Source organism: Thamnophis sirtalis, unplaced genomic scaffold, assembly GCF_051295495.1.
Source record: "Thamnophis sirtalis isolate CommonGarterSnake01/CBP01778 unplaced genomic scaffold, rThaSir2_p1.2 scaffold_6, whole genome shotgun sequence".
In the NCBI taxonomy this organism is placed as follows: domain Eukaryota; kingdom Metazoa; phylum Chordata; class Lepidosauria; order Squamata; family Natricidae; genus Thamnophis; species Thamnophis sirtalis.
The window spans coordinates 473,346-754,708 of NW_028261386.1; the positions used below are offsets into that span (position 1 = coordinate 473,346).

The 281,363-nt window shown below is 43.9% G+C and overlaps 3 protein-coding genes across 5 annotated transcripts; 2 read left to right on the top strand and 1 right to left on the bottom strand.

The window, feature by feature from the left end:
- Window positions 1-866: 866 nt before the first annotated feature.
- Window positions 867-51,463, top strand: RAD51C (RAD51 paralog C). 3 transcript variants are annotated; one of them, XM_087719055.1, is made up of 9 exons: window positions 869-1,054; window positions 5,029-5,287; window positions 13,000-13,166; window positions 15,230-15,363; window positions 19,535-19,666; window positions 23,866-23,932; window positions 35,608-35,668; window positions 41,425-41,485; window positions 51,244-51,463. In XM_087719055.1, the coding sequence occupies exons 1-9, from the start codon at window positions 934-936 to the stop codon at window positions 51,349-51,351; spliced, it is 1,110 nt and encodes a 369-aa protein (XP_087575181.1). In that variant the 5' UTR covers window positions 869-933; the 3' UTR covers window positions 51,352-51,463. The 3 variants fall into 3 exon arrangements, with proteins under 3 accessions (XP_087575183.1, XP_087575182.1, XP_087575181.1); XM_087719057.1 differs by lacking the exon at window positions 19,535-19,666 and having other exon boundaries at window positions 867-1,054; XM_087719056.1 differs by lacking the exon at window positions 35,608-35,668 and having other exon boundaries at window positions 868-1,054.
- Window positions 51,464-79,653: 28,190 nt separating this feature from the next.
- PPM1E (protein phosphatase, Mg2+/Mn2+ dependent 1E) lies at window positions 79,654-198,689 on the top strand. Its single transcript, XM_087717081.1, has 7 exons — window positions 79,654-79,811; window positions 175,082-175,200; window positions 186,415-186,614; window positions 188,467-188,655; window positions 194,128-194,271; window positions 195,389-195,482; window positions 196,577-198,689. Exons 3-7 carry the CDS (start codon window positions 186,549-186,551, stop codon window positions 197,632-197,634), a joined length of 1,551 nt encoding a protein of 516 aa, XP_087573207.1. The 5' UTR covers window positions 79,654-79,811; window positions 175,082-175,200; window positions 186,415-186,548; the 3' UTR covers window positions 197,635-198,689.
- A 7,838-nt stretch (window positions 198,690-206,527) lies between these two features.
- Window positions 206,528-272,568, bottom strand: TRIM37 (tripartite motif containing 37). The gene is made up of 24 exons (XM_087717082.1): window positions 272,276-272,568; window positions 266,799-266,900; window positions 265,343-265,383; window positions 264,215-264,331; window positions 259,583-259,670; window positions 258,483-258,605; window positions 256,599-256,722; window positions 254,027-254,094; window positions 251,753-251,877; window positions 250,095-250,145; window positions 249,523-249,604; window positions 247,328-247,404; window positions 243,534-243,713; window positions 242,168-242,282; window positions 238,293-238,505; window positions 236,542-236,678; window positions 233,111-233,205; window positions 227,145-227,339; window positions 222,629-222,922; window positions 220,920-221,051; window positions 218,013-218,193; window positions 215,901-216,019; window positions 209,330-209,473; window positions 206,528-206,649 (listed from the first exon to the last, which is right to left on the bottom strand). Exons 1-24 carry the CDS (start codon window positions 272,294-272,296, stop codon window positions 206,561-206,563), a joined length of 2,913 nt encoding a protein of 970 aa, XP_087573208.1. The 5' UTR covers window positions 272,297-272,568; the 3' UTR covers window positions 206,528-206,560.
- Window positions 272,569-281,363: the final 8,795 nt, after the last annotated feature.

Consider the following 281,363-nt stretch of genomic DNA (forward strand, 5'->3'; position numbering starts at 1 on the left):
AAAATTAAAGCAAGCCGATTCACATAAAGGTAAGGGTTAGGGTTAGGGTTAGGTTAAGGGTTAGGGTTAGGTTTAGAGCGTTAGGGTTACGTTTAGCGTTAGGTTAAGGGTTAGCGTTAGGTTTAGCGTTAGGTTAAGGGTTACGTTTAGGGTTAGATTAAGGGTTAGGTTTAGGGTTAGGTGTGGGGGGGTTAGGGTAAGGTTTTTGCTTTATTTTTACATTTTTCGATCACAGTGCGATGTTTTCGTCGTGCTGTGATGACGTCAAATGCGCGCTTTCATCGAGCGCGATTTTGTCCTCCGCGATTTTGTGGTGGAACCATATTTTACTGCATTTTTTGTTGTCTGGGTCTGGTTCCTTATCCAGGCACCTATCCAATTTTGCTCCATTTTGCAACCTTTTCTTGCCACAGTCGTTAAGTGAATCCTTGCCGTTGTGAACTTGATAACATGGTCGTTAAGTGAAGCTGGCGTCTCCATTGACTTTTACTTTTCGGAACTCTGCAAAAAGTGACCTCTGCAACCTCATAAATACCTATCAGTTAGAAAGCATTTGAATTTTTGGCTCTGCTGCACCGGCCATAAGTGTGAAAAAAAAACTCATCGGTCACTTTTTTCAGTGCCATTTGGTCACTAAGCAGGTGGTGAGACTGCACCATAGCTCGACTTCAACTCCCAGAATCCCGTTCCGGATGCGCGCGCATTGTCGTCTCCGCAAGGGATTGGAACTTCAACTCCCAGAATCCTCTCCAGCTCACTCCACCGGGCCCAAAGCGGAAAGCCCTCCGCCGCCCCCGCCAGTAGCTGGATTCCAATCACGCCCCCGTGGGTTATTTCTTCGGCGCAGGCGCGCTATCCGGGAGGTTTCTGGGAGTTGAAGTCCAGCGCCTCAGGAAGGCGGTGAAGCATGGACGATCCCCGTTCTTTTTCCTCATGGAGCTCAGGGATTTGGGCACCTTCCCGTTACCGCCGGCTTGGCGGGCGAAGCTAACGGCCGCCGGTTTCCAGACCGCCCAAGAGGTGCTGGAGGTCGGGCCTTGCCAGCTGAGCAAAGGTATCGCGGCGGGCTGAGGGAAAACCGGTTTTCCCGCCAAAAAAAAAAAAAAAAAACTTCGCCAGTTCGGGTCAAACTGAACTTTATTCTTCGGATCTTTCCTCACGACCACCTTAATCTCCACAGGGCGGGTTTCGTCTTCTTGTCCTCCGTCTTTTGAATCGCTTGATGTCTTTTTCGGGAGAAAGTTTTTGAACTCGGATGGGTTTCTGGGCCTTTAAGTAAACCGAACACCTTTTTTCGTGAGAGGATTTAAAAATCCCGCTTCTTGTCAGCCGCAGCTTTGTGTGGCGGTGGAGGAGATTTTTTGGGAGCCCCTTAAAATTGTGTGCGTGTATGTGTGTGTGTGTGTGTGTTTGACATGCATAACTTTTTTGTATATATAATTTTATTTTTTATTACATAGACAACATCACATAACAATAGAAAAAAAACAATGGGAAAAGGAGAGGGGAAAAAAAGTTGTTTTAACCTCTGCATCTTCAAATAATATTTACCGTCTCAGATATTTCATCTAATATAACTAAAGGCCTTATTTTCATTCTACCATATATATTCAGTTAACATTAGCATTGTTTTCCCCCAGAGAGTATACTTCTATTTATTGTTAACCTTGAATTTCATACCTTCAAACAGAGATCTTATTCCTTCATTGTTCAACAAGGCATCGCTGCCTATATATACCAGTTTTCATTTGTTCCCCTATTAGAATTGCTTTATCAGCAGCGACATATCATTATAATAAGTTCTTAACCTTATACATTATATCCCCAGACCTTATATTAATACTTCATTGTGTCATTATTAGATTATTTCACAGCATAATTATATCATCATTTACTTTTTTCAACTAAGGCATAAGTATATCATTTTTCATTTCCAAAGTTTTTTTTTCCCCTAGCCACCGATAAAACAAATCCTGACATGCATAACTTTATATAACATTCTCCCTCCCTAAAATTCTCTTAGCTATATTCACTAGAAGTAGATCTCTGAGTGTGTGCTTCTGTTGTATATTATACAACTAGCGATAACCCGGCGTTGCCCCGGTATTTATTTATAGAGGGGAAATGTCCGGACCAAAAGTAATTTCTAACGTTGGATTTTCCCCCTTACCAGAGGGAGCCCCCTTGTGGAGTACTGTGAAGCCGTCACCATGGCAACTCCACTGCGCTGTACAGTAGAAGTCAGTACAGTAGAAGCTATTTTAAGAAATAACAGGCTGTTTCTTAACAGAACACTCGCCCCACAGGGTTTTAGGGGTTTCTTACCCCCACAGGATTTGTCTCCACAAAGTATTTATTTATTTATTTATTTATGTATTAGACTTATATACCGCTTCATAGGGCTATCAGCCCTCTCTAAGCGGTTTACAATTTTTTTAGCAAATTGAGTCAGCAACTTGCCCCCACAGTCCGGGTCCTCATTTCACCCACCTCGGAAGGATGGAAGGCTGAGTCGACCTTGAGCCGGTGAGATTTGAACCGCTGAACTGCAGATCACAGTCAGCTAAAGTGGCCTGCAGTACTGCACCCTAACCACTGCGCCACCTCGGCTCTTAAAGTAAGTCATCTGTGTACCAAGTTTGATTGAAATTGGAGGCTTTCCAGAGTTATGCTGGAACACACACACACACACACACACACAGCCATTTTTATACATAGATAAACAAACTGTAGAAGGGCAGAACATGAATAAAGAATGGTATGAAGGAAAAATATAAAGCTTTCATAAAATTAATTGACATATTTTCTTAGGGTATTGATATATCTAAAAATTCCTCTTATTCCTCATTTTATTTCTGCTTTAAAACTTCCTGGTTTTTTTTTAATGAAAATGAAAGCATGGCGTGATAGCAAACATACACACACATACACATTTGTGTAGAAAAGTAAATGGGTGAATGACTGTAGTAAACATGTACTCTGTGTACGTACGTACGTACACACACATATTTATATAGAAGGGTAAATCTCTGATCTTGATGACCGACCCAGATTGGGTCTTAATTCACCCTCCTTTGGTATACTGGCACAGGTGAATGAATGTAGTAGTAAACATATTGTATCAGGAATGGGGGCGCTCATCGATTTTTATCATGATTTTAATTTTAATTTTTATTGTTTCTTATATTATTGCGAGCCACAGAGAGTCAGGAGTTATAGAAGTTTAATAAATTGGTAGTAGTAACAGTAAAGGATTAGTAAAAGTCAGTCTTTCTCCAATCAAGTCCAGCTCCTGCTGGCCTATAGGAATATCTAGCTGGGCATAAGAAATAAGATCAATATTGCTTATTTGCTACTTGTTACCGTATAGTCCCAGGAATTGAATTCTAATGGATGAAACATTCATACTATAATATATGCAATATAAACCCCACACATTAGATATATATATATATACACTATATATAATGCACATATATAGTATACTAGAGTGGAGCTGAAAGGCAAAAGGGAAGCAGTATGCTCTCCCACATTTGCGCATACTAGGTGCTTTGACAAAACATCTAATCATTCTCCTGGCTCAGCTGATAAGGGAGGTAAGCTTGTGGCTTAGAGTTATTATAACTGCCTAACGCAGTGATGGCAAACCTATGACACGCGTGTCAGTGCTGACACGTGTAGCCATTTGGGGTGACACGCACAGGATTTCATGTGATTCATCCTCGGCTCCTGCACGGCCGCCGAGGATGAAAGAATCTGTGCTGGAGGAACGGGGGGGGGGACGTTTGATCTCCCCCGCCCACACTCACTTACTGTATCGCCGCCGCCCCTTTCTGAGCGCAGGGGCTGCTGGTAAGGCGTGCGTGCCGTGCACACACACGTCATCAGCGCGGCGAGGGAGGACCCGCAGGAGAGGAGCACGGGAACAGTGCCCGCCTCTCTCCAGTCAGGCTGGCACAGAGAGTCTACTCCTGGGACTGTCGGTTATGACCGCACCACAGCAGGGAACAGCGTAGTGCCAACGGGAACTGTGAGCGCCATTATACATTTTTGTAGTTTAAACTATAAATTGCGCAAAATTATGTTTTTGTCGAAGTGACACACAACGCGAGTTATGCTCGATTTTTTGCCGATTTTTGACACACCACGCCAAAAAGGTTGCCCATCACTGGCCTAACGTGTAAAATAGTCCAAATTCATAATCCCAGTAAGGGTATGGCTAGCTCATGAGAACTAAATAGCTTGAAATAGATCTATACTAGTCTTCATTTATTTATCAGCCAAAAAAAATGTAATAGTATACTATATATATAGAATTTAATACTATACATATAGTATGTGTGTGTATATGTGCATGTGTGAGCGAGTGCATCATGGATCTGGCCATCTATTAAAACAGATCCCCCCCCCCCTGGTTTCTACATGAATCTGAAGCAAAATGCCTCTGTTGAAGGAGTCGATTCCTAACATGAGTTCGAAGAATCTTGTGTCACTTTCTGCATTTTTATGGCATTTTATAAACTGTAATGTAAGACACATTAATGTCTATGGTGACACAACAAATTGGAGAATAAACCTGATGGATTTTGCACTGTTATCTTTGTCAACCACAAGGTGATGCTATCATGCCATGCTTTAGTTTTCATTTAACAAAGAAACAGGTGGGTTTAAAGAAGCAGAAATAAAATGAGGAATAAAAGGGAATTTTAGATATATCAATACCCTAAGAAAATAGGTCAATGAATTTTATGAAAGCTATATATTTTTCCTTCATACTGGTTGTTTATTCATGCTCTGCCCTTCTCTTCTACAATTGTTTATTAATATATAAAAATACAGTTATAACAAACAGGTTGAAACATTTCTAGGAATTAAAAAGCAAGTAAAAAAAAAATCTCGTTAAAAATTTCAACTACTAGAACATTTCTTTTAGGTATTCCCCAAAGAAAGATATCTTTCTAAGTGGCTATTAGTTACGTAGTTCTATCTCTCTTTCATTTCAATATATTCTGTGTTTTGATTTTTCAGAAATTGACATTTCTAAAGAGGATGCTCTAGAAATTTTAAAAGTGATCAAACGGGAACAGCAAAATGATGGAGCAAAACCTTCTGAGGAAGCAGAAACCATTAAGAAGAGCACAGCCCTGGAACTGTTGGAAAAAGAGCAGACTCAAGGATTCATCGTCACCTTTTGCTCTGCCTTAGACGACATCCTTGGTGGGGGTGTACAGCTGACCAAAATTACAGAGATCTGCGGAGTGCCAGGTGTCGGGAAAACACAATTGTGGTGAGAAAAACAGTATTAAAGTTCACATTTCTGTAACTTCCCCATGTTTATCATTCTCTTTTAAAAATCTTGGTGACTACCCTGTTTTCCTGAAAATAAGACCCAACTGGAAAATAAGTCCTAGCATGATTTTTCAGGATGCTCATAATATAAGCCCTACCCCCAAAATAAGCCCCAGTTAAGATTGTCAGTCAGATGGATGAACTTAGTTCCGTATTTTCCCGAAAAAATCCAGAAAATAAGCCCGAATGCGTCTTTTGTAGCAAAAATTAATATAAGACCCGGTCTTATTTTTGGGGGAAACACTGTATAAACTGTTAGCAATAGCACTTATATACCATTTCATAGTGCTTCACAGCACTCTCTGGGCGGCTTGCAGCGCTGGCATCTTGTCCCCAATAATCTGGGTCCTCATTTTATCAACCTCAGAAGGATGGAAGGCTGAGTCAACCTTGAGCTGGTGAGATTTGAACACCTGGCAATGGACAGAGCTAGCCTGCAATACAGCATTCGAACCACTGTGTCACCACAGCTCTTCAAGTTGATACCATCAAATCTTGATGAATTGAAATCACAGCTTTTATGTTTAGTCTCATTTCTGGGTGCTTGGCATTCAGAAGGCCATTCCTAATACAGGTTCAATAGATCGAGTGGGTGGTGAAAGAAACTTCTCTCTGAGAGGTTAGTCTACTCTAGACTCTAGTGCATAGGTCTCTAAATTTGGCAACAGTAAGACTTCTAGATTTCAAATTCCAGAATTCCCCAGCTAGCATGGCTGGCTAAGGAATTCTGGGAGTTGAAGTCCACAAAGTTTTAAAATTGCCGAGTTTGGAGACCCCTGGCCTAATGATTAAGGCAACAGGCTAGAAACCAGAAGACTGTGAATTCTGTCTTAGATAAGAAAAACTGGCTGAGTGAATTTGAACCAGACACCAGGACTTCTAGTCCTGCCTTAGAAATAAAAGCCATCTGTGTAACTTTGGGCCAGTCTCCCTCTCAGCCCAACCCACCTCACAGGGTTGTTTTTGTGGGGAAAATAGGAGGAAGGGATATTATATATGTTCACCGCTTTGAGTTATTTATAAAGATAATAAAGGTAGGATGAAAATCTAATAAGGAAGATGGATAGCTATTACCAGCCAGAACAAATAACTGGGAAAGAGTCATAACTGGCTAGATAGCAATGGTCTGACCTTAAAAGACAGCTGCTTAACACTCCTAGCATATGTACTGCTAGCTTTTCTGTCAGTGAGCTCCTACAGTCTGAAAAACCTCTTGATCAGCTTTTGATCCTGATTTACTGACTGGCTTTCAGCAAATTCATTTCAGCCAGAGTGCCACTTTAATGTAGATTATAATCCTGGCATCTATCTTAAAAGGTGTAAGAATTCCTATTACTGATATAATGGATTTCCACACTTGATTGGAACCATGTTCTGTTAGGAAACCACAGCAACAGCTCATCTTCTCCAAGCAAAGGTTTTCCTTCCTCTTCATAAAATTAAATATAGTATAATCATGGTCAGTGAAGGATTTTTTTCCATTCCGAGAGAAGCCAGATACAAAATCAGGCGCTTTGGAGCGCTGCCTTCTCACCATTACAGGCAGTCCTCACTTAAAAACCAGAATTTAAGCCCAAGATTTCTGTTGCTAAGCAATACAGTTGTTGTTAGGTGAGTTTGCTCCATTTTATGGCCATTGTTGCCATGGCTGTTAAGCAAATCATTGCAGTGGTTAAGTTAGTAACATAATTGTTAATTGAATCTTGCTTCCCCACTAGCTTTATTTGTCAGATGGTTGCAAAAGATGATCGCATGACCTCAGGACGTAGCATAATGCATGCCAGTTGCCAAGCAACCAAATTTTGATCACATGACCACAAGGATAGTCATAAGTGCGGAAAACAGTCCTAAGTCACTTTTTAAGTGCCATTGTAACTTTGAACGGTCACTAAACAAAAGGTTGTAAGTCAAGGACTACTTGTACTGCATTGCCACTTTCAGAAGATGTACATTCTCTTTTCCTCTAGTTCTGTCACGTCCATCATCATTTGTGGTATGTTTTGAAAAAGGCTCACCTCACTCCGAGTTCTTCCTTTTCTGACAGATCCTACAATTTCTGGAGGTAACTTTCTCTTCATTTTTTTTAATATTCCGCTCCTTTCATTTCCTATGTATGATTCTTTTACTCTTCAGCATTTTGGAGAATTCTGCACACATCCACATTGGCCTCTTTCGGTTTCTCTCTCTCTTTTTCTTCCTTGTGGGGATTGTTGGTGATATGCACTTTCAGTACGTCATTTTCCAGGATTTCCTACCCTTCCTGTATAATTTTCTTCGTTGGGATTTCGGGGCCATGGGAACCGACCTTTTCTTCCTCGGAGTCCATCAAAATCTGCTCCCGTTCTCACTTCTCTTTCTCCAGATACCATTAATTCAAGGCTAACATGTTCACTTCCCCCCCCCCAAGGTACCTTGTCATTTTCACTTCTTTAAGCAATTAATCTTTGATGGTGAGAATTAGGTCCAGGGTGGCAGATCCCCTTGGTTCTTTTTTTTTTTTTTAATACCTTCTGAGAAATGAAGTCGGCAAGAGAGAACGAGAATTTGTTCGACCCTTTGACCCTTGGCAGATTCCCAGCAGATGTCAGGATAATTGAAATTTTCCATTATCAATATTGCATGCCTCTTTGAAAGACTGGTCATCTAATGCAAATAGATCAATGGCTATTAACCTTGATGGCCGTCTGACGGCCACTGAAGGCCATCTGCTGGGAGGCTAGTAAGCTTCCTTGTATGCTTGGTTGGCCACTGTGAGAACGGACTGCTGGACTAAATGGGCCCTAATTATGTTCTTATGACCTCATGACCCCATCTTTATCTTCTGCCTGTCCAAATGGTCAGTAATAAACTGTCATCCCGTTTTCATTTCTCTCTGCATTCTTAAGAGATAATATTTTTTAACAATATAAGCCACCAGAGTCACCTTGTGATGAGGTAGGTGGTAAATATATTTAATGAACAAATACACCAAAATATTGTTAGTCGCATATTTCATGCAGGATTTCCATGCTCCAATTCCAAAATTTCTGAACAAGCATATTTATTCTTTACATTTAATTCAACACTCCCACACACACGCACACCCTTTCTGTTGAGTTTGTTCCAATAAATTGCTACTTTGCACTGCTATGTATGCCAGCGTTAAGTAACATCCCACCAACTTTCAGCAATGTACCAATAGAAGGGAATATTTGCACCCCAGGATTGAACTGTGGGGTCCTTGGTGCTCTCTGAACTGGGCTGTCTTTTTGCAGACATTTTTAGGAATGTCCATCTAAACATTTGTTTTCTTGATTTAGAATTTCTTTTCTGCACTCTGTGAATTGGCGTAAAAACTTCAGATGTTTCAAATTCCACCTACTGATCACTCTGTTGCAGTGTCCTGCAAAACCCCTCATCCTGGTTTCCTGCTGCTTCCATTTTCTTGGTCCCAATCTTTGGCTGCATAATTAGGGAGAATCCTGTTTCTTTCCAGGAGTCATTCATGAGGGTAGGATAGGTTACTGTCATAAAATTCTTCTGATGTAAACAGATTCTTAAAATAAGAGTAACAGGGTTGGAAGGGATCTTGGAGGTTTCCTAGTCCAATCCCTTTGCTCAAGCAGGAGACCATGTACCTGCGAGACCACCTACTGCCACCGGTAGCCTCCCATTGTCCAGTGCGATCCCACAGAGTTGGCCTCCTCAGGGTGCCCTCGGCCAGACAGTGTCAGCTAGTGACCCCCAGGGGGAGAGCCTTCTCTGTGGGAGCGCCTTCCCTCTGGAATGAGCTGCCCCCAGAGCTTCGTATAATCCCCGACCTCCGGTCCTTCCGACGCGCCCTAAAAAGTTGGCTTTTCCAGCAAGCCAGCCTGGCCTGAACAAAACAAAACAAATTATTAATTACTGTTAATTTTAATTTGAATTCTTTTTTTAAAAAAAATGTCATTGTCAATTTTAATTGGGCTTGGGATATCCTATTTAATTTCTTTTTAACTTTTGTATTATGTGTTTCTTTTAATGTTGTACGCCGCCCTGAGTCCTTGGGGGAAGGGCGGCATATAAATCGAATAAATCTAACCTAACCTAACATATACCATTTCAGACAAATGACTGTTCTTAAAAACCTCCAGTGATGGAGTATCCACAACTTCTGGAGGCAAGCTGTTCCGCTGATAATTTTTCTCAGGAAATTTCTCCTGATTTTTAGGTGAATCTCTTCTTGATTAGTTTCCATCCATTGCTTCTTCTCCTGCCTTCAGGAGCTTTGGAGAATAGCATGATCCCCACTGCTTTGTAGAAATTTGAATATGGCAATCATGTCACCCCTGGTCCTTCCCTCCATTAGACTAGACATACCCAATTCCTCCAACCGTTCTTCCTATGTTTTAACCTCCAGTCCTTTAATCATCTTTGTTGCTCTTCTCTGTACTCTTTCTGAAGTCTCAACATCAAATGTAAGGCTGAGATTGTAAAACAGCTTCCCAAGGAAAGTGTCTGTTCTAATTCTGTAACAATGCTTTTGTAAAAATCCTGGTCCTTTCCCCCCCCCCCCCCCCCATTACATAATTACTTTGTGAGCCCCAAGTCCATGAGATTGAAATGGTTGCAATAAACAGTATAAATGTTTGTAATAAACAGTACACAACATCCCTTCTACTGGCTTTTTTCTAGCTTTTGTTGCTAAATGTTTTTAACAACTATGCTTAGGTCCTCCAGATGATGCTATTGCTTGTCCCGGTAAAATATGTCAGAAACACTCTCCCCTCTTCCTCATCCATGCAGCAGCAGAAGGGAATTTGCAAGCCCTTGTTTTCATTTTTATAGAACCTGGCAGAGTACAGTTATTCTTAACCAGGGTTTGTGTCACGTTTCCTACTACTGTCTTGTTTCATGAAATTGTAGTTTAGGATCACTCTCCGTTTAAGATTCAGATGTAAGACTAAATTGCTTAATTGAAACAGAAGGAAAGGCTTCTGTTCTTATAGCTGGGCCAGAATGAGAGAGGGAGGTGTTGAAATCTGGAATGAGGCTTGTTCCCATCACAATAAAATTATGTATCTGTGCCCTGCTATTATAAATATATTGGATTGCATAAAATGCTGAATAATAAGGTGCTGCGAGGCTTTGGAAATAATTTTGCAGAAAAAGGTAGCACCTCTCTGCAATTTCTTAAAGCAAGGGGCAACGGCAGAATCTCAAGGGAAACCACTCCTACACACTCTGGAACACCTTTTCTGAATTATTTCCAAAGCTCTGCACAACCCCACTGAGTGCCGTAGGAGTATTTTGTGTGATGAAGCTGTTCTGGAAAGAAATGAACCCGAGTAGATTTGCTTAAAATGCACTGCAGTCTTGTTCGTTTGCAAAATGGCAAGGTTCATCTCAAGCCATAAAATGGATGGAGTCACTTTCTCCTAGTTCGGGCCATGTTAAACTAAGTCCTGTTAAACAAATCATGCGTCTATGAACGATGCATATGCTCTGGGGACTTGATTGCGCTGATTTTACTGCTCACAGCTTGTAGTCACTGCCCCAGGCTTGTTCATACGCCCTGACATTGAGGTCTTATTGTAATTAACGGGAGTTCAAATTATACAGTCTTAACCTGTAAAGGATAATATTTGTGTGTCAGGGTTGAAATTGAGGGGATAGCTCACAGCTGAAATCGTGGATTAGCACTGATGATGTTACATGATTTGGGTAATGAACATCTTTACTTAAACATCTGCAAGAAAACAACCCAGCTCAGAGAGCATCAAGGATCTCACACCATTTTTATGGTGCAGCAGTGAAAGGCACTAGATAAAAACTGGACAACTGAGTTTGGGTCCTGCCTTAGACATAAATCCAGCAAGATGACTTTGGGCTGGTCACTCTCAGGTGTAAGAAGAAGGAAAGGGCAAACCACTTCCCAAAAATGTTGCCAAGACAACTGCAGGTACTTATCTAGGCAGCCACCAGGAGTAAAGTCAAACTATTTCTTCTGTCCCAAAGGTGCTTTTTCCAAGAAATAACTGGGCTTTCTGGTTTTTCTTCGAAGATGTTTCACTTCTCATCCGAGAAGCTTCTTCAGCTCTGACTGGATGGTGGGGAATGGAAGGATTTATACTCCTTGCTGGTGACACAGATAAGCCTCCAGGTGACCTTAATAACCCGCTAAAAGGATGCAAATGACCAGCTGCCTGCAAGGAGTATAAATCCTTCCATTCCCCACCATCCAGTCAGAGCTGAAGAAGCTTCTTGGATGAGAAGCGAAACGTCTTCAGAAGAAAAAACCAGGAAGTCCAGTTGCCTCTTGAAAAAGCACCTTTGGGACTCCAAGTGGCCTCAACGACTCTCTAAAAGGATGCAAATGACCGGCTGCCTGCAAGGAGTATAAATCCCTCCATTCCCCACCATGCAGTCAGAGCTGAAGAAGCTTCTTGGATGAGAAGTGAAATGTCTTCTAAGAAAAACCATGAAGTCCAGTTGCCTCTTGCAAAAGGCACCTTTGTGACAACCATGACTTGGATGACTGAGAATCTCCTTAGACATCTAACTACTGCTTCCGTTTTCTCCTCACCATTCCGACCACGCAAATCTCACCATAGAACTTGGGAGTGTTGGTGTTTCCCATTCAATATAACCTTTGACAGATGAAAGGTTGATTTCTTTGGAGTTAAGGATTGATTGGTCATCTACCACCAGGTTGACTCTTAGTAACCAAATAGATAAATATTTTTTTTCTATGATGATCTGTCTTTCTGATCTTCAAACAATGCACTCCTCACCACTGTAACTGAGGCCTGGTCATCATCTTCTCTTTCTTTCCACCTTTCCCAGCATTAGAGGCTTCTCCACATAGCTAAATCGTTGCATACCGGTGTCCACGGTAGGATAATTTGAGTCTAGCATGGTTTGCAAAGTTCTGATCTTTGTAGGTATGGATGCATCATGGCTTCTGAATGTACTTTCTAAAGCCTTTATTGCTGGTCTACAAAAGTTCTAGTCTACAGCATATTTCTTGACTCTTGACTCCTTTACTGTTGATGGTTGCTCTTGAAAGGAGGACACTATTTTACACTGTGATACCTTCGCTATCAATTCTAAGGCTGGTTATTGTACCTTGATTTTTAATGTGTTGGTCTTTATATTTAGAATACAGAATTAAAAGAGTTGAAAGGGACCTCAGAGGTCTTCTAGTTGAACCCCCTGCTCAAGGGGTAAATGCTTGTCCAGTCTCTTCTTTAAAATCTTCAGTGATGGAGCACCCATGTCTTCTAAAGACAAGTCATTTCACTGGTTAATTGTTCTCATTGTCAGAAAAATTCTCCTTAATTCTAGTTTGCAGCTCTCTTTAATGCTCTTCCATCTGTTACTTCTTGCCTTCAGGTGCTTTGGAGAATAGGTTGATCCCCTCTTTTCTGTCACAGCCCCTCAAATATTAGAAAACTCCTATCATGTCAGCCCTAGTACTACTTTGTTAGACTAAACATATCCAGTCCCTGCGAGCATTCCTCATTGCAATCTCTTGTTTCTCATTGTGTTTTTTTAAACTTCTGTTACAAGACTTCGCAGATCCTTTGCATTTTCAGCCATCAGGGTAGTAAAGCAATGAGTTGATTTGTAATAACCTTTCTCCGTTGATGTTTTATTATCATTCTCCGTTCTCTCCCTTTTTCTTTCCAGCATGCAGCTAGTGGTGGATGTGCAAATTCCAGAATGCTTTGGTGGACTTGCTGCGGAAGCTATATTCATAGATACCGAGGGGAGCTTTATGGTTGATCGAGTTGTGGATATAGCAGAAGCCTGCATTCGTCACTGTCAGCTTATTGCTGAAGTGCACCCAGAAGAAGGTTAATTGCCAAACTATATTTGCTTTCGTGCAAAGTGTGCTTTTTTTCCCTGGCTCTTTATTCAAACGGTTCCATTTATTTCCTTAACTGTCATAGATCCATTCAATATTTATTCAAATATAGGAAGTAACTGTATGCGGTACTGAGTTAGAATGTTTTATTCATGCAGAATTAGATTGCAGTAATCAGTGTTTCTCAAACTTGGTGTCAGGCCTGGAAGCCATCTTTTGCATGGGGCCTTCAGGCCTGCCACATTTCATGCTCTGGGAAATTGGAAGGGGGGATTATATGGAGTAGGGTAGATACAGTCCAAATAACATCCCTTTCTCAGACAGTCAAGGACAACTTGCCCTGCACCTGGAGTGGCATGACGGGAGGCATCTCCAGTTAGGACATTGCTTGATTGGACATGTGATGGACTTGTGGGTGCTAGACAGGGACTTGAACTTTTGTTTGGGTGGGGAAAACCTGGAAACTTCAGATTCGGGTTTTCTCCAGATGTACCAATATGACATCTCTCATAAAATGGAACTTTGAGGAACCTCAAGCCTCAGAGTCTTCTTTCGTTGGGGGTGTTACTTGGAGCCTTGACACTTGGCTACTTGAAGATATGTGAACTTCAGCTGCCAGAATTGAAGTCTGCCAATTACCTCCCAAAGACCCATTAGATCACACAGGGCTGGCCTCCTCCGGGTTCCGTCTACCAGCCAATGCCACCTGGCTACTACCCGGGGGAGGACCTTCTCTGTGGCAGCTCCGGCCCTCTGGAACGAACTCCCCGCAGGGATTCGGACCCTCAGCTCTCTCCAGGCCTTCCGAAAAGCCGTCAAAACCTGGCTTTGCCGGCAGGCCTGGGGTTGATGAGTTCCCCTCCCCTCTCGACTTGTGTGGTTGTGTGATTCTTGCCTGTTTTAATCACTTGTATTCTGTTCTATGTTCCCATTTTCCCCTTTTGAGTTGTTCGCCGCCCTGAGTCCCTCCCGGAGAAGGGCGGCATACAAATAATAAAATTCAATTCAATTCACATCTTCAAGTGGCCGAGATTGTTAACCCTTGACAGTAATAAACCAATGGACATTCCTAAATTTGGAATAAAAGAAGGGCCATTGGGCACTAAGCCTAGACATTTCTTATGCCCAACCAAAGCACATAAGATGATAAAGACACATAAAGGGAAAAGGTTCAGAAACAGATTCTTTAGCCAGACTTTGCAACAACTGCTTGGAGGTTGCTGCATTTCAAGGCTTGCTTTTTAAGTACCCTTCTGGAAGGGCTGATTCTTAAGGTGGGTGAAAAGAATAAAAACACAGATCTAATAGCAGAGTAATATTAGAAAACTGTTGAGTATGCTTAGTCTGGTGGTTAAGGCACCAGGCTAGAAAGCAGGAGCCGATGAGTTCAAATCCCGCCTTAGCCATGAAAGTGAGGAAAGTGTGTTGGGAAAGTTTGTCGTCTTAAGTTATTTGTGAAAATAATAAAGGCGGGATATAAATAAAGAAATAAAGTTTCCCCAGAATATCTTCTGACCTCGGGCAGCAGCAGTCCTTGAGAAACCAAATTACATAGATTGGTTTCATTTCAGAGACAGAATTCATTCGGGATTGAACAGCAATCTGAATTGAACCAAAACACAAGCCTCTTGGAAACGTTCACGGCTTGGAAAGACATTTGGCAAAATTCTGATTTTATGCAAATTTATGCAATGTGATAGTACGGAAAATTTGGGAACTGCAAATGGGTTTTGTGCAGGTATTTTCTTCTGCTCCCAACACTTTTCCTCTGTAAGAATAGATGTTTGAACATGCCACAAGACATTCTTAATATGTATATATTATATTTATATATGATAACTATATATGGTTATCAGTCTGTCATAGTAAGTATATGTTGTATGATTAATCATATGATTATGCGATTTATTATTACAAAAGACTACCCCAAACTATCTCTGGGCGGAACAAATTATTCCCCATACCTTGCACTGTCAACAGCCTCTGCCTCTGAAGCCAGGAATTCAATACAGGTTTTTATTGGGGTTTTTTTTCTTACCCTTTTTTCTTCAGATCATCAAATAGCCTTGGAGACTTTCTCTCTTGAAAATATTCTTTCACATATTTATTACTTCCGTTGCCATGACTATATGGAGCTGCTGGCACAGGTTTACCTCCTCCCAGATTTTCTCTCTGGGCACCCAAAGGTAAGGACCCAAAAGAAGTGCATCTCCCAGAGGGGAAAAGAGAATGTATCAGAGTAGCAGCACAGGTAGTCCTTGATTTACGACCACCATTAAGACCAAAATTTCTGCTGCTAAGCGAAACAGTTGTTAAGTCTTGAGTTTTGCCCTGTTTTACGACCTTTCTTGCCGCAATTGTTAAGTGAACGACTGCAGATGTTAAGTTAGTAGCACAGTTGTGAAGTGAATCTGGCTTTCCCGTTGACTTTGCTTCTCAGAAGGTCAGAAAAGTGGATCTCATGATCCGGGGATACTAATCGTCATACATATGAACCCGTTGTGAAGCGTCTGAATTTTAATCGCATGATCATGGGGATGCTGTAATACTCACAAGTGTGAAAAATGGTCATATGTCACTTTCCCCCCTGCCATTGTTAACTTCGCAGGGTCATTAAAGAAATGATTTTAACCCTGCAGCAGTTTGCAGCTTCTTCCCACTTTCTTCAGATTTACACAGTCCCTTTTTTCCTCATTTAAAAATAAGTAAGATTTTGTTTCCTTTCTAGTATTTTGTAGAATTTGTAAGAATATACAGGTAGTCCTCACTTGGTGATCGTTAGAATGTCTGTCACTAAGGATGCAGTTGTAAAGCGCCATGTTACATGACTCCATCCTGTAGCAATGATAATTCTGGCAGTCCCCAGTTACCATTTGTTCATCAATGATATTTTTTTAAATTGGATTCTTTTTAAAATTTAAATTGGATTTTTTAAAAATCAAATTTATTTTAATAAAATGCTTTTGGAATAAAATCTATCTAAAGATAGTTTTCTATTTAAGATACATTAATAATTCGGTTTATTTAGCATGAAATGGAGCTTAGTTGTGTAAGCATGAGGCTGTAGATTCTGCAATATTGGGACTGTTGGTGAGTCAGGTCAGAGGAGGGGACAGTTGCTCTTTAAAAATTATGATTTAAATCGAGTCGATTTAAATCAAGTCTTTTTACTAGTGATTTACTAGTGATTTAAATCATGATTTAAATCGAGTCGATTTAAATCAAATCCACCCTGCCGTTGTTAAGCCTCATGTGATCACAACGTCCGACTTTCTACCAGCTTCCCCATCGACTTGCTTGTGGGAAACCAGTAGGGAGGTCGCAGATCGCAATCACATGACAGTAGGATGCTGTGAAGATTGGAAATCCAGACTGGTTGCTGAGCATCATGATTGCGATCATGTGACCACAGGGATGCTCCAGCTGCCAAAACTTTGAGGATCCGTTGTAAGTGTCACTTGTTCAGCACCGTCATAAGTTCAACTAGTCTCTTAACGAACGATTGTTAAGTGAGGTCTACCTGTATGTTACAGATCTTCTGACAGAATGTTCCTGAAAAGAAATCCTTAGTTTAATACAGAGCTCCTAAGAGAGATTCCCCCATAAGCCCTTGCGGTCCAGATGGGAAAACATTTGTTCTCTTGGAAACTGCAGGCACTTCTTTTGGGGCTGTGGGGGAAGATGCAAGAATTTGTTGGATGGGGGATGGGGAGAAAGAACTACTGCAAGGTTCTTGGAATTTATAGGAAGAAAGATTTTCCAAATAACAATGTGGCACAGAGGTAATGTTTGTTCTAACAATCCCCTACGAGGTTGTAACCTCACTGAGTTTTACATACAGAGGATAAAGGGGAGGATGCCAAGCAAAAGCAATCCTTTTCAATGGCAGCCAGAATTATCCTGCTGCTCCTTGTAGGAGGCAGAACTGGGGTGTATATTTCAAGAACATTTCTGGGAGAGGAGGTTTGAGGCTTCCATCCGTTCGTCCTCTCAGCTCAATCATGCCACTGCAAGAAATGAAAATAATAAATTAGTTTCTGGATGCTCTGACTTCTAGTTACATGGCTGTCTGTTATCTCTGTTTTCTAGAAACTGGACGTAGTTTATACACCTCATTCCCTGCCCCTCCCACTGATGGGGCTTGGAACTTTGCTGGTTTTCCTACTCACTGGTTGTGGGACCCTGGCAGGAGGTTGCCTTGCCCAATGACTGTAGAATTCAATGAACACGTTACATTTTCTCCCTTTAACTTTTGTCATTTTAATTGGTTTCATTTTACAATTGGATTTTACATTCCTATTTTTTCCTGCCCACCTGGCATTTTGAAAGCATGCAAATGGTAGTAGATAAATAGGTACCACTTTGGTGGGAAGGTAACAGCAGTCTGTATTTTGCCGCGTGCTCCGCACTGCAATGTGATGTGATGTCCTGCTGGCCACATGACCACAAGAAATGTCTTGAGGCGGTTTTCTTGGCTAAGAAATGAAGATGAGTACTGTGCCCTAGAGTCGTACACAACTGGACAGAGAAACCTTTAGCTTTTACCTTTTATTCCCTTGTAAGCCCCTCGGTCTCAAAGTGAGATGGATGGCATATGAATTTAATAAATAATACATAAATAGCCAGAGCACTTAGATTTTTATAGCACTTAGACTTATATTTCGCTTCATAGTGCTTTCCAGCCCTCTTTAAGCAGTTTGGGGGCAAGAGGCTGAAACCAACAATCTAGGTACTCGTTTTGCCCGCCTCGGAAGGATGGAAGGCTGAATTGCTCTTGAGCCTGGTGAGATTCGAACTGCCAAATTGCAGGCAGTCGGTGATTAGCAGAAGTAGCCTGCAGTACTGTGCTCTAACCACTGTGCCGCCGCAGCTCTTATATCCTGCTCCATAGTCCTTTCCAATCTTCTCTAAGCAGTTTACAGAGTCAGCCTATTGCCCCCAACAATCTTGGTCCTCATTTTACCGACCTTGGAAGGATGGAAGTTGACCTTGAGCCGATGAGAATTGAACTCCTGCAGTGAGCAGAATTAGCCTGCAATACTACATTCTAACCAGTGCACCACCACAGTTCTGACCTACCTACACAAACAGCAGCAATGAAAATTGTAGGAATTGCTGTCACCAAGCCATGAGGTTGCTCTTTATCAATTCTGGCCACGGGTCCAATCGTAATTCAAAGATTACCTGTACAAGAATTTATGTCCTGGGTGTTAGCTTGAGAATCTCAGCTTTTGGTTGTAAAAAAGGCTTTAGCATGTCATTACACAGATAACCTTTTCAAAATATTGTTGTTAGTTGCGAAATCGTGCCCAACCCATCGCAACCCCATGGACAACATTCCTCCGGGCCTTCCTGTCGTCTACCATCACCCGGAGTCCATTTAAGCTCACACCTACTGCTTTGGTGACTCCATCCAGCCATCTCCTTTGTCGTCCCCTTCTTCTTTTGCCCTCGGTCTTTCCTGAGCATTAGACTCTTCTCCAGGGAGTCCTTCCTTCTCTTTTGGTGGCCAAAGTATTTGAGTTTCCTCTTCAGGATTTCAACATATAGCCAAACCTTATAAAAACAAAAGTCTAAGAGAAGAGAATTGTGATGCAGTTTAGCTATTTTTTAACTGCTAGTTAAAAAATAACTAAACGGCATCACAATTCTTCCTGAATCAGAGAACAGAACCTAAAATATGTTGAAGGGTCACTATAAACTTCTCATTATTTCAGGTGTTTATTATGGGAAATTCAGAACTAAACGCTGGAGGATAACAGCTGGATTTTTTTTTAAAAAAAAAAAAGCTTTCCTATATCATCAGTAATGTGACTGGCATTTTTTCCCATGCAAATTGAAAATTTTCTGAAGCAAATCACCTATTTGCGTAAAGGTGTTTTTTTTCCCCCCCAAGGCAAATCAATTCAAAATTATCTAGTAACCGACCAGTATCTGTTCTAAGCTAATACCTGACCTCTTTTCATTTCCAGGTCATTCTAATGGTTAAGCACAATAACAGTCAGAACATCTGAGGCTCGTGGGAGGCTTATTAAGATGCTACTGTTCTTGGGTTGTTTTTTTTTAAACATCTGATGGAGAAAAAACTGCAGCCATTTCCTGTGAGAGTCATCGTGGTTTTATAACTTGAAATTCTATTAATAGAATAACAACTCCAACAAGGCAAAGGGTTAATCCCTTTCAGATTAATCTATACTTAATTTCCCTCAACCATGAAATGACAAGTAGCCCTTTGATTAATAATGAAGGACCCCTTAGGGGGGAAAATAATCTTATTTACAGGCATCCCAGATTTTCTGATACAGATTTCTGTGGGAATGAATCTCTCTCTCACTCTGTTTTATATTCGATCGTTAGGTACAGTTGATTGTGATTGATGGAATTGCCTTTCCTTTCCGCCATGACTTCGAAGACCTGTCGCTGCGAACGAGACTTTTGAATGGCCTGGCCCAACAGTTGATATGCCTTGCAAATGACCATACGTTATCTGTAAGTTTGAGGGGAAATGGAGATACGTGGCTAAGGCAGTAAATGGTACAGGTAACCCTTGACCTATGACCTCAATTGAGCCCATAATTTCTGCTGTTAAGTGAAACACCTATTAAGTGAATTTAGACCCATTTTACGACCTTTCTTGCCACAGTTGTTCAATCCATCACTTGTTTGTTAAATTAGTAAGACGGTTAAGCTTCCCCATTGCATCTGCTTGTCAGAAGGTCGCAAAAGGGGATCATATGATCCCGAGACACTGCAATGGGTCATAAATACAGGTCAGTTGCCCAGTATCTGAATTTTGATCACTTGACCATAGGGACAGTGCAATGGTTGTAAGTGTGAAAAATGAATCACTAATGAATCACATAATGAATCACATAAATCACTATTTCAGAGCCGTTGTAACTTCGAACAGTCACTAAACAAACTTGTATGTTGAGGACTACCTGTATAACTTTGTAACACTCGGAGTGACTAAACATTTGACAGAAAATTCAATGTGCTAACACTGCAATGTATTTTTTGACATGTTATAAACGTATCAATTGTGGTTGTTAAACCATAATTTCTAGCTTAATAGATTTAAAACCAGTTATTTATTCAACAGGGCATAATTCAACAAACGATGGCTTGACATAATGCAAATCCAGCTATTCCTTTGTTCTTATAAAGCTCATATTGTATGCGTTTTAAATGGGTTAAGGATTTCCTGCCTTTTGATTGTCATTGTCCTTTTTATGAACATAAATGCCAGTTTGATCTAGTGATTAAGGCACCAGGCTAGAAGCCAGGAGATGGTTGAATTCTAGTCCCACCTTTGGCAGGAAAGCCAGCTGGATAACTTTGGGCCAATCATCATGAGACAGTGAGTTCTAGTCCCACCTTTGGCAGAAAAGCCAGCTGGATGACTTTGGGCCAATCATCATGAGATAGTGAGTTTTAGTCCCACTTTTGGCATAAAAGCTGATGGGTGTCTTTGGGCCAATCATCAAGAGTTTGAGAGTTCTAGAAGACCTGTGGTGGTAAAAATGCAGTGTTGCAAGCTAACTCTGCCCACAGCTAGAAAGTTTGATCCTGACCGGCTCAAGGTTGACTCAGCCTTCCATCCTTCTGATGTCAATAAAACGATGACCCGGATTGTTGGGGGCAAGAGGCTGACTCTGTAAACCGTTTAGAGAGGGCGGTAAAGCACCACGAAGCGGTATATAAGTCTAAGTGCTATTCCTATTGCTAGTCCCACTTTAGGAATGAAAGTCACACAGTCTCAACCCAACCCACCACACCTCATCAGGTTGCTGTGGGGAAAATAGGAGGAGGAAGAGTATCGCATGTATTCATTGCCTTGAGTTATTTATAAAATGATAAAGGCTAGATAGGTAGATAGATAGAACTGAAGAAGCTTCTTGGATGGGGAGCGAAATATTGTCAAGGAAAAATAAAGTCTAATTGCCTTTTGAAAAAGCACCTGACAGACAGACAGACAGACAGACAGACAAATAGATAACAGGCAGGCAGAATCTTATGAAGAGAAAACAAGTCTTGCTGAGAGAGAAATTCCTTAGTAAACTGCCTTTCATCTCCTCTGTTGCTGCATCCTTTGACCTCAGCCTGGAGGTGCTGCAGATATAGCTGGCTTCCTGCCAAAGGATGACACGCTTGAGCTACACTATTTATAGGTGAGGGTTTTTTTTCAGCCTACCCAGGTTAGAAATGATTGTTCCAGAATCCTTTCTTAGGCAAGTCCTGGAATGTTGCTTTTTCCCTGTTTCCAGGTAACATCGTTCCTCCTTAAGCTGTGATTCTGTTATGTACGCTGGGATTTTTCTTTCTTTCTTTTTTTTTTTAACTGCCGGGCTGCTAAAAATAAGCCTTTCCATGTGTTTTTACTCAGATAGTGTTAGAAGACAACACAGAACAGCTCTAACGGATCAGTCTGTGAGCCTAAAATGTTACTTCCCAAGCTGGCTAAACAAGATACCAATGGGAAGCCTCACGTAGTACATTACAGCAATAACCCCCAGCTAAGAATATTTAGAGGCACCCCAGTTTAATCCATATTTTTATCTGAGAGAGTCAACCTATTCCCCAAAGCATCTGAGAGCAGGACAAGAAGCACCGGGTGGAAACTAATCAAGGAGAGAAGCAAACCAAGAATTAAGGAGAAATTTCCTGACAGAACAATCAATCAGTGAAAACGCCTTGCCTCCAGAAGTTGTGGGTGCTACAACACTGGGGGTTTTCAGGAAGAGATTGGGCAAGCATCTGTCTGAAAGGGCAGAAGGTTTCTTGCCTAAGACTTCCAAGGTCCTTTCTAACTCTGTAATTCTGCACTGGATGCTGACATCGGATTCTTTAAATCAGGTGCTGGAGGAAGAAACCCTCCTTATTTCCCCTTTTGAAGGTTTGAAGGTTTATTTTATTTATATGCTGCCCTATTCCCTGAGGGACTCAGGGCGGCTCACAAACCCAGGGGGGAGGGGGAAGGTAAACACCAACAGAAAAGGTGCAGGGGAATTTAAAAGACAACCAACAGTCACACGATTCGAGAGCGGAAGGGAACTCATCAACTTTTGAATTACTGACTCAAGAGGAGCAACTGAGGGGCTTGATGGGCATATTCTGCATTGCTAAAATAATTCAAAATAGCTGTCTTGTAGTACCCGGAAGGATGTCTGCATACTAAATGTTGGCCATGATGAGCAAGTTAAGACACACATGATAAAATGCCTCAGAAAGAAAATTATCGGCATATGGCAAATTATGGCATCGGACCTGGGTACCTGAGAGACCGCCTCCTGCCGATTACCTCCCTCAGACCGATTAGATCTCACAGGTTAGGTCTCCTCCGGATTCCATCTGCCAGCCAATGTCGGCTGGCGACCCCCCAGGGGAGAGCCTTCTCTATTGCAGCTCCAGCCCTCTGGAATGATCTCCCTGTCGAGATCCGGACCCTTACTACCCTCCCGGCCTTCCGCAAAGCCACCAAGTCCTGGCTCTCCAGCTGACCGGGGGGCCTGTGAAATATCCAGCCCCACGGAAATTGTGAATGTTGCGGTTTTGTTTTTAAAGTGTTGTCTTTGTCTAGTTTCCCCCTTTCCCTTGTCTATTGTGAGCCGCCCGGAGTCCTTCGGGAGTGGGCGGCATACAAGACAAATCAAATCAAATCAAATCAAATAGTGGGGTTGTTCCCACAACCTCCTTTAACCCCCGGAATTCTCTCCACCAGGTTTTGTTTTGGTATTGCACCCAAGGCAGCTGTTCGTAGTGACACTACCTTTGCTCTCTTTTGCCACAGTGGTTCTATTTCTGCTTGCAGGTCATTGTATTTTGTTGTCTTCAGTTCTTTCTCTTCTATTGGCCTGTCTCCAGGTCCACTATCCCGACTTTTTGTCTGTCTTAACAACAGTTGTTAAGTCTGTTAAGGATGATGCAGGGGCTAGAATGCAGTATTGCAGGCTAATTCAGCTCACTGCCAGGAGTTCGATCCTGACCGCCTCGAGGTTGAATCGGCCTTCCATCCTTCCGAGATGGGTAAAACGAGGACCCAGATTGTTGGGGGCAAGAGGCTGCTTTTGTAAAGCCACCTGGGTCACACTCGTGGCATAACATTGCAGCCACGGGACGTATCGCGATGTTTTTCCCCTTTGTGGAGCTGCGGTGGGCGTGGCCTGTGCGTGCCGCATCTGGCCCAGGGGCCGCCAATTTAACACCCCTGCTGTAAGTTAGTATGTAAGTCTAAATGCTGTTGCTATTACAGGTGGTCCTCGACTTACAACAGTTCATTTCATGACGATTCAAAGTCACTCAGCAACATAAATTTTGGGCTCAGGTATGGTCGTAAGTTGACTACATGTATTATTATTATTAGTGAAAGTGGCTATGCCACATCTACTTGTGGCAGAGCTGGGGAAATTATGGCTCTCCAAAAGTTGATGGGAGCCAACCCCATAAGCCTCAGCAGCAAGACCAGTAATCAGAGACAAAGGGAGTCTAACTTTGGGATTCTCATCCTTGGAAGCTTAAAGATGTGTGAACCTCAACTTCTAGGAGGGCTGGAGAATCCTGGGAGTTGAGGCTCACACTTCTTCAAGTTGCTGAGGTTGAGAAACACGGGTCTTAACAGCTTTTATTTTGCAGTAACTATAAACGCTAATTTATTCGACGTAGATTCTCTTCTTTTTCACTTCTTTCAGGTAGTGTTGACCAATCAGATGACCACACGCTTTGAACAAAATAATTCCTCTTTGGTACCTGCCCTGGGTAAGCATTTCTACTTCCTGTTAGAGGATGGTTTCCCCCCCCATCTGCCTATATTTTACTTTCTCTCTCAGGAACAAAAAAAGTATAATGATGGTCAATCTTGTTCCCCAAAGAATTCTTTCTGAAGGTATATTCACACAGAGAACGTTTTAAAGGGACTAAAAGTTCCTTGCTTATAATTCTGTGCTGTGACTGCATCTACTGCCTGTAGTCCATTCACTGGCTTCATTGTTTCTTGTCTTGCCTTACGTTGCTTTGGAAAATAGGTTGTCCCCCCCACAAAGAAGGGGGGCGGTCAACCCATTTTCCAAAGAACCGGAAGGCAGGATAAAAAACAACGGATGGAAACTAATAAAGGAGAGAACCAACCTAGAACTAGGAGAAATTTCCTGACAGTGAGAACAATCCTATCCTATCCTATGTTTGGGTTGACCTCCAAGGTTCCTTCTTATCATTTGAAGGTGATGATTGTTTGCTAGTCAGCATTTCCTCCCTAGACCCGCCAGGGTCCTCCACACATTTCTTTACAGAGGCACTCTGGCTAAAGATTTTTATTGTTTATTTGTTTATTAAATTTATATGCCGCCCATCTCCCCAGCAAGGGAGGTAAAGATACCGAAGGTAATAAAATACGAAGAATTTTCTGTGCTGATGTGAGATCTCCTGAATCAAACTCTGGAGTTAAGAGCCGGGGAATCCAAAAAGAGCCCAGATAAAAGATTTACAGAAAGCACTTTCCACTCCACTCCCCCCCCCCGCCCCCCACTGTTTCCTGCCAAGCAAATCTCTTCTTTTATTTTTAAGCAAAGCATCCTTTGAGATGAACTTGACTGCTGGGGACTTCCTGAACACATCCATTTAATTTTCTTGGCAGCTCTTTGGATGGTTTGCCATCGCTTTATTTCAGGCCGCTTGGGATTTGTTGCGCTTACAGCCTGTGGTTCCTTGATGTGCTCCCATCCCAGTTCTTGCCAGATCTGACCCTGTTTAGTTTGCTGAGAACAGCCCGTCCTCCAGCAGTTCTAGAAATGTAAATGCGTGGAACTGCAGTCATATAATCTTTGCTTTTGCATCCATCGATCATCTAAAAATGATTATTTGGATGGAATCCACGTTATATCTCTTTGCTCGGTTTTTTTCTTTCTCATCCTTCCCCTCCGCTTTGGAGAGCCATTTACAATACAATAACAGAGTTGGAAGGGTCCTTGGAGGTCTTCTAGTCTAACCCTCTGCCTAGGCAGGAGACCCTATACCATTTTAGACAAATGGCTATCCAACATCTTCTTAAAGACTTCCAGTGTTGGGGCATTCACAACTTCTGGAGGCATTTTCTGTTCCACTGATTAATTGTTCTCACTGTCAGGAAATTTCTCCTCAGTTCTAAGTCGCTTCTCTCCTTGATTAGTTTCCACCGATTGCTTCTTGTTCTACCCTCTTGGAGAATAGTTTGACTCCTTCTTCTTTGTGGCAACCCCTGAGATATTGGAACACTGCTATCATGTCTCCTCTAGTCCTTCTTTTCATTAAACTAGACCTGCCCAGTTCCTGCAACCATTCTGTTTTAGTCTCCATTCCCCTAATCCTCTTTGTTGCTCTTCTTTGCACTCTTTCTGGAGTCTTCACATCTTTTCTATATCATGGCGACCAAAACTGGATGCCGTATTCCAAGTGTGGACTTACCAAGGCCTTGTAAAGTGGTATTAACCCTTCAAATGATCTTAATTCTATCCCTGTTGATGCAGCCTAGAACTGTGTTGGGTTTTTTGGCAGCTGCTGCACATGGCTGGCTCCTATTTAAACGGTTGTCCACTAGGACTCCAAGATCCCTCTCACAGTTACTACTGTTGAGCAAGGTACCACCTATACTGTACCTGTGCATTCCGTTTTTCTTGCCTAAATGTAGAACTTTACTCTTTTCACCTTTGAATTTCATTTTATTAGATAGTGCCCAATGTTCAAGTCTGCCAAGATCCTTCTGTATCTTAAGCCTGTCTTCTGGAGTGTTGGCTATTCCTGCCAACTTACTGTCGTCTGCAAATTTGATGAGTTCCCCATTTATTCCCTCGTCCAAGTCATTGATGAAGATGTTGAAGAGTGATGGGCCTAAAACAGAGCCTTGGGAAACTCCACTGTTTTTAGGTGTCTTGGCTGCTTTTCTGTGTTACATGACTTCACTGCCACCAGAAACATATGCAGCTAATCCTCGACTTACAGCAGTTCATTTAGCGACCACTCAAAGTTAAACAGCACTGGAAAATATGCCTGAAGTCTGTTTTTCACAGTTACAACCTTTGCAGCATTATTAAAATTCAGATGCCTGGCAACTGGTTCACATTTATGACCTTTGCTGTGTCCCCGGGTCACGTAACCCCCCCCCCCCTTTATAACCTTCTGACAAGCAAAGTCAATGGGGAAGCCAGATTCACTTAACAACCATGTTACTAACTTAACTGCAGTGATTCACTTAACATCTGTGGCAAAGAAGGTTGTAAAATGGGGCAAAGCACACTTAACAAATGTCTCGCTTAACAACAGAAATTTTGGGCTCAATTATGGTCGTATGTCGAGCACTAGCTGTATAGACGGTCGTCAACTTACAACCACAGTTGAGCCCCAGATTCATTTTGCTAAGTGAGAAATTTGCTAAATGAGTTTTATGACTTTTCCAGCCACATTTGTTTGGCAAATTCCTGCCATTCTTACGTTAGCAACACGGTTGTTAAGTGAATCTGGTTCCCCCCCCCCATCGACTTTGCTCCTCAGAAGGTCGCAAAAGAGGATCACGTGACCCCGGGGACAAGGCAACCGTCATAAATGTGAGTCTGGTCAAGAATCCGCATGTAAACCAACCTGACTGGGGATGCTGCAATGGCCGTTAACTGTGAAGAATGGCCCTAAGTTACTTCTTTCAGTGCTGTTGTAACTTTGGACGGTCACTAAACAAACAGTTGTAAGTCAAGGACTACCTGTATTGTATTTAACTCTAGCTCCTGCTCAAGTTTACAGCAGCCTGAGCTGCTTTCATCAGAAAATCTACTCTCTTTTTGGGGGGGTCATTTTAAAAGGGGCTCCTTCCCTTTGATGAGAAGAGGTCCAGATTGGGGAGGGGGTATTTTGTTCCTCCCCCAAAGGGGCAAAGATCTGGGCTGAAGCCACGTCAGGACGATGACCGCAGAGCCATTCTTTTAAAATAGCTCTTGCATTCCTTCTGCCCCTGAATCCCATGGGGTTCCCTTGATGGCCGGGGCAGCTGCGCAGAGGCCCTTCACGTGTGTTCAGCAGTTCCTTCGTCCGCTTGGCGGAGATGCGAGATGAATTGAAGACAATCAAAAGCGCAGTCCTCGGAGGACGCCCGATTGGAAGTAGGCAGGCAGTTTTTTTAAAAAAAATAAAAATAATACCTTGCTTTCAAACGCCGACCTATTGTCTCCTGCCCTGCCTTCTTCCCCTGCAGTCTACACAGGGTTTTTTTTTCTTTTTGGCAGACAGTCAGGCTAACAAAGCAAATTAAAGCTAATCGATTTAAGGGTCAGCAACTGGCGGTCCGTGGGATGGGTCCAGCTCCCCAAGGGTTGCCATCTGCTCCCTCAGCTGCCAGTCAGTACTTTCCTCTCTGTTCTTGGAACAGTTCAGGGAAAGGCAATCATCTCCAGCAAGCAACAGAGAATTCCTCTAGGGTGGAATCTCTCTCTCTCTTCCCCCCGCTCTTCCTCTCTCTCTTTCTCTCTCCCCCCTCTCTCTCCTTTCCTCTCTCCCTCCTTCTCTCTCTTCCTCTCTCTCTCCCTCCCTCTCTCCCCCTTTCTCTTCCTCTCTCCCTCCTCCTCTCTCTCTTTCCGTCTCTCTCTTCCTCCCTCTACCCTCTTCCTCTCTCTCTTTCTCTCTCCTACCCTCTCTCCTTTCCTCTCTCCCTCCTTCTCTCTCTTCCTCTCTCTCTCCCTCCCTCTCTCCCCCTTTCTCTTTCTCTCTCCCTCCTCCTCTGTTTCCATCTCTCTCTCTTCCTCCCTCCCTTCTCTCCCTCCCCCTCTCTCTTTCCCTCTCTCTCTCCCTCTCTCCCCATTTCTTTCCCTCTTTCTCCATCTCTCCCTCTTTCCCTTCCCCTCTCTTTCTCTCCCTCTCTCTCCCTCTCACCTTTCCTCTCTCCCTCCTTCTCTCTCTTCCTCTCTCTCTCCCTCCCTCTCTCCCCCTTTCTCTTTCTCTCTCCCTCCTCCTCTGTTTCCATCTCTCTCTCTTCCTCCCTCCCTTCTCTCCCTCCCCCTCTCTCTTTCCCTCTCTCTCTCCCTCTCTCCCCATTTCTTTCCCTCTTTCTCCATCTCTCCCTCTTTCCCTTCCCCTCTCTTTCTCTCCCTCCCTCTCTCTCCCTCTCACCTTTCCTCTCTCCCTCCTTCTCTCTTCCTCTCTCTTTCCGTCTCTCTCTCTCTTCCTCCCGCCCTCTCTCTACCCCTCCTTTTTTCTCTCCCACTCTCTTTCTCTCCCCTTTTCTTTCCCTCTTTCTCCATCTCTCCCTCTTTCCCTTCCCCTCTCTTCCTCTCTCTTTCCCTCCCTCTCTCTCTTTCCCTCCCCCCCTCTCTCCCACTCTCCCACTCTCTTTCTCTCCCCCCTTTCTTTCCCTCTTTCTCCATCTCTTCCTCTCCCTCTCTGCCCCATCTCTCTCCCTCCCAGAGAGTCAGGGTGCAGGTGCCCCTGGATTCCACCTTTTAGCCAACTCTCTCCTTTCTCAAAGCTCATAGCAAGAGACTATAGGTAGTCCTTGACTTACAACTACAACGGAAGCCAAAATTTCCACTGCTAAGCGAAACATTCCTTAAGTGAGTTTTGCCCCATTCTACGACCTTTCTTCCCATGGTGGTTAAGCAATTCACTGCAGTCGTTAAGTTACTAATACGGGCGTTAAGTGAATCTGGCTTCCCCATTGAGAGTTTGCAAATCATGGTTCCTCAGAATCTCATTGAATTTGACACCGGTCCAGTTTCAGCCATTCAGGACTGAAAGGGGTTATTGGAAATATGACCCAGAACGTTTGTTGGGAAACCCCTCCCCCCGACAAAAAAAGACTCGTAAGATGCATTGTGTCTTTCCCCCCCCCTCCTTGGATTGCTTTAAGGCCTGTAAAATGCTTTGAAAACACGGTGCACCATGATCAAATTGGGAATAAAGGTTGTTCCACCAATTCTGTAACTTGCTTGCTTTATTTTTTCATTAGATTTTTATCCCACCTTTATTACTCTATAAGTAACTCAAAGCAGTGAACATACCTAAGACTTATTTCTCCTCCTGTTTTCCCCACCACAACAACCCTGTGAGGTGGGTTGGGCTGAGAGAGAAGGACTCGCTCAAAGTCCCTGGGTTGGTTTTCATGCCTAAGGCGGGACTAGACTTCTCAGTCTCCTGGTGATTGGCCCAAAGTCACCCAGCTGGCTTTCATCCCTAAGGCGGGACTAGACCTCTCAGCCTCCTGGTGATTGGCCCAAAATCACCCAGCTGCTAAGGCAGGACTAGGGCTCTCTGCCTCCTGGTGATTGGCCCAAAGTCATCCTACTGTTCCCAAGGCAGGACTAGAACTCTCTGTCTCCTGGTGATTGACCCAATCAGCCAGCCAGCTTTCACGGCTAAGGCAGGGATAGAATTATCCATCGCCTGATTTCTAAGCCAGCACCTTAACCATTACACCAAACGGGCTCTCCACTCCTACAGCATGTTATTAATAAATATTTTGGATATTTTTAGACACAAGGCTTTTAGGATGTGTCAAAAAGAGTCTCTACCTTAAAAGGAACCTTGATTTGCTTTCTCTCACATCATCTCTTTTTCAAACCGCTTCCAAGTAGGGCAAATTTTGTTGATCAGTAAGCAGCATAAACACACATCCATTAGTGAGCACTGCTTTTCCCTCTTTCCCCTCCATTTTATTTTATTCATGAAAAGATCTTTTAGAAAATATTTATTCCATAAAAGTGACCATAAAGACTAGAATGGTTATTTTAGCTTAGCTTTAGTTTCTTTAAAAAGCTCTATAGATAAAAGCAGAAGGAATCTACCAAGCATTACAAGAAATAGGTTAAGGGCTTTGTTAACAAATCTGTCTTTAACCAAGCTGAATTCCCAAGCTGGCTTATCCCAGAGATGGCTTTTACTTGATATTTCTCAGCAATAAGATCAGATATTAATCTCCCCTCAGTATCATTTAGAAGCAATGCATTTTGCCACGGAGTATAAAAACAGTCCCGTCCCCCCCCCACGGGCTGATTTGAAATGGAAACTGTATTCATTTGTATAATTCGTGCACTAATCTCCGCTTGCAAAATGTTAAATCTCATGCTAGCATGGTGACGAGAGCTGGCGAGATGCCACCGGAGTCTAGACATTTAATTTTGAGAATTCCTCTATTAGAATGATAGTGCTTCTCCCTCTGGGTGTGATAATGAAGGAGTGGGTAGAGTTTGCGATGTACTTGCTAGAGGCCAGCAGATGCCCAATTTTATGCTTCTGGAGCCGCTTTGAGACAAATCGGGGTGGGCTCCCGGCATTTCCCTTAAATTGTTGCCTTAAAATCCAATCCCATCTTCTGCCTACACAGCAGCCATGTCTAGAATGGGTTGAGAGACAGGCTCGATGAATCTGTCTGGAAATCAAATGACACGGTTCCAACCTCAGCAAGAATAATTAAGTTTCTTTCCTTCCAAAGCCGCCCCAGTTTCTCATGAGCGAAGCAGAGTTCCATTTTGTTTGTACCTTTATTGTTCTTTTGGCACCCGGGCTCTGGCCTTGGCTTTGAAATGATTGCATTCGAGTCCTTTCACAGGAAAGTACTGTATTGCAGAGAGAGAGAACGGGGGGCGGGGGGGGGGGGAGGACAGGAAGAAGCCGGAGGAGATTGCTACGGTCTGTTCCACTTTCTTAAGCAATTAAATATTTCGGAGGCAAAGCACATAGAAGGATTTAGTCCCCTTTGGAGAGAGGAATCGGTGGAGAATTTGGTTAGGTTAAGATTTCTCTGTGGTGCTTTTATAGACGTCCAATTAACCCTGAAACAGAACAAGCCCTGACTGCCATATCTGGTCTTCTAAAGGAAGAGCCCTGGCATACCCCCTCCCCATATTAATTTAGAAGCAGGTATGTTCAAGATCACGTGAAGTGTTGGATACCGCTTTATAAGGCCTTGGGAAGGCCACACTTGGAATACTGCATTCAGTTTTGGTCACCACGATGTAGAAAAGATGTGGCGACTCTAGAAAGAGTGCAGAGAAGAGCAACTAAGAGGATTAGGGGACCGGGGGCTAAAACCTATGAAGAACAGTTGCAGGAACTGGGTATGTCTAGTTTGATAGAAAGAAGGACTAGGGGAGACATGATAGCAGTGTCCCAATATCTCAGAGGTTGCCCCAAAGAAGAGAGAGTCAAACTATTCTCCAAGGCACCTGAGGGTAGAACAAAAAGCAATGGGTGGAAACTAATCAGGGAGAGAAGCAACTCAGAACTAAGGAGAAATTTCCTGACAGTGAGAACAATGAATCAGTGGGACAGAAGTTGCCTCCAGAAGTTGTGAATGCCCCAACACTGGAAGTCTTTAAGAAGAGGTTGGATAGCCATTTGTCTGAAGTGTTATAGGGTTTGCTGCCTAGGGGTTGGACTAGAAGACCTCCAAGGTCCCTTCCAACTCTGCTAGTGTATTGTATTGTATAATGCCTTGGTAAGATAGGATTTGGAATTCTGCATCCAGTACAGCCACAATATAAAGATGCTGAGACTCCAGAAATTTCTAGAGTGCAGAGAAGAACAACAGAGGCGATTAGGGGAGTGGACCTACGTATTTGCCACCCAATGCCGGGAACCTGGAGAAAAACCTGGGAAGCTTCTTGTTGTCTGGGGTGGCAAATAGGTCCAGAACTGGAGGACCGAAGCGTTCTGTCAGTTCCTGGAATATGGCTAGATGCAGATGCCACTCTGATTGGTCCACCGTGGCTCTGCTGAGCCAGTCTGCTTTCACATTGCTCACCCCTGAAATATGTTCTGCCCTTAGGGACAGAATATGTCTCTCCACTCAGAGGCCTAGTAGTTCTGCCTCTTGCATGAGAACCCTTGAATGGGACCCCCTTGGTGGTTTATATGGGCCTTGGTGGCCACATCTGTCAGGATGAGCATGTGACACAGAGTTCTTGAATTTCTTGAGTGCCAGGTACGTATCCCTCAATTCCAATAAATTGATATTGTGGCTCAGATCTGCTTGAGTCCACTGACCTTGGGTCATCGATGAATTCCTAGAGTGCAGAGAAGAGCAACAGAGACGATTAGGGGAGTGGAGGCTGAAATCAATGAAGAACGTTGGCAGGGATTGGGTTTGTCTAGTCTGGAGGGAAAAAACAACCAAAGGTGACATGATAGCAGTCTTTCAATATTTGAGGGGCTGCCACAAGAAGAGGGGGTGTCTATTCTCTAAAGCATTGAAGGCAGGACAAGAAACAATGAATGGAAACTAAGCAAGGAGAGAAGCAACCCAGAACTAAGGATATATTTACTGACAATTAGATCAATTAATGGCTTTGAGCCAATCACCAGGAGACTCCGAGTTCTAGGTCCACCTTTACATGAAAGCTGGCTGAGTGATTTAAGACCAGTCCCTCTCTCTTTCAGTCAAACTCCCCTCACAGGGTTGTTGTTGAGCAAAGAGGAAGAGGAGGAAATATTAGGTATGTTCAGCACCTTGAATTATTGATAAAAATAAGAAAGGTGGGATATAAATCAATGGCTAAGTAAAAATAAAAGGCAAATTATAGTGTAGAAGTGCCATTTGAGTATGGCTCATCAAAGGTACCATGTTTCCCCAAAAATAAGACTGGTCTTATAATTTTTTTGCTCCAAAAGATGCATTAGGACTTATTTTCTGGTTAGGTCTTATTTTGGGGAAAATTGGTACTAAATGAGTCCATCTGGCTGGTGATCTTAACTCGGGCTTATTTTGGGGGTAGGGATTATATTACGAGCATCCTGTAAAATCATGCTGCAGATTATTTTGGATCTTATTTTCAGGGAAAACAGGGTAACAAAGAAACCTTCTGCCCCTTAAGCTGAAACCTGCAGTAGAAGAGAACCATTCCAGGAATGGCTGCATTAGATTTCCAGACGCAGAGTCTGGAGAGTTGGAAAGATAAGCAAAAAGTGAAGATTAGTGAATAAAGGCAGACTGTATTGCATAAAGGAAAACAGGTCTATTAGTAGCCTGGACTGTCAAAGGTGTTAAATATAAATCACAGATGCCCCAGCCTCACCAGTACTTTGGAGTGTTTCTTCTTTTAGATAAGACTGAGGGAGACTTGTTAAAAGGTTTCTCTGTCAGAGCCATGGCTTGGTTTAGAGCTCATGAAAAGCCATTCATCTGTGGAGATCATAACTTGGTCCTTAACACCAATAAGACCAAGGAGCTTAGAGTGGACTATAGAAGGAACAGATCAGACATCCAACCCTCGGTTATCAAGGGAGGCCGAGTGGAGCAAGTGGCCGGTTTTAAATTTCTGGGTGTTGTCCTAAAAGAGGACCTGGCCTGGGGTGCTCACATTGCAGCGCTGGTCAAAAGGGCCCAGCAGAGATTATACAATCTGAGACTTCTCAGGAAACAACAACCAAATGAAAAACTGCTGGTCACTTTCTACCAGCGTTCCAAGTATCATGCAGAATTAAATCAGAGTCCAAGGCAAAACGATCCTTAAATTTCCAATTTAGTAAGTCAGACATCTTGGCACACCTGTGGAATCCCAATTCTGGAAGTTATCTAGGATTCCCATCCAGTTGAAAGTTCATGATCTTGTCCCCACACCCACAAATCCATCACATGGTCCAATCTTCTTCTTCCACGGTGGCATCTCCACCCAGCTGGTTCCGGTCAGGTGCAGAGACAAAAGATGACCTTGGGCTTCTAGAAAAGAATGACAACAACACATTCCACAATTCTACCCCTTTCTATTCCCCCCTCCCAACTACTACACTAATGAAACAGCATAATGAAATAAGAGAGAGTGTGGCAGGCCAAATATCCTAAAAGGGATATAACTGCAGGCCTGACACTACCATTGCACCATAGAGAGTACTTTAACTCACTGCACCTGTGTCTGGTTTGCCAATTGCACAATGGCAGATAAGACAACGCTCCAGAAGGTTAACATCATTGCCCAGAGGATTATGGGTTGCCCTCCCCCTTCCTTGGAAGAGCGTTAGAGCTCCTGCTGCCTTAAGAAAGCTCAAAACTTTCAAAGATGCATCTCATCCTGGGCCCATCCCTTTCTTTTTGAACTATTACCATCTGGCAGACGGTACAGGATAATAAAAACAAGGCCAAAGAGGCTGAAAAACAGCTTCTATCCCAGAGCAGTAACCATACTGAATTCCACTGTATAGTGAAATATTAATGCAATATCGGGTTTTCAATTCAATTGTATAGAATGTGAAGGATGTATGTTTGTGTTTTTATTCTTATAGTTATAATGTACACTGAAGATGGCATTTAATTAGCAATAGCAGTTAGACTTATATACCGCTTCATAGGGCTTTCAGCCCTCTCTAAGCAGTTTACAGAGTCAGCATATCGCCCCCACAATCTGGGTCCTCATTTTACCCACCTCGGAAGGATGGAAGGCTGAGTCAACCTTGAGCCGGTGAGATTAGAACCGCTGAACTGCAGATAACAGTCAGCTGAAGTGGCCTGCAGTACTGCACCCTAACTACTGCACCCTAACCACTGCGCCATTTCGTTGTACAAGGTGAAATGATAAACTAAACTAAACTAATTTTCAGCTATTTACTGAGATGGAAATAGCTGAATAAATAAATAGAAATAGAATGAATAAATAAATTGGTAAAAATAATTGCATGTCTGCCCTAAGCAGATTATGCATTTCATTCAGGAGTACATTTTTTGTGAGATGAGATCCTTGTGTATCCCCATCAAGACTGGTGGAGTAACCAACTCTGTATAGATTGAGAGCAACCCCCCCTCCCATCTAGCGCTGATGATATTACTAAGTTGGGTAGTGAAATGTCTACAGGAAAACATCCTAGCTCAGGAAGCACCAAGGAGATCCACCGTTCTTCTCTTCCTCTTTCTCCTTTTTCCTTTTCTCTTTCTCCCCTTCTCCTTCACTTCACAAACTCCACTCCCTTCTAGCTCTGATGATCTTACTTAAATGGGTAGTGAAATATCTGCAAGAAAACAACCAAGCTCAGAGAACACCAAGGACTCCACATTTCAATCCCAAGCTACATATATTTTCTTCTATACTTGTGAGGGTTTCTTTAAAAAACAACAACACCTGTTTTTATCTATTTCCAAATATTTTCTAACTCAGTTTTCTGAAAGCCTCCAAGAAGATTCCTGTACATCATTAAACTGCAAGGCAGAAAGGGAGCAAGGACATCTTAATGAATTGTTCTATCACAATTAATAGGCATTCTGTCGTGCAGGTATTTAGTACCTCAGTGCTCCCTTTTGCATAGGAAACTGGCTTGTCAAAGCTTAAGAGGGTTTATCTTCGCTGATAATTGCTAATTTTCTGATCATGAGTTCTTCTATTATTTCTTTGGAGCTGGCGCTTCCTATCTGCGGTATGTACCAGCTGTATACCTTTAAACATGCTTGAAGAATAATTAGTACTATTTTTTTTTCTTTTTCCATCTCCCCCCACATCTAGGGGAAAGCTGGGGTCATGCAGCTACAATACGTTTAATTTTGCACTGGAATAAAAACCAGAGGTGAGTTTAAAAATGGACACCAATCAGTGAAATTAGTAACTAAACCCAAGGGTACACTCAATTACCTTTTCTACTTCTCTTCTCATCTTCCCTTTAGCATGTACCAGCTGTGGAATGAACATTCTGCCTTTAATTTAAATACTTAACCTAAAAACAGGCTACAACAAAGTTCACAAAATTATTTCAAAAACTCCCACCCAAAAAAAAAAGGAAGAGCCTATATGCATCTAGACTACTTGTACAATTAGTCCTCAACTTGCAACAGTTCGCTTAATGACCACTCAATGTAACAACAGCACTGAAAGGTTTTCACACTTATGACGCTTGCAACATCCTCATGGTCACATGATCAGAATCCCCATGCTTGGCAATTGATTCATATTTATGGCGGTTGCAGTGTCCTTGGGTCACGTGATCACCTTTTGCTGCTTTTTGACAATGAAAGTCCATGGGAAGCCAGATTCACTGAACGACCTGTGAGACTAACTTAACCACTGCAATAATCCACTTAAGAATGGTGGCAAGGAAGGTCGTAAAATGAGGCAAATCTCACTTGACAAATGTCTCACTTCACAACATAAATTTTGGGCTCAGTTGTGATCATAACTTGAGGACTAACTGTGATAACTACATAAACCACAAACTAGTGAACCATTTTATACACTAGCCTAGTTTGTTGTCCAGAACAGCTCATATGATTTGCTAATAATTGAGTGTCTTGAAAGCCTGAAAACTGAGTCAAGTATACAGTATCAAGTTCAAAATTTTCAAACCAACAAGAAAAAGAATTCTCGTTGGCATGCCTCAACTTCTACACTTCTTCAGATATTCTAAAAACAAAACACAAAAAAGGCACTTTAAGAGACAAGTACGTAGCAAAATCTGCCTACCTATGCCAGAACCAGCCAGTTCTTTTTAGTAACATTCAAATTGAGGTGTACAGATTTTTGTGGACAAAATACATAAAGAGCCGATTTAGATGCAGGGTGGGATGAATAGCATAATGTAAATAGGAATGACAATTTAACCGTGTTTCCCCAAAAATAAGACAGGGTCAGATTGGGAGTTTTACTACCAGGCGGCAGCCCTAACATGGCTAAAGGACTGGAATTCAGTTCAGTTCACTTTATTTGTATGCCGCCCTTTTCCCTGGGGGGACTCAGGGCGGCTCACAGTTCAAAAGGGGTGGGGGAAGGACAAACAATTTGCAACATAAAAACATTACATCATTTAAGAACTCAACAGTCATACAATTCGAGTAGGGGTTAGAATCTTTAACCCCAGGCCAGCCGGGATAGCCAGATTTTAAGTGCGGCGCGGAAGGTCTGGAGGGTGGTGAGGGTCCGGATCTCCACGGGGAGTTCGTTCCAGAGGGTCGGAGCAGCCACCGAGAAGGCTCTCCTCCGAGTAGTTGCCAGTCTACACTGGCTACCTGATGGAATTCGGAGGAGGCCTAATCTATGCGATCTTATCGGTCTAGTGGAGGTGATTGGCAGTAGGCGGTCTCTCAAGTACCCAGATCCAATACCATGAAGGGCTTTGTAGGTGACAAGTAGCACCTTGAAGCGCACCCGGAGATCAACAGGCAGCCAGTGCAGCTCGTGGAGGATAGGTGTTACGTGGGTGAATCGAGGTGCACCCACGATCACTCGCGCGGCTGCATTCTGGACCAGCTGAAGTCGCCGAATACTCTTCAAGGGCAGCCCCATGTAGAGCACATTGCAGTACTCCAGCCTAGAGGTCACAAGGGCACGAGTGACTGTTGTGAGGGCCTCCCGGTTCAGGTAGGGACGCAACTGGTGCACCAGGCGAACCTGGGCAAATGCCCCCCTGGTTACAGCTGACAAATGGTGTTCAAAAGTCAGCTGAGGGTCCAGGAGGACTCTTGGATTCAACTAAAAAAATAAAATAATCCTTATGCTAGAAGGCCACGATCTCCAACTAGGCTGGCATGGCTTCCTCTGGGAGGGAAAGAATAAATCTCATTCCTACTTCCAGAGACACATGGTAAGGGATGCCCTGTTTAGGGTCTGGGGGAAAATTAAAAAAAAAACCCTACTACCTGAAAATCCCAATCTGGTTATCAACAATGGAGGCAATGACATATCCAAATACTATAGATCTCAGTAAAATGGTAAGATATGCAGAGCTCTTAGATGAAAAAGGAGAACTAAAATCAGTACAAGATCTGAAAACACAAGGAATAAATATGAAATGGTGGCCCTATTTACAAATTAAGATTTAAAAAAGATCAGGAACAATGCAGAATACACGAGAAACAAATGGAATTAGATAAAATATTACTAGGAATGGGAGGAAAAATGATTACTAGATTATATAATTTTCTTCTAAGATATAAAATGGAGGAAGAGATGTTAAAGGAGACAATGATTAGCTGAGGAAGAAATTTTGGCCATAATATAGAGTTAGAAAAATGGGATAAACTATGGGAAAGAAATTACAAATGTAAGACAGGGTCTTATTAATTATGAGGTGCAGGAGGCGGCGAGCATGGTGACCTCATGGCTGCTCCTGTGTTGCAATATTTTTTTGGGAGGGGGTTATTTTTAGGGAAACAGGACATCTTAACCTGAAGGGTAAATAAATTCCTGGAGAGACTGCATCAGGGGCCGTTCTGTCCCTTTAACGCAGCTTGCAATTCTGGGCAACAACCTTATCCAAAGCACGTAGCTACGAAACCTATCCAAACGTTCACATTTTAAAAGACAAAAGTGTGAGACTGCAAGACAGCAATGTGTTAGCAGAGACAGCCTTCCTTTTTATACCATGGGGGGGGAAACCTGTAGAAAACGAGAGCTTTGTATTAAAGACAATAAACCGAGTTAAGCTGTTCCTTTGTAACCTTGTTTTGCCCAGGATCCTGGGTGGATTCTCGCCGTCCCTCTTTGTTTTAGAGCTGGAACACAGTGTAGCCTTAGCCGTTATGCAATTATTGTGATTAAACCTAATATCCCTCTCCTCCGCCCAGTGCTTTTAAGTGTGTCACTTTACTTCAAACACAGATATCCATGGCATCTGAAGGGCACCTGGTGGAATTCTATTTGAGAGCCTCTTAAAAACATGACAGGGTATCGCACGATTAAGGCTATTTCTATCAAGTACACCCACCAATTTAAATGTTCTAAGGAATTCCCTATGCAACGAAATGTGATGTGATAATCTTCCTTGGGCGGTAATTACTTGCTTTCTTAATAGAACAGCACCAAGAGAAGAAAAGAAACCCAGAGCCCTAAAAATAATTAACAGGAATCTTGGCAGGTTATCTCAGAGGAAGGCTGAGTATTTTCCTTGGGTATAGCAAGTTCAGAAGTCCTCCCTCCCTCTGGGTTTTAGCGGGAGGTTCTCGAATTAGATTTTAGATTGAACCAAAGGGGGGAAAAAATCAGTGCAGTTACAATTGCTTCAAAAGATTTATTCCATCCCTTCGTTTTTCAAAAAGAAAAAATGCCAGTTAAGAAAGTAAAAATTGTGAACTTGAAATAAGTTAAGAATGCAGAATTGCAAAGCAGGCCAGGTTTCTACAGTCACTTCTCTTTTTCAAACACAGCCGCTATTTTCTGTTCTTTACTGTTCATGTCGGACCGCCTGTCACAAGTTGTAAAATACCGTTGACCGTATCTATACTCTTTTAAATTAAGACAGTAGGGCACTGTTTTTCAGCCTCAGCAACTTGAAAATATATAAATTTCACATCCCAGAATTTTCCAGCATGGGCTTGAAAAAGTTGCTGCGGTTGAGAAACACTGCAATACAGCAACGAACACACCACAAAATAAAAATGATGTTGAGACTCTAGAAAGAGTACAGAGCAACAAAGATGATTAAGGGACTGGAGGCTAAAACATATAAAGAACGGTTGATGTCTAGTTTGATGAAAAGAAAGACTAGGGGTGACAGGATAGCAGTGTTCCAATATCTCAGGGGCTGCCCCAAAAGAAGAGGGAGTCAAGCTGTTCTCCAAAACACCTGAAGGACAAGAAGCAATAGGTGGAATCAAAGAGAGAAGCAACCTCGAACTAAGGAGAAATTTCCTGAACAATTAATCAGTGAAATGACTTATATCCAGATGTTGTGAATGCTGCAACACTGGAGATTGTCAAGAAGAGACTGAATAAGCATCTGTCCAGAATGGTATAAGATCACCTGCTTAAATAGGGTTGAAATAGAAGACATCTAAGGTCCTTTCCAACTCTTGTTATTCTGTTGTCTTCTGGAAACTTCCTCTCTGCAAGCCTGTTAAAAAGGAATAGGAACCATTCCAGCTGTCTAGATCCTTGTTTGTGACCATTCAAATTTACAATAATGATGAATGAATGGTATTTATGACCCATATCTGCCATTGCAGTGTGCCGTGGTCAGAATTTGTGATGTTCCTGCAAGCAAAGTCAATGGGGAAGCTAGCGGGAAGTCAGAAATTATGTCCATGTGAGATCCTTACTTAATGATAGTAACCAGGGTAGCTGAACTGGTTTTTCTCCTTAAAAGTGCTTCGCTTAACAATGGAGTTTTCCATCCCAATTAGCATCTTTAAACAAGGACTACCTCACTGATAAAAAGACAGGATATAAAGCTAAAAAGGCAGGATATAAAGCTAAAATTAACATGCTATATTTTTGATCTTATAATATTTTCCTCATTCGTTGAGTTGATTATGTTCTTTCACTGACTAATAGAAATGATGTAATACACTCTATAATTCTCTAATAATACTCTAATAATTCTCTGACTCTGTAATAATGAAATAAGATAACATAAACACAAATACCGTATTTTTCAGCGTATAAGATGCATCTTTTTCCCTCAAAAAAGAGGCTGAAAATCTGGGTGCATCTTATACACTGAATACAGCATTTTGGGCCTCCTGAAACCCCACCCCCTTTGCAAAAATGGCTGTGCATAGCCTTTAGGAGGCTTATAGGGTGCTCCTGGGGGCTAGGGAGGGCAGAAATGAGCGAAAAACAGGCTGTTTTTGCCACCCCCAGGAGCACTCTATAAGCGGTTCCACCACAAAAGCGCGTAGGACAAAATCGCGCTCGACAAAAGCGCGCTGTGACGTCATCACAGCGCGACGAAAAAGATCGAAAAAATGTAAAAATAAAGCTAAAACCTTCCCCTAACCCCCCCAAACCTAACCCTAAACCTAACCCTAAACCTAACTCTTAACCTAACCCTAAACCTAACCCTAAACCTAACCGTTAAAGTAACGAAAAACGTAACGCTAACCCTTATCCTAACCCTAACGCTAACGCTCTAAAGCTAACCCTAACCCTTAACCTAACCCTAACCCTAACCCTAACCCTAACCCTTACCTTTATGTGAATCGGCTTGCTTTAATTTAATTTTTATTAATTTTTATTTGAATTTTTCGATCTTTTTCGTCGCGCTGTGATGACGTCAAAGGCGCGATTTTGTCGATCGCGCTTTTGCCGTCCGCGCTTTTGACGGGTCACGCTATAAGCCTCCTAAAGGCTATGCATGCCCTTTTTTTGACAAAAAACGGCCCCATTTTTTTAAAAAATGGGCCGTTTTTGGGAGGTTTGCAGAGTACAAAAACTTTTTTAATTTGCCTCTTCAAAATCTTGGTGCATCTTATACTCCAGTGCGTCTTGTACTCCAAAAATATGGTAATTGCCAGTGAAATGCAGTGAGCTTAATGTTATTCAACTTTTTTCCACCTCAACATTAGTCCATTTCACTGAAGTAATCATGATTGTTTGTTTATTGTTTATTTCCAGGTTGGCAACATTGTATAAGTCTCCAAGTCAGAAGGAGTCAACCGTACCCTTTTGCATTACAGTAAGTACAATTGTGAAGAGACCAAAACTAGGAACAACAAGGTGAAAATGAAATGCTAACAATGAAGGGAATGTAAAATGCTAACATTAGCACAATCCTAGCCTCACGTCTTCATGATAAACCTGTGATGTTTTGCTTATTTGTGTCAGAAGCCTCACCATTAAAATAAGGCATCCTACCGGTAGTATTTGACTTACGACCACGATTGAGCCCAAAAATGTTGTGAAGTGAAACATTTGTTAAGTGAATTGACCTTTTGTGCCAGAGTTGTTGAGTGGAATCACAGCAATTGTTAAATTAGTAACACGGTTGTTAAGGGAATCTGGTTTCCCCATTGATTTTGCTTGTAAGAAGGTCACAAAAAGTGGTCACATGACCCTGGGACACTGCAACCCTTAGAAATATGAGTCAGTTTGCTAAGTATCCTAATTTTGATCACATGACTAAGGGGGTACTGCAATCTTTGTAAGGATGAAAAATATTTTTTTCAGTGCTGTTGTAACTTTCAATGGTCACTAAACAAACTGTTGTAAGTTGAGGCTTACTTACAATAGAGTACAATAGCAGAGTTGGAAGGGACCTTGGAGGTCTTCTAGTCCAACCCCCTGCCTAGGCAGGAAACTCTATACCGTTTCAGACAAATGGCTATCCAACATCTTCTTAAAGACTTCCAGCGTTGGGGCACTCACTGTCAGGAAATTTCTCCTTAGTTCTAAGTTGCTTCTCTCCTTGATTAGTTTCCACCCATTGCTTCTTGTTCTACCCTCAGGTGCCTTGGAGAATAGTTTGACTCCCTCTTCTTTATGGCAACCCCTGAGATATTGGAAGACTGCTATCATGTCTCCCCTGGTCCTTCTTTTGTATATAATATAAAACACAAGATTAAAACATGTACAAATTAAACAGATTTTACCCAGAAATCAGCAAAATTAATTAAGTTCTATCACACTGCCATGAGACCCTCAAGTGTACACTGATCGGGACAGGAAGGGCAGGTGTACACATGTGTTGTCTGCGTGTCACCACAATCGCAAAGAGTAGAAGCCTTATAGCCCCATGATGGCAAACCTATGGCATGCATGCCACCTGTGGCACACAGGTGGCACACTGAGTCCTCTGCGGGCAGGCAAGCCATCGCCCCAGCTCAACTCCACCGCACATGCGCGCGAGCCTCCGCCGGCCAGCTAATTTTCAAATCTCTGCCGTGCAAGGGCTGGGGGCGGAGCACATGCAGGAGATATGCACGCATGCACTGGGGCACCCCCTTTTTTGTCCCAGGAGGCTGCAAGGAGGCCTGCTAGGCCCAAAATGGGGCATGGAGGGGTTGCCGGGGGGGGGGGGTATTGCGCGCACATTGCATTTTGGGTGTGGGCACGTACGCATACACAGCTGGCACATGACCAAAAAAGGTTTAGCCATCACTGGTTTGTTCAGAGTGTCTCTGGATTTTGTTGCACCCGTGCACAGTCTATTTGATGATTTCTATACTTCCCAGTTTCGCCAGGCGCAGGTGCCGTTTCCTCCGTTGGTTCCATCCAGGATGGGTTCTTTGTAGTTTTCCATAGGTCCATTCTGTTTGCAGAGAAAAGCAGCCGCAGACAGAGAGAGATTCAACCCACCAGTGTCTAGACAACACCCTCTCCAGGGCTCACAAGCAGCTCAGCAAGGACTGAACTCCAGATAAAGTTTCCTCAGGTCAACCTGTGATAGTCATGTCCCTCTTGGCTCCTTTCAGGCACTGTACACAGCATGGGTTCGTCTCTCAACAAATCGTGATTTGAAGCTACCGCTCTGTTTTCATTTCCCATCTGCTCAACCCTCCCAACATCTCAGAGGCAGAATTTTAAATCATATTAGACAACTGGCAACCTGTTGGGACGTCTTTTCAGAGATATTTCCTCCCCGGCTTCCTTCAACAATAGCAGAGATTCTAATTCGGGAACATACCCAGAGATGTATCTGCCCTAAAAGTAGGCTGTGTCGAACTGCCAAACATCAGGAGTTTAAGGACTAGAATAACAAACAGTTGGAAGGGATCTTGGAGGTCTTCTAGTCCAACCCCCTGCTCAATCTATATCGTTTTAAACAAATTTATATCGTTTTAAACAAATCTATATCGTTTTAAACAAATTTCTGTCCTGTCTCTTCTTAAAAGTCTCCAGTGATGACACACCCACAACTTCTGGAGGCAAGTCAATCCGCAGATAGGATAGGATAGAATTGTTCTCACTGTCAGGAATTTTCTCCTTAGTTCTAGGTTGGTTCCCTCCTTTATTAGTTTCCATCCGTTGTTTTTTTGACCCCTGGAAATGGTTTGGGACATTTTGCATCCTGTCATAAAACGGTTTATGATCATTTCTAGGTCATAAAACCTTTTTACACAGTTTGCTGACTTTCAATTCCACAGCACTCATTCCACAGTTCTGTATTTTTAATTATTTTATTTATTAAATGTTTGTGCCGCCCATCTCCCCTGCAAGGATAACTGGCTATTTTACCTGTTATAAAACAGATAAAATAAGATTAAAGCCACACATTTGGGATGCATTCTCTAAGCGAGCCCCTTTGGTTCAAAAATTGTTGCCCTGCAAAGCGCCATTTTCCTCAGTGAAAGGTTACAAAAAGACAAACAGCAGAGTTTCAGTAGTATGTAAATTCCAAACATCAAACTAAGGATTAAAGACAGGATGCATTTGTGACCTACTTATGGTTCTTATTCTGCTTTGCAAGTTAACAAATAATACACGCCATGCAGATACAGGCCATATCCATAATTCGTTTCCTTAGCTACGGCTTCACAACATGTCTGCATTGAGCAACTGTATTCTGCTCATTCTGTATCCGGTCTCAGACCATCCCTATCATAAATTATACATTTGGAAGGGAACGTTTAGGTCGGGGCATCGAACTCGATTTCATTGAGGGCTGCATCAGGGTTGTGTTTGACCTCGGGGAGCTGTGGTCAGCTCGACGTGGCCAGCTCAACGTCACTCGGGGGGGGGGCGCTTGTGCTCTGCCAGCGAAAACGGAGTTAGGGAAGCCCCCTCCTGAGCTCCAATTTTGCTGGCAAAGAGTTGCAGGAGGCCATTGCAGCCGAAAACGGAGCTCCATGTTCTCTGGCCCCGCGGGCTGGTCCTTCACTGTTTCCAGGGCGGGCCAGATCTAAGCACCCCGCGGGCCGGGTCTACATTATGTTTGACACCCCTGATTTAGGTCATCAGGTGTCCTGCTCTTTTCCTTAGTCAAATCCTTCTTCACGGGATGATGACGATGATGTTAGCCATTCAGTCGAGGCCGACTTTCGGCGATTCTGTGGGCCAGACCTCTCCTCGACTTCCTATCAGGAACTTTTTTTTTTTTTAGTTTTTCTACACTCTGGCTGGTGTCAGCTTTGATAGCACTTCACTGAATAGCTGGTATATTGATTCTTTTCCTTCCCCTTTAAACCTATTTGAAGTTGCCCTTATTATTATTAACTCCTTTTGATGAACTCGGTTTCTTCTGAGCTCTCATGCGCTTGACACCATCTCAGTAATTCCGGGCTGCCTGTGTCTATAAACCATCTTTGATGTTTTTGATCCTCTCTCTGTCTTTTATTTGAATTTTTTTTCAGAATTTCATTAAGGTAATTTTTGTGCAGGTACGATGGCTTTTTATACTGTCCTCAATATTTCCTCAGTGGGATTTTTCGTAGTTGTTTTCCTTGTTAAGTGAAAGGTCCTACTTCTTATTAGTTAGTAAGTTAGTTTACGGGAGGTCCTTGCCTTACAACACTCTGTGGACTGCTCGAAGTTATGACGATACTGAAAAAAGTGACTTGCGCCCGTTTTTCACACTTATGGCCGATGCAGCATCCCCATGGTCACGTGGTCCAAATTCAGAGGCACGGCAACTGGCATGTATATATGATGGTTGCAGTGTCCTGAGGTCATGTGATCCCCTTTTGCTTCCTCCTGACAAGCAGAGTCAATGAGGAAGCTGGATTCATTTAACAACCATGTTACTAACTTAACAACTGCAGCGATTCACTTAACACACAGGGGTGTCAAACTCTCAACAACACATCGTCACGTGGCGTATCACAATTTTTCCCCTTCACTAAATCAGGGGTGGGTGTGGTCAGCGCGTGACACATCCAGCTCATGGGGCTCGAGTTTGATACCCCCTGACGTAACAACTATGGAACGAAAGGTCATAAAATGGGACAAAACATCTGTCTCACTTATCAACAAAAAATTGGTCTCAATTGTGGTTGTAAGTCGAGGACTACCCATAATTGGTTCCTGTAAGTTTCCAAACCTATCTTCTAGCCCAAATGTATGCCTGCCTCACTCCAAAATAATGGATCCAAGGTAAGCTGCAAAGCCCACTTAGTATTACTTGGACCTCATGATCTAAATTTAGGACTTGATGACCTAAATTAAGCAAATAACCTGCTTCATTCCCACATCATTGTAAGAGCCGAGGTGGCGCAGTGGTTAGGGTGCAGGCCACTTCAGCTGACTGTTATCTGCAGTTCAGCGGTTCTAATCTCACCGGCTCAAGGTTGACTCAGCCTTCCATCCTTCCGAGGTGGGTGAAATGAGGACCCGGACTGTGGGGGCGATATGCTGACTCTGTAAACCGCTTAGAGAGGGCTGAAAGCCCTATGAAGCGGTATATAAGTCTAACTGCTATTAACTGCTATGGTGTGGGAATCATTGGGGGGATCATTGTAAATGATCTCAACTTATACAGGTAGCCCTCAAATTATAACAGCTCGTTTAGTGACTATTCAAAGTTACAACAGCACTGAAAAAAGTGACATGACCATTTTGCACACTTACGACACACGTACGATGGTGCAGCATCCCCATGGTCATGGACTCTTGCATTCAGATGCTTGGCAATTGGTTCACATTTATGACAGTGGCCGTATCCTGGGGTCACATGATCCCCTTTTGCAACCGTCTGAAAAGTGAAGTCAGTGGGGAATCCAGATTCACTTAACAGCCGTGTAACTGACTTAATGACTGCAGCCATTCACTTAACAAATGTAGCAAGTAAATGGGGGCAAAACTCACTTAACAAATTTCTCACTCAGCAACAGAAATTTTCTGTCTCAGTTGTGGTTGTAACTCGAGGACTACCTGTATAGCCAACCCTGGCATTGGCAGGTAGCCCTGAATCAGAATGTCAGTTGGGATATGACAGGAACTAGGGTGTTGTTAAGTGGACTGAATAGGGTGCAGAATCACAAAAACTTTCCAGGTATTCTTGATGGCATTTGAAACGTCTTGAGTATAATCCTGAAATAAATATTGAAACTAGCCACATTCTGTGGGCAGTTTCTGCAGAACATGGAGCTAAGCCAAAACAATTTTAAACTGCTCTTCAAATGTCAAAAGCGCACAGCTTACCAAACAATAAGTGTTTGCTGGCCTGGAAGCATGTTGCCATAGCATTTCCTATGGATTTTTAGAACTGTCTTTTGAGTTCCGAATGTGTTTTGGGATCACCAAAGTAGAATTATGAATATTGCGACGAAGGGGGTTTAAATCAACCCTGGCAATTCCTTTCTCACGGCTCCAGAAAGGCATAGGAAAGAAGAGCTTTTTCATTCCCTCGGTTCTTCTTCCATTGGGGAGAAAAACATGGTTGGTTTATTCCTCATATTTAAAAACCATCTGTCTCGTCATTTGGCCTGTGTGATTTACTAGGTGGAAACCGCCACGTTCTGAATTAGCCTCACCGCTCTGAATACAGGTTGTCCTTTACCTAAGACTACTATTCAGCCCAAATTTTCCAATGCCTAAGCATGAGAGTTGTTAAGTGAGTTTTGCTCCATTTTCTTGCCACAGTTGTTAAGCGAATCGCTGCAGTTGTTAAGTTAGTCACACGTTTGTTAAGGAAATCTGGCTTCCCCACAGACTTTGCTTGTCAGAAGGTCGCAACCATCATAAACCCATGCCTGTTTGAATCTTGATCACGTGACCACAGGACGCTGCAGCGGTCATAAGTGTGAAAAACTGTCATTTTTTTTTCCCCAGTGCCATTGTGACTTCGAACAGTCACTCAACGAACGGTTGTAAAGTTGAGGACTAACCTGCATAGCCTAATCAGTGATAAAGTCTTAGGTCTTTTAGTGAACACTGCCTCTTGTTTGGTTCTTGGCAAAGCCCCATCGGTCACAGTTTTATTTTAGGGGTGATACTGTCGTGATGACACAGAACGGCAGCTGTATGATGGCTTTTGGCAGAACAGTGAGGGTGGAAATCATAAATGTAAAAATCCTTTTCTCAAAGCTCTTCCTGACAGAAAAATTAGTCACAGAAAACTGTCAGTTTTACTCATATACGACACAAAGTTTAAGTAACTCTTTCTCTGCTTAGAAAATGCCACTATAAATAGAATAAACTACCGGAATCTCTAGTGTTGTGACTACATTCTCTCTCTCTCTCCCACTCCCTTCCTTCCCCCCTCTCTCGCCAGGTTTACTTAAGAACTATATCACTAATTTAATAACTGCAGTGCAGTAATAACTCTGGCAAGAAAGGTCGTAAAATGGGGCAAAATTCACTTAACGAAGGTCTCACTTAGTAACATAAATTTTGGGCTCAGTTGTGGAGGTTATGTCTAGGACTACCTGTACTTTTAATGGCACGTCAGTTTTAATGTAGAGATTGCAATATTTACCTCATCTTAATTCGCCACCCTCTTGAAATATGAAAGTATTATTTTATTCCAATAGTGAATTCACCGTGCTAAAAAAGGTTCTAAAAAACGTGACATGCTAAAACCGGTGAAGAAACACCCTGGAGTAAAAATTTTATGAAATAATTTTTTCCCATTTTTGGCCTCACAGAGCAATGGGGTTTCAGTTTGCTAAATCCGTAAACAGCCAATTCATGTTTATGTTTTGGACTAATGTTCTGCCACAAATCTAGAACCTTGACCCAAAGATGCTTTTTCAGAAGGCAACTAGGACTTCCTTGTTTTTTCTTTGAAGAGGTTTCACTTCTCATCAGAATCACCTGAGTGATGCTAATGGCTCCTGTGGTCTATTCAGGTGACCCTGGGGACACCGATAAAGCTCCAAGTGGCCTCAACGACTCTCTAAAAGGATGCAAATGACCAGTTCTGTCTGCAAGGAGTATAAATCCTTCCATTCCCCACTATCCTGTCAGATCTGAAGAAGCTTCTTGGGTGAGAAGGGAAACGTCTTCAAACACAAACCAGAAAGTCCATTTGCCTCCTGGAAAAAAACACCTTTTGGACAACCTGGATGACAGAGAATCTCTACAGACTCAAATCTAGAACCTTAATTTTACTTTATTTTATTTTCTTGTTTTGACTTTCTCATTTTTTGGGCTGGAGTGTTGTAGCTGTCCATTTTTGGCTTCAGGAACCCAATTTCCATGACGAGCTGCTGAGGCAACCCTGAAATATTTCTGCTTTATTCTATTCGCGGAGTTATTTCGGGGCCGCTTTTGAAAGAGTGGTGGTGGTGACTTGCCTAAATGCTGTAGAAATCAATTCCTCTCCTTATCTGTCCTTTTAAAAAAGGGATCGGTGGCTCTGCAGCTCTGCTCATCGTCTCGGAGATAAGTCGTTTGTGTTACAGATCAAGCTGGGTCTTCCTTGTCATTTTATAGCCCTTGCCCAGGCCACAATTTTCACATCCTGCCAGCTTGAGATGGCATCTCTCCTGAAACAAATTTGCTGCTTCCTTGAGCAATTGGTAGCCACCCGCCGTTTTTCCGTTTTTAAGAGCAGGCAGGGGAACGCTGGGGGGATAATTACGTATTAGGGGTCTAATTCCGAGCGTAAGAAAAGAACAGAGATAGGATTACCCCCACCGATTTCGGCAGAGAAGTTAGCCTTGTCCTTTAACCGTGACTTAGCTGCAGTGATCCCATCTGTCACTCTGCGGGAGGATTTGAAAAGCAAGGCTAACCTTTCAGTTCCTCACAGATCACTTCTTTACAGAGCTCCCTCTTTCCAAATAATTTTTCATAAGAAATTTGAAAACTCAAAAACAGGTAACATCAGATACATTTGATATATTTGGCAGCATTCAGCCAGGGTGGATTTTTTTTAATGTATGAATTATCTATTCTTCCTCCTCCTCCTCCTCCTCCTCCTCCTCCTCCTCCTCCTCCTCCTCCTCCTCCTCCTCCTCCTCCTCCTCCTCCTCCTCCTCCTCCTCCTCCTCTTCTTCTTCTTCTTCTTCTTCTGTATGAATTATCTATTCTCCTCTTCTTCTTCTTCTTCTTTTTCTTCTTCTCCTCCTCCTCCCTCTCTCCCATCCCATTCTTCTTCTTCTCCTCCTCCTCCCTGTTCCCCTTGTTTCCCTTCTTCTTCCTCCTCCTCCTCTTCCTCCTCCTCCTCTTCTTCTTCTGTATGAATTATCTATTCTCCTCTTCTTCTTCTTCTTCTTCTTCTTCTTCTTCTCCTCCTCCTCCCCCTCTCCCATCCCCTTCTTCTTCTTCTCCTCCTCCTCCTCCCTGTTCCCCTTGTTTCCCTTCTTCTTCCTCCTCCTCCTCTTCCTCCTCCTCCTCCTCCTCCTCCTCCTCTTCTTCTTCTTCTGTATGAATTATCTATTCTCTTCTTCTTTTTCTTCTTCTTCTTTTCTTCTTCTTCTCCATCTTCTTCTACTCCTCCTCTTCCTCCTCTTCACATGGTTTTTTTTAAATTACTAGTGTCTGGTGGTTGTTAGCTTGCATTCTTCTTTTTCTTTATTTTGTATTTTAACTTTGGAGGGGGAGGGAATGTTAAAATTAAAAAAAAGAAAAGAACAGATACGTGAATCACATCTTTGCTCCCCCTATTTGAGTGGGTGAGTGGGATGTGTCTCAAATTGCATCTTGCAATTGAAAAGGTACTATGTAAGCCTGTTGTGTGTATGTTTCTTGTGTTTCCGACCACAATGGAGGCCAAAATTTAAGTTGCTAAGTGAGATATTTGTTATGTGAGTTTTGCCCCGTTTTAGGGCATTTCTTGCCACAGCTGTTAAGTGAATCACTGCAGTTGTTGGGTTAGTCACACAGTTGTTAAGTGAATCTGATTTCCCCATTGACTTTGCTGGTCAGAATGTTGCAAAAGGGACCACATGACCCCGAAACAGACCAATGGTCATAAATATGAGCCAGTTGCCTAGCTTCACAATTTTGATCACATGACCGTGGGGATGCTGCAAAGGTCGTAACTCTGAAAAATGGTCATAAGTCACTTTTCAGTGCTGTTGTAATTTTGAACGATCACTAAATCAATAGTTGTAAGTCAAGGACTATCTATACAGGTATATGTGCTATACAGGTAGTCCTCGACGCACAAAAATTCATTTAGTGACTGTTCAAAGTTACAACAGCACTGAAAACAGTGGCTTCTGGCCGTTTTTCACATTTACGACCATTGCACCATCCCCACTGTCACATGATCAAAATTCAGACACTTAGCAAATGACTCATATTTACGACGGCTGCAATGTCCCGGGGTCACGTGATCACCTTTTGCGACTTTCTGACAAGCAAAGTCAATGGGTAAACCAGAGTCACTTAACTTAACCACTACAATTAACAACTGTGTCAAGAAATGCCCTAAAATTGGGCAAAACTCACTTAACAAATATCTCGCTTAGCAACATATATTTTGGGCTCAATTGCGGTCATAAGTAGAGGACTACCTGCATTTTCTACTCCTGATTTTCAGACACTATAATGACTCTACATTTTCACCAGCTGCAGTTGTTGGACCGGTTTTGTTATTTGTTTTCACAGTCTCATGGATTCAGAGATGTTCAGCATTCAGAGTCAAACCTGACCCCAGCGGAAAACGAAGCAAATCCTCGTAAAAGGCCACGAACAGAGCAGGTGGAAGAACCGTGAACCAGAAGAAGCAATTTCGACTATGTTTCTTTTTTTAAAAATGATAGTTCTACAAGACGCCTATCAAGGTACCTCCGAGAGTAACATGAATAAAAAGTGTGGATTCGAAGAATGGTAATTTTCCTTCCATTGCTTCCTTGTTGTGCCTTCCTCTCCACTTCAGTGTTTCTTCAGATACACCTTCAGCATCCTGTGCATCTACAGTACTGCATTTCTTATGACATGAGCTTTCCTTAGGGGAAGAAATACGAAATGAGGATTGAAGGATTGAATTGTTGGCTCACAGAGGAATAAAGCCTATTGGGAGAAAATTCTTCATGGCACCCAAAATTCAAGAGTACAGAATAGCAACGGCACTTAGACTTATATACCGATTCACAGTGCTTTACAGCCCTCTCTAAGCGGTTTACCCCCAACAATCCGGGTCCTCATTCTAGCCAGGACGGAAGGCTGAGTCAACCTGGAACCTGGTGAGATTCGAACTGTCAAATTGCAGGCAGTCAGCAGAAGTACCCTGCGCTATTGCGCCACCACGGCTCAGAATAAGAGTTAGAAGGGACCTTGGACATCTTAAAAATAGAATTAGAATAAAAACTTTATTGTCACTTTAAATGTATCCTAAGCAGAATACGTTAAAATGACATTTCATTGCATTCAGCTCTCAAAAGATAACCATTATGCACATACCCACATACACGGTCATATATGTTGGGGGCGATAGGCTGACTCTGTGAACCTCTTAGAGAGGACTGTGAAGCCGTATATAAGTCTAAGGCAGTGTTTCTCAACCTTGGTGACTTTAAGTCCTGTGGACTTCAACTCACAGAATCCCCCAGCCAGCTGGGGAATTCTGGGAGTTGAAGTCCACAGGACTTAAAGTCGCCAAGGTTGAGAAACACTGGTCTAAGGGCTCTTGTTATTTATGTTCACATGCTTAACAATTTAACAACTCACATTTAGGACAGGAACAGTGTCCCGGGGTCACGTGACCACCTTTTTGTGGCCAAGTCACCTGATTCACTGAGCAACCATGTCTACTAATTTAACTGCAGTGATTCGCTTAACAACTGCGGCAAGAAAAAGTCGTAAAATGGGGCAAAGCTCAACAAATTTCTCCCTTAACAACAGAAATTTGGGGCTCCGTTGTGGTCATTAGTTGAGGACTACCTGCATTGCCAGCTTCAAATCCATTTACGGTCACTGTGCTGAACTCTCAAGACTGACATATATAGGGCTATGTTGATGTTTCTATAAAAAGCCTAAACGTGAGTTGAAAATTATGTTCCTTCCAATATAGAGAAATTGTTCCGGGGATTCTCAGTTTTTGTTCCATAATCTCGAAGCAAGAGGAGCAGCAAAGCTGAGAGGCAGAATGCAGACCTGACAGGACACAAAATGCCTTTGGAAGAATGTAACATTTTGTTTTTTAAAAAAAAGATACCTTGGACAATTCGGGTGAAGGAAGGAAGCTTTTTCGCTACTGCTGGTTCACGCTACACCTGACCTATTAATAGTGATTTGTGACATCACAAAATACACGGATTAAGATACGTGCCTCTCTTGAGAAATTCACGGAGGGGGGCGCAGGGAGATGGAAAAGAAAGAAAATCCATGCCCTGAGAAGCACCTGCATTTTTCATTTTGACGTTTTATATTCAGGATAGCTTTGCGGTCAAGGAACCCCGAGCATCGGTAACCCCAAACTCTTTCTTCCGAACTCAATAGATCCAGTCTTTTATTATTATTATTATTATTATTTCGAGCGCAATTTAAAAGGAAAAAATAAACCTCAAGCCCGATCTGCATAATAAAATATTCAGAGTTCCATTTCGAGAGTGAGACGCGATCCAATTTTGGAATCCGTGAGTCAGACGGAGCTTTCCTAACCAGCGTGAAACAAAAGCGAGGGAGCATCCGCGAAGAGGAGGGGAAGGAAAGTGGGGGGGGAGCTAGATGCGATGATTCAGACAAACGTTTTGGCGCAGGAGACGTGGACAAACAAAAGGGACCCACTGTGAACAAGCAAATGCTTCATTTGGGAATAATAGCTGCTTACGTCTTCGCCATGCCGGTTAAGATGGGGGGGGTGGTTTTGACATACAGAACACGCCTGCTTGGCTATATGGAGAAATGGGGGGTGCGTCTTGTGATGTCTTTCCTTAAAAGAACCTGGTTTGTTAACGGATCGACGCAGTGCTTCCTTGGCCATGCTGCAAATAGATCTTTTCCTGATTCATCCAGATTATTTCGGTATGTCAAGGCTTTGATTTACAGTATCTTTGTCAAAGAGTGTTGTTTTTTTCTTCTTGACAACAGCAAATGTTTTAACGTATTACTCAGGTGACTTCCCTCTAGGCAATACAGGTGGTCCTCAACCTTGTTTAGTGACCGAAGTTACAACGGTACTGGAAAAAAAGGGACTTAGGGCCATTTTTCACACTTACGACCGTCACCGCATCCCCACGGTCACAGGATTTTCATTCAGATGCTGGACAACTGGCTCATTTATGACGGTTGCAGTGACCCCCTTTTGCGACCTCCTGATGAACAAACTCAAGAGGGAAGCTAGATTCACTCTTAACAACCCTGTTACTAATTGAACGACTGCAATGATTCACTTAACAAAAGTGAGAAAAGTCGTAAAATGGGACAAAAATCCCTTAAGACATTTCTCACGTAGCCACATCAATTCTGTGGCTCAATTGTCGTGGTAAGGCTACGTGTAATAATATTTCTGGAATAGTCTTTGTGGCTATAGATTCACAAGAGCAATTCACAGCCGTTTAGAGTTCCCATGTGATATTTTTGTGTCATCGACTTCCTGAAAGTTGTAAAAAAAAATACAAAAAGAAAAATGCAAGATTGTTTTAAGTTTAGGTATTTTTAGCCTCGCCGAAAGACTTAAAATCTAAAGAGAGAGGTGATGTGATTCCCGCTTCCTTGCTTCCAAATTCAAATCTTGACTTTCTGTTCTCTAACATCTGCTTCTAGGATATAAACATTGAATAAATATATTTGGGCCAGTCATTTGCAGCCACAAATCCCTTATAGGATAAAACGCGCGCGGGGGGGGGGGGGACTTCCTCCTAAAGAAAGGTAAAGACAAAAATAAAATAGAAATAAAATATTTCATTTCTTGGCTGAGAATCAAAGCATTTTCAAAGGGGGAAAAAAAAACACGGAAAAGCACCTTTGGGATATCATCTGGATATTTGGTCGGGGCAGAATATAATTGTGAGCCACCCAGCCACTCACTGTTTGACAAACATTTGTAGAATAGGATAGGATAGAATAACAGAGTTGGAAGGGACCTTGGAGGTCTTCTAGTCCAACCCCCTGCTCAGGCAAGAAACCCTATGTAATTTCACACCAATAGTTGTCCAATCTCTTCTTTAAAACTTTCATGGTTAGAGCATTCACACACACACACACAAAGATTTCCTGATCAGCCTGGGGAATTCTGGGAGTTGAAGTCCATAAATCTTATAGTTTGCCCGGGTTAAGAAATGTTGAATTATATGGCACTTTACTTGCAGAAGGGACACGGTGGCTCAGAGGCTAAGACGCTGAGCTTGTCGATCAGAAAGGTCGGCAGTTCGGCGGTTCGAATCCCTAGCACCGCGTAACAGAGTGAGCTCCCTTGACTTGTCCCAGCTTCTGCCAACCTGGCAGTTCGAAAGCATGTAAAAATGCAAGTAGAAAAAATAGGGACCACCTTGGGTGGGAAGGTAACAGCATTCCATGCGCCTTTGGCGCAGTGGTTAAATGCAGCACTGCAGGCTACTGCTAGATCAGCAGTTCAGCGGTTCAAATCTCACCGGCTCAGGGTTGACTCAGCCTTCCATCCTTCCGAGGTGGGTGAAATGAGGACCCGGATTGTTGTTGGGGGCAATATGCTGACTCTCTGTAAACCGCTTAGAGAGGGCTGAAAGCCCTATGAAGCGGTAGATAAGTCTACTGCTATTGCTATTGCTTTGGCATTGAGTCATGCCGGCCACATGACCACGGAGACGTCTTCAGACAGCGCTGGCTCTTCGGCATTGAAACGGGGATGAGCACTGCCCCCTAGAGTCAGGAACCACTAGCACATATGTGCGAGTAGAACCTTTACCTTTACCTTACTTGCAGTATAGCAACTCTCTTGACATTGTCCGTGTTAAGAGACACAGCTCCGGACCTCCGTTCATCATCTGTTGTGTGTCCAATCTACACAACAACAGATTTCTCCCTCTTTATTTTCTGCTCCTCTCTATGCCTCTTCTGCTTCATGATCTCCCACTGTCTCGGGCCTTAAGCTTCAAAGGGGCAGCCATGCAGAACCTCCTCTTTAATATCCTCATTAAATTTATGCAACCTTTTGAGTTCCTTCACATCACCCGCCTGCTTTGCAATTAGCAGATTAATGTTTGCCCTTGTGCTTTGACCTTGGACGCAGCCTTCACGTTGAGGGTCTCCAGCCTCACTCTGAACATTTAGCCACGGTTCGACTTTGTAGGGAAAATGTCCCCGCCATCCCAGTTTTACTTATAGCGCAAGATACCCCCATTGTGTTTCTTGAACTGAGGCTGAAATCATTTGCACGCTACCGGGGAGGAGGGTGGAGGGGTGGAGAGGGAGCGCGGAGGAATTGCACATTGCAATGTTATAGGCGAGAGAATTCTATAATTACACCCAAGTAGATGCTGAACTTCCAATTTCTTGGCTTTGGCTCGAAATGAAAATGCCATCTTGTTTTGGACGGTGGCTTGAAATACCAGCGGTGTCTTAACTGCACGACTCTGAACGTTCCCGCTGATTATTACTATTAATTAATTTGATGGCCTGGAGAAAGCGCCTCTCTGGGATGGATGTTTCTTTATGGCAGTGTGTCGATCGCACACGTATTCCTTGAGGCGCTCCACAGCTTAAAGACTTAATGGGAGCTCCCACCCCAGGCATTATCTCTGCAAACCCGCGTTCCCCACTTTCTTCTAAGTTCCTTTCCACGCCTGTATTTTAGCAATTTCTTTCAGGGCATCCTCTAATAAGCTTTTCGTTTTCTTCCTGTGCTGTAGAAGCTTCAGTGTCTCCTTCCCACCCACCCCTTCAGTTTATTCAAATGTCTTTTAGAACCCAGCGTGACTTAGGTAGCATCAGATGAGGTTCAATCCTTCATTCCTAAGAATCACCACTGTTCACAGCAAATTATCATTTCCGGTAATCATTCCCTGGGTGCCCCGGGAGACACGGGAAGAAGAGATGGTATCCCCTTTGCTAAAGACATTAAGCCATAATTGTTTGTTTGAACTTAAAGTCAATTCTGCATCCTTGGATGCTCCAAGCTTGAGGCTGTAAATCCATTTACTCTGTCTGGATACATCTATCAATATTTAATTAGAATGTAATGAAACGGAATAGCAATAGCAATAAGAATACTTATTGCAGTAAGAATAGAATAGAAGTGGAATAGAATAAGAATAGAGTAGAATCTATTGAGAATGGAATGGAATGGAATTGGAGTAGCAATAAGAATAGAATAGAATAAGAATAGAGTAGAACAGAACAGAATAGAATCTTTATTGAGAATGGAACGGAATAGGAGTAGCAATAAGAACAGAATAGGAATAGAATAAGAGTAGGATAGAATAGAAATACAGAATGGAATGGACTAGAATAGAATAGAATATGATAATTCCACATCATACAAATAATTATCAAAATGGAGTTATAGGTAGTCCTCGGCTTATGACCATAATTTTAGCCCGAAATTTCTATAGATAGGTGAGACAGTTGTTCAGTGAATTTTGCCCCATTTTACGATCTTTCTTGCCCCAGTTGTTAAGTCAATCACTGCAGTTGTGAAGTTAGTAAGATAGTTGTTACTCGGATTTGGTTTCCTCGTTGACTTTGCTTGTCAGAAGGTCGTAAAAGGGGATCCCATTAACCCACGACAACTAACAACAGGTCTACTGAAAGAATTACCAGGGGAGACATGAGAGCAGTCTTCCAATATCTCAGGGGCTGCCCCAAAGAAGAGGGAGTCAAACTATTCTCCGAGGCACCTGAGGGCAGAACAAGAAGCTATGGGTGGAAACTAATCAAGGAGAGAAGCAATCTGGAATTAAGGAGGAATTTCCTGACAGTGAGAACAATTAACCAGTGGAACAACTTGACTCCAGAAGTTGTGAATTCTCCAACACTGGAAGTTTTTAAGAAAAGACTGGACAACCATCTGTCTGAAGTGGTGTAGGGTTTCCTGCCTGAGAAGAGGGTTGGACTAGAAGACCTCCAAGGTCCCTTTCCAACTCTGTTATTCTATTCTACTCTATTCTACTCCTCAACTTATGACCACAACTTACCACAACAAAAGATCCAAGGCAAACAATGGGAATTCATCCATCATACAAGTAGTTGTCGACTTACAACAGTTCATTTAGGGACCACTCCAAGTTACAGCAGTAACTTATGAAAAACTGACTTATGACCATTTTTCACATTCATAACCTTTGCAGCATCCCCGTGGTCATGTGATTAAAGTTCAGACGCTTGGCAACAGGTTCCTATTTATGACAGTCACAGTGTCCCGGGTGGAGGGGAGGGGCACATGATTCCCCTTTTGCGACCCTCTGACAAGCAAAGGAGGCCAGATTCGCTTAACAACCGTGTCACTTAACAATTGTTAAATTCACTTAACAACTTCAGCAAGAAAAGCGGTAAAAATGGGGCCAAAAATTACTGAACAAACATCTCACTTAACAAGATAAATGCCGGGCTCAATTGTGGTCGTACGTCGAGGGAGACCTGTGTATGTTTTCTGTTCTGACCCCCCCTTCTTCGCTCGTTCGCAGACAACAGTCAGACAGACTTAAAAGGAAATAACTTTATCAGTCCTGGCTCCCGCTGGCTGCGAGCCCAAAATAAACATAAATAAAGTCTCTGGCAAGAAGATAACAGAATACAAAAACAAAGATCTCTTACGGCAAAACCAGGTGTGTACAGAAAGAAAGCAAATCACTTCTCCAAGTGTCTCTTTGAATCAGGGTTACAGAAAGCAAATCACTTATCCAAATGCCTCTCACAAACAAACCACGACCGATGAATGATGAACCACAAACGAATGACAAACATTGACTTCTGCAACCAGGGTGTGGCACCATCAGTCCTTTTATCTCCAGAAGACCACACTAACGAGCCCCAGCTGCATTGTTATTCCTGCATCCTGACTCAACTCACAGCAAACTTCTGCTGAGTCACAACAGTTTTCTAAATAAACGTTATATGGTCCAAATGAGGATTGAAAACAGGAGACCGCCACTAAAGTGGGCTCAGCTTGAATATTGTAAGCGGCTAAGACAGGAATGCAGAAAGAACCTGTTGGAAGAAATATCCATCTGGGTTCAGTTCCAAATGGGGAGAAAGACACTGGAAACATGGCGGCTGTTTGGAAAGAAGGTTTATTGATGGTGACCAGGACCACACGGTTTGAGGTCCTGGGGTGGGGGAGAATGGGGAATCACATGCCTTGAAGATCTTGAAGAAAAAAAGGGCAGAGATGCCAAGAGAGCCTGGTTTCTATACCCTCTCTTGGGCCCTGCCTTGGAGCTTCCTGTTCCTGTGTAAGACATGTATTCGCATTGGTGGTCAGACTCCCAGGGAGCGGGAGTCTTAGCTAACTTTGTGGGCTGTCTGTCTCCCAGGCTTGGTTGAGCCTTGCCGGGTGATATAATCATCCCAGGTTGCCATGTGGCGAGATGGGTAGAGGGCTAATCCTATCATGTCCTGAGAGCCACATCTTTTGTGTTGCAGATGGAGCTGGCTCACGCCTTAATGGCCCATTAACAGAGGTAGGAGGCAGCTGAGTTTATGTCCCCCCTTTTAGAGGAAATATTCTGAAATATTTCTTTTTCCTAGGAGACGGGTGGGTGCTAACTCCCTTGTGGGAAAAAGACCCTGGAAACACGGAGGCTGCTTGGAAAGATGGTTTAATGGTGGACAGGATCACGTGGCTTGAGCTCCTGAACGGAAAAGGGGGATCCCATGCTTCCAGATGTTGGGTGAAGAAGGAAAGAGAGAGGGAGATGCTGAAAGTCCCTGGCTTTATGCCCTCTCTGGCCTTTGATCTTGATCTTGCATTCTGATTGGTTGTTGGGCTCCCATGGGGCCATGCAAGGGCAGCACTCTCGGCTGTGTTTTGAGTCCAGGTTTGGTTGAGCCTTGCTTCTTCCCAGGTGCCCTGTGGTGAGATAGGTAAAGGGCTAATACTACCATGCCTTAATCCCATCACCCTGGAGCTGAAGGTGGAGATCTTTGTTATGTAGAATAGACTGGCTCGGTTCCACCACAAAACCGCGGTTGACTAAAGCGCGCTCGACGAAACCGCGTTCATCACAGTGCGACGAAAAAAGCACGCTGTGAGCGCTAAAGCTAATATTAACCCCTAAACCTAACCCCCGAAACCTAACCCTAAACCTAACCCTTAACCTAACGCTAAACCTAACGCTAACCCTTAACGTAACCCTAAACCTAACCCTAACGCTTAACCTAACCCTAAACCTAACCCTAACCCTTAACCTAACCCTAACCCTTAACCTAACCCTAACCCTAAACCTAACCCTTACCTTAACGTGAATCGGCTTGCTTTCAAAGCGCTTTTTAAAGCGCCCTTTTTTCTCCGCGGTCGCTGTTGTCGCGCTGCTGATGACGTCAGCGACGCGCTTTAATCGGGCGCGCTTTAGTGGACCGCGGTTTTGTCGTGCCACGGACTGGCTCAGGCCTTTTAATGGTCCATTGACATTTTTTCCTGCCTACAAACATGTTCCTCCATTTCTTTCCCAGGGAAATATATTATTCTGCCTTCTCAATATTTCCTAGGATATTTCATTCTTCCAGGAGAGGGGTGGGGTGCTAACTTCCTATAAAATGACAAATGAAACGTCGCTCGGATATTTCTGGCTACAGCATCTCAGCTTGTCAAGCAGGAAATTAACGCACTATGACATAATGGGGAATGTGAAATAGAGCCACCACCCTTGGCCTTCGCTGTAATGTCTGGTTCTCCTCTTCAGCCTTCCATCAGGGGCCGAGTCCAAAATGTCCCTCTATCAGGTGTGAAAAGAGAAAATACCCCCAAACAATGTGGAGAAGCTCAAAAGAATACCGCTATATAAAACCTTAGTAAGGCCACACTTGGAAATCCAGTTTTGGTCACCCACGATATAAAGAAGATGTTGAGACTCTGGAAAGAGGGCAGAGAAGAGCAACAAAGAGGATGAGGGGACTGGTGGCTAAAACATACGAAGAACAGTTGCAGGAATTGGGGAATTCTATACCATTTCAGACAAATGGTTATCCAATCTCCTCTTAAAAACTTGCAGTGTTGGAACATTCATAATTTCTGGAGGCCAGTTGTTCAACTGATCAATGGTTCTCACTGTCAGGAAATTTCTCCTTAGTTCTAGGTTGCTTCTCTCATTGATTGGAATGGAATAGAATAGAATAGAATAGAATGAGGAGAGTTGGAAGGGGCCTTGGAGGTCTTCTATTCCAACCCCCCTGCTTAGGCAGGAAGCCCTACACCACTTCAGACAAATGGTTGTCCAACATCTTTAAAACTCCCAGTGTTGGAGCATTCACAATTAATTCCACTGATTAATTGTTCTCACTGTCAGGAAATTTCTCCTCTGTTCTAAGTTGCTTCTCTCCTTGATTAGTTTCCACCCATTGCTTCTTGTTCTGCCCTCAGGTGCCTTGGAGAATAGTTTGACTCCCTCTTCTTTGGGGCAACCCCTGAGATATGGGAAGACTGCTATCATGTCTCCCCTGGTCCTTCTTTTCATTAAACTAGACATTCCCAGTTCCTGCAACCGTTCTTCATACATTTTATCCTTGAGTCCCCTAATGCTCTTTGTTACTCTTCTCTGCACTCTTTCTAAAGTCTCCACATCTTATTTTTAGATTGTGGAGACCAAAACTGGATGCAATATTCCAAGTGCAATCTTACCAGGGCATTTTATAAAGTGGTACTAACGCTTCCCATGATCTTGATTCCTTCCCTCTTTTAATGCAGCCTAGAACTGTGTTGGCTGTTTTGGCAGCTGCTGCACACTGCTCATATTTAAGTGATTTTCCATTAGGACTCCAAGGTCCCTCTGACAGTTATTACTATTGACCTAGGTGCCATGTATAATGTACCTGTGCATTTGGGAGGTTCAACAATGCAACAACCTACCTAGTGAGTGTGGTACCATGGACTATTCCCACTGTTCTGACCGAGGCTTCCCCAAAAAGCAGGAGGCAGATTCCTGGTCCCGACAAAACCCCTTTTACTAAATGAATGTGAATTCCTCTCATTCATATTCAGCCAAGCCCTGGCAAACAGTCTTTCAAAGGAATATTTAGGACCACAGACCTTATCTATCTTGGAAAGCTGCCATGCAAATATTTTCCCAAATGAGGGGCTGTGCAAGGAAAGGCTGGGCACAGAGTCTCTGAGTTTCACGGACAGATCTTCACACTCCTGAAACGAATTTAACAACCAAACGAAGGAATTGTTTCCTGCAAAAAAACCCTCCCCTTTAGCTCCTCTTTTATTCCCTCTGGGAGGGGCCATTCACCGTCCACCTGAGGCTTTACTCCCAAGTCGACCCTGATTTCTGAGTTGTTCTTTTCTTCTGGCAGCTCTGCGCATGCGCACCCTGGGAACAGGCTCCAGCTGTTCCTCTGCCTCACTGTTGTCTAGCTCCGTAGGCACCTGATCACTGCCAGAGGGCCTTGGCACCATCTCTGCCTCTGACACAGAGCCCTCGTCCAAGCCTTCCTCAACTCCAGGACCGGCCCATGCTCCTCCCCAACCTCCTTATTCTCCGACTCTTGGCGGGCCACAACATCTACACTGGGAAGGGGTTGGACTTGATGACCTCTAAGGAACCTGCCAGCCTTTCCATTTTGTAAGTCTGAGACTAATGCCTTTTTTTTAACATTAGTTAAATCGATGCTCCTGCGTTGCCGAGAGACCATTGCTGCTCTTAAGAAGAAATTTTGAGGCAAGAATCTTGTGTGAATCCAACAACGGATAGAGTGGATGGAGGGAGGAGTAGAAGGAAAGATAGGAAGGAGAGGAGAAAGGAGAGGAATAGGAGAAAGGGAAGGCAGAGGAAGAATGGGAGGGAATGTAAGAGTAGGAAAGAGGGGAGGAATGGGAAGAAGAGGGGAAGGGTAAAGGGGAGGAAGGGGAAGGAGAGAAGGGAAAGGAGAGGAGGAAAGAAGGAAGGAGAGAAGAAGGAGAAGAAAGGGGGGTAGGAAGGAGGGAGGGAAGCAAGGAGGGAAGGAAGGAGGGAAGGAAGGAGAGAAGGAGAGAAGGAAGGAGGGAATGTAGGAGAGAAGGAAGGGGGGAAGGAAGGAGGAAAGGAAGGGGGAAAGGAAGGAGAGAAGGAGAAAAGAAAGGAGGGAAGGAAGGAAGGAGGGAAGGAGGGAGGGAAGGGGAAGGAGGGAGGGAAGGAAGGGGAGTAGGAGAGAAGAAACGAGGGAAGGAAAGAGGGAGGGAGGGAAGAAGAAGTAGGACCGTTGTAAGATAAGATGGATCTATGGAATGTTAAAAAAGCAATCTTCAAGTATATTGTCAATAGTAGGGAAAAATTGTTATAAATACATATTATTAATAACAGTTATGAGATCATATAATTGTGAATGTATATATGAAATTGATAAAATTAAAATAATTTTTTAAAAAAAGAAGAATCTTGTGTGAATCACGTTTTGGATTCACATTTAGACATCCTATCGAAGAAAATCAGGAGAGGCCAGACCAGAAATTTAGCCTGGAGCTCTTTGTAAGCTGCTAGAGTCAACTTCCACCGAGTTCTGAATTGCACGGATGTACAAGTTCTCTAGTATTATTCTGCTCCATTGTACAGTAATTACAGGGGTAATTTATTTTTAATGTGGTTTAACAAGTTTGTCTGAGGCCTGACTTGTTTCCTAGGGCAGCAGGACTTCGTATACGAAAATAAATCAAGGGCTATTATCCTATCTTGTGGAAGTAGGCTGTGGGCCAGTACAAAGGTGATACATCATCAGAGACATTAGCAGGCTGTGGGTTGAGGAAACGGTACATCAAGTAGGAAATGTCCCTGCTCAAGGGGATATTTTGCAGAAGGATATTCTGGGGGTTGATTAATTGCTCCATGCAGCCTTTATTGGCGATCTATCGCCTTTCAGTTCAATCAATTTGTTGTTATTAGTTAGTTGCGAAGTCGTGTCCGATCCATTGCGACCCCATGGACAACGTTCCTCCAGGCCTTCCTGTCCTCTAACATCCTCTGGAGTCCATTGAAGCTCGTGCCGGCTGTTTCGGTGACTCCATCCAGCCACCTCCTTCTCTCCCGTCCCCTTCTTCTTCTTTTCCTCCTCCGAATTCCATCTTCCAGCCAGTGCAAACTGGCAACTACCCGGAGGAGGGCCTTCTCGGTGGCTGCTCCGTCCCTTTGGAACGAACTCCCCGTGGAGATTCGGACCCTCACCACCCTCCAATCCTTCCGCGCTGCTGTAAAGATCTGGCTGTCCCGGCTGGCCTGGGGCTAAGATTATAGCCCCACTCGAATGGTGTGATTGTTGCGTTTTTTCTCTTTTAATATGTTGTATTGTTTACTGTTTGTCGTTTTCCCCCTCCTTTTTGAATTGTGAGCCGCCCTGAGTCCCTTCAGGGAAAAGGGCGGCATACAAATAAAGGCAAATACAAATACAAATACAAATTTTGCCCTCCATCTTTCCCAAGCTCTTCTCCAGGGAGTCCTTTCTTCTCCTTAGGTGGCCAAAGTCTTTGAGTTTCCTCTTCAGGATCTGGCCTTCTAAAGAGCAGTCAGGGTTGATCTCCTCTAGGACTGACCGGTTGGATGGCCTTGCAGTCCAAGGGACTCAATGCAGGAGTCTTCTTCTCCAGCACCAGAGTTCAAAGGCCTCCATTCTTTGGCGCTCAGCCTTCCTTATGGTCCAACCTTCACAGCCATCCATTGCAACTGGGAAAACCACAGCCTTGACTAGACGCACTTTTGTTGGCAGGGGGATGTCTCTGCTAGAGATAGATTGAAACAAAGATGCTTTATATTTGCTATGGGTTTATCAATAAGGGCATCTGTTGTGGCAGCAGGAGCCATTGGAGCTGCCACCAGACTCCGACAGCGAGGGGCCCTACGAGTCGGCTCTGGAGGATGTGGAGGACCCTGGACAGGGTTCCGACTCTGAGCAGGGCGCAGAGAGGCTGGTTGGCCACCAGGAGGCGCCTGAGCTTTGGACCAGTAGGGAGGAGACAAGGGAGTGTGATCCTGATGTCATGCATTGGAGCAGTGGGGAGGAGACAAGGGAGTTGTTCCTGGATGACCGGCACTGAAGAGCTAATAAGCATAAGGAACAGTTGCACAGTTACAGGAGATAATTGCTCTCGGCTGGTGGTAATTAGGCTCCTCTCAAGACTATAAAAGGACTGCTTGTGCACACGCCCTTTTGCAGGAGTCAACGTATTCACTAAAGTTGGAGAACTTTCGTGGCTAGCTTGGCAGGCTGGATTGCTGGCAACGTCTTGTCTGTGCTGGATTGTTGCCAAGGTCCTTGCAGTATCTTTGTCTTGGCGTGCTTTGGTGTAGGACGAGTGGGGTCAGAACAGGCATCCACAACAGTGCAGTCAAAACGTCTTCATAAAGCTTTAGTAAGGCCACACCTGGAATACTGCAGCCAGCTTTGTTTACCACAGTACAAAAAAGATGCTGAGATTTTGGAAAAAGTACAGAGAAGAGCAACTAAGATGATTAAAGGCCCGAAGACTAAAACGTAGGAAGAATGGTTGCAGGATAGAGAAAAGGAAGACTGGGCTGGACATGATAGCAGTTTTCCAGTATTTGAGGAGCTACCACAAAGAAGAAGAGGGGGCTCACTTCAGTGGTGGGTTTCAAAAATTGTTGGAACCTACTCTGTGGGTGTGGCCTCCTTTGTGGGAGTGGCTTGTCACCCATGTGATCGGATGGGAGTGGCTTGCTGCCCATGTGACCGGATGGGAGTGGCTTGCCACCCATGTGACCGGATATGAAATTATGAATTAGTACTTAGGTCGGTCCAAGTAGCTATTCAGAAGTTAGTGGTTAGAAGCAATCGTAAAGCAAGATATGGAATTAAAACCAGAAATATTTTGTTGGCTATTTGAAAGGGAGTATAATATATATTTAATTTTACACATGTTAGCAGCTGCTGGAATTGTGTTTGCACAACAGTGGAAAAGCAGAGATATGTAAATGAATAAATATTACAATGTGCAGGAATAAATAAAGTGACAATTAAAATCAAGAAGGCTTTGAATACTTTTTCACGTGGGATTGGTTTTAGCAATTGCCAACTAATGGAAACAGAAATTAGAAATCCAAAAGTATGAAAGAAAACACCAACTATGTAAGGAAAGGTCCCTAAAATGTGTAAGGAATATTACCAGATCATTATTAATGCGTAGATAACTGCGGGACATTACACACCCACCAGTGGTGGGTTTCAAAAAAATTTGGAACCTCTTCTGTAGGTGTGGCCTGCTTTCTGGGTGCACTGGTGGAACATCTTCTAACCGGTTCGGTAGATTTGACGAACTGGTTCTACCGAACTGGTGCGAACTGGTAGGAACCCACCTTTGGCCCACTTGCTTTCCAATGCACCAGAGGGCAAGACAAGAAACAATGGATGGAAACTAATCAAGGAGAGAAGCAACCTGGAATTCAGGAGAAACTTCCTAAGAGAGAACAATGAACCAGTGGAACAGCTTGCCACCAGAAGTCGTGGGTGCTTAATCACTGGAGGTTTTTTTAAAGAAGAGACTGACCAGCCACTTGTCTGAAATGATACAACATCTCCTGCTTGGGCAGGGGGGTTGGACTAGAAGACCTCCAGGTTCTCTCCCAGCTCTATTCTGCTTGATTGATTGATAAGTTTCGTGTACGTGTTTCATTGCCCAACTCTGTAATATCATCAGTGCTAAAAGGGAATGGGGGTTACAGAGTAGAGGAGGAGGAAGAGGAGGAGAGCTGTGGGGCCTCCAGAAGTTGTGAATGCCCCAACACTGGGAGTCTTTAAGAAGATGTTGGATAGCCATTTGTCTGAAACGGTATAAGGTTTCCTGCCTAGGCAGCGGGTTGGACTAGAAGACCTCCAAGGTCCCTTCCAACTCTGCTATTGCATTGTATTATTATTGTATTGTCCTTGGTGCTCTCTGACAACTTGGTTGTTTTGTAGCAAGCATTTCATTACCTAACTACATAACATCATCAGTGCTAGAAGGGAGTGGAATTTCCCCTCTGATTACTATCAACTCAGACACACAAACAGTAAACAGCCTACTCTGTTTTCCCTGAAACTAAGACCTCCCCAGATAATAAGCCCAATCGGGCTTTTGAGTGCCTGCACTAAAATAAACCCTCCCCAAAAAATAAGCCCTCCCCTTAAATATTGCAACACAGCAGCAGCCGTGAGGTGACCACGCTCGCCGCTTCCTGAACCTCAAAGATAATAAGACTTCCAAGAAAATAAGACCAAGGGAAGGAAGAAGGGGATGGAGACGAGGAAGGAAGGAAGTAGATAGCAATAGCAGTTAGACTTATATACCGCTTCATAGGGCTTTCAGCCCTCTCTAAGCGGTTTACAGAGTCAGCATATCGCCCCCAACAATCCGGGTCCTCATTTCACCCACCTCGGAAGGAAGGCTGAGTCAACCTTGAACCGGTCAGATTAGAACCGCTGAACTGCAGATAACAGTCAGCTGAAGTGGCCTGCAGTACTGCACTCTAACCACTGCGCCACCTGGGAGAGAAGGAAGGGAGGGAGAAAAGAAAAGAAAGAGAAAATAAGGTGGTGTCTTAGCAGGTGCGAAGGATGGTAAACAAAGCATTTTAAACTATACCTTATAACCTTCCAAATGGAATAATAATAATATAAGAATGGCAAAGAAAAAGAATAATTATGTGAATGTATATCTATAATCTGTATGTAAGAGAATAAGTGACAGTAAAAATATAAAGCATAATATAGGTAAATAATATTTGGTCATAAGTACCTAAGTTTAAATAAATAAAGAAATGTACATAAAAATGGATAACGAATAAGAAGATGATTATGAATGAAAGATAGGAATGTATAGGAGGGAAAACACTAACTGCAAAGAAACCGATTCGGAACTGCGGTATGATATACGATGAAATTTATTGTTCCTATGTTGTTTTTAAGTTATGTGTTTGTTTTTGTTGATGTGTTTATGTGTTTAAAATAAAAAAATTATCAGAAAAAATAAATAAGGCCAAGCGCTTATTTCGGGGGTCAAAAGAAAATAAGACCCTGTCTTATTTTCGGGAAAACAGGGTACCACTCTCACCAACGCTGGTAGGGCAAGCTCCTTGCCCACAAACATATTTTGATTTTTTTTGGGTCCTACATCCTGCAGATATGCCTGGCTCATCTTTTTCTACTTACTGTCAGAAGATTGAGCTTAATCTATCTTAAATGTTAAGACCAACATTTCCATTGCTAAGCAAAGCAGTTGTTAAATGAGTTGTGCCCCAATTTATCCTTTCTCCCCCCCCCCATGGGACAACAGAATAACAAGAGTTGGAAGGGACCTTGGAGGTCTTCTAATCCAGGGGTCACCAACCCTTCGGACCTCAGGGACCAATACATTCATAATTTTAAATCCCGCGGATCACTAATATGTTCTGCCTAATGTCTGGCTGGGTAGGCGTGGCTAGGTGGTCATGTGACTGAGTGGGCATGGCCAACTCGATGTCACTCCACGTCGAGGGGCGCCTTGCCAGCCTCTACTCGCCACCCCCCTCCCAGCCAGTCCTCGCCTGCCCGCCTAGGCTCCTTAGGGCCCCAACAGGAAGCAGTTGCTGGAGCTAAGCAGCCACCAGGAGAAAGAGTTGGCAAAACAGCTCAGTTCAAATTGGATCTGACCGAGAAGGAGGCTCAGCAGAATCCCCTCACTGAGGACTAGGAACATAGGCTTTCCAAGCAGAGGGAAGACATGTGGGAGTGCAAGGCCAGGTACCAGCGCCTGGAGGCTCAGCGGACTGAGAAAGTCAGCCAGTTCCAGGCCAAGATGTAGTCCCTCTGGAATGAGGCCCTCCGGCTCTTTGCCACCAGCGGCTCTTCCCTCCAGCCTTTGCCCAAAGCCCCCCACCAGGAGGCTGAAGCAGACCCCAAGTCGGAATTTCTGCCCCCCTCCCACCCACACAAAAAGACCCCGAAAAGGGAGACTCTCTGCAGCAACACAAACATTCATTCCACGTATCCGTCTCAGGGAGCATAATTTGAGGACCCCAGATTTAGTGCAATATAAAAAGTGCTAATAGTATTTCTGCGGACCACCAAAGTGTTTTCGTGGACCACCAGTTGGTGACCCCTGCCCTAGGACACTGCCATTGGCAATACATGATGGTTGCCATGTGCCCAAATTTCTATCACATGTCCTTGGAGATGCTACAACCTTTGTAAATGCAAGAAACGGTTGTAAATCTATTTTTTTTTGAGTGCCGTTGTAACTTCAAACAGTCCCTAAAAAAAAAATGGTTGTAAGCAAAGGGTTACCAGTATTTCTCTCAACCAACTCCCCACCCTTCCAAAAGTTTTATTCCTCCTGAAAGAAATTCATTCAATTTAGATTTAGGTAATAAAATCCCAGCCGGAGTTGTTAATATAATTGTGGTGTGTCTGGATCTGATCGCTTCCGTCCTTGGCACAGAAAATAATAATTGGAGGAGATCTAATTGTTTTGAGTTTGTCCTTTTTGAACGTCATATGGATTCCAAAAAGGGTTATTGCACTTTTATTTGTTTGCGAGAGAGTTTATTGTTGTCCTGTCTGCAATAATACCCAGACAATTTATTTGCACATTAGCAATCATGCTTTTAGTTTGATTGTTCTACTTTCCCAAGAGGTCCCTAAGGGAAGCCGCACGGAAATGTTTGCTTCCAGCACAATTCCAAACAAATGCACATTTTTCTTTCCCATAATGATAATAGAATAGAAAACAGAGTTGGAAGGGATCTTGAAGGTCTTCTAGTCCAACCCCCTGCTCAGGCAGGAAACCCTACACCTCTTCAGACAAATAGATATCCAATATCTTCTTTAAAACTTCCAGTTTTGGTGCATTCACAACTTCTGAAGTTGTTCCACTGAATAAGAAGAGTTGGAAGGGACCTTGGAGGTCTTCTAGTCCAACCACTAGAACCACTTAGGCAGGAAGCCCTACACCACTACAGACAAATGGTTGTCCAACATCTTTAAAATTCCCAGTGTTGGAGCATTCACAATTAATTCCACTGATTAATTGTTCTCACTGTCAGGAAATTTCTCCTCAGTTCTAAGTTGCTTCTCTCCTTGATTAGTTTCCACCCATTGCTTCTTGTCCTGCCCTCAGGTGCTTTGGAGAATAGTTTGACTATCTCTTCTTTAGGGCAGCCACTGAGATATTGGAAGACTGCTATCATGTCTCCCCTAGTCCTTCTTTTCATTAAACTAGACATCACCAGTTCCTGCAGCTGTTCTTCATATGTTTTAGTCTCCAGTCCCCTAATCCTCTTTCTTGCTCTTCTCTGCACTCTTTCCAGAGTCTCTGCGTCTTTTCTACATCATGGCGACCAAAACTGAATGCCGTATTCCAAGTGTGGCCTTCCCAAGGCCTTATAAAGTGGTATTAACCCTTCACGTGATCTTGATTCTCTCCCTCTGTTGATGCAGCCTAGAACTGTGTTGGCTTTTTTGGCAGCTGCTGCCCACGGCTGGCTCCTATTTAAATGGTTGTCTACTAGGACTCCAAGAGCCCTCTCACGGTTGATACTATTGAGCAAGTTACCACCTATACTATACCTGTGCATTTCGTTTTTCTTGCCTAAATGTAGAACCTTATTTCAATAATGCCGCTTCCTCGACTTACGGCCACAATTGAGCCCAACGTTCTGTCGCTGAGCAGAAATGGCGTTTAAACGGGTTCTGTCCCATTTTGCGACTTTTCTTGCCCCGGCCGTTAAGCGAATCGCTGCAGTGGTTCAGTTAGCCACACGGTTGTTAAGGGAATCTGGCTTCCCTGTCGATTGTTCTTGGGAGAAGGTCGTCAAAAGGGGATCGCGTGGCCCTGGGGCGTCGCAACCGTCGTAAATACGAAGCAGTTGGCAAGCATCTGAATTTGGCTGACGTGGCCCCGAGGATGCGGTGTGAAAAATAAGTGTGAAAAATGGTCCTAAGTCCACCTTTTTAACTTTGAATTGTCATGACTCATAAGCCAGTGGTCCCTTCATGGTATTGGACCTGGGTACTTGAGAGACCGCCTGCTGCCAATCACCTCCACTAGACCGATTAGATCCCACAGATTAGGCCTCCTCCGAATTCCATCCGCCGGCCAGTGCTGACTGGCGACTACCCGGAGGAGGGCCTTCTCTGTGGCTGCTCCGACCCTCTGGAACGAACTCCCCATAGAGATTCGAACCCTCACCACCCTCCAGGCCTTCCGCAAAGCCCTTAAAACCTGGCTGTTCCGACAGGCCTGGGGCTAAAGAGCTGTTGCCCCCCCCCCCGCCTCGAATGGTATGACTGCTGTGTGTTTTTTAAATTATGTATTGTTCTGTTTCATCTTTTATTTTTTGTCTGTACTCCCCTTTCCCGATTTGAATTGTGAGCCGCCCTGAGTCCCCTTCGGGGGAAAAGAGCGGCATATAAATATAATCAAATCAAATCAAATCAAATCAATATTCTACAGACCCCTGGCATCCTGGACATAGATTGGTTCAACCTCTACCCTTAAAACAGTGCTATAAGGCAGTGGTCTCCAACCTTGGCAACTTTAAGACCTGTGGACTTCAATTCCCAGAGTTCCTCAGCCAGCTTTGCTGGCTGAGGAACTCTGGGAGTTGAAGTCCACAAGTCTTAAAGTGGCCAAGGTTGGAGACCACTGCTATAGGGCATTGCCCACCAGAACAACTAGACACAATGACAGTTTTCCTCCCATGCCATCACTCTGCTAAACAACTAATTCCCACACCACTGTCAAACTATTACCAAGACTGTATTACTCTTATTCTTCTCACCCTCCCTATTACCAATCTCCTTTCCTACCTACAACTATAACCTTGTTGCTTGTATCTTTACGATTTATATTGTTTTATTTAGTTTCCTAGTACGATTTGATTACTTATTTTGTGTCACTCGTCCTCCATTTTCCCTGAGTCTTTACGCCGCCCCGGGCTCAGATCGATGCTGGGGTTCAGGACCCTGGACAGCACCTCAAAATTCAAAGTAGCCGGTTTAAATATTTTAGTGGAGATTCGGGTAATGTCAGGGTTCCAAATAGCATCCATAATTAAATCAGAGTCCGAGGCAAAGGATTCCTCAAAGTTCCAATTTATTAAGAGCCATGTTGGCACATCTGGGAAAACCCCGAATCTGAAAGCTTTCCGGTTTCCCCCACCCAGTTGAAAGCTCAACATTTGCCCCCACACCCACAAGTCCATCCCATGGTCCAATCTGCAATGCTGGCAGTTCCACCCCTCCAGTTCCGGTCAGGTGCAGAGGTGCAGAGACAAAGAATGACCTTGGCTTTCTAGAAAGAATATTGTTATGGCTACATAGCATCTAACTCTGTACAACCCCCCCTCCCATTTTCCCACAATAGAAAATGCATAGCAGAATAATAGAAAGTGTGGAAGGCCAAAGACCCAAAAGAAAAGATGGCTGCAGACTTGACACTAAGACAATCACTGTTGTATCTTATGATTCTTGATGAATGTATTTTTTTATGTACACTGAGAGCTTCTGCACCAAAGACAAATTACCTCTTTAATTAGAGCCGAGGTGGCGCAGTGGTTAAATGCAGCACTGCAGGCTACTTCAGCTGACTGCAGTTCTGCAGTTCAGCTGTTCAAATCTCACCGGCTCAGGGTTGACTCAGCCTTCCATCCTTCCGAGGTGGGTGAAATGAGGACCCGGATTGTTGTTGGGGGCGATATGCTGACTCTGTAAACCGCTTAGAGAGGGCTGAAAGCCCTATGAAGTGGTATATAAGTCTAACTGCTATTGCTATTGCTATTCTGTGTCTAATCACACTTGGCCAATAAAATAATTCTATTCTATTTTAAATTCTATTCTATTCTAATTTCTATTCTAATTTCTATTCTAATTTCTATCCTAATTTCTATTCTATTCTATTCTATTCTATTCTATAGTTGAGAACTACCTGTATTTTATTCCTGGGGTCTCCTGGCTGTGAAAATTTATTTCTGTTACTTTCATCTGATTTATATTCTAGGTGGGAGGAAGGTCCCGGGAGAATATATAAATTTAGCGCCTTTTTGTTTCCAAGTGGATAAAAAAAAACACCCTGCCATAAATCTATAAGCATTTCAGCTTAATGGCACCGTGGGTCAGGTTGCGAATTGATTCCCAATTACTTTTCCAGACTCCAGTCGTGCTTACTACACCCCCCTCAATGTCTTCCATTTATAAGGACGCTGAGTTAATGTGGGTTTGGGGTTGTTTTTTTTTTTACATAGGAGAAATTCCTGGGTCCTTTTATGTTTACCTGGGAAAAGTAAGTATTGCATTTCTTTTTTATTTTCACCTTGAACGCAAAGGGTCAACAGAGGCTTTTAGTGAGAAAGCGGAAGTGGTGGCATGCTAAGCATTTAGTAAAAGCTTTATGCTATTTGTGGGTACTTCGTTATTTTGAAATCTTGAAGCCTTTCTCAGTTCCCAGAACAAAGAAACAGCCTTTGAAAGTGCTAATGCTGCCCTGGGTTCCTTTATCAGAGAGAGAGAAGGCTAGCATATAAATTTAAGAAATACAGGTAGTCGTCGACTTACGACGGGTTCATTTAGTGACCGTTTTGAGGGAAGACAACCCCCCCCGTCCTAGAAGAATGAAATATTTTAGGGAATATTAAAAAGGCAGAATATTACCGTATTTTTCGGAGTATAAGATGCCCCCAAAGTACCACAAATGGCAGAAAATATGAGATTGTTTTGTTATTGGAAAGATACAGGTTGATAGATGGAAGAATATAATTTAAAACTAGTTAAACTTAGTGAAATTTATTGACAATAGATATAGTTTAAATAAATAATTGATAATGTTACTAATGTATAAAATGTGTAGTGTTATGATGAGTATAATTGGATATGAATATTGAATGGTACCCATGTAAGGAAGATTAGCAATCCCTTTGGATTATACATTAATAATAATAATAATAATAATAATAATAATAATAATAATTATAATGCAAAAATTATAATATCAAAACAGCAAAAAACTGGTGGGAACATCAGCCTGAAAAAGTCACCGAAAATCAGATGGTCAGGATCTTGTGGGATTTCCGTATACAAACCGACAAAATACTGGCGCATAATACACCAGACATCACACTGGTTGAGAAAAATAAGGTCACAATCATAGACATCGCAATACCAGGTGATAGCAGGGTCGCCGAGAAGGAACATGAAAAAATCGCAAGATACCAGGACTTAAAAATCGAAATTCAACGACTATGGCACAAACCAGCAGTGGTAATTCCAGTGGTAATTGGCACACTGGGTGCTATTCCAAAAGCACTGGAATTACATTTAAAACAGTTAAAAATTGACAAAATCACCATCAGTCAAATGCAAAAAGCCGCACTGCTTGGATCTGCACGCATATTACGAAAATACGTTACGACATCCTAGGCCCCTGGGTGGGGCCCGACTAGTAACCAATGCCAAATCCGGCGAAACAACTGGCCGCTGTGATACAATTGTACAACAACAATAATAATAATAATAATAATAATAATAATAATAATAATCTTCTGATGATGCCAAATGCAGACTTTGCAAAGGACTACAACAAGGAAGCAAAGTGGATACATGACTTTGAGAAAAGCATTGGCAACAAACAAATGCAAGTATTAGAAATAACAACTGAGATGGTCAAAAATCAAGTAAAAAAGGTAAAGAATTGGACATCACCTGGAAAAGACCAATTACATGGTTTCTGGCTCAAATATCTGACCAGTTTACATGCAATATTGGCCAGGCAACTGAATGAAATTTTACAAAAGAGCCAAATTGATGAATGGTTGACAACTGGAAAAACATACTTGATTCAGAAAGATGCAACTAAAGGAACAACACCTGAAAACTACAGACCAATAACATGCTTGCCAACAACCTTCAAATTACTCACAGGCATTATTGCAGATAACATGATGGATTATTTGGAAACAAACAACATCTTGCCAGTAGAGCAAAAAGGCAACAAAAGAAGGAGCAGGGGCACAAAAGATCAGCTCCTAATTGATAAAATGATATTAGAAAATTGTAAGAACAGAAAAACGAACTTGAATATGGTCTGGATTGATTACAAAAAGGCATTTGACTCACTGCCACATAATTGGATCATAAAATGCTTAGAAACAACTGGCATTAGCAAAAATATTACATCCTTTACTGAAAAGATGATGAAACAATGGAGAACTGAGTTGGCAGTAGGGAATGAGATCTACAGAATGGTTAATATCAAGCGAGGAATTTTCCAGGGTGATTCACTTTCACCTCTTCTCTTCATCATCGCAATGATCCCACTATCAGTAATCTTAAAAAAAATGAAATTAGGCTACCAAACAGCCAAAGAAGCTGAAAAAAATTCGCATTCACTATATATGGATGATTTGAAACTCTATGGAAAGTCAGAAATAGAAATCCAATCATTGACAAACACAGTCCGAGTATTCAGCACTGATATTTCAATGCAGTTTGGCATGGAAAAATGTGCCATTGTATCCATAAAAAGGGGCAAAATCACTGCATGTGAGGGAATTGAAATGCCCAATGGCCAACTAATTAAATGCAACGAAAATGAAGCCTACAAATACTTAGGCATTCTGCAGTTGGATAATATCAAGCATGGAGAAGTAAAAACTATTATCAGTACACCAACAGAGTTAGGAAAAGTTTGAAATCTAAATTGAATGGTGGAAATACAATCAAGGCCATAAATACCTGGGCAATACCAGTTATAAGATACACAGCTGACATAGTTAACTGGACACAAGCTGATTTGGACCTTTTGGACCGAAAAACCAGGAAACTAATGACAATGCACTACAGTTTACATCCACGTGGTGATACTGATAGACTATACCTGCCACGAAAATCAGGTGGCAGAGGATTACTACAAGTGAAGCAAACAGTTGAAGAAGAAAAACATGGACTGGCTGATTATTTAAAAGAAAGTCAAGAACATCTATTAATCAAAGTAAAGAACAAAAATCTCCTGAAGGCCCAACAGACGAAACACGAATACAGAAAAGATGTGATAAAATCAAGAATGGAGAGTTGGCAGAACAAAGCACTGCATGGCCAATTTCTGGAAAAAATAAAAGATAAAGTGGACAGTGAACAAACTTGGTTATGGTTAACAACAGGTACATTAAAGAAAGAAACAGAGTCACTAATCCTGGCTGCGCAAGAACAAGCTATCCGCACAAATGCCATTAAGGCCAAAATCGAAAAATCCTCTGATGATGCCAAATGCAGACTTTGCAAAGAAGCTGATGAAACTGTTGATCACATCCTCAGCTGCTGTAAAAAAATCGCGCAGACTGATTATAAATTGCGGCACAATTCAGTAGCACAAATGATCCATTGGAATTTGTCCCCCCTCACCCTTTCTCCTATCCCTCTCTTCCTATCTTTCTTCTCTCCTCTGCTTCCCACTCTTCCTCTAATTCACTTGGTGTATTTCAGCTTCTGAGCAAACTCCCTTTTGTGTTGATGGTATTTATAATTCCATTTCAATATACATAAAAAAGAAGAAAATAGCAGTATACATGTACAATCATAATACCTTAAAATCCAACACCCCTCCTCCAACTTAGTAAACTCCGCTCCCTCCCCCCTCCCCCCCAAACCTTCCCCCACCCTGACTTCCCATAATTCAAATAATTTAACAACCGGTTCTCTGCCCTGATGACCAGCTGGGTAGGCGGGGATTCAGTGGTCATGTGACTGGGTGGGCGTGGCCAACTCAACGCCACTCGTGGGCGCTTCACCTTAGCTGTTACAAGGTAACAAGGGTTAACCGGAGAGGCAGAATGTTTCCTTCCTGCCTTCTTTACAGGATTAGCTCTGTAAAGTGTGTGTGGGCATGGGGGAAACAAAAGGAGATTTCTTCCAACAACTGGTTCTCCGAACTGCTTAGAAAGTTAAGAACCGGTTCTCCCGAATAGGTGCGAACTGGCTGAATCCCACCACTGACCTCACCCCCATTCCTAAGAGGTCTGTAAGGGGCGTGCATAAGCGCACCAACATGTCTACCATCCAGGGGTGAGTTCCAGCCGGCACTACTGCCGGTTCGCTCATGGGTGTGAAATTGTAGGCGCTCGTGGGAAATTGTTTGCTCGAGGGCGCGGAATTGTAAAAATTGTTCTGCGCTTGCGCACAGAAGTGAAAAACAAGATGGCGGCACCATATGCACTGCCCGAAGAACCAGTTGGGGGGCGTGGCAGCCCTGGGTCGGTTCCATTGACCCAGGCCGCCAAACCACAACCGGTTCAGTCGAACCGGTCCGAACCGGTAGGAATTCCCTCCCTCACTGCTACTATCCTTGTCCTAATATTTCTTTTTATTCGTAGCCTTTTCATGTATCCAAAATCATTTTTTATACTGAAATTCTTATATCATACATGCTTGACGAAAGAAATAAAATAAAAAGTCGGAATTTCTGCACCCCTCCGACCCGCACAAAAAGACCCCAAAGGGGGAGACTCTCTGCAGCAACACAAGCGTTCATTGCACGTATCCGTCCCGGGGGGCCGTAGTTTGAGGACCCCTGATTTAGTGCAATCTAAAAAAAATGCAAATCCTTTTTCTGCAACGTTTTCTTCGGGACCGCCAAACTAGATGACCTATAAGGTGGTGACCGCTGGACTAGATGACCTATAAGGTCCCTTCTAACTCTGTTAATCAGTCAATTGGAATCGGAGTCCCCCGGTGGCCCATGGGGGTGGGGTTTGGGTGTGGGGTCCCTCTTTGCAGTGTGTGAGGGGAAAGGGGGAATTGCACGCCCGTCCATCTCCCCCCCCTTGGAAAGGCAGGAGTCTCTTTTTGAGTCTGGGGAGAGGGAGGGAAGAGATGGGGGGAGGGAGAAGGATTGCACGCTCCCAACCCCTGGCTTGGAAAGGGGGGAGTCTCTCTGAGTCCGCGGAAAGGGCCAGAGGGAGGAGGAGGTGAGGGGGATTGCATGCCCCTCCCCCCGTTTTAGTAAAAGGGGGAATCTCTCTTTTTCAGGGTCTGGTAGGACAGTGGAAAGAGGAGGGAATTGCACGCCCCCTCACTCCTTGTTAAAAGAGGGGGGTCTCCATTTTTTCCAGTGTCGGGGTGGAGTGGGATTGCACACCCCTTCCCCCCCCTTGGAAAGAGGGTCTCCCTTTTTTCCACACTCCAGGAGGAGAAGTGGAGGGAGTTACCCATCCTTTGCCCGATTGGAAAGGATTTTATTTTTCTCCTCCTTTTGCACAATCCTGGAGAAGGGGAGGGGGATCATCACACACACGTCCCCCCTCACTCACCCTTTGGTAAAGAAGAGTGGGGGGTGTCTTCCTTTTTGAAGAATCCGGGGAGAGGAGGAAGGAAGGGGGGATCGCACGCCCCTCCCCACTTGGAAGTGGGGAGAGATCTCCCTTTTGGCAGTGTCCGAGAAGAGGGGAGGGGGATTGCACGCTTCCTTGCTAAAGGAGGGGGGGTCTCCCTTGCGGCAGAATCCGGGAGGGAGGGTAAGGGGATCGCCCCCTCCCCTCTTGGAAAAGGGGGGGGGAGATTTCTCCTTTGGCAGAGTCCGGGAATAGAGTAGGGGGATTGCACGCCCCCTCGCACCTTGCTCAAAGAGAGGGGGGGGTCTCCCTTTTTGCAGAATCTGGGAAGAGGGGAAGGGAGGGGGATTACACGCCCCCTTGCTAAAGGAGGGGGGTCTCCCTTGCGGCAGAATCCGGGGGGGAGGGTAAGGGGATCGCCCCCTCCCCTCTTTTGGCAGAGTCCGGGAATAGAGTAGGGGGATTGCACGCCCCCTCGCACCTTGCTCAAAGAGAGGGGGGTCTCCCTTTTTGCAGAATCTGGGAAGAGGGGAAGGGAGGGGGATTGCACGCCCCCTTGCTAAAGGAGGGGGGGTCTCCCTTGCGGCAGAATCCGGGGAGGGGAGGGTAAGGGGATCGCCCCCTCCCCTCTTTTGGCAAGAGTCCGGGAATAGAGTAGGGGGATTGCACGCCCCCTCGCACCTTGCTCAAAGAGAGGGGGGGTCTCCCTTTTTGCAGAATCTGGGAAGAGGGGAAGGGAGGGGGATTGCACGCCCCCTTGCTAAAGGAGGGGGGTCTCCCTTGCGGCAGAATCCGGGGGGGGGAGGGTAAGGGGATCGCCCCCTCCCCTCTTTTGGCAAGAGTCCGGGAATAGAGTAGGGGGATTGCACGCCCCCTCGCACCTTGCTCAAAGAGAGGGGGGGGTCTCCCTTTTTGCAGAATCTGGGAAGAGGGGAGGGGAAGGGGATTGCACGCCCCCTGCCCGCTGGGAAAGGAAAAGAAGGGAGAGAGAAGGAGGAGGAGGAGGAAGAGGAGGAGGAGGAGGAAAGCCTCCCGCGGGGAAGAAGCCAGCCGGGCGCGGGCGCGCGCTCCCCCTCTCCCTCCCTCCCTCCTTCGTGGCTGAGCGGGCGCGCGCAGGGGAGGCGGGGCGTGGGGATTCCGGCCGGCCGGCGGCTCGGGGCCGCGCTGCGCGCTCGCGGGCTGCCTGGCTGGCTGGCGCAGGGCTCGGGCTGCGGGTTCGGGTCGGGCTGCCGGCCGTGCGCGGAGGAGCGATGGCCGCGGGCGGCCCCTGCAGCCTGGCGGAGGAGCGCTCCTACCGCCGCTTCCTGGAGGCTTTCCTGGGCGAGTTCCGCGGACCCTTCGAAGCGGCGCCCGTCTCGCCTTCCTCCGCTTCCTCCTGCTCCTCCGCGGGCGGCGGCGGTGGGGAAGGAGAGGCGGCGGCGGCGGCGGCCGGGAGCGAAGCCGGGGAAGGAGAGCCGGCGCCTGGCGGGGACGGAGAAGCCGCCGCGGGCGGGGAAGGAGAGGAGGAGGAAGAGGAGGAAGATGAAGGTGGAGAGGAGGAAGAGGAGGAAGATGCAGCCGCTGCTGGACCGGAGGGCGATGGAGACGAGGGAGAGGAGGAGGAGGAGGGGGAGGAAGGCTCCGGACCGGACGGAGCCAGCCCTCCCGGGGACGCCGAGCCCGAGGAGGCTCCTCCGGCCGAGCCCGCGCCGCCGCCGCCCCTCCTCCTCCGCCGCCTCGCCCGGCCAGCCCCTGCCCGCCGCTGCCTCCGCTGCCCTCGCTGCCCCGGCCGCTCTCGGAGCACATCACGGAGGAGGAGGTGGAAGGCGAGTGCCTGGACCTCTGCGTGCAGCAGCTCTACAAGTAGTGAGTGCCGGCCGGGGATGATGGGTTTTTTTTTCGGGGGGGGGGGGGGGAACCGGGATTCCAGCTCCCAGGCGCCGCTGCTGGCGGGGAGGGGAAGGCGGCTTTCTTGGGAGTGTTGGGAGGAAGCGCCCGATGTCTCCGGGGAAGGAAGGTTGGTTGGGTTCTGGAGGGTTGGACTCCAGGTCCCATGGTCCACAGGAGAGAGCTGTAGCCCCATGATTGAGGAGAGGTGGTTTGGGAGGCTGGGGGAGGGGGGGACTACACTATCTATACTCCTGACTCGGGATGGGTTGTTTGAGAGGGTGGGGGACTACAATACCCATACTCCTGACTCGGGAGAGATGATTTGGAAGGGGGGTTACTACACTATCCATACTCCTGACTCGGGAGAGGTTGTTTAGGAGGGTGGGGGGACTACAACATCCATACTCCTGATTCAGGAGAGGTTGTTTGAGAGGGTGGGGGGACTACACTATCCATACTCCTGACTCGGGAAAGGTTGTTTGAGAGGGTGGGGGGACTACGCTATCCATACTGCCCTGTCTTGGACCTCTGGTTCCTTTTATGTATCGGGAAATGATGGGAGACTACATCACCCATAGTCCCCTATTTGGGATCTCTAGCCCTGCATCTGAGGAGAGGGTGGGGGGACTACATCACCCATACTCCCCAATTTGCAATCTCTAGTCCTGCACATTGGGAGAGGGTGGGGGACTACATCATCCATACTCCCCCATCTCTAGCACTCCCTGTATCTGCTAAAGGTGAGGACTCTACCTCCTATGCTCCACTGCTTGGAAGACCCAGCCCACTGTTGGTGGAGAAGGTTCTCACCAGGATCTAGAGACTACACTACCCATACACCCCCTGTCTTACTCGGGAGGTCTAGCTCAGTCTGGAGAGGACGTTGGACTCCAAATCCCACCCTCCCCTGCGCTTGGGAATCACAGCCCATCCACCGTTGATCCACCGGCAGGATCTCTGGACTACAATATCCATAACACAGACCCCCTCTCTCTGGAGCTGCAGCCCCATCTGAAGAGGCTGCCTTGCAGCTGGGTGGACTCCACCTCCCATTCTCCCCTACCCTCTCTAGAGGGAAGCATAACCCCCCCCCCTCTTGCAAAAGCCAGATAAAATACTTTGGAATAAAAGCTGCATTCTTACACACTTCTTCATTGCAATCACGTTGCCTGCTTTGATCCCCTTCTTCCTTCTGTCTCCAAGATCAAAAGGGTCCCAAAACCTCCGTTTTTCCCTCTTGCCCCTCCTCCCCAATACAAACAGGATGTCCCCCTCCCACATTTATGAATGGGACACCCAACATTATTATTAAAATTGGTTATTTTATCTGGGGGGGGAGGTTCAATTTTGGCTGACCGTTAGGCTGATCAGCACTAAAAAAAAAACAAAAAACAGCCACCAGCTATTCCCCAAGCAGGCACCCTGCAAAAGATGGGAACACCTTAAGGTCTGTGGATGATGGGAATCGGAGTCCCCCGGCCACATAGAGGGGTTTTTTTGGGGGGGGTGAGAAAAAAATGTCTTTTTCTGCCTGGACCCACAGTGGATCCCTTTTCCTTGTCCACTTGGCCTGACAAAGCTGAGCCGAGTCAGTGTGTGTGTGTGTGTGTGTGTGTAAATGTGTGTACAATATGTGTGTGTGTTTATATGTATGAATATATGTATACATCTATATATATAATATGTGTGTGTTTATTTGTATGTAGCATATATGTATGTATATGTATATATCTGTGTATATTTGTGTATATGTGTGTGTATATTTATACACGCAAATATATAGGCACAGTGTGTGTAGGTCTCTAGTTCACAGTGTGTGTGTGTGTGTGTGTGTGTGTGTGTGTGTGTGTGTGTGTATATATATATATATATATATATATATATATATATATATATATATATATATATATATATATATATATATATATATATATATATATATACACACATATGCAAATAAATAGGCATTGTTGGGGTGATAGGCTGATAAACTGCTTAGAGCGAGATGTAAATAGCTTTGTGAAGTGATAGATAAGTCTAAGTGCTATGGGGAAGGAAGGAAGGAAGGAAGGAAAGATGGAAGAGAAGAAGGAGGGAGGGAGGGAGGAAGGATGAGAAGGAAAGATGGAAGAGAAGAAGGAAGGAGGGAGGGAGGGAGGAAGGGAGGAAGGAAGGAAGGAAAGGAAAGATGGAAGAGAAGAAGGAAGGAGGGAGGAAGGAAGGAAAGAAGGAAGGAAGGAAAGGAAAGATGGAAGAGAAGAAGGAAGGAGGGAGGGAGGAAGGAAGGATGAGAAGGAAAGATGGAAGAGAAGAAGGAAGGAGGGAGGGAGGAAGGAAGGAAGGTAGGTAGGAAGATGAATGGAAGGAAGGAAGCCTTTTTAGCTATTTTCATGTTGTGTGTGTGTGTCTTTGTGCACACATTACATGACATTACATGAAAATATGCACATGCAGAATTATCTCGCCCTCAGGCTCAAAGGAGAGCTTTAGCCTCTTCAAATAACAAGAGGACCCCTGAGCATTTGCAAAGTGCAATCTGCCCCCTCTTCCTCTCCACCTCCAGCCCTCTGCTAAAAAGCCCCCTTTGAACACGCAAGGGGAAATCGTTTTGACTCTGGGCAGAAAATATTTCGGCGCCTTTTCAAATGTTCCGCTCCCGCTCGTCCCAGCCGGTTTTTTTTTCACCCTCTGCATTTTCACCTGCATATATAAATCTCAGTCTGGTGTGGGTTTGCATCTTCCCTTCATTGCTGTTGATTCCTTGATTTTCTCCGGTCTATTTTTACTGTGGGGCATCACATACACAAACACAGTCATGGAGGGAAATTAATCGATGCTGCCTGCGGGAGGAAAAACATCCCAGCTAGTTTTAAAGAGAGGCTCTTCCCCGCTGTTCCTCCTTTTGGAACCGAGCCTTGATGTTAATAGGAAAGGATGGCTGGATGTCAGCGATTCTAATCTGGTTACCAAAGCACATTGCATTTTATGTTTAAAAAAAAGATTGCGGAAGTCCTGGAGTTCTCACGTATGGCTAAAATAAATAAATAAAAGGTTCTTATCCATAGTCTTATCTCTGTGAATAATCCCGAGATGAAAGAGGGTTGGATTTTGATATCTCTAATAAGATTTCCCTCCCCTCGTGGCAAAGGCTGACATGAAGTCGAAAGGTTGCTTGCAAAATAAATAAATAGATTAAATGGCCCTATTTTACAAGAGAGGGGAAGGTTTGATTTCAGGAAAAGGTTTTTGGGGGGGGAATATGGGGTTGGAGGGAAACCCAGTTAGCTGGGAGAATGCAGGAAATCCGCCCCCAGGTTGAAATAGATAAATGGCTAGCAAAATAGGCATAAAACAAAAAATAAAATTAAAAAGAGGTACTTTAAAAAAAACGCATAAAAACTTTGATTGACACGGAGAGCTGCCTAACCGATTTAGAGATTTGCAAAGATTCAGTTTGGGTGAACAGTCGATGCCTAGTTTATTTTATTTCTTCATTCCACCGATTTTACAGGGCTGCCCAATTCGGACACACATTTATTTATTTTTTAAATAAGGACTGGAAAGTGGGTGCAAAAGAGCCCGAATGGCTTTATTTCATCCCAGGAAACAGGGACGAATAAAATCTCCCCCCCCCCCAATCCAATGGGGTATTTCTACTCTGGGATCAAAGATCAACTTTCCAACCTGGCTCGACATAATCCAGATTTCCTAATTTCAGTTTTGAAATTAGGGGGGGGGGAGAGAAAAAGCCGGCTAAAATTATGCTAAAATTTCCCACCCGAGTGGGAAATTCCTGCAGGAATGAATTAGGCTCGAGTGGGGAGAGGGGAGGGGGTAGTGGAGGGTCTTCTTAAATGAGTTAATTTGACAGTGAGCAATTTGAGAGGGGCAGGCGGGGAGCCCCCCCACCCCGCAAACTGATGCATAATCCGATCAGCCTTTTAGCTAGCGGTGATGAAATGAGGATTCAAACCAGAGGAATCAGGCCGGTTGTCTAAATGCATTTGCAAGATCGGAGGCGCGGCTGAACTAGAATTCCCCCGTTCCCAGGAGACTCTCTCCTAAACCCTGCAAGGGTGGGAGGGAAGTTTTGCTCCCTGTCGCAGCTGGGTGTAACTAGGTGCCTAAAATTGGCCTGAAAATTTTTGAATTGAGGTTTCGAAGCATCTGGCAGGAGACAGGTGGGTGTTTTTTTCTTGGTGGCTAAACTTAACAGACCTAACCTCCAAATTGGTCACCGATGCTTTGTTTTCATCCTGGCTGGCTGGCTGTGCAACATGGTTGGGAGGAGGTATTTCCCCCCCCCCTCCCTCTTTAAATCTGATCAGAGAGATGAAGGGCTGTTTCGAAAATAGACTCGGCGTGTTGAAAAACCATAAGTGGTCACTGTAATGAAAGATGCTAGAAAGGCTATTCCAGGAGTAAAATAAGATTTTCGGTTGTCCGTTTCGGCTGTGACTTCTCCTTTGGTTCAGGCAGAGGAGCCAGGGTTTAGGAATAATGTTTTTTTTTCCGCCTTCTCGTATTGGCACTTTGGGGGTCTAAGCAAAACGTTTTCCAGATCAGTTCTTCTGCCGCGTCCTGCTTCTCAACCTGGCAGCAGTTTAATTACCCGACCTGCCATAATCAGAACAGAAGGAGTTTTTAGTTAAAACGATTTGGTTTTTTAAATTACTGTGAGAATCTTCCTTGCTTTAAGGGGAATCGGCTAAGGATATAGCTATCTTTTGGGGGAAGGAAGGATTTGGAAAAATGAGAAGAGGCCGCAGAGAGAGAGAGAGAGAGAGAGAGATGATAGATAGATAGATAGTTTCCATAGATAGATAGATAGATAGATAGATAGATAGATAGATAGATAGATAGATAGATAGATGATAGATAGATGGATGGATAGATAGATAGATAGATAGATAGATAGATAGATAGATAGATAGATAGACAGACAGACAGACAAATAGATATAGATTAGGTAGGCAATATATTATGATAGATGAGACATAGAGAGAGAGAGAGATACAGATAGATATAGATTAGATAGGCAATAGTTAGATAATGATAGATGAGACATAGATAGATATGATATAGATAGATAGATATGATAGATAGATATGATAGATAGATAGATATACAGATAAATATAGATTAGATAGGCAATATTTAGATAATGATAGATGAGACATAGATAGATAGATAGATAGATAGATAGATAGATAGATAGATGATAGATAGATAGATGATAGATATGATATGATAGATAGATAGATATACAAATAAATATAGATTAGATAGGCAATGATTAGATAATGATAGATGAGACATAGATAGATATGATAGAGAGATACAGATAGATATAGATTAGATAGGAAATAGATAATGATAGTAGATAGATAGATAGATAGATAGATAGATAGATAGATAGATAGATAGATAGATAGATATGATAGAGAGAGATATACAGATAGATATAGATTAGATAGAAAATAGTTAGATAATAATAGATGAGACTTAGATAGAAGATAGAGAGAGAGAGACAGAGACAGAGACAGATAAATATAGATTAGATAGGAAATAGATAATGATAGATGAGACATAGATATGAGAGAGAGAGGGAGAGAGAGAGAGAGAGAGAGAGAGAAACACACCTGTCAAATGTATTTGTCTCTTTAAAAAAGGAGATCGGAAGTGTGAAATTCAACAGACAGCTAGTTTTATTCCTAAACTAGACAAGCCATGATCTGTTGGGTCATCCCTCCCTCCCCCCCCGATACAGGCTGTCCTTTACTTACGACCACAATTGAGGCCAAAGTCGCTACTGCCAAGTGAGACAAAATTCATTCAATGCTCTATTTTATAACCTTCCTTGACATAGCCGTTTAAGGGAATCCCTGCTGTTGTCCAGTTAGTAACTCGGTCGTTAAGTGAATCCAGCTTCCCCATTGGTTTTGCTTGTCAGAAGGTTGCAGTAAAAACATCCTATGACCGATTGTGGTTGTAAGCCAAGGACTGCCTGTATCGCACTAGTCCTCATTGTACTTGACTCAACTGGATGCCATTGTTTTGAATCTTCCCGAGAGCATGAAGAAAACTCCTTCTCCTGACAAAAACCCCTTTTGTTATTTTATGGTGAATTCTGCTCATTCTCATCCAGCAAAGTCTTTCAAGGGAGGATTCACAGTCACAGACCTCATCTGGCTTGGAGAGAAGCCAGGACGATCTCTGCAAAACTTGGCAAGAAGTTTCAGAGAATCACCAACTAATGGTCTCCTGCAAACTCCACTCCCCTTTCGCTCCTCTTTTATTTCCTCTGGGAGGGGCCATTCACGTCCACCTACGGCCTTTCTCCCAAGTCGACCCCTGTTCTTTAGCTGCTCTTGCGCACACTGGGAACAGGCTCCAGCTGTTCTTCTGCCTCACTGATGTCTGACTCCGAAGGCAGCTGATAACTGTCGGACAGCCCTGGCCCCCTCTCTGCCTCCAACACAGAGCCTTCCCCAGACTCCAGGACTGGCCCAGGTTCCTCCCCAACCCTCCTCACTGCCCGAATCTGCTGGGCTGGCCACTAGCGGGCCACAACAGCCATATGAACCGTTGTTGAGATGGGTTTTCTCCGTTCCTGTTAATTGTCCTCACTTCGACTTTTCCCTGGAAGCTTCCCCTTGAAAATTAGAGCCGTGCTGAGGGGAATTTGCGGTGGAAGGCCTGATTCGCAGTGATAAAATAAATCTCTGCAGACAACTGCCTACTGCCACAAAGGATAATTGAGGGGTGATGTGAGAAATTGCTTTTAAAGCTAGAGAGTCGGCCTATGGAGGCATAGAATCTCTCCTCAGCAGTTTCAGTGCCGTTATCCAAAAGGCACTTGTTATGTGTCTTAACATTTTGGGAAATCCACCGTGATAAATGCAAGCTTCTCTTCTGGGGCTTCCAAAGAAATGTCAAACAGCTCCCAAATAGTGAAGAGTTCCTTTTATGGATCAGTAATTGATTAAATACAGAGCCAGTTCGATCTAACGGGAAAAGTGTTGATTTACAGGCTGGGAGAATCTGAGTTCTACTTTAACCTTGGGTGACCTTGGGCCAATCACCAGGAGACGGTGAGTTCTAGTCCCACCTTAGGCATGTAGCCTATGACTGGGTAACTTTGGGCCAATGACCAGGGGACTGTGAGTTCTAGTCCCGCCTTAGGCACGAAAGCCAGTTGGGTAACTTTGGGCCAATGACCAGGAGACTGTGAGTTCTAGTCCTGCCTTAGGCATGAAAAAGTGGGTGACCTTGGGCCAATAACTAGAAGAAGGTGAGTTCTAGTCCCACCTTAGGCATGAAAAAGTGGGTGACCTTGGGCCAATCACCAGGAGACTGTGAGTTCTAGTCCCACCTTAGGCATGTAGCCTATGACTGGGTAACTTTGGGCCAATAACCAGGAGACTGTGAGTTCTAGTCCCGCCTTAGGCACGAAAGCCGGTTGGGTAACTGGGCCAATAACTAGGAGAAGGTGAGTTCTAGTCCCACCTTAGACATGAAAGGTGACTGGATGACTTTGAGCCAGTCACCGGGAGAGGGTGAGTTCTAATCCTGCCTTAGGCACAAAAGGCTGGGTGACCATGGGCCAATCACCAGAAGATTGTGAATTCTAGTCTCTCCTATAGGCATGAAAGCCACCTGGGTAATTTCGGACTAATCACCAGGAGCCACTGAATTCTAGCCCCACCTTAGGCATCAAACCTATGACTGGGTAACTTTGGGCCAATCACTAGGAGACTGTGAGTTCTAGTCCCACCTTTGGCACAGAAGCCAGCTGGGTGACTTTGGAGCCAATCACCAGGAGACAGTGAGTTCTAGTCCTGCCTTGAGCACAAAGCCAGCTGTGCCAGCCCCTCTATCTCAGCCTTAGGAAGGAAACAATGGCAAAGCTCTTCTGAAAATATTTCCTAAGAAAACTGCAGGAATTCCCCAGGACTTGGATTGACTTGATATATCGTAACACCAACAATCAATTAAATAGGAAGAGGAAGTTTCGCTTGGTCCAAACAAAAGGTTTTGTTCTTAGATTTTCTCCAACTTTGACTGCTAAGACCAGCCTTATCTTGCAACCTCATCAAATAGAAAAACATTTCCCAGGGTTAAGATGTGGAATGCGTACCTTGGCTTACCTTCATTTATTCATTTGTACAGTAGAACCTCTGGTCACAACTGTAATTCGTTCCATAACTTAGTTTGCAGCCTGATTTGGTCGTGACCCGAACTTAATTTTGGGAAATTGGCGCTTACAAAAAAAAAAAAATGGCACCAAAGGGGAAATTGGCTGTGAAAAAAAAAAGTGCATTTTTTGGTTGGAACCCAATTTAGTCATGGTAAGAAGCGTGTAAATAAGTAAATAAGTAAGTAAGTAAGTAAGGGTTTAAGTAAGAAGTTGTGGTAAGAATTTAGACAGCATCCTAAAAAGCAGAGACATCTCCCTGCCAACAAAAGGGCGTCTAGTCAAGACTATGATTTTCCCAGTTGCAATGGATGGCTGTGAAGGTTGGACCATAAAGAAGGCTGAGCGCCAAAGAATGGAGGCCTTTGAACTCTGGTGCTGGAGAAGACTCCTGCATTGAGTCCCTTGGACTGCAAGGCCATCCAACCGGTCAGTCCTAGAGATTCCTCCTGGGGAGGAATGCAATGGCAAATCTAGAGAGCATCCTAAAAAGCAGAGACATCTCCCTGCCAACAAAAGTGTGCATAGTCAAGGCTGTGTTTTTCCAAGTTGCAATGGGTGGATGTGAAAGCTGGACCATAAGGAAGGCTGAGGGCCAAAGAATGGAGGCCTTTGAACTCCGGTGCTGGAGAAGACTCCTGCATTGAGTCCCTTGGACTGCAAGGCCATCCAACCGGTCAGTCCTACAGGAGATCCACCCTGACTGCTCTTGAGAAGGCCAGATCCTGAAGAGGAAACTCAAAGGCTTTGGCCACCTAAGGAGAAGGAAGGACTCCCTGGAGAAGAGGCTCATGCTGGGAACGATGGAGGGCAAAAGAAGAAGAAGGGGATGGCAGAGAAGGAGGTGGCTGGAGGGAGACACCGAATCAGTTGGTGTGAGCTTCAGTGGACTCCAGAGGATGGCAGAGGACAGGAGGGCCTGGAGGAACGTGGTCCATGGGGTTGCGATGGTCGGACACGCCTTCGCAACTAACAACAAGAAGAAGCATTTGTGACCAGAGGTTCTACTGTATCTGGCCTTTATTATTTTTTACAAATAACTCAAGGCAGCGAACAGATCTAACACACGTTCCTCCTATTTTCCCCAGAACAACAGTCCTGTGAGGTGGGCTGGGCTGAGAGCGTGGGAGTCACCCATTCAGCTTTCATGGCTACCGTGGGACTAAGACTCACAGTCTTCTAGCAATTGGCCCAAAGTCACCTAGCTCATCTTCATTCCTAGCACAGAACTAGAACTCACAGCTTCCTGGTGATTGGCCCAAGGTCACCCAGTCAGCTTTCATGTCTAAAGTGGGACTAGAACTGAGTGTCCCCTTTGGATTGGCCCAAAATCACCCAGCCCATTTTCATGCGTAAGGCAGGACTAGAACTCACTGTCTCCTGGTGATTGGCCCAAAATCACCCAGCCCATTTTCATGCCTAAGGCAGGACTAGAACTCACAATCTCCTGGTGAATGGCCCAAAACCACCCAGCCCATTTTCATGCCTAAGGCAGGACTAGAACTCACAGTCCCCTGGTGATTGGCCCAAAATCACCCAGCCCATTTTCATGTCTAAGGCAGGACTAGAACTCACAGTCTCCTGGTGATTGGCTCGAAGTCGCCCAGCTGGTTTTCATTCCTAGAGCAGAACTAGAACTCACTGCTTCCTGGTGATTGACTCAAAGCCACCCAGCTGGCTTTTGTGGCCTAAGGCAGGACTAGAACTCACCGTCTCCCGTTTTCGAGCCTGGTGCCTTAACCACGAGGCCAATCCGGTTCGTTCCATACCTTTGCCGAACGATGCCTGTCGGTAAATGAATTTTTTTCCAGACGGCTCTCCCTTTTCCCTGTTGATTATCCACATCCCGTTAATGCCATCAAATTGGGGGAAATTTCCTACGACGGGAGGGCTCCCTTGGTAACCAATTGAACTGAATTGAATGATTGCTGGATGATCCTCCTTTAACAGATGGATAAATGAGAAGAGAGAAGAGGAGGTGGGGCGGTGTGTGTGTGTGTGTGGGGGGAGGATCGAACGGGTTACTGGAGCGCATGATTTCGGACGCTTTTGTTCAAGGCGAAAAGAAGGCCTTGAGCGAAAGAAAACAGCCCCAAGACTCGGAGGAATGCCGTGGGATTTGGCACGGAGCGCCCACCGTGTCCCCAAATGTCTTGCCAGCGTTTGGAAGCCGACGGGAAAACCTTTCAGCGCTGTAAACAGGAAGAGGGGGCTTGTTCAGAAATAAAGAGGTGATCAACGGGGCCTTTCTTTCTTTCTTTGCTCTCTAAAACAAGCCTCTTGTTGCCAAAGAAGGCCGCGAGGGAAAAGGAGAAGATGGACTGTCCCGCGAAAGGAGGACTTTTAAGGACGATGGTCCTCGGGTCTGGCTCAAAAGCCAAGCCAAAAATCCTTCCTCATTGGAAGCTTCCCAAGAAGGTCCGCAAAGGTGCTTTTTTCTGGAGGCAACTGGGCTTCCTTGTGTTTTTTTCCTCTTTTAAAGACCTTTCACTCCTTCTCATCGAAGCTTCTTCGGATCTGATTGGATGGTGGGGAAGGGAAGGATTGACACTCCTCGCAGGCAGCTGGTCATTTTTTTTGTCAGGGTTCCAAATAGCATCCATAATTAAATCAGAGTCCAAGGCAAAGTATTGCTCAAAGTTCCAATTGATGAAGAGAGCCATGTTGGCGCATCTGGGGAAACCCGAATCTGAAAGCTTCCCGGTTTTCCCCTTCTAGTTGAAAGTCCAAGATCTTGCCCCCCACACCCACAACTCCATCCCATGGTCCAATCTCCCACTGCCGTGCTGGCAGCTTTCATCCCTCCAGTTCCGGTCAGGTGGAGAGGTGCAAAGACAAAAGATGACCTTGGCTTTCGAGAAAGAATGTTGTTATGGCTACCTCTCATCTAACTCCATACAATCCCCACCTCCCATTTTCCCACAATAGAAAAAGGCATAGTAGAATAATAGAAAGTGTGGCAGGCCAGAAATCCAAGAGGAATATGGCAGCAGGCCTAACATTGCATTCTTTTAGAGGGTCGTTGAGGCCACTTGGAGGTCCATCTGTGATCTCAGGGTCACCTTGAGTAATGCTCCTGGTTCCTGTAGTCTCAATTTTCCCTACTGGAATGGATTTCTATGACCTGTAGCAGTAGCAATAGCAATAGCAGCTAGACTTATATACCGCTTCATAGGGCTTTCAGCCCTCTCTAAGCGGTTTACAGAGTCAGCATATCGCCCCCAACAACAATCCGGGTCCTCATTTTACCCACCTCGGAAGGATGGAAGGCTGAGTTAACCTTGAGCCGGTGAGATTTGAACAGCCGAACTGCAGAACTGCAGTCGGCTGAAGTAGCCTGCAGTGCTGCATTTAACCACTGCGCCACCTCGTCTCTGGCCTGGAGGACTGAGAATCTCTACCGACTTCTAGTTGCACAATTTGGGATGAACACCCTCTGAATGGTGTGGGAGTAGGGGTGGATTTCCAGTGGGAAAAATAAAATTATAGCCAGGAAGTTCGATCCTGATCGTCCCAAGGTTGACTCAGCCTCCCGTCCTTCCGAGGTCGGTAAAACGAGGGCCCAGATTGTTGGGGGCAAGAGGCTGATTCTGTGAACCGCTTAGAGAGGACTGTAAAGCGCTATAAAGCAGTATATAAGTCTTGAGTGCTATTGCAGGCTAACTCTGCCCACTGCCAGCAGTTTGATCCTGACCAGCTCAAGGTTGACTCAGCCTTCCATTCTTCCGAGGTTGGTAAAATGAGGACCCAGATTGTTAGGGGCAAGAGGCTGACTCTAAACAGCTCAGAGAGGGCTGTAAAACACTGTGAAGTAGCATGTAAGCCTAAACCAACCTCATTACCATCTTCATAATCCCAGGCAGGGTAGAGTGAGGGCACCTGTATAGAACTAGCGGAGTGTTTTAATAGCCGGATGCCCTTCCTGTCGCCAGTATATAAGTCTAAATGGTACTGCTAAATCCTGGTCCAGTTGAAGAAAATGGTTGGGGGAAGCCCAGTTTTGTCTGGTGGTTATGGTGCTGGTTTCAAAACGAGGTTGAGAGTTCTAGTCTCACCTTAGGCATGAAACCCATTAGGCCAATCACTAGGAGATGGTGAGTTCTAGTTTTAGCTTGGGCATGAAAGCTCACTGGGTGACTTTAGGCCAATCACTAGGAGATGGTGAGTTCTAGTCTTACCTTGGGCATGAAAGCTCACTGGGTGACATTAGGCCAATCACTAGGAGATGGTGAGTTCTAGTCTTACCTTGGGCATGAAAGCTCACTGGGTGACTTTAGGCCAATCACTAGGAGATGGTGAGTTCTAGTCTTACCTTGGGCATGAAAGCTCACTGGGTGACTTTAGGCCAATCACTAGGAGATGGTGAGTTCTAGTCTTACCTTGGGCATGAAAGCTCACTGGGTGACTTTAGGCCAATCACCAGGAGATGGTGAGTTCTAGTCTTACCTTGGGCATGAAAGCCCATTGGGTGACTTTAGGCCAATCACCAGGAGATGGTGAGTTCTAGTCTTACCTTGGGCATAAAAGCTCACTGGGTGACTTTAGGCCAATCACCAGGAGATGGTGAGTTCTAGTCTTACGTTGGGCATAAAAGATCACTGGGTGACTTTAGGCCAATCACCAGGAGATGGTGAGTTCTAGTCTTACCTTGGGCATAAAAGCTCACTGGGTGACTTTAGGCCAATCACCAGGAGATGGTGAGTTCTAGTCTTAGCTTGGGCATGAAAGCTCACTGGGTGACTTTAGGCCAATCACTAGGAGATGGTGAGTTCTAGTCTTACCTTGGGCATGAAAGCCCACTGGGTGACTTTAGGAGATGGTGAGTTCTAGTTCCACCATAGGCATGAAAACGCCCTGGCGGAATTTAGGCCAAGCACCAGGAGATGGTGAATTCTAGACTCACCTTAGACATGAAAGCCCCATTGGCTGACTTTAGGCCAATCACCAGGAGGCAGTGAATTCTAGTCCTGCCTTAGGCATGAAAGCCAGCTGGGTGACTTTGGTCCAAATTATTGCCTGTTTACCCCCAAATATATAGTCCAGTCTCAAGGTAGAGTTGAAAGAGTGTTTTATCATGAAAAGCAAAAGAATATTCAGGAAAGAACCGGAAAAATGCAGATTATTTTTTTAAAGCCAGCTAAAATGAGACATTAATTCAGAAAATAGCTTATGGACATCTGCTTCATGTAAAAAATGTATCTTTGAAAGAGTCAGAAGAAAGAAAAAAGGAATCGGGAAGAAATTTATTCGGGAAAGCTGGGCCTACTCCATTCTCTGCTTCCATCAGGAGACAGTGAGTTCTAGTCCAACCTTAGGTATGAAAGTGGATGGGTAACTTTGAGCCTAATCCCCAGGAGATGGTGAGTTCTAGTGCCACCATAGGCATGAAAACCCACTGGGTGACTTTTGGCCAATCACCAGGCGATGGTAAATTCTAGTCTCATCTTAGACATGAAAGCCCATTGGCTGACATTAGGCCAATCACCAGGAGGCAGTGAATTCTAGTCCTGCCTTAGACATGAAAGCCCATTGGCTGACATTAGGCCAATCACCAGGAGGCAGTGAATTCTAGTCCTGCCTTAGACATGAAAGCCCATTGGCTGACATTAGGCCAATCACCAGGAGGCAGTGAATTCTAGTCCCGCCTTAGGCATGAAAGCCCATTGGCTGACATTAGGCCAATCACCAGGAGGCAGTGAATTCTAGTCCCGCCTTAGGCATGAAAGCCCATTGGCTGACATTAGGCCAATCACCAGGAGGCAGTGAATTCTAGTCCCGCCTTAGGCATGAAAGCCCATTGGCTGACATTAGGCCAATCACCAGGAGGCAGTGAATTCTAGTCCCGCCTTAGGCATGAAAGCCCATTGGCTGACATTAGGCCAATCACCAGGAGGCAGTGAATTCTAGTCCCGCCTTAGGCATGAAAGCCCATTGGCTGACATTAGGCCAATCACCAGGAGGCAGTGAATTCTAGTCCCGCCTTAGGCATGAAAGCCCATTGGCTGACATTAGGCCAATCACCAGGAGTCAGTGAATTCTAGTCCTGCCTTAGGCATGAAAGCCCATTGGCTGACATTAGGCCAATCACCAGGAGGCAGTGAATTCTAGTCCCGCCTTAGACATGAAAGCTCACTGGGTGACTTTAGACCAATCACTAGGACAGTGTTTCTCAACCTTGGCAACTTGAAGATGTCCGGACTTCAACTCCCAGAATTCCCCAGCCAGCGAATGCTGGCTGGGGAATTCTGGGAGTTGAAGTCCGGACATCTTCAAGTTGTCAAGGTTGAAAAACACTGCGGAGATGGTGAGTTCTAGTCTTATCTTAGGCATGAAAGCCAGCTGGGTGACTTTAGTCCAAATTACTGCCTATTTACCCCCAAATATATCGTCCAGGCCAGAGGTCAACAAGCTTTCAGACCTCATGGACCATTAAATTCATAATTTTAAATCCCGCAGACCACTAATATGATCTGCCTCATGACTGGGTGGGTGGGGTGCCTAGGTGGTCATGTGACTGGGTGGGCGTGGCCAACTCGATGTCACTCACATCGAGGGGGAACCTCGCTGGCCTCTACTCGCCCCTCCCCTCCCAGCCCCTCCTCGCCTCCCCGCCCGGGCTCCTTAGGGCCCCAAGAGGAAGCAGTTGCTGGAGTTAAGCAAGCACCATGAGAAAGAGTTGGCACAACAGCTGGCTCAGTTCAAACTGGATCTGACCGAGAAGGAGGCTCAGCAGAAGCACCTCACTGAGGACTACCAGCATAGGCTGTCCAAGCAGAGGAAAGTCGTACGGGAGTGCAAGGCCAGGTGCTGGCACCTGGAGCCTCAGCGGGCTGAGAAAGTCGGCCAGTTCCAGGCCAAGATGCGGTCCCACTGGAACGAGGCCCTCCGGCTCTTCGCCACCAGCGGTGCTTCCCTCCAGCCTTCGCCCAAAGCCCCCCACCAGGAGGCAGAAGCAGACCCCAAGTTGGAATTTCTGCCCCCCTCCGACCCACACAAAAAGACCCCGAAGGGGGAGACTCTCTGCAGCAACACAAGCATTCATTGTATGTATCCAGCCCAGGGGCCGTAGTTTGAGGACCCCTGATTTAGTGCTGATGAAAGAAATGTCCTTCTGGATTCAGCTCCGTGGGGAAAAAGACACTGGAGACATGGAGGCTGCTTGGAAAGATGCTTTAATGGTGGACAGGACCACTTGGCTTGAGCCCTGAACAGAAAAGGTGATCAAATGCTTCAATGTTGGTGGAGAAGAAGAGAAGGGCTGAGGGAGGGGCTTGCTAGGCTTTTTATACCCTGTTCAGTCCCACCTCTCTGTTTCCTGTTCCTGTGTAGGAAATGTATTCTGATTGGTTGTCAGACTCCCATGGGGGCCATGCAGGGGCAACTCTCTAGGCTGTGTTTTGAATCCAGGTTTGGTTGAGTTCTCAGATGCCATGTGGTCAGTTGGGGCCAATATTATCATGCTTTAATCCCATTCCCCCCCTGGAGCTGAAGTGGAGAACTCTTTGTTATGTAAAGGGACTAGCTTGGCCTTCTTAATGGCCCATTGGCAAAGTGAGGATGGGCAGGAAGCTACAGGCAGCTATTTTGTCTTTTAAAACATGCAGAGAAATATTCTGCCTTTTCAATATTTCCTAGGATATTTCATTTTTCCTCGGCGAGGGATGGGTGATAACTTCCTACAGTGCAATACAAAAAAATGCAAATAATTTTTTTGTGGACCACCAAAATTTTATCGCGGACCACCAGTTGGTGACCGCTGTTCCGGGCTCAAGGTAGAATGTAGAGTTTTTTCCCCACCCGCTAGCTAGCCCGTTTGAACTTCTCTGCATTTGCAAATTAGGAAGGCATAAAAATCACTTTAAAGCTCTAATAGTAACAGTATTTTATCTGTAGCAAATTAGATTTTATCCTGATTAGGGCTGTTTCCTTTCATTTGGGATGCACAATGCCAAAAGCACCAATTAGCACTTTGAAGAGACATTCTGAGTGCGAAAGTAACGCTGACAAGGACGTTTGGGGGGGAAGAAAGAGAAAAATTTTGTTTATCTCATGTTACTTTTTTCTTCTTCTTTTACAATGGCCAGGCAGTCATTAGGAATGTTATTAACAAATCTAATTAGGTGATGTAGAAAGTCATTAGGAGTAAAGCATTATTATTTCTTGCACACTGTTCGTTTTGGAGAGTTGCACGCTTGGCGGTTTGTTCGAGGGCGTGTTGAGGTGGCCGTATGTGTCTACAAGTGTTTTTTCCATGCTTGGTGAGAACATCTCGTATTTATAGCTCGAGGTTGAACTGTGAGGTCCTTGGTGCTCTCTGAGCTTGGTGGTTTTCTTGCAGACGTTTCAGGACCCAACTAGGCAGCATCATCAGTGCTAGAAGGGAGTGGGGTTTGTGGAGTGAAGGAGAAGGAGGAGGAGGAGGAGGGGGGGGGGAGACTGTGGGGTTCTTGGTGCTCTCTGAGCTTGGTGGCTTTCTTGCAGACGTTTCAGGACCCAACTAGGTAGCATCATCAAAGTTAGAGGGAGGGGGGTTTGTGGAGGAGGGAGGGGGAGGGAAAGCATGGGGTTCTTGGTGCTCTTTGAGGTTGGTGGTTTTCTTGCAGATGTTTCATTGTATTCTATCCTCTGTTTTCTATTGTATTGTATTGTATTCTAATCCATTCCATTATTTATTCTATTCTTATTTTTATTCTATTCTTATTCTATTCCATTCCATCCCATTATCCATTCCATTCTTATTTTTATTCTATTCTATGCTAATTTCTATTCTATACTATTCTATTCTATTCCATTCCATTCTCTTTTAGTCTTATTTTTATTCTATTCCTATTCTTATTCCATTCCATTATCTATTCTATTCTTATTTTTATTCTATTCTATGCTAATTTCTATTCTGTACTATTCTATTCCATTCTCTATTCTAGTCTTATTTTTATTCTATCCCTATTCTTATTCCATTCCATTATCTATTCTATTCTTATTTTTATTCCATTCTATGCTAATTTCTATTCTATACTATTCTACCCTATTCCATTCCATTCTCTATTCTATTCTTATTTTTATTCTATTTTTATTCTTATTCTCTTCTATGCTATTCTATTATATTCTTATTCTAATTTCTATACTATTCTATTCCATTCTATTCTCTATTCTATTCTTATTTTTATTCTATTTTTATTCTATTCTATTCTATTCTTATTCTGTTTTATTCTATTCTTATTCTGTTCTATTCTATTCTATTCTATTCTGTTCTATTCTTACGGCCTTCTAACCATGAAATATATTCTACGCAGCTTCGAGCCAAAGTCTGTTTCTAAATCATGAGTGATTGTGATGAATTCCTCACCAGTGCTTGCCACACATTTCTCAGAGAAATAGTTTCTTTTTTTCCTTAACCAGCAAATTTTATTACGGAAGAGATAAATCTCTTAGGGAGATCTGAGCTTTTGTGTAACGCTGCTGTTAAGCTGGGGGATTCCTACAGCACAAAAGCAAGGTTTTTTTGTGTGTATTGTTGCGGTTCACAGATGCTATTCAGAGATACACAGTAGTCCTCAACTTACAACAGTTCGTTTAATGACCAATTAAAGTTACAACGGCACTGAAAAGAGTGACCTATGGCTGTTTCTCACAGTGACAATCTTTGCAGGATCCCCGCGATCACGTAATCAAAATTTGGACGCTTGGCAACCCGACTCATATTTATGACGGTTGCAGTGTCTCGGAGTCACAAGACTCCCTTTTGTGATCTTCTGACCATCAACATCAATGGGGGGGAAACCAGATTCACTTAACAACCAGGTTCCTTACCTTATCAACTGCAGTGTGCCAAGCCTGCAGCCATCTTTGCTTTTGGGTCTTTAGCTGCCACACTTTCTATTCTTCTACTGTGCATTTTCTATTGTGGGAAAATGGGAGCTGGGGAGTGTATGGAGTTAGATGATATGCAGCCATAACAACATTTCTTTCTAGAAAGCCAAGGTCATCCTTTGTCTTTGCATCTCTGCATCTGACCGGAACTGGATGGGAGGAAGCTGCCAGCATGGCAGTGGAAGATTGGACCATGAGATGGGCTTGTGGGTGTGGGGGAAAGATCTTGAACTTTCAACTGGGTGGGGAAAACTGGGAAGCTTTCACATTTGGGTTTCCCCAGATGTGCCAACGTGGCTCCCTTAATAAATTGGAACTTTGAGGAATACTTTGCCTCGGACTCTGATTTAATTATGGATGATATTTGGAAGCCTGACACAGTGATTCACTTAACAATGGTGGCAAGGAAAGTCGTAAAATGGGGCAAAACCTAGCAAAGAAATTTTGGGGAGTGTTGTGGTCATAAATCGAGGACTGCCTGTATAGTCCCTGAATCAGATCATTGCACTGACTAAAAGCTTTTACAGAGCCCGATCCACCAAAAACGTCCTCTAATCTCTTTGATCAACAACCACACCAGTAAGCGTTACGACAACTTGGGGCAGACTGCATTCAAAATTGTGCAAAATTGTTTCCCCCCCCCCCCCAAGTGGTGTTTGATTGAATAAGGCAGTTCTCCACTTACGACCGTTCATTTAGTGAACGCTCCAAGTTACGACAGAGCCGTGACTTAAGTGACTTATGAACGATATTCACACTTACGACCGTCGTAGCTTCCCCATGATCAAAATTGAGATGCTTGGCAACTGACTCATAGTTATGACGGTTGCAGCGTCCTGGGGTTACGTGATCCCCTTTTGCGATCCCCTTCTGACAAGCCAAGTCCATGGGGAGGCTACTTAACAACCTTGTTACGAACTTAACAGCTGCAGTGATTCACTTAACAACAGTGGCAAGAAAGGTCCTGAAATGGGACGAAACTCCCTTAACAAACGCCTCGCTTTGCAGCAGAAAGGCTGGGCTCCATTGTGGTCGTAAGTCGAGGACTACTCGTATTCCTAGATTATGTGGCAGGTTGCTGGGGTGGGGCTGTTCTTATCAAGACATAATTAAAGCTGCTCCTTGTTAGGTGTCATCATTAACGAGTCGATTTGATTCATTGCTGCAATTAATCTGGGAACGTTTTTTTAATTGTAATTTATAGCTTTTTCTTTCACAGACCAAACGGAAAGTTTTTTTTCCGAGGGTAACTGAAAGAACATTATTCCTAATAAGTCTTTTAAATTCCTCTCTCTCTCTCTCTCTCTCCTGTCACCTTTCCCTCTCCTATTTCTCTCCTTCTCTCTCTTCTCTTTCCTCAATCTCTTCTCTTTCTTTTTCGCTCTTTCCTTCTCTCTTTTTCCTCTCACCTTCTCCTCTCTCTCTTCTCTTTCCCTTTCTTTCTCTCTCCTTTGTCTCACCTTCTCTTTCCTCTTTCTCTTTCCTCAATCTCTCTTTCTCTCTTTCCTTCTCTCTCTTTCTCTTCTCACCTTCTCCTCTCTCCTTTCACCCCTCTCTCTCCTTTTTCTCTCCTTCTCTCTCTTCTCTTTCTCTTTCGCTCTTTCCTTCTCTCTTTTTCCTCTCGCCTTCTCTCTCTTCTCTTTCCCTTTCTTTCTCTCTCCTTTGTCTCACCTTCTCTCTTTCCTCTTTCTCTTTCCTCAATCTCTCTTTCTCTCTTTCCTTCTCTCTTTCTCTTCTCACCTTCTCCTCTCTCCTCTCTTTCTCTTTCTCTCTCTCCTTTTTCTCTTCTCTCTCCTCTTTCCTCAATTTCTCTTTCTCCTCTCTCATTCCTCTTTCTCTTTCTCTCACCAATTCCTTTCTCTCTCTCTTTTTCTTTCCTTCTCTCTCTTTCTCCTCTCTTCTTCTCTCTTTCTCTCTCTCCTTTTTCGCTCCTTTCTTTCCTCAATCTCTCTCTCCTCTCTTTCTCTTTCTTTCCCTCTCTCCTCTCACCTTCTCCTCTCTCTCCTCTCTTTCTCTGCCTTCCCCGTCTTTCTCTTTCTCTCTCTTTTCTCCCTCCTCTCCCTCTCTTCTTTCTATCTCTCTTTCTGTCTCTCCCCTCATCTTCTCCTCTCTCTCTCTTCTCCCTTTCTCAACACAACACTGCCCATTCTTTTCTCTTCTCTTTGTCTGTCAGTCTGTCTCTCTCTCTCTCTTACACACACACACACACACACACGGCCTCCCAATACATAAATACGACACGAGCCTTAGATTAAATTCCAATTTAACTCAGGGTTTTCTTTCATTGTATAGATAGTCCTCTACTTATGACGGAGCCTGGAATTTCCATCATGTGTCACTGCGGTTGTAAGTTGGGAGACCACACAAACACGATTAGCTGACCATTTTTTACGATGGTCATAAAGTGTGTCCCTGCACATGTACGCTGAATTACATCGTCATTAAGTGACTCACGTGGCTGTTAAGTTGAATCCATTCCTCTGAATGGGTGGATCATAAATTTAAGCACCCACCCAAAGGCCGTGATTTTATGACATATTTTTTCCCCAGCAGTTATTAAGCAAACATGATAGTTATAAAGCAAACTCACCGTCGTAAGTCAAGTACAATGGTAGTTAAGCAAACCCATTTCCCACCGTGGGTGTTTTCTACGAAAATCGGAAGTAAGCTGTGATTTCATCCCCCCAAAAAACCACATTTTTATCTTGATTACATGACCTTGGGATGCTGCGAAGAGAAATACATGTGGTTGAATTGACTTACAACCACAACCGAGCCCCTCATATCCGTTGTTAAGCAAGGCAATTCTTCTTTGTCCCATTTTGTGACCTTTTTTTGCTGCTGTTAAGTGAATCAAATGGTTGAACCATAAATCTGGCTCCCCCACTTACTTTGTTTGTTGGAAGGTTGCAAAAGGTGAGATGATATGATCCCAGGACATCTTCAACAGTAAAAAAAAATCACTTTAATAGCAATAGCAATAGCAGTTAGACTTATATACCGCTTCATAGGGCTTTCAGCCCTCTCTAAGCGGTATACAGAGTCAGCATATTGCCCCCAACAACAATCCGGGTCCTCATTTTACCCACCTCGGAAGGATGGAAGGCTGAGTCAACCCTGAGCCGGTGAGATTTGAACCGCTGAACTGCAGATAACAGTCAGCTGAAGTAGGCTGCAGTACTGCACCCTAACCACTGCGCCACCTCGGCACTTTAAACATGAGCCAGCCATGCGGGGCAGAAGTCAAACAAGCGAATACAGTCCTGGGTTATATAAACAGAGAAGCAAAATCAGGGGAAGGATTAGTACTCAGGCCACATCTGGTATACTGTGTCCAGTTTTGGTCAACACATTACAAAAAAAGAACAACTAAGAGGATTAAAGGCCTGGAGATAAAAACATCCGAAGAACGGTTGCAGGATTTGAGTATTGGAATCAAGATCCCATGAAGTGTTGATACCACTTTATAAGGCCTTGGTGAGGCCACACTTGGAATACGGCATCCAATTTTGGTCGCCACGATGTAGAAAAGATGTGGAGACTCTTGAAAGAGTGCAGAGAAGAGCAACAAAGAGGATTAGGGGACTGGAGGCTAAAACATAGGAAGAACGGTTGCAGGAACTGGGTATGTCTAGTTTAATGGAAAGAAGGACCAGGGGATACATGATAGCAGTCTTCCAATATCTCAGGGGTTGCCCCAAAGACGAGGGAGTCAAGCTATTCTCCAAAGGGTAGGACAAGAAGCAACGGGTGGAAACTAATCAAGGAGAGAAGCAACCTGAAATTAAGGAGAAACTTCCCAACAGTGAGAAAAATTAACCAGTGGAACAGCTTGCCACCAGAAGTTGTGGATTATTGCATTATTATTGCAGGTTTTCAAGAAACTGGACAGCCACTTGCCCGAAATAGTAGAGGTTTTCCTGCTTGAGCAGGGGGCTGGACTAGAAGATCTTCAAGGGTCTCCTTCCAGCTCTGTTCTGATTGATGGATTGATTGAAATACGTGTCAGTTACCTAGCATCTGAATTTTGGTCACATGACCCTGGGGATGCGGCAACGGTTGTGAGTCTGAAAGGCGGTCATAAGTCACCCTTTTACGTGCTGCTTCTAACTTCGAAACGGTCACTAAGTGAATGATTCAGTGGCCAATGTTATCTACTCACTTTTCAATGCTTTCGAACTGTTTGGGTGGGAGGAGCTGAGGCAAGGAACAGAAGCTCACCCCATCTATCTCTCCATCTCTCTCCATATTTCTCTCTCTCTCCATCTATATCTATCTATCCATCTATCCATCCATCTACAGGGTCTCTCTATGTCTGTCTGTCTGTCTGTCTGTATATCTATCTATCTCCATCCCTCCATCCATCTACAGGGTATCTCTCTCTCTCTCTCTCTCTCTCTCTCTCTCTCTCTCTCTCTCTCTCTCTCTCTCTCCATCCCTCCATCCACAGGGTTTCTGTCTGTCTGTCTGTCTGTCTGTCTGTCTGTCTGTCTGTCTATCTATCTATCTATCTATCTATCTATCTCCATCCCTCCATCCATTTACAGGGTCTCTCTATATCTATCTATCTATCTATCTATCTATTTATCTATCTATCTATCTATCTAATCTCCATCCCTCCATCCATTTACAGGGTCTCTCTATATCTATCTATCTATCTATCTATCTATCTATCTATCTATCTATCTATCTATCTATCTATCTATCTATCTCCATCCCTCCATCCATCTACAGGGTCCCTCTATATCCATCCATCCATCCATCTATCTATCTCCATCCATCCATCCATCCATCCATCCATCCATCCATCTACAGGGTCTGTCTGTCTATGTGTGTCTGTCTGTCTGTCTGTCTATCTATGCATCCATCCATCCATCCATCCATCCATCCATCTATCTTTCTATGTTGGGTCTCAAACTGCCAATCTTCCGGTTGATAAAAACACAGTCTTAACCACTAGGCCGCTGTGCCAGGTATGACTCCCTATTGGGACTGATAATTCACTTCGCTAGAGTTCTCATAACCCAGAGCGAATTGCCTGTTAGAAGTGAACTAATTGGTGCCGAAAAGCCTAACTCTTTGCGTATGCAAGGCTGAAGTTATGCTAATCGTCCTCGGGAGTCCTTCGTTAATATATTCTCCCTTCAAATCAGGTAATTATGTATGTCAGTATGCAGGATTCAGTCTTAAAATACTCAAACTTAATTAAGCACGGAACGCATACAACTGTCGCATCTTCAAAGTCTCGATAACATTAGCAATTCTTTGGGGGTTTTCCTGGGTTATCAAAATGAACTTTTCAAAATACAGGCAGTCTCCGACTTACGGCCACAGTTGGGCGGAGACATCTCCGTTGTTAAGTGAGACATTGGCTAAGTGAGCTTGGCCCCATCTTTCTTGCCACCATCGTTAAGTGAATCGCTGTGGTGGTTTGAATTTGGAACATCGTCGTTAAGCGAATCTGGCTCCCCCATTGACTTTGTTTGTCAGAAGGTCGCAAAAGGAGAACAAGTAAAACACCCCCCACCCCCCAGGATCTTGCAGCCATTGTAAATACAACTCAGTTGCCAGTCAGATGCTTGCAAAGGTTGTAACTGAGAAGCGGTCATAAGTCAGTTTTCAGTGCTGTTGTAAGTTTGAACTGTCCCTAAAAACGAACTGTTGTAAGTCGAGGACTACCTATAAAAGTGACTCAGAGGATAAAATTACCTTTTGTGTATGCTGGCCATACAGGTGGCCTTCGATGGAGGGCCGCAATCGAGACCAACATTTCTGTTGGTAAGGGAGTGGGTTGATAAGTGAATTTTGCCCCGGGTTACGACCTCTCTCGCCGCTGTGGTCAAGTGAATCACTGCAGTAGTTAAATTGTAGGGACGCGGTGGCTCAGTGCCTAAGACGCTGAGCTTGTCGATCAGAAAGGTCGGTAGTGCGGCGGTTCGAATCCCTAGCGCCGCGTAACGGAGGGAGCTCCCGTTCCTTGTCCCAGCTTCTGCCAACCTAGCACTTCGAAAGCATGTGAAAATGCAAGTAGAAAAATAGGAACCACCTTTGGTGGGAAGGGAACAGCTTTCTGTGCACCTTCGGCGTTGAGTCATGCCGGCTACATGACAACGGATGATCACTTACCTTCGCTACCTGTTCGCAAACGTGAGCGCACTCGGGGCTTCCCGCGCATGCGCAGAAGGTCGCACATTATTTTAGGGCGAGTGGGCGGAGCCTCCAGCAGCTGCTGCTACCAGTTCGCCAGAATAGCAATAGCAGTTAGACTTATATACCGCTTCATAGGGCTTTCAGCCCTTTCTAAGCGGTTTACAGAGTCAGCATATCGCCCCCACAGTCTGGGTCCTCATTTCACCCACCTTGGAAGGATGGAAGGCTGAGTCAACCTTGAGCCGGTGAGATTAGAACCGCTGAACTGCAGATAACAGTCAGCTGAAGTGGCCTGCAGTACTGCACTCTACCCACTGCGCCACCTCGGCTCTAGATAGATAGATGGATGGATGGATGGATGGATGGATGGATGGATGGATGGATGGATGGATAGATAGATAGATAGATAGATAGATAGATAGATAGATGATAGAGAGAGAGAGAGAGAGAGAGAGAGAGAGAGAGAGAGAGAGAGAGAGAGAGAGAGAGAGAGAGAGATAGCAATAGCAGTTAGACTTATATACCGCTTCATAGGGCTTTCAGCCCTCTCTAAGCGGTTTACAGAGTCAGCATATCGCCCCCAACAACAATCCGGGTCCTCATTTCACCCACCTCGGAAGGATGGAAGGCTGAGTCAACCTTGAACCGGTGAGATTAGAACCGCTGAACTGCAGATAACAGTCAGCTGAAGTGGCCTGCAGTACTGCACCCTAACCACTGCGCCACCTCGGCTCCGTAAGAACTGGCTGAATACCACCTCTGATGGCGACGTCTTTGGATAGCGCTGGCTCTTCGGCTTTGAAACGGAGATGAGCACTGCCCCCTAGAGTCGGGAACGAGGAGCACACACATGTGAGGGAACCAGAGGTTCAATTAGGAACGTTGCTGTTGACTGAATGTGGTTTTCCCCACGGGCAGGAGGTCGCCAAAGGGGGTCCCATGATCCTTTGCTGCTTTCCAAGCCATTTTGCGTGCCCAGCTGTAGCTGAAAACAGGGCCTTTTCTTGAATATATTATCATTATTATTGCAACTTGCTCATGGCAGCTTTTGAAATAACAGTAATTTGTGTCGAACCACAATGGTTGAAGCAGGGTGGAACATCAAAAGTCAGCCTGACGAATAACATTTATGTCACACAAACCACCCCATCATTAAACCCCTGGGTGTAACACACCTATATCTTACACGCCAAATGAAACACGTTGTCGTGACTCGGAAAAGTCACGTGTTTCCACTGAGAATACTTGGGGGAAATAAATATCCTTCTGCTTCTCTTAAGCTGTTCAGTTTGATTTTCCCCAAGGTTATACAAAACGTTTGGTGTCTTTCTTTCTTTCTTTCTTTCTTTCTTTCTTTCTTTCTTTCTTTCTTTCTTTCTTTCTTTCTTCCTTTCTTCCTTCCTTCCTTCCTTCCTTTCTTTCTTTCTTCTGTCCTTCCTTCCTTCCATCTTTCTTTCCTTCCTTCCTTCTTTCTTTCCTTCTTTCTTTCCTTCCGTCTTTCTTTCTTTCCTTCCGTCTTTCTTTTTTCCTTCCTTCTCTTTCTTTTTTCTTTCTTTCCTTCTTTCTTTCTTTTCTTTCTTTCTCTCTTTCCTTCTTTCTTTATTCTTTATTCTTCTTTCTTTCCTTCCTTCCTTTTGTCTTTCTTTCTTTCCTTCCTTCTTTCTTTCTTTCTTTCTTTTCTTTCTTTCTCTCTTTCCTTCTTTCTTTCTCTCTTTCCTTCTTTCCTTCTTTCTTTATTCTTTTTTCTTCTTTCTTTTTCTTCCTTCCTTTCTTTTCTTTCTTCCTTCCTTCCTTTTTTCTTTCTTCCTTCCTTCCTTTTTTCTTTCTTCCTTCTTCCTTCCTTCCTTCCTTCCTTCCTTCCTTCCTTCCTTCCTTCCTTCCTTTCTTTCTTTCTTTCTTTCCTTTTTAGAAGAAAACTGTCCCGGGTAAAAGATAATTCAAAAGAAAATAAAGGATTTATGAAAAACGAGGGTTAGGGGCGTTCAATGTTACGCAGGTAGTTTTGACTTACGATGACAATTGAGACCAAAATTCCTGTTGCTAAGCGAGACATTTGTTGAGTGAGTTTTACCCCCATTTTTACAACCTTTCTTGCCGCAGTTGTTAAATAAATCCCTGCCGTTGTTAAGGGAGTCACACGGTTGTTAAGTGAATCTGGCTTCCCCATTCAGGCATTTGACAACTGACTCGTATTTATGACGGTTGCCGTGTCCTGCGACCACGTGATCCCCTCCTGGGACCTTCTGTCTTAGCAAAGTCAATGGGGAAGCCCAGATTCATTTAACCACCGCGTTACTAATTGCAGCGACTCACTTAACAACCCTGGCAAGAAAGGTTGCAAAACAGGACAGCACTCACTTAAGGACTGACCTGCTTCACACTGGAGATTTTGGGGCTCAATTGTGGTCGTAACCTGAGGACTCTCTAGACCCGTGATGGCGAAACTGTGGCACGCAGAGCTCTCTCTGTGGGCACGCGAGCCGTCAACCCAGCTCAGCTCCACCGCGTATGCGCCCGCACCTCCCACTGGCCAGCTGATTTTCGGGTCATGCGCGCATGCGCGGAGGGTGGGTGGCGGGAAAGGCAGGGGGTTCAGTGCAAGCCTCCCCCCCCCACAGCCGAGGTGGCGCAGTGGTTAGGGTGCAATACTGCAGTCCACTTCAGCTGACTGTTATCTGCAGTTCAGCGGTTCAAATCTCACCGGCTCAAGGTTGACTCAGCCTTCCATCCTTCCGAGGTGGGTGAAATGAGGACCCAGACTGTGGGGGCGATATGCTGACTCTGTAAACCGCTTAGAGAGGGCTGAAAGCCCTATGAAGCGGTATATAAGTCTAACTGCTATTGCTATTGCTATTTTTGGTCCCATGAGGCTGCAGGAAGGCCTACTAGGCCCAAACGAGGTGCGGGGAGGTTGTTCGCGCATGAACAAGGAGCGTGTGCGGACGAGGTGTGTGGTCGCACGCCCATTGCATTATGGGTGCGGGCACACGCTGTCATGCACATGCCTAGACTTTAGAAAGTGCTTTGCCAAACAAGCTTGGCCCACCTCGAAACAAGGACTGCGTCCTGGCCCAATATTTCTTTCTTTTATCTTTCTTTATTTTTGATTAAAAGTCTCCCATCTCCCCCATAAGGGGCAGCTCTTATAGGATTTCAAAGACTCTCCTTACATTTTACTGCCTTATTCGGCTGCTGGCTTTTAGTTTTTGCAATTCCAGTTTTATTGCCCATTTTATTTCATATAAACGTGCCGTCAAGATAATTCTCCGGAAACCGGCAAGGATATAACTAAAGGATAGGAAATAAAATAGAACATTCAGAGCAGAAGCCAAGGGTGTAGCGGGTGGAGGCTAGAAAGTTCCGTTAGTCCCAGACTTACGGCCACAATTGAGGCCAATAGTTTTTAGTTGCTTAAGCCAGACATTCGTTAAGGGAGTTTGGCTCCATTTTACAACCTTCCCTGCCACAGTTGTTAAGTGAATCGCTGCGGTTGTTAAGTTAGTAACAGGGCTGTGAGGTCAGTCTGGCTTCCCTGTTGACTTTGCTCGTCAGAAGGACGTCACTGTCAGGCCTGCAGCCATCTTTCCTTGTGGGTCTATGGCCTGCCACACTTTCTATTCTTCTACTATGCCTTTTCTATTGTGGGAAAAGGGGATTGTACGGAGTTGGATGATATGCAGCCATAACAACATTCTTTTTCGAAAGCCAAGGTCATCCTTCGTCTTTGCACCTCTGCACCTGACCGGAACTGGAAGGGAGGAAGCTGCCAGCATGGCAGTGGGAGATTGGACCATGTGATGGACTTGTGGGTGTGGGGGGCAAGATCTTGAACTTTCAACTGGGTGGGGGAAACCGGGAAGCTTTCAGATTCGGGTTTCCCCAGATGTGCCAATGTGGCTCCCTTAATAAATTGGAACTTTGAGGAATACTTTGCCTTGGACTCTGATTTAATTTTGGATGCAATCTGGAACGCTGACATCGAGGACTCCTCGTATTAATTTTCTTCTTCACACCTCTGTAAATAATCTATAGCAGTGATGGCTAACCTATTTGTTGTCACGTGCTGCGCAAACTCCCCCCCCCCCGGTGCCCCGTTTTCGGCCTAGTAGGCCTCCCTGCAGCCTCCTGGCACCAAACCCCCAGAGATCCGGACCCTACCCACTCTCATGGCCTTCTGTAAAGCTATCAAAACCTGGCTTTTCCGGCAGGCCTGGGGCTGTTGACCTCCGTGACCCGTCAAAAGCGCTTTCCACAAAAGCGCGGTCGACGAAAAAGATCGAAAAATTGAAATAAAAATTAAATTACAGCAAGCTGATTCACATAAAGGTAAGGGTTAGGTTAAGGGTTAGGGTTAGGGTTAGGGTTAGGTTAAGGGTTAGCGTTAGAGCGTTAGCATTATGTTTAGCGTTAGGTTAAGGGTTAGCGTTAGGTTTTTCGTTACGTTAAGGGTTAGGTTTAGGGTTAGGTTTAGGGTTAGGTTAAGGGTTAGGGTTAGGTTTAGGGTTAGGTTTGTGGGGGTTAGGGGAAGGTTTTAGCTTTATTTTTACATTTTTCGATCTTTTTCGATCTTTTTCGTCGCGCTGTGATGACGTCACATACGCGCTTTCGTCGACCGCGATTTTGTCGTCTGCGGTTTTGTGGTAGAACCGTTGACCTCTTGATTGAGGTCCAGCCCCCCTTTGATTGGGTGCATGTTGTGTTTCTTTTCTTAATCTTGTTGTATCTTATTGTTTTTATTCTTTTTAATATTTTTCATTTCTGTAAGCCGCCCGGAGTCCTCCGGGATTGGGCGGCCAATAAATTCAAGAAATGAAATGAAATAAATGAAATGAAACATGGCCATGGGACGGCGACGCAACGCCCCCCCCTCCTCCCCGCACCTCCTTTTGGGCCTAGAAGGCCTCCCTGGCACCAAAAATGGGTCATGGGGTGGGTGCCATACTTCCCTGTGCTTCCCCCCCATTGCATGCACTTGCGCATGTGCCCCCAAGGACCCCACACATGTACAAGTGCCTCCCATGCATATCCATGCGTCTCCCCCATGCGCCTTGCTCCCCCCGCAGATACATGGCAGAGACCTGAACATCACCTAGGAAGGAGCGCACATACACACACAGTAGTGCTGAGATGGGGTGATGGCTCATGCGCCCACAGAGGGAGCTCTGCGAGCCACCTGTGGGACGTGTGCCATCGGTTCGCCATCAGAGCCGAGGTGGCGCAGTGGTTAAATGCAGCACTGCAGGCTACTTCAGCTGACTGCAATTCTGCAATTCAGCTGTTCAAATCTCACCGGCTCAAGGTTGACTCAGCCTTCCATCCTTCCGAGGTGGGTGAAATGAGGACCCGGATTGTTGTTGGGGGCAATATGCTGACTCTGTAAACCGCTTAGAGAGGGCTTAAAGCCCTGTGAAGGGGTATATAAGTCTAACTGCTATTGCTATCACGGATCTGTAGCCTCATTCCTACTCCCCTCCTTTCTCAAGTTTGTAACTGTTGGTTGTGCGTCGAAACAAACGCAACACCTCTTGTAAGAAGAAGCCACATCGGTCCCACACAGATCCCGATTGCTCTTTGGCTGGCTCGGAATCCGTATCAAGTTTCCACCCTGATGGAGAAAAATAATAATTGCCATAGCAACGTTCATGTCCTTATCCCCCCGCCCCCCCGATGCGGGGAGATCCTTACGGAGCCTGGCACCCGGCAAATTTGCACACGGGGTTGTGAACGATTCGTGTCTCCTTCCCCCCCACCCCCAACATGGTAGGTAGGACGTGGGCTGGAGGTATAAGATAAACAGCTATGAAGGTTTGCTTATGCATGCATCTTTCTGGTTATATAAGCTTTTGGGGATCCACCACCCCATCCCCAAACCCACCTTCCTGGGGGACAAGTGAATAGTTCGGATAGGATGATCTCAGAAATGGCTTTCCTTTCAGACTCTGTTTTGTTGTTGTTAGTTGTGAAGTTGTGTCCGACCCATCGCAACCTCATGGACCACGTTCCTCCAGGCCTTCCTGTCTTCTACCCTCCTCCATTGAAGCTCACACCGACTGCTTCAGTGACTCCATCCAGCCACCTCCTTCTCTGCCGTCCCCTTCTTCTTCTTTTGCCCTCCATCGTTCCCAGCATGAGGCTCTTCTCCCGGGAGTCCTTCTTCCTTCTCCTTAGGTGGCCAAAGCCTTTGAGTTTCCTCTTCAGGATCTGGCCTTCTAAAGAGCAGCCAGGGTGGATCTCCTCCAGGACTGACCGGTTGGATGGCCTTGCAGTCCAAGGGACTCAATGCAGGAGTCTTCTTCTCCAGCACCAGAGTTCAAAGGCCTCCATTCTTTGGTGCTCAGCCTTCCTTATGGTCCCGTTATGGACTTTGTTTTAAACTCCGGCAAAACGAATCAAGTTTTGGATGACATGATATAAAAGAGATATTGAGACTCTGGAAAGAGTGCAGAGAAGAGCAACAAAGAGGATTAGGGGCCTGGAGACTAAAACATATGAAGAACGGTTGCAGGAACTGGGAATGTCTAGTTTAATGAAAAGAAGGACCAGGGGTGACATGATAGCAGTCTTCCAATATCTCAGGGGTTTCCACAAAGAAGAGGGAGTCAAACTATTCTCCAAGGCACCTGAGGGCAGAACAAGAAGCAATGGATGGAAACTAAGCAAGGAGAGAAGCTACCTAGAAATAAGGAGAAAATACCTTGACAGTTGGAACAATTAATCAGTGGAACAACTTGCCACCAGAAGTTGTGAATGCTCCAACACTGGAGGTTTTTAACAAGACATTAGACTATCACTTGTCTGGAATAGTGTAGGGTCTCCTGCTTGCGCAGGGGGTTGGACTAGAAGACCTCCAAGGTCCCTTCCACTTCTGTTGTTTTGCATTCTATTATGCTGTCTGTTAATAACATTTGTTAAGTCAAAAAAAGGCTATCAAAATCCTCCTTCTTTTGATCCGATGGACTAAGAACACGGTTCTTCTTTTGGAGAACAGGTGATTCTGCTTCTTGCAAACACAAATTCTAACTCATACTTCATTCTTCCTTTAACCCTGTGGTTTTCCACCTGTGGGTCTGGACCCCTTTGGGGGTCAAACGACCCTTTCACAGAGGTTGCCTAAGACCATCAGAAAACAGATATTTTCAAAAAAATACGGAAAACATAAAATAATCTTATGGTTGGGGGTCACCACAACATGAGGAACTGTATTATAGGGTCGCGGCATTAGGAAGGTTGAGACCCACTGCTTTAACCTCACAACATTTGTGGGGGGCTGTGTACAGGAAGTCCTCGACTTATGGCGACAATGGAACCAACATTTCTACCGCTAAGCAAGACCATTATGACTCATTTTACAACCTTGCTTACCCCAGCTGAACTGAATCACTAAACGAGTTGTCGTTAAGTCAAATGCTATCTGTATCCAGGTAGTCCTCAACTTACGACCAAAATGTATGTTGCTGAGTGAGACATTTGTTAAGTGAATTTAGCCCCATTTTACGAGCTGTCTTGCCACCGTTGTTAAGTGAATCATTGCAGCTGATAAGTTAGTACCCTGGTTATCTGGCTTCCCCATTGACTTTGCTTGTCAGAAGGTCGCAAAATGAAATGACGTAAGTCAGGGACCGTCATAAATACAAGTCACTTGCCAAGGATCTGAATTTTGATCACGTGACCGTGGGGATGCCGCAACGGTCATAAGTGTGAAAAATGCTCACCAGTCACATTTTTTCCCACAGTGATGTTGCAACTTCCAAACCGTCACTAAATGAATCACCTGTTTGGTTGTAAGAATCACCTGTTTGGTCTGAAATAACAGATTTGAGAGACGGAAGGGCATCCTTTTTTCCTTGCTGTTTTAACTCTGCCTTTGTTTTTTTCCTTTTTCCATTTTTTCTCCGTTTCCATAACAACACTGCAAAATTTGTGTTTTGCTCAATTGCTCAATTCACCCAGTGAAAGAAATTGTTGGGACGTCATTTTGCTCTGTGATTGAATCGATTGTCAGGGTGGAGAATTTCGGGAGTAGCAGTTGCTGTCTGAAGCCGGGGGAAAAAAACAACTTGGGAACACTTTCCCAACAAATCTCCTTTATTTTTTTCATTTTATTTATTTATTTGCTAGCTGCATACCCGTGCTTCGCGACAAAACTATGTGATCGGGCAATGCCGGAGAAATCCGGTTCACTCCGGTTCAATCCATTGGTTCTGTAGTGGTCAGCGATTGAAACACATACGGGAATATCGCTTGAGTCCGGAAGCAGTTCCATAGGTGGAAGGCGTAGACATTTTGGTGAGGTACCGACATTTAGTACTTTAAGGAGCCCCAGACGGCTCCTGAGTGAAGGAGTGGAATGTCTGCCAATTTGAACTGAGGTAACGGAATGTGAGGCAACTGGCAGTTGGAACAGAGTTCTTTTCAGGTGGGGAGGGGGAGTAGGACTCCTTAGCATCAGAGCATGTTAATTACTGTGTAAGAAATACTAATAATCTGACGGTCATTTCGAAAAATCCTTTCTTAGCGAGCACCTAGAATCCAAGAGGAACCTACGTGCCAAATTTCAAGTTTGTAGGCTTTACGGTTCTGGAGATTTTGTGATGAGTGAGTGGTATTTGGCATTTATATATAAAGATTTGTATCCTGCTTTTATTAATTTTAGAAATAAGGTGGACAATATATCCGATACATCTTCTTCCTAGTATATTTCCCACAACAACCCTGTGAGGTGGGTTGGGCTGAAAGAGAATGTTGGGCCCAAAGTCACCCAGTCGGGTTTTTTGCCTAAGTCGGGATTGGAACTCAGCATCTTTTCATGATTGTCCCGAAGTTAGCCAATCGGCTTTCATGCCTAAGGTTGATTGTTCTCACTCTCAGAAAATTCCTCCTGATTTCCAGGTTGAATCTCTCCTTGTTCAGTTTCCATCCATTGTTCCTTGTCTGGCCTTCGGGTCCTTGGAAAATAACTGGACCCCCTCCTCTCTGTGGCAGCCCCTCAAATATTGGATCACTGCTATCACATCTCTCCTGGTCCTTCTCTTCCCTAGACTAGCCAGGCCCAGTTCTTGTAACTGTTCGACATATATTTTAGTCTCCAGTCCCCTCATCATCCTGGTTGCTCTTCTCTGCCCTCTTTCTAGAGTCTCAACATCTTTTTTATAATACTGGATGCAGTACTCTAGGTGTGGCCTTACTAAGGCTTTATAGAGTGGTGTTAGTACCTCCCTTGATCTTGATTGTATCCCTCTGTTAATGCAATATAGGATTGCATTGGCTTTTTTGGCAGCTGCTGCACACGGCTGGCTCATATTTAGCTGGTTGTCCACTAAGACTCCAAGACCTGGACGGGGAGGCGCTCGCAACAGTCACTCACACCCTCGTGACCTCAAGACTGGACTACTGCAATGGGCTCTACATGGGGCAGCCCTTGAAGAGTATTCGGAGACTTCAACTCGTCCACAATGCAGCCGCGCGAGCGATTGTGGGTGCACCTCGGTACACCCACGTTACACCTATCCCCCGCGAGCTGCACTGGTTACCGATCAGTCTCCGGATACGCTTCAAGGTGCTAGTCGTAACTTATAAAGCCCTTCATGGTATTGGATCTGGGTACTTGAGAGACTGCCTGCTGCCAATTACCTCCCACAGACCCATTAGATCTCACAGGGTTGGCCTCCTCCGGGTGCCATCTACCAGCCAATGCCACCTGGCTATTACCTGGGGGAGGGCCTTCTCTGTGGCACCTCCGGCCCTCTGGAATGAACTCCCCGCAGGGATTCGGACCCTCACCTCTCTCCAAGCCTTCCGAAAAGCCGTCAAAACCTGGCTTTGCCGGCAGGCCTGGGGGTGATGAGTTCCCTCCCCTCTCGACATGTATGGTTGTGCGACTGTTGTCTACTTTTATTATTTGTATTTTGTCTTTTTATGTTCCCCCTTTTTTTCCCCTTTGAATTGTTCGCCGCCCTGAGTCCTCCCGGAGAAGGGCGGCATACAAACAATACAATACAATACAATACAATACAATACAATACAATACAATACAATACAATACAATACAATACAATACAATACAATACAATACAAGATGCCTCTCCCAGTCACTGCTATTAAGCTGGTTTCACCCCAGTCTATATGTATATCTTTGGTTTTTCTTGTCTAAGTAAGACTTGACTTTTCTCTACGTTGAATTTCATTGTTGTAGATTCTTCATTTGTGGAGGTTTTTTAAGAAAAGACTGGACAGTCACTTGTCTGAAATGGTACAGGGTCTCCTGCTGATTTCATGGTTTTGCACCTTAGAAGGCGTTTGAATGAGCCTAACTTAGCAATAGCAATAGCAGTTAAACTTATATACCGCTTCATAGGGCTTTCAGCCCTCTCTAAGCGGTTTACAGAGTCAGCATATCGCCCCCAACAACAATCCGGGTCCTCATTTTACCCACCTCGGAAGGATGGAAGGCTGAGTCAACCTTGAGCCGGTGAGATTTGAACAGTCGAACTGCAGAACTGCAGTCAGCTGAAGTAGCCCTGCAGTGCTGCATTTAACCACTGCGCCACCTCGGCTCCTTAACTTCCCTTCTAACTCATAATCGCTCCGTGATTATTTGCTTTGCGTGATTAAGAAAAACACAGAAGCCTATAATAACTTCCACGGTGCAAAATCATTTGCCATGACGGTCTCTCTCTACAAGTATAAAGCGTGTTCACCATATGCAGCAATATTATTAGTATTGTCTGAGCTGCCGATGCAATTAAGAATGATTTTGTCACTAAAATGCCAGCTTGGCGCACCTCTCCAAGGTAAAATGCCAGCCAAAAATCTTACCGCCTTGCGTGAGGAATGCTGATCCCCCTTTTTCAGTGCCCAATCTAATAATATTTGCCCGGAGTCAAGTTGACTTTAGAAAAATCTACCTCTTTCCTGAAAATTAAATTCCGGAATTCCGTATTTCCGATTCTGCGACCATATTCTTTTACTTGTACTTGAAGCCCCCAGGGTTGACCTTGGGTGTGTCTCCATGGGTCAAAAAAAACCAGTTGTAGCCACACAGTCAAAACTCCATTTCTTGTGGATGTGCATCCCGACACACCTGTGAAAAATCACGGCTGTGATCACATTACCTTGGGTGCCATTTTGACATAGAGCCGGTTTGGGGGGGGGGCATTGCGTGTCAGATCTAGAGAGAAGTTCAGGTCTCTTCTTGATGGGGGTCTCCACCTGTTGTGGCCCGCCGGCGGCCTGCGGAGATGACAGCGCATTCGGACAGTGAGGAGGTTTGGGGAGGAAGATGGGCCAGTCCTGGAGTCTGGAGAAGTCTCAGATGAGGGCTCTGTGTCGGAGGCAGAGAGGGGGGCAGAGCCGTCCGACAGTTATCAGCTGCCTTTGGAGTAGGAGATCAGTGGGGCAGAAGAACAGCTGGAGCCTGTTCCCGATGTGCGCATGCACAGAGCTGCCAGGAGAAGGGAACAGCTGAGGAACAAGGGGTGATGGGAGTAAGGCCACAGGTGGATGGTGAATGGCCCCTCCCAGAGGGAATAAAAGAGGAGCGAAAGGGGAGTGGAGTTTGCAGGAGACAATGAGTTCCATTCATTAGGGTGAAGATCTCTTCCTGACTCCTTGCCAAGTAATTGCTGCTACAGCGTGGTGTTTAGAAGATCTCAGCCTGGCAGCTCTCCAAGCCTGATAAAGGTCTGTGAAATCTCTTGAAAGACTGTTGGCCGGGACTTTGCTGGAGTGGAATTCCCTTTAACCTAAATAAAAGGGGTTTTATCGGGACGAGGAGTCGGCTTCATGATTTTGGGAAGCCTCGGTCAGAATAGTGACATCACTGTGCTCCTTCTCCTCTTCTGCCAACCGATAGAGATAGTTCGACTTATAACAGTTCCATTTAGTGACCGTTTGAAGTTAGAACAGCCCTGAAAAAAGTGACTTGTGACCAGTCTGCACACTTACGACCGTTGCAGCATCCCCGTGGTGACAAGGTCAAAATTCAGACTCCTGTTTATGATGTGATTCCCCTTTTGCGACCTCCTGACGAGCAGAGTCAATGGGGAATCCAGATTCACTCAACGACCGGGTTACCCGCATAACAATTGCAGTGATTCACTTAGCAACCATGGCGAGAAAGGTTGTAAAATGGGGGAAAGGGCCCTTTAACAACCGTCTCGCTTAGCAACAGATATTTGGGCCTCGGTTGTGGTCGTAAGTCGAGGAGGCATTTACATTTTATGAAATTCAATATTTCTTAATATGCTGCTTTACATGGAAGGTGAATTTATAGGTGGTTGAGCAGAAAAGCAACCAAGAAATGCAAAAATAATAATAATTGGAAAAAAAATATGGCAAATTTATAGTCCGAAGACAAAACATCTTTGTAAGGGCTTAAATTAACTCCGCAATTAAAGTTGCGTCAAACGAGACAGTGACTTAGAATTAAGGGATTGGTGAAAGCCATCTCCTTTCCATCTTTACAGTTGCCCCTCCTGATCTGAGCATCCAGGATCTCTCAAGGCGTAATCTGAAAGCCAAGAGTAGATCCTATTATAATTAGCAGGATTTAAAGGGCTGACGCAGCTACTAAAAAAAGACCTGGGTTGGGTTCACTCAGTGCTTCTCAACCTGGGCAACTTTAAGATATCTGGACTTCAACTCCCAGAATTCCTGCTGGCTGAGGGTTTAGGATATCTGGACTTCAACTCCCAGAATTCCTGGCGGCTAAGGATTTAAGGTATCGACTTCAACTCCTAGAATTCCTATTGGCTATGAGTTTAGGATATCTGGACTTCAATTCCCAGAATTCCTACTAGCTGAGGGTTTGAGGTATCGACTTCAACTCCCAGAATACCTGGTTGCTAAGGGTTTAGGATATCTGGACTTCAATACCCAGAATTCCTGGTTGCTAAAGGTGTAGGATATCTGGAATTTGAGTCCTAGTATTCCTGGTGGCTGAGGGTTTAGGATATCTGGACTTCAATTCCCAGAATTCCTGGAGGCTAAGGATTTAAGGTATCGACTTCAACTCCTAGAATTCCTATTGGCTATGAATTTAGGATATCTGGATTTCAATTCCCAGAAATCCTGGTGGGTGACGGTTTAGGATATCTGGACTTCAATTCCCAGAATTCCTACTAGCTGAGGGTTTGAGGTATCGACTTCAACTCCTAGAATTCCTGGTGGCTATGGGTGTAGGATATCTGAAATTCAATTCCCAGAATTCCTGTGGGCTATGGGTTTAGGATATCTTGGCTTCAACTCCCAGAATTCCTACTGGTTATTGGTTTAGGATATCTGGACTTCAATTCCCAGAATTCCTGTGGGCTATGGATTTAGGATATCTGGACTTCAATTCCCAGAATTCCTGTGGGCTATGGATTTAGGATATCCGGACTTCAATTCCCAGAATTCCTGATGGCTGAGGGTTTAGGATATCTGGACTTCAACTCCCAGAATTCCTACTGGTTATTGATTAGGATATCTGGACTTCGACCACCAGAATTCCTGGTGGCCGAAGTTTCATGATATCTGGACTTTGACTCCCAGAATTCTTGGTGGCTGAGGGTTTGAGAGGTATCGTCTTCAACTCCCAGAATTCCTATTGGCTATGGGTTTAGGATATCCGGACTTCAATTCCCAGAATTCCTGGTGGCTGAGGGTTTAGGATATCTTGGCTTCAACTCCCAGAATTCCTACTGGTTATTGGTTTAAGATATCTGGACTTCAATTCCCAGAATTCTTGTTGATTCTTGTTGTTTGAGCTATGATTGTTTTTCACACTTACAACCGTTGCAGCATCGCTGTTTTCCCGTGATCAAAATTCAGACGCTTGGCAAGTGACTCATATTTATGACCGTTGCGGTGTCCCAGGCGTCACACCTTTTCGCAACCTCCTGATGAGCAAAGTCAATGGGGAAACCTGATGCACAGTTCGACATTGGAGAACTACAGTGATTCACTTAACAACGGTGGCAAGAAAGGTTGCAAAATGGGGCCCTCCTCACTTAAGAAGTGTTTCACTTAGTGGTAAAAATTTAGGGCTCAAGACTGGTGAAGATGTTTAAAGACAAATCAGCTAAATGTCACCAGAAGCTTGGCTGCTACTATCATATGTGGTTGGAAAAGCTGATACAACAACATATAGACTTAAAACCTGAAATATTCCTGTTGGGGATTTTACCACAAACTTATAGTAAAGAAAATGTATATTTTGATTATCCATGTTATAACAGCAGCTAGGATTGTATTTGTACAAAACTGGAAAAGCGAAGAGATTCCTACAGAGGAGACTGTGATTAGGAAAATATTAGAATGTGCAGAAATGAATAAAGACAACAGCAGAGTTGGAAGGGACCTTGGAGGTCTTCTAGTCCAACCCCCTGCCTAGGCAGGAAATAGATTAACACTGGCAATTAAAGAGAAAGGACAGACTGATTATTTATACTCTTTGGGAATTATTTTATCGATGGTTAGACAATAAATATAAGAATTAGCAGTAAAAGGAGTCGTGTAAAATACAGAAAATGTACCAATTGTTAAAATAATGAATAGAGTTCAATAAATCATGAAGAGGGTTGTTATAGTGTTTGACATTTAAGATACTGGTATTAAGCTAAGAATAGATGAAATAATGAATATGATTGTAAATTTTAATTGTTCGCACTAAATACTGGTACACATAGAAGACACACTGCTTAATGGAAGATTGATTGATTGATTGCAAATGAAAACTAAAAAGAAAAAAGAAATTTGGAGATTAATTGTGGTCGTAATTCGAGGACTACCTTTTAAGTCATCCCCACTTTAAAAAAACAAACATAAAATCTAACCATGGCTTTGATTCTATATATCCCACCCTCAACTAGCTTGAAGGTGCTACAAGCCACATGCTTTCATGCAAATACGCAGAACTTTTATCTTAACTCCGGCCTCTGACATTTCTCCTGTAATACTGCAAAGAGAGAGGGGGTGGGGGGAATAAATCACTTTTGTCATCTTGAATTCAAACACACAAATCCAGATGTTGCATTTAAAAATAGCCCGTTGTTATATCAACGGGGAAAAGCATCAGGACTCCCAGACTGGAGATTTCATCCCTTCCATTGAACAAGGGAGGCTGGCTGTATAGAGCTGGTTTTGGGGTGTGGGGTGTTGCGTGTCAGATCTAGAGAGAAGTTCGGGTCTCTTCTTGATGGGGGTCTCCACCTGTTGTGGCCCACCGGCGGCCTGCGGAGATGACAGCGCATTCGGACAGTGAGGAGGTTTGGGAAGGAACCTGGGCCAGTCCTGGAGTCTGGGGAAGGCTCGGATGAGGGCTCTGTTTCGGAGGCAGAGAGGGGGCCAGAACCGTCCCACAGTTATCAGCTGCCTTCGGAGTCGGAGATCAGTGGGGCAGAAGAACAGCTGGAGCCTGTTCCCGATGTGCGCATGCTGCCAGGAGAAGGGAACAGCTAAGGAACAAGGGCCGACTCGGGAGTAAAGGCACAGGTGGACGGTGAATGGCCCCTCCCAGAGGAAATAAAGTGAGGCAGACGAACAGCTGGAGCCTGTTCCCAGTGTGCAGATGCGCAGAGCTGCCAGACGAAAGGAACAGCTAAAGAACAGGGGTCGACTTGGGAGGAAGGCCGCAGGTGGGCAGTGAATGGCCCCTCCCAGAGGGAATAAAGTGAGGCAGACGAACAGCTGGAGCCTGTTCCCAGTGTGCAGATGCGCAGAGCTGCCAGACGAAAGGAACAGCTAAAGAACAGGGGTCGACTTGGGAGGAAGGCCGCAGGTGGGCAGTGAATGGCCCCTCCCATGGGGAATAAAAGAGGAGCAAAATGGGAATGGAGTTTGCAGGAGACAATGAGTTTGCTTAATTGGTTCGTGACTCTCTGAGACTCCTTGCCAAGTTTTGCAGATATCGGCCTGGCAGCTCTCCAAGCCAGATAAGGTCTGTAACTGTAAATCCTCCTTTGAAAGACTTTGCTGAATGTGAAGGAGCAGAATTCACAGCAAATTAATAAAAGGGGTTTTTGTTGGGAAGAGGAGTTCGCTTCATGCTCTTGGGAAGCCTCGGTCAGAACACTTCTTGAGGCTAAGCCAGTCCCGTCATTTGCTATTTCCAGGGTAGCTCCATGGACCAGATCTAAGCACCCCGCGGGCCACATCTGCCCCAACGGGCCTTGCGTTTGACACCCCAGGGATAATCCATGAGTACATAAACCTCAAACCCCACTCTCTGCTAGCACTGATAATGTTACCTAGTTCGGTAATGGAACATCTACAAAGAAAACAGCCAAGCTGTTCTGTCCTAGGCTTCCCAAGATCATGAAGCAGACTCCACGTCCCAATAAAACCTCTTTTATTTAGTTTAAAGGGAATTCCACTCCAGCAAAGTCCAACAGTCTTTCATGAGATTTCACAACCACAGACCTTTATCAGGCTTGGAGAGTTGCCAGGCCGATATCTTCTAAACACCACGCTGTAGCAGCAATTACTTGGCAAGGAGTCAGGAAGAGATCGTCACCCTAATGAATGGAACTCATTGTCTCCTGCAAACTCCACTCCCCTTTCGCTCCTCTTTTATTCCCTCTGGGAGGGGTTCACTGTCCACCTGTGCCTTTACTCCTGAGTTGGCTCTTGTTCCTTAGCTATTCCTTTCTCCTGGCAGCTCTGCACATGCGCACACTGGGAACAGGCTCCAGCTGTTCTTCTGCCTCACTGATGTCTGACTCTGAGTTTGAGTTTGAGTTTATTGGTCTTGTACGCCGCCCACTCCCGAAGGACTCCGGGCGGCTTACAATAAACAAGGGAAGGGGATAAATACACAAAACAACACTTTAAAATACACAACAGTCACAATTTCCGTGGGGCTGGATATTTCGAAAGCCCCCCGGCCTGCTGGAGCAGCCAGGACTTAACGGCTTTGCGGAAGGCCGGGAGGGTAGTAAGGGTCCGGATCTCCACGGGGAGGTCGTTCCAGAGGGCTGGAGCTGCGACAGAGAAGGCTCTCCCCCGGGGAGTCGCCAGCCGACATTGGCTGGCAGATGGAATCCGGAGAAGACCTAACCTGTGAGATCTAATCGGTCTATGGGAGGTAATCGGCAGGAGGCGGTCTCTCAGGTACCCTCCCAAGGCAGCTGATACCTGTCAGGCGGCCCTGGCCCCCTCTCTGCCTCCAACGCAGAGCCCTCCTCCGAGCCTTCCCCAGACTCCACGACTGGCCCATGTTCCTCCCCAACCCTCCTCACTGTCTGTGTCTGCCGCCAGCTCCTGCTAGCGGGCCACAACACAACCTCAGAGTTTACCAAGACGTCTACACAGGGTTTAGGCAGTTCAGTTTTTCTGCTCTGCATGTAGCAACCCCTAAGGGCGAGATGTCTGACCTTCAGATTACACAACGCGTCCTTTTTTGCGACTCTCGTCACGTTTACGATGCTTACCCTGTCAAGCAAAATAGCACACACAGATGCTGTCAAGGTGATGCAGCTAGAAATTCACGTGGGCAAACAGGAAGCACGGCTGACATCTCCTCGGAGCAGTGTTGAATGCATTTCCAGCTGAATAGAAGTAACAGGTGAATCATTTCGGGGAGGCGTGGCGGAGGAACAATCCGTCTCTGGAACGAGGCTGTCAATATTTAGCGAAAAGTCTGAACAAACACGGGGGAATTGTAGTATTAGGCACCGAAATATCCATAATCTGTGGGAAGAAAATTGCCAAAGGAGCTTTCCCCCCCCCCCCCTATTTTTGACGGATGCTTGAAGGCAATCTGAACGGCTGGAAATGATTTTTTTTTTTAGCGAATGGAGCGAAATTACACTCCCCGAAGGAATTTAGAACAAAAAATAAACCATAATGAATCAAGATTTGTTTCCATAATGATCCTTAGATTTACACCACTGCTTTGCACTACAGCTGGTAGGGGAGCAGAATCTGGATTTTGAACCCATCCAGGCAGTCCTCGACTTACGACCACAATAGAGCCCAAGTGAGACAGTAGCTAAGTGAGTTTCGCCCCATTTTTTTGACCTTTCCTGCCACAGTTGTATAGTGAATTATTAAGTATTAATTTGTTAAGTGGCTTCTACCTTGATGTTGTTTGTCAAGCTCACTGAAGATGAACATGTGATCTCAGAACACTGCAACTGTCATAAATATAAATCAGTTACCAAGCATCCGAATTTCGATCATAGGACCCTGGAGATGTCACGACGGTCATAAGTCTGGGGAAACTGTCATACATCACTGTTTTCAGTGCCGTTGTAACTTCAAACGGTCACTAAACAAAAGAGAACCTATAACTCAAGGAGCTTGGGAAATTTTGAAAAGTGAGATTATAAAAGCCCAGTCTAGCAAAATATCAGTGAAGAAGAAAAATAACAGCTCTCAAAAGAAATCAGCTGCATAAAGAACTCCCTGACAAATTGAAAGACAAAAAGGATAAGTATAAAAATTGGAAAGTGGGGCACATAACTAAGGCAGAATATCAGCAAATAAACCAAGCCTGTAAAGATGAAGTGAGGAAAGCTAAGGCTCACAATGAAGAAAGGCTTGCCACAAAAGCAAAAAAATAACGAAAAAGCTTCTTCCAACGTGTTAAAAACAAGAAAAAAGTCAAGGAAACAATTGGTCCATTGCTGGGAGAAAGTGGCATGAAGGTGACAAGCAACAGGGAGAAAGCAGAACTATTTAATTCATGTTTTGCATCTGTCTTTACGCAAAGGGAAAAACCGTTCACCCTATCAAAAACAGCACCACAAAAAATAGATTAGGAACACAAGTTAAAATAGGGAAGAAAATGGTAAGCGAGCACCTGTCTATCCTAGATGAGTTCTAATCACCAGGACCGGATGGATTACACCCCAGGGTTGTGAAGGAACTGGCAGACGAGATCTCAGAACCACTGAAATATCTTTCAGAGATCCTGGAGCACCGGGGAACTGCCAGAGGACTGGAAAAGAGCTTATGTGGTTCCCATCTTCAAAAAAAAGGGGGGGAGAAACAGATCCAGGAAACTACAGACCTATCATCCTGACCTCAATACCAGGGAAGATACTAGAAAAGATAATCAAGCAACGAATCAGCAAACGGCTAAAAGTAATAGCCAAAAGCCAACATGGGTTTGTCAAAAACAGATCACGCCGGACTAATCTTATTGCATTCTGTGACAAAGTGACAAAATTAGTGAACCAGAGGAATGCCGTCAATATAATTTACTTGGACTTCAGTAAGGCGTTTGATAAGGTAGACCATAACCTACTACTAGATAAAGTACAAGAATGTGGGTTAGACAGCATCACCACCAGATGGATTCGTAACTGACTGACCAACCGCACTCAACGTGTAGTCCTCAATGGAACTTCATCTACATGGAGGGAAGTATGCAGTGGAGGACCCCAAGGCTCTGTTTTGGGCCCAGGACTCTTCAACATCTTCATCAATGACTTGGATGAGGGGATAGATGGAGAACTCATCAAATTTGCAGATGACACCAAGATGGCAGGAATAGCCAACACTCCAGAAGACAGGCTTAAGATAAAGAAGGATCTTGACTGACTTGAACATTGGGCACTATCTAACAAAATGAAATTCAACGTTGAAAAAAGTAAGGTTCTACATTTAGGCAAGAAAAACAAAATGCACAGGTACAGTACATGTGATACCTTGCTCAATAACTATGAGAGGGATCTTGGAGTCCTAGTGGACAACCATTTAAATAGGAGCCAGCCGTGTGCAGCAGCTGCCAAAAAAGCCAACACAGTTCTAGGCTGCATCAACAGAGGGAGAGAATCAAGATTACGTGAAGAGTTAATACCACTTTACAAGGCCTTGGTAAGGCCACACTTGGAAAACTGCATTCAGTTTTGGTTGCCATGATGTAGAAAAGATGTGGAGACTCTAGAAAGAGTGCAGAGAAGAGCAACAAAGAGGATTAGGGGACTGGAGACTAAAACTTATGAAGAACAATTGCAGGAACTGGGTAGGTCTAGTTTAATAAAAAGAAGAACCAGGGGAGACATGATAGCAGACTTCCAATATCTCAGGGGTTGCCACAAAGAAGAGGGAGTCAAACTATTCTCCAAAGCACCTGAGGGTAGAACAAGAAGCAATGGGTGGAAACTAATCAAGGAGAGAAGCAAATTAGAACTGAGGAGAAATTTCCTGGCAGTGAGAACAATTAATCAGTGGAACAGAACTTGCCTCCAGAAGTTGTGAATGCCCCAACACTGGAAGTCTTTAAGAAGATGTTAGATAGCCATTTGTCTGAAACGGTATAGGGTTTCCTGCCTAGGCAGGGGGTTGGACTAGAAGACCTCCAAGGTCCTTTCAAACTCTGCAATTCTATTCTATTCTATTCTATTCCTTAAGAATCATGTTATATAAATCATTAATTAACATAGATCACAGGTAATCCTCGAATTACGAGGGTTCATTTAGTGACCGTTCAAAGTTACGACAGCACTGAAAGAAGGGACGTATGACCATTTTTCTGCACTTATGACTGTTGCAGCATCCCCTGGTCACATGATCAAAATTCAGCCGTTTGACTCCTATTTATGACGGTCGCAATGTCCTGTGATCATATGATCCCCTTTCACGACCTTCTCTCAATCAAGGTTAATGGGGAAGCCAGATTCGCTTAAGAACCGTGTTCACAGCTTCAGAGATTCACTGAATAACGGTGGCAAAGAAAGGTCGTAAATTGGAGCAACCCTCACTCGACGGCTGTCTTTCTTAGTGACAGGGATTTTGAGCTCGGTTGTGGTTGTAAGCCGAGGATTAACCTGCCCAGTAAAATAATTGAAATCTATATTATTTCCTTTTTGAGCAAAGCCGCCAAATCAAGGACTCTGTTGTGGCAGAGTCAGAGAGTAAGGAGGTTGGGGAGGAGCATGGGCCGGTCCTGGAGTCTGGGGAAGGCTCGGACGAGGGCTCTGCGTCAGAGGCAGAGACTGGAATGAGGCCATTTGGCAGTGATCAGCTGCCTTCGGAGCTAGACAGCAATGAGGCAGAGGAACAGCTGGAGCCTGTTCCCATTGTGCGCATGCGCAGAGCTGCCAGAAGAAAAGAACAACTCAGAAATCAGGGTCGACTTGGGAGTAAAGCCACAGGTGGACGGTGAATGGCCCCTCCCAGAGGAACTCAAAGAGGAGTGAAAGGGGAGTGGAGTTTGCAGGAGACAATGCACTCGTTCGGTCATTAGATTCGCTTCAGGAGTGTGAAGATCTGTCCGTGAATCTCAGAGACTCTGTGCCCAGCCTTTCCTTGCACAGCCCCTCATTTGGAAAATATTTGCATGGCAGCTTTCCAAGATAGATAAGGTCTGTGGTCCTAAATATTCCTTTGAAAGACTGTTTGCCAGGGCTTGGCTGAAGGTGAATGAGAAGAATTCACATTCGTTGAATAAAAGGGGTTTTGTAGGGACCAGGAATCTGCCTTGTGCTTTTGGGGGAATCCTCGGTCAGAACAAAGTCAACAGTTTTTCCCAATTTGTTCGGGATTCGTATCCAAGACCAATTTCCATATTGTGGGCAGAGCTTCAAAGGGTTGCAGGCACCGAAATGCCTCCTCTGTGTTTCCATCATGGCTAACAGTGATGAGAAATGAAAAGGGGAGGTTAATGATTGCACCTCTGGCGGAAGCATTTTGCTGTTTTTTTACTCGTTTGTTACAGATGTGGGTGAATTGCAAAGTCCTTTTTTTCTTTCCTCCTTACTTTGGTTTTAATTATACAGCAAGTTGAGTTGCTTTTATTATATACTAGCTGGATACCTGTGCTTCGCAATGAAACTATGTGATGCAGGATAAATTCAGTTCACAATCCATTGGCTCAGTGGTGGTCGGTGTTTGAAACACATACGGGAATATCGCTCCCACTGTCTTGAGTCCGGAAGCAGTTCCATAGGTGGAAGACGTAGACATTTTGGTGAGGTACCGACGTTTAGTACTGTAAGGAGTCCCAGGCCGCTCCTGAGTGAAGGCGTGGAACATCTGCCCGTTTGAACTGAGGTAATAGAATGTGAGGCAACTGGCAGTTGGAACAGAGTTCTTTTCAGGTGGGGAGGGGGAGTAGAACTGCTTAGCATCAGAGCATGTTCATTACTGTATAAAAAATACTAATGATCTGATAATCATTTTGAAAAATCCTTTCTTAGCGAGCACCTAGAAGCCGAGAGGAACATACGTGCCAAATTTCAAGTTTATACACTTTATGGTTCTGGAGATTTCGTGATGAGTATTTGCCTTTCGTATATATAGACTAGTTGGATACCCGTGCTATGAAACTGTGATTGAGCTTGATAAATCAACACTTGAAAATAAATGAGTAGTTACTATCGGCCTCTCCTCTCCCTCTCTCCCTCAGGGTTGTCCCACAGAGGCCTCTCCTATCTTATCCCCTTCTCTCCCTCAATCTAACTCCTTAGCATCAGAGCGTTTTTCAGATGGGGAGGGGGAGTAGAATGTCTAAACTCACGCGCTGGCCACAATCAAGTGGCATTTGGAACAGAATTCTTTTCAGGTGGGGAGGGGGAGTAGAACTTTTTAACTCCTTAGCATCAGAGCGTGTTAATAATAATATAAGAAATACTAATGATCTGATGGTCATTTCGAAAAATCCTTTCTTAGCGAGCACCTAGAAGCCAAGAGGAACATACGTGGCAAATTTCAGGTTTGTGGGCTTTACGGTTCTGGAGATTTCATGATGAGGCATGAATGGCAATTCACTTTTATATATATAGATAGGGGCTCTTCAACCATGAAACAAAATTATCGGGTTATTTTAAAGTTTAAGTTTAAAATGTAGGCATGGCAGCAAGAAAGTATGTAAAGATGTTTAGTGACTAAGGTAGCAGGCTGGAAGGCAGGAGAATGGGAGGTCTAGTCCTGCTTTAGGCGTGAAAGCTGACTGGGTGACTCGGGGCCAATCACTAGGAGACAGTGAGTTCTATTTGCACCTAAGGGATAAAAATTGACTGGGTGACATTGAGTCAATCACCAGGAGAGGGTGAGTTCTAGTTCCACCTTAGCTGTAAACACTGACTGGGTGACATTAGCCCAATCACCAGAAGACAGTGAGTTCTAGTCCCACCTTAGGTATAAAACCTGACTGGGTGACATCGGGCCAATCACCTGGAGATGGTGAGTTCCAGTCCACCTTAGCTGTAAAAACTGGGGTGGCATCGGGCCAATCACCAGGAGACGGTGAGTTCTAGTATCGCCTTAGCTGTAAAAACTGACTGGGTGACCTTGGGCCAATCACCAGGAGAGGGTGAGTTCTAGTCCCACCTTAGCTGTAAACACTGATTAGGTGACCTTGGGCCAATCACCAGAAGACAGTGAGTTCTAGTCCCACCTTATGTATAAAAACTGACTGGGTGACATCGGGCCAATCACCTGGAGATGGTGAGTTCTAGTCCACCTTAGCTGTAAAAACTGACTGGGTGACCTTGGGCCAATCACCAGGAGAGGGTGAGTTCTAGTCCCACCTTAGCTGTAAACAGTGATTAGGTGACCTTGGGCCAATCACCAGGAGACAGTGAATTCTAATCCCACCTTAAGTATAAAAACTGACTGGGTGACATTGGGTCAATCACCAGGAGACGGTGAGTTCTAGTACTGCCTTAGGTATAAAAGTTGACTGGGTGACATTGGGCCAATCACCAGGAGACAGTGAGTTCTAGTTCCACCTTAGCTGTAAACACTGACTGGGTGACATTAGCCCAATCACCAGAAGACAGTGAGTTCTAGTCCCACCTTAGGTATAAAACCTGACTGGGTGACATCGGGCCAATCACCTGGAGATGGTGAGTTCCAGTCCACCTTAGCTGTAAAAACTGGGGTGGCATCGGGCCAATCACCAGGAGACGGTGAGTTCTAGTATCGCCTTAGCTGTAAAAACTGACTGGGTGACCTTGGGCCAATCACCAGGAGAGGGTGAGTTCTAGTCCCACCTTAGCTGTAAACACTGATTAGGTGACCTTGGGCCAATCACCAGGAGACAGTGAATTCTAATCCCACCTTAAGTATAAAAACTGACTGGGTGACATTGGGTCAATCACCAGGAGACGGTGAGTTCTAGTACTGCCTTAGGTATAAAAGTTGACTGGGTGACATTGGGCCAATCACCAGGAGACAGTGAGTTCTAGTTCCACCTTAGCTGTAAACACTGACTGGGTGACATTAGCCCAATCACCAGAAGACAGTGAGTTCTAGTCCCACCTTAGGTATAAAAACTGACTGGGTGACATCGGGCCAATCACCTGGAGATGGTGAGTTCCAGTCCACCTTAGCTGTAAAAACTGGGGTGGCATCGGGCCAATCACCAGGAGACGGTGAGTTCTAGTATCGCCTTAGCTGTAAAAACTGACTGGGTGACCTTGGGCCAATCACCAGGAGAGGGTGAGTTCTAGTCCCACCTTAGCTGTAAACACTGATTAGGTGACCTTGGGCCAATCACCAGAAGACAGTGAGTTCTAGTCCCACCTTATGTATAAAAACTGACTGGGTGACATCGGGCCAATCACCTGGAGATGGTGAGTTCTAGTCCACCTTAGCTGTAAAAACTGACTGGGTGACCTTGGGCCAATCACCAGGAGAGGGTGAGTTCTAGTCCCACCTTAGCTGTAAACAGTGATTAGGTGACCTTGGGCCAATCACCAGGAGACAGTGAATTCTAATCCCACCTTAAGTATAAAAACTGACTGGGTGACATTGGGTCAATCACCAGGAGACGGTGAGTTCTAGTACTGCCTTAGGTATAAAAGTTGACTGGGTGACATTGGGCCAATCACCAGGAGACAGTGAGTTCTAGTTCCACCTTAGCTGTAAACACTGACTGGGTGACATTAGCCCAATCACCAGAAGACAGTGAGTTCTAGTCCCACCTTAGGTATAAAACCTGACTGGGTGACATCGGGCCAATCACCTGGAGATGGTGAGTTCCAGTCCACCTTAGCTGTAAAAACTGGGGTGGCATCGGGCCAATCACCAGGAGACGGTGAGTTCTAGTATCGCCTTAGCTGTAAAAACTGACTGGGTGACCTTGGGCCAATCACCAGGAGAGGGTGAGTTCTAGTCCCACCTTAGCTGTAAACACTGATTAGGTGACCTTGGGCCAATCACCAGGAGACAGTGAATTCTAATCCCACCTTAAGTATAAAAACTGACTGGGTGACATTGGGTCAATCACCAGGAGACGGTGAGTTCTAGTACTGCCTTAGGTATAAAAGTTGACTGGGTGACATTGGGCCAATCACCAGAAGACAGTGAGTTCTAGTCCCACCTTAGGTATAAAACCTGACTGGGTGACATCGGGCCAATCACCTGGAGATGGTGAGTTCCAGTCCACCTTAGCTGTAAAAACTGGGGTGGCATCGGGCCAATCACCAGGAGACGGTGAGTTCTAGTATCGCCTTAGCTGTAAAAACTGACTGGGTGACCTTGGGCCAATCACCAGGAGAGGGTGAGTTCTAGTCCCACCTTAGCTGTAAACACTGATTAGGTGACCTTGGGCCAATCACCAGGAGACAGTGAATTCTAATCCCACCTTAAGTATAAAAACTGACTGGGTGACATTGGGTCAATCACCAGGAGACGGTGAGTTCTAGTACTGCCTTAGGTATAAAAGTTGACTGGGTGACATTGGGCCAATCACCAGGAGACAGTGAGTTCTAGTTCCACCTTAGCTGTAAACACTGACTGGGTGACATTAGCCCAATCACCAGAAGACAGTGAGTTCTAGTCCCACCTTAGGTATAAAAACTGACTGGGTGACATCGGGCCAATCACCTGGAGATGGTGAGTTCTAGTCCACCTTAGCTGTAAAAACTGGGTGGCATCGGGCCAATCACCAGGAGACGGTGAGTTCTAGTACCGCCTTAGCTGTGAAAACTGACTGGGTGACCTTGGGCCAATCACCAGGAGAGGGTGAGTTCTAGTCCCACCTTAGCTGTAAACACTGATTAGGTGACCTTGGGCCAATCACCAGGAGACAGTGAATTCTAGTCCCACCTTAAGTATAAAAACTGACTGGGTGACATTGGGCCAATCACCAGGAGACGGTGAGTTCTAGTCCACCTTAGCTGTAAAAACTGGGTGACATTGGGCCAATCACCAGGAGATAGTGAGTTCTAGTACCACCTTAGCCATAAAAACTGACTGGGTGACATTGAGTCAATCACCAGGAGACAGTGAGTTCTAGTACCATCTTAGCCGTAAAACTTGACAGGGTGACTTTGGACCAATCACCAGGAGATGGTGAGTTCTAGTCCCATCTTAATCTTGAAAGTGACTGGTTGTCTTTGAGCCGGACTCTCTCTCTCTCTCTCTCTCTCTCGGTCCAACCTTACCTCACAGGGTTGTGGGAAGAACGGGTGGGAGGAGGTGTGTTGGAGATACCAATTGCCTTGAGTTAAAGGTGTAACTTGCTTGAGATTGAAATTATCAAACCATTTATTTTTATCTCTTTTTCTGGAGGTCTTTGGATATAGATTTTTCTGTGAAGCCTCACAGAAGGCTTTTGAGTCTTGAGAATCCGTACGCCGGAAAACCTCTCCTGCTTTCCCTTTTGATCAAGAGACTGTAAGGGTACTGCGACGGTCACAAGAGTGAGGACTTTTTTCAGTGTTGTCCTAACCTGTGTATAACCGGTTGAGTTTTGACAAGATCTTTAACTGATGGGATACGGATGGTCCTCGACCTACAACCACATTTGAGCCCCCAATTTCCATTGCTAAGCAAGACTGTGGCTCGGTGAATTTTACTCCATTTTACAATCTTAAACGAATCGTTGCCATTGTTAAGTTAGTAACATGGGTTGTTGTGAATTTGGATTCCCCGTTGACTTTCCTTGTCGGAAGGTCGCAAAGAAGGGATCTCATGACCCCGGGGCACCGTCATAAATACGAGTCGGTTGCCAAACCTTTGAGTTTTGATCACCATTGGGATGCTGCCGCAGTCGTAAGTGTGAAAACTGGTCATAAGTCACTCTTTTTTTCCCCAGTAACTTTGAACGGTGGAACTGTTGGGGGGAAAAAATGGTGGGGAAAATGCAATTATGGAAGGAAGCAGGAAAGTTTTAATACATTCAAGCGTTTATCTGGCAAACATAAAGGATAACGGTAATTTTGCCGCTGAATCGTCTTTTCACGTAATCAGGCTTCATCCCATCTCATTTTGATTACAATGGGCTTCCCGCCCCCAAACCATATTAAACTGTCAATTCTGCGTCCTTTGCAATACGCGGGTTACTTATGCTGCATTAGAAATGCTTCCTGGCACATAGATGAGGCCAATTTGCATTCGGTGACAAAAACACTGAACACGACACAACAACCAAAGAAATGATCACAAGCGATTAAAAGACATTTTCCACCAAGCATAAGAGAGCAAAAAAAACGAGGTTACTTTGGCTGGGGGGTTCCAGCCCCATCTTCCCATGCACCCCACTTAATTTGGGGCATTGCTGTTTTGTGGGGTTGCCATGTCAAGCTTGGCAAGTTTCCAGGTGTCAATCAATCAGTCGATCAGAATGCAGCTGGGAGGGACCTTGGAGGTCTTCTAGTCCATCCCTCTGCTCAAGCAGGAGACCCTACACCATTTCAGATGCCCAGTCTCTTCTTAAAAACCTCCAGGGATGAAAAAGCACCCACAACGTCTTGAGGCAAGCAGTTCCACTGGTTAATTGTCCTCACTGTTAGGAAGTTTCTCCTGAATTCCAGGTTGCTACTCTCCTTTTTTTTTTTAATTAAATTTTTTTAATTTTTAATTTAAAACAAATACAACATCCTTCTTTACATGCTATAGAAAGTGTATCAGTTAGTTGCAAATAGACTTTTGTGCATCTCTTCCACAGTCAACAAACATAATTCATGTTAACTCAAGCATTTTAACTCAAATATTCATACATATCACCATCATCATACATCCATTTTCATTTGACTATAATTATTATTTAATAATAATAATAATAATAATAATAATAATAATAATAATAATAATAATAATTTTTGTTTCTTAAACAATACATGCCCACACCAGTGGGAAAAGAAAAAATCAAAAGAGAAACAAAAAAAAAGGAACACAGGTATATATTATTAAAAAAAAGTATATCAGCTGGTTACAACATGTTTTGGTGCATCTCTTCCATTAATTCATATTAATTCAAATATCTTAACTCAGATGTTTACCATATTGACATCATTATACCTCCACTTTTAGTTGACTACAGTTATTTAAATATCCTTCATTAGATAGCTTATCTCCTTGATTAGTTTCCATCCGTTGTTTCTTGTCTTGCTTTCTGGTGCTTTGGAGAATAGGTTTAACAGATTGAACAGATGAACAGAGTTGGAAGGGACCTTGTAGGTCATCTAGTCCAACCCGCTACTCAAGCACGATTTCTGAGATGTGGCTGTCCAGTCTCTTCTTGAAAGCTTCCAGTGATGAAGCTCCCACAACTTCTGGTGGCAAACTGTTGATTGTTCTCACTGTCAGAAAATTTCTCCTTATTTCCAGTTTGAATCTCTTCTTGATCAGTTTCCATCCATTGTTCCTTGTCTGGCCTTCGGGAGCCTTGGAGAATAGCGTGACCCCCTTCTCTCTGGGGCAGCCCCTCAAATATTGGGAGTTTGCTCTCCTGCCTCCCCTGGTTCTTCTCTTCACTAGACTAGCCAGACCCAAATCCTTCATATGGTTTTGTCTCCAGGCCTTTAATCATCTTAATTGCTCTTCTTTGTATTTTTTCCCCAAAGTCTTAACATCTTTTTTTTGTAATGTGGTGACCAAAACTGGATGTAGCATTTCAGGTGGGGCCTTATTAAGGCTTTATAAAGCAGTAGTAATATTTTTATTAGTACAGCAACATCCTGAGAGGAGACTTGTCCAACCTTGGGGCAATTTTAAGACTTGTATACTTCAATTACAAGCCAACACAGTTCTAGGCTGTATCAACAGAGGGATAGACTCAAGATTGGGTGAAGGGTTAATACCACTTTATAAGGCCTTGGGGAAGGCCACACTTGGAATATTTGCATCCAGTTTTGGTCACCACAATGTAGAAAAGATGCGGAGACTCTAGAAAGAGTGCAGAGAAGAGCAACAAAGAGGATTAGGGGACTGGAGACTAAAACATATGAAGAACAATTGCAGGAACTGGGTATGTCTAGTTTAATGAAAAGAAGGACCAGGGGAGACAGGATAGCAGTCTTCCAATATCTCAGGGGTTGCCACAAAGAAGAGGGAGTCAAACTATTCTCCAAGGTACCCGAAGACAGGACAAGAAGCAATGGGTGGAAACTAATCAAGGAGAGAAGCAACTGAGAACTAAGTAGAAATGTCCTGACAGTGAGAACAATTAATCTGTGGAACTACTTGCCTCCAGAATGCTCCAACACTGGAAGTTTTTAAGAAGACTTTGGATAACTACTTGTCTGAAGTGGTGCAGGGTTTTCTGAGAGCAAGGAGGTTGGACTAGAAGACCTCCAAGGTCCCTTCCAACTCAGTTATTCTATTCTGTTCCACAATTTAATTATTTAACTGATTTTTATAGCTGTCCATCTCACGTACGTTGATGGTAATTGCCCAGATTGACTCAACTCATCCTCAATTTGAACCCAACTCTGCCGGCCTTTCACACAACATTGTGATGTGCTTCAGGGTTGGGAGGATAAATAGACTGTGAGATATTATTGTGTTGTTGAATGTTTGTTGGCTTTGTCCTTGATGAGCATCTTAATTTCTCATGCTTTGTTGATATTGTTATTTATGTTACGTGCGATTCGCTGCCCAGAGTCACATCTGCAAAATGAGCAGACATAGAAATTGATTTGATCAATAAATAAATAACAGAAATTCAATGTAACCCAGTATTATTATTTTTAATGCACATATCCTAATATCTCTTCTGACCGAGTCTTTCCAAGAGAATGAAGCCAACTCCTGGTCCCGACAAAAAAACTCTTTTATTAATTCCTTGTGAATTCTGCTCATTCACATCCAGCAAAAACTTTCAAGGGAGGATTTACAGTCACAGACCTTATCTGGCTTGGAGAGCTGCCAGGCCGATATCTGCAAAACTTGGCAAGGAGCCTCGGAGAGTCACGAACCAAGCGAACTAATTGTCTCCTGCAAGCTCCACTCCCCTTTCTCTCCTCTTTTATTTCATCTGGGAGGGGCCATTCACCGTCCACCTGTGGCCTTACTCCCGTCAACCCCTGTTCTTTAGCTGTTCCCTTCGCCTGGCAACTCTGCGCATGCGCAGACTGGGAACAGGCTCCAGCAATTCGGCTGCCTCACTGATGTCTGACTCTGAAGGCAGCTGATAACTGTCGGACGGCCCTGGCCCCCTCTCTGCCTCCAACACAGAGTCCTCATCAGAGCCTCCCCCAGACTCCAGGACTGGCCCAGGTTCTTCCCCAACCTCCTCACTGTCCGAATCTGCTGCCAGCTCTGCTGGCGGGCTGGTTGCAGGTAACCTGGGAGACAGCCTTGAGAAAGATATGCCTGGAATGTGCTTCAGTTTTTCCCTCTCCTGCCTATGGGAACTCGAGAGCAGGCCAGGGATGCTTTACGAGTTGACACTGCGTTTGTCTTCCCCAAACTGCACAATATCAGAAATATATATATATATATTAAAAAAGGGATCCTTACATGAATGATAAGCTAATGGGGAAAAAAACCATAATAGATTTTCTTTCCCTTCCTGGCTCGGCAGGACTCTAATTGCTTACGCTTCAATAAATCTCCTGCTCATTTTTTAAACTAAAGGATTATAATGATTTAACAAGAAGGGAGTTTCCCCCCACCTTCTTTCTATTCCCATAGACTGCAGGAGAAAATATATTTTTTTTCCCTGGGATTGGACCATTTTAATACCAAAAACGTCTTTGTTTTTTTTCCCTTGAAAAGTTTTTTTTTATTCTCTTCCATACAATTATAACGATACATTCACATAATCGTTATTCCTCTTCTTTACATTTGTCATTCTTATATGTTTGTTATTACATTTAAAAGGTTATAATACACAGTTTGGGTTGCTTTATTTACCAATTACCATCCCATCCGCCTGTTTTAACACCACCTTATTATACCTTTCTTTTTTCCCTCCCTCCTTTCTCTACTTCCTTCCTTCCCCTTCCTTCTTCCCTTCCCTTTCTCCTACTCCTCCTCTTCCCCTCCTACCCTCTCTCCTTCTCTTTCTCTCCCTCCCACCCTCCTCTCCATACCTCTCCCTTCCTTCCCTCCTATTCCTGTCCTCCTCTCTCCCTTTCTTTTTCTGTTGTTATGGGTTTCTCTTTCAAATCTCAATTTATGTTTTCTTAAGACGGTATTTCCGCAAACACAAATATAGTTTAGTATCATTTCTTATTCCCTTTCCTTCACTAATCTATCCTAACTGTTCTGACCCCCTTCTCCGTCCAGTAACGAAAGCTGAGACAAGCTTAACTAGAATGTACTTTAATTAGCAAGACCAGAATCTCGGTGGCTGAAAGCCAAGCAAAACAAGCAGATAAGGACCTTGGCAGCAAGTCCGACAAACCTTGGCAGCAATCCAGCCTGCCAAGATAGTTACATTCTCTTTAGTCAATGCGTTGACTTCTGCAAGAGGGGTGTGTCACAAGCAGTCTTTTTTATAGTCTGGAGAGGAGCCTAATGACCACCAGCTGAGCGCAATTATCTCCTGTAATTGCGTAATTGTTCTTGACGCCGAGTAGCTCTTCGATGGCGTGCATCCAAGAACAACTCACTGCTGGCTTCTGGATCACTCTCCCTTGTCTCCTCCCCACTGGTCCAAGGCTGAGGCGCCACCTGGTGTCCAACCAGCCTCTCTGCGCCCTGCTCGGAGTCGGAACCCTGTCCAGGGTCCTCCACATCCTCCAGAGCCGACTCATAGGGCCCCTCGCTGTCGGAGTCTGGTGGCAGCTCCAACGGTTCCTGCTGGGCCACAACACTTAACTATGTTTTTTTCCCCTTTATATCTCACTTTTGAATATATACTTGTATATTTAGTACTTTCTTTTCTATTTTCCCCCTCTTTCCCTCCCCCACCCTTTTCCATTTAATAGTGTATCATCTGGGTTTGTTTTTCCCCGTTAAATGAGATAAAACGCTTGTTAAATTCGGTAGCCGTAATAAAGCCGAACTAATAAAGGACTTCGTGTTTTGCTGGGATCTTAAGGTTCACAATTTTTTTTATTATTTTTTTATTAGTTCTTATTCACACGATGATCCTCCCCACCCCATCCTTCCCGTTCTAAATTTTCCTTTTTAATGTTCGTTTCCACAGCTACCCGGGGTTTTCTAACCAGAAGATTTATGCATATTATTCTTTCCTGCAAAAAAGGTTGATCCCAGAGTTGGTTCTTCTTATTTAAATACGAGCCTGGGGAGCCATTCTGATTTTCGCCAAAGGCTGGTGCAGAGAAATGGACATTATTTTTTTTTGTTTCCCTTCCTCCAAATGTATTTAAAGCTCTTTTCATTTGAATTTGCAAGAGAGTCAGGGTCTCATTAACAGGGGGTCTGCAATGGAGTTTATTTCTCCAAAGGGGCAAGAAGGTATTTCGCAAAATACTTTTGGGGCATGGTAGGATGCTGGATTGTCAGGGGGAAAATGTCCTTTTTTTAAAAAAAAACAAAGATTATAAGTGGTGAACCAAATCTCCTGGGGAACCCTCCCCAAGTATCCAGTCCTGGATATACAAAGGTATACCATAGTTCTCATCTTAAAATAGTCCATTTAGCGATCATATATTCTGTTCTGTTCCTATTCTATTCTGTTTCTATTTCTATTCTTTTCTATTCTTTTCTATTCTAATTGCTATTCTATTCTTATTCTAGTCTATTCTTATTTCTATTTCATTCTAATTGCTTTTCTATTCTACTCTACTCCTATTCTGTTCTATTCTATTCTATTCTATTCTAGTCTCGTCTAGTCTATTCTTTTTCTATTCTATACTATTCTAATTGCTATTCCATTGTATTTGCTATTATATTTGCTATTCTATTCTTATTCTAGTCTATTCTTATTTCTATTTCATTCTAATTGCTTTTCTATTCTACTCTACTCCTATTCTGTTCTATTCTAGTCTAGTCTAGTCTAGTCTAGTCTAGTCTATTCTTTTTCTATTCTATACTATTCTAATTGCTATTCCATTGTATTTGCTATTATATTTGCTATTCTATTCTTATTCTAGTCTATTCTTATTTCTATTTCATTCTAATTGCTTTTCTATTCTACTCTACTCCTATTCTATTCTATTCTTTTTTCTATTCTATACTATTCTAATTGCTATTCTATTCCATTCCATTGTATTTGCTATTATATTTGTTATTCTATTCTTATTCTAGTCTAGTCTTATTTCTATTTCATTCTAATTGCTTTTCTATTCTATTCTATTCTTTTTTCTGTTCTATACTATTCTATTCCAATTGCTATTCTATTCTATTCCATTCCATTGCATTTGCTATTATATTTGCTATTCTACTCTTATTCTAGTCTATTCTTATTTCTATTTCATTCTAATTGCTTTTCTATTCTACTATACTCCTATTCTATTCTATTCTGCTATTCTGTTCTTATTCTAATCTATTCTTTTTTGTATTCTATACTATTCTATTCTAATTGCTATAATATTCCATTCCATTCCATTCTATTTGCTATTCTATTCTTTTTCTAGTCTATTCCTTTTTCTATTCCATTCCATTCCATTATTTCCTATTCTATTCTTATTTCTATTCTATTCTAATTGCTGTTCTATTCCAGTCTACTCCTGTTCTGTTCTATTCTATTCTATTCTATTCTATTCTATTCTATTCTTTGCTATTCTTTGCTATTCTGTTCTATTGTTTTATAAGACCTCATAGCTCTCCTTGTCCTCTTCTTCCTCCTCTTCCTTCTCCCAAACCCTCTTTCCTTCTGGCACTGATGATGTTGCTTAGATGGGTAATGAAATGTCTGCAAGAAAACAATCCAGCTCAGAGGCCACCAAATACCCCGCAGTCCTCCTCCTTCTCCTCTTCCTCCTCCCTGCAAACCTCTCTCCCTTCAAGCACTGATGATGTTCCCTAGTTGGGTAATGAAATGTCTGCCAGATAACCGCCAAGCTCAGAGAGCACCAAGGGCCCCACAGTCTTCCTCCTTCTCCTCCTCCTCCTCCTCCTCCTCCTTTGAAACCCCTCTCCCTCCTACCACTGATGATGCTATCCAGTTGGGTCGTGAAACGTCTGCAAGAAAACCACCAAGATCAGGGAACACCAAGGTCCCCACATAGAGACCAGTTTGGCCTGGATACCCAAATAGATTCTTGAAGAAATCACAGAGAGATTGAGAGGGGGCACTTTGAAAAAAAAAAGCAGCTCGTTCGTGATCAGAATTCAGCATGCATTTCCATCAAGGCTAAACCTTGCTAGACTATTTTCTCTCTCTCTCTCTCTCCCTCCCTCCCTCCCTCCCTCTCTCTCTCTCTCCCTCTTTTAATCAAGTAATCTTTGCAGCAGATTGTGGGAACGCCGTAGGCGTTACCTCAACATCTGCTGCAAGACAAACCCGGAGTATCAAGGTCCTTCCTCAATCCCCGATTTGTCTTGTTGACAAGGGAATCTGCCATCCTTCACTTCATTACGAGGTAGGGAAAAATTAGCAGAGAGAGTCGTGGGCGCCGGGAGGTCGAAAATGCTTTAAGGCTTTCCATTTGAGGGAAATCTGAAGCCGGATTTCAGCTCAATGGGCACACACGTTGGGCTCGTTCGAAGGCAGGTTCAATTAAACCCTTCGCAATAATAAAAAAAGAAGGATAATAATAATGAAAGGCAGGCGAAGACCTTGGAGACTAGAAACGAAAGAACGAAAGAAGATAAACCAGGTGGAAAGGCAAATAGAAATAGAACAAATACAGGTAACGTTTGACAGTAACAACTTCTGAAGGCAACTTCTGTTCCACCGGTGGATTGTTCTCACTGTCAGGAAATTTCTCCTCAGTTCTAAGTTGCTTCTCTCCTAGATTAGTTTCCACCCATTGCTTCTTGTTCTACCCTCAGGTGCCTTAGAGAATAGCTTGACTCCCTCTTCTTTGAGGCAACCTCTGAGATATTGGAAGATGCTATCCTGTCTCCCCTAGTCCTTCTTTTCATTAAACTAGACCTACCCAGTTCCTGCAACTGTTCATCGTATATCTTCCAGTCCCCAAATCATCCTGGTTGCTCTTCTCTGCGCTCTTTCTAGAGTCTCAACATCTTTTTTATGGTGTGGTGACTAAAACTGGATGCAGCATGGATGATCAAAGGCCCCCCTCCACGAAGCCAGTCTCTGGTGCTCCAAAAAGTGGTGGGTGGGTGGGCGCTGTGAAACTAATCAAGGAGAGATCCAACCTAAAACTAAGGAGAAATTTCCTGACAGAACAATTAATCAGTGGCACTGCTTGCCTCCAGAAGTTATTTGGAATTTGTTAAGAAAAGATTGGACAACCATTTGTCTGAAAGGGTTTAGCATTTGTTGCTTGAGCAGGGGGTTGGACTAGAAGACCTCCAAGGTCCCTTCCAACTCTGCTATTCCTTTCCTATCCTATTCCTTTCTGTTCCCTTCTAATTGCTATTCTATTCCTATTCCTATTCTATTCCTGTTCCTGTTCCTGTTCCTGTTCTATTCTATTCCTATTCTGTTCCATTCCATTCTATTCCTATTCCTATTCCTATTCCTATCCTATCCTATCCTATCCTATCCTATCCTATCCTATCCTATCCTATCCTATCCTATCCTATCCTATTCCTATTCCTGTTCTGTTCCATTCCATTCCTAGTCCTATTCCTATTTTATTCTATTCTATTCCTATTCCTATTCCTATTCCTATTCCTATTCCTATTCCTATTCCTATTCCTATTCCTATTCCTATTCCTATTCTGTTCCATTCCATTCCATTCCTATTCCTATTCTATTCCTATTCTATTCTATTCTATTCTATTCTATTCCATTCCATTCCATTCTATTCTATTCCTATTCCTATTCCTATTCCTATTCCTATTCCTATTCTGTTCCATTCTATTCCTATTCTATTCCTATTCTATTCTATTCTGTTCTTGTTCTTGTTCCGTTCCATTCCATTCCATTCCATTCCTATTCCTATTCCTATTCCTATTCCTATTCCTATTCCATTCCCCTTCCAATTCCAATTCCCATTCCATTCCACTTAATGACCCTTGCAGCTTCCATCATGAGATTAAAATTTGGGTGCCTGGCAACCCGCACGCATTTACAAGAGTTCCAGCATCCTGGGTTCAAGTGACTTTCCCAGCCAGCTTCCGAGAAGCCTAATCCACGAGGGAAGCCTGATTTGCTTAATGACCACGTGGCTTACTTAACAACTGCTGGGGTTTTCATGTCAAAAAAAAAAGGTCATAAAATCAGGTGTGACTCACTTCACAACCATGGAAATTCTGGTCTCAGTTGTGATTGTAAGTAAGAATAGAATAGAATAATGGAGTTGGAAGGGACCTGGGAGGTCTTCTAGTCCAGCCCCCAGCTCAGGCAGGAGACTCTATGCCATTTCAGTCTAATGTCTTCTTAAAGACTTCCAGTGTTGGGGCATTCACAACTTCTGGAGGAAAGTAGTTCCACTGGTTAATTGTTCTCACTGTCAGGAAATTTCTCCTTAGTCCTAAGTTGCTTCTCTCCTTGATTAATTTTTCCTATCCTACCTAACTTCTAGTCATGTCCCCTACCTAAGAAAAGGAAGGAAAGAGAGAGAAAAAGAAAAGCAAATCAGAACAACAACAAAAAGAGAAACCATCTATCCTTCATCTCTTGCCCGCTTCAATACTTGAATTGCTATGCGTTTTTTCGACTTGCTTCCCACATTCCTCTCTTGAATCTTTGTCTCCTATCCGCATTTACTTTTTCCGCTGTTCAGCCTATTTTCACGCGTTATTTATTCCCCCAGCTATTTTCACACATTCCCCTTTTGGTAATTGCCTCTAGCAATTAATTTCTTTGCTGCCTTGGCAGGTATCTTGACAAAGTCGATTTCAGTGCCTGCCAAGGCTCGTAATGAACCACTTTCTAACAATTTTGGAAGCCCCCAAAATCTATTTTTCTCCCTGCTTGAAGACTTAGATGTGGAAGGTGGATGGAAATTCAGCATATAATGCTTTCTTTTCTTTGTCTTTGGTATTAAAAAAAACAAAGCAAAAACAAATGGCACAGCCAGTAAAGGCTCAGCCCTCTGATAAATATATATTTCAGGGTCTCCTGAATTAAGCTGACGTCTCCGTTGATGTAATTGCCTCTGAGTCATGGCTGGGCTGGTTGAAAAATAGCAAAGTTGGGTGCAGCCATCAGACAGAGGGGAGCTCACTGTCCGAAAAATGATTAGCCAGATATAGTTGGCAGGAAGTCATAAGCACTGAAAATCAGGAGAGTTATTCCTGGAGAGAGAGATTGGCAATAGAAGAGAATGCTTAGAATTGAATCGAATCGAATAGAACAGAACAGAACAGAACAGAACAGAACAGAATAGAATAGAATAACAGAGTTGGAAGGGACCTTGGAAGTTTTCTAATCCAACCCCTGGCTCAAGCAGAAAAACGCTGCATCACTTCAGACAAATGGTTATCCAATCTCTTCTTAAAAACTTCCAGCGTTTGAAGCATTTACAACCTCTGGAGGCAAGTGGTTCCACTGATTAATTGTTCTAATCATCAGGAAATTTCTCCTTAGTTCTAGGTTGCTTCTCTCCTTGATTAGTTTCCACCCATTGCTTCTTGTCCCGCCTTCAGGTCCCTTGGAGAATAGCTTGACTCCCTCTTCTTTGGGGCAGCCCCTGAGATATTGGAAGACTGCTATCATGTCTCCCCTAGTCCTTCTTTTCATTAAACTAGACATTCCCAGTTCCTGCAACCGTTCTTCATATGTTTTAGCCTCCAGTCCCCTCATCCTCTTTGTTGCTCTTCTCTGCACTCTTTCCAGAGTCTCCACATCTTTTCTACATCGTGGTGACCAAAACTGAATGCAGTTTTCCAAGTGTGGCCTTACCAAGGCCTTATAAAGTGGTATTAACCTTTCATGTAATCTTGATTCTCTCCCTCTGTTTATGCAGCCTAGAACTGTGTTGGCCTTTTTTGGCAGCTGCTGCCCACGGCTGGCTCCTATTTAAAGGGTTGTCCACTAGGACTCCAAGATCCCTCTCACAGTTACTACTGTTGAGCAAGGTACCACCTATACTGTACCTATGCATTTCGTTTTTCTTGCCTAAATGTAGAACCTGACTCTTTTCACCATTGAATTTCATTTTGTTAGCTAGTGCCCAATGTTCAAGTTTGTCAAGATCCTTCTGTATCTTGAGCCTGTCTTCTGGAGTGTTGGCTGTTCCTTGCCAGCTTGGTGTCATCTGCAAATTTGATGAGTTCTCCATCTATCCCCTCATCCAAATCATTGATGAAGACGTTGAAGAGTCCTGGGCCTAAAACAGAGCCTTGGGGTCCCCCACTGCATACTTTCCTCCATGTAGATGCAGTTCCATTGAGGACTACATGTTGAGTGCGGTTGGTCAGCCAGTTACGAATCCATCTGGTGGTGATGCTGTCTAACCCACATTTTTCTATCTTATCAATTACTAGGTTACAGTCTACTTTATCAAATGCCTTACTGAAGTCTGAGTAAATTATATTGACAGTGTTCCTCTGGTCCACTAATTTTGTCACTTTGTGGCTGAAACATTTGTGGCTTAAGGTTGGCCTTTGGGCACCTTGGTGGGTTTCTTGTAGATGTTTCATGACCAACTAGGTGACATCATCAGTGTTAGAAGGGAGTGGGCTTCACAAACCCCCTCCATTGTAGCACTGATGATGTTACCTAGCTGGGTCATGAAATGTCTCCAAGAAACCCACCAAGCTCGGATAACACCAGGGACCTTCCAGATTTTTCCATCAATCAATTTGGACATTATCCCGTCTCCATCTTCATTTTTCAACCTTCCAAAATTGAAATCGGATTTCAAAGATTTCAATCTTTCAGCCATAAACCACCCCCACCCCCCAAAGTGTAATAAAAGAGGAGGCATAATTGGAAACGTTCGAATCCCGCCCCGTCTCACATCTTCCAAATGGAACTGGGCAAATTACGATGATACGTTGCAGGAGTCAATTTTGAAACGAGTAAAAAGATCTTTGAGAAAAACCTGGAATGCCCCCATTACGTAATCCGAGACTCGGTGAGGAGTGAGCAGATTGAATATCAGAAAGCACACACACACACACAAAAAACCCAGCTTTGTTTGAAAGGGTGAAAGTTTAATCATCGCAGATGGACCTGGATTGTAATCAAATGAAAGGCGCCTATTTTCATTTCCTCCGAACTTCAGAGCTGTTTTTTTTCCCCTCCTTTCCGGGTGTGTCTCCTCCACCGTTTTGAATCATTTTCTTTTCTTTCTTTTTTTCCCCGATCTTGTTTTCCATCTGAAGAAGCAGCTATGAAATCGTAGTAATTCAGCGCATGGAGCATCCAGTTATCCATTTAATTACGTCGATGACATCCAGCCTGTGTCGACTCTTAGCAACCACATTGTAAAGATGTTCTCCATAACGATCAGATTGCCATATTCCACATAATACAACTGAGATATTATTAACCGTATCAGTTAATGTTTAACATTTTTTATTTCTTTTATATTGTGTTTTTTATATCCTTGTAAGCCGCCTTGAGTCGCAAGGGGCGACTCGGCGGCAGTATAAATTTCCTAAATAAATAAACGCGTCCAAAGTTAGATGATTTGAGTGCGTTTATTGGGATACTCATAGCAGTCAGACTTATATACCGCTTCATAGGGCTTTCAGCCCTCTCTAAGCGGTTTACAGAGTCAGCATATTGCCCGCAACAACAATCCGGGTCCTCATTTTACCCACCTCGGAAGGATGGAAGGCTGAGTCAACCTTGAGCCGGTGAGATTAGAACCGCTGAACTGCAGATAACAGTCAGCTGAAGTGGCCTGCAGTACTGCACCCTAACCACTGCGCCACCTCGGCTCATCCCTTGATCGGCAACACTGAACACTTACACTGAGCCTGACCTTTCCTGCAAGCAATGGATTAGATTTCCTGCAATGAATGGACCACGTGGGGATGTGTGGCTCGTCTGAAGGGCCACAGAGAAAGGAACGTACAATATGAGGGCCTCTGGAGTCCTTAATGCCCTTTGAGCTGGGCTGTTTTCTTGCAGACGTTTCGTTACCCAACTAGGGAACATCATCAGTGCTAGAAGGGAGTGGGGATTGCAGAGAGGAGGAGGAGGAGGAAGAGGAGGAGGAGGGAGAGGAGAGGGAGAGGGAGAGGAAGAAGACTGAGGGGTCCTTGGTGCTCTCTGAGCTTGGTTCTTTTCTTGCAGACGTTTTGTTACCCAACTAGGGAACATCATCAGTGCTAGAAGGGAGTGGGGATTGCAGAGAGGAGGAGGAGGAGGAGGGAGAGGAGAGGGAGAGGGAGAGGAAGAAGACTGAGGGGTCCTTGGTGCTCTCTGAGCTTGGTGGTTTTCTTGCAGATGTTTCATTACCCAACTAAGGAACATCATCAGTGCTAGAAGGGAGTGGGGTTTGTGAAGTAGAAGAGAAGGAAAGGTGGGGAGAGGAGGAGGAGAAGGAAGAGGAGGAGGAAGAAGAGGAAGACTGCGGGGTCCTTGGTGCTCTCTGGGTTTGGTTGAGCCGAGGTGGCGCAGTGGTTAAATGCAGCACTGCAGGCTACTTCAGCTGACTGCAGTTCTACAGTTCGGCTGTTCAAATCTCACCGGCTCAAGGTTGACTCAGCCTTCCATCCTTCCGAGGTGGGTGAAATGAGGACCCCGATTGTTGTTGGGGGCAATATGCTGACTTTGTAAACCGCTTAGAGAGGGCTGAAAGCTCTATGAAGCGGTATATAAGTCTAACTGCTATTGCTATTTGGTTGTTTTCTTGCAGACGTTTCATTACCCAACTAAGGAACATCATCAGTGCTAGGAGGGAGTGGGGTTTTGTACCCTGTTTATATACTAGTGGCTTGCTCTATCAATGTTGGAAGGACTGTCCCTTAATTAGGTTGTTGTTTACTCTTTTGTTTGATCTTGGTGTTAATCTCTGTTATACGAGTCTTAGTTGCTGGCCAGGAAGTGTTTTAGGCTTTCGGTCGTCTCTTTTGAATGTTGTGTAGATGTTGCTTATGTCAATGGGTCTGTTGATGGCCGATTCGCCCGAACACCATGCTTCCAGGAATTCTCTGGTGGTTTTTGGTCTTGGTTTGGTCTAGGATGCTCACAGTTTCCCAGTTGAAACTATGGTTCAGCCTGTCCATATGTTGTGCAATGACGCAGTTTTCATCGTGGTTTTTGACTGCTCGTTGCTGTCCGTAGATACACTCTGCTAATCTTCTGCCTGTTTATCCTACACGTTACAGCTCTTATGATGAATGCAGTAGGTGACTCCGGTGGTTTTCTTCTGAGGCTTACGGTGAGCCTCTGTCCCATTTGTGTTTCTGCCTTTGGAGAGATTTTCAGGGCTGACCCTTAACCTCTCCCTGTCAGACTTGCAACCATATTCCTTGTGGGTCTTTGGCCTGCCACACTTTCTATTCTTCTACTATGCATTTTCTATTGTGGGAAAATGAGAAGGGGGATTGTATGGAGTTAGATGATAGGTAGCCATAACAACATTCTTTCTCGAAAGCCAAGGTCATCTTTTGTCTTTGCACCTCTGCACCTGACTGGAACTGGATGGGTGAAAGCTGCCAGCATGGCAGTGGGAGATTGGACCATGGGCTGGGCTTGTGGGTGTGGGGGCAAGTTTTCTTGAACTTTCAACTGAGTGGGGAAAACCGGGAAGCTTTCAGATTCGGGTTTTCCCAGATGTGCCAACATGGCTCTCTTCGTCAATTGGAACTTTGAGCAATCCTTTGCCTCGGACTCTTGATTTAATTTTGGATGCTATTTGGAAGCCTGACACTCCCACCATTTCAAACCCCGATCCTTTCTCAGCTCTGTTGGCCATATTTGAAACACGGCATCCAGTTTTGGTCGCCACGATATTAAAAAGATGTTGAGATTCTAGAAAGAGTGCAGAGAAGAGCAACAAAGTTGATTAGCAATAGCAGTTAGCAATAGCAGGTAGACTTATATACCGCTTCATAGGGCTTTCAGCCCTCTCTAAGCGGTTTACAGAGTCAGCATATCGCCCCCAATAATCTGGGTCCTCATTTTACCCACCTCGGAAGGATGGAAGGCTGAGTCAACCGTGAGCCGGTGAGATTTGAACCGCTGAACTGCAGATAGCAGTCAGCTGAAGTGACCTGCAGTACTGCACTCTACCCACTGCGCCACCTCGGCTCTTACTTGGGGATTAGAGGATTGAAGGCTAAACCAAAGTTGCAGGAATTGGATTATGCCTAGTTCAAGGGTGTCAAACTCAATTTCATATCCCGACTATGGTTGACCTTGGGGGGCGGCAAGTGGGGGGCAACTGGGTGGGCGTGGCCAGCTTGACGTCATTCCCAAACTGCTGGCGTGTTTCCTCTTTGCATTGGGTAGACCGCAGATATGGGGTACCTACTGGTTTGCACTGGGTCGGTGGGGCCCGTAGTGGAAATGGCGACTGGGTCCTCTGAACCAGTAGGGACGGAACGCTCTCCACATCCCTGAACCGGTTACCCGGTTGCCGCGATATCGGGTTTTTTTTTTGACCTTTTAAAATGTTCTGTGCATGCACACACCTATTTATAGGCAACTGCGCACTTGCGCGGAGCAAAATTGCATGCGCACCGAACCGGCAGTATCGCCGACAGAAACCCACCGCTGGTAGACTGGGCTGAAGCGACATGGGTCAGCCCCTTTACATTTTCCAGCTGGGGGTGGGAGGGGTGGAAGGGGCAGCCGGCTTCCCACCCTCACAGTCAGAGATCTCGCGTGCATAGGATCCTAAGGCTGGAAGGGACCTCAGAGGTCATCTAGTCCAACCCATCTAAAGCAGGAGTCCTTATACCAACCAGAACAGAGGTCTGGACAAACTTCTTCACAACTTTCACCAAGGGAAATAAATATGGGTGCATGTTGTGTTTCTTTTAATCTGCTGTGTCTTATTTGTTTTAATCTTCTCTTAATATTTCTTATTTCTGTTAAGCCGCCCGGAGACCTCCGGGATTGGGCGGCCTATAAATTCTAGAAATAGAAATAGAAATAGAATAGCACCCAGAATTCCAGGAACAAAGTTAGTTCCTTCCTTCCTTCCTTCCTTCCTTCCTTCCTTCCTTCCTTCCCTCCCTCCCTCCCTCCCTCCCTCCCTCCCTCCCTAACCCTTTTTCTACCCTTCCTTCCCCTCTCTATCCTTCCTTTTCTCCCTTCCTCCTCCCATCTCTCTCTATTCCTTCCTTCCTTCCTCACCCCGTAGCCCTCCCTCCCTCCCTCTCCTTCTTTCCTTTCCCTCTCTCCCTTTTTTTTTCTTTCTTCCTTTTTCACAGGAGGTCTTCTAGTCCGCTTCCCTGCTCAAGCCTGGGGGTCCTCATTCCATCCCTTATGAATGGTTGCGCAATCTTTCCTTGAAAGCTCCCCCCCCCCTCCGCAGGCCTTGAGTTTCACACCCCGAGTCTTGTTTAATGAAAAGAAGGACTGATAGCGGCCTTCCAATATCTGAGGGTGTGCCCCAAAGAAGAGATTTATTCTGTTACGATCAGCCACAGGATTGTCCTAACTTGGGAATGCTGTCAATTCCAGGCACATGGACAATTCCCGGATTCTGCCTCCGAAGCGCCTGGATGTTCTCCGTGGCTCTGTTTTCTCTTCCTCCCCACCCCTCCTTTGTGATGTTGTGCGTTCTTGTCTGCATCACTCCCTTGAATGCGAACACCAGCTACATCACGGAGAGAGCCCATTTTGAAGCAATTTGCTTCTTATTCACGCCATGCTTCATGCTTTACTTTCTATTTGTTCCTCGTGAAGAATGGGACTTTTCTTTTTTCCCCAAAAAATGAATATGCTTTGGCTTGAAATGTCGCCTCAGATAAGAGGCTGGAAAATATTGTCTCTTTCCAATTAATTTTGCCATTTCTCTTTTCTCGTACCGACAAAGCCCGAAAATTCATAATGCCTTTTTTCTTTTCTTTTTTTGGGTTAGCCAAGCTGAGGCTGAGCTATCTCCCTTTCTACCTTCTTCCTTTTATTAGCTTTTTATTGAGTTTGGATGTCTTGATATTAAAAGCAAATAAGGACACCTCCACCCCGCATATCTGCTTTAGCAAAAGTTAGGCAGACACGGAGCTAAATACCATATTTTTCAGACTATAAGATGCACCGGAGTTGAGTTGTTATGATAAGCCATAATTGGATATGAGAAGGGAAGGTTAGAAATATTTTTGGACTATATCTAAAGATTATTAATAACAACAATAATTATAATAAAAAAACAAAACTATATACAGTTAAGTTTTAACTAATAGGGGGAAAATGTTATGATATAAGATATAATTAAATAAAGAAAGGATAATGATAATAAATTATATACATGGAGGATTAGAAAAATTTTGGTATTAAATATTATGGCTGTTTAGCTAAAACAGGATATGAGGACTTCATGTTAATGGAGGATTTTACAAATAAGTCAATGAAATGCCAGCATGTGGTTATGTATTGAATCTTGGTATACTTAAGGACGAAGGATGTTTAAATAACTGTAGTCAAATAAAAGTGGAGGTATGATGATGTTAATATAGTAAATATTTGAGTTAAGATATTTGAATTAATATGAATTATATTTGATGACGGTGGAAGAGTTGCACAAAGGCTTTTTGTAACCAGCTGATATACTTTCTACAATATATGTTTGTTTTGAAAATAAATAAATAAATAAAAAATTTTTAAAAAATGCACCGGAGTATAAGACGCACCAAAATTTTGAAGAGGCAATTAAAAAAAAACAACACATTTTTTTTCCTCCCCAGCCCCCAGGGCCTCCCAAACCCTCTACACACCTCACAAAAACAGGCCCATTTTTTGCAAAAAAAGAAAACCCCAGGGCATACTTAGGGTTTGGGAGGATTGTAGTGTGTTCCTGGGAGCTGGGGCAAAACCAAAAATGGCCCGTTTTTCACTCGTTTTTGCCCTCCCCAGCCCCCAGGAGCAATTTGCAGGCCTCCCAAACTGTCTGCGCATCCATTTTTGCAAAAAAAAACGTGATCCACGGGGCAGGGTTTCAGGTGGCCAAAAATGCTATATTCAGTGTATAAGACGCACCCAGATTTTCACCCTCTTGCTGGGGGGGGGGAGGTGCTGCTTATACTCTGAAAAATACGGTAAGTTAGCTGCGGGTGGGGTGGGTGGGGGGAATGGACAGGAATTTGGTTATTTGAAAAAAAGTGCTGGAGTCCCAGTTCTGGGCAAGACTTTGTAGAAATGGGTTGAGCTCTGAAGAAGGACCCCCCCGCCCCCCGAGAGGATGGTTGTCACTGGCTGGCCATTGTGAAATCTCTGGGATCCTTGAGCTGGCTGGTTTTTCCTGCAAGACGTCTCATGACCCAACTGAGTAACAACATCAGTGCTAGGGGTTTGTGGACTGGAGGGAGGAAGAGGAGAAGGAGGAGGAAGAGGATTGTGGAGCACCCTTGGTGCTCTCTGAGCTTGGTTGCTTTCTGGCAGACATTACCAAACTAGGTAACATGATCAGGGCTAGAAGGGAGCGGGGTTTGTGGAGAAGGGGAGGAAGAGGAGGACTGTGGGGTCCTTGGTGCTCTCTGAGGTTGGTGGTTTCCTTGCAGGCGTTTCATGACCCAACTAGGTAACATCATCACTGCTAGAAAAGAGGTCTTGCGCTATTTCTATACAAGTGGCTTGACTGCCAAAATTGGGGTGTGAGATCTTGATGGTTCCTCGATTTGGACTGTTGTAGCTATCTGGCCAGCTAGTCACATATAGTTAGTTAGTTAGTTAGTTAGTTAGTTAGTTAGTTAGACAGACAGACAGACAGACAGACAGACAGACAGACAGACAGACAGACAGACAGACAGACATGGACAGATGGATGGATTTGGGGTCCTTTGGTGCTGTCTGAGCTTGGTGGTTTTCTTGCAGACGTTTCATGACCCAACTAGGTAACATCATCAGTGCTAGAAGGGAGAGGGGTTTCAGGAGAGGAGGAGGAGGACTGTGGGGGGTCCTTTGGTGCTCTCCGAGCTGGGTGGCTTTCCTGCAGACGTTTCATGGCCCAACTAGGTAACATCATCAGTGCTAGAAGGGAGTGGGGTTTTGCTCTCTGATTATATGCAAGTTGCTAGCCCCGTCGGTGTTGGTGAGGTATTGTTGTTATCATTTTCTTCTTGGTGATTGTTTGATTAGGCGGTGGTTTACTGTTTGATTGTCAGAATTGGTAGATCCTTGATTGGGGTGATGCTTGCGGCTTGATTGTTGGTCTAATATTGGTCTACCAAGGAAGCAACAACGTTCCTTCAATTCCACAATGGCAATAGAATAGAGTAGAGTAGAGTAGAGTAGAGTAGAGTAGAGTAGAATAGAATAGCAATGGGAAGGGAAGGGAAGAGAAGAGAAGAGAGGAATGGAATAGAGAGAACAGAATAGAATGGAATGGAACAGAACGGAAAATAATGTAGGAACAGAACAGAATACAACAGGATGTAGGAATGGAACAGAATAGAATATAGGGATGGAACAGAGCGGAACAGAATAGAATGTAGGAATAGAATGGAATAGAACAGAAGAGAATGGAATATAGGAATGGAACAGAACGGAATAGAATAGAATGTAGGAATAGAATGGAACAGAACAGGATGTAGGAATGGAACAGAACAGAATAGAATATAGGAATGGAACAGAACGGAACAGAATAGAATGTAGGAATAGAATGGAACAGAACAGGATGTAGGAACGGAACAGAACAGAATAGAATATAGGGATGGAACAGAGCGGAACAGAATAGAATGTAGGAATAGAATGGAATAGAACAGAAGAGAATGGAATATAGGAATGGAACAGAACGGAATAGAATAGAATGTAGGAATAGAATGGAACAGAACAGGATGTAGGAATGGAACAGAACAGAATAGAATATAGGAATGGAACAGAACGGAACAGAATAGAATGTAGGAATAGAATGGAATAGAACAGAAGAGAATGGAATATAGGAATGGAACAGAACGAAATAGAATAGAATGTAGGAATAGAATGGAACAGAACAGGATGTAGGAACGGAACAGAACAGAATAGAATATAGGAATGGAACAGAACGGAACAGAATAGAATGTAGGAATAGAATGGAATAGAACAGAAGAGAATAGAATATAGGGATGGAACAGAGCGGAACAGAATAGAATGTAGGAATAGAATGGAATAGAACAGAAGAGAATAGAATATAGGAATGGAACAGAACGGAACAGAATAGAATGTAGGAATAGAATGGAATGGAACAGGATGTAGGAACGGAACAGAACAGAATAGAATATAGGAATGGAACAGAACGGAACAGAATAGAATGTAGGAATAGAATGGAATAGAACAGAAGAGAATGGAATATAGGAATGGAACAGAACGAAATAGAATAGAATGTAGGAATAGAATGGAACAGAACAGGATGTAGGAACGGAACGGAACAGAATAGAATATAGGAATGGAACAGAACGGAACAGAATAGAATGTAGGAATAGAATGGAATAGAACAGAAGAGAATAGAATATAGGAATGGAACAGAACGGAATAGAATAGAATGTAGGAATAGAATGGAACAGAACAGGATGTAGGAACGGAACAGAACAGAATAGAATATAGGAATGGAACAGAACGGAACAGAATAGAATGTAGGAATAGAATGGAATAGAACAGAAGAGAATAGAATATAGGAATGGAACAGAACGGAATAGAATAGAATGTAGGAATAGAATGGAACAGAACAGGATGTAGGAACGGAACAGAACAGAATAGAATATAGGGATGGAACAGAGCGGAACAGAATAGAATGTAGGAATAGAATGGAATGGAACAGAACGGAAAAGAATGTAGGAACAGAGCAGAACGGAATGGAACAGAATAGAATAACAGAGCTGGCAGGGACCTTGAAGGTCTTCTAGTCCAGCCCCATTCCAGGCAAGTGGCTGTCCAGTCTCTTCCTAAAAACCTCCAGGGATGGAGCAAAAAAAATCACCGGAATCCTTTCCCCAGGTGAGCTCTGCTGCAGCCAGGTGAGAGGTGGGATGTGTCATAAAAAGAAAGAAAAACAGAAGCCCAGAGCCGCCTCTTCCGTCTCCCTCCTGCCCTTCGGAGGCCGAGGTTGTGTTTGGCAATTCTGTCGTCTGTGGGAGTTTAATGCGTTCTCTGCACGCCCCCCCCCACCTCCCGACCTCCTTTCATTTTCAGGCCTTTTCCTCCGATGCCCCCGAAGGGATTGCAGGGAAATAAAAACAATAGTGGAGAATTACAAGGGGAAGGGAAAGGCCTGGGCTGGCGTTGTTATATCGGAATTCTGCAGCCTGCTCTCCTCCCCTCCCCTTCCCCATCGTCCTGCCTTGCAGAACTGGCCTTGGAGACTTCTAACTGTTGGCAATTTAATTTAAATAAAGATTTTTTTTTAAATTCTTTTTATTAGTAAAAGAAAAATACAACAACCAATAGCTGGTAAAAGACAATACAACATCCACTGTTTTGCTTTACATTTGACTACGTTTCAAGACATTCCCGTGATATCAAAATCATTATAGACATCAAAGGTTAGGAATCTTCTTCCCTCCCTCCCTCTTTCCTTCCCTTGTTTCTTCTTTCCCACTCCCCTTCCTTCCTTCCCTCCTTCTCTCCTTCCCTCCTTCCTTCCCTCCTTTCTTTTCCTTTCCTCCTTTCCTTCCCCTTCCCTTTCCTCTCTCCATCCCCCCTCCTTCTCTCATACCTTCCCTCCCTCCTTTCTTCCTTCCTTCCCTCCTTTCTCTTCTCTTACGTTCCCTCCTTTCTTCCCTCCTTCCCTCCTTCCTATCTACTCTCCTTCTCTCCTTCCTTCCCTCCCTTTTTCCCTCCTTGCTTCCCTACCTTCTTCCCTCCCTCCTTCCTATCTTTTCTTTCTTCTCTCCTTCCTTCTTTCCACCTCTCCCTTCCCTTCTCTCCTTTCTCTTCCTCCTTTTTAACCTTCCCCCCTTCTTCTGCCTTTCCCTTTTTCCTGTTCCTTAAAATAATAATAATAGCGTATTCCTCCAAGGTTCTGCTTTGCATGCTGTGGAGTGATGTCTAAGGGGGGTCCTGTCTGTCTGTGTATGTGTGTGTGTGTAGAGGGAATTTTTAAAGTGTGTAAACCACGGGTGTGCAAACTTGGGAACTTTAAGGCTGGTGGACTTCAACTCCCAGAATTCCCCAGCCAGAAGAAATGGAGGGGAAGTAAGAGTAGGTAGGAGAGGGAAGAGGAGGAGAGAAGGGGGGGGGAGAGGAAGGGAAAGGAGAGGAGGAAAGAAGAAAGTAGAGAAGGAGAAAGGAAGGAGAAGTAAGGTTGTTGTAAAACAAGATGGGTGTAGGGCAGGGGTGACCAAACTTGGGAACTTTAAGGCTGGTGGACTTCAACTCCCAGAATTCCCCGGCTGGGGAATTCTGGGAGTTGAAGTCCACCAGCCTTAAAGTTCCCAAGTTTGCACACACCTGGTGTAAACAGAACCATGCAAAGCGGGTCTGACCATGAAGGAAGTGTAGCAAGCAAGGTCGTAAATGGGGCAGAACCCCCCATTAACAGCTTGTCTGGCTTAGCGACAGAATTCCGGAGCTCGAGTGTGGTCGCACGTCGAGGGCTAGCTGTGTTTTGCGTTGTACGCTGCTAAAAACACAGACCGAGAAGGCGGAGTGTAGAGAAAAGAAGGATTAGTGCGGGCAGAATAGCAAATCTTCCAATAAATCAGGGGCTGCCAGAAAGAGGAGGGGGTCGACTTATTCCTCAAAGCACCTGAAGGCAGGACAAGAAGCAATGGGTGGAAACTAATCAAGGAGAGAAGCCACCTGGGATTAAAGAGAAACTTCCTAACAGTGAGGACAATTAACCAGTGGAACAGCTTGCCACCAGAAGTTGTGATGCTTTAACCCTGGAGCTTTTTAACAAGAGACTGGACAGTCATTTGTCTGAAATAGTATAGGTTTCCCTGCTTGAGCAAGGGGCTGGACTAGAAGACCTCCAAGGTCCCTTTCAGCTCTATTCTGATTGATTGATTGATTGATTGATTGATTGATTGATTAGAAATGATGGCTTCCTTTTTCCAGGTCAGGAACTTGCTCGAAATAACAGAATGGCAGTTGAATTATTCCCAATTCAAACCTTTTTGGTGTTTTTGCATCGTGCGAAGATAAAATCCATGAGGTTAAATTTATCATTTAGAGAGGTGGGTGGAAGGGAGAGAAAGAGAAGGAGAGGAGGGAGGAAGAGAGAGAAAGAGAAGGAGAGAGGGTAGGAAGGAGAAGAAAGAGGATAGGAGTAGGGGAGAAGTAGGGGGGAAGGAAGAAGGGGATGGAGAGGAGGAAGGAAGGAAGTAGAGAAGGAAGGGAGGGAGAAAAGAAAAGAAAGAGAAAATGAGGTGGTGTCATAGCATGTGCGAAGGATGGTAAACAAAGCATTCCAAACTATACCTTATAACCTTTTAAATGGAATAATAATAATATAAGAATGGCAAAGAAAAAGAATAACTATGTGAATGTATACCTATAACTGTATGTAAGAGAATAAATGACAGTAAAAATATAAAGCATAATATAGGTAAATAATATTTGGTCATAAGTACCTAAGTTTAAATAAATAAAGAAATGTACATAAAAATGGATAACGAATAAGGAGATTATGAACACAAGATAGAAATGTATAGAAGGGAAAACACTAACTGCAAAGAAACCAATTCGGAACTGCGGTATGATATACGATGGAACTTATTGTTCCTATGTTGTTTTTAAGACATGTGTTTGTTTCTGTTGATGTGCTTATGTGTCTAAAATAAAAATTTATAAAAAATAAATTATAAATTAAAAAAATTATCATTTAGAAAAGGAGGGGGTGGAGGAAACACGTGTTTTATTTAAATAAGTTTGTAAACAATAAAATGTGCATTCAAGGGTATCGGACAGGACAGGCATGTTGAAAATCCAGATCAAGAAGCAAGATTCCAGCATAATATTTCTGTTGGGGAAAAAAATGGGATTCTGAGCCCAGAGACGGCTGTTGGTTCCTATAACAACAACCCTGTGAGGTGGCTTGAGTTGAGAGAGAATGACTGGCTCAAAGTCACCCAGTTGGCTTTCATGGCTATGTTGGGACTAGAACTCACCATCTCCTAGTGATTGGCTCAGGGTCATCCAGCTGGCTTTCCTACCTAAGGTAGAACTAGAATTCACAATCTCCTTTTGATTGGCCCAGAGTCACCTAGTCAAATCTCATGGCTATGTTTGGACTAGAACTCACCATCCCCTAGTGATTGGCCCAGAGTCACCCAGTTGGCTTTCATGCCTAAGGCAGGACTAGAACTCACCGTCTTCAGGTGATTGGCCCAAAGTCACCCAGTTGGCTTTCATGCCTAAGGCGGGACTAGAACTCATCGCCTCCTGATGATTGGCCCAGGGTCATCCAGTTGGCTTTCCTACCTAAGGTAGAACTAGAACTCACCATCTCCTGTTGATTGGCCCAAAGTCACCTAGCCAGATCTCATAGCTATGTTGGGACTAGAACTCACCATCTCCTTGATTGGCCCAGAGTCACCCAGTCGGCTTTCATGCCTAAGGCGGGACTAGAACTCATTGCCTTCAGGTGATTGGCCCAGAGTCATCCAGTTGGCTTTCTTCTTAAGGCAGATCTAGAACTCATCCCTGTGATTCACCCAAAGTCAACCTTCCTGGCTTTCTTGCATAAGGCGGAACTATAAGATGGTGGCGAACTCACCATCTCCCTCTTTCTAGTCCAGCACACTGTCACCAAACCATTTACCCCATACCGGCTCCGGAGGTTAGTCTTATCGGCAACCTTTTCTTAATTTGACAAGCCTATTCCTTAGCAGCCCTTATTTAGATCAGTGATTCTAAATAAAGGCATGTAAATAACGCTCGGTTTTGACTTGCCTTCAGATTTAATTACTTTCCCTTCAGTTGCTTCTCCTCCTTTGATCTCTTTGTCTGGGAGATGGCAGGATGTTCCTTTTGCTTAACTGATACAGCTATTAAGAAAGAAATTAAAATCACATCGGCTTTTCATCCCACAGAGACTCAAGAAGAAAAAGCGGTGTGTGTGTGTGTGTGTGTGTAGAAGAGAGATTACCATATTTTTCGGCGTATAAGACACACCGGAGATTATAAGACACACCAAGATTTTGAAGAGACAAATTTTTTAAAAAGTTTTTGCACTCTGCAGACCTCCCGAAAATGGCCTGTTTTTCGCAAAAATGGCCCGTTTTTTTAAAAAGAGCATGAATAGCCTTTAGGAGGTTTAAATAGTGCTTCGGGGAGGGGCAAAATTGAGCAAAAATGGACCATTTTTCACTCATTTCTGCCCTCCCCAGCCCCCAGGAGCACTCTGGAAGCCTCCTAAAGGCTATGCACAGCCATTTTGGTGAAGGGGGAGGAGTTTCGTGAGGCCAAGAATGCTGTATTCAGTGTATAAGACGCACCCAGATTTTCGGCCTTTTTTGGAGGGAAAAAGGTATTGTATTGTATTGTATTTGGTTTATTTGTATGCCGCCCTTCTCCAGGAGGGACTCAGGGCGGCGAACAACTCAGGGGGGAAAGGGAACATAAACACAATACACATAATTAAAATACACGAAAATCACACAGCCATACCAGTCGAGAGGGGAGGGGAACTCATCAACCCCAGGCCTGCCGGCACAGCCAGGTTTTGATGGCTTTCCGGAAGGCCTGGAGAGAGGTGAGGGTCCGGATCTCCGCGGGGAGTTCATTCCAAAGGGCCGGAGCTGCTACAGAGAAGGCCCTCCCCCGGGTAGTAGCCAGATGGCATTGGCTGGTGGACGGAACCCGGAGGAGGCCGACCCTGTGAGATCTAACGGGTCTTTGGGAGGTAATTGGCAGGAGGCGGTCTCTCAAGTACCCAGGTCCAATACCATGAAGGGCTTTATAAGTTACGACTAGCACTTTGAAGCGTATCCGGAGACCGATCGGTAGCCAGTGCAGCTCGCGGAGGATAGGTGTAACGTGGGTGTACCGAGGTGCACCCACAATCGCTCGCGCGGCTGCATTCTGGACGAGTTGAAGTCTCCGAATACTCTTCAAAGGCCGCCCCATGTAGAGCGCATTGCAGGTGCGTCTTATACTCCGAAAAATACGGTAATAAGATCCTTTTGTTAAATTCTGGAATGGCTCTTCACCATCCCACCAACCCCATGGCGTAGATGTTTGAAGACGGAGGATTTCGGATGGTCCCACTGGTGCTTTTTTTCAGGAGGCAACTGAACTTTCTTGGATTTTTTTCTTTTCTTTTCAAGGCATTTCGCTTTCCATCCAAGAAGCTTCTTCAGCTCTGACAGGATGGCGAAGAATGATTTATACTCCTTGCAGGCAACTGGTCATTTGCATCCTTTTAGAGCAGTGTTTTTCAACCTTGGCAACTTGAAGATGTCCGGACTTCAACTCCCAGAATTCCCCAGCCAGCGAATGCTGGCTGGGGAATTCTGGGAGTTGAAGTCCGGACATCTTCAAGTTGCCAAGGTTGAAAAACACTGTTTTAGAGGGTCGTTGAGGCCACTTGGAGGTTTCTTTGTGTCCTCAGGGTCACCTGAGGTGTGCAAATGGTTCCTGTACTCTGCAATTTTTTTTCCTCTGGAAATCCGTTCCTACTCCCACAACCATTCGAAGGGTCTTCATCGCTGGGATTTCCAGAAAAAGAAAAAAAAATGCAGATTACAGGAACACCATTCAGATGACTCTAAGGATTCAGATAAACAAACCTTCAAGGGGCCTCAACGACCCTCTAAAAAGATGCAAATTGTCAGAATTTGTTGCGTAAATTCAAATCCAGAAAGCACACACCGATAACTGATTCAGCTGGATTCATTCGCTTCTTTATATACATAAGAATAGATGAATAAATGTACAATACCAACAGGGGATTCTTCCAAGTAAACACAAGGCAAGAGAGTTATAGGCAAACACAAGCAGTTTTTTTCATGAGGAATGAAGGAAGGAAGGAAGGAAGGAAGGAAGGAAGGAAGGAAGGACTGATAGCAAGGGAAGAATGAGTGGGAGGGAGGGAGGGAGGGAGGGAGGAAAATGAAAGGAAAGGCCATGAGGAAGGGAGAGATGGAGGAAAGAAGTAAGGATGGACTGATAGGAAGCGAGGAATGAGTGGGAGGAAGAGGGGGAGGGAGGAAGGGAAGGAAGGAAGGACTGATAGCAAGGGAAGAATGAGTGGGAGGGAGGGAGGGAGGGAGGAAAATGAAAGGAAAGGCCATGAGGAAGGGAGAGATGGAGGAAAGAAGTAAGGATGGACTGATAGGAAGCGAGGAATGAGTGGGAGGAAGAGGGGGAGGGAGGAAGGGAAGGAAGGAAGGACTGATAGCAAGGGGAGAATGAGTGGGAGGGAGGGAGGAGGCCCTGCAGAGAAAGCTTTAAACCAGGGGAAGGTGGGCTCAGCCATCCGAGAGCCACCTGGCCTCCATCACCTGTTCCTGGTATTAAAATAAACCCGTCCTTGAGCCGAGCGGCTGAGGGTTTCGTGAACCCAGGAACAAAGCCCTTGGCCCTTCCTCTTTCCCCTGGAATGCTTCTCCCCTCCTCTGCCTTGCCTGCAAATCTGGAATTCCAAGAAAGGAGAATCTTTGTAGCTCAGGGTTGAAACGAGGGTCCTTGGTGCCCTCTGAGCTTGGTGGTTTCTGTGCAGGCGTTTCATTCCTCGTAGCTAACATTATCAGTGCTAAAAAGTGGCATTTACAAGGAGGAGGAGGGATTTCATTCTTGCAGACGTTTCGCGACCCATGTAGGTAATATCATCAGTGGTAGAAGGGAGAGGGTGTTGCAGGCAGGGGGAGGAGGGAGAGGAAGAAGACTGAGGGTGTCCTTGGTGCTTCTCTGAGCTTGGTGCTTTTCTTGCAGACGTTTCATGACCCAACTAGGTAATATTCATCAGTGGTAAAGGGAGTTGGGTTTGCAGAGAGGAGGAGGAAGAGGGGAGGAGGAAGAGAAGAAGAAGAAGAAGAGGGGGAGGAAGAAGAAGAAGAAGAAGAGGGGGGAGGAGGGGAGGAGGAAGAAGAAGAAGAAGAGGAGGAGGAGGAAGAGGAAGAGTGGGGAGGAGGGGAGGAGGAAGAGGAAGAAGAAGAAGAGGAGGAGGAGAAGAAGAAGAAGATTGTGTGGTCCTTGATGCTCTCTGAGCTTGGCTGGTTGTTTTGCAGACGTTTCATGACCCAACTAGGTCACATCATCAGTGCTAGGAGGGAGAAGGGGCTGTGGAGAGGAGGAGGAGGAGATGGGGTGAAGGAGGAGGACTGTGGGGTCCTTGGTGCTCTCTGAGCTTGGTGGTTTTCTTGCAGACATTTCATGATCCAACTAGGTAATATCATCAGTGCTAGAAGGGAGTAAGGTTTGCAGAGAGGAGGAGGAGGAAGAAGGAGGAGGACAAGAAGAAGATTGTGTGGTCCTTGATGCTCTCTGAACTTGGCTGGTTGTTTTGCAGACGTTTCGTGACCCAACTAGGTAACATCATCAGTGCCAGAAGAGAGAGGGGTTTGCAGGGGGGAGGAGGGAGAGAGGAAGAGGAGGACTGTGGGGTCCTATAGGTTTCAGCCCCCGTGTCCAATCCTGGGATCCTCCTGAACTCCCAGCTCCTCCTGGCAGTTGTGGGCGTTTGTGCAATGTTGTGTTATGTGCCAGTTGCCTTTGTTCCGGGGGCAGATGGCTCCACTGACAGCCTCATGGCCCCGGGGGGGTCTTGGATGCATTACTGGGATTTATTTATTTGTTTGTTTGTTTGTTGAAAGGTGGTCCCTGAGTTATGACCATAACTGGAGCCAAAAATTTCTGTTTCCAAGCAAGACAGGTTGAATGAATTTCACCCCATTTTACAACCTTTCCTGCCATAGTTGTTAAGTGAATCACTGCAGTTGTTAAGTTAGTAACATGATTGTTAGGTGAGCCAGGTTTCCCCATTGACTGACTTCTATCAGTCCTTCTTTCCCTTTGTCCTTCCTTCCTCCCTTCCAACCTCTTTCTTTCTTTTTTCTTCCTTCCTTCCTTCCTCCCACCCTCCTTCTTTTCTTTCTTTCTTTCTTTCTTTCTTTCTTTCTTTCTTTCTTTCTTCCTCCCTTCCTTTCGTCTTCTTTCTTTCTCTTTCTTTCTTTCTTCTTCCCTCCTTTCGTCTTCTTTCTTTCTCTTTCTTTCTTTCTTTCTTCCCTCTCCCTCATTCCTTTCCTCAGTCCTGTTTCTTTCTTTCTTTCTCTTCCTTCCTCCCTTCCACCCTCCTTCTTTTCTTTCTTTCTCTTTTCCTCCCTCCCTCCTTCTCTTTTTCTTTCTTTCTTTCCTTCTCTCTCCCTTATTCCTTTCCTATCAATCATTCCTTCTCTCTGTGTGTTTCTTTCTTTCTTCTCTCCCTCATTCCTCTCCTTCTGCCTTCCCTCCACCCTTCCTTCCCTCTCTATCAGTCCTTCCTTCCTTCCCCTTCTTTCTCTCTTCCTTCCTTCCTGCCTTCCTCTTCTTTCTTTCTCTTCTTTCTTCATTTCTTTTTCTTTCTTTCTTCTTTCTCTCTCCCTTATTCTTTTCCTATCAATCATTCCTTCTCTCTGTGTCTTTCTTTCTTTCTTTCTTTCTTTCTTTCTTTCTTTCTTTCTTTCTTTCTTCTCCCCCTCATTCCTCTCCTTCCTTCCCTTCCCTCTTCCTTCCCTCTCTATCAGTCCTTCCTTTCCCTTCTTTACCTCCTTTCTTCCTCCCTTCCTCTTCTTTCTTTCTTCTTCTTTCTTTCTTTTTTCTTTCTTCTTCTCTCTCCCTTATTCCTTTCCTATCAGTAATTCCTTCTCTCTCTGTTTCTTTCTTTCTTCTCTCTCCCTCATTCCTCTCCTTCCTTCCTTCCCTCCACCCTTCCTTCCTCTCTATCAGTCCCTTCCTTCCCCTTCTTTCTCTCTTTCTTCCTTCCTTCCTCCTTTCCTCTTCTTTCTTTCTCTTTTCTTCATTTCTTTTTTCTTTCTTTCTTCTTCTCTCTCCCTTATTCTTCTCCTATGAATCATTCCTTCTCTCTGTGTCTTTCTTTCTTTCTTCTCCCCCTCATTCCTCTCCTTCCTTCCCTCCCCTCTTCCTTCCCTCTCTATCAGTCCTTCCTTTTCCTTCTTTATCTCCTTTCTTCCTCCCTTCCTCCCTTCCTCTTCTTTCTTTCTCTTCTTTCTTCTTTCTTTCTTTCTTCTCTCTCCCTTATTCCTTTCTTATCAGTCATTCCTTCTCTCTCTGTTTCTTTCTCTCTCTCCCTCATTCCTCTCCTTCCTTCCTTCCTTCCCTCCCCCCTTCCTTCCCTCCCTATCAGTCCTTCCTTGCTTCTTTCTTTCTTTCTTTCTTTCTTTCTTCTTCTCTCTCCCTTATTCCTTTCCTATCAGTAATTCCTTCTCTCTCTGTTTCTTTCTTTCTTCTCTCTCCCTCATTCCTCTCCTTCCTTCCTTCCCTCCACCCCTCCTTCCCTCTCTATCAGTCCTTCCTTCCCCTTCTTTCTCTCTTTCTTCCTTCCTCCCTTCCTCTTCTTTCTTTCTCTTCTTTCTTCATTTCTTTTTTCTTTCTTTCTTCTTCTCTCTCCCTTATTCTTCTCCTATGAATCATTCCTTCTCTCTGTGTCTTTCTTTCTTTCTTTTTCTTTCTTTCTTTCTTTCTTTCTTTCTGTCTTTCTTTCTTTCTTTCTTCTCCCCCTCATTCCTCTCCTTCCTTCCCTCCCCTCTTCCTTCCCTCTCTATCAGTCCTTCCTTTTCCTTCTTTATCTCCTTTCTTCCTCCCTTCCTCCCTTCCTCTTTCTTTCTTCCTCTTCTTTCTTCTTTTCTTTCTTCTTTCTTTCTTTCTTTCTTTCTTTCTTTCTTTCTTTCTTCTTCTCTCTCCCTTATTCCTTTCTTATCAGTCATTCCTTCTCTCTCTGTTTCTTTCTTTCTTCTCTCTCCCTCATTCCTCTCCTTCCTTCCTTCCCTCCCCCCTTCCTTCCCTCCCTATCAGTCCTTCCTTGCTTCTTTCTTTCTTTCTTTCTTTCTCTTTCTTTCTTTCTTTCTTTCTTTCTTTCTTTCTTTCTTTCTCTTTCTTACATCTATCTGTCTGTCTGTCTGTCCATCTGTCCGTCCACCCATGTATCGATCTTCTCTCCCCCGTCTCCTTTCTTTCAAGCAGATGCCCTCAGATCACCTTTTAGAACGCCCTTGATGAGGTCCTGGAACAAAAGGAAAGAGAAGGAAAATGAACCGCCAGGGCTCCCTGGAAAGGACGCGTCCTTTACTCGCACCCGCCGTCCTTCCTCATCCGCTCAATCGGAGCCCTTCCTTGCCACACAGTCTGACGCACACGAACCGCCCTTTTCCTGCAGTTGCCCAAAACATTTTACCTCAGAAGACGGGTAGATGCCTCACATCATCGCCTCAGAGCCATTCCTTTTTCTCCTGGCGGTGCGAGATATTTGAAAAAAGCTGCCACTTTTGGGGTGCGCGACAAGGAACGTTGTTTTTTTTTTCTGGGGAAACGGCAGTCGTGAAAAACACACTGGGTTGTGTTGTGTTGCGTTCCTGGCAGTCAGAAGTTGACACAGGAGATCGGTCATGTTCCCCTGGAATGGGTTTTCGGCCGACGTCACAAAAATGATAGAAAATTCCCCCCCCCCCCCAAAAAAACCCACCTCAATAAATTGGTTCAAAATTCGAAAGAAACAATTTGCAGTGCAGCCAGCGGGAAGAATGGTGAAAGGGATGGGGGTAAGAAATCAATAACGTTTACCCCGAGCCGTAATTTGAGAGAAAATTGGTACAGAATCTTTTATGGATGGTTTTTAAAGACTCCGTCAATAATCGCAAAAATAGACAAATCGTATGGAAGGCTGGAAGCGTTCTGAGAGGGAAGATGAAATAGGAGAAAAACAACTCATAAAGCACTAGAAAGGGGGGGGGGAAAGGTAAATTAAAAAAAACCCCAGAAGTTTAGATTGAAAATTGAATTGTAGTTTTCTTAATGAGGAGCTGTTTCAGCGTGCGCAGATACACCAGGCGGGCTGCTCTTCCAGTTTTCTTCATGTGTGCGCAGGTGTTCCCATTTCGGCATTCGGTGCCGAAAAGGTATGCGAACATTGGTGTAGCGTCTCCTGCTTGGGCGGGGGGTTGGACTAGATGACCTACAAGGTCCCTTCCAACTCTGTTAATCTATAAATTTTGAATGCCCTTCTTTCTTCTTTATCTTTATCCTCGTGAGAACTAGGGAATGTCTTATCTGACGTGCTTCCTTTGATTACGGGTCTATGGTGGACTCGGGTTTCCGTTATCTAACCTATTGTGGCCCAGCAGGAGCCGTTAGAGCTGCAAACAGACTCCGATAGCGAGGGACCCTATGAGTCGTCTCTGGAAGATGTGGAGGACCCTGGACAGGGTTCAGACTCCGAGCAGGGACCAGAGAGGCTGGTTGGCCACCAGGAGGCGCCTGAAGCATGAAGCAGTGGGGAAGATCAAAGGGAGTTTGTCCCTGACGTCAGGCCCTGGAGCAGTGGGGAGGAGCTAAGGGAGTTAGTCCCGAACGCCAGGCAAAGACAGGCAGATAGGCGCCAATAGCAACTACGGAGATACAGAAGATAATTGGGGCCAGGTGGTTGTGATTAGGCTCCTCCCAAGAGAGTATATAAGGAGAGACTTTGGGAGGAGGCTGTTTGCAGGACACAACTATTACACTAAAGCTGGAGAAACTCTCGTGTGTATTCCTTATCTGTGGAAGTCTGGGTTGCTGCCAAAGTCTTGTCGGTGTGTTAATTTACTGTGAATGAATTGTCTAGCAGTAATCTTGTGTCGGCGTACGGAGGGGGGTCAGAACACTAACTTGGTTGCAAAGAATCATTTCTTGAGCTTTAAATTTATGCATTAAATAAGAGGTGGTGGGGCTAGCTGGGCCTTCCATCTCTATGATTCCACATTGACTGTCCATTTCAAGGGACGGAGTGGCTCCTTGTGTTGACATTTGGCGAAGAAGAAGAAAATGGTTTCACGCCGAGTTTTAATTCCCCTCCAAAATCAGATGAATCTCATTGTTTTGTTAGGAGGCAAAGAGGCATAGAATCAAAGTCAAGCGAAGTATTAGCACCGCTTTGTAAATCCTTAGTAAGGTCACACCTGGAGTACTCCATCCAGTTTTGGTCACCACGTTACAAAAAAGATCTTGAGACTTTGGGAAAAAGAAATGCAGAGAAGAGCAACTAAGATCATAATTAAAGGCCCTGGAGACTTAAATATATGAAGAATGCTTGCAGGATTTGGGTTTGGCCAGTTGAGAGAAAAGAAGGACTAGGGGGGGACATCATGGCAATATTCCAATATTTGAGGGGCAGCCACAAAGAGGAGGGGGTCAATTTATTTTCCAAAGCCTCAGAAGCAGAACAAGAAACAATGGATGGAAACTAATCAAGAAGAGAAGCAACTTGGAACTAAGCAGTGGTGGGTTTCAAAAAATTTTCGAACCTACTCTGTGGGTGTGGCCTCCTTTGTGGGAGTGGCTTGCCAGCCATGTGACCTGGTGGGAGTGGCTTGCTGGCCATGTGACCTGGTGGGAGTGGCTTGCTGACCATGTGTTCTCTCTCTCTCTCTCTCTCTCTCTCCTTCCTTTTGTCTCTCTGTCCCTTTTTCCTTTTTTTCTTTCATCTCTCTCTTTTTCTTTTTTTCTTTCTTCCTTTCTTTCTCTCTCTCTCTCTCTCTCTCTCCTTTTGTCTCTGTGTCCCTTTTTCCTTTTTTTCTTTCATCTCTCTCACTTTTTCTTTTTTTCTTTTTTTCTTTTATTTTCTTCCTTTCTTTCTCTCTCTCTCTCTCTCTCTCTCTCTCTCTCTCTCTCTCTCTCTCTCTCTCTGTGTGTGTGTGTGTGTGTGTCAGTGGTGGGTTTCAAGAATTTTTGGAACCTCTTCTGTAGGTGTGGCATGCTTTCTGGTGGAACCTCTTCTAACCCGTTCGGTAGATTTGACGAACCGGTTCTACCGAACTGGTGCGAACTGGTAGGAACCCACCTCTGGAACTAAGGAGAAACTTCCGAACAGTGAGGACAATTAACCAGCGGAACAGCTTGCCACCAGATGTTGTGGGTGCTTCATCCCTGAAGGTTTTTAAGAAGAGTCTGGACAGCCACATGTCTGAAATGGTATAGGGTGTCCTGCTTGATCGAGGGGTTGGACTAGAAGACCTCCAAGGTCCCTTCCAGCTCTATTCTGATTAATGGTAAATTAAAGGACAAGAGCATTTTAAAGACATCAGAGGGCAAACAGTACACCTGATTAAGGGTAATAACCTTACCAATAACCTGGCCCTGCTGTTGGGGATAATGGGGTCCGTAGTCCAAAAAATCTGGACACCACCTGAATGAGGACATTGGAATCAGGCGTCCTTCTATAGCGTTGATTGGCGTTGCTTATTGTGTCGCTGTTATTTCCTTTCCCTGGACCTGAGCCGCAACCGAGCTTCCATTTTTTTAGGCGACAGAATAGAATATAAATATTAATTGATAGTGAGGGATGTCTGAACAAAACCTCAAGGCCTCTTCAGAGCCCCGTTGCGTTCAAAAGCATTATAGGAGATCAGCCTCCTGCTGGAAGGGAGAGATTAATCTTGCTTTTAATTGGGCAAAATGTCTCTTTAACCCGCCGATGTTTTTATGGGTATTTCAACAGTGCGGATCGGGCTGCGATAATATTTGTCAGTTTCCCTGTTTGATCGCAGTTGTTTTTTTTTAATTAAAAAAAAAGGTTGATTCTTGGCTTTTTTTAAGAAGGGGCCAATCCATCAGGCGCGATTAAAATCCACCCTCTTTAGCAGTGTTTCTCAACCTTGGCAACTTGAAGATGTCCGGACTTCAACTCCCAGAATTCCCCAGCCAGCATTCGCTGGCTGGGGAATTCTGGGAGTTGAAGTCCGGACATCTTCAAGTTGCCAAGGTTGAGAAACACTGCTCTTTAGCATTCTGTAACTTTGTCTGCCATAGACTATAGGTTTTTGCGGTGCATGTTTTTGTGATGCCACAGTTGTGAGGTTTATAAGAAGCTGCGGAGGTTTGGCGTGCTGCGAAACCCAGCAACCTGGGGGGAAATGGCACAGATCTGGGGCATTTGAACAGAAAATCATGCTTCCTGGGCACAATTTGAATATATCCATAATATGTTCGGAGTTAATTTGTTTATTTGCATCCTGCCTTTATTATTTTTCCAAATAACTCAAGGCTTCACCTATAATCCAGAAGATGTATGGCAAGACTAGAACTCACCATCTCCTGGTGATTGGCCCAAAGTCACCCAGTTGGATTTCATGCCTTAAGTGGGACTAGAACTCATTGCCTTCAGGTGATTGGATCAAAGTCACCCAGTCAGCTTTCATTCCTAAGGCGGGACTAGAACTCACTGTCTCCTGGTGATTGACCCAAAGTCACCCAGTTGGATTTCATGCCTAAGGCGGGACTAGAACTCACCGTCTCCTGGTGATTGGCCCAAAATCACCCAGTCAGCTTTCATGCCTAAGGCGGGACTAGAACTCACTGTCTCCTGATGATTGGCCCAAAGTCACCCAGTTGGATTTCATGCCTAAGGCGGGACTAGAACTCACCATCTCCTGGTAATTGGCCCACAATCACCCAGTCAGCTTTCACGCCTAAGGCGGGACTAGAACTCACTGTCTTCAGGTGATTGGCCCAAAGTCATCCAGTCAGCTTTCATGCCTAAGGCGGGACTAGAACTCATTGCCTTCAGGTGATTGGATCAAAGTCACCCAGTCAGCTTTCATGCCTAAGGCGGGACTAGAACTCACTGTCTTCAAGTGATTGGACCAAAGTCATCCAGTCAGCTTTCATGCCTAAGGCGGGACTAGAACTCATTGCCTTCAGGTGATTGGATCAAAGTCACCCAGTCAGCTTTCATGCCTAAGGCGGGACTAGAACTCACCGTCTCCTGGTGATTGTCCCGAAATCACCCAGTTGGCTTTCATGCCTAAAGTGGGACTAGAACTCACTGTCTTCAGGTGATTGGATCAAAGTCACCCAGTTGGACTTCATGCCTAAGGCGGGACTAGAACTCACTCTCTCCTAGACTTACAACAGCTCATTTAGTTACCATTCAAAGTTGCAATGGCATTGAAAAAAGCGAGTTATGACCATTTTTCACACTTATGACCATTGCAGCCTCCCCAATTGTCACGGGCTTTATATTGGAATGCTTGATGACTGATTCATGTTTATGACGGTCGCAGTGTCCAGGGGTCATGTGATCCCCTTTTGCAACCTTCTGACAAGCAAAGTCAATGGAGAAGCCCGATTCACTTAACAATGGTGTTACAGTACTAACTTAGCAAGGGCAGTGATTCACTGAACAAATATGTCAAGAAACGTCGTAAAATGGGGCAAAACTCACATCACACATTTCTCACTTAGCAACATAAATTATAAGCTCAATTATGGTTGTATGTTGAGGACTACTTGTACAATATAATTCTTCTGACCGAGGCTTCCCAAGAGCAGGAAGCCAACTCCTGGTCCCGACAAAAACCCCTTTTATTAATTGACTGTGAATTCTGCTCATTCACTTCCAGCAAAGTCTTTCAAGGGAGGATTTACAGTCACAGACCTCATCTGGCTTGGAGAGCTGCCAGGCCGATCTCTGCAGAACTTGTTAAGGAACCTTGGAGAGTCACGAACCAATGAAGCGAATTAATTGTCTCCTGCAAACTCCACTCCCCTTTCGCTCCTCTTTTATTTCCTCTGGGAGGGGCCATTCACTGTCCACCTGTGGCCTTCCTCCCAAGTCGATCCCTGTTCTTTAGCTCTTCCCTTCCTCTGACAACTCTGCGCATGCACACACTGGGAACAGGCTCCAGCTGTTCTTCTGCTTCACGGATGTCTGACTCTGAAGGCAGCTGATAACTGTCAAATGGCCCTGGCCCTGGCTCTCAGGAAACCCTACACCACTTCAGACAAGTCATTCACAACTTCTGTAGGCAAGTAGTTCCACAGATTAATTGTTCTCACTGTCAGAAAATTCCTCCTCAGTTCTAAGTTGCTTCTCTACTTGATTAGTTTCCACCCATTGCTTCTTGTTCTGCCCTCAGGTGCTTTGGAGAATAGCTTGACTCCCTCTTCTTTGGGGCAACCCCTAAGATATTGGAACACTCCTATCATGTCTCCCCTGGTCCTTCTTTTCATTAAACTAGACATCCCCAGTTCTTGCAACCGTTCTTCAAATGTTTTAGCCTCCAGTCCCTTAATCCTCTTTGTTGCTCTTCTCTGCACTCTTTCCGGAGTCTCCGCATCTTTTCTACATCGTGGTGACCAAAACTGGATGCCGTATTCCAAGTGTGGCCTTACCAAGCCTTATAAAGTGGTATTAACACTTCACTTGATCTTAATTCCATCCCTCTGTTGATGCAGCCTAAAACTGTGTTGGCTTTTTTGGCAGCTGCTGCACACGGCTGGCTCCACTAGGACTCCAAGATCCCTTTCACAGTTACTAAATCCAATAAACCTAACCTAAACCTAACCTGATGAGGGCTCTGTGTCGGAGGCAGAGAGGGGGCCACAGCCATATTATCAGTACCTTTAATCAGTGGAACAGCTTGCCACCAGAAGTTCTGGATGCTTCATCACTGGAGGTTTTCAAGGAGAAACTGAACAGCTGCTTGTCTGAAATGTGTTAGATTTCAACAAAAATTGAATATAATTGCATTGACTCCCCTACACACAGATAGAGATAGGGGGAGAAAGAAAGAGAGAGATGGAGAGAGAGAGAGAGATAGGAGGAGAGAGAGAAAGAGAAAAAGGAGAGAATGAGAAATAAAAGAGAAAGTAAGAAAGGGAAAAGAAAGAGGAGGGAGAGAGAGATAGAAGGAGGAGAGAAAGACAAAAAGGGAGAGTGAGAAAGAAAAGAGAAAGTAAGAAAGGGGAGAAAAAGAAAGAGGAGGGAGAGAGAGATAGGAGGGGGGAGAGAGAAAGAGAGAGATAGGAGAGAGAAAGAAAGAGAGAAAGAGATAGGAGGGGGAGCAAGCGAAAGAGAGATAGAAGGGGGAGAGAGAAAGAAAGAAAGAAAAAGGGACAGTGAGAGAGAAAGAAACAAAGAAAGAGGAGAGAGAGAGAGATAGGGGAGAGAAAGAAAGAAAAAAAGGGACAGTAAGAGAGAAAGAGAAGAGAAAGAGGATGGAGAGAGATAGGAGGGGGAGAGAGAGAAAGAGAAAAATATAGGAGAGAAAGAGAAATAGGGAGGGAGGGAGGGAGAGAAAGAGAAAAGGGAAGAGTGAGAAAAAGAGAAAGAAAGGGGAGGAGAGAAAGAGAGGGAGAGAGAAAGAGAAAGAACACAATTACCTTTCCATCTTGTGGTTAGCATTGAGGAATTCTCAATTTCTCGTCTTTTTCAAGCAACATCCTTGCCATTTTAGAACTGCACATCAAGAGGAATGCTTTACCAGATGAGATTTTTGCCTGCAGGGTACAGGCTGAAAAATACATGTATTTCCCTGAGTTCAGGTGATGTGCTTCATTCCTTTTGCATACGCAGAAGAGCACCATGCGCAGCCTGGCAGGAGAGGCGACGTTCCTCCATGCTCGCTTAATTTGAAGCCGCCGCGAGAAATCCCCGCCGTTGTATCAGACAGAGCACGCAGGATTCCCAGAACCATAAAATTGAAGCAAATATCTCCATGGAGGAGGGGGGGTATATTTGTGTCTGATTCTCCTCCCTGTTGCGGCCCACCAGTGGCTAGCGGAGCTGGCAGCAGAGTCGGACAGTGAGGAGGCTGGGGAGGACCATGGGCAGTCCTGGAGGCTGGGGAAGGATCGGACGAGGGCTCTGCGTCGGAGGCAGAGATAGGGCCGAAGCCGTCTGGGAGTTCTCAGCTGCCTTCGGAGCAGTGAGGCAGAGGAACAGCTGGAGCCTGTTCCCAGTGTGCGCATGCGCAGAGCTGCCAGAAGAAAAGAACAGCTAAGAAACCAGGATCAACTTGGGAGCAAATCCACAGGGCAGAATTTCCCAAGCTTCTCAGTTTTAAGCATGAGTGGCTAGGGCATGAAGAGTGTTCGAAGACTTCAGTTAGTCCAGAATGCAGCCGCGCGAGCGATTGTGGGTGCACCCAGGTACACCCACGTCACACCTATCCTCCACGAGCTGCACTGGCTACCCATTAGTCTCTGAATCCGCTTCAAGGTGCTGGTCGCTACCTATAAAGCCCTGCATGGCATTGGACCTGGGTACCTGAGAGACTGCCTCCTGCCGATCACCTCCCATAGACCGATTAGATCTCACAGGTTAGGTCTCCTCCAGATTCTATCTGCCAGCCAATGTCGGCTGGCGACTCCCCAGGGCAGAGCCTTCTCTGTTGCAGCTCCAACCCTCTGGAATGACCTCCCCGTGGAGATCCGGACCCTTACTACCCTCCCGGCCTTCCACAAAGCCACCAAGTCCTGGCTGCTCCAGCAGGCCGGGGGGCTTGTGAAACATCCAGCCCCACGGATATTGTGAATGTTGCGTCTTTTTTAAAGTGTTTTCTTTGTCTATTTATCCCCTTTCCCTTGTCTATTGTAAGCCGCCCGGAGTCCTCCGGGAGTGGGCGGCATACAAGACAAATGAAATGAAATGCATTCTGGGAGTTGAAGTCCACTCATCTTAAAGCATGCTGGCTGGGGGATTCTGGGAATTGAAGTCCATCTCTCTTAAAGCATCCTGGCTGGGGGATTCTGGGAGTGGAAGTCTACTCATCTTAAAGCATGCTGGCTAGGGAATTCTGGGAGTTGAAGTCCATCCCACTTAAAGCATCCTGGCTGGGGGATTCTGGAAGTTGAAGTCCACCCCTCTTAAAGCATGCTAGCTGGGGAATTCTGGGAGTTTGTCCACCTTCTTAAAACCTGTTGACTGGGGGATTCTGGGAGTTGAAGTTCACCACTCTTAAAATTCCTAAGCTCAGTCTAGAATGGATCAAAGGCAGAGAATGACTTTGCTATCTGTGAGGCTCATGTTGTTTTCTTTTGAGACAAAACCTTTTAGATCATTGTCCGGAATAATAGCTTTTTTGTCCTTTTGTTGGCTGGTTCTTTGCAGACATAAACGGAGGCAGCTTGAAGTCCTCCAAGCAAAATATCAAATGCGAACATTTGCTTTTAGGGAACGCTGCCAAGATCTTTTGAACTCGCCTCTCCTGATGGAGACATCGCTTTGATGTTCCCATGGCCTTAATATTTTTCTAATGCACCAAAATGCGAGGCTGAATTGCTGCAAATTTGGGCATGTTTGTTTTTCAGGGAAAAGATACAAGACTTCATGACTGATGCGCCTGATTGAATAAGCAAACGAAGATACAGATAGTCCTCGAGTTACGACCGCACATTTAGTGACCATTCGAAGTTACAGCGGACCCGAAATGACTTCAATTCACACTTAAGGGAAGGCAGATTCCCTTAAGGGCAATCGCAACCATTCCCTTAACAACTGCGGCACGAAAAGTCGTAAAGCGGGGCAAAGTCACACAACCCATGCTTCGCTTAACAGCCTAAATTTTGGGCTCCATTGTGGTCGTAAGTCGAGGACTGCCTGTATTCCTTCTGTGAAGTTTCAGAAAGTGTTTTTTTTTTCTTTTTAAGCAAACTTGGGCAATAAGACAGGAAGAGCATCTTTGCTGATTTACATCACATTCCGGTCTCTTGCTGTGCCTTAAATCAGGGGTCACCAACCTTTCGGACTTCAGGGACCACTAAACTCATAATTTAAAATCCCGCGGACCACTAATATGATCTGCCTAATGACCTGTTGGGTGGGTGTGGCTAGGTGGTCATGTGACTGGGCGGGCGTGGCCAACTCGATGTCACTCACGTCGAAGGGCGCCTCACCAGCCTCTACTCTCCCCTCCCCTCCCAGCCACTCCTCGCCTGCCCTCCCAGGCTCCTTAGAGCCCCAATAGGAAGCAGTTGCTGGAGCTAAGCAGCCTCCATGAGAAAGGGTTGGCAAAATAGCTCAGTTTAAATCTGACCGAGACGGAGGCTCAGCAGAAGCACCTCACTGAGGACTAGGAGCATGGGCTTTCCAAGCAGAGGGAAGACCTGCGGGAGTGCAAGGCCAGGTGCCGGCGCCTGGAGGCTTAGCAAGCTGAGAAAGTCAGGCAGTTCCAGGCCATGATGGGGTCCCACTGGAACGAGGCCCTCCGGCTCTTCGCCACCAGCGGCTCTTCCCTCCAGCCTTCGCCCAAAGCCCCCCACCAGGAGGCTGAAGCAGACCCCAAGTTGGAATTTCTGCCCCCCTCCGACCCACACAAAAAGACCCCGAAGGGGGAGACTCTCTGCAGCAACACAAGCCTTCGTTGCACGTATCCATCCCAGGGGCCGTAGTTTGAAGACCCCTGATTTAGTCCAATATAAAAAATGCAACTATTTTTTCTGCGGAGCCCCCAAATTTTATTGCAGGCCACCAGTTGGTGGCCACTGCCTTAAATGGTCCATAAAGCCTGTGTCAAAGTCAGCCAGCTCAGAATATCCCGCGTTGCTAGACTGCGTATTAATATTATTATTTTTTTTGCACTTCCGAGTAACTGTGTGGGTAGACAGCACAACCGCTGAAGCTGAAAAGGAGGTGCCTCTTGATGGCATTTTAAGTTAAAGGGTTGGCATTTTATTGCTGACAGCGTGTTATTTGCTGGGTATTGTTGGTATTTTAGCTTTAAGGCTGTCTTAAAGAAATTTACGGAAACATGACATGCCGAAAGAAAGAAAAATGGGAGTCTCCCCTTTTGGTAAATGCAGTGTGACTCGTGTTTTTTTTTTTTTTAATGTAAGGCTGCTCTGAATTTTACAGTTTGAAAACTTGTTGGTATTAGAAGGGGGATTTGGGGGGAAAATTGCAGATGACACTAAACTGTCAGGAATAGCCAACATCACCCAGAAGATATGAAGAACGGTTGCAGGAACTGGGCATGGCTAGTTTGATGAAAAGAAGGACCAGGGGAGACAGGATAGCAGTCTTCCAATATCTCAGGGGTTGCCCCAAAGAAGAGGGAGTCAAGCTATTCTCCAAGGCACCTGAGGGTAGGACTAGAAGCAATGGGTGGAAACTAATCAAGGAAAGAAGCAACTTAGGAGAAATTTCCTGACAGTGAGAACAACTAATCAGTGGAACAGAAGTTGCCTCCAGAAGTTGTGAATGCCCCAACACTGGAAGTCTTTAAGAAGATGCTGGATAGCCATTTGTCTGAAACGGTATAGGGTTTCCTGCCTAGGCAGGGCGTTGGACTAGAAGACCTCTAAGGTCCCTTCCAACTCTGCTATTCAATTCTATTCTACTCTACTCTAGCCTCCTCTACTCTTTTCTTCTATTGTATTCTACTCTTTTCTTCTATTCTACTCTATTATTCTATTCTATTCTACTATTCTACTATTCTATTCAATTCTACTCTATTCTATTCTACTCTTCTATTCTACTCTTCTATTCTACTCTTCTATTCTACTATTCAATTCTACTCTACTTTTTTCTTTTATTCTATTCTACTCTACTCTACTCTTCTATTCTACTCTTCTATTCTATTCTATTCTACTCTTCTATTCTACTCTTCTATTCTATTCTACTCTTCTATTCTACTCTTCTATTCTATTCTATTCTACTATTCTATTCTACTATTCTATTCTACTCTTCTATTCTATTCTACTATCCTATCCTATTCTACTATTCTATTCTACTCTACTTTTTTTCTTTTATTCTATTCTATTCTACTCTTCTCTTCTCCTCTCTTCTACTTTACATTTGTGAACCAGTAGGGATGTGGTGGCTCATTGACGCTGAGCTTGTCGGTCAGAAAGGTTGGCACTTAGGCGGTTCAAATCCCTAGCACTGTGTAACGGACTGAGCTCCCGTGACTTGTCCCAGCTTCTGCCAACCTAGCAGTTCAAAAGCAGGTAAAAAATGCAAGTAGAAAAATAGGAAACACCCTTGGTGGGAAGGGAACAGCCTTCCGTGCTCCTTCAGCGTTGAGTCATTCCAGCCACATGACCACAGAGACGTCTTCAGACAGCGCTGGCTCTTCGGCTTTGAAACGGAGATGAGCACCGCCCCCTAGAGTCGGGAACAACTAGCACATATGTGCGAGGGGAACCTTTATCTTTACCTTTACCTAGGGAAAGTAAGTGAATAGCACCCCTGGTACAGGTACAGATTAGGCTAAACCTGGCTCAGTAAAAGTAACTGTGCGGGGGATTTTGGAGTCTGAGTAGACAATCACTTAAATATGAGCCAGCAGTTTACGCCAGCAGCCAAAAGAGCCAATGCAATTCTAGATTGCATTAACAGAGGGATCGAATCAAGATCACATGAAGTGTTAGTACTGCTTTATAAAGCCTTAGTAGGACCACACCTGGAACACTGCATCCAATTTTGGTCAATTTATTGCAAAAAGACATCGAGATTCTGGAAAGAGTGCAGAGAAGAGCAACTAAGATGTTTAGAGGACTGGAGGCTAAAACATATAAAGAACGGTTGCTGGAATTGGGGATATCTAGTCTATGCCCCCAACAATATGGCTCCTCATTTTACTGACCTCGGAAGGATGGAAGGCTGAGTCAACTTTGAGTCAGTCAGGATTGAACTACTGGCAATGGGCAGAGTTAGCCTGCACTAGCAATAGCACTTAGACTTATATCCACTTGACGGTGCTTTGCAGTCCTCTCTAAGCAGTTTACAGAGTCGGCCTCTTGCCCCCAACAATCTGGGTCCTTATTTGAAGGATGAGTCAACCTTGAGCCGGTCAAGATTGAGGGAATCGAACTCCTGGCAGTGTGAACAGAGTTAGCCTGCAATACTGCATTTTAACCACTTGGAAATTCTCGGCTATGTAGTTTCCATCTCATATTGGACACCTTGATGCTGTTCTGCATTTGGCTCTTTGCTTTTTACCCATCAAGGTTTCAAACCTTTCTCGTTTCTTCTTTGTCTTCCAGTAACTGCCCCTCCCTCCTGGCAGCGGCGTTAGCCCGGGCAACAGCGGACGAAGTCCTGCAGAGCGACCTCTCCAACCTTTACCTGCCCAAACACGAGGACAGTCCAGATGGGATCATACGTAAGTGAGAAGATACATGGCACAGAGGAGTGTGTTTCTTAAGCTTGGCCCCTTTAAGATCTGTCGACTTCAACTCCCAGAATTCCCCAGCCAGCATAGCTGCCTGGGGAATTGTGGGAATCGAAGTCCACAGTTCTTAAAGCCAAGCTTGGTGGGGAATTCTGGGAATCGAAGTCCACTGATCTTAAAGCCAAGCTGCCTGGGGAATTCTGGGAATCGAAGTCCACAGATCTTAAAGCCAAGCTGCCTGGGGAATTCTGGGAATCGAAATCCACCGATATTAAAGCCAAGCTTGGTGGGGAATTATGGGAATCGAAATCCACTGATCTTAAAGCCAAGCTGGGTGGGGAATTGTGGGAATCGAAGTCCACTGATCTTAAAGCCAAGCTTGGTGGGGAATTCTGGGAATCGAAGTCCACCGATCGTAAAGCCAAGCTGGGTGGGGAATTGTGGGAATCGAAGTCCACAGATCTTAAAGCCAAGCTGGGTGGGGAATTGTGGGAATATAAGTCCACCGATCTTAAAGCCAAACTGGCTGGGGAATTCTGGGAATTGAAGTCCACTGATCTTAAAGCCAAGCTGGCTGGGGAATTCTGGGAATCGAAATCCACAAATCTTAAAGCCAAGCTGCCTGGGGAATTCTGGGAGTTGAAGTCCACAGATCTTAAAATTGCCAAGGCTGGAGAAAACTAATTTTGCTAGGGAATTCTGGGAGTTGACTGTTATAACTCGAGGGACTACCTATATATCATAATAAGCTATCATATAATACAAAACCCAACTAACATATCAAATGTTCCCGAAGGCCGTTTTGAGGCACCTATTCTTTTTTTTTAGTTTTTAAAATGACATTATAGGTCAGTGTTTCTCAACCTTGTCAACTTGAAGATGTCTGGACTTCAACTCCCAGAATTCCCCAGCCAGCGAATGCTGGCTGGGGAATTCTGGGAGTTGAAGTCCAGACATCTTCAAGTTGACAAGGTTGAGAAACACTATTATAGGTAGTCCTCCACTTACAACAGTTCATTTAGTGACCGTTCAGTTACAGTGGCACTAAAAAGTGACTTATGACCATTTTCCACACTTACCACCTTTGCTGCATCCCTATGATCAGGTGATCAAAATTCAGAGGCTTGGCAACTGAACTGGCTCTTCGGCTTTGAAACGGAGATGAGCACCAGTGCCCCCTAGAGTTGGGAACGACTAGGACATATATGTGATGGAAACCTTTACCTTTATGCAGGTCTTACTATTTTGATTTTGTGTGTGTGTGTGTGTGTGTGTGTGTGTGTGTGTGGCTACGGTGTCAGGAAACAAGAAACTTTATAAAAAGCCAAAGCAGTTTTCCTTCCCCCCCCCCCATTTATATGATGAAGGAAAAGTTTACAGCCGCCACTTCAAGGCCAGGTATGTTTTTCACTCCAGAGTATCTGCTGAGTAAGATCCCCAAACGCTGGTTAGGAGGAGAGGCAGCTATTTCTAGGAAATGCTGACAGACCTATTTATTGTTCAAAACCGTTTGTCATCTTTCCTTCCCTCTGCTTTTGTTCCCAAGTTTCAAAAATAAAAATGAAATGAAATAAATGAAGTGCTGAGCGAAGGAGACGGCGGCTCTTGTTTCAACCTATCTACTACCTACCTACCTACCTACCTACCTACCTACCTACCTACTACCCATCAATCTATCTACCTACCTATCTACTACCCATCAATCAATCTGTCTGTCTGTCTATCTATCTATCTATCTAACTACCTACCTACTTACCTACCTACCTACTACCCATCAATCTATCTATCTATCTACCTACCTACCTATCTACTATCTATCTATCTATCTATCTATCTATCTATCTATCTATCTATCTACCTACCTACCTACCTATCTACTACCCATCAATCAATCTGTCTGTCTATCTGTCTGTCTATCTATCTACCTACCTACCTACCTACCTACTACCCATCAATCTATCTATCTATCTATCTATCTATCTATCTATCTATCTATCTATCTATCTATCATCTATCTACCTACCTACCTACCTATCTATCTACTACCCATCAATCTATCTATCTATCTACCTACCTATCTACTATCTAGCTATCTACCTACCTACCTACCTATCTACTACCCATCAATCTATCTATCTACCTACCTATCTACTACCCATCAATCAATCTGTCTGTCTATCTGTCTGTCTGTCTATCTATCTACCTACCTACTTACCTACCTATCTACTACCCATCAATCTATCTATCTATCTACCTACCTATCTACTATCTATCTATCTATCTATCTATCTATCTATCTATCTATCTATCTATCTATCTATCTATCTACCTACCTACCTACCTACCTACCTACCTACCTACCTACCTACCTACCTATCATCTATCTATCTATCTATCTATCTATCTATCTATCTATCTATCTATCTATCTATCTATCTATCTATCTATCTATCTATCTATCATCTATCTATCTATCATCTGCCTAAAGTACCACTAAGAACACTCCCTGTCAACACTGACAGGGCAAGCCAGTTGTATAGAAACTGTTGTGGCCCGCCAGTGGAGCTGGCAGCAGATTCAGACAGTGAGGAGGTTAGGAAGGAACCTGGGCCAGTCCTGGAGTCTGGGGAAGGCTCTGAGGAAGGCTCTGGGTCGGAGGCAGAGAGGGCACCAGGGCCATCGGATAGTTATCAGCTGCCTTCGGAGTCAGACATCAGTGGGGCAGATGAACAGTTGGAGCCTGTTCCCAGTGTACGCATGTGCAGAGCTGCCAGATGAAGGGAATGGATAAAGAACAGGAGTCGACTTGGGAGTAAGGCCACAAGTCGACGGTGAATGGCCCCTCCCAGAGGAAATAAAAGAGGAGCGAAAGGGGAGTGGAGTTTGCAGGAGATAATGAGTTCACTTAATTGGTTCCTGACTCTCTGAGGCTCCTTGCCAAGTTCTGCAGAGATCGGCCTGGCAGCTCTCCAAGCCTGATAAGTTCTGTGACTGTAAATCCTCCCTTGAAAGACTTTGCTGGATGTGAAGGAGCAGAATTCACAGTCAAATAATAAAAGGGTTGTTTTTTTTTGTCGGGACACGGAGTCGGCTTCATGCTCTCGGGAAGCCTCGGTCACAACAGAAACAGAGAGCAAACCCCACTCCCTTCTGATACTGATGATGTTACCTGGCTGGGTGATGAAATGTCTACAAGCAAACCCCCAAGCTCAGAGGAGCACCAAGAGCCCCCATAAACCCAACCGTTCTCGGTCCTTGCCCTTGCGTCCCCTTTTCTGCCCCTTATTATGACAAGCACTTCCGAAAATGCTGGGACTTTTTTTTTTTTTTTACATATGAAAACACCCCCCACGGAATAAGACTCCGAGGCTTGTGTTTCCTCAAAGTTCCACTCTTAATATTAGAGATGCTGTCAGATCCCTAAAAGTGATAGTGCCATTCAGTTGGGAGGAGGGGAGCCTCGGACTTAAATCATTAGCTACATCTGAAACAACTGAGTTTTACAACTTTACAACTGGTTTCCTGTCACCGGGAGACTGAAGGTCCCAACATCTCTGGAGGGATGTTTCTGGTAGCTGTTGTGACCCAGCAGGAGCCGTTGGAGCTGCCACCAGACTCCGACAGCGAGGGGCCCTCTGAGTCAGCTCTGGAGGATGTGGAGGACCCTGGACAGGGTTCCGACTCCGAGCAGGGCGCAGAGAGGCTGATTGGCCACCAGGAGGCACCTGAGCCTTGGACCAGTGGGGAGGAGACAAGGGAGAGTGAGCCGGAAGCGAGTAGTGAGTTGTTCCTGGATGCACGCCATCAAAGAGCTAATAGGCGTCAGGAACAATTACGCAATTACAGGAGGTGATTGCACTCAGCTGGTGGTCATTAGGCTCCTCTCCAGACTATAAAAAGCTACTTGTGCACACGCTCTTCTTTGCAGAAGTCAACACAGGATTGAATGTCGGAGGACATTACTGTGAGCTTGGCAGGCTGGATTGCTGCCAAGCCTTATCTGTGTTTATTGCTGCCTGAGTTTGTCTGCGTTGCTGCCAAGGTCCTTATCTCTTTGTTCTGCTTGGCTTTCAGCCACCGAGGTTTTGGTTTCTTGCTATTAAAGTACATTCCAGTTAAGCTTGTCTCGGCATTCGTTACTGGACGGAGGAGGGGGTCAGAACAGGTAGCCATGTGGGATATATAACTTTGATGTCTAACTAGAGATAGCCATGGGAGCGTGTGCTTTATTGACTCCCAGGGCAGAAGAGTTAAGGAAGCATCTTCACCCTTGTGTATTGGTCAGAATCTGGATTCGGACAAAGGGGAGGGGTCATTATCAGCTTAATCCCATTTGCATGGCCTAAAGGTTTTCAGATGCTGCTTTGCTTCTAATGGTTTCCATCCTGCTTGATTAAAGGTTCCTTTCGAAATAATCCTTTTCAAGAGTCTTTACTTTCTCGAGTTAGGAGAGGAGCCCTTACAGATGCCATGTTGGCACATCTGGGAAAACCCAAATCTTGAAAGCTTCCAGGTTTTCCCCACCCAAAAGAAAGTCCAAGACCCATCACATGAACTGCCAACGAAGACAGATTCCTCCCATCCACATCCACCCAGGTGCAGGGAGAAAAATGACCTTGACTTTCTGAGAAGGAATGTTGTTATGGCTACACATCATCCAACTCTGTATAACACCCCCCCACACTCCCAGTTTCCCACAGAAGAAAGTGTGGCAAAAAGAAAAGATGGTAGCCGAGAACGAGGTGACGGCTGACTCAGCCCCAGCCCAGCACTCCAGCATTAAGGATTGATGAGTAATTTACAGCTGCGAGGGGGTGGATAAACTGCGGAGGGCTCTTGGAAAAAAAAAAAAAGTGAACCAGTAATTATTGATGATGCTCACACAGCGTGTGCCATCCCCAGGGGGGCTGCCCTTGCCAGTATTAACGGAGTGTTTTTCTCTCCGGCTGGGGCACAGCGCAAATGCACATTTCTGTTCCTTTTCAATCAGAATCAGAAGAGAGCTGGAAAGGATGAGTTCCCACAACTTCTCTTCTCTCTTCTCCTCAACCCTTTAACAAATAAGCAGAGTTGGAAGGGGTATTGTAAGTCATCTAGTCCAGCCCACCTACCCACCCAAGCAGGTGACGCTACACCATTTCTGACGGAGGGCAGTCCAGTCTCTTCTTGAAAGCCTCCAGTGATGAAGCTCCCACAACTTCTCTTCTCTTCCTCTCCTCAACTCTTTTAACTGATAAGCAGAGTTGGAAGGGGCCTTGGAGGTCATCTAGTCCAGTCCCCTCCCAAGCAGTAGGTCCTAAACCATTTCTGACAGAGGGCAGTCCAGTCTCTTCTTGAAAGCTTCCAGTGATGAAGCTCCCACAACTTCTTTTCTCCTCTCCTCTCCACTCTTTAACAGATAAACAGAGTTGGAAGGGGCCTTGGAGGTCATCTAGGCCAGCCCCCCCTCCCCCAAGCAGGAGACCTTAAACCATTTCTGAGAGATGGCAGTCCAGTCTCTTCTTGGAAGCCTCCAGTGATGAAGTTCCCACAACTTCTCTTCTCTTCCTCTCCTCTTCTAAACTCTTTAACAGATAAGCAGAGTTGGAAGGGGCCTTGGAGGTCATTTAGTCCAGTCCCCTCCCAAACAGAAGGTCCTAAACCATTTCTGATGGAGGGCAGTCCAGTCTCTTCTTGAAAGCCTCCAGGGATGAAGTTCCCACAACTTCTCTTCCTCTCCTCTTCTCAACTCTTTAACAGATAAGCAGAGTTGGAAGGGGCCTTGGAGGTCATCTAGTCCAGTCCCCTCCCAAGCAGTAGGTCCTAAACCATTTCAGACAGAAGGCAGTCCAGTCTCTTCTTGAAAGCCTCCAGTGATGAAGCTCCCACAACTTCCGAAGGCAACTTCTGTTCCACTGGTTGATTGCTCTCACTTTCAGGCGACCCTATTCCATTTCAGACAAATGGCTGTCCAACATCTTCTTAAAAACCTCCAGTGTTGGGGCATTCACAACTTCTGGTGGCAAGCCGTTCCACTGGTTAATTGTTCTCAATGTCAGGAAATTTCTCTTTAATTTCCGGGTTGCTCCTCTCCCTGATTAGTTTCCATCTGTTGTTTCTTGCTCTGCCTTTCCTGGGGGCACTAGAAGGGCAACACAAGAATTTTATTTCTCTCTGTGTAGTCCTCGGCATACAACCTCAGTTGGGCTCAAATTTTCCATTGTTGACATTGGTTAAGTGAGCTTTGGAGACGTTTTACAACCTTTCTCGCCACAGTCGTTAAGTGAGTCACCACAATTGATAAGTTTAGTCATATGGTTGGTAAAAAAAAATCTCTTTACTGTTCGTGCCGGCTTCAAAAATATATTGATTCTGAATAGAGAGTCCCCGTCTTACAACGGAGCCCAAAACTTCTGTTGTTAAGCGAAACGGTTGTGAAGTGAATTTTGCACCATTTTTACAACCTTTCTTGCCACGGTTGTTGAGTGAATCACGGCAATTGTTAAGTTAGGAATCCAGTTGTTAAGTGTCACTGGCTTCCCCATCGACTTTGCCCATCGGAACACCGCAAAAGGGGATCGCGGGAACCTCGGGACGCTGCAACCGCCATAAACATGAATCAGTTGTCGTAAGTGTGAAGAAAGGTATTTTTTCCTTCAAAGTGCCATTGTAACGTCGAACAGTCGGGAAGCAAATGGTCGTAAGTAGAGGATAACCCACAATGCTAAAACTCAGCCGTTTCAAATGTCGCCTTTTTAATTTCATGCAAAAAACGTAATGACTCATTCACACCAAACTGCTCATTTTGGCAGGTGAGAAATTATTATTGTTTTTTTGCACAGGTGAATGAATGAGTTTGCACAGGCGCCATTCTCAGCGGATCCAATCAGCTGGGTGGAAATTTTACTCTAACCAAGGTTTTACCAGAAGGGAATTTTCTCACCCTATTTATTTTGGGATATTTGGTGCGGTGGCTGTGAGTTCGATCCTAGGCAGAGGCAGATATTTCTCTCTCTGGGCCCGATGAGAATATATCAGCTGAAACAAAACTCCGCTCTGGCAACAGGAAGGCATCCGGCCAGTAAAACACTCAGTTCCATTCAGTTGCCCAGACTCCACCCCGCAAGGGATTATGGGGTCGTTAAAAGATGATGACGATTTAGTGATGAAGTTACAATGGCACTGATAAAACTGACTTATGACCATTTTTCACACTTACAACCATTACAGCATTCTCATGGTCAGAAATGTTTCACTTAGCAACATAAATTTATGGGCTGAATTGTGGACGTAATTTAAGGACTACCTGTACAGGAAGCCCTAGGCTTACAACAGTTCATTTAGTGACTGTTTGAAGTGTTACAATGGCACTGAAAAAAAGGAAAGCACAATGAGAATATATCTACTGAACAAAACTCCGCCCTGGGGACAGGAAGGGCATCTGGCCACTAAATACTCAGCTCTATTCAGTTGCCCAGACTCTACCCCACAAGGAATTATGGGGCCATTAAAAGACGATGGTGATTTATATTTAATTTCCAATTCTCAGTTCCTTCTATCAGTTTCTGTGTGGGATTTAGAACATTTAAACCAATCAGAACAGAGCAGGAAGGGACCTTGGAGGTCTTCTAGTCCAGCCCCTTGCTCAAACAGGAGATCCTAAACAATTTCAGGCAAGGTTGCAATACCAATGGCTACGACCCACTGCTAACGCAGGAAGTCCTCGACTTACGACCCAGAAATGGATCCTGAAACTTCTACTGCTAAGCGGGACAGTTGTTAAGTGAGATTTGCCCTCTTTTACAACCTTCCTTGCCACAGTTGTTAAGTCGAATCCCCGCCGTTGTTAAGTTAGTAACACGGTTGTTAAGTGAGCCCAGGCTCCCCACTGCTTGTCAGAAAGTCGCAAAAAAAAATCATGATGACATGACTCCAGGACACGTCGTAAATAGGAGTCAGTGGCCAAAGCGTCTGAATTTTGATCACGGGATGGGAAAGCTACAATGGTTGTAAATGTGAAAAACAGTCATGTCACTTTTTTCAGTGCCTTTGAAACTTTAAACAGTCACTAAATAAAAGGTGATCATTTGGAGACTGCCTGCACCAAGCATTTTATAGCAATAGCAGTTGGACTTATATACCGCTTCATAGGGCTTTCAGCCCTCTCTAAGCAGTTTACAGAGTCAGCCTATCGCCCCCACAGTCTGGGTCCTCATTTCACCCACCTCAGAAGGATGGAAGGCTGAGTCAACCTTGAGCCGGTGAGATTAGAACTGCCGAACTGCAGATAACAGTCAGCTGAAGTGGCCTGCAGTACTGCACCCTAACCACTGCGCCACCTCGGCTCTTTTCAGGAAAACATCAAAGGAAAAAGATTTAATACTCCTGGTAGACACTGTATTTTTGGGATTATAAGACACATCAAGATTTTGAAAAGGCAAATTAAAAGAAAGTTTTTGCACTCTGCAGGCCTCCCAAAAACGCCCCCATTTTTTGTCAAAAAAAAGGGCATGCATAGCCTTTAGGAGGCAGCATTGTATGCGCCTTCGGCGTTGAGTCATGCTGGCCACATGACCATGGAGACGTCTTCAGACAGTGCTGGCTCTTCAGCTTTGAAACAGTGATGAGCACTGCCCCCTAGAGTCGGGAATGACTAGCACACATATGCGAGGGGAACCTTTATCTTTAGGAGGCTTATAGAGTGCTCCTAGGGGCTGGAGGCGTGTGGCAAAATTGAGCAAAAAAGGCCCATTTTTCGCTCGTTTTACCCCTCCCCAGCCCCCAGGAGCACTCTGGAAGCCTCCTGAAGGCTATGCATGACCATTTTGGTGAAGGGGGCGAGGTTTTGGGAGGCCAAAAATGCTGTATTCAGTGTATAAGACACACCCAGATTTTCACCCTTTTTTTTGAGGGGGGAAAAGTGCGTCTTATACTCTGAAAAATACGGAAATATCCAAACTGCCCAAGGAGCTGCTGATCCAGTTCTACAGAGGCATCATTGAGTCTGTCATCTGCACCTCTATAACCCAACAAGACAGAGACTTCAGAGTATAATCAGAAGTGCAGAAAAAACAATTACGGCCAACCTGCCTTCCTATTGTGGACCTGGACACTGCAGGAGTCAAAAAGAGGGCTGTGAAAATATCTACAGACCCCTCGCATCCTGGACACAAATTGTTTCAACTCCTACCCTCAAAACGATGCTATAGTCTAGTTCAGTGTTTCTCAACCTTGGCAACTTGAAGATGTCCGGACTTCAACTCCCAGAATTCCCCAGCCAGCATTCGCGAATGCTGGCTGGGGAATTCTGGGAGTTGAAGTCCGGACATCTTCAAGTTGCCAAGGTTGAGAAACACTGGTCTAGTTGTTCTGCACACCAGAACAGCTAGACACAAGAACAGTTTTTCCCCAAACGCCATCACTCTGCTAAACAAATAATTCCCTCACTACTGTCAAATTATTCATTAAGGCTGCATTGCTATTACTGTTAAGTCTCCTCATCGCTCCTATCCCCCCATCTCCTCCCACTTATGACTGCAGGACTGTAACTTTGTGGCTTGTATCCTTACGATTTATATAGTATGATTTGATTGCTTATTTGTACCCTCTGACTATCATTAAGTGCTGTACCTTAGGATTCTTGATGAATGTATCTTGTCTTTTTATGTACTCTGAGAGCATCTGCACCAGACAAATTCCTTGTGTGTCCAATCATACTTGACCAATAAAGAATTCTATTCTATTCTACTCTACTCAATATTCCTATCCTATTATTCTATTCTATTCTGTTCTATTCTATTCATTGTTATTCTCTTCTTTCTTTTCTTTTCTTCTCTATTCCATTCCATATTCTATTCTACTCTACTTTACTCTATATTCCTATTCTATTATGTTCTGTTCTATTGCTATTCTCTTCTCTTTCTCTTCTCTATTCCATTCCATATTCAACTCTACTCTACTCAATATTCCTATTTATTATCCTATTCTATTCTGTTCTATTATATTCATTGTTATTCTCTTCTTTCTCTTTTTTCTTCTCTATTCCATTCCATATTCTATTCTATTCTATTATGTTCTATTCTATTGCTATTCTCTTCTCTTTCTCTTCTCTATTCCATTCCATATTCAACTCTACTCAATTTTCCTATTCTATTATTCTATTCTGTTCTATTATATTCATTGTTATTCTCTTTTCTCTTCTGCTCTATTCCATTCCATATTCTATTCTACTCTACTTTACTCAATATTCCTAATCTATTATTCTATTCTGTTCTATTCTATTCATTGCTATTCTCTTCTTTCTCTCGTCTTCTCTATTCCATTCCATTTCATATTCTACTCTACTATACTTTACTCAATATTCCTATTCTATTATTCTGTTCTATTCTATTCTATTGCTATTCTCTTCTTACTCTTCTCTATTCCATTCCATATTCAACTCTACTATACTCAATATTCCTATTCTATTCTATTCTATTCTATTCTATTCTATTCTATTCTATTATTCTATAATATTTTGGATTTCCACAAGTACTCTACTCAATATTCCTATTCTATTATTCTATTCTGTTCTATTCTATTCATTGCTATTCTCTTCTTTCTCTCGTCTTCTCTATTCCATTCCATTTCATATTCTACTCTACTATACTTTACTCAATATTCCTATTCTATTATTCTGTTCTATTCTATTCTATTGCTATTCTCTTCTCTTACTCTTCTCTATTCCATTCCATTCCATATTCAACTCTACTATACTCAATATTCCTATTCTATTCTATTCTATGCTATTCTATTATTCTATAATATTTTGGATTTCCACAAGTACTCTACTCAATATTCCTATTCTATTATTCTATTCTGTTCTATTCTATTCATTGCTATTCTCTTCTTTCTCTCGTCTTCTCTATTCCATTCCATTCCATATTCTATTCTACTATACTTTACTCAATATTCCTATATTATTCTATTCCTATTCTATTCTATGCTATTCTATTATTCTATAATATTTTGGATTTCCACAAGTACTCTACTCAGTATTCCTATTCTATTATTCTATTCTATTGCTATTCTCTTCTCTTACTCTTCTCTATTCCATTCCATTCCATATTCAACTCTACTATACTCAATATTCCTATTCTATTCTATGCTATTCTATTCTATTATTCTATAATATTTTGGATTTCCACAAGTTCTTCATTCTTATCGAAGTGTTCGCTTTTCTTACAGAGGTGGAGACGGAGAAGTTGGCCCGCACCGTCTTTACCAAGCTTCACAATATTTGCAGCGCCTGGGTGAAGGACTTCCCGCTCCAGACGAAGCCATGTCGGTACTATGAGACATCCATTCACGCCATTAAGAACATGCGACGCAAGATGGAAGACAAACATGTCTGCATTCCAGACTTCAACACCCTTTTCAACCTGGAGGTAAAAAGGGAGGCCTGCCATCAGATAGCAGAGACGCGTTAGATCAGGGGTGTCAAACCCGATTTCATTGAGGGCCACATCAGGATGGTGTTTGTCCTCTGGGGGCTGAGTTGGTGTAGGCTAGCTCAATGTCACTTGTATGACATCGTGGGTGTCTGTGGTAATGAGAGAGAGCCAAGGTGGTGCAGTGGTTAAATGCTGCACTGCAGGCTACTTCAGCTGACTGCAGTTCTGCAGTTCGGCTGTTCAAATCTCACCGGCTTAGGGTTGACTCAGCCTTCCATTCTTCCGAGGTGGGTAAAATGAGGACCCGGATTGTTGTTGGGGGCAATATGCTGACTCTGTAAACCGCTTAGAGGGGGATGAAAGCCCTATGAAGCGGTATATAAGTTTAACTGCTATTGCTATTGGTGTGGCCCGAACAGCGGCCAGTGGAGCTGGCAGCAGATTTGGACAGTGAGGAGGTTGGGGAGGAACATGGGCCAGTCCCGGAGTCTGGGGAAGGCTCTGAGGAGGGCTCTGTGTCGGAGGCAGAGAGGGGGCCAGGGCCGTCCGACAGTTATCAGCTGCCTTCGGAGTCAGACATCAGTGGGGCAGAAGAACAGCTGGAGCCTGTTCCCAGTGTGCACATGCTAAAGAACCGGGGGTGGCTTGGGAGTAAGGCCACAGATGGGACGGTGAGTGGCCGCTCCCAGAGGAAATAAAAGAGGAACGAAAGGGGAGTGGAGTTTGCAGGAGGCAATTAGTTCATTCCTGCATTCTTGCCAAGTATTGCGGCGTCTGAAAGATATCAGCCTGGCTACTCTCCAAGCCTGATAAAGGGCGGTAATTGTGAACTATCTTGAAAGACAGTGGGAGAGGAATTCACTGTCAATTCAATAAAAGGGGTTTATCGGCAGGAGAACTCGGCTTTGTGCTGTTGGGAAAGCCTAGGTCGCAACAGGTTGCCCGAGCGCTCTGCCAGTGAAAACGAGCTCCAGAACTCCGGTTTTGGCTGTGACAGCCTCCTGCAACCCTCTGCCAACGAAAACAGAGTCCGGGAGAGCTGCCTGCGGCCCTCCCAAGCTCCTTTTTCACTGGCAGAAGCACCATGGGCCGGTCCCGTGGGCCAGAACTAAGTAGCTGAATGACTAACCGGTGCATAATTTTGAGTCGGTTCCAGCCCGAGTTAATTTTTGTTTTCATTTATGTTCTGACCTAGGCTTCCCCAAACCATGATGCAGACTCCTTGTCCCGACAAAAATCCCTTTTTATTAATTTATTGTGAATTCCGCTCATTCACATCCAGCAAAGTCTTTCAAAGGAGGATTTACAGTCACAGACCTTATCTGGCTTGGAGAGCTGCCAGGCCGATATCTGCAAAACTTGGCAAGGAGCCTCAGAGAGTCACGAATGAATTAAGCAAATTAGTGTTCTCCTGCAAACTCCACTCCCCTTTCGCTCTTCTTTTATTTCCTCTGGGAGGGGCCATTCACCATCCAACTGTGGCCTTACTCCCAAATCGACCCCTGTTCTTTAGCTGTTCCCTTCATCTGGCAACTCTGCGCATGCGCACACTGGGAACAGGCTCCATCTGTTCCTCTACCTCACTGATCTCCGACTCTGAAGGCAGCTGATAACTGTCATATGGCCCTGGTGCCCTCTCTGCCTCCGACACAGAGCCCTCATCCGAGCCTTTCCCAGACTCCAGGACTGGCCCAGGTTCCTCCCCAACCCCCTCACTGTCCGAATCTGCTGCCAGCTCCACTAGCCACTGACGAGCCACAACAATTTAAAGCCCCCCCCCCCAACCTGGTGTCTGAAGCTGCTCGGTTTGTTCTCTGTTTTGATTTGCTCCTCTTTCGATTGGCAGGATCAAGGGGAGCAGGCCTATTTTGCCGTCTTCGACGGCCACGGAGGAGTGGACGCTGCCATCTACGCCTCCATTCATCTGCATGTGAATTTGGTGCACCAAGAAGCGTTCCAGCACGACCCCGCCGAAGCCCTCTGCAAAGCCTTCCAGGTGACGGACGAACGTTTTGTGCAGAAGGCGGCCAGAGAGGTGAGCAGAATTCTCCGGTGGAGCGAGAGGGCAGGACTTCTGAGACAGATCCGGTTTCTGACCGGACTGAATCTAGAACAGGGGTCTCAAATGTGAGACGACACATCGTCACATGACGTATCGTAACTTTCCCTCTCTTTCACTAAATCGGAGGTGGACATGGCTAGCACGTGACGTATCCGGTCCATGCCCCCCCCAATGAGTTTGACACACCTGATCTAGAACCCCCATTGCGTTCCTCCCACCAGGTCACATGGCTGGCAAGCCACTCCCACAAAGGAGGCCACACCCACAGAGTAGGTTCCAAAAATTTTTGAAACCCACCACTGGTATACATTCTCAGTTGTTATTCACATTGTGTATTAACACTTTTAAACATATTTCTATATAACAAACTTAAAATATATAAATCAGGACTGCTTTGCTCACCATCCCATACACCTATTTTATTTTACTACAACCCTGCTTTTCTTTCCTTTTCTCCCTCCCTCCTTCTCTACTTTCTCCTTTCCTCTTCTCCTTTCCCTTTTCTTCTTCCCTTTCCTCTCCCCTGTTCCTCTCCTCTTCTTCCCCTCTCTCCTACTCTTCCTACCCCTCCCTATCTTCCTCTCCTTTCCTACCTAGAGCCCTTCTCATAGAAGATAGTACAGGTAGTCCTTGACTTACGACCACAATTGAGCCCAGAATGTATGTTGCTAAGTGTGACATTTCTTAAGTGAGCTTTGCCCCGTTTTTACGACTTTTCTTGCCACATTTCTTAAGGGAATCACTGGGATTGTTCACTTAGTAAGACTTTCTATTCAATGAATCTGGCTTCCCCGTTGACTTTGTGTGTCAGAAGGTCGCAAAAGGGGATCCTGGGACACTGCCACCGTCATAAGTACGAACGAGTTGACAAACAACCACATTTTGATCACATGACCATGGGGATCTTGCAATGGTTAGAAGTGCAAACAATGGTCCTGTTTTTCAGTGCTGTTGTACCTTTGAACAGTCACCAAATTAAATGTTGTAAGGCAAGGACTTCCTGTCCTGTAGTCCTCGACTTATCACCCATGATGGAGGCTGGAATTTCCATCATACGTTCATAACTGGAAACACTCATGTGACCGACCCGTTTTATGCAGAGGTGGGCTGCACTTACCTTAACAACTGATTTGCTGGTTGTGAGAGTCCGCGTGCACACTGTCCACTCACGTGTGCAGCCTTCCGTGCATGTGTTTTGCCCGCTTGCACACGGCATCAAAAAGAAGGCTAAATAGGAAGGCATGGCAGGTGGGTTTCCAAAAGATGCCCTAATTGATTCATGAGTCTCGAGCTAAGTTTCAAAAGAAAATTGATTCATGAGTCATGAGTCTGGAGCCAAGTTTCAAAAGAAAACCAGTCATTTATTAGGAGCACCATTAGGGAAGATCTTGTTGCAGTCAGATCTGAGCCTCATTTGAATTACAGCTGAACTTTACCCCTGTTCCTTCCCTCCCCTCAGTCTGTGTCATAAATCACATTCCCCGATGAGGTGCACCCCTCCGAAGCCTGCTCCGAAGTAATCAGAACTGACTCTAGCCAAAAGTATGCGTGGAATGCGCTCCCCCCTTTCCTCACCATGTCAACTTTTACGACTTGACAGGCGGGAGCGGTTCATCCGAACTGGCAGCAGCCTACCACTGGTTTTATGACATTTTTGTGGTGGTTGTTAAGTGAACCCATTACCCCACTGCCTGTTGTTGTTTCGAAGAAAATTTTATTTATTTGCCAATATTTAATTTATTTTCTTGCCTACCTGGGATTTCGAGCAAGGGCATATAAAGCCATAATATAATTCTGCTTTGGCTAAGCGGATCTCACCCTGGCCTTGACGTGGCTCTAGAAATCATTGACTGAAATATTTCCTGTTCTGAGAGAATCCCTAAAGCTTTATTTTTTGCCTGGAGCAGAAACTATTTTGGATGGCTTTGATCACCGCAAAGCCGATAGACTTTTCTGGTTATCTGTCTGTTCCTTTAATAGAAAAGTTGAATAAAAATAACGGTTCATATTAACACTTACTGATTTGGTACATAGCCACTGATGCTCTCCATTTTTTTCCAAAGTCATGTGTTAGGACAGCTTTCAAAATGATTTTGCCCCGGGCGTTGAGCGTTTCCAAATCAGAAATGCACGTCAGTTACTTCAAACAGCTTGGTAAAAAAAATCTCTTTATTGCTCATGCCGGCTTCAAAAATATATGGATCTACACAGGTAGTCCTCGTCTTACGATGATGGAACTCCAAACTTCTGTTGCTAAGAGATGTTGTGGCTTGCCAGCGGCCAGTGGAGCTGGTGGCAGACTCAGACAGTGAGGAGGGTTGGGGAGGAACATGGGCCAGTCCTGGAGTCTGGGGAAGTCTCTGAGGAGGGCTCTGTGTCGGAGGCAGAGAGGGGGCCAGGGCCGTCCGACAGTTATCAGCTGCCTTCGGAGTCAGACATCCGTGAGGCAGAAGAACAGCTGGAGCCTGTTCCCAGTGTGTGCATGTGCAGAGCTGCCAGATGAAGGGAAGAGCTAAAGAACAGGGGTCGACTTGGAAGTAAGGCCACAGATGGACGATGAATGGCCCCTCCCAGAGGAAATAAAAGAGGAGCGAAAGGGGAGTGGAGTTTGCAGGAGACCATTAGTTTGCAGGAGACCATTGGTTCGTGACGCTCTGAGTTGCTTGGTGGACAAAGTATTGTCTGGGTCAATATATTTTACACACAGTAATAATAGTGATATTGTTTAGATATATATATATATAATCCTAATCTTCTAACATTTGTGTATACATAGTGATTATAATGCATTCTATTCTATAATCAGTATACAGGTGAAACTCGAAAAATTAGAATATCGTGCAAAAGTTCATTTATTTCAGTAACGCAACTTAAAAGGTGAAACTAATATATGAGATAAGACTCATTACATGCAAAGCAAGATAGTTCAAGCCGTGATTTGTCATAATTGTGATGATTATGGCGTACAGCTCATGAAAACCCCAAATCCACCATCTCAGAAAATTAGAATATTACATGCAATCAATAAAACAAGGATTGTGCATAGAACAATATCGGACATCTGAAAAGTATAAGCATGCATATGTACTCAGTATTTGGTTTGGGCTCCTTAGTCCAAAGTCCTCTTTTCTGATGAGAGCAACTTTTGCCAAAAGCACCAAAAACTGGTTCAATGACCGTGGGATTACTGTGCTTGATTGGCCTCTCCATTCTTCCTCCATACTCTGGGTCCTTGGTTTCCAAATGCGATGCAAAAGTTGCTCTCATCAGAAAAGAGGACTTTGGACCACTGAGCAACAGGACTTTGGACCACTGTGCTTCATTAAGCATTTTGGATAAAAATATGGTGGATTATGCAAAATGTTCTTAAAAAAAGGATAAAGTTTACCCCACAGTTATTTTTGTTAGGTATAACTACTGATTGTACTGTTATAGAGACTAACTTGGTTTTGTATTTAATAACGGCAGCAAGACTGTTGGTGGTGTAATACTGGAAGAAGGAAGATTTGCCTACTATTCAAGAATGTACATTAAAAGTCACAAACCTAGCAGAGATGGCTAAATATCAGCATATCTCAAGGATCACTCAAATGAGAGATATAAACTGGAGTGGAGAAGATGGATTGACTATATTCAAAATAAATATGGGACTAAGAAATTCCAGATAGTTTATGACTGAAGAAACAAGGAATGATATAATCTGTTTAGAGTTAGCCTAGCAAAGAGGAGTTAAAGCTCAAATGAAAGATGATACTAACTTTCTTTAAGTTTATTTTAGAACATCTTTGTTAAAGATTTATACCCTGTATTTGTTCTGGGAAGTCGGGGGGGGGGGGGGGGAGAGGTAAACATTTGCAAAAGTTTTTTTTTTCCTAAAAATTTTCAATTAAAAAAAAAAAAAAGACCAGGGTCAACGCAGCCGTCTACCAGGAGATTTTGGAGCACTTCATGCTTCCTTCCGCAAACAAGATTAATGGGGATGCTGACTTCATTTTCCAGCTGCCCAGACTGCCAAAAGCACCAAAACCTGGTTCAATTACCGTTGGATTACTGTGCTTGATTGGCCAGCAAACTCGCCTGACCTGAACCCCATAGAGAATCTATGGAGCATTGCCAAGAGAAAGATGAGAGACATGAGACCGAACAATGCAGAAGAGCTGAAGGCTGCTATTGAAGCATCTTGGTCTTCCATAACACCTCAGCAGTGCCACAGGCTGATAGCTTCCATGCCACGCCGCATTGAGGCAGTAATTGCTGCAAAAGGGGCCCACACCACGTACTGAGTACATATGCATGCTTATACTTTTCAGAGGTCCGATATTATTCTATGTACAATCCTTGTTTTATTGATTGCATGTAATATTCTAATTTTCTGAGATGGTGGATTTGGGGTTTTCCTGAGCTGTACGCCATAATCATCACAATTATGACAAATCACGGCTTGAACTATCTTGCTTTGCATGTAATGAGTCTTATCTCATATATTAGTTTCACCTTTTAAGTTGCATTACTGAAATAAATATCTGCACGATATTCTAATTTTTCGAGTTTTACCTGTACATAATTGTTCTGACCCAGCCTTAGCAGAAACAAGAAACCGACTCCCTGTCACGAAAACCCCCTCTTGATTTATCTCTTGTGAATTAATGGCATTTGCACACCGAAAAGTCCAGGCAATAGTCCTTCAAGGAGTTAACTGTAGTAACAGACCTTATCAGTTCCTTGCGATAATTACAAGGCCGCGGGCTCCCAGCCGTAATTAGGTTTCGGCAAGCAGTCTCTGTGGCACGAAATACGTTGAGCAAAATCTTCAGAAATACGAACTGTTGTCTCCTACGACAACCACTCCCCTTTCCTTCTATTTATTTCCCAGCCGGGGAAGAGCCATTCAGCGTCCACATGTGCTTTGCTTCCCGAGTCAACTCCTTGTCCCCCGTTGTTCTCCTCTCCTAACAGCTCTGTGTGTATGTGCATCTGGAAGAGGCCCCAACTACTCTCACTCAGCCTCCAAAGGGCAGCTGCCTCTCTGATGGTTGAGAAATGTTGGACGTCCCTGGCTCTAACTCTGCGTCTGACAGAGCATCCATCAGGGCCTTCCCCCAATCCCAGAACTGGCCCAAGTTCCTCCCCAACCTTCCTCATCGTCCGAGTCTGCCGTCAGCTCTGCTGGTAGCTGGCAGGCCACAACAACAATTTCCCCAATTTCTGACTTCTTTTTTCTAATTCTTAGTAAAATAGCCGGCTATTTGAAAGTATTTTATATCTATCTATCATGTCTTGCCCTTTTTAGAGTTTCAATTCTTGTTGGCGTTTTGGTAAATCTTTCATGCTCTTCCCTTGGAATCTTGTAGCTCCTTACGTCAGATGTATTTGATTTTAGTATTTCATCTAAGGTTTCTTTTTCTCAAGTGTGCCCAAAGGATGGTTTGTGTTTTCTCTTTATAGAGTTTGCGATGCGGCACCACAGGTGTTGTGACGTTCATCCGAGGGAACATGTTGTACGTGGCCTGGCTGGGGGACTCTCAAGTCATGCTCGTGAAAAGGGGCCAGGCGGTAGAACTGATGAAGCCTCATAAACCAGACCGGGAGGTGAGTCGGCTCTAGGACTACAAAACCACTCGTAGAAAATGGGGTTATTGGCTGACGGCAGCACAGTGCATGAGGAGTCTTTGAATTTGCTAAGTGGTGTTGTGATGACTTGGGGCAAGGCACGCAGGCAACATAGTTAGCTGATAGTTCAAATCGCCCCTTTATTGCTCTAACTTTCCCCCAAATGCTCCCATGTTATGGCAAGTCCTAGAGACAGAGGTGGGGATTCAGCCGGTTCGGACCGGTTCGCGGTAACCGGTCGTTCCGGTGAGCAGTTGGCCCCGCCCCTGCTCTTTCCTGTCCTATATTTCCCTGTGTCTTAGCTCAGCTGGTTCACATGGCACAGCAGATTGCTGTGCGTCAGCTGTTTTACTCACCAGTGCTGACATAGAAGGTAAGTTTTTAAGCTTAAAATGGGTGGTTTTTGAATGCTGTGTGCGCATGCATGCGCGTGCTCACCAAATTGGTTATTCAACTGGTCGCATCCCACTACTGCCTAGAGCAATGTTTCTCAACCGTGGCAACTTGAAGGTGTCTGGACTTCAACTACCAGAATTCCCCAGCCAGCAAATGCTGGCTGGGAAATTCTGGGAGTTGAAGTCCGGACATCTTCAAGTTGCCAAGGTTGAGAAACACTGGCCTAGAGCAAAGTGATGAGAGAGAGAGGAGAGGGGAGAAATAGAGAGAGTGCAGCAGCCTCTGGAGAGAGAGATGGAGAAGGAAAGAGAGAGTATGGCATGCTGGCCTAGGAGTGAAGATGCTCACCTCCCACTTGGAAGGTTGAGAGTTCAATCCTAGGTAGAGGCAGATGTTTCTCTCCTAGGGTGCAAAGAAAAAATATCTGCTGTGAACTCTGCGTGGCATCAGGAAGGGCATCCAGCCAGTAAATGCACAGATCCATCTAGTCATCCTGATTCTGCCCTGAATTAAGGGATTACGGGATTGTAAAAAGGGAGGGGTATTTTTTATGGCTAGATAGCTATAGATAGAATAATTTGTTTTTATGTTTTGGGGTGAAAATTGAGGCAATATGTGTACTGTAAGCATTAAGTAGTTAGGTACATTCCATTGTAGCAGCAGGAAGTTCAACCAACAGGTGAATTGTCTTCCATTTTAGGATGAGAAGAAACGCATCGAGGCCCTTGGAGGCTGCGTGGTCTGGTTTGGAGCATGGCGAGTCAACGGGAGTCTTTCTGTCTCCAGAGCCATTGGTAGGTAGGAAAAAAAATGCTCCCTGTTGTCTCCTTTGCAACATACAATTGTGCATGTCGATTGCTGGCAGTCAGGAAGTGCTGCAGCCAGAGAGGGCAGATTGAATGAAAATGTCTACTCAATACTTCTGGAGCAGAGACAAGTAAAGCATCGGAAAGCTCCAGAGAAGAGATGAAAAGCAAAACACAGAGACGATTTTGATGCTGTCAGTTCTAACAGCATCTGTAACAGAGTTGGAAGGGACCTTGGAGGTCTTCTAATCCAATCCCCTGCTCAGGCAGGAGACCCTATATCATTTTGAACAAGTTGTTCAACATCTTCTTAAAAACCTCAAGTGTTGGGAGCACCCAAAACCTCTGGAGCCTCACCATTAAGAAAGTTCTAGGGCTCTGGTGGCAAACGTGCCAGAGGTGGCACACAGAGCCCTCTCTGTGAGCACGCGTGATGTCGCCCCAGCCTTGGGGAGGGGAGCAAGTTGAAGGCTCTTTGGACCCTGCACTGATGCTCCCTGTCAGGTGATCCCAACTGTCAATTCCCAAAGTTGTCATAGTGAGAGAAGGAGGGGGGAGCGCATTCCACGCAAACTGTCGGCTGAAGTCGGATCTCAGATTACTGCAGCAGCCCTGGGAGGGGTGCACCTCATTGGGGAATGTGATTTATGACACAGACTGAGGGGAGGGAAGGAACAGGGTTAAAGCTGTAATTCAAAAAAAGCTTAGACCTGACTACGAAAAAATCTTGCCTATGATGTTCCTAATAAATGACGAGTTTTGTATTGAAACTTGGCTCGATACTCATGAATCAATTAGGGCATTTTTAGGACACCTTACAGACAGTACTGACTGGTCCCTCCCCTCCCTTCCCAGTCACCCCAAAGGAGTCTTTGAGGGCTGAACGCCCAGAGGCATGGATTTCCTCCTACATTCCCACCCCACGCTGAAGCGAATCAAACGGGTCAGGGTCTCCCTCCTCATTAAGCAGCCCCGCCGAGCCCGCTTGCAAATTTCTTGAATTTGACAGCCCCGGTTTAACGGGTATGTGTCAGAAGCCTAACTCTGTTTGGGTTTTTTTTTTTTTTGTCTTCCTGTTCCAGGTGATGCAGAGCACAAGCCATACATCTGTGGAGACGCAGATTCTGGATCCACAGTGCTGGATGGATCGGAGGACTACCTCATTCTGGCCTGCGACGGCTTCTACGACACAGTGAACCCCGACGAAGCAGTGAAAGTGGTGGCCGACCACCTGAAGGAGAACAACGGGGACAGCACCATGGTAGCCCACAAGTTGGTGGCTTCCGCTCGAGATGCCGGCTCTAGCGATAACATTACGGTCATTGTGGTCTTTCTCAGGGACATGAACGCCATCATCAGTGCCGGCGAGGAATCCGAATGGACTGAGAACTCTTTCCAAGGCGGGCAAGAGGACAGCGGCGACGACAAAGAGAACCAGGGAGATTGTAAGAGACAGTGGCCTCAGCACCAGGTCTCGGCGCCTGCCGATCTGGGCTACGACGGCAGAGTGGATTCCTTCACGGACAGAACTACCTTGAGCGCAGGTTCCGCCATCAATGTCTTTGAAGATCCCAGCTGCTTAGACCTGAGGAAAACAGAAGCAGGCAAACTCCACAGTGTCAAACGCCTTTCTCCGGATCAAGTCTTCAGTGCTGGCGTGCCAAAGCGGGCGATTTTGAGTCAAGGTGTTTTGGGAGACGGCAAGAGAAGGGACGACGTTCCACCCCAGGGGCAGAACGCACTCCTGGGCTCTCCAAGCCCAGGGGAGTGCAGCGTGGTGTTGGTGGAGGCCCCGATCCCCACTGGGCCCGAAGGTCTGTGGTTCAAGTCGTGGGGAAGAAAAGCTTCCATCTTCTCTCACTTCCATTTCTGCGACGCTAAGCGGTGGCAACGGTTAGCGAGACTGAAGCCGAAACTCAATGGGCTTTTCTTTGAGCAACGGTCTCTTTTCTGCCCAGAAAGTTTAACCCTCTGCTCACCCAACCACCTAAATGGCCGTAGGAACAAGTTCCTAAGAAGCCATCTTGGGCAAGTTTCCCTTGGTTGCCATCAAGGTCACGGTGAGAGTATTTTCTTGATGTTAAGGCCAAGTCCCTGTATACCACCAGACCCATGGCTGCTGTGGAGTTGTAAAAAATAACACGTGCTCTCCTTTGTATTTTACTTTTTTCCCCCTCCTCCTCCTCCTCCTCTTCAATAGACTAAACATTTCACAGAATTAGAAGTAATTCGGAGGGAGTGTTTCAGAATTCGGATATCGCGGAAGGCTCTGCCCGTGTAAATACATCCTGGGAGTCCAAGCGTTTTGTCTCCAAAAATTGGGAAAAACAAACACAAATAAACAAACAAGGATTGGCATACCAGTCTCCCTAGCAACTTCGTGGACATATCCAATCTCTCTCTCTCTCTCTCTCTCATGTACAAACAACACACAACTCACATGGATCCGTATGTACTCTTTTGTGTCGTAGCTTCATTTCTTCGTGGGAATTGGATATTCTTAAGGACTCGCTGGACAAGACAGGAAAGTGCCATTAAAAAAAAAGAATTTGCAAAAAAAAAAAAAAAAAGGAGAGAAACCCGTTACGAGAGAAGTCTACGGAGCAATATTTTCAGAAAGACTTTCTAGAACCGATGTTGGGTTTTTTGGTTTTTTTTTTGTAAGTGGAGGAGAGGAGGAAATAGAAGACGTATAAGGAATCCTTTTGGGGGAATTGGGCTTCTTTAATCCGATAGAGCAAAAATTACGTTATCAGGTCGTTTTGCAGGTCTGTTGTTAAAAAAAAGCCATATGGGAGGTTCAATCTAGCACCTGGGCCCTCCCAACCCTTCAGATGCAGTTTGAGAGACGTATTCAATCTTTTAATTTCCCCCCCCTCTCATTGAGAAGATGGGGCAAGGGCAGGGGTCAGCAACCTGCGACTCTGGAGCCGCATGTGGCTCATTTATCCTGCTGCGGCTCCCTGTTGCCGGTCAGCTTCACAATCGATAGGGCTTTTGGTTAGGACAGGTAGAGGAAAAAAGGATGCAGTGCTAGGAGGAGACTCTATGGTGGGGGAACCGGACTTCCGGTCAGCTCCAGAATTGAACGGGGGGCTTCCGGTTAGGAACTTTGTGGCTCTTTGAGTGTTTAAGGTTGCTGACTCCTGGGCAAGGGGAAGCAATGCCATGCCAAGCTTTTGTAGGTTTTTTTTTTTTTTTTTAAAGATAATTTCCTGCCGCTAAAATCGAAACTATACTGAAATTACGATTAACTTGTTCTGGGGAGGGAAGTGTTCCTTAATGACAGTTCAGCCTTTTAAATGGGGGGGGGGGAGAAGTAATAATGCTTAAATGGCTTAAGGTTTATCATCATTTTGCGGCTGATTCAAGCCACCTTGCTCGCTTTCCCAATCCTTTTTTTATCTCAGGTGTCCAACTGATGTAAAAAATCAGTTCAGATACAGTTCACACTGTCCTATCGAAAAACTCATTTAAACCACCAATTTGTCATCCGTTCTGCTTTCCCAGGTAAGAAGTTGTAATCCTTTTTTAAAAAAAATAGAAATAATCGGGTGTCGGAAACATTTTTGCTCCAATTGCTTGCATGCTCAACTGAAGAGGCTGTAAGAATAGGAAATGAAGGTACCAGAGATGTCTCCAGAGCATTTGGGAACGTTATCAGAAGAAATAAAGTATGAATGTGGCCATCTAGTCAAGCAACGGTAGAAAAAAAAATGATGTAAAAGTTTGGAGATTTATATTGCCAGTTAAGAGTTTCAGGGTGAGAGTCTGAGGATTCACTTCCAATTTTTTGTTTTATTTTAATCCTGATGACTAAAATTTCCTTGAGACAAAACACTGATTTTCACCTAAGCTAGGTAGCTGGGATGTAACAGAATCACATAAAGCATGTTTTAGGTACTTGAAATATTCATCACGCCACCTTAAAAAAACTCACCACAATATTCTGAGCAGTAAAACTAACCAGCCTAACTCTGCCATTCGTGCAAATTTAAATAGTTACAGAAAAGTCGCCGATTAGAAAATGCTTCTGAACTTTTGATTTGCGGTCTGACGGTTTGATTTTTTTAAAAAAAATATATTATATATTCGTGGTAGTCCTTAACTAGGCACCCTTTAGAGGTTTTGGAACTGCAACTTTCAAAATCTGGACATCGTAACTGGAAATCCTGAAGAATGCCATATTGGGGAAAGAATTCTCTAGAGCTGTGTTTCTCACTCTTGGCAACTTTATGAGGTGTTAAGACTTCAACTCCCAGAATTTTCCAGTGATTCTGGGAGCTGAAAGTCAACACCTCGTGAAGAACAGAGATTCTCAACTCGGGCCACTTTTAAGTAGTGTGGGCTTCAACTCCCAGAATTCCCGAGCCAGACATGCTAGCTGGGGAATTCTGGGAGTTGAAGCCCACGCCTCATAAAAATGGCAAGGGTGGTAAACACTTGTATGAGAGGAAACGGTAATTTTATGCCGTGAAAGGAGATTAAAAGCCTTCGCTTTAGGCAAACTTATGGAAGTTGGGGGAGAACCATTTGTTTGCATTTGGCAACTACAAGCATAGGTATAACACGTTAAGTAGAGGGTGACGAGAGGAGTAGATGGCAGGAATTTGTGCTACCTTGTCTGAAAAACTTTCAGATCAGTTGAGGAGCAAAAGATCCCATTGCTGTCTTCAACACAACGCGCAGAAGCAATTCTCCGAAAGTGCGACCAAGTTCGTAGATGCCGTTGGATGCTCTTCCCAAAATGCAGGCATCCGTGGAAGGTGCTGGTTGTGGAACATGCTCTTCCTCTCTCTCTCTCTCTCTCTCTCGTGTCTTTGTAAACACGAAAAGCTTCACGCCTGTGGATTGATACACAGTGGATTACCTGCTGTTCGCCATGGTTGATCCTGCAGGAAAGAGCCGGTCAATGGATTCCTACTGTGATCCAGTACAAAAATATTGTTACAAACAAGTAGAGCGTGTCCATTTCTTTCATCTCACGTAGTGATAAAAAGTGTGTAGAATCCATTTGTGAGGCAAATTTTTTTAAAAAAAAACAAACGTGGTAAAATAATGACATATTTTAAAAGTTATTGTTCCGGATTCCGGTTCGTGCCGCTTGATTCTATGACACTAGGCATAAGAGATAAAAACAAAACAAAAAAAAAAAAGGGAAAAAAAGTGCTTTGTGACATGCTGTGTTTTTTTTTTCTTCATTGCCACTGGTAAAATAGGAAGTAATTTCAGTTAAAAACTCCTGTGCCCTCATTTGCTGCTTGCTGACGTAAGCAATAAGCTCCTTTTAAACTAACGATAATCTTAAATGTTCAGTATCTTGTATTTTGAACCTTTTAGCTGGTGAAAATATACAAAAACAAAAACAAACCCCACAACTACTACTAATATAGGTATTTAACCGTGTTAATGTTGGTCGTCTTGTAAAGTGTTTGGTAAATCTGTTGTATTTAACTAGTGGTTTGATATTTGCATACTGAAATCTTTCCAATAAAGGTTCTGAAGTATCCCTCAAGTTCACACAAATCTGCATCAGTTGTGTAAGAACACAGAAGCAGTAGCAGTTGGTTAAGGAGAGAGACGCACCCGACCGGCTGCCCTTCCAGAGGTCGCTTGTGAGTTTATCCACTGTGTCTTTCAAAGGAATTCCTTTAATTTCCCCTCTGATAGAAACTGGATAGAATTAGGAGGAATACCTTATGCAGCAGGAAAGAGATGATGGGTCGTCCTCCAGTTACAACCACAATTGGGATCAGCACTCCCGGCGCTAAGCAAAGCAGCTGGTTTAGTAAGCCGCATCCGGTTTTCTGACCTTTTTGGCCACGGTTGTTAAGCAAACACTTCTTTTGTTAAGTGAATCGCATGGCCATTAAGCAGATACAACTGCCCCCGTTGTTTGCGGGTGGCAATTGTGACGCCTGGATGCTACGACTGTGGTACGTACCGTATCTGCTGGCTGCCCAAACTTTGATCAGGTGATCTTGGGGCTGCTGCGACAGTCATGCGAGAATGGGTCACTTATTCCAGTGCCGTCGTAACTTCAAACGGCCACCCGGCGAATGGTTCTAAGTTGAGGACTGCATGTAATGTTTATCCTGTTGCTGATTAATCCACTCCAGTTGCCCTGTGCTTGCACAGAAGGAAGGTTTAAATATTTATACCCTAAAGTGCCACCAATCACTCTCAGCACTTTAGAATCTACTCTGACTTCTGCACACTTCCTGAAAAAGCACAATCTGCTAGCCCCCTCCTGAGCAAATTAGGGATACCCACAAAAGCAAGTGAGGGAGGATACTTCTCCCTGGCTCAGAGAGAACGACTTTAAGAGGAAGAGACCTCACCACTTAAGATAGCATCTAGCCCTCCTCTGCTTCCATATAAATAATTTTCAAATTAGAACCTTTAGATTCATCAAGTAGCCCTCTCTGTCCTGTGTTCACAGTACTACTCCACATTCAAAAGCAACTTTTTTTTTTTATAGAACAGTTAAGCCAGAAAAAACAGCTATGCCGTGTTAAGCTCGAGGCGACAAACTGAGAATTGTAGTTCAAGTTGCCTAGGAACTTGAGATTAATTAGGAAACTGGATATCTTTCCAAGAATCGGCTTGTTCGGCTCCAGAGCGAAAAGGACCACAAACACAATGCCACCAGTGAGGGTTCTTAAGCCCGTTAACAAGGCCCGATTTCTCTTTCTAATATAAGTTCTAAAGCAGGACTAAATATTTAGCCACCAGTATTAACACGTTGAAGTATTGTGCAAATGTCAAATTTGGTTTTGACAGGCGTGTTGTCTAACAATCCCTGCTGTGGGAAAAGTAAGGGGAAAAAAGATTAACGACATTCCTCATTATTGCTAAAATGTTAGAACTGTGCATTCTTAAAAGAATGCCAAGCTTATTACCAGAGCTATTGAAAGTTAATTGTGTTGTCCTAAACACTAACGAAGTAGGTCAGTTTAGTAGAAATGATTTAGTAACATGTTGGGATCGGTTGAAAATTTTATTCCAGTAACTTTAATGACTTTCGTAGGAATCGTGTATTAGCCATATTTTATTTATTAAAGCTGTTAGAACAAGGACTATGATCAACCTCTACCAGTACCTTAATAAAATGACAAATCCTAACTTTTCTGTCGACTTCTTTAATGACAAACAACACTGTTTTGAGTTTTTCTGGTTTCATACGGTAGGCAGTTAAACCATCTACTGATTTTCTGCTTCTAACTGCAGAGAAGATTTTAAAGCTTCGTGTTGCAAAAACAGCAGCAAACCCACAGAAAGAGAGTACCAAAAATACTTTTTCAAAGTCAACAGGGCTTTGTTTTTCTGTGAAGATGTTTCATTACACATCCAAGATGCTTCTTCAGTTCTGACTGAAGAACAGAAGAAGCTTCTTGGATGAGAAGTGAAATGTCTTCAAGGAAAAACGAAGAAAAGTTCATTTGCCTTTTCAAAAAGCACATTTAGGACAACCATGATCTGAATTGTCTGAGAATCTCCAGACATTTGGCCACAAAAAAAGACGCACTTTGAAGCAGCAGAATTTACAAATGTGGTAGGGGAGAATTCCCCCTACCCTAGGGAACACAATTATTTGATTTATATCTTGTATTTAAGTTTAAGGAAAAGTACCAATGTAGTGACCTTTTCCCAGTTTCTGCTCTTAAGAACTTTTTAAGACCAATGTGCTATGTTGCCTTAAAATTACTCTGAGCTTCAGAACTGAGGATAAACTAAAATCCAATTCTCAATCGCAATCCAATATTTAACCATAATTCGATACAGTAAAATGAAAATGACATCAACTGGTGGGAAACAAAACAGAAACAATATAAGTGGGAAATGAAGAGATCAAAAGTGTAAAAACCTCCAGAGACCTATTTTAGTGTCTGGATACATCGTTTTCTGGTTGCCTTTAAGAGATCCTACCTTAAAGTATCACCAGGAATGAAAGTGACAGCTACCTACAAAAATTAATAGATATAACTGCTGATGCTGACGTGTCCATTTCAAAACTATGCTGTAACCACAAAACAAATCTTGCTTTTTCTTAAATAGTCCTTAAATCTGTCCTTTTAATTATAAAAAAAAGAATTATACAATCTGTCTGAAGGTAAATAACAAGGGGATTTCTTGGAATGCTGAGTCTTAAGACTAGATTTTAATTTTAATAATGAGAGCCTAAGATGCTGTTCCCAAAGGAAATAAAAATGGCTTTTAACTGGAGCGTATCAAAAGGCATATATAATCACACATGGTACAAGTAAACTAATGAAAAGTTCACAGCATTCTACAAATAAACCAATAGAAAATCACATCATGGCAAAGGGTGGGCAAAGGGGGAGCAGAAGGTTACAAGTTGCATGGCATTGGGAGGGGGGGAGGGGGAATAGAAAGTTACAGCACAGCATAGGGGGGAGGAAGGGCATGTGTGGGAGTAGCTGGCTCACATAGTTCTTGTTACATGAGGCTGCATAGTGAGTTATGACCGTTAGGCCAGAAAGATGTTTCTGGTGCGATGTTTTTGCATCCCTGTGTATGTGTGTTTCAGGCAGCAGAAACTGCCCTGCACACAAACACCCGGAATGAATTCCAACAAGTCCTTAAATCTGTCCTTTTAATTATAAAAAAAGAATTATACAATCTGTCTGAAGGTAAATAACAAGGGGATTTCTTGGAATGCTGAGTCTTAAGACTAGATTTTAATTTTAGTAATGAGAGCCTAAGATGCTGTTCCCAAAGGAAATAAAAATGGCTTTTAACTGGAGTAGTTTCCTCTGCACTTCAATCCAAACTCAGTTTTTTTTTAAAGAGCCTGGAATATTTGCTTTATTAATATTCCAAAGAAAGTAGCTTACTTATCCTGCTCAATGCCTAACTTCAGAGCAAGGACAGGATTATTGATGTTCATTTGGCAGTGATGTAGAATGGAAACATTTCAAAGTTACAGTTCCGGAGCATGTTATTCCAAACAGCTTCTAGAAGTTTGTTCTCATTCCTCAATCACCGTTTTACTTACTCTAACACCATGCTAGTTGTAACACCACGATTGTTTTCTACTGCAATTACATAACTGTCACTATGCATAAAATACAACTACAGTGATAACCTCACTACTCATCGTTAATTGGTTCCGGGAGGTGCGATGAATGCCAAACAATTTTTTTCCCATAAGGAATAATGCTGTGAGTCACAAAGCAGCCGACAACAAGAAGTTCTAGCTTAGGCGTTGAATACCGGGACAAAATGTTTGCGTCAAAATGTGTTGAGTACCAATTTCAATGAGTTTCAAAGCCATTAAGTACCAAGGTAACACTGTATTGCAACTAGAATTTGCATACAGACAGGCGCACAAAAGTTACCAGAAATTCATCTTACGCAGGTGGAAATTAAATTTTCCAAGAGACTCTTTGAGCCTGCTATTTTTAATAAGCAGATATGTAATGAGAGAGAATGGAGAAGTTTTAACTCTGACTCCCTCCTCTCCAAAATACTAAACATACTAAAGGGAACTAGCCGATTGTCTTATCCCATTTACATAAAAACCCATCACAAAACCCTCTAAAGGTGTTTGCAAAGGCGCTTTGATATTGAATCCAGTTAAACAGTTTCTTGCAGGCCCTCTTCAAGAACTTCAACTGCACAAGCACAGTCAATTCCACATTCATTTTATTAATTAAAAGAGTGCAAACCATTTTCACCTGAATTTTTACAGTTTTTAAACATTACATTTACAAATGGGTATTTCTGCTTAAGGTATAACACTCAGGAGAAGATAAATACACTAGGATACATGAAGTGAGAGGCATATAGTTTTAAACATGCTTTTAAGGGATCAGCCAAATTTAAGCTTAAAATCAGAACATCTTCAGTAGCTTAAATGCAATGCAGAAAAGGCTACTTTCAACTGGCCAGAACTGGAGTGATTTGGGGAGGGGAGGGGGGGAGGGAGAGAGAGAGAGAGAGAGGGAGGGAGGGAGAGAACTCCTCTTGGAAAATATTTAAATAGCTTAAGACAACACATTTAAAATAATTGCAGCAGGCAAGCATCCTTAAAACTTGCCACATCACTGAGGAATACAAGCTAAGGTAAAAGTACTTTTTTTGGAGGTATATCAGGTGGAAGCTTCTGTTAAGCGGGACTGGAAAACCAGTATAGCCAGAATTTTCAGCGATAAAAGTCAGGAAAAATATGTGTAAGGCATTCCCAGAAAATGTGGGGCAGTGTTGTTCCCGAGAAACAAGCTACCAAATGCTAATCAAACATCAGGCAACTCTCGCATCATTAAAAGCTCTTCTCTGAGACCAAACAGAATAAACAAATTGGAATAATTTATTATCTGAAGCAGTCTATGTCAATAAAATCAAGGAAGGATAAAGACAGGTTAGAGAAGAAATCAGTAGTCTTTAAAATGGATTGGCACGGTAGTGTTTCGTACAGTGTTTTGAGAGGGTACTCTAAAATTAGATGGAGGCACAGTCTATGTGGCGAGTGGGGTGGGTGGGTTTCTAAGCAAAATGGAAGTTTTAAGCGTTTACTAGACATAAGGAGTCCACTTCTGTTCCTTAAAACATCCCCAAATGGAAATAGGGGGCTCCAAATTAGAATTCACTGGCTGGAGGGATCCTCTGAGGCCTACAACAGAGAGGGTGGTATGGCTCACTTTTTACACCTCTCGGTTTAAAAGAACTCCGCATCCATCGGAGTGATCAACAACAAAAAAAGGTGAAATCTAAAGAAGTGCGAACGGACCCTTACACATTGGCGGACAGATCTGAAGAAGCAATGATCTCACCGTTCTTGGCGGAAGGAGGGTGGCAGGACTCTTAACGCAGGTGTTCTCAAAGCTACCCTGGAATTGGCTTATGTGATCCAGACGCCATCTTCAGACACAATGAAGCTTTCAGGGATGAGGAAGAGGCAAGAGAAAAACACACAGACCTCCAGATGCTATGAAGTTGCTCTGGGAGCAAATGGCTGGTATCGCGTAGGCAGGCAGATCCCTTTGCAAACGGTTTAGTTCCAAAGCGCCAATTTTAGTTGGTCCAGCAGGAAGAGCCCAGTATTACCTGGCGCTGTCCTTCCCTGTGTCAAAGGGCAGATCTTCAGAGCCCAACTGGTCAGCCTCGGGGAAGAGCGAGCATAATTCTGAGGCTGAAAATACAAAAGGTTTATGGTGAAGACAAAAGCTTTCGGCAATGGGCTACCATGCACCCAGAAAAGAGCCAGGGGACCCTGATTTTTCAGGTGGGTACTGCTGAGTCGATTCCGCCTCATGGCAAGAATCCCTTTCTCCAATGGACCGAACCAGGGGTGAAATCCAGCAGGTTCTGACTGGTTCTGGAGAACCGGTAGTGGACATTTTGAATAGACTGGAGAACTGGCAAATGCCACCTCTGGCTGGCCCCAGAGTGGGGTGGGAATGGCGATTTTGCGGTATCCTTCCCCTGCCAGGCCCACCAAGCCACGCCCACAGAACCAGTAGTAAAATTTGAATTTCACCACTGGGTTGAACACTAGTGGGAGTGGAGGGAGGACAAACCTGGAAACTCATGGGTTCCCTGACTGATTCGAATCACATGTCAATGAGTTTTCCTAATTGAAAGAACCTTTAACGAAGGTTTTTGTCAAATGTCTATTGAGATTCTCAGTCATCCAGCTCATGGTTGTCCCAAAGGTGCTTTTTCAAAAGGCAACTGGACTTTCTTGTTTTTCTTCGAAGGCGTTTCGCTTCTCATCCAAGAAGCTTCCTCAGCTCTGACTGGATGGTGGGGAAGACAGCTGGTCATTTGCATTCTTTTAGAGGTCATTGAGGCCTCTTGGAGGTTTATCTGTGTCATCGGGATTACCACACCTTTTTGCACTACTCAGGTGACTATGAGGACACACAGAAACCTCCAAGTGGCTTCAAGGACTCTGTAAAAGTAATGCAAATGACCAGCTGTCTACAAAGAATATAAATCCTTCCATTCCCCACCATCTGGTCAGAGCTGAAGAAGCTTCTTGGAGGAGAAGCGAAAGGCCTTCAAAAGAAAAACAAGAAAGTCCAGTTGCCTCTTGAAAAAGCACTTTTGGGATACGGTGTTTGTCCTGATTCTGAGCAATGGGTTCAAACTAATCTGTCTCCAGGTAAGATGACAATAGCTGCCATTACTAAGGGGAAGGCCTGCCGCAGTATTGTTTTTCGACAAATTGGATTCTCAGGAAAAGGACTGTCCAGTTTAGGAAACGTTTAGAAGCTGTAAATGGAGGGAAAATAGCTTTTAGAGTCACTTATTAGCAGAAAAGTTTGATAGAAGGAAAGCAAAACGCACCCAAATGAAAAAGAGACAAATCTAAGGAGAAAGAGAGGAGGCCAGTTGCAGGAAGCTTAAGAAATAAATATCCAGGTCATGTTTTGGATCTGGAAACAAGACGGGACAGCTATTTCATTATTGAGGAAACGAGACTGAAAATAAAATTACACAAAAACCCAACAACAACGAGGCAGAATCAAGCACAAGCCTGTGGGTTGCCGTCTCATGCTTGCTACCTCAATGGGTGGAGAGCAAGATGCTGTACAGGTGTGGTGGTGCCGAGGTGTCAGCTACCTGCAATGTAGCAGGATGTCCCAAAGCTTTGTTTACCTACTTGTACAGGTAGCCCTTGACTTACCACAGTTCGTTTAGTGACGGTTCAAAGTTACAACAGCGCTTAAATAAATGACTTATGACATTTTTCTTTCAAACGACCACTGCAGAATCCCCGTGGGCAGGTGATCAAAACTCGAAAGACGCTTGGCAACTGACTCGTATTTATGACGGTTGCAGCGTCCCCTGATCATGTGACCCCCCTTTTGTGACCTCCTGACAAACAAAGTCAATGGGGAAGCCAGAGTCACTTAACAACCGTGTTACCAACTTGACAGCTGCAACAATTTTCTTAACAACTGTGGTGTCATAAAATGAGGCAAAACTTACTTAACAAACGCCTCACTTAGCAGCAGAAACTTTGGGCTCATGACTTATGACAAGGCCTTGTGACTTTTCAGAGGCACAAAGATATCAGCTTCTCAGGGCTCAGAACAATGTAAGAGCATGGCTTAGAGAAGAGAACTGCATGGCCAAAGTTGGGAGGAGCAGTTATAATAGTCATACAGAGAATGCAAGAAAGGAGGAAGTGCTACGGACAGAGAAAGGAGCGAAAGAAAAAAAGGAACCCAGTGAAAGGGAAGCAAATGTAGGCTAATCAAAAGCAAAGAGCACCACGTTCAAAGTCTAAGTACCGTATTCTTCAGAATATAAGGTGCACCTTTTCCCTCAAAAAAGAGGGTGAAAATCTGGGTGCGTCTTATACACTGAATACAGCATTTTTTGCCCCCTGAAACTCCGCCCCTTCACCAAAATGGCCGTGCATAGATTTTAGAAGGCTTTCAGAGAGCTCCTGGAGGCTGGGGAGGGTAGAAATGAGTAAAAAATTCCCCATTTTTGACCCCCCCCCAGCCCCAGCAGCATTCTATAAGCTTCCTAAAGGCTATCCATGCCCTTTTTTTGTTGACAAAAAACAAGGTCGTTTTCATGAAAAACGGGCTATTTTGGCTCATTTTTGCCCCCCTCCCCCCAGAGCACTCTACAAGCCTCCTAAGGGCTATTCATGCCCCTTTTTTGGAAAAAAAATGGGCCAGTTTTTGCAAAATATGGGCTGTTTTGGGGGGGTGGTTTGCAGAGTGCAAAAACTTTTCTTTTTTAATTTTCCTCTTCAAAACCTTGGTGCGTCTTATATTCCGGTGCGTCTTATATTCCGAAAAATGCGGTATTTTCCAAGGCAAGTGGTCTTCACCAAGGAACCCTCTTACCATCGTTTGAAGGCTGCATCTGGAAAGGTTGGTTGTAGATCTCTGGAGTGGCGCAGGCAGTCTCGGCCTCTTCCTGTTCGTCGTTTTCGGTGTCACACTCGATGTCGCTGTCGCTGCTCATGCCTGGCAAGAGGTGAAGTCTAGCTGCACCCCAGAAAGAAAGAAAACCGGCTGCTCAGCACTCACACATTACCCTCAAAGACAAAAAGGCTAACAGCTCTCCTTACTTCTCTGGGATCTATGGAAAGGCTTCCTAGTAGTAGACAAGGCAAACACACCTCTGGAAAACACGCACAGGTAGTCCTTGACTTATTTCATTTAGTGACCCTTGGATATCACAACGGCACTGAAAAAAGTGATTTATGACTGTTTTTTGCAGCATCCCCACGGTCACACGTTCAAAGTCCTTGGAAACTGGCATTATATTTATGACGGACGGAGTGTCCCGGAGTCATGTGATCCTCTCTTGCGGCAATCCAACAAGCAAAAGTCTACGCGGAAACCAGATTCACTCAACAACAGTATCACTAACTTAACCACCGCAGGGATTCACTAAACAGTGGTGGCAAAAAAATGATTGTAAAATGGGGCAAAACTCACTTAACAACCGTTTTGCAACCGAATTGTGTATTGCAATTCAAGGACTACCTGTAACTGCAATGGAGTGTGTACATGGACAGACACTGGCAATGTTCGTCTGGCTACTTTCCTTAGCAGTTTTCCAGGCCCTCTTAGCATTGGCACTAGCACTTAAGATTTATATACTGCTTCACAGTGCTTTATAGCAGGGGTCACCAATCTTTCGGACCTCAGGGACTACTAAATTCATAATTTTAAATCCCGTGGACCACTAATATGAATTAGTGACGCCCTCCACTGGAGATCTCTTAACGCAAGAATTTCTTTTTGAAACCCTTAAAGAGTTCAGACAGGAAATTAAACAACTTTTATCGGACTTATATGATAAACTGGACGCCAAGATTGCTCAAACAAGGGAAGATACGATCAGAGTTATGACTGTTATGACAGGCTATGTTTCTGATATGGAGGACAAATTGGAACTTTTGGAAAAAACTAATTCTAATTTGACATCTAAAATTCAAACGTTACAACAGGAAGTTGAAAATGCTCAAAAACAACTCGTTATGATAAATTACAATAAGACTGCGTTTGCAATAAGAGTCAGAGGATTGCGTGAAAAGGAACAGGAGAATTTGAAACAGACCTTTTTTGAAGCTTTCAGACGTTCGGTGGGAAGTCCGGGATTTAACTTTGATTGGCAGATTCAAAAAATTTATCGCCAGAACTCGTGTGTAGCAAAACAACGACAGCTTCCGAGGGACATAATTATATATTTCACCACAAGAGAATCCAGAAATGCGATAATACAGAAGTTTTACAATAACAGGCTGCGAATCGATGGACAGGACTTGATTGTTTTTAAAGAAATACCATCTCAAATATTAAGAGCAAGGAGAGACTACACTTTCTTAACTGAAAAACTCAGAGATTCTCAGATACAATATAAATGGGAAGTGCCATCTGGTATCACAGTCACATTTGAGAACCAAAAATATCGTCTCAATTCTGTTTGCGAAGCCCGAGATTTTTACTACAAAACCCTGAAGGCGGGACTTCCTGATTCATCCGGACTTGGAGAAAGACAAGGAGAAGGAGAAGATAAGCAGCGGGACACGTGGCTACAAGGCGGAGGGTGTTGCTTTCCCTTTCCGGAAGGACAGAAGAGTAAAGAATAAAGATCCAGCTATACCTTTAAAATACTTCTTAAATTTTTAATTTGAATAAAATTTCAGGACTCCTGTCTGGTATAAAATGACAAAGCTGTATACCAATGAAGAGATATTGAGACTGAAAGAAGCGGTGCTGAATTTGGACATATATTATATGGGACTTATATAAGACTTGTTTGAATCTTAATTTAAACTGCGCATGATCTATTCTTTGGGGCGAGGAGAGCGGAGATCATAGTTTTCTTGGATTGTGGTTTGGGATGAATGGAGTCGGGTGCGTGGGGTAGATGGAAGGGTAGTGAAAGTTCAATTAGATTATCTTGATCCAGAATGTAAGCTGATTTTTGTATAAATTGTTATTTGAATACAAGGTTAAGAAAGATTATCTGGAGAGTCTACACAAGGGTGGAGTAAATATGAGAGGAGCAATGGATGAGGATAAAATATATATGCGGACACGGGTAAAGGCAGGATGGGAGGTATAGAATTTATATGCGGAAGCAGGTAAAGACATTGTTTAAAATTTAAAAAATAATGAGAAGCTGAGTTTAATGTTAGAGAGTATATTGACTTCTCTTTCTTGGGGGGGGTTACCCCCCCTCCTTTTTTTTTCTTTTTATTATTCTTTTCTTTTTTGTTCTTTATTTTTTATTATTTTTTATTATTTTGTAACTTCTAATCTATTTGGTTTCAATATACTCCAGACTTTGCTTGATAAAGAACGATGCCGGGAATGGGACCTGGGAAGTCGGAAGGGGGTCAGGGAGGGGGGTTCAGGGGGTGGGTGGGGGGGAGGGTCGAAGTAACAATGAATGCACTTGGATACTGTTGCTTTTTCTTTTTCTTTTTTTCTTTTCTTCTTTCTTTTCCTTTTATTTTTCTTTTGTTTTAGTACAAAACAAATAGACCAATGAATACTAGAAATACACCGACGCGAGGTGTAGAGGGAAAGAAGAGGGGGGAATTAAGAGTGAGTGAGAAGGGAATGTAAGGAGGGTGAGATGGTGGGAAGGGGAGAAAGGAATGGCTGAGGGGGAGGGGAAGTAGAAGAGGGGATTGTTGGAAGGGAGAAATGAAAGTTGGAGGGGTAGAAGGAAGGGTGTATGTAGGATAGAAGTGTTATGAGTTGTTTATTCTTCTTTTTTTTTAACTGCACAGTATTTAAGTGATTGTATAAAGGAAAATGAAAATGTAATAAAAGAATCTTTGATTACTAACAAAAAAAAAAAAGAATTAGTGACGGGATGGGGTCTTGGCCACCTGCTAGCGGAGAGACGTGCCCGGGATCAACCCTAGGTTTGCTGTCCATTGAAGTTAGGAATCTCAAATACGGCCAAGAATGAATGTTTGTCTTGTAGCCAGCCCGGCCGTAGATGGGCTCTGCAAACTCTTATCTTTCGAGGAGCCCGGCCGAAGTTTCGCACACTACTCACTGAAGTGCCTGGACTCCCAGGGAGGGAGGGTGGGAAGGGCTGGAACTACTAAACAGGCAACCAAGCTGAGTGCCTGAAGGACCCCATCCCGTCAGCAAGTGGGAATAATTGCTTCGGTACGCTGTATCTGGCCCAGGGGCCATAGTTTAAGGATCCCTGATGTAGTGCAATATAAAAAAATGCAAAAATGCAAAGATTTTTCTGAGGTCCACCAGTTGGTGACTGCTGCTTTATAGTCCTCTCTAAGCAGTTTTACAGAGTCAGCCTCTTGCCCCCAACAATCTGGGTCCTCATTTTACTGACCTCGGGGGGACAGAAGGCTGAGTCAACCTTGAGCAGGTAAGGATCGAACTCCTGGCAGTCGGCAGAATTAGCCTGGAATACTGCATTATAACCACTGTACCAACACAACTCTTGCCACAAGCCAGTTGTTCCTTCCTTGAAACTCCAGGAGAGAACCAATTAAATTTGCTGCCACCACCAATTCATTCCAGAGAAATAAGAAAGAGAAACGAAGGCTTTCAGTTCATCAGCATCATTCTACAGGATCCACAGTCTATCTTTTGAAAAAATATTCCAGCCAGAATCATGAAATTGATTCGATATATTTCACAAAACTGCTGATCAAATCATGATAATACCATCTCTCATATTTTCCACGGGCCTCAAGATTAGTCATCAACACATTTGGCATCCTAGAGAAATTCAGACTTTAGATATCTCCTGATCAAGGTTTTACATTATGACAACTGCATTTTTTTTATTAGCTACATTTTGAACGTCACACTGGTTTTCAATTTGGATATATTTCTCCAGATATAATACATCAAATCATGAACGAAATATGCGAAACATTTCTTGGAAGAATTTTTTTAAGCCTTAAAGGAGGAAGAGGGTTCCAGTTCTTATTTTTCCTTTTATGAATATTTTACTAATGATATGTGCAGTTATCCATAGTTATTTCAGGAGGAAGGAAATAATATTAATAAATATTTAAAGTCCCTTCTTCCCTGATTAAAAAAGAATAATCAGTAGATACACATACTCTACTGCATTTAAGCAGAGGGAACTTGAAAGGGAAATCCAATATTTTGGTTTAATTTCTAAATATTCTCTACATTAGCTGCAAAGTTCTATGAGAAAATCTTAAATGGAAACTATAAACGTAACAACAGTGACTCACTATCCAAGCATAGATGATGCTCTATCCCATGGATGTCAAGCTCAAGGCCTGCGGGCCGCATCCGGCCCATGGGGTGCTTAGAACTGGACCACTGAGCTGCCCTGGAAACAGCGAAGGACCGGCCCACGGCACCTCTGCTAGCAAAAATGGAGTACGGCTCTGGCTCTGTTTTTGGCTGGGATGGCCTCCGGCAGTCCTCTGCCAATGAAAATGGAGCTCGGGGCAACCCTCTGCCAGCCCCACCAATCTTCGCGAAGAGCAATGGATGTCGAGCTGGCAATGCTCCCCCTGGGCAAACCCCCCCTGGCCACGCCAAGGTCAAACACAACCCTGATGTGGTCCTCAATGAAATTGAGTTTGACACCCCTGCTCTATCCATATTCCTCCCTATGTTAAAACTTTCTAGCATATTACTGACAACCTCGTTCTCTTATGCCCTGGAATCAACAAAACTTAGAAGTTCCCATATTTAGAACTGGTTGTCAGCCACATGCTGTGTTGACACTAAAAATCAACTTAATCTGTTTTTCCCTCTTATTTCTGTTAATCCACCTAATGATCCTCCTCGCTTTTGCTATTTAAGGTGCTTTACACAGCTGGCAACTAAAATCCAGCACTTTATGTCATTTATCAACAGCAGATCAGCAAAGTACTCTTTGATAAAAGCTCCAAATAAATTGCTCCTTATTTAGCAGTCAAAGAAGAACTGAAGCGTCTGGAACCAAGTTTGCATTAAGCAGCTTCTCCAAATGAGACAAATGTCCCTCCAAAAAACAACAACAATTATTATCACTTGTTGTTGCTATGCCAAGATGCTAGAGGTTGTTTACTGAATGAAATAATCCACTAAAATGGGCTTTGCTTCCTCCCTCAAAAGCAAGCTTCAATAGTGCGGTGAGATTTCCCCATCTCAGAGCACAAGCTCCCAATTCCTTTGTCCTTCTGTAGTAAGGGAACTGCCAACCTTCTCGTCTCCATGGCTACAAAATGGCAAATCAAACAGGGTCTCTTACTTCAGATTCCCCTCTCTGAAAAGAGAGCAAGCAGCAAAGAGCTTCCTGGGGTTTTCCACAATGCAACGGTAAAAAAAAGAAATCCCTTTTCTTCCTTTTCCAGCAGTCAAGCGGCAACTGCTAACCGCAGTGCTTAAAGCACAGGGACTAAGAAGGAACAATCAGCCTGAGGTCAGACGCGCCTCCTGCAACACCTTCACCAGGTGCTCTCCGGCAGGTAATAATGGATGCCAGGGTCTTAGTCCAACTTTCAACAGCAACTCATCCTTTACGGAGACTCCGACGAGTGGGGAGGCGGAAGGAAATTTCAGGAGTTGTAAACGGGAGAGGAAGAGACTTCCAAACCAAAGACAGCAACGCGAGCCTCGGCTTCCAGGAACATTTTAAACCACTTTTTAAAGATGCCATTGAACATTTTACCAAACCCTTCATCACAAAGAAATGCTCATTGATTACTGTACAGCTAGTCCTTGAGTTACAACAGTTCAATTACTGACCGTTCAAAGTTACGACATCAATGAAAAAAATGACTTCTAAAACATTTTTCACATGGCCATTTTAGCATCCTCATGGTCGAATGGTCAAAATTCAGACTCTTAGCTACTGGGTCAGCATCAAGGCAACCTGAGAGCTCCGAGGGGGAAGAAGGAATGGAGCTGGCAGAGAGAGAGAGAGAGAGAGACAGAGGCAGAGCCTGGGCCGGCCGTCAGCCCTCAGATGGAGAGTCAACAGCTCCCGGTCTGAAGGTGGCTGATGAGGAAGAGGAGGAACAGCTGGGTCCTGTGCCTGATATGCGGATGCACAGAAGGCAGAGGAGAGGAGAGCAGTGGAAATCTATGGGCCGGTCCTTGGGATGGAAGAGCCACCGCTGCTAGCGAAGCCCCACCCTAGCTCTGGGGATAAAAGGCAGGGGGATGTGGCAGGCAACTATTTATCTTCCGGCCAGACAGGCTTGTTAGCCTGCAAGATAAACTTTTTGCCGGGGCTGCTGGCGCTCCTAATAAAGGAATCTTTGAATTAACTTCAGAGGGTTTGCCGTGTTTGGGGAGCTGGGTCAGAATACCAGTATTTAAGTTGTGGATCTACCTTTAGCTCCAGCAGCCTCTCAGTGTTGTAACCCTTGAATGTGGGTTAACAGGAAGACACCTGGATATCTCTAGTTTTTCTCTGAAACCCTGAACTCGGCCTTACCTTCCTCCAGATCTGCTGAAGCCCCTTCAGAGGGGACTACTTGGTGCTCTCTGGCTTCAGAGCTGTTTTCCAAATCATTTGCCTCGGTCGCTTCCAGACGACATCGATTTGAATTAGGCCTAACAAAAGAGGAGAGGCAGGTTGGTTAAAAGAAAGAAAAACCCAGCCCCAAAGCCTAAAATATTTCCATTTTTGTCCTTTAACAGATTTCAGTGTTGATTTGAAAAATAGGTTTTTTTCCCCTGCAAGGCCACAATCATATCCTCTTTCGAATTAAAATGGTAAACTATTTCATGCTACACTTTACGAAAGTAACCTTGGTAGATACAAATGGAAACAGGGAAGGAAGTTCTTCTGAGAGTGAAACAATGCAATGGCCAAGCATTTAAAAGTGAGGTACGGAGAAGCCAGAAGCGTTGCGGCGAGACTGGCTGGAAAAAAGCAGGCTCTGCTAAGCCTCCCGGAAATCCAGCCGGACAAACCGCTGTCGGGAAGTCTTCGGACTGAAACCTGTCCTGGAGGGACAGGGGAGAAGAAGGGACAGCTCGGATGACCTAGAGGAACTGGCAGTTCTTCGGGAAGTTGGAGAAAAACCCTTCAAACCGGCAGCGGGGACGGCAGCCATAACTGAATGACCGCTACAAAGCTGGGGCAGCTAGACTAATTTAGTGTATCTGGAGCAGAGTGTGGAAACCGGGTGAGTGATTCACCAATTCACTAAAAAAAAAAGGTGATCTTAATCTTAAAAGTGAGTTTCAGACTTGCCATATTTTCAGGTTTCTACCGGAAATTAGAGGCCGCCTTTTAAATTGGAAACAGCAGAAGCAATAATGAAGAACTCTAGAAATGTTACATTTCTTATCCTGGCACAGTATAAGCATTTGTAAAGGTAGAAAACAAGTGGAAATGAGATGCACTCCCAAACGAAGATACAAGAAGGCAGGATGAAAGAAGAGAAGGCTAAAGGAGACACAACAGCAGCTTTCCAACATTGAACAGGAAAGCAAGAGCTGGAAGGGAACTTAGAGGTCTTCTAGTCCAACCCCCTGCTCAAAGCAGGAGACCCTATACCATTTCAGACAAGTGATTGTCCAGTCTCTTCTTAAAAACCTCCAGTGTTGGAGCACCCACATTTGAAAGACTGTCAAAGGGGAAGATTTGGCTGTATGTTTACTCTCTGTAGCACCAAAGGACAAGAACCATGAAGGGGAAGCTTTACATAAGTGGAAGAGTAAACAAAGGGTAATTTTCCTGTGAGAGCTCTTAAGGAGAGGGACAGCCTGGTGGTTAACCTTTTTCTCTGGAACGGTATAATAATTCCCGCCTGTCACAGCGGGTTGGACTTGAAGACCTCCAAGGTCCCTTCAAACCCCGTGATTGTATGTACAGGTGGTCCTCGACTTACAACAGTTCATTTAATGACCGTTCAAAGTTACAACGGCACTGAAGAAAGTGACTGAGGACTGTTTTTCACACATGACTGTTGCAGCATCTCTGTGGTCTAGTGGTGGGTTCCGGATCCCGTTGCAACCAGTACGTCATGCATGGGACCGGGCATCCTAGTTGGGCACACGCACTGCACATACATGTGCACGGCACTGCCCTGCGACACCCAGCTGCTCGGCGGAGGTCGCGCAGGCGCTGCATGCTATGTGCTTGTGCGCAATTGGCCAGTCGCGTTATAAACAGCCATGGAACGCAGGTGGGCGGATGGGCCAAACGAGCCACCATACCGCTATGGTGGCCGCTGCTCCCGGCTACTACTGATACGGCCGTACCGGGCCATATCACCCAGAACCAACCACTGTTGTGGTCATGTGATCAAAATTAAGGAGTTTAGAACTGACTCGTACTTATGACAATTGCAGTGTCTCGGGATCACCCGATCCCCCCTTGCAACCTGCCAAGTCAATGGGGAAGCCAGATTCATTTAATAACCATATTGCTCAACAACTCCAGTGATTCTCTTAACAAATATGGCACAAAAGGTCGTAACATGGGGCGAAGTTCTCTTAAAAAATGTTTCACTTAGGAACAAAAATGTTGGGCTCAATTGTGGTTGTAAAGCCGAGGACTACCCGTATGTTCTTTTCCCAGTCACACCAAACTTACCCCACCGCTATTCCTTTCCTGGCCTTTTCCCCAGCAGCTATGCCATTTAAAGCAGAAGCACCAACATTGGAATCGGAAACCTCACATATTCTCTCTTCAGAATTAGCCAGGGGGTCTGAAGCACAAGCCAAAGATCTCGGGGAGGCACGCCGACTGCTGGGCTTCGAGTTTCCTAGGCAACCTGGGGGAAAAAAACAAGAAAGGGTTCTCATGATGCTTCTTCCAATCTTGAAAGAATACACATCTAATACATTATACATATCTGCCACAAGCAAGTCGTACCTGGGAAAAGGCAGGATTTTGTTTTCCATCCCTGTTGGTTTCAGACGCAAGTTAAGTTTAATTCTATCAGATCTGTCAGCAACAACATGGAAAGCCATGTGCAGCATAAATGCAGATTAGTCCTCAGTTTACCTTAACTGAGCCCAAAATTTTCACTTCTAAACAAAGGCAATTGTTAACAGCAATAGCACTTAGACTTGTATATACCACTTCACAGTGCTCTACAGCCCTCTCTAAGCGGTTTACAGAATCAGCCCATTTCGCCCAACAATCTGGGTCCTCATTTTACCCACTTCGGAAGGACAGAAGGGTGAGTCAACCTTGAGTCAGTCAGGATCAAACTTCCTGGCTGTGGGCAGAAGTTAGCCTGCAATACTGCATTTTAAGCACTGCGCTACCAGAGAGGAAGGGGTGGGGGAGGAAAGAAGGAAGAGAACAATAACAATAGTACTTATATACTGCTTCACAGTACTCTTACAGATCTCTCTAAGCAGTTTTTACAAAGTCAGCCTCTTGCCCCCAACAATCCGGGTGCTCATTTTACCCACCTCAGAAGGATGGAAGGCTGAGTCAACCTTGAGCCTGATGAGATTCGATCTGCCAAACTGCTGGCAGCCGGTGATCAGCAAAATTAGCCTGCATTACTGCACTCTAACCAGTACGCCACCGTGACCTTTGACCCATTTTACGACCTTTTCTGCCTCAGTTCTTAAGCAAATCATTGCAGTTGTTAAATGACTCTTGCAGTCATTAAGCAAATCTGGCTTCTCCGGTTGATTTTGCTTTTCAGAAGGTGATCACATGATCTCGGGACGCTGCAACCACCATAAATATGAATTAGGTTCCCAAGTCCCCTAATTTTGATCCTTCTACTAAGGGGATCCTGCGACGGTTGTAAGTGTGAAAAAGTCACTTTTTCAGTGCTGTTATAACTTCAGTCACTAACTAATGGTGGTAAGACAAGGACTATCTGTAATGGTGTATCATTGGATGGGTGGGCAACATCTGAATATTTTTTCCCTTTATATGTACACACTGTAAACTAATCTTTTTTCAATCTCTGAACCATACAGCCTTTTTGCTCACCACAGGTAATCCTCGACTTACAACAGTTCGCTTATGACCGTTTGAAGTTACAATGACACTGAAATAAGTGACTTACGACTATTTTCCACACTTATGACCATTGCAGCATCCCCATAGTAATCTGATCAGCATTCAGAAACTTGGCAACCAACTCGTATTTATGACAGTTGCAGTGTTCCCCCTGGGTCACGTGATCCCCTTCTGCGATGTTTCAACAAGCCAAGTCAGCAGGGAATCCAGATTCACTTAACAACCCGGTGACTAAATTAACAACTGCAGCGATTCGTTTAACGAATGTGGCAAAATGAAAAGTGGTAAAATGGGGCTTAGCAAAATTTCTCATTTAGCAACAGAGATTTTGGGCTCAATTGTGATCGTAAGTTGAGGACTACCTGTGTTTGACAAAAAGCTGTTGGCTCTTCTCCAACTTTAAATAATTCTGTGGGCATTTCATCCTGCAATCATAGGTGTTTTGCTTTATGTTCTATTGTAACTGCTCTAACAGCAACCACAGGAAAAACCCATATATAGAAGAGCAAGAATCTATAATATAGAGCTGGAAAAATGGGGAAAACTTTGGGAAATAAATTTGAAACTGACCATGTCGGCAGCATACAAAACCAGTAGATGTTTTATAGATGGCACCTCCCTCCTGCGAGGCTTGTGAAGATGTTCCCAAATATACCACCAACGTGTTGGAAGTGCAAAAAAATCATACAGGACTTATTACTATACGTGGTGGACATGCGAGATGGCGAAAAAATTCTGGACCAAAATTAAAAATGGCTCAAAGAAATAAGGGGGGATCATATAGACTGGAAGCCGGAAGTATTTTTATTAGGTATAACCACAAAAAGGTATAGCAGAGAAATACTGTATCTAATCCTACATATTATAACTGCGGCTAGAATAACGTATGCCCCAAATTGGAAGAACAATGTAGTGCCAAAAGAAGAGGTGGTGATAAGAAAGGTTTTAGAATGTGCCGAGATGGACAAATTGACGAAGGAAATACGAGGAAAGGAGGAATCAGAATATTATTTAATTTGGGGGAAATGGTATAAATGGTTTAGAGGACAGAAATAAGAAATAGGGAAATGTTAAATAACGATGTAGTAGAAAGTAAGGACATAGTAATAAGATAGGAGTCAGTAAAGATAAGTTAAGATAGAGTAATTAAATGATGGTAAGAATAAAAAGCATAATATAGGTAAACGATATGTTGATATAAATAGCTAAGTATAAATAAATATAGAATTGTACATAAAAATGGATAACGAATAAGGGGACCATGAATGTAAGATAGAAACGTACAGGAGGGAAAACACTAACTTGTAAAGAAACCGATACGGAACTGCTCTATGATATATGATGGAACTTCTAGTTCCTATGTTGTTTTAAGCCATGTGTTTGTTTTTGTTGATGTGTTTATGTCTTTAAAATAAACATTTATTAAAAAAAAAGAAGAGCAAGAATCTAAAACTCACCAGCAGCAAAATAGCATTCAAATGCACACATATTCCACAAATATGTTTATACCTTCAGAGGAAAGCTGACAGTCTGGCTTCAAAAGAATATTTCCATCCCCACAATCCATTGCTCTTCGCAAAGAGAGGCTGCCTGCTGCTCCTGAGCGACCACCTTTAGTTGAACTGTGTTTCTTATTTGCGGCTGCAGGATTTAAAAAAAAAATTCAGCTTTAAAAATACAAATAACATTTTAAAAAGAGAGACATAAGGTATACCTGGCTGAGACTTAAAAGAGAGATCACCCCTTATCGTTACCATTATTTTAGAACTTTTAAAACAAGATATTTTGTCTCAGCTCAAAGATGGGCATTTTCTTCCTTAATTGAGGCTCCCATATATAATTTGGTGGTTCACAGCCCCAGTATCTTCCTAATGCCTGGGAATTAACTCTCAAAATTCCTGAGCCAATGTGGCCATTGATGAGAATTCCAGCAGTTAAAGTATACATATCTGGAATTTACTAAGTTTGTGAAACTGTGTTATTGCTACATGTTATTATTTACTACCCATACCATGCGCACAAAATGCACAGAGTACAGGGAACAGACAAGACAAACCAGAAAAATTAATGCAGGAAGGTGAATACAATTTAATGTCACCTGGTAGCCAAAACCTAAACAGAATGTAAAGACTGAAGGGTATATCTTATTGAAAGGATAGGCCAGACTAAAAGATTAATAAGATCTATCTATCTATCTATCTATCTATCTATCTATCTATCTATCTATCTATCTATCTATCTATCTATCTATCATCTACCTACCTACCTACCTACCTACCTACCTACCTACCTACCTACCTACCTACCTACCTACCTACCTACCTACCTACCATCTTTTTCTCTATCTCTTGTCTGTCTGTCTGTCTATCAAAAAGAGCCACTGTGGTGCAGTGGTTAGAGTGCAGTACTGCAGGCTACTTCTGCTTACTGCTGGCAATTTGGCAGATCGAATCTCATAAGGCTCAAGGTTGACTCAGCCTTCCATCCTTCTGAGGTCGGTAAAATGAGGACCCAGATTGTTGGGTGCAAGCAGCTGTAAAAACCGCTTAGAGATGACAGTAAAAATAATATGAAGCGGTATAGAAGTCTAAATGCTGTTGCTCTCTTATCTTTATCTATCTATCTATCATCTATCTATCTATCTATCTATCTATCTATCTATCTATCTATCTATCTATCTATCTATCATCTAGCTATTTATCTATCTATCTCTCAGCTATCTGTCTATTTATCATCCATCCATCCCTTCATCTTCCTCACTGACTTTGCTTGGGTTGGCTGGGAAGGTTACAAAAGGTGATCACATGACTCCAGGACAATGCAAGTATCATAAATATATGCAAATTGCCAAGTACCCAAATTTTGACAGGTGACCATGGGGATGCTGCAATGGTCGTAACCGTGGAAACCAGTCAATAACTCACTTTTTTTCAGTGCCACTGTAACATCGAATGGTCACTAAAGGAACGACTGTAAATGTCAATGTGAAAAGTGCAGCATTAACGCAACGGCCATCAGCAATCAATGCTCTGGCTAACAGAGATTTAATCTTCCCAGCATTCAGTCTCTGTCTGTTCTCAAAGTATATGGGATTGAAAAGTTTATGTTCATTTGAAATCAGCACTTTTTCAAGGCAGGCATAATCACGTCTGCACAGAACAGGGTCGGTAAATGGCTCCCTTCTTACAGAAGTGATGACTAAACCCCTTTCCACTTACAATTCCGAATATAGCAGCTAGAGAGGGATGATTTTGTCAGCAGCTCCCTCCCAAGTTCCTGCAGCTTGTTGTAGCCTTCTGTCCCACAAGCCGCCAAAGCTCCCTGGTCACCAGGGAAGACGTACGTGGCCTGCCCATCTGAGGAGCTGGTGTTGCTACTCCGAACCTCGGACAGCTGGTTCTTGACATCAGACATTTTACTCCGTACTTCAGCCATCTGACTCTTCAACCTCTTCAGCATTTTCAAGTCTGGTGGGACACGCCACATAGCCTGGTGCCTCCGGTGGTCTTTCTCTGTTAAAGAGCAGGAGGGTTAACAGAGAGGAAAGGGGAAGAATGGTTAAGCTCTCCAAAAATGTTTCAAGGGCACCTCATGATAGCATCCATAGGGGATTATGGCCTTAGTGATAGGGTTTAACTTCCACAGAACTCTGTCATTGCTAGTCCTAAACTTGGATAAGATGGAGGAAGGTCTCATTCGTACAGAATCCCTTAACAGCAAGGCAGTTGGCATATGTCAGATTTCTGAAAGATGCCCTAATTAATTCATGAGCCTCAAGCCAAGTTCCAAAAGAAATCCAGTCATTTATTAGGAACACCATTTTGGCAATACCCCACTGCAGTCAGATCTGACCTCATTTAAATTATGGCTGAACTTTGCCCACGTTTCTTCCCTCCCTTCAATTTGTGTCATAAATCACATTCTCCAATGAAGTGCACACCCCACAAGCTGTAGTAAGCTGAGATACGACTCTAGCTGAAGGTATGCGTGGAATGCGCTCCCCCCCCCTTTCCTCACCATGGCAACTTATAACAGACATGCAAATGCTTTATGAGTTGATAGCATATACATTCAATTTAAAGAAATAAAGAAAGGTTGGGCATTGGGCTAAAAACTTGATGCCCCAAAACACCAAGATTCATGTTGTTCAAGCAATAAACAATACCCCAGTCAAGGAACTACCAATTCAGACAAACAAGTTAACAATAAACAACACCCTAATCAAGAAGTCACCAAGAATATTACCAACAACATGGATAAGGCAAGCAGAGAGCAAACCCCAACTCCCTTTCAGCACTGATGATGTTACCTGCAGATAATCCTCGACTTACCACCACAACTGAGCCCAAAAGTTCAGTTGCTAAGTGAGACATTTATTAAGTGAGTATTGCCCCATTTTACGACCTTTCTTGCCAATTGTTAATTGAAGCTCTGAAGTTGTTAAGTTAGTGACACGGTTGTTAAGTGAATCTGGCTTCCCCGTTGACTTTGCTTGCCAGATGGTCACAAAAGGGGATTGTGTGACCCAGAGATGCTGTGACCGTCATAAATAAGTCAGTTGCCAAGCATCTGAATTCTGATCACGTGACCCTGGGGAACGCTGTAACGGTCGTAAGAGTGAAACATGGTCCTAAGTCACTTTTTTTCAGTGCCGTTGTCACTTGGAAGGGTCACTAAATGAACTGTTGTAAGTCGAGGACCACCTCCATTTGGGTAATGAAACATCTGCAAGGATATAGCCAAGCTCAGAGAGCACCAAGGACCCCATAAAACTTATTCTACCACTGGCAAAACAATAGGTGCAATTCACTGAGATCTCAAATTGTTGGAGAGCAACTGTTGCCCAATGCCCTGTACTGCAGAGGCGTAGCTACGTCTAAGTACCGGTACTAAGTACATAATTTCTTTTAGCAATGTATTGCTAACCAAAGCCTTATACCAGACCTGAACACTAGTTGAGACTTTATTCTCTGATTGCTTATCCATAATGTTTAATGGATTAAATTTATTTGGGTATATTTAGTATCAAGTTAAAATTGTATTTAGAATCAAATTAGAAAAAACAATGGCTACCAACCTGCCTTCCATAGAGGACCTGTACACTGCATGAGTCAAAAAGAGGGCTGTGGAAATATCTAGAGACCCCTGGAACCCTGGACATAAATTGTTTCAACGTCTACCCTCAAAACGGTGCTGTAGGGCAGTGGTCTCCAACCTTGGCAACTTTAGGACTTGTGGACTTCAACTCCCAGAGTTCCTCAGCCAGCTTTGCTGGCTGAGGAACTCTGAGAGTTGAAGTCCACAGGTCTTAAAGTTGCCAAGGTTGGAGACCACTGCTATAGGGCATTGCACCCCAGAACAACTAGACACAAGGACAGTTTTCCTCCCATGCCATCACTCTGCTAAACAACTGATTCCCACACCACTGTCAAACTATTACCAAGATTGTATTACTCTTATTCTTCTCACCCTTCCTATTACCAATCTCCTGTTCTACCTATGACTATAATCTTGTTGCTTGAATCTTTACGATTTATATTGTTTTATTTAGTTTCCTAGTGGGATTTGATAGCTTATTTAATATCCTATGACTATCACTAAGTGTTGTATCTTATGATCCTTGATGAACATATTTTTATTTACATTGAGACCATATGCACCAAAGACAAATTCCTTGTGTGTCCAGATCACACTTGGCCAATAAAGAATTCCATTCCATTCTAAATGAAGCAATATCAAAATGCTTTGCAAATGATCAGTTAGGAAAAGGATGATGGAGGGCTTCAGGAATGTAAGGACATGGAGACTGCAGTTCCACTAACTGTTGTGAGGCTCCCAAGTGAGAAAAAGCTAATTTATAGCAAAAATAATAATAAAAATACTCCCCTAAAAGAAAATCAAATTTCAAATGGCTCACTAGAGATTATAACGTTGGACTGTAATATGCAACTACCTTGCAGTATCCAAATGGCGTGTAGCCCCATTACCTGAGATATTATTACACCACAATAGCATTTCAGTAATGGACCAAAACTAGATGGATTTTTCTACCAAACATAAAGGCGCCTCTCTGGAGGACAAGTCTGCAATAAATTGCATAAAAGTAGCATAACCAGAGTGTTTGCTTTAGCTAATTTTTCCCTGCTTCCTGTTAGGGGCAGACCTGTATTAAAGAAATGAAAAGGTTAAGGGAAAAAGTCAGGCAGCCGAGTCTTCTCTATGTGAAATGACAAGTAGTTTACTGTGGAAGATCCTGAAAATATCACAGGGAAGAAAAAGATCTATTCAACTGTTTATAAAGAGTCCTATTTCTGGCTCTTTCTCCTCTCCTTTCCTCCACCCCCCTCCTATTTCTGGCATGGATAAAACTAGAAACAAAGGGCTGATGGAGTTGCAGGAGAAGAGAGTTTTTAGGGGCTGGGAGCTGCATATAGTGTTACACCAAGAGAGCGGAATAAAAGCAGTTTGCTACAAGATGGGTGGTAAATAAATTCACTGAATAAATAAATAAATATAAAATAAGAACGGGGAAAGAGGTTAAAACAAAGAAAGCAGAGAGTCTGTACGTAATACATTAAATGTCTAATTAAACTCTAAGTACTTCCACAAGACCCAGAAAAAGAAAACCAATGGAGGCAGGGTAGCATGCAATATTATTTATATACTCACCACTATCTAATGTTCATTTTTTAAAAAAATGGAAGGTAGCTATGAAAAACTACCTGCTTGTATTTAAAAAAGAGAAACCACAGCTTTTTTCCCCCGTTAAATGGGCTACTTAAAAAAGATGGGAGGGGCTGACATTTTAAAAGGTAAGCAAATTCATTCAAACTTATTTATCAATAAATCCCAAAGTTCATTCATACCACCCCAGATATTTTTCATTCGTCAAGTGCCACTGCCAACCTAATCCTAAGTAATATGAAAATAATGTTTCAGATCTGTGATTTCCAGGTCAAAGAACACAAGGCAGATCCAGAAGACGGAGATACAACATCAAAGATACCCTACCACGGAGGAGGAGGAAGGAAGGAAGGAAGGAAGGGAGGGAGGGAGGGAGGGAGGGAGGAAGGAAGGTGAAGGAAAAGGTGAAGGAGGAAGAGAAGTGATGTGTGAGGAGGGTTTATGAGGGATGATTTTTAGAGGAGATTGGAAGAAGACAAAAACCTGAGAGAGAAAGGCTAGCAATGACCTACAATTTCCTTGCCCTTTCCTAAGAACAAGAAGCAGCAACCTTTTAAGGTTGGGGTTCCTAACCTGTGGGCTGCGACCCACTAATGGCCTATTTGGCACCGGCACTTGCAGCCCCACACGCACAAGTGATGGGGCCCTCACATGCCGCTCACACAAATGAAGAAGTGCGTTTTATGCCCGTAGCATAAAACCATCCCCTCTTCCCCACCCCAAACCTCTCCCCAGAGCTGGACCAACCAGGAATGGTTGAGGAAGGCTGTTTTAAGGCACAATTTATGTCTCAATCAAGTTAATTAAAATCAAAAGTAAAAACTCTGCTAGGCTAAAAGAATGTACAGGATCCCTATGGTGATATTGCCAAAACTGCATAGTTGTTAAAATATTGTCACGAATCACATCTTAACAATAATTGTCAAGGAAACCAGCCCCTTTGAGGGAGATTCCCAAAGTGAGAAACGATGGGTCTAATTTTTAGTCTCACCCTAGAAAGGGTGAAAGCTTCTTCATAAAGCTTTCTGTCCCCTCATTTTCCCTACTCACCTCTGTTCTGCAAAAGTGAGGCAGGTGGGCGTGGCTGTAGACCCCACAGGTTTTCCATCCCATTTCTGTCTTTCAGGTCCAGCAAATGTATTAATATCAAGGGATCTATATCAAGCAAGCTGCTACTGGCAGAAGTGAGGGCACTTCCTCGCCTTGACAAATGGCTGGCTGTTGTGCGGTATGCATGGCTCCCACCTAGAGGAGGAGGAGGAGGAGGAGGAGGAGGAGGAGGAGGAGGAGGAGGAGGAGGAGGAGGAGGAGGAGGAGGAGGAGGAGGAGGAAAAAGAGAGATGAGTAGTAGTTTGCAATGATTTTAGACACTCAGTAGTTCTTAGATGTCAGCTAAATTTGGATAATCTTATTAGCATTGCCAATAACAGTGAAATGAACTGTTAACACTAGCAAACCTGTACCTAAAACAGACCCATAGAGAAATAAGAAAATTACTTATTAGGGTACTTTGTGGAGAAACCTGACATTTTTTCTCTCACAAAATAGCCTAGCGCCACAGTTGCACAGTGGTTAGAATGCAGTACTGCAGGCTACTTCTGCTGATCACTGGCTTCCAGCAGGTTGAATCTCACCAGGCTCAAGGCTGACTCAGCCTTCCATCCTTCTGAGGTGGGTAAAATGAGGACCCAGATTGTTATGGGGGGCAATATGCTGACTCTGTAAACCGCTTAGAGAGGGCTGTAATGGACTGTGAAGCGGTATATACAAAACTAATCAGGGAGAGAAGCAACTTAGAACTGAGGAGAAATTTCCTGACAGTTAGAACAATTAATCAATGGAACAGAAGTTGCCTCCAGAAGTTGTGAATGCCCCAACACTGGAAGTCTTTAAGAAGATGTTGGATAACCATTTGTCTGAAACGGTATAGGGTTTCCTGCCTAGACAGGGGGTTGGACTAGAAGACCTCCAAGGTCCCTTCCAACTCTGCTATTGTATTATTCATCATCATCATCATCTCTGTGGCCTAGAGGTGGAGCTCTCGCCTCACAACTAAAAGGTTGTAAGTTTGATCCTAGATAGAGGCAGATGTAGGGTCTTCTGCTTGGGCAGGGGGTTGGACTAGATGACCTGCAAGCTCCCTTCCAACTCTGTTAATCTGTTAATCTAAGTGCTACTGCTATTGCTAACATGGTCTCAAAATCTTGTACTTCTGAAGACAGAAATGCAGGACAGAATATTTGTTTCTTTATACATTTAGAAACTTAATGTATTGAGGAAGTAGAATCTATATACCCAACAATTACAAAACATGAAGATTGGTTAATCTGATTTTCTAGCAATCCAGAACAGGGGTGCTAGATATGGATAGATCAACAAATGATGCTTAATGTGGGATATGTGCCATCACAAGAATGGGGCGTTGGTTTTTACCTGATTCGCCCCTTCTCTGGGCAGGTGGAGACAGCGTTCATGCATGCATGGGTTAACTCAATCAGTAACCAATAGAACTGAGTCTACCAAAGTGATGTCATCGCCTTTGAGGAGTATGCTCCCGCTTTTCTTGATGAAGGAGATAAGTAGACTGCTGTGCGGTGAACAATCGCTTCCTGTCCAGTGACTACACAACATGCGCCCAGATCACCCTTGCGAGGTAGGCCAGGATCCCAAGGGTGGGGATGACCGCTGTCTCCACCTGCCCAGAGAAGGGGCGTATCAGGTAAGAACCGACGCCCCATTCTCCAAAGTTGGTGGAGATCCCAGGAGGGGAATCGGTCATGCATGGGATGTATCAAAGCTGGTGTGTCCCTGGGAGGGCATGAGACTGGCCTAGGAGCTAGAAGAAGGGAGAACCCATTGGAGGACTCGCCATCCGAAAGCTGCATCTGCCGATGCATAGCGATCCACCTTGTAATGCCGTATAAACAATTAGGAGTAGACCAGGTGGCTGCCTTGCAGATCACTTCCACCGAGGCCTGCCGCGTCCACGCCGCTGACGTAGCTGCGCTGCGCGTGGAATGAGCCGTAATGTTGGGTGGAGGAGGGAGATGATGCGTGATGTAAGTTTGAGCAATGGCAGACCTGATTCATCGTCCAATCATGGATGGAGAAGCTTTCAGCCCCTTGTTGGTAAGGTGGAAAGAGACAAAGAGGGCTTCGCTGCGTCTGAAGACTGCCGTCTTGGCGATGTAGGTTTTAAGAGCATGCCTGATGCCTAGCTTGTGCCATTTGTGCTCCAGACTGTGAGATGGAGCAAGACAGAAATTTGGAAGAGTGAGATCCAGAGAGTGATGGAATGCTGAATTCACTTTCGGGACAAAAGTGGGGTCGATGCGAAGGAGCACCCGGTCTGGGTGGAACACACACAGGTCAGACCAGATGGAAAGGGCCGCCAGCTCTGGAACCCTCTGTGCAGATGTTATGGCCACCAGAAAGGCAGTCTTGAGCGTGAGGTGATGCAAGGTTGCCGACCTGAGGTGTTCAAAGGGCGGTTCAGTAAGGAAGTCGAGGACCTTGGTCAGATCCCAGGAGGGGAATCGGTGCATGACAGGAGGGCAGAGATTGGATGCCCCCTTAAGGAATCTGCGGACCTGAGGGTGCAATGAGAGGGGCTCATCTCGGTGAAGAGAGAGAACTGAGGAGAGAGCCGCCACCTGCTGCCACCAGGTATTTGGAGATAGTCCCTTATCAAGACCCTGTTGTAAAAAGTCCAGAAGCTGGGATACCGCAGCCTTCAGCGGAACCTCCCCTCGAGCCAGGCACCAAGCTACGAAGGTCTGCCATGTAGATTCGTATATCCTGTTGGTAGCTGGGCGGGGGGAGGCCTGAATGGTATGGATTACAGTCTCGGAAAGGTTATCCGCCCTCAGGACCGCCCACTCAGCCTCCAAGCGGATAGGCATAGCCAGCGCAGGTCGGGGTGGTGAATGGAGCCCTGATGAAGGAGGGATGGAATCATTGGTAGATGCCACTGGGGTTCCACAGAAAGATTGATCAGGTCCGCATACCATGGATGGTGCGGCTAATAGGGGGCGATTAGGATGAGCTCGGCCTCTTCCTCTATCACTTTCCGAATCACCCTCTGTATTAGGGGAAAGGGAAGGAAGGCGTACAGGAGACCGCGAGGCCACCTGTACCTTAGTAAGTCCATCCCTTCCGCGCCTGGTGTCGTGTATCGAGACAGGCACCTGGGCAGGTACCTGGGCTATTGCAGGTAGCGCTGCTGAATGAGGAAGCCTCAGAAGCCCGGAGGCAATTTAAAGGCAAGCCTCGAACGAAACGTGGCAAACACTCTCCAGCCTCCAGGGGCTATTGCGAGTCCTAACAGGAGCCCAATTCAGAGTCCAATTTAGAGAAGTGATTTTCTTTCTTTGTTTGAGTGAAATCCAATTAAAGTAATCAATTATTAAGTATTAGCTGAGGAGAAAGCGATTAGCACAGCCAGTTCCAATCGAACTGAGTCTAAAAAAGCGGGAGCATGCTCCTCAGAGGTGATGACATCACTTTGGTAGATTCAGTTCTATTGGTTACTGACTGAGTTAACCCATGCATGCATGACCGCTGGCTCCACCAACTTTGGAGAATGAAAAGACAAGAACCCTTTCCCTGTTGACGGACGATCAATTTAAACATCTTTAAAAATGAAGATATAAAGAAATCTGTATCAATCAGTGAATAGCTGAAACCAGACTATCAAACCATCTTTCCTTCAGAAGTTGTGGATGTTCTAACACTGGAAGTTTTTAAGAAGAGACTGGACAACCATTTGTCTGAAATGATATAGGGTTTTCCTGCCTGAGCAGGGGGTTTGACTAAAAGACCTCCGTGGTACCTTCCAAGTCTGTTATTCTGTCATTAAATAATGTTGAGGAAGATCCAGGAACAAAGTTAAAAATCCAGAAGCCAATACAAAATCAACCATCCCCTCACAACTATTAATAGCAATAGCAATAGCAGTTAGACTTATATACCGCTTCATAGGGCTTTCAGCCCTCTCTAAGCAGTTTACAGAGTCAGCATATTGCCCCCACAATCTGGGTCCTCATTTCACCCACCTCGGAAGGATGGAAGGCTGAGTCAACCTTGAGCCGGTGAGATTTGAACCGCTGAACTGCAGATAACAGTCAGCTGAAGTGGCCTGCAGTACTGCACCCTAACCACTGCACCACCTCGGCTCTTCAAAAAATAAGCTTAGATTTACACCCCTCTCTAAGCGGTTTACAGAGTCAGCACATTGCCCCCAACAATCTGGGTCCTCATTTTACCCACCTCGGAAGGATGGAAGGCTGAGTAAACCTTGAGCCGGTGAGATTTGAACGGCCAAACTGCAGCTAGCAGTCAGCTGAAGTAGCCTGCAGTACTGCACTCTAACCACTGCACCACCTTGGCTTAAAAAACACTTAAAGCAATAAAAGTATTGTTTACATTGTTAAACTATATTTAAATTGTTAGTTAGGTGGTCTCTTGTCTCCCTTATTATGAGCTTTCTTTAAAAAGGAAGAGGAAAAGTTGGGTAGTATTACCCCTGTTGATAAGTAGCCTAGAATTAATTTTATAATGGATTAATTTAACTGGGAAGTCAAATTCCCATTTTAAAGCTCCCTAAAAACAGGTGATTAAGAACAAGAAAGGAACAGAATGGGAGATCCTTTCACATGAGTGGGCTACAGAGACTATTAACTGAGGATTTCACCAACATCAAACATTTAAAAACCTAAATAATGCATTCAATCACTTTGCTCGGAGACTTCCTGTCTCCATTTCTACTGTTGTAAAGGGAGGTGGTATTAATCAGCTAAATACAAATTAATTTTCCAAGCTCACAAGAAATTCTGTCAGAGGTATAATTTGCCTGCCATATGCCAGTGATTGTTATCTAAGTGACAAAAGGATTTTGACAGTTATAAACGGAACTATAATATCAAAGTACGAATGCTATTCTCTGCTGCCCATAGTATACCTGGCAAATCTGTCCTATATACCCACATTTTCAGCATAATTTTACTTGGCTTGCAGTGCTTTTTTAAAAACAACCCTTTTCTGATTATTAAAAAAATCTCATCAAATACAGATAGTCCTCGACTTAACCACAGCTTGTTTAGAGACAGTTTGAAGTTACAACGTCACTGAAAAAAGTGACATGACCATTTTTTCACACCGATGATTGTTGCAGCATCTTAGTGGTCATGTGATTTACATCCAGATGCTTGTCAACTGACTCACATTTATGGCGGTGACGAAGTCTCAGGGTCATCTTTTGTGACTTTCTGACAAGCAAAGTCAGTTGGGGAAGCCAGATTCACTTAACAACCGTGTTACTAACTTAACTACTGCAGTGATTCGCTTAACAAATGTGGCAAGAAAAGTCGTAAAGTGGGACAAAACTCACTTAACAAATTTCTCACTTAGCAACATAAATTTTGGGCTCAATTCTGGTCGGAAGTTCAGGACTGCCTGTATAAAGAATCTGTTTCTGAATTACATTCAAATCAACAATCGAAGAGATAGATTTATTGAAATTCTTCTCCATCTACTGCCTAAAAAAAAACTCATTTATTTAAATTCTTCTCTACCTACTACCTAAATTATCTCCTCCCGCAGTAAGAGGATGTACCTCAGAAGAACATCAGAAGGTTTTAAATGAAGGCATTAAAGCTTCTTAGGTTATAAAGGCAGGAAGGCCCAAGGACAATCTTTTCCTTGAAGTAAGGCAAACCTCTCAAAAACTCAAGTTTGCCTGATAGCCTTTCCCAAAACATAATCTCACAGCTAGTATTATACCGACATGCTTTTTTTAAAAAAAAAAAAATCCCAGCTGCAAGCCTCCATTGAATTTGAGCTAATGGGATGACTGCCCTACATTAAATAATCTGTACATATGATGTGTGATGCAGCAGTTCCAAAAATAGAAAATCCTACAGAATCCCCAACTCCACGTGGCTTCTGACGAGGACCAAGGAGGAAGGGATGCTTTATACGGAAATGCCCTTATAAAAAGGATTTTTCTCTATGTATACCTGAAGCCCCTGCTGGGGCAGATGTGGCTTCTTCTACAAGGTCTCCTTCCTCCAACTCCATGTTGTGAGTGTATTCCACATCGTTCTCTCCAGACCTTGAGGGCAAAATAAAACCACAAAGTTCTTGCTAAGTTTCAGGTTTGAGGTTAAAGTTAAGGTTAAGGTTTATTCAATTTGTATGCCGCCCTATTCCCGAGAGACTCAGGGCGGCTAGAAAATGTCCGTTCTATTAAATAGGGTTTGAAGAATTCTGAATTCCACTGAAATTACAATTTCACTGTAACGGGATAAAATGCTGAGCTCACCTGCACTTAGGGGCAGGTGCAACACAAAGTAGAAACAGTGACCTGTGGTAATAGAATCAACTGTACCATTTCAGAGGGAAAATGAGTAAAGAACCCAGAGAGCTCTTTATTTAAGGCACTCCTAAAGTGGGGGATGTTTATAATCTGAAGTAAGATTGGTTAGATCAGCTGATCTAAGATCCCCTTTTTAGAATACAGATAGTCCTCGACTTACGACCACAATTGAGCCCAAAATTTCCATCGCTAGCGAGACAGTTAAATGAGTTTTGCCCCATTTTACAAGAGTTTTCCCCCATAGATGTTAAGCAAATCATTGCAATTGTTAAATGAAACTTGCTGTTGTTAAGTGAATCTGGTTTGCCCCGTTGACTTTGCTTGCCTGAAGCCAGCTGGGAAGTTACAAATAGTGATATGACAACTGTCATAAATACATTCCAGATGCCAAGTGCACTAGTTTTGATTGTGTGAGCATGGGATTGCTACAATCTCATAAGTATGGAAAGTTTGATGAGTTTCCCATTTATTCCCTCATCCAAATCATTGATGAAGATGTTGAAGCGTACTGGGCCTAAAACAGAGCCTTGGATACCACACTGCATACTTCCCTCCATGTAGATGCAGTTCCATTGAGGACTACACGTTGAGTGCGGTTGGTCAGCCAGTTACGAATCCATCTGGTGGTGATGCTGTCCAACCCACATTCTTCTACTTTATCTAGTAGTAGGTTATGGTCTACCTTATCTAGGCAGATGTTGGATAGCCATTTGTCTGGAACGGTATAGGGTTTCCTGCCTAGGCAGGGGGTTGGATTAGAAGACCTCCAAGATCCCTTCCAACTCTGCTACTGTATTGTATTATTGAAAGTGGCCGTAAGTCACTTTTTTCAATGCCGTTGTAATTTTGAACCATCAGTAAATGAATGGTTTTAAGTTGAGGAATACCTGCATGCACTTTATAAATTCAACAAAAAGAGAAACTCTCAGAGGTGAAAAACATAGTTCAAATATAATTTGAAACCCTCTGTCCTCAATCCCTAAGCTGTGAAGCAGTACTGGTCTGCGGCCTGTTAGGAACTGGGCTGTGGAAGCGAGCAAAGCTACATCTGTCCATGCGCCATATCTAGGTAGTGCGTGAAACCAATTCCACCACCACCACCCAGTCTGTGGGTAAACTGTGTTTTCAAAACATTTTGGAACCGCAGCTTGTGAACCTAAGGGGTCTTGGGACGCCATCCCATCACCCCAGCCACCACTAGAGGTATGACGATTTGCTTCCATTAAATTGTGGGTGCTCCATCACTGGAGGTTTTTAAGAACAAATTGGACAACTATTTGTCATTGAGACGGATGCAGCGCTCAGTAGATCTAAAGTTAAGAAGGGTAACTCAGATGTTCCCCTACATCTTTTTTTTTTGTTGCCTCAAAGAAACAGCTCGTTCACTGAAACTGACATCTCTTGCGTCACCCTGATACAAAGCACCTGAAGGCAGGACAAGAAGCAACAAATGGAACCTAATCAAGGAGAGAACCAACCTAGAACTAAGGAGGAATTTCCCGACAGTGAGAATAATAAACCAGTTATTTGACTTGCTTCTAGAAGTTGTGAATTATCCAATACTGGTGGCTCTTAAGAAAACAATGGACAGCCATTAGTCCGGAATTGTATACGGCTTCCTGCCTAAGCAGGGGGTTTGCCTGGAAGACCTCCAAGGTCCCTCCCAACTCTGTTCAGTTATTCTGAGAGTTAACACCAACTTTTGGAGAAAATGTTTATCTATCTCTTATTTACAAGGAGTATAAGACACACCTTTTTTTCTCAAAAAAGAGGCTGAAAATCTGGGTGCGTCTTGTACATCAAATACAGCATTTTTTTGCCTCCCGAAGCCCGGCCCCCTTCACCAAAATGGCCATGCATACCCCTATGGAGGCTTTCAGACAGCTCCTGAGGGTTGGGGAGGGCAGAAATGAGCAAAAAATGGGCCAATTTTTGCCCCCCCCCCCACAGCACGCTATAAGCCTCTATAAGGTTATGCATGCAATTTTTTTGACAAAAAACAGGCCAGTTTTTGTGAAAAGCGGGTCATCTTTTGCTCATTTTTGGCCCCCCACACTCCCAGGAACAAGCCCACCCAAGGCTATTCATGCCTTTTATTTGAAAAAAAAATGGGCCCGTTTTTGCAAAAAATGGGCTATTTTGGGGAGGTTTGCAGAGTGCAAAAACTCCCCCCCCCCCCATTTCGGAAGGCTCTTTAGTTAGAGTGATTGATGAGAATGAGATTGATCAAGTGCTGTCCCAGCAGAAACAAAGTCTTAGGTGCTGCAGGTTGTCAGCTATTTCCTTCTCCAGCACATGGATAAATACACCTGGAAACATCTACCTACCTACCTACTCTTGCTCTCTCCCTCCTTACCTACTGTATTTCTCTCTCTCTCTATCCCTCTATCTACCTACCTACCCACGCTCTCCCTCCCTCCCTATTCTCTCTCTCCCCCTACCTACCCACTCTCTCCCTCCCTCCCTCCCTACTGTATTTCTCTCTCTCTATCCCTCTATCTACCTACCTACCCATTCTCTCTCCCTACCTACTGTATTTCTCTCTCTCTTTCACTCTCTCCCTCTACCTAACTATCCACTCTCGCTCTCTCACCTACCTACTGTATTTCTCTCTCTTTCTATCCCTTTATCTATCTGCCTATCTACCTAACTACTCTCCCTCTCTCCCTACCTACCTACTGTATTTCTCTCTCTTTCTCTCCCTCTCTATCCCTCTATCTACCTACCTACTTTTTAAAAAAATTGCCTCTTCAAAACCTTGGTGCGTCTTATACTGTCTATTTATCTATTAAAGATCTCTGGCCTCCCAATCTGATTGCCAGGTTTACAATTAAAGGGCTTCCCAACGCAGCTTAAATATATGGATTAGTTGCAGTCCAATCCTACGCACAGGAAGTCTCACTAAGTTGAGTGGATGTGGGAAAAAAATATCTCGGCTTTAGGCTTATATGAACGTTAAGCCTTCCTGGTGACATTTTTGGAACATCGCTGAAGGGGATTTTTACACAGAGACGTGAAAGGGGATTTACATGCCAACGGACGCAGGGAAAGGAAATCCCTGCCGTGACTTACATGGTCTCTTCGTCTATGTCGTTTTCCTCCGTGTTGCTGGTGGCCGTTGAGCTCACGGAGGAGCTGCTGCCATCCAAATGGTTCGCCTCCTCTTGCCCAACAAAATCGACATCCAGATCGCCGTCGGAGAGTTCGTGCTGCAATTAGAGCAGATCAGGGGTTGGTTGCTGCCAGCATTACTGCTGGTTCGGCGTGCAAAAAAATGTGCACCTAAAAAGATCTGCGCATGCGCACAATGTTAGAAAAGGGGGGGGGGGAATACATTTTTGCAATGTGCAGAAACAAAAATCAAGATGCCGCCACCGATAGGACCGGTTCAGGGGCATGGCAGGCCAAGTTACTACCTACTCGGCCGAACTGGGTCGACCCAGTAGGAACCCACCTCTGGAGCAGATGTGGAAACAAAACACTTACTTTGAGTAAGGGCTGCAAAGGAGGCAGCAATTCTCACACAAACAGCTAATTGGGGGGGGGGAAACGTGACTCTGAAAAATCAGGAACACAGAAGCTTCCATACGTACTCCTCTGTTTATAAAACCAAAGAGATGAATTACAGGTAGTCCTTACAAAAGTTCGTTCAGTGACCGTTTAAAAAGTGAACTGAAAAAAGTTATTATGACTGGGTGGGGAAGGCCATGGGGGTGCCTAGTGATCAGTGATGGGTTTCCAAAAAAATTAGAACCTCTTCTGTAGGTGTGGCCTGTTTTGTGGGAGTTTGTGACTGGGTGGGAGTGGCTAGGCAGTCATGTGACTGGGTGGGGGTGGTGAACTTGTAAAATGTGGTGAAACTCACGTAACAACGCTCTTGCTTAGCAACCAAAATGTTGGCTCAAGAACTCTTGCATTGAAGTGTTCAAGTCTTAAGACCCTTGCACCCCTAACCCTTTAGAAAAAAAAACCCAGGGGTGTTCAAACTTGAGAGCTTTAAGACTTGTGGACTTCAACTCCCAGAATTCCTCCTCTCGCTCTTCATCTTGATGATGTGCAGACGGGCAGGGGGAGGGAGCTGGAACCGGTTCTAAACAGCACTGTAGATTTGTGGAACCTCTTCTATAGAAGAGGTTAGAACTGGCAGGAACCCACCCCTGCTAGGGATGCAACAGGCCACCTGCTTAAGACCACCCAAGGTCTCCTCAACCCACTTAAATACTTCATGCTCCCCACAACTGCTTTTCCCCCCTCCCATACTGTTGCACCGGGTCACTTACCATGCAAAGATCTAGCAAGCTGTCTCTTCTCCAGCCTCTCAGCCGCGCACGCCCCTCCAACACTCCCTTTGGGCCTTCAGAGGCCTCGCCCACCACTTTGCAGGCCGAAACGGAGTACCGTTCCAACCAGCAAAGTGCAGGCCGAATGTTGCAGATCCTCTGCAAGAGCCAAGGTGGCGCAGTGGTTAAATGCAGCACTGCAGGCTACTGCTAGATCAGCAGTTCAGCGGTTCAAATCTCACCGGCTCAGGGTTGACTCAGCCTTCCATCCTTCCGAGGTGGGTAAATGAGGACCCAGATTGTTGGGGGCAATATGCTGACTCTCTGTAAACCGCTTAGAGAGGGCTGAAAGCCCTATGAAGCGGTATATAAGTCTACTGCTATTGCTATTGCTCTGTGGTTGTTTGTAAGGGCAAACAACTGCGGTGGTGCAGCAAGATTGGTAAATTCAGGACTTGTTCATAAACACTAGGGGGCGCTTGTTGAGTAACTTCGAATGTTCACTCAGGGAACACTCATAACCCGGGGATTATCTGTACTTACATTAAAGTCTTCATATTGCACTTTTTCTTCCTCTTCTTGCTTTGTGTTTCTGGGAGGTGCTGTACCGGCCACAGCCTCAAGAAGCACTTCTGAGTTCGGTCCTGATTTCTTCGGTCTCGTTTCCAGGCCATCATCACTTTGTGGGCTGAGGTGAGTATCTGGAGGGGAGACGCCGTGGGATTTGTGGGTCCGGGAAAGCTCGATCGCAAGCCTCTTCATTTTTTTTAAGCAAGTAAGCAAAAAAAAAAGAGAGAGAAGAAAAAACAAAGATGACACTTAGAAGTCGTGTTGATGGGCTTTCTGAAAGCAGCGAGAGCAAGACCCGACCCAAACTAACATGTTCTAATTTGGGAGCATCACTGGTACAAGAATCCTCTGTAAAGATGATACCGAATCAAGTATTTTTCTAAAAGTTTTGAAATGATTAACGATTTAAAAGTAGTTAAAAGGGATGATTTAATAAAGGGAAACCACGAAGGAGTAAAAAACAACTGATATTGGGAAATCAAAAGGGGGGAGGGGGAAATTCTGAACTCTGAGGAAGATGGGCGGTTAAGAAATAAAAAATATTAATAAACATAGTTAAGCATAAAGTGTCTCAGTAGCATATGCATGAAAAGTGGCTGAATTATATATGGGTACTTGAGAGACCGCCTCCTGCCAATTGCCTCCCATAGACCCATTAGATCCCACAGATTAGGCCTCCTCCGAATTCCATCTGCCGGCCAATGCCGGCTGTCGACCACCCAGAGGAGGGCCTTCTCTGTGGCTGCTCCGGCCCTTTGGAATGATCTCCCCGTGGAGATTCGGACCCTCGCCACCCTTCAGGCCTTCCGGACAGCCGTTAAGACCTGGCTGTCCAAGCAAGCCTGGGGTTGAGTTTCCCCCCCTACTCGAATTTGCTGTGCTTGCTGTGCTTTTTTAAACTGTTGTATCACTGTCCTGTTTGTCTTACTTTTTGTACTTGTTTTTCCCCTTCCCCTGGTTTTTGTTCAGCCGCCCTGAGTCCCTTTGGGGAATAGGGCGGCTTACAAATCGAATAAATACCAATACCAATACCAATACCAATACCAATACCAGAGTTTAGGTACAAAAAATGATTTAGGTAATTATGACATTGTCTTAAGAATATGGATCATGCATTAAACTAAGTAAAATTATTTTAAAATGTGTACGCAAAAACACATGTCTGCATTTGAAAGATTAAATAATCTTATGTCATTTGTTCATAACTAACTGTTCTGACCTCCCTCCGTCCGGTGATTAACGCCGACACAGGCTTACTGTTAGCCACATTTTATTCACAGCAACTACTCATAGGCAAGATGTTGGCAGCAACCCAGACTCCCACAGATAAGAGATACAATACACACAAAAGCTTCTCCAGCTTGGTATGAACCATTGTGTCCTGCAAAAGGTCTCCTCCCAAAGTCTCTTCTCATATACTCTCTTGGGAGGAGCCAAGCCACAACCACCTGGGCTTGATTATCTCTTATAAGTCTGTCTCCATAACTGCTGCCTCCGTTTCTCTGCCCTCCGTTGCTGGGCATCAGGGACAAACTCTCTTTGATCTTCACCGCTGCTCCAGTGCCTGACGTTAGGGACAAACTCTCTTTGATCTTCCTTACTACTCCAGTACCGCACGTCAGGTACAAACTCCCTTTGATCTTCCCCACTGCTCCATGCCTCAGGCGCCTCCTGGTGGCCAACCAGCCTCCCTGGTCCTTGCTCGGAGTCTGAACCCTGCCCAGGGTCCTCCACATCCTCCGTAGCTGACTCATAGGGTTCCTCACTATCGGAGTCCATCTGCAGCTCCAACAGCTCCTGCTGGGCCACAACAACTAACTATCCAAACATCAAAAAACCAAGACAGGGTAGCGGAATGAGTGGAAAAATCTCCCAGAGGCCTGAAATGATGATCTGAGCAAATGATGATCTGAGTGTGCCCCCAAAGAGAGGCAAAAGTAATGCCATCTTGGTAAGCACATGAAAGGACAATGGACCAACAATCCCTCCAAACTAACCAAGTCACCAAACTACAACACAATGCCCTAAAGCGGGTGGCCTGGAATGTGAAAGACTGGCTGAGTGAGATGAAGTGAGCGAGTCCTCCTGCTCTCTCTTCTCTGAAGGTTCCTTGGTGTTCTCTGAGCTAGGTTGCAGACGTTTCAATACCAAAAGTAGATAACTTAATCAGTGTCTGGCACTGTTGATGTTACCAAGTTGGGTAATGAAATATCTGCAAGAAAACAACCAAGCTCAGACAGCACTCAGTTCAACCCTGAGCTACACTTATTCTCCTTTTATTTGTCTTTTCTACTGCAGAAGAAACTAGCTCAGTGATGGCTAACCTTTTCTGGACCGAGTACCCAAAGCGCGTGCGTGCAAGAACGGACATGCTCGCCCGAATCCCCAAAATGCAATGCGCTCCCCCTGCATGTGCCCCACTCCCTCCGCATGCACGCACATACCCCGCCCCCTTGGCATGTATGCATCACTACATGCCCCCGTGCCTGTGTGCGAGCCCTTCCCGCACAAGCCCCGCCCCAGCGCATGTGCAACAGAGACCCAAAGACCAACTGCCCAGTAGGAAGCATACATGCCGAAGCTGAACTGGGGGGATAGCTCACATGCCATCAGAGGGTGCTGCGTGCAACCTCTGGCATGCGTGCCATAGGTTCACCATCACTGGACTAGGTAACAGAAATGGAAGACACGAATGCTTTCTTCCACCTGGTCTCCATAATACACAACAGATTGGCACTGTCACTCAGATTCAGCTTCTGGATGAGTGAGATTTAACAGAATGATAAGAGTTGGAAGGGATCTTGGGACACTTCTAGTCCAACCCTCTGCTCAAGCAGGGAACTCTGTACCATTTCAGACAAGTGGCTGTCCCATTTCTTCATGAAAACCTCCAGTGAGGGAGCACCTATAACTTCTGGAGGGAAGCCATTCCAGAGATTAATTGTTCTCAATGTCCTGATTCTAATTTTTCTGTGCAATTCCTGTTCTAATTTTTCCAACAGCTGACCCATTAAAAATAGAGTATTTAAACTGGAAGATCTACTGGCTATCATCAGAATTTCCATGGACATGTATTCAATGAGGTATGTATAGGGTTTGAGATTTGAAGTTTAAAAAGTGCTTCAGGGAATTTGTGGGGTTGATGATAATACTAAACAAGATTAAGTCAGCTTTTGTTATAAAGGTAATTCTCAATTTATGACCACAATTGGCACCAAAATTTCCATTGCTGAACACACGCGCATCCATTTTTATGATCATTTTTTTGCCACTTGTTAAGCGAATCACTGTAGTTAAGTGACGCACGTGGTCATTAATCAAATCTTGGTTCCCCCATTGACTTTGCTTGTCAGAAACCCAGGGAAGGATGCAAGTAGCAAGTGCACGTAGACTTATGTACCGCTTCATAGTGCAATGGAGATCACATGACCCCAGAAGGCCGCAACTGTCAATTGCAGGTTGCTAAGCACTTGAATTTTGATCATGTGACTGGTGTGGGAATGCTGCCATGGTCGTAAACGTGAGGACCAGCCATAAGTCTATTTTTCAGTGCCATTGTAATTTCTAAAGGTCACTAAACAAGTGCTTGTAAGTCAAGGACTCTCTGAATATCTTAACTTGAACCTTGTTACACATACTTCCAGCTTGAGTTAGAAAAAAAGGAACGCATATCAGTTATTACAATCTTGGAAAGGCAATACAACATAGGAGGCTGTGTTAGTATTTTAATGCTTTAATCTAATTTCATGGTTTTAATATGATTTACATGTTGTAAGATAGACGGCTATATAAATGTTTCAAATAAATAAATACCTACAGTTGGTTCTGTATGAAGTAGTACTGCTTACCTCTTTCAGATTATTTATTTGCTGGACGTAGCTTGTTTGAGCAGCTTCCAGCTGAGAAATGTACCAGTACTGATCCCGACATTTCTGGAAGAACGTAGGTGAACGCACCTGGAACCTTTAGCAGAAACAGCACGTCAAAAAGTCCGCTAAGCTTACCCCAAAAAATGCAAGTCATTTCATTTTTGGATTCTCTCCAACTTCCTCCAGTATGTGTGTTTCCATAGTCCAAACAGGACGGCTTTATTAAGAGAAACAGGGTTGCGTTATCCGACACTATCCCATTTACTCCAAGGGATTAGGGCTTTAAACTGCATTCCGTTAATTAAACTGGCTAATGCTAAAATGTCACCTTTTGTTTACTGATGTTTGTTTACTTGGCTTCTAAAACAGGACTGGGAAAACTGTATTTCCTTTTAATACTTAAGTGCTAGCTGTTATTCGCTAAGGTGCAATAATCCCAATAAGGAACCTGCTAAGAGATTTAAGCAATTATCTAATTTCGCTTAGGGTCCACCAATTAAAAGACACAATTAGTCATTTGCATTTAACATTTATATGCAATTCTTTTTTTTAAAAAAAACAGTTTTTCCCAGGATGACTTTACAACAAACTAAAAATGCCCAAAGTTCTAAAATGATCAAATTATACATTGAAACATTATAATTAAAATGTGCAACATAGAAACAATAAAAGGAGCAATAAAAGGTTAAAATGTATCTGGCACAGAAAAGATAATAGTCTGTAGGATCCAACCTGAGTCAGTCAACAGCACCGTAAGTTTTTTCTTCCGAGCTTTCGGACTCATGGTGGAGCCCATCTTCAGGGAATTTCTCTCTAGCCTGGGAAACAAAACCTCCAGTCCTGGTGACTGACCCAGATGGGAGCCTGCAACGTTATCCCGGGACAGATATAATGTCTGTCTCAAATATCCCTACTAAAGACAATATTCCAAAGAAGAAGGGCTATCGATGAAAAGATTCCCTCTTCTTATTTTTGAACCCTACACAATGTATTTTCACAAGAAAAACATTTAAGACCAAGAGCCACTAATGTAGCATAAAGAGATTTACCATCCTAATAGCAATAGCAATAGCAGTTAGACTTATATACTGCTTCATAAGGCTTTCAGCCCTCTCTAAGCGGTTTACAGAGTCAGCATATCGCCCCCAACAACAATCCGGGTCCTCATTTCACCCACCTCAGAAGGATGGAAGGCTGAGTCAACCTTGAGCCGGTGAGATTAGAACCGCTGAACTGCAGATAACAGTTAGCTGAAGTGGCCTGCAGTACTGCACCCTAACCACTGCACCACCTCGGCTCTTTGCCATGAAGACCAACCACAATGCCCTTTCGTAAACTGTCTTACCGTAATATGACCGTGTCATTTTGCCTGTTCAAATAGCCTTCATTGGCAAGCAAATCCAGTCGGAAAAACCTGTTGTAACCCCAGCATTCCCCAACTTCAAAATCAGATGCAAATTCTCTAATGATGTTCTTTGCAGGATCATTAGTGGCTTGATGGACCATCTCAACACGATATTCATATCTGGAAGGAAGGGAGGGTTCAGTATTTCATTATTCCTACATTGTATCTGTGCATTCCTATATTTTCTGAAGGTAATTTTCAGATCAACTTGGGTGTATATAATAAGATGCAGTGAGGAAAATAAAAACTGCAGAGATTGACTTAACACATGTGGCAAGGAAAGTCATAAAATGGGGCAAAACTCACTTAAGAAATTCCTCGCTTAACCACACAGATTTTGGGCTCAATTGTGGGCATAAACTGAAGATTACCTGTACAGAACTAGTGTAAAGTGTAGTATGCAAAACCCATATTTTCCAAAATTTTAGGTACACATTAACAATTGATCTTCTCGACCAAAAGAATGCAGTGAATAAAAATCAACAGTTCTGTTTTCATTCGGTTATCTTAGACTTATAAAATAACCCAACGTCTTACATTATCTGGAAGATTTACAAGATATTAGTATACCTTATGTTTTCAAGGATGCATGTTCCAAATCTATATTTTTGTGGAGCGTATAAAATATATACAAAATCTTTCATTAGAAAAATACATTAAATGAATTGAAAGGTACTACTGTGGTGCAAAGCAGAGAAAGAAAGAAAGAAAGAAAGAAAGAAAGAAAGAAAGAAAGAAAGAAAGAAAGAAAGAAAGAAAGAAAGAAAGAAGAAAGAAAGAAAGAAAGACAGACAGACACAGACAGACAGACAGACAGACAGACATGTAGGTTCTGGCCATCCCACACAAGATTGTGCACTGCAGATGGTGTGGTAGCTTGGTATTAAAATGCCACCAAATGGTTTAGAATGAGAGGAGACAAATAAGTACATAACCAACTTGGAAACTTATCTGGAAGATTTAAAGTATGCAGTGAGAGTTGAAAAACTGAAGCAATCAAGATAAAAACTAAATCTCACTCCAAATGTCCAAGCTTTCCCAAAAGAAAGAATTCAGATAAAGTATATTAAATAGCAACTTGAACCGGGGACCAGGATTTTGATTTTTTGATTGTATGGAAGCCAGGAAAATTTCTCAGCTGGGCTTCTGTTCCCTGCCAAAGTTAAGGTATCTCTCTACAGCAAATTCAGCACAACACCCAGGTCAGGATTCTTAGCTTGCTGGGTTTGGCTAGTCTAGAGAAAAGAAGGACTGGGAGGACATGATAGCTATCTTCTAGTATTTGAGGGGCTGCCACAAAGAGGAGGGGATTAATTTTATTTTCCAAAGCACCAGAGGGCAGGACAAGAAATAATGGATGGAAACTAATCAAGGAGAGAACCAACCTGGAATTGAGGAGAAACTGCCTAACAATCCAGACAATTAACCAGTGGAATAGCTTGCCACTAGAAGCCCTGGGTGTTCCATTACAGGAGATTTTTAAGAAGAGACTGGGTTGCCATTTGTCTGGAATGATATATGGTATGGGGTGTCCTGCTTGAGCAGCGGGTTGGACTAGAAGACCTTGAAGGTCCCTTCCAGCTCTATTCTGACTGATTGCTAAAGATGACTGGCAAACAACACAACCACTTTTCCCATACGCAGAGCAATTTAATAGCCACACATAACAGTCTAGTGCAGCAATGGCGAACCTTTTTTGGCTCGTGTGCCATTAGGGGGGAAGCGCAGGGGAGTTGTGCGCGGGCGTACCTCACCCATAATGCAACATGTGACACACACACACACACCGTGTGCATGCACACATGAAAGGTGCTTCCCCCCCCCCATTTTTCCCATGCTTTTTTTGCCCTCCCCAGGCTCTAGAGGCTTTATAGGAGCCTGGGGAAGGTGAAAACACTCCCCCGCCCCCGAGGCCCTCTGGAGGCTTCAGGGACCTTCAGAAACAGATCCTACGAGCAAACTGGAAGTCCATTCCCGAACTTCCGGTTTGCCCATAGGGCCAGTTTTTTGCACTCTGGAGGATTCAGGGAAGCTCCTGAAGCCTCCAGAGGGCCTCCGGGGTGGGGGGGAGGCTCTTTTCGCCCTCCCCAGGCTTCTATAAGGCCTCTGGAGCCTGGGGAGGGCAAAAAATGGCTTTAAAAAAGGCTGAACTCAGCTGGCCAGCTGACAGGGCAACGCCTTGCATGCCCTGACAAATGGCTCCACGTGCCACCTGAGGCACACGTGCCATAAGATCACCATCCCTGTTCTAGTGCAATACTTAGCAGGCAAAACTAATGGAGAAAGCCTGCACTTTCAAACTTCTAACAGTTTCACATTTAGAGTATTTATTGGTCAGGATTATCCTAACCCTGATGCTGTTACATAGTTTGGTAAACAAATGTCTGCAAGAAAACAACTAAGCTCACAGTTTCATATTTCACAGTTTCATATTTCATAGACCCATTTCTAATCCAGAAGGTGGTTTCTGAAGAGCAACATGGAGAGTACTAATTTTTGCCAATTTCCCTCTTTTCACATCACTGAAAAGTCATTCTTTATTGTTTACTTTTTTATTCACCTTTCTACCCCACTGCAATCCAGAGACCCGTACTGTTACACATAGTAGGAGACAAAGCAGCAGCCATACAATGATAAAATGGTACCATGTTTCCCCAAAAATAAGACAAGGTCTTGTTTTCTTTTGAGCCCCGAAATAAGCACTTGGCCTTATTTTCGGGGAGGTCTTATTATTTTTGAGGTGCAGGAGGCGGCAAGCGTGGTCAACCCATGACTGCTGCTGTATTGCAATGTTTTCTGGGAGGGCTTATTTTTGGGGGAGGGCTTATTTTAGTGCATGCGCTCAAAAGCCCGGTTGGGCTTATTATCCGGGGAGGTCTTATTTTCAGGGAAACAGGATAAAATAAATTCCACGCCAGCAGAAAACTACAAAAAATAGAATAGAACAGGAAAGATGGCTCGATGACTTTGAAGGGTCTTTGGAACATCTCTAGCCTAAGGCATTCAAAAGGCCACCAAGGAGATGGTTAGTCTGATTCTCAGGTGGGATGCTGCTCTACGGCATTAGTAGTGTCACACAAAAGCAGGCCTCCCCAAAATGGAGGTTCAACAGTGGACTCTCTTTGTGCCATTGAATTGAGTGGGCTGATGTCGGATGGAATTGGTGGTCCCACAAATGTTATGTTTGTGAATAATGTGGAAAGTGCAGCATAAGATCATCAGTTTTTCACTCTAAGGAAGAACAGTTGAAATGAGACTACCACCTTTCATTTTTCCCTTGTAATTCCTAGCCAGATGCTGGGCACTTAGCAAGTTAGATTTATAAAAGGCAAACTCAGACACATAACTGCGCCTATGCTTACACTGACACAACATTAATTGGGAATTGTAGGTAGGACCACAAAAATGGGACTTGTTGGTGGTGGTCCCTTCTTTATGGAAAATCACCCCCCCCCCCGAGAGCTGTCCCCCATCCTGTTGCTTTTCTGAAAGGCCCTAAAAAGTTGGTTTTTGTCAGTGGGCCTTGGGGCCACAAATTACTGTAATATAGGGGGTAGGGCAAAAGGTTTTTTTAATGGATATTTATTATATGGTCGATTTTTTTTCAATTTGTTAAGGTGCCCAGAGTAACCAATGTGAGAGTTGTTTAATGAATAATAAATAAAACATGGAACAATTTTCATTGTGGGAAAGGCATGCAGTAGATAATATCAGATGCTTGCATTAGTTCTTACTTGGATGTTTCTGGCAATCCGGCTGAGAGCTCAAGAAATACCGATAAATAGTAGCCACGTACCACGCCGTTTCCATCCTTCACACATATACACAAATTAAAATAGAAGTTAGGAATAAATCCGGAGCAATCAAAAGAGCTTTAGAAGTTCCTATTTATAGTCGCCTACTGTGACGGAAGTCAACTTCGTATCAGATGCAGAGCTCACCAGATCTAAAGTTAAGAAGGGTACCTCAGATGTTCCCTTGCATCTTTCTTTGTTGCCTCAAAGAAATGGCTTGTTCGCTGAAACTAACATCCCTTGTGTCACCTGATATAAAGTACCAGAAGGCAGGACAAGAAGCAACAGATGGAAACTAATCAGGGAGAGAACCAGCCTAGAACTAAGGAGGAATTTCCCAACATTGAGGACAATAAACCAGTTATTTGACTTGCCTCCAGAAGGTGTGAATGCTCCAACACTGGTGGTTTTTTAAAAAGAGACTGGACAGCCATTAGTCTGGAATGGTATACGGCTTGCTGCCTAAGCAAGGGATTGAGCTAGAATATCTCCAAGGTCCCTTCCAACTCTGTTATTCTGTTATTCTGTGCTGACAGCTTGAACAAAAAGTCGCCCATAATGAATCAAAGCTCGGTTTTTCTTAAGTCAGCAGAATGGCAATAGCACTTAGACTTATATACAGCTTCACAGAGCTTTACATCCCTCTCTAAGTGCTTTACAGAGTCAGCCTCTTGCCCCCAACATTCTAGGTCCTCATTTTACCCACCTCCGAAGGATGGAAGGCTGAATCAATCTTGAACCAGTAGACCCAAACTGCCAAATAGCTTAATATTCATTCAATAATCAGAGTGCAACAGAAAGCTACAGATTGATCTCAAATATTCAAATATGAAAAACAGTGAATCTAGGATGTCTTGTACAAAAGTTAGACAAGCTGTCATAGCAAGAGACTTTTATTTTGTATCCATTTTTGCTATGTTTTCAAACAATTTGTTTGACTAGGAATGGGCTTAAACAGAAAATAATGTCCAGGCTTTCCCAAAAGAAGGATTTTAGGTAAAGCATATTAAGTAGCAATTCTGACATGACTTAGAAAATAATGAGCTTTATTTTTGTTTGTTTGTTTGTTTATTGGATTTATATGCTACCCTTCTCCCAAAGGACTCAGGGCAGCGTACAACATTAAAAAAAACACATATTACAAAAGTTTTTTAAAAAATTAGATAGAGTATCCAAAAAACCAAACCCAATTAAGATTAACAATAACATTTAAATAATTCGATTAAAATTAACAATAATCAATCATTTATTTTATTTTGTTCAGGCCATTTTGTTTCATTAATAGTCAATGAAAATTACTTGTGGTTAATCAGCTTTTTTTAAGGGGAAACAACCATACTATACAGCAGTGATGGGGAACCTTTTCAGCAGCGAGTGCCAAAAAAGGGAGTGTGCACGCTCGTTGGGGCCACAACTCAGAACAGGAGCTGGCCAGGGAGCTTGCGTGCGCCAGAAAATGCACTTCCAGTTTCCAACACACGCATGCGCACCAGCCAGCTAGTCTTCCAGTTACTGCCGTGCATGTGGGCGACCATCAGCTGGCCAGTGCACATGCCGGAAAACGGAAGACCAGGTCTTTCGGTTTCCAGCACTGCCACATGCATGGAGGCCAGGTGATCGTCGTGCGTGTGTCCATGCCAGAAACCCAAAAGACGAATGGGCCAGGTGACATGGCTACGCGTGCCACTTCGGGCATGCATGCCACAGGTTCGCCATCATGGCTATATAGCATATCTTGAATGGGTTGTTTTTTTTTGGCTTATCTATTCTAAAATATATTTGTTAATATTTATATTGGGGCTCTATGTTTAGTCTGCATTCCTCAAACATTACATTCAAATATCTACATTTTGAAGTCCTGAATTTCAGCAAGTTGAACAATATTCCAGGATTAATCATAGGACTAGAGTGCTGAAGTGCATCAGAAGAATAATTCAAATATCTTTTAATGCTATCAATCCTATTTAATTAATTTTTAAGATCACCTTCAAGTTTACATTTTATATGCTGCTTTTAATGCTATTAATATTTTATCTGTACACTATCCAGAGTCCCTCTGTGAGGGAGATGGCTGGTTCCTAAATATGATGAATAAATAAAATTAAATAAGTAAATAAACATCAATGAAAACTTACTGGATACACTTTTAGCCTCCAACAAAGCCCAGAAATTTGAAGTGGTGGGCTGTAAACTGGATCTGCTCGCTGGCGTAAAGTGCTATTAACAAAGTTGAAAGAGAAGAATTTAGCGCATAGAATGATAGCAGCCTTTGAATAGAGACTAAGTTCCAAAAAGCAAACATTCCTTAATAGCAATAGCTACAGCACTTAAGACTTTTATATGCTGCTTTACAGCCCTTTACAGCCCTCTCTAAGCTGTTTACAGAGTCAGCATATTTCTCCCAACAATCTGGGTCCTCATTTTACCCACCTCAGAAGGATGGAAGGCTGAGTCAACCTTGAGCCGGTCAGAATCAAACTACTGGCAATTGTCAGAATTAGCCTGCAATGTTGCATTCTAATCACTACACCACCACGGCTCATAATGTGTTATGCTTTGGATTCTGCTTCAAACAGGGGCATTCAAGGGTATGTGGACAAACAGAAGGAACACTAAGATGTCATTCTTTTCAGCAGACACATCTTTTCCTGAAATCCAGGGGCAGTTCATCGCAGACAAATTAACTAGAATTAGGTAATATTCTTACCTAAAATTTTCCAGGACAAAGGTAGTTGAATCATAAGCAGGAACTAACTCACTGCAGAGAATAAGACAAAGCATGAGACCCCTATATTATTATTTTTAAAAGAACCTCTTGTCATATTTCCTTATTAAAGTGCAGGAAGTTTCAAAGTTCCTCCACAGGTTTTTAAAAAGGGATGGTAATAGTTTATTAAAATATATGGCCATATACAAAACATACAGATGTTAAAAATAAATCCATCATACAACGTTCAATACACACCTAAAGTACTCATGAAGCACATATTACATACACCTGGGTAACAATCAGGTCTAAAAGCTTCTAATCTTCATAGCAATGATACAAAAGTCTGGAGACTTTCTTATTTATTTATTAGTACCCCACCTGATTGTTTTTGCAAATCATTCAAAGCGGCAAAACACATCCAACATTTTCTTCCTCTTATTTTTTACACAATAACCCTTTGAAGAGAATTGGGCTGAGAGACAGTGATTGGCTCAAGGCTACCCACTTAGCTTACATGGCTAAGAACTAGAACTCACGGTCTCCCGCTTTCTAGCCTGGTGCCTCAACCATGAGACCAAACTGGATTGTTCAGTAGACATTGCAGAACTGCTACATTAGAGTGATCCCAATAGTTTGTAATTAAAGAGGAATTTAATTCTGCCCTCTAAACTTGGCAGATAGGGTATTTCAGAAGCAGGTGCACTATTGTCTCAATTTCAAAGTCTGTCTTAATTTCAAACTACATGAACCTTCTTGGCAAGGAATATCTAGGAGTGACACGATAATAGAGTTCCAATATTTGAGGGGCTGTCACAAAGAGGAGGTCAACCTGTTCTCCAAAGCACCAGAAGGCAGGACAAGAAGCAACAAATGGAAACTAATCAAGGAGAGAAGAAACCTAGAATTAAGGAGAACTTTTCTGACAGTGCAAACAATAAACCAGTGGAATGGCTTGCCACCAGAAATTGTGAAAGCTCCAGCACTGGAAGTTTTTAAGAAGAGATTGGACAACCATTTGTCTGAAAAGATATAGGGTTTTCTGCCTGAACAGGAGGGTTGGTCTAGAAGACCTCCAAGGTCCCTTCCAATTCTGTTATTCTGTTATCATTGTATCTGCCTAAGTACCATGGGCATGGAATCTTCTTGGAACTGCTGAAAGGACTGTGTTGTGAACAGGAGATAGGTGGTGTTGTATATCTCCCCTTCTGCCTCATTCACACAAGCTTACCACTGGCTAAAAAAACATATGTTCATCTAGAACTCTAACGTACAATTAATTTACAGTAAAGGTTTTTTTGTTTATATTTTCTGTTTATTAACCGGACATCTCCCTCAGAGAGCCATTTAAATTCTTCTTGACTGCTAACGGTGCAAATCTCTTCTCCAAAACTCACTAAACTATAGTGATTATCATAGAAGCGTTTCCATTAAAAAAAAAAAGTTTCTCACATCCTTTGCGTAAATGTCAGGTCTTGTGCAAGTTGAGAAGGTTACATGTTTTGAGCTCAAACGCCTTTCATTTATTATGCCTGGCTGGGGAATTCGGGGGGATTTGAAGTCCACACATCTTAAAGGTAGCCAAGGTTGAGAAACAAGTGACCTAGGGGTCAAACAACACATTGGATCGGTTGTAAATACCGTAGATGAAGCTGTACCTTGTGAAGTCTGGAGGGACAGGAGTGGTGACAAAAGAGGCCATGGGCTTCCGGTGCACTTGTTGGAACATCATTAAAATCTCGGAGCTTTTTGAGATCAGTTCACTTTTACTGCACGACCTCAGCTGTAGAGAAAGAAATGGAGCACATGGTAGGCCTGAGACGAACATCCACCTTGAAATACAAACCAACCCAGACTGGATCCTGCAGCATTACCTTGGGAGAGGTATACTTGCCTTCACTCGTGTTAAAATGCAAAGCTCATAAAATCACAATGAATCCAATCCTAGAGGGGGCTTTGTCTGACCCAGACAAGCTCTCCTCACTTTATAAGGTAGTCTTTGACTTACAACCGTTTGTTTGAGGGGGTCTTTGCTGGTCTCTGAATTGGGTTGCTTTCTCAAAGACATTTCATTACCCAAACTAGGTAACTAGCACTGAGGATGTCTATGGAGATTCTCAGTCAACCAGGCCATGTCTCAGAGGTGCTTTTTTTCAAGAGGACTGTCTGGTTTTTCTTTGAAGACGTTTTGCTTCTCTTTCTAGAAGCTTCTTCAGTTCTGACTGGATTCCATTCCAAACCATCCAGTCAGAGATGAAGAAGCTTCTTGGATGAGAAGTGAAACGTCTTCCAAGAAAAGCAAGGAAGTCTAGTTGCCTCTTGAAAAAAGCACCTCTGGGATAGCCCTGATGATGTTACCTAGTTTGGGTAATGAAATGTCTGGAAGAAAACAACCAAGTTTAAGAAAGCACCAAGGTCCCCTCATCTCAACCCTGAGCTACAAATATTATCCTTTATTGGCAACTGTTCGTTTACTGACCGATCAAAGTTAAAATGGCACTAAAAAGCAACTTGTGACAGTTTTCCCCACTTATGATTGTTTTAACATCCCCGTGGTCAGTGAAGTACCCCAAGACTCTGTTTTAGGCCCAGTACTTTTCAACATCTTCATCAACGATTTGGATGAGGGAATAAATGGGGAACTCATCAAATTTGCAGATGACACCAAGCTGGCAGGAATAGCCAACACTCCAGAAGACAGGCTCAAGATACAGAAGGATCTTGGCAGACTTGAACATTGGGCACTATCTAATAAAATGAAATTCAATGGTGAAAAGAGTCAGGTTCTACATGTAGGCAAGAAAACTCAAATGCACAGGTACAGTATAGGTGGTACCTTGCTCAACAGTAGTAACTGTGAGAGGGATCTTGGAGTCCTAGTGGATAAACCATTTAAATATGAGCCAGCCATGTGCAGCAGCTGCCAAAAAAGCCAACACAGTTCTAGGCTACATAAACAGAAGGAGAGAATCAAGATCCCATTGAATACCACTTTATAAGGCCTTGGTAAGGCCACACGTGGAATATGGCATTCAGTTTTGGTCGCCACGATGTAGAAAAGATGTGGAAATTCTAGAAAGAGTGCAGAGAAGAGCAACAAAGAGGATTAGGGGACTGGAGAGTAAAACATATGAAGAACGGTGGCAGGAACTGGGTATGTCTAGTTTAATGAAGAGAAGGACCAGAGGAGACATGATAGCAGTCTTCCAATATCTCAGGGATTGCCCCAAAGAAGAGAGAGTCAAACTATTATCCAAAGCACCTGAGGGCAGGATAAGAAGCAATGGGTGGAAAATAATCAAGGAGAGAAGCAACTTAGAACTGAGGAGAAATTTCCTGACAGTGAGAACAATTAATCAGTGGAAAAAAAGTTGCCTCCAGAAGTTGTGAATGCTCCAACACTGGAAATCTTTAAGAAGATGTTGGATAGCCATTTGTCTGGAATAGTATAGGGTTTCCTGCCTAGGCAGGGGGTTGGACTAGAAGACCTCCAGGGTCCCTTCCAACTCTGCTATTGTATTGTATTGCACTGTATTGATCAAAATGTAGCCTCTTGACAGCTGAGATGTATTTATGACCGCTGCCCAGGCCCAGGGTCATGTGATCATCACATGTAATCTTCCCACCACGCATCTGACAAGCAAAGTCAATGGGGAGGTCAGATTCACTTAACAATTGCATGATTCACTTAACTTAACTTGCTTAACTGTGGCAAAAAAGGTTGTAAAATGGGACAAAACTCCCTTAACAACCTTCTTGCTTAACAACTGATGTTTCAGGATCCACTGTGGTTGCCAAGTCATGGATAACTCGTACTGCCAGAATATTGCAGAGGCAAAGTTTGTTATTTTAAACATAGATTTCATGCCTGGGTATCCGATTTTAAAATCGCTTTCTAAATATTGAGAATCCACAAAACTAGTTGCCCTCACCTGATGTTCTACTTCTTGCAGCAAAGACTCCAGAAGTTCAGTTTCTTGCGTGAGTGATGTCTTCTGACCTATTCAGTAGAAAAGAAATCAAAATCTAAACAAAACAACACTATGCCAGCGCAGTGCACTCAAGCCAAAAAGACTTGAACACAGGCTAAATCAAAGGTAGTAATGTTTAAATATAAGAATAACATACACCAAGAGCCACGGTGGCGCAGTGGATAGAGTGGAGTACTGCAGGCTGCGTCTGCTGACTGCCTGCAATTTGGCAGTTCAAATCTCACCAGGCTCCAGGTTGAATTCAACCTTCCATCCTTCCAAAATGCATAAAATGAGGACCCAAATTGTTGGGGGCAACAGGCTGACTCTGTAAACCGCTTAGAGAGGGCTGTAAAGCACTGTTAAGTGGCATATAAGTCTAAGTGCTATGGCTATCTGTGTGGGAAAACCAGAAGCCTACGGCCAGGACTGGAGAGACATGGTTTGGCAGCAGTCATATGAGAAGAGTCCAGAAGTATTTATTTCTTTAATCAAAATTTAAAATTGCTTCAATCATAATCACAATTCTAGGCAGCTCAAAGTACAGGTAGTCCTCAACTTATGACCACAATTGAGCCCAGAATTTATGTTGCTAAATGAGAAACTTGTTAAGTGAGTTTTGTCCCGTTTTATCACTTTTCTTGCCACATTTGTTAAGTGAATCCCTGCAGTTGTTAAATTAGCAACACGGTTAAATGAATCTGGCCTCGCCATCGACTTTGTCAGAAGGTCGCAAAAGGGGATCATGTGACCCCAGGACACTGCAACCGTCATAATTATGAACCGGTTGTTAAGCACATGATCATGGGGATGCTGAAACAGTCATCACTGTGAAAAACGGTCATAAGTCATCGTCGTAACTTTGAATGGTCACTAAACAAGCCATTTTAAATCGAGGACTACCTGTAAAAAAGTCTCTTGTGACAAAAAGGACCACTATTCAAACATGTGCAGAGTGTGATGTAGGACTAAAAAGCCAGTGCAAGCTGGAGCTGCGTAATAGTTTCATTATGGTATGTTCTGGTTAGGGCTCACTTCATTTATTTATATATCAAATTAGAAACTGTCCATCTCACTCAGAGAGCAACTGTGGGTGGTGTCCAATCAAAAACGTAGAAACCATGTAAAAATATTATCGAAGGATTACATCTAGTACTGGGCATCACACATTAGCAAGGACGCAAAGAAACTCCAGAACCCAAAGCTCTCTGTCAGGAACTGCAAGGTGGAACATTTCTTTTGTGGCCATAGGAACTGAATAAATAAAGTCAACAAAACACACAAATTTAAAGGGGCAGGGAAGATCTGGCTTGCCAAAATAAAGCAAAGAGGATATGAGAACCTGGAAATATCGAAAAGACTGTCACATGCAAGAACAGGGCAGACCTGTTTTCTATTGAAAAACAGAGCAGGTGTTTTGCAACAATTATAATATTCTGCTTTCTAAATGTCTAATTATATCCAGACTTATCAAGTTATAGCCTAATACTACGCCAAGAAAATTCCTGCTCAGTTCAAGGCTAAGCCATCTTTGACTAATAAGCAACTCAACTTTCTTATAAAATAATCTACCCCTCCTATTGTTGGAAGATGGAGGAGACAAACACCTTGTTCATGCATTGCTGAATGCTGTGGGGACAAAGCCAATGCCAGAGCAATAATAAATAAATACATAAATAATCTTGGAGACAGAATGGGGAGTCCCATTTCTTTTGACTCAAACACACCAAAACATCGTCCTTAGTTAATGGTGGCAATCAGAATTTCCATTCTTAAGCAACATGCTTGTAAAGCGCAACACCACATAATCCCATTGGAAATTCCAGAACTTCCAGTTGCCACTGTAAAGAAAATCACTACAGGTTAGCAATAGCAATAGCAGTTAGACTTATATACCGCTTCATAGGGCTTTCAGCCCTCTCTAAGCAGTTTACAGAGTCAGCATATCGCCCCCACAGTCTGGGTCCTCATTTCACCCACCTTGGAAGGATGGAAGGCTGAGTCAACCTTGAGCCGGTGAGATTTGAACCGCTGAACTGCAGATAGCAGTCAGCTGAAGTGGCCTGCAGTACTGCACTCTAACCACTGCGCCACCTCGGCTCCTTGTTGTTAAGCAACAACCTCATGTGGTCACCATTTGTGACCTCCTGCTGACTTCCCCACTGATTTTGCTTCTAAGAAGCGGGCAAAGAAAGTTGCAAATGGTGACCACATGATTGCAGGAGGCTGTGACATCATAGTCATGAGCCAGGTACCAAGCGCCCTTACTGCAATCATATGACTGTGGGGATGCTGCAATGGCTGGAACTTTGAGGACTATCGTAAGTACCACTTGTTCAGTGCTGCCATAAATTTGGTCACTGGACGCGTGATGCTAAGTGAGGACCAACTGCATTGTTCAATTAAACCTCACAAACCACTGGCACACAACCCTCAATAAATGAGCAGCAAGAGGACAAAGACAAATCTGTCAAGTGCTAAGTTCAATTCCTGTCGTAAAATATAACACACACACACAAAAAGGCAAACCTACCCATTAGTGTTATAAGTTTGTTCTTCAGCTGGGTATCTAACCTAGCAATCATCATCTCCACAGCATTCCTGATTTCTCGAACCCGTTCATCTTTCGCACTGCGTACCGCTTCAACGTTCCTTTCCTGAAAAACACACATGGCATCAATTTAGAACTGCCTGGACAGCTTTTCATTGTTTACATGGGAATGGCATCCTAGGTTGTGCAAATCCTACAACAGAAGTGAACAGAACATGTGGGAAAGCATACGTAGCACCTCCTTCTAAATCAGTGTTTCTCAACCTTGGCAACTTGAAGATGTCCGGACTTCAACTCCCAGAATTCCCCAGCCAGCATTCGCTGGCTGGGGAATTCTGGGAGTTGAAATCCGGAAATCTTCAAGTTGCCAAGGTTAAGAAACACTGTTCTAAATCATTAAAATAGCCACATCTTTCTCTAACTTCAGCATGCTGTTTGCATATGCTCCTGGCTACCTATGCAACCCCTTTGCTTGAATGGAAGAAACATTTTTCCCTTCTGTTCAATCACATTTGATCCACAGTCTACAATTTTCTCGGAAGGTTTTCCAGAAGTGGTTTTCCATTGCCTTCTTTTTGGGACTGAGAGAAAATGACTAGCTGGCCTTGTGCCTAAGGCAGGACTACAACTCCCAGTTCTCCCGGTTTCTAGTCTTAGTCTTATGCCTTAACCAGTACAGTACATTAACCTGGCTTTCAGAGTACAGGCTGGAATAATTTCTGAGCAGCTAACACCTTCATTTTGGAAACAGAAGCCACATAGGAAGGAAGAGAAAGTAAAACTTGCAATTGCAATATAAAACATTATCACTAGGATCTTTTACTCCCCCCACTCCCCCCAATACCAGAATGTCACCTTGGATTACACCTCAGGGTTGTTATACATAACTCTAATTCCCCTTCTAAACCCAGAAAAACAGGCGTGAATTTTTTATTATTCACTGTCTCTCAACCACTCTCAGATTGCTGCAACACAGATATAATAAGTAACTTTGGAACTGGGAGGCGTTAAATTGATGATGCTTTGCTCATTTTGTTTTTTTAAAGGAGCAGCATTAAAAATATTCTCACCTTGGAAACATTAACCAGGAAGTCCCTTCTCTAGAGAAAGGTAGTCCTCGACTTACAACCATTTGTTTGATGATCGTTCAAAGTTACAAAAGCACTGAAAAAGGTGACTTATAATCAGCCCTCAGACTTATGACCGTTGCAGCATCCCCAGTGTCAGTGCTTGGCAACTAGCATCTTTTTATGATGGGTGCATTTGCAACTTTCCCAAGGAACGTCTGACAAGCAAGGCGAATAGGGGACGCCAGATTTGCTTGATGACTGCAGAATGCACTTAACAACTGAAGTGATTCACTTAACAACCAGGGGGGAAAGGTTATAAAATGGGGCACGACGCACTTAACGAATGCTCTGCTCAGCGAAGGAAACTTTAGGCTCAAATCGAGGATTATCTGTACTTTTTGCATGTATTACTTTTTGGCAAGGCTGGAAATGCTAAGCTGAAGATTGAGAGACTCAACATCTCATTTTAGTGAAAGCTGTGAATCTGTTTATTACTGTTTCAACCTGGAAAATAATTATTTCTTTCACCCTTTTCTCCTCTCCCAACTGCCCCAGGTTAGAAACCACCTTCCAATTTCAAACAATGATCCCATTAGGGCGGCTTTGAGAAGATGAAAGTAATCATCCTCTTTTAATGACTCCCATAATCCCTTGGGGGGTGGAGTCTGGGCAACTGAATGGAACCGAGTGTTTACTGGCCAGATGCCCTTCCTGTCGCCAATGCGGAGTTTTTGTTCAGCTGATATATTCGAATATGATAATTATACATCAACAAAATTGGAAGAGCTGTTCTCACCACTTCTTGTACCAAACTTATCAACTCCATGAGTCTTCGACGAAGCTTTGCCACTTCTTCATTCACTTTTGTGACATGCTGCTCATATATTTCCGCTAAAGGCTTAAAAGTATGTCCGCCGTGCTGTTAGAAAGATGCAGATGAATTTGGTAAGGTCATTGTACCAGCTCAAAACACTCTTACCAAAGTGAATCCCAAAGATTATTACTGGAAGAAAGCACTTTTCAACCTGCTGAATCTGGTTTTTCTTCCAGTCACACTTCCCACAAAAATCTATTCAAGTTCTTAGTGAATACATAACGGAAGTAAAACTGTCTAGCTTGCTGCCTCATTAAAGAACTATTGTAGATGTCTTGAAGTTAATATTTCAGGAAAAAGCTAAATTAATTCCCCAGAAACACTTCTTATGAATGCTTAATTCAAGGTTTAAATGGTAAAAGGTATGTGACATGCCTTTCTTGTCAAAGCTGATCTTCATTAATTGATTTTAAATAGCTGCATCTTAAATTACATGAACATTATGTCAGCACAGCAGATCAGAGGAAGAGTCATTTAAGAAAACCCTGCCAAATAGTGGGGAATAGATGTTACTGGGTGTTAAAATAAGGGGAGGAAGATTTTCTGATTGTAGTCCATCCTCAAATAAAAACAGAACTTTATATTCTTCTTGAAAGCTAATATGTTTTATTATATGCATATTATACTTGGAAGAATTACTTTGTTCGTTGTTCAATAACTGTATTACAGGTAATTCTTGACTTATAACCATTCATTTAGTGATTGTTTGAAATTACAAAGGCACTGAAAAAAGTGACTTATGACAGATCCTCAAACTTATGACTGTTGCAGTATCCTCATGATCACATGATCAAAATTCAGGCACTTGAAAACCGGCATATATATATATATTTGAATGAATGAATATTTTTTATAAAATATATTATATATCGCTCAACAACTGAATAATTCACTTAACTACACTGCTTCACTTAACAACCATGGCAAAAAAGTTCATACCATGAGGGTAGTGCTTTGGTTTCTATAAAATAAACATTGCATAAACTCTTTGTTCTTCATCTGTACATAAAAAGCTTACTCACCATTCCACCCCAAAGTGCACACTGGTGGCAGATACATTTCTTACACGTCCAGCAAAATACACTAAGTTTTTCATGATGATTTTCACACCTTAAAAAAAAAGGAAAAACTGAAATTATAGACAAATGGAACAGCAGCCATAGTAAAAAAAAATTGCCCTCAATCATTTTAACAAGGTGGGAAGTGCCATTAAGGAGCTTATTTTTATTGGACATCAGTCAAAGTGAGCTACTGCTGAAATGCCAATAAAAACAGGAAACAATGTAAAATGACATACATAGAGAAGTTTCAAGTCAGCAATTCAGTTATTATTATTTTTCTCTGTCGTTTTGCAAGTACACTGAAAGCTTTTGTACCAAAGATAAATTCTTTCAGTATTTAATAAAATCCTCCTCCTCTTCCTTTTTCTCCTCCTCCTTTACCTCACTCTATTTCCCTTTTCCCTTGCCTTTTCCCTCATGAAAATGTCATTTTCATTTGTATATTCAGATAATTAATAAAAATTTATGTACTTTAAATTAAGGCAAAATATATAAAAAGACTTGGCCCCTGACTGCTTTCCACAAGCTTCTAGTTCAATCCTTCCATTATCAAGACGCAGGTTAGTTACACATAGAAATTGAACAGTTCCAGCTACAATGTTTAGGTTACATCTAAAATGTACTGCAAGTCAGCTTATCTTCTCACGTAGCTTCTCTATAAAATCAATACAATATAATAGCAGAGTTGGAAGGGATCTTGGAGATCTTCTAGTCCAACCCCCTGCTTAGGCAGGAAACCCTGTACCTCTTCAGACAAGTGGCTATCTAGCATCTTAAAAATGTCCAGTGCTGGAGAATTCACAACTTCTGGAGGTAAGTTGTTCCACTGATTAATTGTTCTAACTGTCAGGAAATTTCTCCTCAGTTCTAAGTTGCTTCTCTCCTTGATTAGTTTCCACCCATTGCTTCTTGTTCTACCCTCAGGTGCCTTGGGGAATAGCAATAGCAATAGCAGTTAGACTTATATACCGCTTCATAGGGCTTTCAGCCCTCTCTAAGCGGTTTACAGAGTCAGCATATTGCCCCCAACAATCCCGGTCCTCATTTTACCCACCTCGGAAGGATGGAAGGCTGAGTCAACCCTGAGCCAGTGAGATTTGAACAGCCGAACTGCCAAACAAGCAGTCAGCTGAAGTAGCCTGCAGTACTGCACTCTAACCACTGCACCACCTCGGCTCTTAAAGCCAAGGTAGTTGCTACCAGATTCACAGTGACTTGGAACAGTGCTTTGTGTTAACCATAGGAGGAGGCCAGAGAAATAGGGGCTCCTGTGCATGACTCCCTCTTCTTTGAGGCAACCCCTGAGATATTGGAAGACTGCTATCATGTCACCCCAAAGCCTTTTTGTTCTTGCTGCAAAAGGAAAGGCCTTTTATTTTCTATCCTTCCATCCAATGCTTTCTTTCTATTCTAGGCAAAATTCCAGGTTGGCATAGGACTAGAAGGAACTGGATGCTTGGAGAACTACCAACATCCAGCTTGCTTGAATGGAGGAAGCCTGCTTTCCTGCTTACATTCCTGATGCTTTTCTTCACTACAAATTGGCTATCTCTAAACAGATAGGGGCTTCATCACTTTGGGATGTAAACTGTATGCAAATGCTGTTCTGGAAAAACATGTTTAGGAGCACAGAGATCCAGCTATTTTCCCAACAAATGCTCCTTTGATGACAGCTACCAGGTTATCTATGTCATCTTTAATTAAGAATTATAAATCCTATGTTTAACCTCAGCTCAAGCCTCCTTTGGAGAATGCTTGGCAGGTGATCACTTCCTCATAAAGTACATTCATTCAGTGAAACCTTCTGCCCTAAATTGTGGGTCTGTTTGGTATGCACCAGTGAAGGATACTTACCATCATTGTAGGAATATGAAATTGTGAGCTGTGGAATAGTTTTCTACTTGCTGTACAAGTAATTTTTAAGACCGGTTGCTTATCTACCATTCAAAGTTGCGGCAAATCAACACAGAATATGTTACTTATGATCTGCCCTCCCCCACAGTTAAAGGACAATGTTTTAGGGGCTTGGCAACTGGCCTGCATTTACGACTGTTTGCAGTGGCCCATAGTCACTTGATTACAATTTACATTTTTGCCAGAAACCTGCATTTACTTCCAGTTTTCCAGGAAAGGGGGGGGGGAAGCCCCATAGCTAAGAAAGGGTTTGTTTAACAACTACAGTGTTTGCTTTATAACTTCTGCAAAAAATTAAGTCTAAAGTTAGATCTGGTCACATGGTAACCCACTATACCAGTGATGGTGAACCTATGACACGCATGTCAGTGCTGACACACGTAGCCATTTGGGGTGACACGCACAGGATTTCAAGCGATTCATCCTCGGCTCCTGCACGGCCGCCGAGGATAAAAGAATCTGTGTGATCTCCCCCACCCACACTCACTTACTGTATCGCCGCCGCCCCTTTCTGAGCGCAGGGGCTGCTGGTAAGGCGTGCGTGCCGTGTGCACACACGTCATCAGCGCGGCGAGGGAGGACCCGCAGGAGAGGAGCGCGGGAACAGTGCGCGCCTCTCTCCAGTCAGGCCGGCACAGAGAGTCTACTCCTGGGACTGTCGGTTACGACCGCACCACACTTATCTCAGTTCACGGCAGGGCTGTGGAGTCTGCTGCTTCCAGCTCCACGTCCTCATCAACATGCTGCTCTGGCCCGCCCCTGCTATGAATATTCATATTCTTCGCCTTCGCGTCACTAGGAATATTCATAGCAGGGGCGGGCTGGAGCGGCATGTTGATGAAGACGTGGAGCTGGAAGCAGCCGACTCCACAGCCCTGGTTCACGGCACCCCAAACAAGTTCAATAATATCAAGGGCAACATATGAAATCGACTGATGAACAAAGAAGTTACTAAGCAGGTATGTTAAATAATTTGTTTTTGGTTTATTAAATACAATTATATATTGCAATTATACATTTTTGTAGTTTAAACTATAAATTGCGCAAAATTATGTTTTTGTCGAAGTGACACACAACGCGAGTTATGCTCGATTTTTTGCCGATTTTTGACACACCACGCCAAAAAGGTTGCCCATCACTGCACTATACCAACATCATGATTTTAAATGAAAATTGTGTGCTCAATTACAGTCCTAAGTCAAAAACTCCATGTAGTGGATGGAGCACATTGTTCATAGAAATAGGAGAGGGTATCAATGTTTTTACTTACCATATTTTTTGGAATATAAGACAAACCTTTCCCCCCCCCCCTAAAAAGGGTGAAAATTTGGGGGTGTCATACACTGAATGTAGCTCCACCCACCCACCTCCACCCTTTGGCCTCTGCCTCCCAGCAATTTACCTCCTTGCAGCAAAGGGGAAAATGGGGCTGGCGGAGGCTGCAATAAGCTATAGCAATCCCTGCAGCCTGAAACAGCTGATGGCTGGGAGTGCGCTCCACGAGGCAAACTGCTGGGAGGCAGAAGCAGATTCTTTTTCTTGTGCTAATCAGCTGTTTGCTGCAAGGAGGTAACTATAAATGCCTATAGAATGTTCAAATTATTAAGACTTATTTTTTAAAGACTGCTTTCTTATTGTTCTAGACAGCTTAACAAAATGAAGAAGCTTTTAAAAATAAATGCTTGATCTGAAGAGGCCCAGTGCTATTGCATCTCCTTTTAAATAGCAGACAATAACTATACTTCCAGAAAGCACATCAATTTTAACAGCATCTGTACAAGTATAGTCTGAAATGTAACACTACAAATAGTGTATATGGTCTATACTGTTTGCTATTTGTTGCAAGGAGGCAAATTGCTGGGAGGCAGAAGCAGATTTCCCCCCCCCCTTGTTTTCCTTCCCAAAAGCTATGTGTGTCTTATACTTCGGAGCATCTTATACTCTGAAAAATATGGCAGCTTAACTTTTTGCTGTTCTGTAACCCTTCTGCGTTTGTAAAGGCAGGCCTTTTTTCTTTCCCATGACTGCATCTAAAAATTCTATGACACCTCTAAACTAAAGCAAGTGGGAGGATGGTTGGCACACCAATGACGCCCTCAATGCATTACAGAAAACAAACTTCACAGTAAATACCAATGTTCCATTTTAACATCTCACACAATGTAACTATAAATCCACTCCAGGAGAAAAATTCATGTTTTTAAAACGTCTGATTATGAACGAATTTAGGGGTAAATTACCTCCCACAGACCCATTCAATTCCACAGATTAGGCCTCCTCCGTATTCCATCTGCCAGCCAATGTCGGCTGGCGACTACTCGGAGGAGGGCCTTCTCTGTGGCTGCCCCGGCCCTTTGGAACGATCTCCCCGTGGAGATTCGGACCCTCTCCACCCTTCAGGCCTTCCAGACGGCCGTGAAGACCTGGCTGTCTCAGCAAGCCTGTGGTTGAGTTCCCCCCATTACTCGAATTTGCTGTGTCTGTTGTGCTTTTAAACTGTTTGTATTGTCTGATTGTCTTTGTCTTACTTTTTGTAATTTCCCCTCCCTTGGCTTTGTTCAGCCGCCCTGAGTCCCTTCGAGGAATAGGGCGGCCTACAAATTGAATAAAATCCAAATCCAAATCCAAATCTAATGCATGACAAACCCTTCAGTCAACAGGCCATTCAAATCTACGTACTTGTCTTTTTCATTTTCTTCATGCTTGCTCAGATTACACAACTGGAGTGTGTCAAGTTGCTGGGTCACCTCCTCTGCCCAACGACAGTTGACAAGTTCTCGCAATTGAAGTGGAGCTCTGCAAGGAAAAGTTTTGAGTAAAAATCCTGCTTCTTAGAGGAAAAAATAGAATAGAATAATTATTATTATAGAATTGAAAACAGGAGTTTATGCAGATGCACAAGATCTTTATCCAATCTCTCTACCTTTGAAGCATTTAATAAAAAAAAAGACTATATTAGAAATTGCGGGTGTTCAATTAATAAACTACAATTCAGGCACTCTAACTTGAAATGTTCCTTCTGATTTCTTCCACATTCAGAGGAAGCTAATTAATGAAGAATAGTAAATAATTTCATATTCATTCAAGGAGAGAAATCTTGTCCAACAGATTTTGAAACCAGGAATAAAAAAAATATTTGGGGGGGAAATAAAAGCCAAAAGTTTAAAGATTTAAAGAAGAAATAGGATTCATAAGTTTGAGATTTACAGCACACAGAGAGAGCATTGGTCGTGATGGCTCATAGGATGGAAATCACAGAACTTGGTCAAAGGTACTATAACAGGGCTTCCCAAACTGTGAGTAGGCTTCCCTTGGGGAGATGAAGACCGATTCCAGGTGAAACGTTAGAGAACCTTTAGGTATAGTGTTACAATAAATCTATCTTTAGTTTCACTGTATTATTTTCACTATCCATTTGTATTCATTTTGGTATATGGATATTTAGGTAAGTGTACATTACGATGACAGTATTAGAGGGAACCAGGTTGTCTATACTTTGACCTAGGAAGAATTGTTTAAAGTTACATCAGAAAAGCTGGCTCTTTTTCCCAGAACTTTCAAAAACTGCTCTTTTATCCTCAATGAGTGACAATTATGGACAATTTCTAAAATTGTACCTTGGCTAAACTTTCATTCATGACTGAAGGTCAAGATAGATAACATTCCATCATGTGCCAAATGTAAATTATAATCTGTCTGTTCCTCCCAAACATGCATTGTGAATATCAGCAAAAAAAAAAGCCACCTAAAATAAAGAATTTGCTTTGGGTACCACAACAGTCCAAAGGGCTTCAAGTGAAAGCTTACCGACAATGTGGGCACTGAGCTCTTTGTTCCGTCAGCCAACGCTGTCAAACAAAACAGGCATATTATAAAACACCAGAGTGTTCCAGAAACATTAGAAAAGCGTAAATCCTATAAGCTTGGACATATTTCTTCAGCATAAGTAAATTATTCTTGAATGGGATTCACATGCTGCCGTCTATCCCTATTTATTGTATCTGTATACGATTGCGTTCAGAAAATGACTCCCAATACTAAATTATAACTTGTTGAATGGGCTGGATCACACACAATGGCTGAATTCCCAGAACATGCTAATGTATAAACTAGCCAATCCCAGTTTAATTTAAAATGCTGTGTAAACTGAGTCTATATGTTAGTCTAGATTTATATTTATTTGTGTCCCACCTTTCTTATTTTTACAAATAACTCAAGGCAGTAAATATATCCAACACAGCTTCCTCCTCCTATTTTCCCCACAATAACAACCCTGTGAGGTAGGTTGATCTGAGAAAGAGGGACTGACCCAAGTTCACATAACCAGCTTTCATGGCTAAGGCGGGATATGAACCTGTGGTCTATTAGTCACACATGGAGGTAACAATTAATCAAGAAAGTTGGTCATGGCACTTCTTTGTATGTTATCAATGTATTAAGCCTAAATATTGGTCCAACCCTATTTAATTATTTTGTTCAGAAAATTAAATGTGTAAAAGCTCTCAGAGAATCACTAGAATCACTTGTGACTGTAATAAACTTCTGGGTTCTTAAGAAGTTTAACAGCAACATACAAATCTAAATATATATGGAGATTCTCCGTCATCCAAGTCATGATTGTCCTAAAGGTTGCTTTTTTCAACAGGCAACTAGACTTTATGTTTTTCTTTGAAGGCGTTTTTCTTCTCATCCAAGAAGCTTCTTCAGCTCTGATCGGATGCTGTGGAATGGAAGGATTGATACTCCTTGCAGACATCCTTCAATTCCCCACTATCCAACCAGAGCTGAAGAAGCTTCTTGGATGAGAAGCGAAAAGTCTTCAAAGAAAAACCAGAAAGTCCAGTGGCCTCTTGAAAAAAGCACCTTTGGGGATACATATCTAAGCATAATCGGAGGAATAAGTTCAACTGGTTGAAAGACCTGAAAAGAAAGCAACATTTTTTACCTCTTGGGCTGAAAGAAAAGATGAAAATAAGTCAGAATTAATCTTTAGTTTTGGAAAAATATCAGTTTACATTCAGAACTGCTGTTTTTTTAGGGAAATAATATACATTATTCCAATATTTTTTCTGGGCAAGGCTACTAGTAAATGGAAAGTAGGCAGGCACTAGAACAAAAGGTTAAAATTGTTTTTCTTAGTGTGCCAATACATTAGAATCCTTGTACACTTACATCTGTTTTGAAGTATTTTCAAAACCACACATCCAAAATCCAGTTACTATCTCCCCATGAGTAACTTGGTTCCAAATTTGTGATTACTTACCCGAATACAACTGAAACAACATAGCTTGGAGCAGTGTGGACACAGGCGTGCATCACGCAACTTTTCCATACAAATGAAACATCTAAATACTTCAGCAATACTCTGCAAGGAAGAAACACAATCAAGACAAGTATGGATCAGCTTTATCTGTAAACTGCATCCACATTATCTTATTCATATCAAGTCACATTTTACTTAAACTTAGGCTCAACTATATTGCTCTGGGGTGCTATACAACCGTGTTTGGAGAGGAACCAACAAGCAATTATTTTTAAATGTCATTGTTTAAAGGAAAAAAAACCGTTTGCTACATCTACACCTCAGTATCTTGTTAACACTGCAACCAAAGAGCAAAATATAAGTATGTATATAATTGTTTAGAAGACACTCTAGAATATGTGTCCAACCTTTTGGCTTGCCTGGCCGCAATGAGTGGAATTGTGTTGGGTCGCCTATAAAATATATAATATAGTTAATGTATATAAATCACATAATATTGTTAAGAGATTTATAATCTTATGGACTTGCATTTACTAACGGTCCAGAACTGTAACTGTAGACCACAGGTTGGACACATCTCCTCTATAATCTTGCAGAATACAACATCCCCATAAGCAGGACGAGGGCACGTAAACCAACACAACCCATTGGTATGTTTCTAAGATGGACTGAAATGCATGATTCATAAAATGCACATTCCATCAGAATGTAATATTTTTCACAGTACTTTTTTTGCTTCAGGTAAGATTCAGAAAGATATGAAAACAAGTCACATTTTATTCTTGCTTTCTCTTAGCTCTGTGGAATACGGTGCAATCCAAAATTTGCACTTTTATATGCTTACATGTTAAACTCATATTTTGACTTTCCTTCAGGAGCTCAGGGTAATAGAGGTAGTCTTTGCTTAAAAACCATTCATTCAATGACCGTTTAAAGTTATGACAACATTGAACAACTACGATAATACTTATGGTCAGTCCTTAAAGTTATGGTCATTATAGTCACATGACCAAAATTTGGATGCTTGGCAACCAGCCTGTATTTACAACCACAGTGTGTGACGGCCTCACAAGTTGCCAGTAGCTGTCTCTTCCAGGTGCATGTCATCAGCAGCAGGAGGAAGAAGGCGGTGAAGATCAATTGGGAGGGCAGGGATAGATGGAGGAGTGTGAGGCAGCCAAAAGGGAAAAGATGGGGAGGGAAATGGGAAGGGAGTTGAAGCAGATGCAAGCATGACAAGCATGGAAGAATTGTGAGGTCCTGGCCTAACAACCCCGTTGCTAAGCAATTTGGTCATGTGATGGTTCATCTAACAACTGAATCATTTAGTGATGGAAATTCTGGTTCCATTAGAGTCAGTAAGTGAGGACTACCTGTATATTTAATACACCCTCTGATTTTATCCTTATAACATGTTAGGTTGAGACTATTGATTCTTCCACTTCTAGTCCCTTCCAATCCCATGAATGAAAAAGGAGATTTATAGCAATTTCAAGTTTGGATCTAGGAGTTCTGATGCTAAAACAGAGCATGCTCTAGATACTATAATCTTATCCATAGAAAAAGGTTTTGGGAGCTCTGTGTCAAAACATTCTCAAACAAAACAGAGCACAGAAACACTATAATCATGGATTCCTGCCTGTTTAAAAAGTCAGCATATAAGAGAGGTGAAAAAATTATCAGATCCCAGATCTGTGACTTCACTGCATTAATTTGTTGCATTAATATTTCCCTGCAGCAACTCAAACAGGAGATATCTCAGTCCACAGTACCCCTTTCCTGTTTTGACCTAATTGCAACAATTCATGTATCAGGGAAAGAAGAGACCAAGTGTGCTGAATTTATACCAACCCAAAGAACAATAATGCTTTCTACTCAATCTGGGAAACTAGAAATGTAAAGTATTTTAACAGAAAAGTGAATTGTTGGTTATGAATATCAAACTGGCAATCTAAGATCATTAATTAATTAACATTGTTAAGATCTAGACGCTTTTCCAAAAAATGTCAAGATGGCTTATTTAAAATAAAGACAATAGTCAGCACTATTGTCAGTTTGGTCATAGCTTGACTTTAGTGATTAAGACAAGCTAGAAAATGGGAGATGGTGACCTCTAATCCCACTTTAATCATGGAAACCAACTGAGTCAGTTTGGGCCAATTCCTCTCAGCTCACCTCACCGGACTGTTGTTGTAGGGAAAATAAGAGAAAGGAGGTGTATTACCTGTGTTGATCATTTATAAAAATAATGACGGTGGGATATTAAATAACCCTACTAATATCGCAGAGGTCTTTGACTGAGAGATATATTGTTTGTTCTATTTTTGTGTAATTTACACTTGTTTTTTCTTAAATATTAATTGTAGTTAAACATGATTGCCACACACCATGTTATCAATAACATTCCTGTTAATTTCGGTGTCTCTGTTCCTATTTTTTTCCTTTACTCTCTCCTGCAACATGTACAACATTGAAATCATGGACCAATAAACAGCAGAGACAGAACCCAAAGCAGAGACGATTCATGGGTTACACTTTGCCCAATTCTATCATCTTGAATGAAAACTTTTGTTGTTTTAATCTGACTTTTATTATAATATTTATACAGTTGTGATGTTTTGATGTCTGATTGGCATACTGTTCAGAGTCGCTCTGTGAGGGAGATGAGCAGTTTCTAAGTGTGATAAATAAAATAGACATAAATAAATATAAAGGTTTTGAAAGGCAACCACAAGGAGGAGGGGATTGCAGGTAGTCCTCAACTTAAGACCACAATTGAGTGCAATATTTCTATCACTAAGCAAGACAATTGTTAAATTAGTCATGTCCATTTTGCAACCTTTTTGCCATGATTGTTAAAACCAAATCACCCCAGTTGTTAAGTAAACTGTGTTGCATTTAAGCAAATCTGGCTTCCCCCATTGACTTTGCTTGTCCGAAACTGGTTGGGAAGGTCACAAATGGTGATCATAGCACCTCAGGACAGTGCTATGATGATCATAAATGCATGACAGTTGCCAAGTGCCCAAATTTGATCATGTGAATGTGGGAATGCTCAAGTCATAAATGTGAGAACTGATCATAAGTCACTTTTTTCAGCGCCATTGTAACTGCAGTCACTAAATGAATGATTGTAAGTTGACGACCACCTGAATATCACATTCACCTACGCCAAAAAAGACATTTTTCTACCCTCTTTCATGCCTGCCTGTTCCATTAGGAGAAAGAGAAGCTTAGGAGTCTCAAAAGTGCTTTTTCAAGAGGCAACTGGACAATGATAGCCTGGGATGACTGAGAATCTCCATAGACAAGAAGCTCAGGAGGTTTGGGTAGAAAGCAGGAGAGAGTCTTCTTGGTGATGGCCCCAATTTCTAAGCCTCTGTCCTGGGGTACCAGCTTCCTTTACTGGTTTTTCAGGGCCAGGCAGGGAGGGAGCTGCTGGTTTTCAGAGATTTCCAATTCTTCATTTTCTTGGTTTGAATCCCCCCCCCCCATATTTTTGATTTTTTAAATTCTGCACAGGTACTCCTCGACTTAAACCATTCATTTAGCATCCATTCAAAGTTACAACAGCACTGAAAAAAGTGGCATCCCAGTGGTCCCGCAATCAAAAATTCAGACACCCGTCAACTGGTTCCCTATTTATGACGGCTGCAGTGTCCCGGAGTCGTGCAATTTCCCCCCTTTTGAGACCTTCTAACAACACAAAGTCAACGGAGACGCCCGATTCACTTAACAACCGTGTAACTAATTTAAACAAAGCAGGGGTGATTCACTCAACAACGTGGCAAAAAAAGGTGGTAAAACAGGGGTGGAGGAACACATCACTTTACCAACCGCCTCGCTTAGCAACGGAGATTCCCTGGGCTCACTTGTGGTCGTATGTCGAGGACTGCCATTCTGGATGCCCTCAAAACAGGAAGGGTAAATCACATTCATGTATGTCAAATAAATAAAACACACATGCAGGAATTCTCCCTCCCCCCCCCCGTATTTCAGGAGACCCTCCTCACCTAAAAAAAACTCCTTTGAAGTCCTGTCCATCTGGGGGGGAGGTCCTCCCATGTGGGGGGTCTCTGTTTGGAGGGAGGGGGAGGGCAGGCACCCCTATCCCACCCAGGATAAGGTCCCTCCCTCCCCTATCCTGGGTGGGGTAGAGGTGGCTGTCCTCCCCCCCCCAGTCCTCCCCTGGGGGGGTCTCCTTTTGGGGGGAGGGCAGCCACCGCTTTCCCACACAGGATAAGATGCCCCCCTCACAGATCCCTCCCCTACTTTTTTTGGGGGGGTGTTTCCTATACTGGGTGGGATAGGGGTGGCTGTCCTCCCCTCCTCCAAGGTCCTCCCCTGGGGGGGGTCTCCTTTTGGGGGGAGGGCAGCCACCGCTTTCCCACACAGGATAAGATGCCCCCCTCACAGATCCCTCCCCTACTTTTTTTGGGGGGGGAGTGTTTCCTATACTGGGTGGGATAGGGGTGGCTGTCCTCCCCCCAAAGTCCTACCCTGGGGGGGGTCTCCATTTGGGGGGAGGGCAGCCACCGCTTTCCCACACAGGATAAGATGCCCCCCTCACAGATCCCTCCCCTACTTTTTTTGGGGGGGGTGTTTCCTATACTGGGTGGGATAGGGGTGGCTGTCCTCCCCTCCTCCAAGGTCCTCCCCTGGGGGGGGGTCTCCTTTTGGGGGGAGGGCAGCCACCGCTTTCCCACACAGGATAAGATGCCCCCCTCACAGATCCCTCCCCTACTTTTTTTGGGGGGGGAGTGTTTCCTATACTGGGTGGGATAGGGGTGGCTGTCCTCCCCCCAAAGTCCTACCCTGGGGGGAGTCTCCATTTGGGGGGAGGGCAGCCACCGCTTTCCCACACAGGATAAGATGCCCCCCTCACAGATCCCTCCCCTACTTTTTTTGGGGGGGGTGTTTCCTATACTGGGTGGGATAGGGGTGGCTGTCCTCCCCTCCTCCAAGGTCCTCCCCTGGGGGGGGTCTCCTTTTGGGGGGAGGGCAGCCACCGCTTTCCCACACAGGATAAGATGCCCCCCTCACAGATCCCTCCCCTACTTTTTTTTGGGGGGGGGGGTGTTTCCTATACTGGGTGGGATAGGGGTGGCTGTCCTCCCCCCAAAGTCCTACCCTGGGGGGGTGTCTCCATTTGGGGGGAGGGGGAGGACAGCCACCCCTATCCCACCCAGGATAGGAAACACCCCCAAAAAAGTAGGGGAGGGATCTGTGTGGGGGGTGTCTTATCCTGGTTGGGGTAGGGGTGACTGCCTCCCCCTCCCCCCAAAAGGAGAAACCCCCCCAGGGAGGACCTTCCCCCCCCCACAGATGGACAGGACTCCAAACAAGTTTTTTTCGGTGGTGAGGGGCGTTCTGGGCGGGAGAAGCCCCTCCCCCGCTCCAACAGGTGCACCCGTCCCCCCCTCACCATTATTATTACTATTGTTGTTGTTATTACCGCAATTCCGAAGGCTTCTTACCTCAACACTTTGCTCGTCCATGACTGGAAACCGCCTCCCTCGAGGTGTGGTCGCCTCCGTCTCCTCAGTTTCTTCTCCTGAGGAGAAACGACCGGCGTGTGAAGTCCCCCCCCCGGGGGGGAGAAAAAACGGGGGTCGGGGGGGCCTCTCTTTTTTTATCCTCCCGCCTTTTTTTTCATCCCACAGACTCCCCCGACCCAATCCCGGCCATTTCTCCCCCTCCCCTCCGCCCCCGAGAGGAGGACACGGGGAAACCGAGTCATTAACGGCCCCGCCGGCTGTGGAGGGACGAGGGAGGGGGGAGGAGGGGTTGAAGCCCCCCCTCTGCCGCCTTACTGCGCCTGCGCGGTTATGCTCGCCAACCGAGAAGCGAAGATGCCGCATTAGCCGGCGCGCGCTGAGAGCGCCCCAGTGCGCCTGCGCGGGACCGAGCGAGCGCCCGTTCGGATTTGCCGGAGCGCTTCGTTTCCCTCCGGATTTGTCTTGAGCGGGAGAGTAATGGTACGCATGCGCGAAAGTGCTAGTTATGGGGAGGGCAGCCTCTGGAGCAGGTGAGTAGGAGCGACAGGTTGCAACGGGTTCAGAAGGCTTGCGTGCCGCAAAGTTGACACAGGTAGCCCCTACGACCTACAACACTTCACTGAGTGACCGTTCAAAGTTACAACGGCGGACTTATGACCGTTTTTCACACTTGCGACCATTGCAAGCATCCCCATGATCACGTGATCAAAATTCAAAGGCTTGGCAACTGGCATGTACTTGTGAGGGTTGCAATGTCAGGACATCAACTTTTGCAACCTTCTGAGCAACAAAGTCAGTGAGGGAAGCCAGATTTATTTAACCACTGTATGACTAACAACAACTGCAGTGATTCACTTAAAAACTTTGGCAAGGAAAACCGTAAAATGGGGCAAAATTGCACTTAACAGACATTTCACTGAACAATATAAATTTGGGGCTCCCTTGTGGTCGTAACTGGAGGACTACATATACATAAGAGAGAGGTGTATTACTTTACAACTATGCTTTCCAAACTGGGTAGTTATAAGAATTGAGATTCCAACTTGGCTGGGGGATTCTGGGAGTTGAAGTCCACATATCTTCAAGTTGCCAAGTTGGAAAAACTCAGGTCTGTAGCATAAAAATAAAAAAGCACTGATAATGTTAGCTATGAGTAATGAAACATCTGCAATACAATACAACATACAATACAATAGCAGAGTTGGAAGGGACCTTGGAGGTCTTCTAGTCCAACCCCCTGCCTAGGCAGGAAACCCTACACCACTTCAGACAAATGGTTATCCAACATCTTCTTAAAGACTTCCAGTGTTGGGGCATTCACAACTTCTGGATGGAACTTCTATTCCACTGATTAATTGTTCTAACTGCCAGGAAATTTCTCCTTGGTTCTAGGTTGCTTCTCTCCTTGATTAGTTTCCACCCATTGCTTCTTGTTCTACCCTCTGGTGCTTGGAGAATAGCTTAACTCCCTCTTCTTTGGGGCAACCCCTGAGATATTGGAAGGCTGCTATGCTGTCTCCTTAGTCCTTCTTTTCATTAAACTAGACATACCCAGTTCCTGCAAACGTTCTTCATATGTTTTAGCCTCCAGTCCCTTAATCATCCTTGTTGCTCTTCTCTGCACTCTTTCTAGAGTCTCCACATCTTTTCCACATGATGGCGACCAAAACTGAATGCCGTATTCCAAGTGTGGCCTTACCAAGGCCTTATAAAGTGGTATTAACCCTCCACGTGATCTTGATTCTCTCCCTCTGTTTATGCAGCCTAGAACTGTGTTGGCTTTTTTGGCAGCTGCTGCACACGGCTGGCTCCTATTTAAATGCTTGTCCACTAGGACTCCAAGATCCCTTTCACCGTTACTACTGTTGAGCAAGGTACCACCTATACCGTACCTGTGCATTTCGTTTTTCTTGCCTAAATGTAGAATCTTATTTTCCTCATTCAATTTCATTTTATTAGATAGCGGCCAATGTTCAAGTTTTCTTTTCTACATCGTGGGGACCAAATGTTCATTGTGGCATTGGCTAAACACTTAGGCTGTATATAGGTAATCCATGATTTAAAACAGTGCTTTTAGTGATCATTTGAGATTACAACAGCAGTGGAAAAAAATAACTTATGACCATTTTTCATACTTACGGCCGCTGCATCGTCCCCCTGCCCATGTGATCGGAATCCAGACACTTGGCAACTGACTCGTATTTATGACGGTTGCCGTGTCCTGCGATCTTCTGACAAGCAAAATCAAAAGGGAAGCCAAATTCATTTTAACAATTGCAGCAATTCGCTTAACAACGGCGGCAAGAAAAGTCGCAGAACGGGGCAGAATTCTCTTAACCAACATCTCGCTTAGCAAAGAGGATCTGAGGCCCCATTGCGATCATCAGAGGACTGCTTGTACATTTTTTTCTTTTCGTTTCCGTGTTCAGATTTAAACAAACCACTAACACAAAAATGAGACCCCCCGAACAGAAATGTGGAACCTGGCAGCCCCCATCCGTCAAACAGGGTTATTTTATTTTTTATTTATTTTTTTAAAAATATCAAATGAATGCATGAACAGTGTGGCACCTGGGGGTCATACAAATAAAACTAATAAAATTAATCATAATTATTATATTCAACTTATGTATTTCTAATAATAATAATCAGTCAAATGCAAAAAGCCGCACTGCTTGGATCTGCACGCATATTACGAAAATACGTTACGACGTCCTAGGCCCCTGGATGGGGCCTGACTAGTAACCAATGCCAAATCCTGCGAAACAACTGGCCGCTGTGATACAATTGTATAATAATAATACACATTTATATTAGGTTATAGTCCATCATTGTTCAATTATTCCATGTTATATCTTGTTATTACTTTTATTATTATAAAGCGTATACCCTTAATATCCCCCCTTCTCTTATTTCTATCACTTATTCTAGCTTTTAATCATGTCACACTTTGTTAACAAACTTTTTCTGTCTATCCTAACTTCTAATCATGTCAAATACCTAAAACGAGAGAGAAAAAGAGAGAGAGAAAGGAAAAGCCAATCAGAACAACAACAAATAGGACCATCCATCCATCATCTCCTGCCCGCTTCGTCATTTTAATTGCTACGCTTTAAAAGAGAGAGAAAAGGAAAAGCAAATCAGAACAATAGAAAAAGAGAAAAGTCATCTATCCATCGTTTCTCTCCCGCTTCAATACTTTAATTGCTATGCTTTTACTCTTGACTTGCCTCCCCAATTCCTCTCTTAAATCTTTATCTCGATCTATATCTGCTTCTTGGCTATTCAATCTAAGCACCTCTCCCACACCTCTATCCTCTTCCACTACCCAGTTTCTAAGCTTTCTATCCAGACCCCTGCCTCCCTTTCAGACATATCTTCCAACTCTCTTAATATATTTCCCTCAATATGTGTTATTTTTCTTAAATGCCTTGATTTTCTCTATACAAAAAGTTGTTTTTTTAGTTGTTCAAAAGTTTTATTTCTTTTAAAACAAACATTTCATCATTCCTCAATCAGTGAGACATCGGAGTACAATTTTTTGTGTGTCAAAATAGTTCTAGTTTACCACCAAATTCTTGTCTAGCCTAATGTATACCCCTCCCTCCCTCCACCCGTCCCCCCAACTCCCCTCCTCCTTCCCCCCCCCGACTTCCCAGAACCCGTACACAGTATGGATTTTTAACAAGCACAGTCTAAAATCTATTGAGAAAAAAGAAATAAAGAAATTAACGACATCTCTACATTGACCTTAGCTTCTTCTTGCTGAGCTAACTTTAAACAATTTAAATCATTTCTGATCTTAAGCATAGGCTAACTGGAATTTCTTGGTCCCGTATTTATTTTGTATATAGTCAATCCATTTTTTCCAGTCTCGTTTATATCTCTCATTTGAGTGAACAAAAAGTTGTTGTTTTTTAATACCTCCCAAGACGCTGAGATCTGATTGTACTTTTGGTTCAAAGGCGCCCAGGTGAATTTACCGTGATGCTTCCTCGAGGAGGGCAATAGAATAAGGGATGCTTTCCCTCCTGAGTGTTTGTAGCTTGGTTGTTCAGAGTTACCAGAAGCGCCAAGCAACAAGCTCTGAGAAGTTCTCTCCCAGCGAGCAAACATTTTCCCATCCCTTTAAAGAGGAAGGATTTTGCAAAACTTCACTTACCTTTCTGGTGTGGACTTAAGTGGGATTATTTGGCACTGTCTAAATAACAGATTTGGACCTGTTATTGCATTTTAGCCTAGCCCAGCGTTTGGCAAAGTTGCAAGTCTGTTTCCTAAATGTGGCTTAAATGAGTCAAAATAACATTTTTTGTTAATAGGATCTCCCAGATCTTTAGAGAGCTAATATATAATATATTATTACGTGACCCGACAAAAGCGCGAACGTCATAAGCGCGCCGACAAAACCGCGGCGCTAAAACCACGATGTCAAAAGCGCGCCGACAACAGCGTGCCGACAGAAGCGCGATTTAAGGTAAGGTAAGGTTTACGGTTAGGTTTACGGTTAGGTTTAGGGTTAGGTATAGGGTTAGGTATAGGGTTACGTTACAGCGCGCTCCTGTCAGCGCGCTTTTGTCGGCGCGCTTTAGGGCTAATTCGTCGCTCATTCGTCGCACGGTTTTGTCACCGCGGTTTAGTCAGGCGCGCTTTTGTTGTGCGCGCATTTGTGGTGGAACCATATTATTATAATGTATAATTTGTATTAGCTTTTATATTAATATTTTAAATTAAACCATAAAGGCCATCCAACCGGTCAGTCCTACAGGAGATACACCCTGACGGCTCTTCAGAAGGCCAGATCCTGAAGAGGAAACTCAAAGGCTTTGGCCACCTAATGAGAAGGAAGGAAGGAATCCCTGGAGAAGAGCCTCATGCTGGGAACCATGGAGGGCAAAAGAAGAAGAAGGGGACGGCAGAGAGTGAGGTGGCTGGATGGAGTCACCGAAGCAGTCGCCGTGAGCTTCAATGGACTCCAGAAGGATGTTTGAGGACAGGAAGGTCTGGAGGAACGTTGTCCATGGGGTTGTGATGTGTCGGACACAACTTTGCATCTAACAACAACTCTCTCTCTCTCTGTGTGTGTGTGTGTGTGTGTGTGTGTGTGTGTGTGTGTGTGTGTGTGTGTTCCAGCATAACTCTGGAACGCCTCGAGCAATTTCAACCAAACTTGGTACACAGATGACTTACTCTCTGGAAATAAATACTGTGGGAGTAAGACTACCCGGAGGAGAGCCTTCTCGGTGGCTGCTCCGACCCTCTGGAACGATCTCCCCGTAGAGATCCGGACCCTCACCACCCTCCAGACCTTCCGCGCTGCCCTTAAAATCTGGCTGTCCCAGCAGGCCTGGGGCTAATGACTTTAACCCCACCCGAATGGTATGACTGTTGTGCTTTTTTTAACAATGTACTGTCTTCTTGTTATAACTTGTTTGTCTTCCCCTCCCCCTGAAATGTGAGCCGCCCTGAGTCCCCTCAGGGAAAAGGGCGGCATACAAATAAAGTATACCATACCTACCATACCAAGACACCCCTAACATTCCTGGCGGGGGGGGGGGGTGTTCTGTTAGGATACAGCCTGTTGTGCCGTAAAAATGGCTTCTACTGTGCAGCACTGTGGAGTCGCCATGGTAATGGCTTCACATTACTCCACAAGGGGGCTCCCTCTGGTAAGGGGGGAAATTCAACATTAGATACTACGTTTCGTCCGGACATTTCCCCCCTATAAATAAATACCCAGACAACGGCGAGTTATTGGCTAGTTAATAATAAATAAATACTATCAACCCCACCCATCGTCATGCCTAACTTCCCATCCCCTTCAGTCCAACGGCAAAGAAAACCCAGAGAATCCCGTCAGGAGAATAATTTGTGGTTCCAACTTGAGCCGGGGTTATGTAAGAATAAATAAAAATGAGACCCAGACCGCAGTGAGGAAATATTTATTCCGAAACGCAAACTCAGAGAAATGGGGTACAGCAACACCGTAGTATAGGAGAGTTTGTCTTGGGTGTGGAAGTATCTACATCAGTGTTTCTCAACCTTGGCGACTTTAAGTCCTGTGGACTTCAACTCCCAGAATTCCCCAGCCAGCGAGAGCTGGCTGGGGGATTCTGGGAGTTGAAGTCCACAGGACTTAAAGTCGCCAAGGTTGAGAAACACTGATCTACATGCTGATTCTAGGATGACACTTGTGGTGTGTGTGTAGGTGTCACCTATGATGTTTATTCTTGGGACCAGGCAGCTCCACCCGGGAAACCTAATTTAATTAACTGTATTTGTGCTTGCAGACCTCCTCCTTTGATATGCGGATTAGGTCTGGGTAAGTTATTTGGGCTTTGAGGAAGTTTTCAGTAGAAGATTTCCGGTTTTGCTATTTTTACTTGATTCATTTAGTGTCAGCTTGACTGTCAATTCTCTAGTGCATAATGACCTGATTCTCAGCCCATTGTGGATTCTGTTAACTTTTTAAGGGAGGATGAAAACAGCATAAAGAATAAAATGTATTTTGATATAAAACTCCTCACAGTCCTTTAATGAATTCTGTCATTGGTCTAAAAGTTGAAGGTGACCTACTGAGATTCCTTTCTCTACTCTTCTGCCAATAAGCTCCCGTAATTATTTTCCTTACACTGTGCATAAAATAGGAAAGAAATAGAAAGAATTATAAGAGGGGGAGGACCCTGGACACTCTGGACTTTGACATCATACATTTAGCTTAAGATGACAGAACTTTGTTTGAAAAGTTTACCATTATGGCTGTTTACCCAAACAGCACCAGAAATTTATATTTATTTGAATAAAACATGAATAGAATAGAATGGAACGGAATTGCAATAAGAATAGAATAGAATAGCAATCAGAATAAAATGGAATAGAATTAAGAATAGCAATAAGAATAGAATAGAAATCAGAATAGAAATAGAATGAAGAATAGAATAGCAATAAATAAACTAGAATAAAGAATAGCAATAAGAATAGAATAGCAATAAGAATGGAATAAGGATAGAATAGAAATAGAAATGATAATAGAATAGCAATAAGAATAAAATAAAACAGAATTAAGAATAGCAAGAATATAAGCAATAAGAATAGGATAGCAATAAGAATAGAAGAGCAATAAGAATAAAATAGAATTAAGAATAGCAAGAATAGAATAGCAATAAGAATAGGAGAGCAATAAGAATACAAATAGAATTAAGAATGGAGTAGCAATAAGAATGGAATGGAATAGAAATAGAAAAGAATAGAATAGCAATAATAAAATAGAATTAAGAATAGCAATAAGAATAGAATGGAATAAGAATAGAATGGAATTGAATAGATTAAGAATACAATAGCAATAAGAATAAATAGAATAGAATTAAGAATGGAATAGCAATAAGAATGGAATGGAATGAAATAGAAAAGAATAGAATAGCAATAATAAAATAGAATTAAGAATATCAATAATAGAAGAGCAATAAGAATAGGAGAGCAATAAGAATACAAATAGAATTAATGGAATAGCAATAAGAATGGAATGGAATGAAATAGAAATAGAAAAGCATAGAATAGCAATAATAAAATAGAATTAAGAATATCAATAATAGAAGAGGAATAAGAATAGGAGAGCAATAAGAATAGAATAGCAATAAGAATACAAATAGAAAAGAATGGGGTAGCAATAAGAATGGAATGGAATGAAATAGAAAAGAATAGAATAGCAATAATAAAATAGAATTAAGAATATCAATAAGAATAGAATAGCAATAAGAATGGAATGGAATAGATTAAGAATAGAATAGCAATAAAATAATAGAGAATAGAATTAAGAATAACAATAAGAATAGAATAGCAATAAGAATAGGACGAAACAGAACAGCAGTCAGAACAGAACAGAATTCTTTATTGGCCAACTGTGATCGGAGACACAAAGAATTTGCCACGGAAGGGGATGCACACTGCACTGACGAAAACTTCCATTAACAATGGTGCTTTTGTGGGGAAATTATTACAGCATGTGGGCAGGCATTTTGAAGATCAGCCAAGGATCTTGGAAGAATTGGTCCGTAGAAGGGTATTAACTTGATGGAGTCCTTGATGTGTCAGCTTGTTTGCTTCAATTAGTTTCAAAATCCATCCTTCAACTGTTGGCATATCTTTTTTTCCCCTCCAGTGTTTGGAAAGCACAATCCTCGCAGCCCCTCACCATCTGAAGGAATAGCACCCCAAATTATTTTTCGATTGACTTGTCCACCATGCTTAAAGGAAAAGCTTCAGGTTTCATTAATATTTGTATCGTAAATATTTTTGCATTGTCATTGTTATTGAAGTGGGCATGTCTAGTTTAATAGAAAGAAGGACCAGGGGAGACGTGATAGCAGTCTTCCAATATCTCAGGGATTGCCACAAAGAAGAGGGAGTCAAGCTATTCTCCAAGGCACCTGAGGGCAGAACGAGAAGCAATGGGTGGAAACTAATCACTCTCCTTGAGAATATTGAGTTGAAATGAGGAGTCCTCGGTGCTCTCTGAGCTGGGTGGCTTTCTTGCAGACATTTCATTACCCAACTAGGTAACATCATCAGTGCTAGAAGGGAGAGGGGCTTGAGGAGGAAGGAGAAGAAGGGGGGAAGGAAGAGGACTGGGGGGGGTCCTTGGTGCTCTCTAAGCTTGGTGGTTTTCTTGCACTTCATGTGAAGGGTTAATACCACTTTATAAGGCCTTGGTAAGGCCACACGTGGAATTCGGTATTCAGTTTTGGTTGCCATGGTGTGAAAAAGATGCGGAGACTCTAGAAAGAGTGCAGAGAAGAGCAACAAAGAGGACTAGGGGACTGGAGACTAAAACATATGAAGAACGGTTCAAAAGGACCATTTTTTGCTCGGTTTTGCCCCCCTCCCCCCAGCACCCAGAAGCACTCTACAAGCCTCCCAAACCCTCTGCACGGCTATTTTTGCAAACAGTGCAGGGTTTCGGTAGGCCAAAAATGCTGCATTCAGTGTATAAGATGCACCCAGATTTTCATCCTCTTTTGGGGGGGAAGAAAGTGCGTCTTACACTCTGAAAAAGATGGCATATACCGCTTCA

What these genes read in the sequence shown, in the direction of transcription:
- RAD51C (XM_087719055.1), top strand. Translation starts at nt 934, where the DNA reads ATGGAGCTCAGGGATTTGGGCACCTTCCCGTTACCGCCGGCTTGGCGG. An exon ending in TGAAGTGCACCCAGAAGAAG is followed by an intron (nt 13,167 to 15,229) that starts GTTAATTGCCAA and finishes TTTTTTCTTCAG; the next exon opens with ATCATCAAATAGCCTTGGAG. An exon ending in CAAATGACCATACGTTATCT is followed by an intron (nt 19,667 to 23,865) that starts GTAAGTTTGAGG and finishes CACTTCTTTCAG; the next exon opens with GTAGTGTTGACCAATCAGAT.
- PPM1E (XM_087717081.1), top strand. Translation starts at nt 186,549, where the DNA reads ATGCGACGCAAGATGGAAGACAAACATGTCTGCATTCCAGACTTCAAC. An exon ending in ACACCCTTTTCAACCTGGAG is followed by an intron (nt 186,615 to 188,466) that starts GTAAAAAGGGAG and finishes TTCGATTGGCAG; the next exon opens with GATCAAGGGGAGCAGGCCTA. An exon ending in TTCTGTCTCCAGAGCCATTG is followed by an intron (nt 195,483 to 196,576) that starts GTAGGTAGGAAA and finishes TTCCTGTTCCAG; the next exon opens with GTGATGCAGAGCACAAGCCA.
- TRIM37 (XM_087717082.1), bottom strand. Translation starts at nt 272,296, where the DNA reads ATGGACGAGCAAAGTGTTGAG. An exon ending in GTCCCTCCAGACTTCACAAG is followed by an intron (nt 250,146 to 251,752) that starts GTACAGCTTCAT and finishes TATTCTCTGCAG; the next exon opens with TGAGTTAGTTCCTGCTTATG. An exon ending in AAATAAATAATCTGAAAGAG is followed by an intron (nt 238,506 to 242,167) that starts GTAAGCAGTACT and finishes AAAAAAATGAAG; the next exon opens with AGGCTTGCGATCGAGCTTTC.